General features: G+C 37.1%; 3 protein-coding genes across 5 annotated transcripts; 2 read left to right on the forward strand and 1 right to left on the reverse strand.

Annotated features, from left to right (window-relative positions):
* The first annotated feature begins 5644 nt into the window (after nt 1-5644).
* On the forward strand, nt 5645-37300 carry nadsyn1 (NAD synthetase 1). 2 transcript variants are annotated; one of them, XM_030162145.1, is made up of 21 exons: nt 5645-5880; nt 8288-8348; nt 9614-9730; nt 10922-10975; nt 13605-13694; nt 14911-14962; nt 15047-15135; nt 16356-16473; nt 16741-16872; nt 17629-17700; nt 20686-20810; nt 21592-21640; nt 21721-21823; nt 22449-22617; nt 23911-24046; nt 25231-25337; nt 29175-29306; nt 31602-31671; nt 31828-31956; nt 35269-35445; nt 35616-37300. In XM_030162145.1, exons 1-21 carry the CDS (start codon nt 5796-5798, stop codon nt 35649-35651), a joined length of 2103 nt encoding a protein of 700 aa, XP_030018005.1. In that variant the 5' UTR covers nt 5645-5795; the 3' UTR covers nt 35652-37300. The 2 variants fall into 2 exon arrangements, with proteins under 2 accessions (XP_030018005.1, XP_030018014.1); XM_030162154.1 differs by lacking the exons at nt 5645-5880; nt 8288-8348 and having other exon boundaries at nt 9613-9730; nt 13571-13694.
* A 4397-nt stretch (nt 37301-41697) lies between these two features.
* On the forward strand, nt 41698-86563 carry tpcn2 (two pore segment channel 2). 2 transcript variants are annotated; one of them, XM_030162124.1, is made up of 25 exons: nt 41698-41979; nt 54370-54425; nt 57103-57179; nt 62979-63156; nt 63252-63368; nt 63786-63892; nt 67455-67527; nt 70750-70849; nt 71020-71085; nt 71173-71237; nt 72290-72381; nt 73178-73259; nt 74473-74553; nt 74624-74743; nt 77558-77617; nt 77703-77831; nt 78997-79046; nt 80497-80596; nt 80826-80897; nt 83146-83219; nt 83522-83627; nt 84595-84677; nt 84771-84852; nt 85454-85545; nt 85650-86563. In XM_030162124.1, the coding sequence occupies exons 1-25, from the start codon at nt 41826-41828 to the stop codon at nt 85726-85728; spliced, it is 2295 nt and encodes a 764-aa protein (XP_030017984.1). In that variant the 5' UTR covers nt 41698-41825; the 3' UTR covers nt 85729-86563. The 2 variants fall into 2 exon arrangements, with proteins under 2 accessions (XP_030017984.1, XP_030017992.1); XM_030162132.1 differs by having other exon boundaries at nt 54373-54425.
* Nucleotides 86564-99532: 12969 nt separating this feature from the next.
* Nucleotides 99533-197797, reverse strand: plekhg4 (pleckstrin homology domain containing, family G (with RhoGef domain) member 4). The gene is made up of 27 exons (XM_030126418.1): nt 197709-197797; nt 156865-157062; nt 154057-154904; nt 153156-153624; nt 150794-151100; nt 150230-150409; nt 148655-148778; nt 148486-148579; nt 146410-146496; nt 146221-146337; nt 144143-144241; nt 141744-141892; nt 141499-141637; nt 140205-140327; nt 139475-139666; nt 115641-116599; nt 114049-114298; nt 110125-110214; nt 109143-109367; nt 108574-108744; nt 108184-108364; nt 106721-106837; nt 104245-104386; nt 103259-103359; nt 102462-102661; nt 101437-101494; nt 99533-99900 (listed from the first exon to the last, which is right to left on the reverse strand). Exons 1-26 carry the CDS (start codon nt 197709-197711, stop codon nt 101456-101458), a joined length of 5604 nt encoding a protein of 1867 aa, XP_029982278.1. The 5' UTR covers nt 197712-197797; the 3' UTR covers nt 99533-99900; nt 101437-101455.
* Nucleotides 197798-271359: the final 73562 nt, after the last annotated feature.

Here is a 271359-nt window from a genome sequence, read left to right on the forward strand (position 1 = left end):
GTCTGGATCTTCTTCTTGGTCTGGATCTTCCTCTTGGTCTGGATCTTCCTCTGGGTCTGGATCTTCCTCTTGGTCTGGATCTTCTTCTTGGTCTGGATCTTCCTCTTGGTCTGGATCTTCCTCTGGGTCTGGATCTTCCTCTTGGTCTGGATCTCCCTCTTGGTCTGGATCTTCCTCTGGGTCTGGATCTTCCTCTTGGTCTGGATCTTCCTCTGGGTCTGGATCTTCCTCTGGGTCTGGATCTTCCTCTCGGTCTGGATCTTCCTCTGGGTCTGGATCTTCCTCTGGGTCTGGATCTTCCTGTGTGTCTGGATCTTCCTCTGGGTCTGGATCTTCATCTGGGTCTGGATCTTCCTCTTGGTCTGGATCTCCCTCTTGGTTTGGATCTTCCTCTGAGTCTGGATCTTCCTCTTGGTCTGGATCTTCCTCTGGGTCTGGATCTTCTTCTTGGTCTGGATCTTCCTCTGGGTCTGGATCTTCCTCTTGGTCTGGATCTTCCTCTGGGTCTGGATCTTCTTCTTGGTCTGGATCTTCCTCTTGGTCTGGATCTTCCTCTGGGTCTGGATCTTCTTCTTGGTTTGGATCTTCTTCTTGGTCTGGATCTTCCTCTTGGTCTGGATCTTCCTCTTGGTCTGGATCTTCCTGTGGGTCTGGATCTTCCTCTTGGTCTGGATCTTCTTCTTGGTCTGGATCTTCTTCTTGGTCTTCCAGCTGTACCAGACTAAGGAACTGAAAACCCTTTTACTGATCCACACCTCTGCTTCTTCTTCTTCTTCTTGGTTTTTATTGTAGTTGCCAAGGCAACAGTGTGCCCCGTGTACTGGTGAAATGCACCAAATCTAATCAATTTAGATTTATTATTATGGGCTGTATTTATCGGTGAAAATGTTAATTATTGGAATTATCTGAATCCTTTTTTTCAGTATCGGTGCCGATAGTTGTTGTGTATCCTTAGATAAAACAAATAATTTTCATAATTTACATTTCATTTTCATAATAACATTTAACATTGCTGTCCACCCTGTTACTTTTTGGGAACTGCCCCTTTAATAATCTGGTTGATGACATCACTGATGACATCATCATTTTGAGTGTTGTCATTGGAAAACGTTTATTATTAACATTTACATTTGAACATTTTCATCATGTTGTGTTTGTTCTTAGATGTGTTCTCATCATGTCCACCCCGTCACCACAGAATATGGTTTCATTTAAACCTGTTCATTAATGTTACATATATTTGTTGGACATTCCACAGTCCTGTTCAAAGACGACCTACTTTACCAACTCCAGGTCCAACATGTGGACATTAAATGCTAACGTTAGCCTTAACTGTCCACCCTGTCACTTATATTTACATGGATTTGTCGGTAACAGGGTGGACATATACGTTCATATTTTTTGGTCTGATTGTTTGAACAACGCACCAGTTCAGAAGAAAACCTCAACTTTTTTGGGGGACATTTTAAATCTGAACGGCACCTTATAGTGATATTGACCCATATATGGTTATTTATTTCACATGCTGTTTGTGTGTGTGTGTGTGTGTGTGTGTGTGTGTTGCATAAGGGAATCTGATCTAAATGCAGACACTTTCCATGTTTTTGTACCTTGTGTTGTTGAATAAGCTGATGGTTGCTGGTCCACATGTTGTCAGAGTGACTCTTCTCACATAAATCTGCACCTGAGTGAGTAAAAAAACACATGTATCATCCTGTTGACTCCGCCCACCTCTGACCACATGACTCCTTTTGGCCTTAGACTGAACACGTCCTCACTGTTAATGCTTGTGCCACGCTGCTGTACTGGTAGGTTTGTAAAGACACTGTAGCAGGATTAGTTTATTGCACGGGGGGGGGGGGGGGTGTCATATGGAGGCTGCGATAACTGGGATTCAGGATTAAAATAGTCCATGAAAACAACTAAGGCTGCGCTCACACTGCAGGTAAATGTGTCCATATGTGACCTAGATCTGATCTGTTACAGTCTGAACAGCACTAATATGACCCAGACCACTTCCATATGTGGTCCTAAATCTGATCCAGACCACTTTCGTACGCGGTCCTAAATCTGATCCAGACCACTTTCGTACATGGCCCTAAATCTGACCCGGACCAATTCCGTACGCGGTCCAAAATCTGACCCGGACCACTTTCGTACGCGGTCCAAAATCTGACCCGGACCACTTTCGTACGCGGTCCTAAATCTGAGCCGGACCACTTTCGTATGTGGTCCTAAATCTGACCCGGACCACTTTCATACACGGTCCTAAATCTGACCCAGACCACTTTCGTATGCGGTCCTAAATCTGACCCAGACCACTTTCATATGTGGTCCTAAATCTGATACAGATCTGATATTTTCCAATGTGACTTCAGTCTGAACATCCAAGTCGCATTTATCCGACCTTTACGTCATTAAAATGCAACAAACGCCACAGTTCTGCATCCCAGGAGTGTTACTTCCATAAACACAGTGTGTGTCTGTGTGGTCACGTATTCCATCAGGACCTCTTTAGTGCATGTGGGTCACTTCAGGGTCACATTCAGTTCAGACTCAAAACTGATAGAAGTCGCATTTAATGTGGAATATGAACCAACACACAAAAAAATCAGATTTCACCCAAAAAATCTGAATTGTGCATTAAGTCTTGCTGTGTGAACGGAGCCTAAGAAACATATTTTCTTTGTGATTGGGTTGAACTAAAGTGATATCAAGTCTAATCTGAGAACTAGTCATCATCTTAATTTTAATCCTTAACCCATAAAGACCCAGCGCTAGTTTTACATCAGAGTTAAAATGATTTTTTTCTCTCTTGTTAACATTTCTTAAGTGATTTATCACCATTTATTACAATATTACCCTCTGTATTTTGTATTTTCCACTGTAAATCATGTATTTTCCTACATTTAATTTAGAACTTCATGAAAACTCAGAGTAAATTCAAAGGTTATTACATCAAAACAGGTAAACAGAAGAAACAGTGTCTTTTTCAGTCCAGTCTGTCATTAACTGAACACAAACCCAGTGTGTCCATCCACTGTCATTGATCCAACTCCATGGGTTTTACTGGTGAATCGATGTTGTAGAAGATGACGGTGTTTCCACGGTAACTATGGAGCCTCTGAACATCCAAATATGGTCATATCTGATGACCATGAAAAGATGAAGAACTGTATTTTACATTAATTATTGACATGGATTGATTGGATTAGTGGATCAACAGGTATTAAACAGTTTAGATCAATAGATGGTTCTGGTTTTTGAGGGTTAACAGAATAAATACAAGGTCCTGGATGTTATGAAACGAATTATTTTCATTTTTCAAGTATTTTGCTCATTTTCTCCTCATTTTAGAAGTATTTCTTCACTTTTATGCCATATTTCAAGGGTTTTAGGTACATGTTTTCCTTATTTTTCAAGCATTTTGCTAATTTTATTCTCACTTTACAAGTTTTTGTGCATTTTATCCAGGAATAATGGAGGTAAAACTACATTTTGCACCAATTATTTGTTATTTCTATTCCATGTATTGGATTATTGGATCAACAGGTATTAAACAGTTTCATCAGTAGATGGTTTTGGGTCTTTATGGGTTAAAAACAAAACTAAAACTGAAAAATAGAAATCCAACTAAACATCTGTACTTGTAAAACAAAATAAACTGGAATCAAAAACCTAATAAAATGACTAAAATTATGAAAAGAACAATGAAAATGTCAAAGCTGGACTTAACCTGTGGTTTCTCTTGTTGTAATTATGGAGTATTTTAATCCTATTTCAGTCTTGTTTTGATTTTACTGCCAAGACGCACAAAAACTCTGAAAACAGCCTCTGTCACCTGCCAAGAACCACACAGACAACAGTCAGCACAGACAGGCTGTTTGTGCTCTGGAACAGACTTTCATATTTATGAAATCTCCCTCATGTCGGCGACTAAACCAGGTTCTTAGTCAAACTGAGTGATTCAAAGGTGTGAGGAACAGGTTGTAGTTGTTGGACAAAGTCAGTGTGAGCTCTGACCGTCGGCTCAGACCTTCATTCACTGGAGCCGACGGAAAAATGTTGATTTCACCCATTTACACGGTCGACACCAAGTGCATGTTTTGGAGAGAAATAAAGTCCATGAACTTCTTAACATTCAGGCTCTCAGTGGTTTTTAATGAGAAGTTTTCAGAAAAATACACTGAAAGATGAAATGAATGCTTTTTTAAAGTGTCACGGGTTCTTCCATTATTATTATTTTGTCTTCTTGAGAGAATGAAAGAAAGAGAGTATGAAAGAAAGAAAGAAAGAAAGAAAGAAAGAAAGAAGGAAAGAAAGAAAGAAAGAGAGTATGAAAGAGAAAGAGACTACGAAAGAGTATGAAAGAAAGAAAGAGAGTATGAAAGAGAGAAAGACTATGAAAGAAAGAATATGTCACATCAGCCTCCAGACGTTAGTCTGGTTTTGTCGGTCAGTTCCTGTTTTATTTTGTTAAATCCTCCTCATGTGTCATGTCTGGTGTCTTTGCTTCCTGTTCCCCAGTACTCCCACCTGTGTGATTACCTTTCCCCGCCCTGATTTGCTACACCTGTGTCTCGTTTTCTCCTCTCCCTCTTGTGTATTTAAGCCCTGTGTTTCCCTCTGTGTGATACTTACCAGTGTTTATTGGATCCTGTTTGTCTGTTTTTGACCTGGATTGCCTTTTTGACTCCTGCCTTTTGCCCAACCCTTGTCTGTGCCTCTGCCTCCAACTGATTCCACGTGTGTTCGACCTTTCGCCTGTATTTCTGGTACGCGAGCCTGCCTGTTCCTAATGTCCTGTTGCCTTTCCGTTTGCTTCCCTGTGTATGACCTGGTTTGGATACTGACTGTCCTCTGTTTTCCCCTAGTCGGGTTACCGACGCATGTTACTGGTCCGGGCTGTGAAGTCCAATCTCCGGTCCTGTTTCTGGATCCTGTGAAGGGTCCGGGACTCGGTGCCTTCAAGGATCTGCTTATTTATATTGTCAGTGATTTGTCAGTTATTATTGTGTTTAATAAACACTGAACTTTTACGTCTGTCTCCGGGTCTTGCAATTGGGTTCAGTTTCCATACTCTGACCTTTAGGAAGAAAGGAGGAAAGAAAGACAAAGAGTTGGACGGACGGACGGAGGGGGGAAGAAAGAAAGAGCTCAATAAAATAAAGAATGAAAGAGTGAATCCTTAGAATGTGGTGTTAAAATAAAATTGTGTTTAAAAATCAAATTAAAAAATGACGAATCACTTTATAATCCTCATGGGTTAATAATGTCTATTATTTTGTCATCCATCCATCCTTTCATCCATTATTTTTTCTTCCATTATTTTGTCTTCTATCCATCCTTTCATTATTTTTCCATCCATCCTTTCTTCCATTATTATTTTGTCTTCCATCCATCCATCCTTTCTTCATTATTTTTCCTTCCATTATTATTTTTTGTCTTCCATCCATCCTTTCATTGTTTTTCCTTCCATTCCTTTCTTCCATTATTATTGTTTTGTCTTCCATCCTCTTCCATGTGTTGTGTTGTTGCTGCAGTTCCTCCTCTAGTCCTACAGGTGGCGGTACTGACTTTCACAGCAGGTTGACTGACCTCCAGTAAACCTAATGAAGAGCAGCTGTGTTCTGTGTGTTGTGTGTGTTCTGTGTGTGTTCCTGTTCTCTGTGTGAATGACAGTCACAGAAGTCTGACTTTTACCTTTAAACTCTGTCCTTTTAACTCTAACACTCGGATCTATTTGTGTTTTTCTACGTTTTCACAGTTTTTTTTATCCGTAAAACTACACAAACATGGGCCGGAAGGTGACTCTTGCCACTTGTTCTTTGAATCAGTGGGCTTTAGACTTTGATGGAAATCTGACCCGAATTCTGAAAAGTAAGTTTGACTTTTATTTTCAGACTCTTTTAAATGTTTTAATGTTGTCACCTGTGGGTCTGTAGCTCTAGCTAACGTCTCAGGTACGATGGTTTTTAAGGTATGTCATTAATTCTACTCTATCAAACCTGTTAAATTCACCTTCGTTTGACTCCTGGAATTAAATATTAAGTGTGGAATAAAAATAAAATTAATCAGAACCTCTTGAAAGACCAAAAAAATACATATTATTAGTTACTTTATTAGCCTGCTAGCTAGTGTTAGCTTAAGTCTTGCATGACTTATGTAATGTATCACATGTTCAGTAAAACCGGCTTAAAACATATTTATTTCTAGTCTATATTCCCCCTTTTGTCAAACTGCTGCTTTTTAAATTCAGTGTCAGAGCTAAAATAGACCTGGTTATATACCAGTGTTAAACTACTTATCAGTGCACTTCAATGCTATTTTAATTTCAGTCTTTTAACATATTTATTTATTTTTAGGTTTTTTTTTTGTTTGTTTGTTTGTTTAGTTTATTTCGAATATGCAACAAGACAAATTAATCTTACTTAGTCCCTAGAAATAAAACAGGTAGTAAGAAGTCATGGGGAAAAAAAATAAAGCTTATACATATACACTACAAACAAAAGTTGTGGGTGTTTCTTTTTTTGTCTTTTTTTTTTTTTAGTCATTTTTGCCATTTGTAAATAAAACTATGTCTGGTCATTAAAAAAAAAAAAAAAAAAATTGTTTCAATTCACACACACAAAAAAGTAAACAGCGCTGTGCAAGAATCCCAACTGAAAAAATAGCCCAAAAATTAAAAATATCCCTTTTGCTTGTAGTGTGCATGACTTCATTTGCACATTTGAAAAGAAGTGGGAGGAAGTATAACTTTTTTAATCCACCCCTTCTCCACACATTAGTCTATTTTTAGTGTATTTTCATTAATAACACAAACTGTGATCAACAAGACACTGAGTGACAGAAAAGATTATTTTTACTTTTCTCCCAACAGTTTAAGATATGTTTCTTCCAACAGTTTCAGATAAGATAAGATAAGATATACTTTATTGATCCCCCAAGGGGCAAATTCAAGTGTGTACAGCAGCAGAAGGCAGTATGCATCAATACAATAGAAAAATAAAGAGATAAAAGAAAAATATAAAAAATTTGTTAAAATGGCTAAAGTCACAAAAATTGTAGTAATAATGAAGATAATGATAAAGTAGCATTTTATAGTAGTATTGTAAGTTAACCCATAGAAAATAAGAATAAAAAACAGAAACAACAATACCAAACCTGGCTTAAAACAACCATACTCTGTGAACGTGCATCACTTCGATGTATTTTTATTAATTCAACATCTGTCATTTAAATCACATCCTCAGTTCCTTGTCAAAGCCATTCTACAAAATGTATATATATATATATATATATATATATATATATATATATATATATATATATATATATATATATATATATATATAACATTTTAAAATTCCAATTTTCCATTTTATGCTAGCAGTTGTAGTTGTTGCTAAATCTTTCATTTATCTTTTTGTCATTTGAAAGCATAGAGCTGATATGAACCCAGGAATTCCACAGGTTATCTTCTTCAAACATCTTATATTGACATATTGTCAGTATTCTGCAAAGTCACACAGTTCAACTTAAAGCTGAACACAATAAATCAGGGATGTCAAACTCATTTTAGTTCAGGTTCCACTTCCAGCCCAAAGTGGTCTCAACTGGGTCAGACCAGTAAAATAAAGCCATAATAACCAATGAATAATGACAACTACAACATTTTCTCTGTTTTAGTGTAAAACAATAACAAAACAATTATAATAAATGATGAAAATATTTACATTTACTATCTATCTATCTATCTATCTATCTATCTATCTATGAAAAACACACTAAACAACTCAAACTTCATATGGAAAATGGTCAGACAGTGTCCATAAGGTTCCATCTTTAATGCACATTTGTATGTGTGATGTTTACATGTTAATATTTGAATGTTTCTGCAAATAAAAAGTACATTGTGCCTATTATTTCTTTTTTTTTTTTTTTTTTTTTTTCAAAATACAACTTGGTTACATTATTTCAGTGGGTGCATAAGTATAAATACCACGATAAAAGTGATAACCGTGATCATTTTGGTCACAATAACCGTGATACGAAATTTTCGTATCGTTACATCCCTACCCACAATAAATGGTCATTTGTATTTAAGGATAACGTGATATGTGACATAAACACTGCTGAGGGGAATTTGAGACATAAAGGTTTAGTTTCATTCAGAATAATGTTTGTTGGTGATACTTTTCACCTTTGTATTAAAACCTGCATGAAAATATTTCCACCGCTGATCAGTGCATCAATAATAATCCAGTCCGTCTGTGTGTCTTTGCAGGCATTGAGGTCGCTAAGTCACGTGGAGCCAAATACAGACTGGGTCCAGAGCTGGAGATCTGGTACTAAGACCATTTATCAGTCATATACAGGCAAAGGATGATGGTATACAAATGTCAAACAAAGAAACCAACCAGAGGCAGCTGTCTCTGAGCAAGTGGTGTCCTGTGTTAAGATGCTGCAAGGGGTATTGTTTTTGGTTTGGTTTCTTTGTTTACACTTTAGCAGCAAAACTACTGGTTGAATTCATACCTAATTGGGTTTATAGATTGCCAGTGACCCAGAGTAGATGTCATTACATTTTGGGAAAAGCAGGTCAAAGTTAAAATTTTTAAATCTTTTTCTCCCTCCATTTACTTAAAATGGTCAAAATGTCACATGTCTATAAAAACATCAATTTTGTTTCAATTTACTTCAGACTTGGCTCATATATAGAAGCAATTGATACGACATCAGCGCAGACATGGACATAACTAGGGGTGTTAGAAAATATCGATTCTGCAATATATCACGATATTTCACTTCACAATACTGTATCAATGTTAAAAAGTACTGTATCGATATTTTTAGGTATTTATTCAAATCCAGATATGGTGGAGGTTCATTTTTGTTTTTGTTTTTCTTTTTGTTTCTATTTTATTTATTATTATTTAACACTCTTTTATTAAATAATGTTAGTTCCTTTGTTGGGATTGCACAAAAATAATGTTCTGATGTTAGTTCTGAACTAATAGAATATGAACATTTGAGCAGGATCTTAATCTGTAATGTCTGTAAAACAGAATTTAAGTTTGAACACAGGAACATTTTGTGATATAGCATTAGATCCTGTTCTGATCAAATAAAAATGTGTTTATTTGTGCATATTTCTGGTGTAATTCAATTCTTCCAGGAAATAATCATTTTTTAAAAAAGAAACAAAAAAAAATTCCTTTTTAACAGTATCATGATATATCATGATATATCGTATCGTGATCCTAGTATTGTGATTTGTATCGTATCGCCAGGTTCTTGCCAATACACAGCCCTAATGATGACATCATCTAGATCGATGCCAAAATAAGACACAATACATGCGAGGGGCGGGGCTTGTTGTGCCTGGAACCACTTGTTTAGAGTTTAATATCATTTTTAACTAAAAAGCCCAGATGGGATCAAACAAACATGAATCCAGAGGTTGTAGAATAAGTTATGCGGGTGCTGATAATAATGACTGATACTTGTTCTTTGTCTAAAATTGTCCTGAAACCTTCTGCTCTTATGGTGCTGTTTCCATTGTATTTGATCAGTTTGTGTTTTTCTCTGATTTCCCACATATTTGTTGAAGCGGGTACGGCTGTGCTGATCACTTCTATGAGTCGGACACGTTACTCCACAGCTTTGAGGTCCTGAGGAAACTTCTGGAGTCTCCCATCACCCAGGACATCATCTGTGACGTGGGAATGTGGGTATCAGCTTCAGCGAACATCAAAGCACATCATCTGTTCTGGAGATAACGGCGCATTTTAACCCTTAAAGACCCAAACGTCCACCTTTAACCCATAAAGACCCAAACATCCACCTTTAACCTAAACCATCTACTGATCTAAACTGTTTAATACCTGTTGATCCACTAATCCTATCAATACATGTCAATAATTGGTGTAAAATACAGTTCTTCATCTTTTCATGGTCATCAGATATGACCCATTTGGAGGTTCAGAGGCTCCGTAGTTACCGTGGAAACACCATCATCTTCTACAACATTGATTCACCAGTAAAACCCATGGACTTGGGTCAATGACAATGGATGGACACACTTGATATAATGTGGGAAAAAAAGTAACTAAAATTAAGTAAAGAATAATAAAATAAGCAACAACATGAAGGGAAACAGCCAAAGTAATCAATAAAATGAACAAAAATGAAGGAAGAAAGAATAAAATAGGCAAGAAAATGAACAAAACCATTTTTTTTTTTTTTAAATTAGCAAAAACAAATGGTAAAATAAAGAAAATTAACAAAGACAAACAGTTTTCAATAAAATGAGCAAAAACCAGTTAAAAAAAAATACATAAATGAACCAAGGAGAAAATAAGCACAGAAATGAACAAAAATGAAGGAAAGATAATTAAACAGCCAACAAAATGAATAATAATATAAAACCCAGGGAGTTGGATCAATGGCAGTGGCTGGACACACTGGGTTTATGTTCAGTTAATGACAGATTGGACTGAAAAAGACACTGTTTATTCAGTTTGATCTGTTTCTGATAAAATAACCATCAACTTTAATCTGAGCTTTAATGAACATCTACATGATCAGTGAATTAAATATAGGAAAATACATGAAATATACTGAAAAAAATACAAAATACAGAGGATAAAATTATAATAAATGGTGATAAATCACTTAAGAAAAGTTCAGTAGAGAGAAATATTCATTTGAGAACTGATATAAAAGTATCTCTGAGTCTTTAAGGGTTAAAGTTTATCTCATATACAAAAACATCACTGCTTTTATTTTTATATTTTTGTTCTATTCAGTTTAAGAAGTTCTGACTGTGATCTCCTTCAGGAAATAGACACAAACACTTTAAACCTAAAAAGTACAAAAACCGTTTCACTCTAAGTTGTGTTTGTTTTGTCCTTTTTAGGCCCATCATGCACCATAATGTCCGCTACATTTGTCGAGTCCTGTTCCTTAACAGGTACGTAAACATATAAATATGGTGTGCTATGGTTTTGAAATCATTACAGATGTATTTGGACCAGTGGTTCTGAACTGGTCTGGGTTCTGGACCCACTATCACCCCTCAGTGACCAGACCAGACCCACATTAACAACAGTTAAACTTGTCAAATGTATTTCATAAACAGATGTTGTGTTTAGAACCTGAGATAAAACAGAATATGACAGAATGAAAACAGAGACCAGTTTAATGATGAATCAAACTGACCAGCAGGGGGCGATGATAAGTATGGAAATGTTTTACATTATAAAAGGGAAGTGGTGTGTGTGTGTGTGTGTGTGTGTGTGTGTGTGTGTGAGATCACACTAACTCCGTACACAGCTGACTGCTGCAGTTTGTCATACTTATGTATTTTTTGTCAATGAACAGACTAGTGAAAACAGTAAGTAAATACGACCAATATTTTAGGACACATTATATTTGTAATTTTGGCAGAGAGAGAGAGAGAGAGAGAGAGAGAGAGAGAGAGAGAGAGAGAGAGAGAGAGAGAGAGAGAGAGAGGAGAGAGAGAGAGAGAGAGAGAGAGAGAGAGAGAGAGAGAGAGAGAGAGAGAGAGAGAGAGAGAGAGAGAGAGAGAGAGAGAGAGAGAGAGAGAGAGAGAGAGAGATAGATAGATAGATAGATAGATAGATAGATAGATAGATAGATAGATAGATAGATAGATAGATAGATAGATAGATAGATAGATAGATAGATAGATAGATAGATAGATAGATAGATAGGCTTTATTACAGACTCATGGTCTACATTAAAAAGCAAACAGATAAATACAAACACAAAAAAAACCTACAAAAGCACTGGGAGAGTGCAGACCCCGGCCAAGGCAGATCAGCACCCCTGATCACCACCAAAATTTAATAATTTGTTCCTTGTACCAGTATCAACATTTCCGGAAAATTTCATCCAAATCTGTCCATAACTGTTTGAGTTATCTTGCATACAGACAGACAGACAAACCAACGCCGGCAAAAACATAACCTCCTTGGTCGGAGGTAATAATGCAATAAGACATAACCACCTAAGGAGGAATTTTTCAGTGAGACATAAGAACTTATTTTTAGAGAATAGATCTGGAACATCTGATTTCAAGAAAATCTTACCAAGATAATTTTGACTTGTTCCATTGGCAGATTTTTTTTTTTTGGTGTAGAAAAGCACTCAGAGCAACGCCCCCCCCCGATCACCACCAAAATTGAATCATTTGTTCCTTGTGCCAGTATTAACATTTCCTGAAAATTTCATCCAAATCCGTCCATAACTTTGAGTTATCTTGCTAACAGACAGACAAACAAACCCTGATGTAAACATAACCTCCTTGGTGGAGGTAAAAAAAAACACTATACTTTCCAGAGTCAGTCATACCAGTGTTTCCACAACAGACATGTGTAACGTACAGCACTATATGCAAGATTAGTCAGCAATAAAATTACAGTATTTTCTGAATGGAAATTCACCTAGAACCATGGGGTAATGTTATGCTTAGGCGCTGACTACTGGACAAATGTGGTACAATATAAGTGAATACACAAATATCCATGATGGGGGACTGGGATGCTGCCCCTCAGGGTCTGGGGATTTTATAAACACCCCCTTTTTCACACCCCACCCTCAGTACGGATGAAGTCCAGGAGGTGGAAGAGTCAGCTGGACCCAACATAAAAACTACCACATTTAGAACCTGTGTTCCCCCACAGGTCAACGCACTAGTTCCATTTAACACTAAAATAAACACTATCAGACATATTGTAGTATATCGTACAGATGTGTTTAGACCAGGAACATTATTATTGTTATTAGTTATTGAAGGAGAGTGGGTGGAGTGTAGAAGTTATGGTTCTTCTCCCTCCTTTCCCAATATGTATTTTCTGTCTTATGTTTAAGTGTTCTGTTTATTTTCTTCTGTTTTCACATTCATATTTGAATCACATACATCAATCAGTCAAATTAGGTCCATTTGAACCCAAACTAAAATCTGAGCTCTAATAAATTCAAAGTTCATTCAGTCCGTTATAGTAGAATTAAACCCACTGAGGTTTTAGTCCAATGGAGGAAAAACCAGATCTGATGGAGTTGCTGTCAGACCTGAGTTTAAACATGATATGAATAGAAACTGTTGGTTCTTCTTTTATTCTGTTTAATGTCTGGTGTTAATTATCGTTTCAGTACATTAGCACCCCCTACTGTTGGGGAGTGGGAACAGATGGGGCTCAGATCCATAAATTTAAACAGGATTGGTTTATTAACATTAACATTTACTAACACTCTTGCAGTGTTGACATTTTGTTTCTGTTTTTATATTTTGACTTGTTTTATTTATTTTTAGTTGATTTTAATGTTTTTAATGCTTTTATTAATTTGTATTGTGCTTTTAGTCTTCTGTACAGCACTGTGGTCCACTGTGGTTGTTTTAAAGTGCTTTATAAATAAAGTTGGATTGGATTGAATTAACACCCACTGAAAACAGGTTTATGACCCACTTTAGGGTCTGGACCCACCAGTTGAGAACCACTGTATTAGAGAACTGTGTTTACTGATTGGCTTTATTCACCTGCAGGTAAACAGAACACACTGTTGTTTCCATCCTGTAGGAGAATCCTGCTGATCAGGCCTAAGATGGTGATGGCCAACTGTGGCCTCCACAGAGAGATGCGCTGGTTCTCACCCTGGAACCAGTTAAGGTTGGTCCTTCCTCAGACGTCTGCAACAGAAAAACATTCGCTTTATATTTCACTTTAGATTCAGTATTTAATGTTCTATAGTGCATTCTGCTTTTATCTAATATTCAAGGGTCATTTCATTGTCATTTATTCAATATAAAAACATGAAAGGATGAAATATGTATTCAGGTCCCAACAATAAGATAAGAAATAAAACTAGCAAAAACATATTAAAACATACACTTAAAAAACACATTCACCATTTAAAAGACATTCCCTAGCAGCAGAATAGAAAGCAGTACATATGCATGTTTACTTAAAGTACAGATCACTAATTTATTAGTGAGAGAGGAGACATTAAAGGTGGGGTAGGAGATCCAAGAAAAACAGTTCGAGCAGCTACATTTTGAAAATACACAATTCAAAAGTCCAAACCCCTTTCTTCAGACCCCCCCCCCCAAAGCCACACCTCCTTTGTATCGATTGTGCTACAGAGGGGGGAGGGATAAATGTCAGTTGAGTTTGACAGACATGTCACTGTTCATTCATTTCGATGGGTTGGTTAAAATGATTGGATGGTGTTTTTTCAGTCCTGTCGTTCCACAGGTGACTACATTTTTTTGTGTGTGTTAGAGCATTTAATTAATTAGTTGTAATCGGGGTGTGAAGGGGATTTTTAAGTAATATAGTAAAAAAAAAAAAAAGCTCCAGGAAAACATCTCCTCCCCCACCTTTAACACACAGAACTAGATTTAAACAGAGTTTTTGTATTTCCACTGCAATGTTCCAGTATGTTGTAAATAGGTTTATAGACTATGTAGTTCTGTACTTCTCTATAGGTTCTTCTTCTTCTCCTCGTTTTCCTTCTCCTTCTTCTCCTTCCTCTCCTCCTTCTTCTCCTCCTCCTCCTTCTTTTCCTCCTTCTCCTTCGTCTCCTTCTTCTCCTTCTCCTTCTTTTCCTTCTTCTTCTCCTTCCTCTTCTTCTTCTCCGTCTTCTTGTTCTTATTATTGTTATTATTATGATTATTATTATTGGTATAATTGTTTTTTGCACTATCTTTATGTATACACACTTTTTCTTTCACTTTATTCTGTTGCTGCCTTGACTGTTTAATTTCCCCGTTGTGGGATCAGTGAAGTCTAATCTAATCTAAGGAACACTGACGGAATACTAAGTATATATAGTTCTAGTGGATGTTTAAATGCTTGTATGAACAGTCGTTCCTGTTTCTTCTAGGCAGGTGGAGGAGTATTTTCTTCCCCGAATGATCCAGGAGGTAACAGGACAGGTAAGAGCTGATCCCGTTTTAGGTTAAAAAACCAGCTGCACAGCCACTGTATATATTTAATATGTATATTGTGTTTATTTGAAGGATACAGTGCCATTTGGTGACTGTGTACTTTCCACCAAGGACACGTGTATAGGCTCTGAGATATGTCAAGAACTGTGGAGCCCCAGGAGGTAAAGAGGACAGTACAAGTACAAGGGTTAAGTATATAAGAAGAAGGGTTAAGTACAAGTACAAGGGTTAAGTACATAAGTAGAAGGGTTAAGTACAAGTACAAGGGTTAAGTACATAAGTAGAAGGGTTAAGTACATAAGTAGAAGGGTTAAGGACAAGTACAAGGGTTAAGTATATAAGAAGAAGGGTTAAGTACAAGTACAAGGGTTAAGTATATAAGTAGACGGGTTAGGTACAAGTACAAGGGTTAAGTATATAAGAAGAAGGGTTAAGTACAAGTACAAGGGTTAAGTATATAAGTAGACGGGTTAGGTACAAGTACAAGGGTTAAGTATATAAGAAGAAGGGTTAAGTACAAGTACAAGGGTTAAGTACATAAGTAGAAGGGTTAAGTACAAGTACAAGGGTTAAGTATATAAGTAGAAGGGTTAAGTACAAGTACAAGGGTTAAGTATATAAGTAGACGAGTTAGGTACAAGTACAAGGGTTAAGTATATAAGTAGAAGGGTTAAGTATGAGTACAAGGGTAAAATACAAGTACAAGGGTTAAGTATACATATAAGGGTTAACGGTTTAATGGGTTAATGGTTTAATGGGTTAACTGTTTAATGGGTTGACTGTTTAAAGGGTAAACAGTTTAATGGGTTAACTTAGGGTTCAGCAACCGTGGTCCTAGAGAGCCACTATCCTGCATGTTTTAGTTGTGTCCCTCCCCCAACACACCTGACGCTCATTATCAGGCTTCTGCAGAGCTTGATGGTAGACTTATCATTTGAATCAGGTGTGTTGGAAGAGGGCTATATCTAAAACATGCAGGATAGTAGATCTCAAGGACCAGGATTGGACACCCCTGTTTAAGATCTATCCCTCTTCCAATACACCTGATTCAAACAATCAGCCTATCATCCAGCTCTGCAGAAGCCTGATAATGACCGTCAGGTGTGCCGGAAGAGGGAAACATCTAAAACATGCAGGATTGTGGCTCTCTAGGACCAGGGTTGCTGACCCCTGGGTTAACTGTTTAATGGGTAAACTGTTTAAAGGGTTAATGGTTTAAAGGGTAAACGGTTTAATGGGTTAAAGGTTTACTGGGTTAACGGTTTAACGGGGTAACTGTTTCATGGGTTAAGTGTTTAATGGGTTAATTGTCTAATATGTATAATTGACCTGGTTCCTGTCCTGTTTTTGACCCGGTTCCTGTCCTGGTTCCTCCTTCAAGTCCTCATATTCAGATGAGTCTGGATGGGGTGGAGATCTTCACCAACTCCTCAGCGAGTCATCATGAGCTGCGTAAAGCCGACCAAAGGGTTAACCTGATCAAATCTGCCACGGCTAAGGTACAATGATATTCACTATCATCTGTTAATGCTCACTTTTCCTATTATTTCAGCATCACACACACATTTAATAAAAACATTTGGAGCAGTCATTATTTATGTATATTATTATTTTACTGGTTCTGATCCACTGTAGATCATATTGGTCTGATTGTCCTGAACTAAAATGATTTTTACATCATTAATTGTTAATTTTGTCAGTGTAATTTTTGCATTTCACAAATTAATCTCTAATCTCTAATCAGTTCCATCTGTGGTGTTTTGCAGTGCGGGGGTATCTACCTGTACTCCAACCAGAGGGGCTGTGATGGAGACAGGGTCTACTACGACGGCTGTGCCATGGTGGCCATCAACGGGGACGTGGTGGTTCAGGGAGCACAGTTCTCCCTTAACGACGTGGTACGTATGTCAGGGTTACCGCAGAGTCTTAAAAAGTATTGAATTTACAAATCTGCATTTAAAACATTAAAAAAGCCTTTAAAATATGGGTGATGATAAAACTGACTTATAGCTTAAGATTAAAAAAAGATGAGTTTGATAGAAAATGGGACAAATGGATTGGATTTAAAAACAGACATCAGTGGTGAAGTGGTCATGTGATGCCCTTATTTTCCTTTTACTGTATTATTTATGGATATCTTTTGTTGAATACTGTAACCCTCAACTGACCATGCTGCACTGTTTGTTGTATTTTATGTTCATGGACATGTGAAAACAAAATTAAAAAAGAGCCTTTCAAAGGTGTTAAATATGATATGCTAAGTCTTCAGTTGTGTTTCCATAAACTTGTTCACTGTGTTGTGTTTAAATGTGTTTTGTTAAATGTCCAAACTGCAAAGACAATACCATTAGTTGACTCAGTTCCACTCGTTCCAACCTGATAATTTACATTGAAATTAGGTACTGATTATCACTGACTTTACAGAAAACATCACAGAACTTTCAGCCCAACACACATGCAGCCGTTAGTCACACACTCATCGCTTGAGAAAGCTGACTTTGTACAGTGGTGAAATAGGCATTAAGTTCTAAGTAGTCTGAAAAAGTCGTAAATTGAACCTGTAGGATCCTGTAGGAACTCTGGTATGTGGATTGAGTGTGTGCAGATGTGAGGTTAATGTCTGTTCAACTCAAACCCACCCATGTGTGTTATAGGAGGTCATCACAGCCACTCTGGACCTGGAGGACGTACGCAGCTACAGAGGAGAGAGATGCCACCCACACATGGTGAGACCCACCCCCACCACCTCCCACCTGAATAAAAAAACCAAACAAAAAAACCAAGGAAAACTGTATTTAAAAAAAAAAAAAAAAAAAAAGAACCGAAATGGAACACACTGACAAACAAATACTTGAATTTGGTGCCAGCGGTTTTAGTTTTGGCTCTTTTTTTCTAAATCAGTCCATCTGCTTTTTGACACCTGTTTAACGCCATACATCAGTTCCACAGACAAAACTCAGAAAACTCAAAAAAAAAAGTAAAGGAAAATCACCACAACACTGGAAACAACAGGAAAAACAAAAAACACAAGGAAAACAGTGTTAAAAAAAAAAAAAGACAATGTCTGCTGTCACAGAACTGTGGCAAAAAATATGGGTGTGTCTATTGCCACAGACCAATCAAATGTTATCATTTGTCCCAGAGCCAATCACAGATCCTGTTCCATAAACTCATTCTCCTTTTGTTTCCACAGTACTGTGGTCATCTATGAAGTATACTTCAGTTCATTCTGTTCATTTTTCTACCACAGTACTGTGGCAACTGATGGAAGAAATGACTAGTGATAGTTTATAGTATAGAATAGGAATTATTGTTGTAAATACTCTATATGTTGTTGTTTTATGCTGTTCTTTGCTCTGGAGGCTGGAGAAGGTGGGTGGAGCTACATGTTAGATGCAGCAGTGTGCGTGTGACCTCTCAGTTCTGTGTAATTTCAGTGTATTAAGTGCAGTGGTCCAAATTCTTCCCTGTTTGAAAATCTTTAGGAAAAAAAAAGAAATGATACTTCGACCAAGAATTGATCCCAGGTTTTTCGCATTGCAGTCCGATACGTTACCAAGTGAGCTAAATGTCCAGTGTATCTTAAGGTGACCTATTTGCTATATGATTGTCTTGGTACTTTTTCAGGATGTAACAGATACCAGTGTAGACATGATAGAACCAGGGCGCTGATTGGGTCTTTGGTCATAGACAAACCCATATTTGGTGCCACTGTACTGTGTCAATAGCAACTTTGAAAAAAAAAAAGTCCAAACCATCTATTTTTATAGTGAGTCGATCTCACTCACTGCTCTATGTTTTACCCCCCATTCCACAGGGGGTGGGGGTGAACTGAGCTCACATGTCTATGGAAAGAACAAGGTCTTTTCTATCAGCACGACGGGAAATGTAACTATTGAGGAAACGGTTGAATTTATATGAATATTTAAATAAATCATATATTCAAGGGTTAATAGTTTAATGATGAAGAGGTGCTGCAGTTTATTACAAATATTGGTTGATCATATAAATAAAAATGTGGTTTTTCCAAAGCTTTGTGAACCAAACAATTTATTGTACAGGACAGGAGTTTCACAGCTTTGGTTGTCATTGTCACACACATACTGTCTAAACCAAATCTATATGATGTATGGAAGGCCTTTCTGTTTTACATCTGGGTGTAAATAATGGTTTTAATTATCCTGAGTGAAAATAGCAGGTCTGTCGTTTGGATGTCACATATTACAGCTAATGAGGCCTGAACTGAGCGCGCTCACTGTCTTCGTCTAATGAGGTCTCATGATGCTGCCCCTCTGTTCATCAGATCTGCTCGTCTACATCTAAATCTGTGTCCTGACACTAAATATAAACAGCTCCATTCCAGTCTGGAAAGTTGAGTCCAGATGGTGAAGAGGAAACTATTTATAAGAACAGGCCAAACAGATGCATTAACCCTAACCCACTAACCCATAATGTCATCGAAAATAAAAGAATTTGCCAGTAACGTATGAAAATAGTTCCAATGTCCCTGGATGTCAGTGTCCTGTTCTATCTGAAAGGCACATTTTTCGTATTTCAACAACAAAAATGAAATAAACGAATCAACAAAATGGACAAAATAATCCACAAAATGGACAAGATAATACACAAAATTAACAAAATAATCAATAAAATGGATAAAATAATCAACAAAATGAGCAGAATAGTCAACAAAAGGGACAAAATAACCAACAAAATGGACAAGATAATCAACAAAATGAACAAAATATCAAAAGATGGACAGAATAATTAACAAACTAAACAAAATACTCCACAAAATTAGCAAAATAATCCACAAAATGAACAGAATAGTCAACAAAATGGACAAAATAACCAACAAAATGGACAAGATAATCAACAAAATGAGCAAAAAAATCTACAAAATGAACAAAATATCAAAAAATGGACAGAATAATTAACAAACTAAACAAAATACTCCACAAAATTAGCAAAATAATCCACAAAATGAATAAAATAATCAACAAAATGAACAGAATAGTCAATAAAATGAACAAAATACTCAACAAAATGGACAAAATAACCAGCAAAATCATCAACAAAATGGTCAAAAATGAACAAAATAATGAACAAAATCAATAATTAATCAACAAAATGAATAAAATAAACAACATGGATAAAATAATTAACAAAGTAACCAACAAAATGGACAAAATGAACAAAATAATCAACAAAATGAATAAATAATCAACAATATGGATAAAATAATCCTAAATAAAGGTAAATTTTGTCATTCATTCATTTTCTGAACCTTCTTTATCCTCACTAGGTTCGGGGGGGAGTGGGGGGAGGGGGGCGTCACTGGAGCCTATCCCAGATACTTATGGGTGAGGTCATGGTTCACCCTGGACAGATGAACTGGCTGACGTATAGAGACAACCAGTCACTGTCAGATTCACACCTTTGGACAATTTAGATTAACCCATTAACCAATCAGTGCATGTGTTTGGATGGTGGGAGGAGCCAGAGTACGCAGAGAGAACCAACACAGACACAGGGAGAACATGTACAAGATGGAGATTAGAGTAAATATTATCCACAAGTTTAAATAAATGTGGTGTTTCACTGTGGTGTTGACACTTTCAGCTTCATAAAGAACCATCCATTATTTGAGCAGTTTTCATACTTTAGGTTTCATCGACTCATATGATGATGTACCTTCTTCTTTTATTTAGGAAAATGAACCCAAACCCTGTCATCGGGTCAAAGTCGACTTCTCTTTATCCACTGGAGACGATATCTACCTCCCAACTCACCAGCCAATAACATGGAACTATCACACACCAGAAGAGGAGATCAGGTACAGATTAACACCAGGACACTTTTATTTAATATGTGAACCTTTACCTGGAATCGGAGCCCTGATTAAAGGTAAGCACTTCCAATAACCTAATAATTAGGTATGGAATGGAGTTTTATACACAGATAATAGACCAAGGATGGAGCAAATCAGATGTTTTAATGTAATGATGAAAAGTCACAAAAAAGCAATGAATGAATCAAGTGATATTATTATTATTATTATTATTATTATTAATAATAATAATAATAATAATAATATGCCAAATTCTTGCTGTTTTTTTCTTTAAGTCACATTTCTTTAAATATTTGCTCATTTCCCAAAAACCCACATGCATATAATTACACAGAAACCTCAACCATTCTGCATCAAAACCCAACTCTTCACTTTAAACTATGAAAATGAACATTACAACCAAACTACACAAAAGCATCTTACGCATACATACACACACACACACACACACACACACACACACACACAATCAATAAAAACACAACCATTAAACCTGTTAATGCAATAAATACAGTAACCACAATTAGTTCAAAGCAGTTTATTAACAAATAAGTGCAAATAACATCCTGAAAAGACCAGATATTGAATAAATAACATTAAAATACACACATTACTGCATGTAGGTTTTAAGAATAGTGTTTTTTTTTAAATTAACAAACTTAACTAAATGTTCTGGATGATCTGAAACTAAACCTAAATTATTAAATGTTCCAGATACATGAGTTTCATCAGTTGAACCATTATTTAACGCTGTGTTGTGGTTCAGTCTAGGCCCCGCCTCCTGGCTCTGGGATTACCTGAGAAGGAGTGGTCAGGTGAGTAGCCCCTCCCCACTGCTGAACCTGAACATGTGTCTGTGTGTGAAATCATCTATGACTGTTTGTTTGTGTCTCAGGGGGGGTTCCTGTTACCTCTGAGCGGGGGGGTGGACAGCTCGTCCACAGCCTGTATCGTCCACTCCATGTGTGTCCAGATCTGCCAGGCAGTACAGGACAACAGTGAGTATGACCGAGGACATAGATAGATAGATAGATAGATAGATAGATAGATAGATAGATAGATAGATAGATAGATAGATAGATAGATAGATAGATAGATAGATAGATAGATACTAGTGGGTTCTAGATGTGGTAGTTTTTATGTTGTGTATTTGTTCATGTTGTACCACATTTGTCCAGCAGTCGCTGTTAAAGTGTTCTGGGCATAGCAACATGATTGTAAGACTATTGTATTAAAAATTACTAATATCTCCCAAAATATTGGTCCGATCAACTTACTGTTTTCACTAGTCTGTTTGTTGACCAAAAATACATAAGTATGACAAACTGCAGCAGTCAGCTGTGTACGGAGTTAGTGTGATGACCCAGACACACACACAGAGGCCACTTGGCTTTTATAATATATATATTATTCTGTTACTCTCCTGTTTTATGGAGGAAAATATCATACAGTGCTCATCTCTGTGCTGATAGGTCTGGTAAATATGAGTCTAAAATATCTTTCCTTTGAGATTTGATATAATCGGAGGGTTTTTCTCTCATAAATATCATGTGTTTTATGAATGAAAACATGAATCCATCTTGGTGTCTGTCAGTTCTACATGTTGTCCGTTTTCTGTCTCAGACTCTCAGGTGTTGGAGGATGTCCGCCGGGTGACGGGGGACGCCTCTTATTACCCTCAGGACCCACGGGAGCTGTGTGGACGCCTGTTCACCACCTGCTACATGTCCAGTGAAAACTCCTCTGTGGACACGTGTACCAGAGCCAAAGAGCTGGCCCATCAGATCGGCAGGTCAGTAGGATGAACCCCTGGCACTGTTTAGGGTTTTAGACGACTGCAGTAAGACACAAGAAACATTCAGAGTTAAACAGCGGTGAGTTTGTTTCCATAGTGGTGTTTCCATGTTGTACTAGTAAAAGCTGAATATTAGATTAGAAAGTATTTCTATTAAAACAGTTGCAGAGACATTTTTCTGCACAGTAGAACTGAACGTGAGAGTATATTAGAGATTTTAGAGTATATTAGAGAGAGTATTATGCTTAAGTGGAGAAACTACAGTATGTTTTATCATTAGTCTCTTTTCCATTGGACATCTGCACAAAACTTTACCGATATTTACTACATGTAAAAAAAACAGAAGTGTGTAATGTTAGTTTTTCCATTAAATCACAAATGCGATGATTTGTTTATTTATTATCGCAAGATGACATAAGAAGTCATTCCATAAACATGGCAACAAACATAAATATGGTGTTGATTTACAGATATATGCATTATTATTATATATTACCCCTCTATCTCGTACTAAATTAAAAAATGATTCTGTTTCCTGGTGTGTCCACACATACTGCAACATGTTTCTTTTAAAACTCTTCTTCTCTTGTTGTAACGTCCGTCAACATCTGTTTTTTTATTCACATTACTCTAGTTGCATAAAAAGTTCTTCCATTGCAGTTTTTGTGCTACACCCAAAAAAATGCCTCTTGCCAGTGCAGAAACTTTTAATCAAAAAACAAGTTTTGGTCAAATTGTCGTTTTTCCGTTTGGTAAATTTTTATGTGCAAGTTACATTCACGCAATTTGAGGGTCAATGGAAAAGTGACTAGTGACAAGTTTTCTGAGCTCATTTGTTAATTCCTAAGCTTTAAAAAGTGTCTTTGTTGCTGCATCCAGTTAACAGTTTTTTCCTGTGAACAGCATCTTAGTATGCAAATGTGTGTCTGACTCTGTTGGTCAATACAAACGCAACTAAAAACACCTTAATGTCTAAATGATGCGCTCAGTTTCTGTACATCAGGTTTTTAATGTTGACTTAGAGCAGTGAGAATGAAACCATACTTAGTGTTTAATAATAGTTATAGTAAACATCATTAAAAATATGTCTGTGTGTCATATGTAGGTCTCAAATTCTGATGGTATCAGTGTTAAACCCCGGGATCTGTCAGAATTTACTGTCCAAGTTACACTGTTTAGTAAAAATGTTCTATTAATAAGGAATTTGATTTATAATATTGTATTAACATTATTGATGTACGCAGTATTCTGCAGAGAGTTTATGTAATAGTTTATTTGTTTTGTTTTCAGCACACACATGAACATCAACATAGACATGGCAGTGAAAGGCATTCTGGGTATTTTCTCCGTGGTCACAGGGAAGTGGCCTCAGTTTCGTGTCAACGGTGGAAGTCCCAGAGAAAACCTGGCTCTGCAGAACGTTCAGGTCAGACTCCAGTTCACTGAGCCTGTCACATGACCACGCAAGTCCCATAACTGGGACTAATTGGATAATTCTAACAATCAGATCTGACGCCTTTACATGCACTGAAGAAATGTGATCATTTAGACGTTTCAGTCAGTGTATTATTTTGACTTTATATTTGTATCTTTTTACCTTCATATTGGATGATAGAGTCTAACTTCCTGTCTTCTGCTCACATTGGACTACATAGCCTCCGTTTTCTACTATTTTTTTATTGGTTTTGTTAGTGTATTAGTATGTGTTATTGTATGAGTGTGTTGTTGTTGTGTTAGTGTATTAGTATGTGTTATTGTATGAGTGTGTTATTGTTGTGTTAGTGTATCAGTATGTGTTATTGTATGAGTGTGTTGTTGTGTTAGTGTATTAGTATGTGTTATTGTATGTGTTATTGTTGTTAGTGTATTAGTATGCGTTATTGTGAGTGTGTCGTTGTTGTGTTAGTGTATTAGTATGTGTTATTGTATGAGTGTGTCGTTGTTGTGTTAGTGTATTAGTATGTGTTATTGTATGAGTGTGTCGTTGTTGTGTTAGTGTATTAGTATGTGTTATTGTATGAGTGTGTTATTGTTGTGTTGGTGTGTTAGTATGTGTTATTGTATGAGTGTGTTGTTGTGTGTATTAGTATGTGTTATTGCAGTGTGTCGTGTTAGTGTGTTAGTATGTTATTGTATGAGTGTGTTATTGTTGTGTTAGTGTGTTAGTATGTGTTACTGTATGAGTGTGTTATTGTTGTGTTATTGTATGAGTGTGTTATTGTTGTGTTAGTGTATTAGTATGTGTTATTGTATGAGTGTCGTTGTGTTATTGTTTTAGTATGTGTTATTGTATGTGTGTTGTTGTGTGTGTTAGTATGTGTTATTGTGTGAGTGTGTTGTTGTGTGTATTAGTATGTGTTATTGTAGTGTGTCGTTGTTGTTAGTGTATTAGTATGTGTTATTGTATGAGTGTGTCGTTGTTGTGTTAGTGTATTAGTATGTGTTATTGTATGAGTGTGGTGGTGTTGTGTTAGTGTATTAGTATGTGTTATTGTATGAGTGTGTCGTTGTTGTGTTAGTGTATTAGTATGTGTTATTGTATGAGTGTGGTGTTGTTGTGTTAGTGTATTAGTATGTGTTATTGTATGAGTGTGTTGTGTGTGTTCCCAGGCTCGGGTCCGGATGGTTCTGGCCTACCTGTTTGCCCAGTTGAGTCTGTGGGCTCGTGGAAAACCTGGTGGTCTGTTGGTTCTGGGCTCGGCCAATGTAGATGAGAGGTATGTATATGAAATACTCAAACACAAAGACTGTAACAGACATGAGTGTTTAAAGTGGTTCTTCACGAAGACAGGGCTGTCAAAGTCATTATATTCAACCAACATGGTCTGAAGTGGATCAGACCAGTTCAATAATAATAATAATATAATATATAAATAATGAAAACTACAAACTATTCTTTATGTTTAAGACTGAAAAAAGTCAAATTATATAATGAAAATGTTTATATTTACATTAAAATATTCTTTAAAAAATGTGAATTACATGAACAATCAGAAATGTATTAAGAAAAATAAGTGAAACTGGACCAATATTCAGCCTTAGTTTATGATTTATACATGTTCATTATAACGTACAGATCACAGTGGATCTACAAATACACAAAACATTTAATAACAGACAGAATATTAGTACAAATACACTGATTTATATAAAGACAGTTCAGGTGATTCATATTTTTTGTTGAAGGATAGTAAATGTAAATACAGTGGGGCAAAAAAGTATTTAGTCAGCCACTGATTTTGCAAGTTCTCCTACTTAGAAAGATGAGAGAGGTCTGTAATTTTCATCAGAGGTACACTTCAACCAGGAGAGACAAAATGAGAAAAAAAATCCAAGAAATCACATTGTAGGATTTTTAAAGAATTTATTTGTAAATTATGGTGAAAAATAAGTATTTGGTCACCCACAAACAAGCCAGATTTCTGTCTCTCACAGACCTGAAACTTCTTCTTTAAGAAGCTCTTCTGTCCTCCACTCGTTACCTGTATTAATGGCACCTGTTTGAACTGGTTCTCTGTATAAAAGACACCTGTCCACAGCCTCAAACAGTCAGACTCCAAACTCAACCATGGCCAAGACCAAAGAGCTGTCCAAGGACACCAGGAAGAAAACTGTAGACCTGCACCAGGCTGGGAAGAGTGCATCTACAACAGGCAAGCAGGTTGGTGTGAAGATATCAACTGTGGGAGCAACTGTAAGAAAATGGAAGACATACAAGACCATTGATAATCTCCCTCGATCTGGAGCCCCACGCTAGATCTCATCCCGTGGGGTCAAAATGATCATGAGGACGGTGAGCAAAAATCCCAGAACTACACGGAGGGACCTGATGAATGACCTGCAGAGAGCAGGGACCAAAGTAACAAAGGCTACCATCAGTAACACACTACGCCCAGAGGGACTCAAATCCTGCAGCGCCAGGCGTGTCCCCCTGCTTAAGCCAGTACATGTCCAGGCCCGTCTGAAGTTTGACACAGAGCATAGGGATGATCCACAAGAGGATCTGGAGAATATCATGTGGTCAGATGAAACCAAAACAGAACTTTCTGGTTAAAAACTCAACTCGTCGTGTTTGGAGGAAGAAGAATGCTGAGTTGCATCCCAAGAACACCATACCTACTGTGAAGCATGGGGGTGGAAACCTCATGCTTTGGGGCTGTTTTTCTGCAAAGGGGACAGGACGACTGATCTGTGTTCAGGGAAGAATGAACGGGGCCATGTATGGTGAGATTTTAAGCCAAAACCTCCTTCCATCAGTGAGAGCGCTGAAGATGGAACGTGGCTGGGTCTTCCAGCGTGACAATGATCCCAAACACACCGCTCGGGCAACGGAGTGGCTCCATAAAAAGCATTTCAAGGTCCTGGTGTGGCCTAGCCGGTCTCCAGACCTCAACCCCATAGAAAATTTGTGGCAGGAGTTAAAAGTCCGTGTTGCCCAGCGACAGCCCCAAAACATCACTGCTCTAGAGGAGATCTGCAGGAGGAATGGGCCCAAATACCAGCTACAGTGTGTGCAAACCTGCTGAAGACTTACAGGAAACGTCTGACCTCTGTCATTGCCAACAAAGGTTATGTTTCAAAGTATTGAGTTGAACTTTTGTTATTGACCAAATACTTATTTTCCACCATAATTTACAAATAAATTCTTTAAAAATCCTACAATGTGATTTCCTGGATTTTTTTTCTCATTTTGTCTCATCGTTGAAAATTACAGAAAATTACAGACCTGTCATCTTTCTAAGCAGGAGAACTTGCAAAATCAGTGGCTGACTAAAGACTTTTTTGCCCCACTGTATTTTCATGTAATTTTACTTATTTACACTAAAATGTGGTGTTCTGTTTTTATTTTCCTGGTTCTGATCCACTTTAGACCATATTGACATAGACATATACTTCCCTTCCTTCCTGCCCACTTCCTTCCCTGGAGGTCCTCTATAGTTCACACTGTCTCAGGAGGGCACGGAATATTATCAGGGATGCAACGCACCCTGGTTTTCCACTTTATGAACTTTTACCCTCTGGCAGATGCTTCCGGACACTAAAGGCCAGCACAAACCGTCTGAAAAACAGTTTTTATCCCAGGGCCATAACTGCACTGAATACTGCTGGACATTAATTAATTGTGTGGAATGCTGAATGTCGTCCAGAGTATATGATGTTTTATGTCTCTTTTATTCTTGTAGTAAAACTCTTTATGCTGCTTTTTAGATATTTATGGCATCAGGGTTTCCTTTTTATGTTTTAGTTTTTATACTCTTTTATATACATTATTTATACTTTTTTTAATTTTTTTTATGGCACCTAGGACGATTGCACTTTTTAATTTCGTTGTACCTGTACAATGACAATAAAGATATTCAATTCATTCAATTCAATTCAATATTGGTCTGAATGTTGAACCTGACCTAAAATGATTGATTGTTAATATCTTCAGTGTAATTTTTGCATTTCACACATTTATCCCATGGACCAGATTAGACCCTTTGGCGGCCGGTTTTGGTCCACAGGCCGTATGTTTGACACCTGTGCACTAAGAGGACACGAGCTCATATTCATCTAAACCACTGCACAAACTTATCATAAACTGGTTGAATGTGTATGTGTAGAATATGTACATGCACTGCAAAAATCTAAATCTGACCAAGTGTATTTTTCTCATTTGTTGTCCAAATATCTCATCACACTTAAAATAAGACAATCACCTAAAGAGGAATTTTTCAGTGAGATATAAGAACTTATTTATAGTCAATAGATTTGGAAAATTTCCAGAAATCTTATCAAGATCATTTTCACTTGTTCCATTGGCAGATTTTTTTTTTTGCTTAATTCAAGATTTTTTTTTTTTTGCTTATTTCAAGATTTTTTTGCTTAATTCACAATATTTTTTTTTTGCTTAATGTAAGATTTTTTTTTTTTGCCTTATTCAAGATTTTTTTTTGCCTTATTCAAGATTTTTTTTTCCCCTTTAAGATTTTTTTTTGCCTAATTCAAGATTTTTTTTCTTAATTTAAGATTTTTTTTTTTTTTTGCCTAATTCAAGATTTTTTTTTTCTCAATTCAAGATTTTTTTTTTTGCTTAATTCAAGATTTTTTTTTTTTTTTGCTTATTTCAAGATTTTTTTTTTGCTTAATTCACAATATTTTTTTTTGCTTAATGTAAGATTTATTTATTTTTTTACTTATTCAAGATTTTTTTTTTGCCTTATTCAAGATTTTTTTTTCTTAATTTAAGATTTTTTTTTTTTTTGCCTAATTCAAGATTTTATTTTTTTGCTTAATTCAAGTTTTTTTTTCCTTTTTTTTTTTTTGCTTAATTCAAGATTTTTTTTTTTCTCAATTCAAGATTTTTGTTTTGCTTAATTCAAGATTGTTTCTTTTTTTTTTTTTGCTTAATTCAATATTTTTTTTTGTTTAAATCAAGCCAAAAAAAATCTGCCAATGGAACAAGTGAACATTAACTTGGTCAGAATTGTTAAAATCAGATTTTCCAGATCTATTGTCTATAAATCAGTTTTTATATCTCACTGAAAAGTTTTTTTTATTTTTTCTCCCAGTCTGACTGGATACTTCACCAAATACGACTGTTCCAGCGCCGACATCAACCCAATAGGAGGCATCAGCAAAACGGACCTGAAGAGTTTTCTACTGTACTGTGTGGAACAGTTCCAACTCACTGCACTGAAAGGGTAAACATCTAATCTGATCTCATCTAATGTAATCTAATTTAATTTAATCTAAAATAATCTAATCTAATGTAATATAATCCAATGTAATGTAATCTGATCTAATCTAATCTAATGTAGTCTAATATAATCTAGTCTAATTCAATCTAATGTAATATGATCTAATCTGTCTTTCACTACTTATTTATATTCTTTATTTTCTTGCCTATTTTGTTCATTTTTCATTCACTTCGCTGCTTATTTTTTGCTGATATTTGTTTGTCCCTTTTTCCCTTTTTTTGTTCTCTTTTTTTTACCTACTTTTTTTTACCATTAATAACCACACTTTTTTTGTTCTATCTTAAATTATTTTTGTAGCAATCCTACAATTTTTTCCATTATTTTGTCAATTTCTATTATTATTATTGTGTTTTTTTTTTTTTTTTTTTTTGCTTAATTATGTCTACTTTTGTTCATTTCCTTGCCTATTTTGTTACATTTTTTGTTTTACATTTTGTCATTATTTTGTTCCTTTTTTCTTTGCACCACTTATTTATGTTTATTCTTCCTTTTCTTGCCTATTTTGTTGAATTTTGCTGCTTATTTTGTTGCTGGTGTTTGTTTGTCCATTTTGGTTCTTATTTTGTTCATTTTTTCTACCAACCTTTTTACCATTACCTACCTTTTTTTTTTTAAACATTTTTTTAAATTTTGTTTTTATCAAGTCTGTCTAACTCTCTATTTCATTATTTTGTTCTTTTTTTCATTGCACTACTTATTTATGTGTATTCTTCATTTTCTTTCCTATTTTGTTAAATTTTTATTTTTTTACATTTCCGTCAGTCTGTCTGTCTATCTGTTTATTTCTTTGTCTGTCAGTCAGACCGTGTCCTCTAGAAATACCTTCAAGAATTTAAGGCTCCAAGTAATAAATAAAGGGTCCTATATACACATGTAAATACATTTTTGATAAACCAGCACAACTGATGTGACATATTTGTAATAAATAATAATCCTTTAACCCTTAAAGGTTTACATCTATTTTTGTAGTGACTTTCTTTAGTGTTCTATTACTACTGATGACTTTATCCTCTCCATTTTTCAGTGAAAAACAAGTATTTTCCTGTATTTAATTCACTGATCATGTAGATGTTCGTAAAAGCTCAGAGTAAAGTTTAATGTTATTATATCAGAAATAGAGAAAACATAATAAACAGTTACTTTTTCAACTAAATATATCATTAACTGAACAGAAAAACATTGTCATTTGTCAAACTCTGTGAGTTTTACAGGTAAATTAATACAGAACAGAACATTTTAACATTGACAACAGAGCCTGTGAACATCAAAATGAGTCAGCTCTGATGATTTAAAAAAAACTGAAAAACTGTATTTTACCTGAATTACTTTAATGTAGTGACAGGATTAATGGTGTAAAAGTAATTTTAAATGGGTGCTTCTCTGAAACTGGGTTTATTTTAGTATCTGTCACTTTTCCATCTTTTTAAACCCAATAATAAAAGGTAAATGTAGACATATTTCCCCCCAAGATGGACCTAATGATGACCTCAGATAAATGCACAAAAATTATCCTCTTGCTTTGATCCATCCCATAATTAATGAATTTTTAATCAAATATTGGGTCTAAAAGTAAGACCCAAATATGGATATTAAATCTCCCTAGGTGTCAGTGCATTAGATGTGAAAACGTGTGTAAATGGTCTTCTACAGACTCTAAATAAAGACAGTGTGTTAAATGTGTCGATCCTAGTGGTTTTTCTAATCCACACATGTGGGTTTTTCATCAATCTTAGTCTCATTCTGGGTTTGGTGTGGAACTCATTGTGTCCACTGGTGTTACATGCAGAACCTGAACATTTAAACACATATGAATCACCAGTGATTTTTTTTTTTTTTTTTTTACAGTTGCCATTTTTGTCCAACACTCTGCCTTGAATAATTACTTCAATTCCCAAAATGCACCTGTGAGAGAATAAAGGGATATTAAAAAAAATAGCAGTGTGTAGTTTTCGTGTCCTTTTGACCGTGTTACATACAGATTTTTGTATGAAAAATAACGTAAAATAATATAAAAATGTGTTTTATCTCAAAAATAGTTTCTCTTTTATCTCAGTATTTATTTTAAAATGGACCCAAAGTGCTTCCAAACCTGTGTTATAACATTAGTCTACATCTGATTTCAATTTGTAGCCCCTCTGTCCTGTTTTTAGGACCAGTTTCAGAGAAGAACCCATATTTACATGTTATTTGTGTTAAACTCTAATGCTGTATCTGCTGTGGTTTGATTTTCCTTTGTAGCGTCCTGTCGGCTCCGCCCACCGCTGAACTGGAACCGCTGACAGACGGACAGGTGTCTCAGACTGATGAGGTAAGAAGACGCTGACAGTGGAAGTCAGTCTGTGTATATGAACAGACTGTAGATTCTGTCCCATCATTGCTGGGATCAGGACGTTTGCAGAGGACGTCGTCTCTGCTCTTGTGTCCGTCAGTGTTCGTCTGATCATCTCCGCTCCTCCCCCCTCAGGCCGACATGGGCATGACCTACTCGGAGCTGTCGGTGATTGGACGACTGAGGAAGATGTCCAAATGCGGTCCTTTCAGTATGTTCTGTAAACTCATCCACATGTGGAGGGACGCACTCTCACCTGCAGAGGTCAGTACAGTCCAGGAAAGAGTTAATGAAAGGGGACAGACATGAGGGTCCACCAGGACACTAAAGCACGGAGACATTATGAAGAAGATGACTGAGATACATGGAATATTCTGGAAAATGTAGCAAACCTAAAAGATGAAGACAGATTAAAAAACGAGCCAAACTGGAAGGAATAGTGTTTACCCCTGTAATTACTAAACACCACCTCCTTCTGAACTGGAAACCCACAACTACCTGGTTAATCCATTGTTTCCTGGAAGGGGTTTTGTCCTTTTTAAAAGCAGCAAAAATTAGAACAGAATAGACTTTATTTGCCATTTGCACAGAAACATCGCAGTATAGGTACATTGGAATTCTTGTGAGTTTCCCTGAGTCATGGAATCTAAAGAAAAAAAGTCATGAACAAAAACAGAAACAAAACATAAACAGCCAAAACATATAAAAACAGTAATTGGAAATAAAAACATAAATACACACTTGTAAAATAGAGTACTCACCAGGAAAAAAAATGTAAAAAAAATTATATATATATATATATATATATATATATATATATATATTTTAGATAGATAGATATAGATAAATTAAAAAAAGTGCGTTTCTTCATCTAGTGTAGACATCAATAAAAAATAGTAAATAGAAAAAAGAGCCAAAAAACCCCAACAATACTATGGTTTAAGATAAGTTTTATTGTCGTGTGTTCAGTGAATAAACAGGTTTCATCAGGTTCAGTGAAAGTCGTACTTTGCGTCCACACTGAACGAACAGGAGAATTTAAGATGAATAAAAATAGAAATAATAATTTAACGAGGAAGTTAAAACAAACAAAGCCAAGTGGTATTTAAGACTGGCATACTGCTTCTTCTTCAGCCAACTTTTTCACTTGTCATCAGATATGACCCATTTGGACGTTCAGAGGCTCCATAGTTACCATGGAAACACTGTCACCTTCTATAACATTGATTCACCAGTAAAACCCATGGAGTTGGATCAATACACACTGACTTTTATGGTCAGTTAATGATATATTCTACTGAAAAACTCACTTTTTCATATAAAAACCTTTGAATTTATGAACATCTACAAGATCAGTAGACCTGATTTTCACTGAAAAATGCAAAATGCAGAAGATAATATTAAACTAAATGGTGATAAATCAGTAGTTGAAGGTTAAATGTGGAGAAAACTGAATTTGAAAGTCACCACAGAAATAGTTCTGGGTTTTTAAGGGTTAAATTAGCAGTGACACTTAACTAAATGAATGTGTTTACATGTCTGTTTGTTCACAGTGTCTTTAAGGAGTGAGTTGGTGTCTTCTTCCTTGTATGGTTTCAAAGCTGTCATGTGACTTTACCTGTTCTTCTGTGATTATTGGTGTGACTCACCTGCTCGACTTGACTAACTCTGATCTTGTGACACATTATGATGTAAGAAACAGCCCAGAGGGAACGCAGACACAGTAAAGGGTTCATAAATGCATCAGCGTCTTTTAACAACTTTCAACATATGACAGCTTTATCACAGTCAGAATACTGTAGTTAACCCAGAGGAAATTATGGGATGTTACAGTCGATCCATTCAAGTAGAATAAAAAGTAGCAGGAAAGAAATTATCAATACAACAAAAAAGGAAAAAATCTATCTATCTATCTATCTATCTATCTATCTATCTATCTATCTATCTATCTATCTATCTATCTATCTATCTATCTATCTATCTATCTATCTATCTATCTATCTATCTATCTATCTATCTATCTATCTATCTATCTATCTATCTATCTATCTATCTAATACTTTTTCTCATTGGCTTTTAATCAATGAGTGAGATGGGGTTTTTGTTTTTTTTTATATTTCTTATGCTGCTTTTAGCATGTTTTAATTTGTCGTTTTTATGATGGTTGTATTTTGTTCGTAGCCTGCTTTGCACCCTGTGTTATCACTTTTTACTTATTTCCTCATTTTATGATTCGTGTACGGCACTTTGGCCAACTGTAAAGTTCTTAAAGTGCTTTATAAATAAAGTTGGTATGGTGTGTGTATATACATACATACATACATACATACGTATATATATATATATATATATATATATATATATATATATATATATATATATATATATATATATATATATATATATATATGTGTGTATATATATATACACACACACACAGGGTGGGGAAGCAAAATTTACAATATTTTGAGGCAGGGATTGAAAGACAGTATATGACCAACTAGTTTATTGAAAGTCATGAGAATTTATTTGCCACAAGAAAATGTACATAATAGAAAATGTTTTCATTTTATGTGTCCTCCTCCTTTCTCAATAACTGCCTTCACACGCTTCCTGAAACTTGCGCAAGTGTTCCTCAAATATTCGGGTGACAACTTCTCCCATTCTTCTTTAATAGTATCTTCCAGACTTTCTCGTAATAGTTTTGCTCATAGTCATTCTCTTCTTTACATTATAAACAGTCTTTATGGACACTCCAACTATTTTTGAAATCTCCTTTGGTGTGACGAGTGCATTCAGCAAATCACACACTCTTTGACGTTTGCTTTCCTGATTACTCATATGGGCAAAAGTTTCTGAAAAGGTATGGATAATAGTGTTAGGTATGATTATGACATCAGTATATGTTTGGTTTCAAAACAATTGACGTAGTGCCTGCTGAGAAAAAAAAACTAAATGTTCATTGTAAATTTTGCTTCCCCACCCTGTGTGTGTATATATGTGTGTGTGTGTGTGTATATGTGTGTGTGTATGTATGTATGTATATATGTATGTATGTAAATATATATACACACACACACACACACACGTATCATTAGCCTCTTAGCATAATTTCATTGTCATTTTTTGGGGGGGCAAATTGTGATATCTGCATAAAATGAATCAGCAGTATTAGGAGAGTAAAGTTAAGCAGAATATCACAGTTTGGACAAAAACATGACTTAGGTAATTATACTATGAGGCTAATGATGTACAGTAACATATGGCTCTGAATATATATAGAAAAACACCATTAGACAATTACAACAGCAATATTTATTACACAATATATTATAAATATGAGAATTAAAGAAATATGCACAAGTATTAAAAAAAATGTAGTTGTGGAATTATAAATATGTGGTTATAAAGTGGAATAAAACAGTGTTTAAACAGTGTTTGTCCAGGGACAGGACTGATTTCCTGTTTGTTTCAGTGGTTCCTTTGGGTGGACTGTGTCTTACACACATGTTCAATGTGTGTTTTACTGTAAACTCTGTGTAAATGTGAGTTGTGGATGTGACCCTTGACCTCCAGGTGGCCCAAAAGGTGAAACACTTCTTCAGGATGTACTCTGTGAACCGCCATAAGATGACCACGGTGACCCCGGCCTACCACGCCGAGAGCTACAGCCCCGACGACAACCGCTTTGACCTCCGACCTTTCCTCTACAACACACGCTGGACCTGGCAGTTCAGGTGCATCGACGACCAGGTAGGAAGGAAACACAGATGGACCGTTGAATGCACGGTCATGTGTCAACAGTTCAACTGAAAACCAAAGCAGAAGGATGTCGTATGAGCAGTGGATTTAGTGGATTTAGAAGTACCTATCTATCTATTTATATGAACTCAGTCCACATCCTTTCATTTGTTTTCCTACAGGTGACAAAGACGACAACCAACAACCTGAAGGAGTAAAACAATGATCCAGTGAACACTCAACAGATCCAATAAATCCAACAGACCCAACAGATCTAACGGATCCAACAGCCCCAACAGATCCAATAGATCCAACAGACCCAATAGATCCAACAGATCCACTAGATCCAACAGATCCAATAGATCCAACAGACCCAATAGATCCGACTGATCCAACAGACCCAATAGATCCAACAGGTCCAATAAATCCAACAGACTCAACAGATCTAACAGGTCCAATAGATCCAACAGATCTAACAGGTCCAGTAGATCCAACAGGTCCAATAGATCCAACAGACCCAGTAGATCCAACTGATCCAATAGATCCAACAATATCCAATAGATCCAACAGACCCAATAGATCCAACTGATCCAATAGATCCAACTGATCCAATAGATCCAACAATATCCAATAGATCCAACTGATCCAATAGATCCAACAGATCCAAAAGGTCCAGTGGATCCAACAGGTTCCTACTTGTGTCTCATACTTGTCTTTTTTTCAGATTAGAACATACTGTGGTAATAATTACATGTTCTTTCACTTGGTTTGTGTACTTTTCTTTTCATTCACTGAACCCATTTTTGTTCTTTTGTAAATGATGATACTGAACTCATGGGTTTAATTCAGATCCTACAGACCAGTTGAACCATAGGATGAATAAACATATGCATCAGTTTAAATCATTTAAACACTGGGATGGAGAATGCATCAGACTTTTATGGAAAACTACTGTAATATGAAAATATAAGCAGAGTTCTACAGTCAGAACCCCCAGTGAATTAAACATTAAAGGTAAAATGTAAAATAAAGATTAAAAGTAAAATGACATGAACTGTGTCTGTTTTACTGTTGGACTCATTTTTACTGCTGCATTCATGCATATGTTCCATTTTACTGCTGACCATGTGGCGTTCACTGTAACTAATTCATGTACTTTTGTCTAGTTTAGTCATATTCTATACGATTAGCATACTGTTAGCCTCCTAGCATGATAGCATTTATCACAGTAGAATTAACAGTCAATTTTTTGACCAAATAGTGACCTCTGTATAAATGAATCAGCAGTGTTATGAGAGTAAAGTTATGCAGATATCACAATTTGGACAAAAATATGACTGAGCTAATTATACTATGAGGCTAACGATGTGTTGTTTCTGTCAAAAGGAGCTTTTTATTCCTAAATTTCAGCTTTTCAGTCTGTTTTCAGCTTTATCACAAGTGAAGTTTCCAGTGAATGTACGTTTTTATTTGATTATTTCCATTAAAATGAGTCATTTTTTGACTCAACCCAGAGCTGGAAATTTATTATTAAATTATTTACTCGTACCACGAAGCACAAATGAGGTGCTTTTCATAAGGTAACAAGTAATATCATAAACTAATATTATATTTTCAATGAGCTAATTTTTCCTCCTACATCTGAGCTGATTATTGATCTGGTGTGGAGGTCAGTAAAAATGATCAATTCAAAGGAAAAGCTCAGATATAATCAAACAACTATTATTTATTGATAATGAGGTTTGGTTTCAATGGTTTATTTTTTGCGCTGAACAATATGAATGTAATGTTTGTCTACAGTGTATTTTAGATTTACTGCAGGAGCTGATCTGGAAATAAGATCAAATAAAAATACACAATGTTTCCAGAAGTCGTGTTTTATGTACGAACACGAAGAAAATGATCCAAACTATGAAGAATCAGACACAACAGTCCACCAGGGTTCATCATGTGTTAGTGTTACTGAAAAACTACAGGTTGGATTCATTTCATAGTTTATCTTTGAACAGTGTCTACAAAGTCTGTTCAGTTTGGACAACTTTTCATTTTAAAATTTTTGACAATTTTTTGTCAATATTCTAACTGTTCCTTTCCTTCTACTGGTCCATATGTTGATGGTTTAGAACATGTAAATGTTTACAGATATCAATGCAGTTCCGATTGATCACTAATAGAAGTGAGATATGGACTAATTTATTCATTTTGTTGATTGTTGTGTACATTTCGTGGATTTTTTTGTTCATTTTGTTGATTATTTTGTTCATTTTGTTGATTATTTTGTTCATTTTTTAAAATTGTTTTGTTCATTTTGTTGATTAATTTGCTCATTTTTATAAATATTCTAACTTCTTTTCCTTCTACTGGTTCATATGTTGATGGTTTAGAACATGTAAATGGATCCAGATATCAATATACTTCCTATTGATCACTGATAGAAGTCATATATGGACTTATTTTATTCATTTTGTGGATTATTTTGTTGATTATTTTGTTAATTTTTGTTCTCTTTTTCAATATTTTGTTCATTTTGTGGATTAATTTTTCATTTCAACAATCTTCTCCAAACCTACTGGTCAGATTCATTTCAATTTTTTTTTTTTTTTTTTTTTTTTTGTATCTTCCTTGGGACAATATCTACAACGTCTGTTCACAGTTTTGAGAAATTCAGATTTCTTAATTTTTTAAATTTACAAATTTGTCTTATGATTATTTTATATATTTTGTAGATTTTTTCTGTTCATTTTGTGGATTTTTTTTTGTTGATTTTCATCCATTTTGTTGATTAATTTGTTTATTTTTGTAAATATTCTAACTGTTCCTTTCCTTCTACTGGTCCATATGTTAATGGTTTAGAACATGTAAATGGTTCCAGATATCAGTCTAGTTCCTATTGATCACTGATAGAAGTCATACACTATATTACTAAAAGTATTTGCTCACCTGCCTTGACTCGCATATGAATTTCAGTGACATCCCATTCCTAGTCTGTGGGGTTCAATATGACGTGGGTCCACCCTTTGCAGCTATAACAGCTTCAACTCTTCTGGGAAGGCTGTCCACAAGGTTTAGGAGTGTGTTCATGGGAATTTTGGACCATTCTTCCAGAAGCACATTTGTGAGGTCACACACTGATGTTGGACAGAAGGCCTGGCTCTCAGTCTCCGCTCTAGTTCATCCCAAAGGTGTTCTATGGGGTTGAGGTCAGGACTGTGTGCAGGCCAGTCCAGTTCATCCACACCAGACTCTGTCATCCATGTCTTTATGGACCTTGCTTTGTGCACTGGTGCACAGTCATGTTGGAAGAGGAAGGGGCCAGCTCCAAACTGTTCCCACAAAGTTGGGAGCATGGAATTGTCCAAAATGTCTTGGTATGCTGAAGCATTCCCAGTTCCTTTCACTGGAACTAAGGGGCCAAGCCCAGCTCCTGAAAAACAACCCCACACCATAATCCCCCCTCCACCAAACTTTACACTTGGCACAATGCGGTCCGACAAGTATCGTTCTCCTGGCGACCGCCAAACCCAGACCTGTCCATCAGATTGCCAGATGGAGAAGCGCGATTGGTCACTCCAGAGAAGGCGCCTCCACTGCTCTACAGTCCAGTGGCGGCGTGCTTTACACCACTGCATCCACCGCTTTGCATTGCACTTGGTGATGTATGGCTTGGATGCAGCTGCTCGGCCATGGAAACCCATTCCATGAAGCTCTGTGCACTGTTCTGGAGCTAATCTGAAGGCCACATGAAGTTTGGAGGTCTGTAGCGACTGACTCTGCAGAAAGTTGGTGACCTCTTCGCACTATGCACCTCAGCATCCGCTGACCCCGCTCCATCAGTTTACGTGGCCTACCACTTCGTGGCTGAGTTGCTGTCGTTCCCAAACACTTCCACTTTCTTATAAAACAGCTGACAGCTGACTGTGGAATATGTAGGAGCCAGGAAATTTCACCACTGGATTTGCTGCGCAGGTGGCATCCTATCACAGTTCCACGCTGGAATTCACTGAGCTCCTGAGAGCGACCCATTCTGTCACAAATGTTTGTAAAAGCAGTCTGCATGCCTAGGTGTGTGATTTTATACACCTGTGGTCATGGAAGTGATTGGAACACCTGATTCTGATTATTTGGATGGGTGAGCCAATACTTTTGGCAATATAGTGTATATGGACTGTGATTGGATGAGTTCAGTTCTCCTCCAGTGAAAGTCCCACCCACTTCTATTGTTAGATTGATGTGCATCCAGACCACAGGACTGGAACATAGAACAGAACCTGACAACCTCACACATTCAACTGGTTCTGATCCACATAGAACAGACGCTGACGTACAGGGACACTGGAGACATCCTCTACCCTTCATACCCCTGGTGCTGCGTTCATACCCCCCCCCCGTTGTGTTTCCACTTCTGCTGTACATATTTGGTTCTTCACCTCTGCAGGCTGGTCCCTCCGTGTGCAGGAGGTGGAGTTTGTTTTTAGTGTTCATACCCCTGGTGCTGTCCAAGGTTCTAATAGTTTTGGATTTTTCATTATAGTTTAGGTTTATTTAGTTTTGACTTTTTTTCTCCAATTCAATTAGTTTTAATTCGTTTGTAGAGCAGGTTTGCTAGTTTTTATTAGTTTTCGTTTTTTCTAAATGCTTAGTTTTAGTTTAGTTACAGTATTAATTTTAGTTTTGTCGTATCTTTTCTCTTCTTCTCAGTAGTATTCAAATAAATCCCAGACAGGACTCTGCTGCTTTCTCCCAGCTTTAGTCTCCATGTTTCCAGGTAGAGTGGGGACCAGAAGATGACTGTAAACCACAAGTGACAGACCATGAAGTACCATATGGTGCTGCTAGCTAAAATTGCTAGAGCAAAATAAATTGCTTTCATATCAATTCGACATTGACAAAAATGAAAACGAAGGAATTTTATCCATAATTTTTTATAAGTTTTAGTTAGTTTTATAAGGACACAATACAGTTTATGTTTTCTTTTAATGACAGTTTTTATTTCAGTTAATGAAAATGTTTTTTCAATTCTAATTTTTGTCATTTCGTTCGTTTTCGTTAACAATAACCCTGCTTTGGAGGGAGGGGGGTTGTTCATGTTAAAATTTTTACTAAGTGCTGTGAGACATGTCAGATGTTTTCATTAACGATAACCTTGCTAGCAGGTTGAGTTACTGTTATAATAACCGATATCAATACAAACTGTTCCAACTGACATTTAGAGGAAAGAGGAAAGTTAATGAAACTATAAAAGTAAAGTTAACTTAATAAAGTCGGCCATGTTTAAGATAGATCACAATTGGATTTCAGACACTGAAATTTTTCTCTTTTTTTCATTTTTTTCTTTTAATTATAGTTTTTATTTATTTCAGCTAACGAAAATGTTTTTTCAATTCTAGTTTTTGTCATTTCGTTAGTTTTCGTTAACGATAACCTTGGTTCTGTCTCCACCCCTGCAGACTGTTCACACTTTATACTCCTCCTGTTGTGTTTACGCCTCTGCTGTTCATATTTGGTTCCTCACCTCTGCTGTTCATATTTGGTTCCTTACCTCTGCAGGCTGGTGCCTCCATGTGCAGGAGTTGTTCATATTTGGTTCCTCACCTCTGCTGTTCATATTTGGTTCCTCACCTCTGCTGTTCATATTTGGTTCCTCACCTCTGCAGGCTGGTGCCTCCATGTGCAGGAGGTGGAGTTGTTCATATTTGGTTCCTCACCTCTGCTGTTCATATTTGGTTCCTCACCTCTGTAGGCTGGTGCTTCCATGTGCAGGAGGTGGAGTTGTTCATATTTGGTTCCTCACCTCTGCTGTTCATATTTGGTTCTCCACCTCCACTGTTCCACTGTTCATATTTGGTTCCTCACCTCTGCTGTTCATATTTGGTTCTCTACCTCTGCTGTTCATATTTGGTTCCTCACCTCTGCTGTTCATATTTGGTTCCTCACCTCTGTAGGCTGGTGCTTCCATGTGCAGGAGGTGGAGTTGTTCATATTTGGTTCCTCACCTCTGCTGTTCATATTTGGTTCTCCACCTCCACTGTTCCACTGTTCATATTTGGTTCCTCACCTCTGCTGTTCATATTTGGTTCTCTACCTCTGCTGTTCATATTTGGTTCCTCACCTCTGCTGTTCATATTTGGTTCATCACCTCTGTAGGCTGGTGCCTCCTTGTGCAGGAGGTGGAGTTCATATTTGGTTCCTCACCTCTGCAGGCCGCCCCGCCCCCCCTCGTGCAGGGGGTGGGGTTTGTTTGGGTGTTCAGTGACTCTTCAGGACAGGAGGGGCCAGTGGAGCCACTTCCTAAAAACAGATTTCCTCCTGGACTTCATGTTGTTTCTAAAGTCCACACTTCTTGGACCGAACCTGTTCCAGCTCCAGAACCGAACCCAGTCCGCTGATCCCGGATGGAGTCGGAGCGTCTGCTTTCCGCCGGGTCCGTGAACGGCTCCTCCGGGGACTACGGCTCCTGGTCGGACGCGGACCGCGGAGGATCCGCGGGCGGCCGGCGGATGTCGTACTCTGTGGCCGGGGAGTCGTGTAGTGTCGACGGGGAGGCAGGTGAGTGGAAGTGGGTCGGATCAGACCCCCCAGAGTCCAAAAGCCCACGAGCACGAGGACCTGCAGTCAGTGGGAACAGCTGATAGTGTTGTTTACGACAGGAACATAGACACGTAAATGCATCATAATACAGTGGCGGAACAAATATAAGAAGGTTTAAAATAATAAGAGACAAACTTCAAATCACATAAAGTGTACAGTTTTATTATCATACACTGATGAAATAAACAGAACTGAACTAATGTGACCAAAGCACAGTTGGATTTAATAAAGTTAGACTCAGTTATGACATTAAATTCCATTACATTCCAAACCATTTAAAGTGAGATACACCAGGAAACAGTACAGGTACAGGATTATCATGTATAATAACTACAATTATTATACTATAATATCCATTTATTATCATCCAAAATATTCAATAACACTTGTAGTAAACATTACTTTAATTGAAACACAAATACCAGCAGATTTATAGAAACTTTATTATATGTGTAGTTCATTTATAAATTGAGTCACATACAAATTTTACTTAATATTTATTTATTTGTTTGTTTATTTATTTATTTATTCTCCTGAGACCCAGTAATGCATTGTTGTCCTCTGTGGGGGACACAAGTTGGACAGTTTTACGTAGAATATTCTGTCCATTACAAAGGGCATCCCATTAAAAAATAAATAAATAAAAGTTATTTTAAAAATGTATCTGAAGAAACTGTTGCATTATGCAGTTTCCAATCAAGACAACTGTTTAATGTTAAAAAAAAAAAAAAAAAAAGCTAGAAAAGTGAAAGTTCCTCGGTCCCAGGAGGATATAAAACACATCCAGAAAAGAATCAAGACCTTCCTCAGAAAAACATACACATCAGTTTACTTATACCTGTAATTTGCACATTATTTTCAAATACAAACTATTTTAGATTTTATATTTTTTAATACATGTCTGTATCTTTTGTGTTACTTAGATGTAAGTGCACTGTACACAGAATGACAGAGTCCATGGTAGGAACACAGAAGAGTCAACGTACAATATGTGTAAAAGTCTGAGGCACAAATGTAATAATGCCATAGTATTCTCTCTCTGCATCTGTAAATAAACTGGACAAAATACAACATCTAAACAACATTAAAAACTAAAGTAAACTTCTATGGATCATGTGGACAATGAACATGATGAAGTCTGTGTAAGAAACATGAAGCCTGGGTTCATCTACTAACGAACAATTTAAGACCTTCTCATTTAATTCTAATTAATTTAATTTAATTTACATTTAAGTCATTTAATAATAAAAAATAATATTTGAGCATTGAGACCTGATGGATCAAATATGATACACAGTTGAAACTCATACATGGAAATTGATATTTGAAAACTTTTTTTTTTTTTTTGTTCAGAAGGACCAATAAAGGCTCCAGGTTCAGAGAACTGGACTTTTCTGTCAATGCTTTAATGGGTCAGGCTTTACAGGGTTAAACCATGAAAATAAACATTACAACTAGACTGCACAAAAGCATCACACACACACACACACACACACACACACACACACACACACACACACACACACACACGGGTCACAGTGAGAATCAATAAAAACAGTCATTAAACCTGTTAATGCAATAAATCCAGCAACTGTAATTCAAGTCAATTTATTCACAAATTAATCCAAGTGCAATCATGTAATATGTACAAATGTGTCACATGGAACTTCCTGAAAAGACCAGAAATTAAATAAATATCATCAAAATACACAGATTAGTACAAATAGGTTTGAAGAATAGTGTTTTTTTAATTAACAAACTTAATTAAATGTTCTGGACGATCTGAAACTAAAACATGCTCCTCATGTTTGCTTGACACGTGACTAAAAGGTTAAGTCAATAATCATATGGTCATTTGGAGTTGATTTGGGTTTTTTTACTGTTTTTTTATTACTCTTTTTTTTTTATCGTCAATTCATTGGATCCACAGGACGTACAGAAAACTCAGATACTGTTTCCCACCAAAAAAAAAAAAAAGAGTAAATAGCAGCCACCCGCTGGTGTATGAGTGTGTGTGTGAATGGGTGAATGTGAGGAACTGTGAAGCGCTTTGGGCACCATGAGGGTGTAGAAAATGTGCTATATAAGTTCAGTCCATTTACCATTTAATAGAGTAATCGGCTAAAATGTGCTTAGAGGTCTTATTTCTGTCTTGGTGCATAAGAAATTAATATAAGTGAATCCCCAAAGGAACTTTGTGTTGGTAAACGCAAGTTATGCAAATTTACAGGGTTTCGGTTCTGTTCAACATGTTGATGGTCATATGAACTATGTTTTCAGCTCAAAAATGTCCAATTTCATCACATTTAATGCTATATTTTCATGTCACAAATGGCCAAGTTATATTTTAACTGAATTTACCTGAAAAACAAATATTCTATTCTTTTAGATTCCCCAATTTTTCTTACAAGATTCTGTCCTACATATCACATGTTTTATTTTTACAGGTTCAATATGGAGTATGGTGCTGATCCATCCTGCTTATGTTACGCCAATATATACATTAAGAATGTCACACATCACTTTTTAAATCAACAGTTTTCTAATAATAAGCATTTTTATAAAGAAATAACAATTCTATATTGTTATTTCCTCTTTAGTATGATGATAAACTATACAATAAATAATTCTGATACTAGTTTTTGCTCAGGGATCATTTGTGGAAACGGTGACATGGCTGCTGAGCATCAGTATGATGGGATCTGTAACAACCATGTCACATCCGTCCACTGACACATTTTGTGTTTTTGTGTCAGCTGTTATTGTTTTAGATCCCCAGTACTAACATTTATGAATAAGAGGAGAATTAGCAATAGTAAGTATATAAGTTTATTACTAATAAAGTACTGGTACTGACCAGATCATCATGGGTAATGTCACGTCCGTCCACCAGCAAAAGTTTTCACATACACGTGCTATTCAAAATCCAGTATTTCTGAAGATATAGCTTCTACTGTCAAATAATATCAGTAGTCTGTGCACAAATGGATTAGCATTATTTCAACACAGTTCTATGCATTTCTTACAACTTTTTTTTTTTTTTTTTTGACAAAAATGGCCACTCATTTGACCCCCTAAGTAAATTTTAGCCGTAATTATAAATAAGTGCATAAATGCATAAAGCCTAGACTGTAGTAGATCAGTGTCAGTGTTTTCATCTGTCTGTTTGTGTGTTTTATAGTCCGACATAAACAGTGACCAGAGCAGACGGACTTTTCCACTGGTTTAATGATAATATTCCATCATTTACTGAGATCCACGAGTCAGAAAAATGCTTTGACTTCAGTGTGTTTGAGTGGAATTCCTGCTCATTATGTTCTTTAAAAGTAATGGAGTTAACACTGCAGTCGTGTGTCCTGTGACTCCTGGACTGAACAAATACATCCCATAATTTAAGTCTCTGCAGTTTGAACGTTATATTGAATTAGATATCTGTTAAATCTGCTCAGTCTGATACTAACACACATAAGGACCAGTCTGAACTGGTATTATTGAAGCCAAACACCTCAAATATCGGACGATTCTAACGTTATTATATACGTGTTAGTTTTATGTCCAACGCGTCTTTAACTGAAGACAAACACAATCAACTAGAGCTGGGACATGTGGACATGGTCGGTTATTTGGACACTGACATAATGTTCATGGTTCTGGTTCTGCAGGAAAACGTATAGGATTAAAATTAAATAACTGACAAACATTTAAAGGCTCATATTTGTCTAAACCCACTTTTCTTAGTCTGTGGTTCATTTCTTTGTGTATTTGGACCCTAATAGTTCAGACAGTTTGAATTTGAACCCTCCAGCTGCTGCAAAACTATCTTTTTTGTTTTTTTGTAACTTAAATTTTTATGGAGTTTTATGTAGAATTGCAACAGTAACCAAAACAAAAAGACAAACAAAAGAGACCCCCCCCCCCCCAAAAAAAAACAACAACAACAACAAAAAAAAAGGACAGACAAACGAGAGCACAAATAAGTACAAAAGAAAACAATGACCCCAGATAGCAACAGTCAGTCTATTCATTTTGTGTAAATATAGTCCACTCACACCAAGGTTATTATCGTTAACGAAAACTAACGAAATGACGAAAACTAGAATTGACAAAAACATTTTTGTTAATTGAAATAAATAAAAACTATAATTAAAAGACAAAACGATAACTAACTGAAACTTTAGTAAGTTTTTCTTAATTTTTTATCAATTACAAGAAATTTCAGGCGACCCCATTTGAATTCCAGGTGACCCCACATGGGGTCCCGACCCCAAGGTTGAAAACCATTGTGTTAATAAATCTGTTTTTTCCCTTCATGTGCATTTCAGTTCTGTCCATTCACATCCTAGACAGTAGGCTGTGGTCAGTGACAGGAGGAGCAGCGCCAGTGAAGTGTCACATTCAGAGGGGCCGGTATAGGATGCAGATGCAGTATGGATGATTGACAGGAGGCTCAGCCAGGCTCGGCCAATTATTTCATTCGGACCGAATAAAATGATTGGTCAGAATTTTATCGGAAATATATGAGTGCTAACCACTGCATCACCATGCCTCACAGCAAGAAGGTCCTGGGTTCGATTCCAACACTAGTCAATGGAGGTGGGACCTTTCTGTGTGGAGTTTGCATGTTCTCCCCGTGTCTGTGTGGGTTCTCTCTGGGTACTCCGCAGGGGCGTAGAATTGTGTATGGATGTTAGGGACACGTCCCTACCGATATCCATCCACTACTGTGTAGTCCCTATCAGTCCAGCCGCTGTCCGTAGTGTTTAGTCAGTGACTATGGCACACAAAGGGTTAACAGTGGGTCTCTGCTGGAAGTTCCGCCTCTAACGTAAATATCGCTCTCCAGTTGGCTCTTTGTGATTGGCTGTCCTCGCTGTCACTCCATCTACTTGTAAAAGAGACCTGCTAGTTGGACCACTAATGTAAGTTTTCAACATGTTTGGCATTTGTTCTGCCTGGGTCACGTCAGCTAGACAGATTTGAATATCAGAGGTGTGAGTTACATGTACATTTGGACATGTGTGTGTGTGTGTGTGTGTGTGTGTGTGTGTGTGTGTGTGCGTGCACGCACTCGTGCGTGTGTGCTCAGTAATTAGGATGTAAAGGATGTCAAAGAAAAGAAAAGTGGACAGAAGACACTTCTGTAGGAGTCACAGTGTAAGTTAGTTCAAGGGTATAGAACTGCAGAGGCTCAACACAGATACTGAATAAAACACACTGTTTAATGCCAAACAGAAACACTTTTTTAAAAGTTAGTTTACTTATTATTTTCATGTATTTCTATGGAAGAGCAACTGTTTAAAAAACACAAATAAAGAAAATTTGTGGGGAAAATACAGTAAAACTCCAGATTCTAAATGTGATTCTAGATGTGATTTTATTCATATATTTGGGGAATAAATTACATGATTGAAAGTAAAAGCCTTTTTTGCTCAGGCAGTAACTGTACCATCAAACTGTAGGATCAGTGTATTCAGAATCTGTTTATATGTCATGTATCAACATATTTATGTCAGGTGACAAACAGTAGAGAGGAGGGAGGAGGTAGAGGAGGAGAGGCTGTAAATTCACAGGTGAGGTTAAATAATGATGGATATGTTAGTTATGAGAATAACTCCTAAATTCTTGTACTGTCTTTAAATATTCAGATATGTATTATAAACATGTCAAGTACTGAATTTTTTTCTGACTGTGATTGTTTGCTTGTTCGATCAGCTTTACATGATGTGATATTATGATTGCAAATGCAAAAAAAAACATCAACTTTCAGGAGGACTGACTGCGAGCACTTCTGTGTCCCCACCAATGTCAAAATCAAACCTACTCCCTGGGTACTCTGGCCCCTCCCACCATCCAAACACATGCACTGATAGGTTAACTGGTTAATCTAAACTGCACATAGGTGTGAATGTGACAGTGACTGTTTGTCTCTATATGTTCAGCCCTGCGATGAGGGTGGACCCTCGTCCAGGGTGAACCCCACCTTCACCCATAAGTAGCTGGGATAGATTCCAAGTGACCCCCGTGACCCTAGTGAGGATAAAGCGGGTTCAGAAAATGAATGAATGAATGAATGAATATATGAGAATTAAACATTTTTGAGTTTCAATACCTGGTGGATTTCTTTTATATTTTAGTTTGACACACTCTTATTAGGAGCATTTGAAGATGACAAAAGAAACATGTAAAAATGACACATGGTATGGTGGAGCTTTCAAACCACATTAGCAGAACAGAAAAACCTGAGTGTTTCATTTTTGCTGCAAACGAGTGTGAAGACCAGTTGACACTCAGTGGTTTGTGTGTTTGAAGTGTGGCCCAGTCAGTGACACCCACCTCCCCCACCCCCTCCCCCACCCCCACCCCCACCCCAACGACACATCCTGCTCTGACACACGCACTCTGTGCGTGCGTGCGTGTGTGTGTGTGACCATTTGACTCATCATGTCTCTGTCTTTGTAACTGATGCGTGGAAAAGCTCCACTCACTGAACACGATGGTGGAAAGAACACAACAGTGTCTGCTGATCTGGTTGAGTTTAGGAGTTTATTTATTTTTCATTGTAAAACAAGTTACAGTGAAACAGAGGGTTGTTCCTCCTTCATTCTGGGCACAAAGTTTAAAAATGGACTCATTCAAATGATGAAAAACACAAAACAACAACAACAACAGCAGCAACAGCAGGAAATACTTTAAAACACAGAGCAGGCAGTAGAAAGTGCATATGTGTAAATAAATAAATAAAAAGTACTGTTCAGTGAGCGCAGGTTATAATAGTTTTGGATTTTTCATTATAGTTTAGTTTTATTTAGCTTCGACTTTATTTCCTCTAATCAGTTAGTTTTAATTAGTTTTTCGAGCAGGTTTGCTGGTTTATATTAGTTTTTTGTTATTTTCTAAATGCTTAGTTTTAGTTTAGTTTTAGTTTCTTTATATCTTTTATCTTCTTCACTGTCGAATTCAAGTAACTCCCAGACAATCCCGTGTTTTTTTCCACAGAGCCTCTTTGTCCTCCTCAGTCCAGTTGTCCAGTTGTCCAGTTTTCAGACCCTGCTGTGATGCAGTATCTGTTCAAATGTGTTCAGTATCAGTTTACAGAAGGTCACCTGCAGTTTGTCCTCCAGGTTTTTTCTTTTCAGCCTCAGGAAGTGAAGCCGCTGCTGAGGTTTTTGGATGATGGCAGTGGTGTTCAAAGTCCATGTGGACGCCCAGAACCTGAAGGTGTCGACTCTTTCCAAACAGATCCCATTAATCAGAAAATGGTTGTTGTCTGGTTGTTACTGGGATCAGTGTTTACTGGTTTTTCATCCTCTGTATTATTTGATTCAGAACTCATTAACATGTGAACCTTTACCTGGGATCAGGGGTTAAAAGGTTAAATTCACAATCAGGTTATTGGGAGCAAAAATAAAACTCCCTTCACTGATTTTTTTTTAATCAGTAGAGTATTGAACCATGTGATTATACCAGTGTGTTTCAACTTTGGGGTCAGGACCCCACGTGGGGTCGCCTGGAATTCAAATGGGGTCACCTGAAATTACTAGTAATTGATTAAAAAAAAAAAAAAAAAGTTACTAATAAAAAAGTCTATGGTGAGTTGAGAGAAACAATCCCAATACATAAAAGACATGACATGTGGTTGTGAAACTGCAGCGCTGTGGTTCTGTTTATCTGTCAAACGTTCATTGTGGTCAGTTTCAGATGCTGCAGCTTTTTCATAATTCATAGTTTGAGTTATTGTTTGTTCAGTATTAATTGTCAGCCTTGTAAATCCACGCTGGCCAAGGAAAATCCAATTCTCCTTTTGTGCAGTAATCTACACCTGGCTTTTCTGCCTCTGTCCACAATAATATACGTTATATAGAGTAAATTAATAATAATAAAATTAAAATTAAATAATAAAATTAATCTGTATTTGAAACATAGTATAGCAAACTATTACATGATCAAAAATAAATGAATTTTAGCAAAAAAAAAATGTCTGGGGTCACCAGAAATTTGTGATGTTAAAATGGGGTCACGGGCCAAAAAAGGTTGGAACCCACTGCTTTATGGGCTAATACAGTAAGATATTCACTCACTGTCGTTGTTGTATTGTGATGATCGGATCCAATAAGTACATTTCAAATGCATTATTCTGCTTATTATATTCATTATTCAATCTCAGAATATATCGAGGTAAAGGCCCCTTTTGCAATACACAGTAGAAACACAAGAACTGGACTTTAAAAGGAATTACACAGAGAAATAAATTTTAGTAAAAAAATGTCTCCGTTTTGAAAGTCTGGGGTCACCACAAATGTGTGATATTAACATGGGGTCACGAGCCAAAAAAGGCTGGAACCACTGGATTATATGATGGAGTCATCGCTAACATTATCTTTCTGATCTAACTACGTCATAAACAGCAGATCATCACCGTTGTAAAATAATGAAATAATTCCTTCAGATTTTTCAGGAAACACAAAAAACTTAACCAGACATTGAGTATTTGATGATTTCAGCGAAAAAATTATTATTATTATTTTTTTTAATCAAAAAATGACGTAGGCCAGGGCTCTCAAACTCATTGTCTTTCAGCTTCCACATTCAGCCTCATTTGATCTGCAGTGACCAGTGAAATAATAACAGAATAACCGATAAATAATGACAACTGCAAATTTTTTGTCTTTGTTTTAGTGCATAAAACCCAATTAAATTATGAAAATACTTACTTTTATAAACTATCCAAACAAAAAAAAAGTAAATAACCTGAAAAAGCTGAAATTTCTTGAGAAAAATAAGTGTAATTTTAACAATATTCTGCCTCAGTTTATCATTTCATATGTGCATTATGGATCAGATCTACAAAGACACTAAACACTGAGGAACAGGCAGAAAATAGTTCAAATTGTGCTGAATTTTCTTTCAACATTTCAGGTTGTTCATATTTGTTCAGATTATTCACATTTTATTGTTACAGGATAGTTTGTAGATGCAAATATTTTCATAATTTAATGTTATTTTTTGCACTAAAAAAAGACAAAAATTTGAAGTTGTCATTATTTATTGGCACAGTGTAATATAATTTTTTTCACATCAAACCGAGAAGAAAATACGGAGTCATTCTTTTTTGTCGGTTATTCTGCTGTTATTATTTGAGTGTAGATCATATTGGTCTGTATGTGGAACCTGAACTAAAATGAGTTCCACAGCCTTGACTGGAATTTTTGCACTTTGCAAATTCATCCCACGGGTCGGATTGGAACTTTTGGAGGGACGCATTTGGGCCCCAGGCCACATGTTTGACACCCCTGACTTTGGCCATTAATTTAAGAAGGTGACAACATTTAACCCTTTCATGCATAGGTCACTCCAGTGGACAGTTCTTCTCCAGATGTTCTCTTGTATATTTATGGGTTTTGATGTTTTAGTTCCACATCAGCCAACACAGTGGACGCCTACTGTAACTTTGCTGTTCTTGATAAACCTGATCTGCAGTAACATGTTTAAGTGTAAATCAATTGTTATTTGTTAGACAAGAAGGTTTTTTTTGTATATTATCTCCATGAAGTGAGTAATTACTAGCATTAGAATATGTTAAAATGTGAGAAGACATCAGATTAGCAGCATTAAAAATGTTTTTATTTCATTGTTTTCATATCACTTTCTGATATTGGGTTTTAAACACGTTTCTTTACTTCCAAAATTAAATGCATGGATATTTTTGTAACTCCATAGAAAAAAACTCAATCGCATTGATTTTTTTCATGCCTAAGGAGGAATAAAAACACAGAGGAAAAAAATCTTGACTAAGGTTCTCACAATTCATGCATGGAAGGGTTAACATTGGTGAACTCTATAAATAGAAAACTGAATATAATATAATAATATAAAATATCTGTACCGGACATACACAGTTATAGGAGAACATATGGTCGGAACATATGGCTAATGCTAATCCCAATATTTAAAATAACATTTTGATTAATAGCTGATGTTGATACTGATGCGAGTTTCTGTTTGTTTGTATGGTTTTTATAGTTATTTATCCCCCATAAACAAAGAAAGTATGATTATTAGTTGTATAGATTTAAAAATAACTACTGTTTTAAAGTCTCAAACAGAATTTTTTTTTTTAATCTTTAATAGAACACAGGAGATAATTATTTAACCCTTTCATGCATGAATTATGAGAACCTTAAGATTTTTTGTCTGAGTGTTTTTATTAATCTTTAGGCATGAAAAAAAAAAAAACAATTTGATTTGTTTTTTTTTTTTGTTTTTTTTGTTTTTTTTATGAACCTATTTTTCATGGAGTTGCAAAAATGTCCACTCAGCTGGACACCATGCATTTCATTTTAGAAGCAAAGAAACATGTATTTACTGATATACAGTGTGAAAAAAATGAAATAAAAACACTTTTAATGCTGCTAATCTGACGTTTTCTCACATTTTAACATACCTGCATGGAGATAATATGCAAAAAAAAAAAAACTTTTTGTTTAAAAAAAAAAAAAAACAGAAAACAAAACTGTTAATTACACTTTAAAAAACAATTGCCAATTTTTTTTTTTTACACTCAAACATGTTACTGCAGATCAGGTTTATCTGAAACTGCAAAGTGACAGTAATGGTATGAATGTCAGTGTATGGAGTGATGCATAAGTGTCCACTGTGTGGGCTGATATGGAACTAAAACAACAAAACCCATGAATATACAAGAGAACACCTCTGAACAGCTGTCCACTGTGTGACCACTATGCATGAAAGGGTTAAATTATTGACGAAAAGGCGTCTTATACTGATCCAAATATGGACTGATAACAGTAAATATCATCTGATACTGATGTCCTGCTGATACAGTGTTTATTCTTAACTATAACCGTTTAAATAAATGAAATGACTGCAATAAAATAATATTACATGATGTATTGCGTGGTGGCTGAGGTGGAATATAATCACACTGATGTAAAAGTACATGATGATAGAACATATATTTATTTGGTGTAAAATCAGAATCTAAAATGCAGTTATTCTATGTAGAGGTGCATCTCAATAAATTAAAATATCAAAACGATTTTTTTTTTTTTTTTTTTTTTTTTTTCAGTAATTCAACACATCTTTATAAATAGATTCATCACACATAGACTGATACATTCCAAATGTTTATTTCTTTTCATTTTGACAATATAATATAATTTACAGCTAATGCAAACCCAAACATTAGTATCTCAGAACATTCAAATATTACTTAAAACTAATAATAAAAGGATGGGGTTTCTTTAGCACGTGTTCTTTTTTCCCTTGTCTTTGTTTTGTTGGGTCATAATCTGTTCTGATTAAGTGACAGTTTTGTTTTTCTGGGTAGTGTTTGTTCTGATCAGAGTCAGTAAATACAGTCGTCTGTATTCAGATTCTTCTCTGAGTTTGGCTTCAAGAAATGAACTCATAAAATGTGTTCCCAGTCCAACCAGTTTGACATTGAAACAGCTCAGAGACTGTTCTGTTTGTCTGAAAACACACCGAGTAAAACACACACATGGTAGTGTGTGTGTGTGTGTGCGCGTGTGCATGCATGCGTGTGTGTGTGTGTGTGTGTGTGTGTGTGTGTGAGTTATGCATGTGGTGCAACTGGACAGGTAAAGGTAAGGGTAGAGCTCAAAGTAAAGGGAAGGGTAAAGGTAAGGGTAAGGCTAAAGGGAAAGGTACGAGGGCTGTTCAATAAGTTCATGGCCTCACCCAGAAATACTGGTTGTTATAATACAGGACGTTACATTCTTTCGTGATGGGATAGTGATGCTTGAACATCGATGGACCAAGTGCATTGCTGTAAATGGAGATTATGTTGAAAAATAAAATATAAATTATCAGTCTGTGTTGTTCTGTTCTGGGTGAGGCCATGAACTTATTGAACGGCCCTCGTAATGCTAAAGACAAAGCTAAGGGTAATAGGAAGGCTAAAGCCAAAGGTAAGGCTAAAGGTAAAGCTAAAAGTATAGCTAAAGGTAAATCTAAAGGTAAAGGTAAAGCTAATGCTAAAGGTAAAGATAAGGGTAAAGCTAAGGCTAAAGGTAAAGCTAAAGATGAAGCTAAGGGTAAAGCTAAAGGTGAAGCTAAGGGTAAAGCTAAAGTAAAAGGTAAGGGTAAGGCTAAAGGTTAAGCTAAAGGTAAAGGTACATCTAAAGGTAAAGGTAAAGCTAAAGGTAAAACTAATGCTAAAGGTTAAGCTAAAGGTGAGGCTAAGGGTAAAGCTAAAGTAAAAGGTAAGGGTAAGGCTAAAGGTTAAGTTAAAGTTGAGGCTAAAGTCAAGGGCTCCTCCATCTGTTCCATATAAACTCCTCTAACTGTGTCTTTTGTCTCCGTCCACAGTTGATGAGGACGTCTACATCCAACAGGCCGTCGTATTCATAGAAGACGCCATCCAGGTCCCACACCCTTCACCTTATATTAATGATCTTATTAACCTGAAACCACAAATAAAGCAGGTGGACTAAAGTCTGTGGACCAGGGGTCAGGGGTCTGGGATCCAAAACAATAATGACTAATGTCAGAATATAGTTTTATATTATGGGATTAATATCATTGCATTGGTTAGTTTGGGTTCAACTGTTATATTTGTTTATAAAATGTCTCAGAGATGGATTGGACTGAATTTATATCAACATTGATTTTATTTTGTTTTATATTTTTTTCCTCTATGACTCTTTAAATGTTCTTCCCCTAAATGTCTCTAATATTTTTCCTACTCTGACTGTAAATAATAATTTCCATCTACTGTCATCACATCTGACTGAGGAAGAAAAACCTACCATTGAACTACAGTGAAATACTGATGTTTATCAACTATATGGACATAAATATGTGGACACATCATGTCTCCAGCTGTCAGATGTCCTGTTCATGAGGATCAGACACAGAAACATCAATATTAATAATCAATAGAATATTTATCCCATAATATGGGAGTGTTCATATTCTTAAAAGTAAACTCAAAACTTATCTTTTTAGTCTAGCTTTTAATTAAACCCTTACTGTAAACTTTACTTTGTTGCTTGTATTTTTATTTGCAACCGCGGGACAGTGGGGGGGTTTGTTGTGAAGCACTTTGTGCTACATGTACCATGTATGAAAAGTGCTATAGAAAAAAAGTTTGATTGATAATATAAAACTATATTCTGACATTAGTCTTTATTGTTTTGTATCTCAGACCCCTGTTAGAAAAAAAAAAAACACCTGGATTCAACGGGTCCACAGACTGTAGTTCATATAGTGAATAAACAATTATATTTACATTGATTTGTTCATTTTTATTCATTTTGTTGATTATTTTGGGGTTTTTTTTTTAATTCATTTTGATTATTTTGACTATTTTGTTGATTATTTTGGTCTTTTTTAAATTCATTTCGTTGATTATTTTGTCTATTTTGTTGATTATTTTGGTCTTTTTTTAATTCATTTCGTTGATTATTTTGTCTATTTTTGTTAATTATTTTGGTCTTTTTTATTCATTTCGTTGATTATTTTGTCTATTTTTGTTGATTATTTTGGTCTTTTTTAAAATTAATTTTACTGATTATTTTGTCTATTTTGTTGATTATTTTGGTCTTTTTTAAAATTAATTTTACTGATTATTTTGTCTATTTTGTTGATTATTTTGGTCTTTTTTATTCATTTTGTTGATTATTTTGTCTATTTTTGTTGATTATTTTGGTCTTTTTTAAAATTAATTTTACTGATTATTTTGTCTATTTTTGTTGATTATTTTGGTCTTTTTTAAAATTAATTTTACTGATTATTTTGTCTATTTTGTTGATTATTTTGGTCTTTTTTATTCATTTTGTTGACTATTTTGTCTATTCTGTTGATTATTTTGTTCTTTTTTACTAATTTTTTTTATTATTTTGTCTATTTTGTTGATTATTTTGTCTATTTTGTTGATTATTTTGGTCTTTTTTAAATTAATTTTGCTGATTATTTTGTCTATTTTGTTGATTACTTTGGTCTGTTTTATTCATTTTGTTGATTATTTTGTCTATTTTGTTGATTATTTTGGTCTTTTTTATTCATTTTGTTGATTATTTTGTCTATTTTTGTTAATTATTTTTGGTCTTTTTCATTCTTTTTTAAATTATTTTGTATATTTTGTTGATTATTTTGGTCTTTTTATTCATTTTGTTGATTACTTTGTCTATTCTGTGGATTATTTGTTCTGTTTTTTACTCATTTTTTGGATTATTTTCTCTATTTTGTTGATTATCTTGTCTATTCTGTTGATTATATTGGTATTTTTTATTCAGTTTTTGGATTATTTTCTCTATTTTGTTGATTATTTTGGTCCTTTTTACTCATTTTGTTGATTATTTTGTCTATTTTGTTGATTATATTGGTATTTTTTACTCATTTTTTTAAATTATTATTTTGTTTATTGGGTTGATTATTTTGTTCTTTTTTACTCATTTTTTGGATTATTTTGTCTATTTTGTTGATTATTTTGTCTATTTTGTTTATTTTGGTATTTTTTACTCATTTTGTTGATTATTTTGTCTATTTTGTTGATTATTACCTCCGCCAAGGAGGTTATGTTTTTGCCAGGGTTTGTTTGTTTGTCTGTTTGTTTGTTTGTTTGTCTGTCCGTTAGTGTGCAACATAACTCAAAAAGTTATGGACAGATTTTGATGAAATTTTCAGGGTTTGTTGGAAATGGGATAAGGAAGAAATGATTAAAATTTGGTGGTGATCGGGGGTGGGGGGGCCCATGGGGGGGGCCACTGATCAGCCTTGGCGGAGGTCTGCGCTCTCCGAGTGCTTCTAGTTTTGGTCTTTTTTTACTCACGGACTTGGAACACTCAGGATCCCTGACCTAGTCATCTCAGATCCATCCTCTAGGACTAAAAATTCAGTCCAAACCATCTCTGAGTCATTTTGGAAACAAAGATAATAACTGAACCCAAACTAACCAATGTAATGATATTTATCCCATAATATAAAACTATATTCTGACTTCTGTCCTTATTGTTTTGGATCCCAGACCCCTGTTTGAAGGTGTTCTGTCCGTTGTCTCTGGTGTTCTGTTTGTTTAGAACTGTTTGTGTTTTGTTGCAGTATCGCTCCATTAACCATCGGGTGGACTCCCGGTCGCTCCGTCTGTATCGATGGTACTACTCCAGGATATGTCAGTGGTAGGAACATGTCTACACACAGATTTATGAGGGTTTCAACAGTAAAAACTATTAAAAAAAAAAAAACAAGAAATCGGGAGACTTTACTACACATCACAAAAATTCATTAAAAGTAAAATAACTGCATGAAAAACAGCCAAAGTTAGAAAATATAAAAAACTAAAATAGTACAAATAATAAAGCTTAGTACAGCTGAGCTTAAAGATGTAAAACAAAAACAGGAAGGTTTCTACTTAAATGTGGAGTTGGGGTCTGTCTAATATCTGGAGCTGTTGCAAACTGGGTCAAAACTAAAGGTCACCAATGTCCAGATTTCAATAATCTTCTCTGAAACTACTACTTTTTTTTTGGGACAATGTCTGCAAAGTTTGTTTACAGTTTTGAGACATTTAGATTTTTGAATTTTTGACAAACTTTTGAAATATACAAATTTGCTTTTACTTATGATTAATTAAATATGATTAATTCATTCATTTTGTCATTTTTGGTGATTTTATTGATTATTTTGTCCATTTTAAACATTATTTTGTCCATTTTGTTGATTATTTTATTCATTTTTATTCATTTTTTTTTATTATTTTGTTTATTTTACTGATTATTTTGTCCATTTTGATAATTATTTTGGTCATTTTATTGGTTATTTTGCCCATTTGGATAATTATTTTCTTCATTTTAATTATTTTGTTCATTTTTGTTCATTTTGTTGATTATTTTGTTCATTTTATTGATTATTTTTCCATTTTGATAATTATTTTCTTCATTTTGTTGATTATTTTATTCATTTTTGTTCATTTTGTCGATTATTTTGTTCATTTTACTGATTATTTTGTCCATTTTGATAATTATTTTGGTCATTTTATTGGTTATTTTGCCCATTTGGATAATTATTTTCTTCATTTTAATTATTTTGTTCATTTTTGTTCATTTTGTTGATTATTTTGTTCATTTTATTGATTATTTTTCCATTTTGATAATTATTTTCTTCATTTTGTTGATTATTTCGTTCATTTTTGTTCATTTTGTCAATTGTTTTGTTCATTTTATTGATTATTTTGTCCATTTTGATAATTAATTTGTTCATTTTATTGATTATTTTGTCCATTTTGATAATTAATTTGTTCATTTTATTGGTTATTTTGCCCATTTTGATAATTATTTTGTTCATTTTATTGATTATTTTGTCCATTTTGTTAGCTTACCAGCCGACAGGCCGTAAGGTATTGTCGTCATGTGGTGTCCGGCGTCATCATCGTCATCTGTTGTCTGTCGTCCGTTACAAAACTTTCAATCGTCTTCTTCTCTGAAACTACAATTCTGATTGACTTCAAACTTGGTATACAGCTTTTTTATGATGATGTCAACAAAAGTTAGTGAAATTATTTGGATCTGGATCTGATTCTGGATTTGGTGTGACTTTTTTCCCATTATAAGAGATAGGAAGTGGATTGATCCAATAAATCAGTAAGTATCAATGATATCAAGTTGGAATTTGAATTTTTGACAGATCTGATTGGAATATGACCAAAACATGGTAGCCATATGCTGATTCGCTTGGCACCATTAAACTGGTTTTCAATTTGTTGTTTTAAGGTATCTAAATTCTTACATGTCTGTGTGTTACAGACGCTCATGTTTGATTGTTTACAAATAACATCATTCAGGTAAAGAAATCCGGTCACGTTATTGTCAACAACCAATTACCGACTGTACTTACTTCGGGCATGCGCGATGTGATCCTTCACACGTTATTTGTTTAGAAATAACCTCGTTCACGTGATCAGAAGAGGATGTTAATTTGGCCGGTAAGCTACAGGGCCATTGGTCCTATTTTTGATTATTTTGTTCATTTTTGTTCCTTTTGTTGATTATTTTGTTCATTTTATTGATCCTTTTGTCAATTTTGATCATTATTTTGTGCATTTTGTTGATTATTTTGTTCATTTTTGTCCATTTTGTTGATTATTTTGTTCATTTTATTGATCATTTTGTCAATTTTGATAATTATTTTGTGCATTTTGTTGATTATTTTGTTCATTTTTGTTCATTTTGTTGATTATTTTGTTCATTTTGTTGATCATTTTGTCAATTTTGATCATTATTTTGTGCATTTTGTTGATTATTTTGTTCATTTTTGTTAATTTTGTTGCTTATTTTGTTCATTTTGTTGATCATTTTGTCAATTTTGATCATTATTTTGTGCATGTTGTTGATTATTTTGTTCATTTTTGTTGATTTGTTGATTATTTTGTTCATTTTGTTGATCATTTTGTCAATTTTGATCATTATTTTGTGCATGTTGTTGATTATTTTGTTCATTTTGTTGATCATTTTGTCAATTTTGATCATTATTTTGTGCATTTTGTTGATTATTTTGTTCATTTTTGTTCATTTTGTTGATTATTTTGTTCATTTTAATGATCATTTTGTCAATTTTGATCATTATTTTGTGCATGTTGTTGATTATTTTGTTCATTTTTGTTCCTTTTGTTGATTATTTTGTTCATTTTATTGATCCTTTTGTCAATTTTGATCATTATTTTGTGCATTTTGTTGATTATTTTGTTCATTTTTGTCCATTTTGTTGATTATTTTGTTCATTTTATTGATCATTTTGTCAATTTTGATAATTATTTTGTGCATTTTGTTGATTATTTTGTTCATTTTTGTTCATTTTGTTGATTATTTTGTTCATTTTGTTGATCATTTTGTCAATTTTGATCATTATTTTGTGCATTTTGTTGATTATTTTGTTCATTTTTGTTCATTTTGTTGCTTATTTTGTTCATTTTGTTGATCATTTTGTCAATTTTGATCATTATTTTGTGCATGTTGTTGATTATTTTGTTCATTTTTGTTGATTTGTTGATTATTTTGTTCATTTTGTTGATCATTTTGTCAATTTTGATCATTATTTTGTGCATGTTGTTGATTATTTTGTTCATTTTGTTGATCATTTTGTCAATTTTGATCATTATTTTGTGCATTTTGTTGATTATTTTGTTCATTTTTGTTCATTTTGTTGATTATTTTGTTCATTTTAATGATCATTTTGTCAATTTTGATCATTATTTTGTGCATGTTGTTGATTATTTTGTTCATTTTTGTTCATTTTGTTGATTATTTTGTTCATTTTGTTGATCATTTTGTCAATTTTGATCATTATTTTGAGCATTTTGTTGATTATTTTGTTCATTTTTGTTCATTTTGTTGATTATTTTGTTCATTTTGTTGATCATTTTGTCAATTTTGATCATTATTTTGTACATTTTGTTGATTATTTTGTTCATTTTTGTTCATTTTGTTGATTATTTTGTTCATTTTATTGATCATTTTGTCAATTTTGATCATTATTTTGTACATTTTGTTGATTATTTTGTTCATTTTTGTTCATTTTGTTGATTATTTTGTTCATTTTTGTTCATTTTGTTGATTATTTTGTTCATTTTGTTGATCATTTTGTCAATTTTGATCATTATTTTGTACATTTTGTTGATTATTTTGTTCATTTTTGTTCATTTTGTTGATTATTTTGTTCATTTTAATGATAATTTTGTCAATTTTGATCATTATTTTGTGCATTTTGTTGATTATTTTTTTCATTTTTGTTCATTTGTTGATTATTTTGTCCATTTTAATCATTATTTTGTCCAGTTTGTGGATTATTTTGTTCATTTTTGTAAATGTTCTGCCTGTTCCTTTCCTTCTACTCGTCCATATGTTGATGGTTTAGAACATGTAAATGGTTCCAGATATCAGTCTAGTTCCTATTGATCACTGATGGAAGTCATATATGGACTGTGATTGGATGAGTTGAGTTCTCCTCCAGTGAAAGTCCCGCCTACTTCTATAATTAGGTTAATGTTAATGTGTGTAAGGTTAATGTGCATCCAGACCACAGGACTGGAACATAGAACAGAACCTGACAACCTCACACATTCATCTGGTTCTGATCCACATAGAACAGATGCTGACATACAGGGACACTGGAACTGTTTATTTAAATTTTTAGGAAACAGATGAAGGGTTAAAAGAACAAACATACTTTAATTAATTCATTCACATCTTCCTTTATTTTGTCTTTGATCCTTTTACTGGTATTTGCTGCAGTTCTTTACAGGTTTATTCAAGTTTATTATTATTATTATTATTATTTACAATTTTTATTCAGGACACTGATTTCTAACTTTAGAAATAGTTGTAATATGTGGAATTTTTGACTGGACATGAGTGACGCCCCCTAGAGGCAGATGTGTTTATTACAGCTGATGAAATGAAAAGTGTCAGAATGGAATGAATAATTCTGACAGTGAGGATGTGGTCAGCAGGTTTGAAAAGAGCAGCAGAACAACCACAAATGAAGAACTGCTGTTAAACATGTGTCACGGTGACAGGCAGTTAGAACGGCTTACATTTAATACAGATGGAAGAACAACACACACATACAGATTATATATATATATATGTACTATGGACTTACAGGGGTTGGACAAAATAATGGAAACACCTTCACCTCAAGATGATAATGCCCCAATCCATACAGCTAGAATTGTTAAAGAATGGCATGAGGAACATTCTAATGAAGTTGAGCATCTCGTATGGCCGGCACAGTCCCCAGACCTCAACATTATTGAGCATTTATGGTCAGTTTTAGAGATTCAAGTAAGACGTCGATTTCCACCGCCATCGTCTCTAAAAGAGTTGGAGGGTATTCTAACTGAAGAATGGCTTAAAATTCCTTTGGAAACAATTCACAAGTTGTATGAATCAATACCTCGGAGAATTGAGGCTGTAATTGCCGCAAAAGGCGGACCTACACCATATTAAATTATATTTTGTTGATTTTTTAAGGTGTTTCCATTATTTTGTCCAACCCCTGTACATATCTGATCCATATGTGAGGTTTTTCTTAGTTCATTGTAGCTATAGTTTATAAACTGTCACATTCCACAAGTTTCTGTCTTTTTTTCATCCTTCATTATCTTAATAAACTGTTAAATGTACTTTTGCTGGGGTTTTATTTCTCAGTAACATAAATGTCAAAAACAGAAAATACAGTATATTAATCTGTAGGATCAACACAAGAAAAACAAATTTAAAAAAAATGCTTTGTCAAAGTTAGAATTTCTTATTTTAACTGTACTCATCCATATGTTTGCATCCTTTTCTTCATTAATTGTCAAATATACATGTTTTTACTCTGATAACAATAGTTTTAAAATATGTGAGATTAAATGTGAGACTGGGAAAATGTGAATTATGTTTAATAGGTCATGCAGTAATCTCCTGTTCCGTAATAATTAAATATTTATTCAATATCTATCAAAATATAAATACATTATTGACATATAGACTTTAGTTCAAACATATACATACTGTAAAATGTGTCTCTATTTAAAAAAAAGAGAAAATTATTCTTCTTAGCTCTATTCTTATCTTTTGTAAAATTTTATATTCTATTTTCTATCTTATTTTTCAGTTTTTGTAATTTTATATTTGGCATTTTCTTATTTTATTTTCTGTAGTTCTAGTGTTTTATTAATATTGATGCACTGACTGGAGTAGAACAATGACAATAAAGGATTCTATTCTATTCTATTCTATTCTATTCTATTCTATTCTATTCTATTCTATTCTATTCTATTCTATTCTATGTGTAACTCTCAGTGACAAACCCAATAATGATCTTCAGGTTGTTGTAGTTGTTGATGCAGGAAGGAAGGAAGGAAGGAAGGAAGGAAGGAAGGAAGTACAGTCGGTAATTGGTTGTTGTTGTCATGGTAACCGTTGTCTGTTGTCCAGGGGTCTGGGTCTGACCATCGCTGTGGTTCTACTGCTGGCCTTCGTAGAGCGTCCGTCCTCTCTGTCCATGTCCTCGGACCCCCGGCGCCACTCTCCGTCCTGGGAACCCCCCTGTGGGTTAACGGAGAGCATCGAGGCCGTCTGCCTCCTGGTGTTCACCCTGGACCTGGCTGTCAAGGTCAAAACACACACACACACACACACACACACATGGCATGTCGTGGATTTGAACCACATGAAGTTCTAATCAAAGCCCCGCCCTTCTATCCTCAGAGCTATCTGATTGGCTGGGAGGAGTTCAGGAAGACTAAATGGCTGATTGGCTACACCGCGGTCATCTCAGTGTCCGTCATCGACTGGATGTTGTCTGCCAGTATGGTCTGTGATGAGGTGAGGCTGAAGGACGTGACGCTGCTTTAACGATGTACTGAACAGAAAAAAAGAACAAACCACTGGTAACAGAACCCCAGGTCCATGGTGGTCTTAGTTCTACTGCCCTGGTCCAGGAACAGGTCTGAGAACAGTCAGGTCAGGAATGAAGAAAAGTTCAGTCACTTTTACAGATAAAACTGAAATCTAAATATTCTACAGTCAAATGGATCTGTGAGTTAGACTGAGTTTCAGTAATTTTATGAATTTAAGGTATGGTATAAGATAATTTAAGATAGGGTAATTTAAGGTAAGATAAGGTAAAGTAAGCTTAGGTAAGATAAGGTATAAGATAATTTAAGATAAGATAAAGTAAGCTTAGGTAAGGTAAGGTGTTAGAGAACTGATGATGATTGTGTTTTTTCCCTTACTGATCAGAAACTCAGAGTTCGCCGTCTTATTCGGCCGTTCTTCCTGCTCCAAAACTCTTCACTGATGAAGAAGACGCTGAAATGCATTAAGAGAACTTTACCAGAGATCGCCAGGTACCGCTCTGCTTCACAGAGGCATGATGGGAAATGAGGTTTAAGTTTATGTGTACAGGCTCATTCATGGTCATTTAATGCAACATAATGACAGAAAAAAAACATCGTCTCAGTCTGACCTTAAAAAACAAACATGCATTTATTTAATAAGAAAAGTCTTTCATTTTTAACCAGTGAATCCAAAGATCACATGATTTTATTTCAGTCCAAAAAAGAGTTGGAAATACTATTAAAAGGAAAGAAAAACAAAGAAATTAACTTCCTAACATTAACCCTTTGACTGTAGTTATCCTACTACAAAATATTATTACTGTTTAATACTATTTAATTCAGTGTTTTTCAACCTTGGGGTCGCCTGGAATTCAAATGGGGTCGCCTGAAATTTCTAGTAATTGATAAAAAAAAAAACAATAAATTACTAATACAAAATGTTTTTTTCATGATTCAATATATTTTTCATTATAATTAAAACACATTTTTCCGACTAAAAAATCAAGTTCAAATAAAATGCAGGATAAAATATCTGAGAGGACATATCTTGATTGACCTGATCACATGACCGCATGCGTTACTACACAGCCGCAGTCAAAAAAACCCCCAAGCCTAACAGAGAATGGAAAGATTTCTTCACCTGCCTGACCCCACTAAGACATCTTGAAGAGAAAGATGTCTCCGTTTTGAATGTCTGGAGTCGCTAGAAATTTGCGATGTTAAAATGGGGTCACGAGCCAAAAAAGGTTGGAAACTGATTTAATTAATAACGTAGTTTATCACCATCAGACTGAGAATGTGTGAGTGAATGAATAATGGATCCACTGTACACACTTTAAATGTGTTAATAGAAAAGAGCTTTACAGATCTAATCCATTATTATTATTATTATTATTATTATTATTATTATTATTATTACTATTGATGTCTCTGGTAAATCTTCTTCATCTGCATCACAGGTGTCAAACATGTGGCCCGGGGGCCAAATCCAGCCCTCCAAAGGGTCAAGTCCAGCCCTTGGGATCAAAAGAGCAAAAATTACACAAAAATATTAACAGTCCTTTTAGTTCAGGTTCCACATTCAGACCAGTTCAGTCTCCAGTGGGCAGGACCAGTAAAATACTATCATAATAAATACTCACAACTCCAAATTTTTCTCTATGTAAATGTAAATATTTTCATGTATTTACACGAAAACAAAGTATAATTTCACAATGAATGTGAATAACCTGAAATGTTTTAAGAACAGTAAGTACAATTTTAACAAATATTCTGCCTGATATTAAATGTTTTGTGTATTTGTAGTGATCTGTAAGTTATAATGTACATGTGTAAAGGATAAAATGAGGCAGAATATTGTTAAAATTACACTTATTTTTTCCAGTTTGTTCATGTTATTCACATCTTTTGAAAGGATAGTTTGTAGATGTGAACCTTTTCATTATTTAATTTGACTTTTTTTTGCTCTAAAACATAGAGGAAAGTTTGGAGTTGGTATTCTTTATATATTATTATGTTATTATTGTACTGGTTCGGCCCACTGCAGATCAAATTTAGCTGAATGTGGCCCCTGGACTAAAATGAGTTTGACATCCCTGATCTACATGATCAGCTGGATGTTTTTTTCCACTCCTCATATTAAATACAGATCAGTTTTCCTTCTGTCTGTTTTTTTTTTCACTTCTCATATTAAATACAGATCAGTTTTCCTTCTGTCTCTGAATTCCTGTTTCTGTAATTGTAGTTGTGAAATACTCTGATTACACTATAACTTGTATTGTACATAAACAGGGAAACGAAACATGGATGTTCTGTTTGTCAATATATTTAAAAGTGAAAGGACAAACCATGTTACAGTGGTTTTATTAATGTTCCAAAACTCTCACTAGTACTTAGAACCAAACCACTGACAGACCAACCCTATGTACATGTCCACAGACTGGATTTAGTCACTGAATAAAGGATAAAACTAACATTTACACACATCTGTTTTATGGAATCATCAAGGTTTTGCCTTCAAACTAAAACTCAAATATTTATATTGACAGTAGGGATGTAACCATTTGAAAATTTCATATCATGGTTATTGTGACCAAAATTATCACGGTTATTGTTATCGCGATATTGTTGAAATTGTACTCAAAATGTTCCAAAAGTACCCACCTACAGGTTGGTTTGAATAGATTAAACCAGTGTTTTTCAGCCTTGGGTTTGGGACCCCACGTGGGGTCACCTGGAAATTAAATTGGGTCGCCTGAAATTTCTAATAATTGATAAAAATAAAAATAAAAAGTTACTAATAAAAAATATATGATGACTTGAGAGAGACAATCACATACATAAAAGACATGACAAACACTGAAGCTGAAACTGAAGCACCGTGGTTCTGTTTGTCTGTCAAATGTTCATTGTGGTCAGTTTCAGATGCTGCAGCTCTTTCATAATTCATAGTTTGAGTTCTTGTTTGTTCAGTATTAATTGTCAGCCTTGTAAATCCAAGCTGGACTGACTGTACATATCCTGACCAAGGAAAATCCAATTCTCTCTTTGTGCAGTAATCTACACCTGGCTTTTCTGTCTCCGTCCGTAATAATATACATTATATAGACTAAATGTAGTCTAAAATTAACATTTATTTACAACGTAGTATAGCAAACTATTACATGATCAAAAACAAATTAATTTTAGCCAAAAAAAAAACCCAAACTCCATCTTGAATGTCTGGTGTTGACAGAAATTTGTGATGTTAAAATGGGGTCCGGAGTAAAAAAAAAAGGTTGGGAACCACTGGATTAAACTATAGTAAAATTAAACTAAGAGACAGTTTAAACAGGCTACAAATAGTTAAAACCAGTAAAAAAGATAGCAAAACTGTACTAAAAGATGTTAAAATGGCAACTTAGCAACGGTAAGAACATCCCATAATAATTTTCTAGCTTCATAAGCCTCAGAACCAAACTCACCCATGTAGAACTAACACTGGCATTTTCCGTTCAGCTCTGTTCTGTTCATTTACAGCTGAGTCCAGTGGAAAAAACAACCACTGTAGTTTTATCACTTCTGTTCTTTGACTCTGACAGTTGTTTCTTTATGGTTCTCATCCCATGTCGTCCCTTACTAACACTTTTTCTGACTGGCAGAGTGCCTCACTACTACTACTACACCTGGCTTTTCTGCCTCTGTCCATAATAATATACATTATATAGACTAAATGTCCTCTAAAATTAACCTGTATTTGAAACATAGTATAAAAAACTGTTACAGGATCAAAAACAAATTAATTTTTGCAAAAAAAAAAAATTATCCGTTTTGAATGTCTGGGGTCGACAGAAATGTGTGACGTTAAAATGGGGTCAGGAGTAAAAAAAGGGTTGAAACCACTGAACTATTAAATAATGAACCAGGACAGATGTTCCAGTCTTACCTACCTCCTTTTGTCCTGTCTTTCCCATCATGCCTCTGTTTTTCTCATCATGCCTCTGTGTTTTTCCCATCATGCCCTGTGTTTTTCCCATCATGCCCTGTGTTTTTCCCATCATGCCTCTGTGTTTTTCCCCTCCTCTCTCTCCAGTGTCATCCTGCTGTTGGCGCTCCACCTCTGTCTCTTCACTATGATCGGTATGCTGCTGTTCGTCAAAACTGAGGTGAGGCCACGCCCATTTAAATACACACTGAAGTGTACGGAAGCACACACACACACACACACACACACTGACCTGGAGCTGTGGAGTCAACTATTACTGAGGAAAAGAAGAAAAAGAAGAAGAATAAAAAGAATAATACAGAATTTAAAAGAATAAAAAAGTAGAATAAAGAATAAAAAACAACAGTAAAGAATAATAAAGAATAATAGTCACCAAACAGATATAATAAGAATGTTAAAAAAAAAGCCCTCTGATGGACTCACCACCCACCAAGGGAACCGTAGGGGCCGGGTGCAGTGTGGATTGAGTGGCAGTCGACAGCAGGGGGCTCGACAACCCGATCCCCAGACACGGAGTCCGGCTCTTGGGACATGGAATGTCACTTCACTGGGGGGGGGGGGGGGGGGGGGGGCTTGTGAGGGAGGTTGAGAGATACTGTCTAGATATAGTCGGGCTCACCTCCACACACAGTGACACCTGGAGGGGGTTGATGGGGAAGAACGGCCTCCCCGATCTGAACATGAGTGGTGTTTTGTTATTGGACTTCTGTGCTAGTCACAGTTTGTCCATAACGAACACCATGTTCGAACACAGGGATGTCCATAAGTGCACATGGCACCAGGACACCCTAGGTCGGAGGTCGATGATCAACTTCATTGTCATGTCATCAGGCCTCCGACCGCGTGTTTTGGTCACTTGGGTGAAGAGAGGGGCAGAGCTGTCAACCGATCACCACCTGGTGGTGAGTTGGATCTGCTGGCAAAGGAGGAAGCCAGACAGAGTCTGCAGGCCCAAACGTGTTGTGAGGGTCTGCTGGGAACGTCTGGCAGAGCCCGATGTCAGCGTGGCATTCAACTCAAACCTCCAGGAGAGCTTCTCCCAGATCCCGGGGGAGGCTGGGGACATTGAGTCCAAGTGGACCATGTTCTCCACCTCCATTGTCGAAGCGGCTGCTTGGAGCTGTGGTTGTAAGGTCTCCGGTGCCTGTCATGGCGTCAATCCCTGAACCCGGTGGTGGACCCCAGAAGTAAGGGATGCCGTCAAGCTGAAGAAGGAGTCTTATCGGGCCTTGTTGGCTTGTGGGACTCTCGAGGCAGCTGATGGGTACCAGCAGGCCAGGCGTGCTGTAGCCCGAGCGGTTGTGGAGGCAAAAACTTGGGTCTGGGTGGAGTTCAGGGAGGCCATGGAGGAGGACTATCGGTCGGCCTCGAGGAAATTCTGGCAAACCGTCCGGTACCTCAGGAGGGGAAAGCAGTGCGCCACCAACACTGTTTACAGTTGAATTGGGGAGCTGCTGACCTCAACTGGGGATGTTGTCAGATGGTAGAAGGAATACTTCGAGGATCTCCTCAATCCCGCTGCCGCGTCTTCCATGGAGGAAGCAGAGGCTGAGGTCTCAGAGGTGGACTCATCCATCACCCAAGCTGAAGTCACCGAGGTGGTTGGCAAGCTCCTCTGTGGCAGGGCACCGGGGGTGGATGAGATTTGCCCTGAGTACCTTAAGTCTCTGGATGTACAGGGACTGTCTTAGTTGACATGTCTCTGTAACATCGTGTGGCAGTCGGGGACAGTGCCTCTGGATTGGCAGACCAGGGTGGTGGTCCCACTTTTTAAGAAGGGGGACCGGAGGATCTGCTCCAACCACAGGGGGATCACACTCCTTAGCCTCCTGGGGAAAGTCTATTCCAGGGTACTGGAGAGGAGGATCCGACCGATAGTTGAACCTTGGATCCAGGAGGAACAATGCAGTTTTCGTCCTGGTCGTGGAACGCTGGACCAGCTCTACACTCTCCACTGGGTGCTCGGGGGTTCGTGGGAGTTCACCCAACCAATCCACGTGTGTTTTGTGGATTTGGAGAAGGCGTTTGACCATGTCCCTCGTGGTATCCTGTGGAGGGTGCTTCGAGAGTATGGGGTCCAGAGCCCTCTCCTAAGGGCAGTCCAGTCCTTGTATGACCAAAACAGGAGCCTGGTTTGCTTTGCCGGCAGTAAGTCAGACCTATTCCAGGTGCATGTTGGACTCCGGCAGGGCTGCCCTTTGTCACCGGTTCTGTTCATAATTTTTATGGACAGAATTTCTAGGCGCAACCAGGGGCTGGAGGGGGTCTGGTTTGGGGACCACAGAATTTCATCTCTGCTTTTTGCAGATGACGTTGTCCTGTTGGCCTCATCGAACCTGGATCTTCAGCGTGCCCTGGGGTGGTTTGCAGCTGAGTGTGAAGCGAGCGGGATGAGGATCAGCACCTCCAAATCCGAGGCCATGGTTCTTGACCGGAAAAAGGTGGTTTGCCCTCTCCGGGTCAGGGGGGAGTCTTTGCCCCAAGTGGAGGAGTTCAAGTATCTCAGGGTCTTGTTCAGGAGTGAGGGAAGGATGGAGCATGAGATTGACAGACGGATCGGTGCAGCGTCTGCAGTGATGCAGTCGCTGTATCGGTCTGTTGTGGCGAAGAAGGAGCTGAGCCGAAAAGGGAAGCTCTCAATTTACTGGTCAATCTACGTTCCTACCCTCACCTATGGTCATGAGCTTTGGGTCAGGACTGAAAGGACAAGATCCCGGATACAAGCGGTAGAAATGAGTTTCCTCCGCAGAGTGGCTGGGCACACCCTTAGGGATAGGGTGAGGAGCTCAGTCACCAGGGAGGAGTTCGGAGTAGAGCCGCTGCTCCTCCACATCCAGAGGGGCCAGCTGAGGTGGCTCGGGCATCTGTTTCGGATGCTTCCTGGACGTCTCCCTGGGGAGGTGTTCTAGGCATGTCCCGCCGGGAGGAGGTCTCGGGGAAGACCTAGGACATGTTGGAGAGACTATGTCTCTCGGCTGGCCTGGGAATGCCTCGGGGTCCCCCCGGAAAAGCTGGAGGAGTCTGGGGAGAGGAAAGTCTGGACATCCCTGCTTAGACTGTTACCCCCGCAACCCGGCCCCGGATAAGACGAAGACAATGGAAGGATGGATGGTTAAAAAAATATTATAGACAGGTTAGAATCACTGTTACGAAAAAAAAAGATCTTAGATAAGGTAAAGGTTCACAAATAAACCCTTTAACCCCTGAGCCCTGATTCCAGGTAAAGGTTCACATATTAAACCCAAACATCTGGTTGTTGTCCTCATCTGGAAGTTGAGCGTCCATGACACTTTCCACCATCCAACCCCATCTGTATAGTTTACATCTGTGTGTTTCTTCTACAGTTCAGTGTTTCTCAGTCCATCGTTCTGTTTCTGTTTAGGATCCAAAGAAAAATGGGGAGTGGGATACATATTTCAGAGACCTGCCCACTTCTCTGACGTCTCTGCTGGTGTTACTGACCACCGCCAACAACCCCGACGGTAAACACCCCCCACCCACAGCTGATTTATTCACACTTACTGGAATACTACTGTGTTCTTCACATGGTCTGGGGTTTTTTCTTTGTGTTCACAGTGATGATCCCTGTTTTTTTCTTTTCTTTGTGTTCACAGTGATGATCCCTGTTTTTTTCTTTTCTTTGTGTTCACAGTGATGATCCCTGCCTACTCCCTAAACAGAGCCTACTCCCTCTTCTTCATCACCTTCAGTGTCATTGGTAAATCCTGGGTTCAGTTACAGGAGTAAAAACAGAACAAACTGGACTGAAATAAACTGGACTGGACCTGGTTTTGTGTCTTTACAGGAACCTACTGTCTGATGAATCTACTGACCGCCATCATCTACAACCAGTTCAGGGGGTATTTACTGGTGAGTCACATAAATGATGACATCATCAACTATCGGAGGTTTTTTAGTCATTCACCGGACAATAGAACAAGAGTTATTATGAAGGAGACGTCTTCGTTAGCAATTTCTTCAAACATTTTCTCTGATGAAACTACAGGTCAGATTTATTTCTAATTTTTTATGTATCTTCCTTGGGACAATATCTACAAAATGTGTTCACAGTTTTTGAGAAATTTAGATTTTTGAATTTTTGACAATTTTTTGAAACATTCAAATTTGCTTTTGCTTATGATTATTTCATAATTTTTTTTGATTATTTGTTTATTTTGTTGATTATTTTGTTCATTTTGTTGATTATTTTGTCGTTTCAACAATCTTCTTCAAACCTACTGGTCAGATTAATTTCAAATTTTTTTTGTATCTTCCTTGGGACAATGTGTACAACGTCTGTTCACAGTTTTGTTGATTATTTTGTTTATTTTTGTTCATTTTGTTGATTATTTTGTTCATTTTGTTGATTATTTTGTTCATTTTTGTTCATTTTGTTAATTATTTTGTTCATTTTGTTGATTATTTGCTTATTTTTGTGCATTTTGTTCATTATTTTGTGAATTTTTTGTTTCATTTTGTTGATTATTTTGTTCATTGTGTTGATTGTTTTGTTCATTTTGTGGATTAATTTGTTAATTTTGTAAATATTCTAACTGTTCCTTTCCTTCTACTGGTCCATCTGTTGATGGTTTAGAACATGTAAATGGTTTCAGATATCAGTCTAGTTCCTATTGATCACTGATAGAAGTCATATATGGACTGTGATTGGATGAGTTGAGTTCTCCTCCAGTGAAAGTCCCGCCCACTTCTATAGTTAGATTGATGTGCATCCAGACCACAGGACTGGAACATAGAACAGAACCTGACAACCTCACACATTCAACTGGTTCTGATCCACATAGAACAGACGCTGACACTGGTTCTGTTTTTGTTCTCCTATAAACTCAAAGCAGTTACATCACCACATACTTCAGCTCTAAAACTGGGCGTGTCAGTCGAATATTTCCTCTGCTGTTTTCCAGATGTCGGTCCAAACTTCTATCATCAGGAGACGTTTAGGGATCCGAGCTGCGTTCCAAGTCCTCAGCTGTCGAGGATCACGACAGGCCGCGGAGTAAGAAACAAACACAAAAACAGGCATTAGACTAAACCCTTAAAGACCCAGTGATACTTTAGTGTCAGTCCCCAAATGAAGTTTTCTCTGTATTTAACCTTCTTTAAGTGATTTATCATCATTTATTGTAATATTACCTTCTTTATTTTGTGGGGTTTTCTTGTGTAAATCATGTTTTTTTTTTTTCCATATTTAAGTCTCAGATCATGTAGATGTTCATTAAAGCTCAGATTAAAGTTAATGGTTATTCTATCAGAAACAGATCAAACTGAATAAACAGTGTCTTTTTCAGTCCAGTCTGTCATTAACTGAACATAAACCCAGTGTGTCCATCCACTGTCACTGATCCAACTCCTTATTGTTCATTTTATTGGCTATTTAATTATTTTCCTTCATTTTTGTTCATTTCCGTTCTTAGTTTCTCCTTGTTAATTATTATTTTGGAAATATTCTTATTTGTTTTGGTTCATTTGATGTATTTTTGTTTGTTTTTTATCCTTTACTTGCCTATTTTGTTCTTTTTTTTTTCACCATTTTTGTTCATTTTATTGATTACTTTGGCCGTTTTCCTACATGTTGTTGCTTTTCCTATCAATCCATGTCAATAATTGGTGTAAAATACAGTTCTTCATCTTTTTCATGGTCATCAGATATGACCCATTTGGACGTTCAGAGGCTCTGTAGTTACCGTGGAAACACCGTCATCTTCTACAACATTGATTCACCAGTAAAACCCATGGAGTTGGACTTTTACTTGGTTTTTGATTTTTTTTAACCTTTGTCTCTTTTTTTTCAGGGAAAGTGTTTGTGTTGCTGCAGTGTTGAAGGTGATGTCCAAAGTGACGATGAAGAGTTACTACAGAGAGGCCGTCTGTAAGGTCAGAGCTGAAATAACAACCGATGGATGGATATGTAAAAAAAAAAAAAAAAAAAAAAAAAAAAAATTCAAATTGAACAAAATAAGCAACAAAAACAACAAAATAATAAACAAAATTCATAGAAATTTACAAAATAATTGAAATAAAATGTCAGCTTGTTAGATAAGCAACCGAATGAATACAAATTACAAAATATAAGCAACAAAATTAGGGAAAAAAAATAAACAGAATGAGGAAAAAAATAGACAAACGTAGACATCAAAATGAGTAAAGACAAAAAAAAGCAGCAAAATTTATTTTAAAAAATGAACAAAATCAGACAAAATAAAAAAGAATGAACAATATAGGTAAAAAATAAAGATACAAAAATAAGTAGTGGATGGATGGATGGATGGATATGTAAAAAGCCAAATTCAAATTGAACAAAATAAGCAACAAAAACAACAAAATAATAAACAAAATGAATAGAAATTTACAAAATAATGGAAATAAAATATCAGCTTGTTAAATAAGCAACCAAATAAATACAAATTACAAAATATAAGCAACAAAATTAAGGAAAAAAGTAACAGAATGAGGAAAAAAATAGACGAACGTAGACATCAAAATAAGTAAAGACCAAAAAAAGCAGCAAAATTTATTTTAAAAAATGAACAAAATCAGACAAAATGAAAAAGACGGACGGACAGCCAGATAGACAGATAGATGGATATGTAAAAAAAAAAAAAAAAAAAAAAAATCTAATTGAACAAAATAAGCAACGAAATGAACAAAAACAAGAAAATAATCAACAAAAGTAATAGAAATTTACAAAATAATGGAAATGAAATGTGAATAAATGCCAAAAAAACTTGATAGGTAAGCAACCAAATGAATACAAATTACAAATATAAGCAACAAAATTAGGAGAAAAAAAAACGTAACAGAACCAGGAAAAAATAGACAAACATAAACATCAAAATGAGTAAAGACAACAAAAAAAAAACAGCAAAATTTATTTAAAAAATGAACGAAATCTGACAAAATGAAAAAGAATGAACATATTAGGCAAGAAAAATGAAGAAAAATAAACATAAATAAGTAATGGATGGATGGATGGATTGATGGATGGATGGACGGATAGATTTATTTTTTCTTATTTTCTGTGAATATTTCCTGTGAGTCTTTGTCCACCGTCAGGTCTGATGTAAATGTTTCCTCTTTTTTTTGACAGGAAGCTCGACAGCATCAGACTTTGGATCGAGAACAGTTCAGGAAGATATTTGACGAACTGGATAAAGATCGTATTAAAGAGGTGCAGCCGCTCGGCCTTGGCTGGTATTGTACGTGGGTTTGAGTCACTGACTGTGTGTTTGATTTCCCAGCATCCTCCACTGCCTCAGTACAGCTCTGCGGTGCTGCAGAGGCTCCAGCTGCTCTTCAGTCACTACTACCTGACGCTTCTGGGAAACGCAGTCGCACTGGCCAACGTCATCTGCATATGTGTACGTTTAACCCTCTGAACCAGGGGTGTCCAACATACGGACCGTGGACCAAAACCAGACCGCCAAAGAGTCCAAACAGACAGGCCTGAAGGACAAATGTACAAAGTGTAAAAACTACACTGAAGATATTATTGGCTTAGAGTCTGGTTTTGACCAACTCGATACGTAAAGCGTCATGAGATAACTTTTGTTATGATTTGGCGCTATATAAATAAAATTTGATTGATTGACTGATTAACAATCAATAGAGTTAAACTCATTTTAGTTCAGGTTTAACATTCAAACCAATATGATCTAAATAGGGATGTAGCGATTACTGGTATAACAATAAATTGCCAACATTTAGTATTACCATTTAAATTCTAATTCTCATGATAACCGTGTTTGATTACCGCATTTTTCTGGAGAAAATGCCTATGTAAAGATCTGCTTTTATGTCAAATACTTGAGTATAGTTTTAATTTATTACAATTTTAATTTTATATACCTAATATTTGGAACCAATATTCACTTTTAAAGTCTTTGAAAAGGTTCGTTAAGTATCTTTGTGTTATTTATGCAATAGATTATATACATTTTCAAATCAGATTTTATGTATTTTTTTGTGTTTTTTTGTCCTTTTGTGTTGATATAGTAGGTTAAAGTGAAAAAATAATAGACAGATGAGATAGATGAAGTTGTGCTGAAAAAAAAAGATACCAAACATGAGTATAATAAACATTTCTGTATATAGTTTATAAAGGCAAAATCAAAAGTACTGAAAAACAGACAAAATAGGCTCAGACCTCTAAGGGTTAATACTGGAATGTTTCTGCCAACAAAAAGTACATTGTGCCTATTATTTTTTGTTTTGTTTTGTTTAAATACAACTTGGTTAAATTATTTCAGTGTGTGTATAAGTACTTTTTGAACATTTTGAGCACAATTTCAACAATACTGCGATAATAATGGTAACCATGATAATTTTGGTCACAATAACCGTGATATGAAATTGTCATATCGTTACATCCCTAGATCTAAAGTAAAATAATAATAGAATAACCTGTAAATAATGACTATAAATTGTCATCTTGGTTTAATGTGAAAGAAATAACATTAAATTCTGAAAATATTTACATTTACAAACTATCCTTTAACAATAAAATGTGAATAACCTGAAATGTCTAAAGAAAATTAAGTGTAATTTGTACCAATATTCTGCCTGTTATTAAATGTTTGATGTCTTTTTAGATCTGATCTGTAATAAACATGTATAAATGACAAACTGAGGCAGAATATTGTTCAAATTGCACTTATTTTTCTTCAGAAATTTAAATTTTTTCAGGTTATCCACTTTTTTTTTGGTTTGGATAGTTTGTAAATGTAAATATTTTCATAATTTAATTTCCTTTTTTTCACTAAAACAAAGAGAAAGAGTTGGAATTGTCATTATTTATATGGTATTATGTTACTACTCTGTAGTGAACATGGAAACACCGTCATCATTTGACAGAAAAAGTCACTTTTTTCAGTTTTCTCTGTTTCTGATTAAATAACCATCAACTTTAATCTGAGCTTGAATGAACGTCTACATGATCAGTGAATTAAATATAGAAAATACATGATGTTCACTGGAAAAATGCAAAATATGGAGGATTATTTTATAATAAATGATGATGAATCTCTTAGTAAATGTCAAATATACAGAAAAAACACAAACATAGCTCTGGGTCTTTAAGGGTTAAAAACTGTTGACTCGTAGTGTAAAGCAGGAGGGTTTTTTTTTTTTGTTAAACTTGTTTTTTTTTTTATTTTGCTCCTGACATGATTATTATTTATAGGTAATTATGTTATCATTTTACTGGTCTGGCCCAGTTGGGCTCAAATGTGGAACCTTACTTTACCCTCCGGTATCCAGGTGCGCCTTTTAGGCACACTTTGCACTTTGTTTTAAAAAACTTCACATTATTTTTCACAATTTAAATAAGGTTAGAATTCAAAAGTTGTTCATTTTTGCATGATCTTTAAAATTCTGGCCACCAACTAAAATGTGCACATTGTAAATAAAAGAAAATTACAAGACTAGCATCTGTCTCCCAAATGTGCCTAAAATGCACTATTTCTTCCATTTGATCTGTATGATTAGGGCTGACCTTGATTTACAAAAATAAAATAAAATCAGAGCAGAAAAATAAATCAATATATAATATTTAATAGTTTGATTTATAGGTGTGCATTTTACGCACACTTGGTGACAGATGCTAGTATTTTTGAAGATTTGACCTAGCGCCAAAAATAATAATGCAAATTACCCGATGTTGGAGTTAATCACTGACATGCCAGGATGAAAAAATCAAATAATATGTGATCCACTTTTATGTAGTATAATGAAAAAAAATGCTTTGTGTGTTTTTTGCATCCAAAAAAATGGTTTGTTTACATTACAAACATGGCATTTAAAGGGTTAAAAAATGTGACAATTATTGAGTATTTGGTATTTTTATTTACAGCTCAAGTTGATGAAATAGAAAAAAGTGTAAAAGAATTAAAAACAAACTGTATGAACATTTTTTTGACCTTATTCCACAAGTGTGCAAAAAAGGCACACTTGGTGCTTAGTAAGGGCCTTGGTGGACGGGATACCAGAGCTTTAAAATGATTGTTCATATCTTGAGTGGGTTTTTTTTTTTTTCATTTCATGGACCGGTTTTGGACCCTTTGGCGGCCCAGTTTGGGTCCGTGGGCCGTATGTTGGACACCCCTGTTCTACACTGTTCCCACACCCACATAAAACCATAAAGCATGAATTAAACCTTATGTCTGTGTGTATTTCAGACTGTCCTGGTGCTGAATTCTGAGAAGTCGACTGCAGAGAGAGACAGCTACATCATGGAGGTGAGGACGGTCCTTCTGCTGGACGTGGACGTCAGCGCCACAGACAGAACTGACTGAGTGGACTGTGTGTGTGTGTCACTGGCAGATCATCAACCTGGGCTTCATCCTCTACTACCTGTTCGAAATGTGTGTGAAGATCTTTGCCTTTGGTTGGAGAGGATACGTGTCCTACAGGAACAACGTGTTCGACGGCTTCCTGACCGTCCTCCTGCTGGTAAAACCACTGCAACCACTAAACCACTGCACCAGGAAACCAGTGTAACCCTTAGATCAGGGGTGTCAAACTCATTTTGGTTCAGGGGCCATATTTAACCCAATTTGATCTCCAGTGGGCCGGACCATTCAGATAACAGCATAATAACCTATAAATAATGACAACTCCAAATTTTTTTGTGCAAAAAAATAACATTAGATGATTAAACTATTTCTATCCAAAACAAAAAAGATGTGAATAACTGGGAAAAAAAAGAAATTTCTGAAGAAAAACAAGTGCAATATTATCAATATTATGCCTCAACTTATGATTTCTACATGTGCATTATAGATCAGAACTACCAAGGCACAAAACAGGCAGAATATTGTTAGAATTGCACTTATTTTTCTTTACACATTCCAGGTTGTTCATATTTGTTCAGGTTATCAACATTTTATTGTTAAAGGATATCAGAATTTAATGTTCTTAATCAAATCAAAGAGAAAAAAATTGGTGTTGCAATTATTTATGGCATAATGTCATATTATTTTTCTCACATTAAACCAAGAAGAAAATTTGGAGTCATTATTTCTAGGTTATCATGCTATTATTTTTGAGTTTGATGCCCTTGACTGTTAATATCTTTGGGGTAATTTTTGCATTTTGCACTTTGTAAATTCGTCTCATGGGCCAGATTGGACCCTTTGGCGGGCCGGTTTTGGCCCCCGGGCCGCATGTTTGACACCTGTGACTTAGATGGACCCGTGTCTGGACCCTCTGGACATAAATGGGTCAAAATGACCCCAGTTAGAATCTATGAGTTTATATGACACTTTTGTTAGGAATAATCATTTGGATTATATTATACATTATAGTCATTTTTTAAACATTTTTAACGATTCTGAAATGTTTTGGTAAATATATGGAAAATTTGAAAGCAAAGTACTTATATATCTATACTTATATATTTGTATATATTTATGTGTGTATATGTGTGTATCCTCCTGAGACCGACATTTTACATTTTTTCAGATACATTTGCTATTTTTTTTTTTTTTTATATATATAACGTCCTTTTCAGTGGACTTTTTTTTTTTTTTTAAATAAAGCTGTGAAACTCTTGTCCACTTCAGAGGACAAAACCTGTATTTGACCTGAACTCTTTGGCTGTTCTTCACTGCTGTAGGTTCTTCAGATCTCCATATTTGCCACCTACAGATTTCCATCCTCTCATGGGTAGGTTTGGACTGGGGTTTGAACTCAAACACTTCCATTATCGACTGTTTACAGCCAAGAAAGAACCTTTACCCACAGTCTCACAATGAGAATCAAGACCAGATGACACCTTCACTTAACTTATGTTATATTAACTTAACTTATCCTATCTTATCTTATCTTAGTCTAACTTTAGTTTTATCTTAACATAATCAGTCTGATGTCTTAAATATTAGAATAGATCCCCTTAACTTAACTTAAATTAATCAGTCAGATACCTTAAATATTAGAATAGATCCCCTTAACTTAATCAGTCAGATACCTTAAATATTGGAATAGATCCCCTTAACTTAATCAGTTAGATACCTTAAATATTGGAATAGATCCCCTTAACTTAACTTAATCAGTCAGATACGTTAAATATTGGAATAGATCCCCTTAACTTAACTTAATCAGTCAGATACGTTAAATATTAGAATAGATCCCCTTAACTTAACTTAACTTAACTTAACTTAACTTAACTTAACGTAAATTAATCAGTCAGATACGTTAAATATTAGAATAGATCCCCTTAACTTAATCAGTCAGATACCTTAAATATTGGAATAGATCCCCTTAACTTAACTTAATCAGTCAGATACGTTAAATATTAGAATAGATCCCCTTAACTTAACTTAACTTAACTTAACTTAACTTAACTTAACTTAAATTAATCCGTCAGATACCTTAAATATTAGAATAGATCCCCTTAACTTAATCAGTCAGATACGTTAAATATTAGAATAGATCCCCTTAACTTAACTTAACTTAACTTAACTTAACTTAACTTAACTTAACGTAAATTAATCAGTCAGATACGTTAAATATTAGAATAGATCCCCTTAACTTAATCAGTCAGATACCTTAAATATTGGAATAGATCCCCTTAACTTAACTTAATCAGTCAGATACGTTAAATATTAGAATAGATCCCCTTAACTTAACTTAACTTAACTTAACTTAACTTAACTTAACTTAACTTAACGTAAATTAATCCGTCAGATACCTTAAATATTAGAATAGATCCCCTTAACTTAATCAGTCAGATACCTTAAATATTGGAATAGATCCCCTTACTTATTTTATCTTAGTCTAACCTTAGTTTTATCTTAACTTAATCAGTCAGAAACCTTAAATATTAGAGTAGATCCCCTTAACTTAACTTAATCAGTCAGATACCTTAAATATTAGAATAGGTCCCCTTATCTTATTTTAGTCTAACCTTAGTTTTATCTTAACTTAATCAGTCTGATGTCTTAAATATTAGAATAGATCCCCTTACTGATTTTATCTTAGTCTAACCTTAGTTTTATCTTTACTTAATCAGTCAGAAACCTTAAATATTAAAACAGATCCCTGTACAGTTTTACAGTCATTTCACTGAGGCGGACATTGATGTTGTCTGTATGTATTTCTGTTTCCATGACGACAGGGACCCGTCCTCTTATAATGTCACGTCGTTGTGGGAGATGGTTCGATTCATCAACATGCTCATCGTCTTCCGTTTCCTTCGAATCATCCCAGATATTAAGGTGATAAGAACTCCAAACTCACCTCCTTCTTATCATTAAGTACACGGTACAGATGATACATGAACTGTTTCTGTTCCGAATGCGTCCTCCTCATTCTTACGTGTCCAGGTCTGTGTGAGGGTTTCCAACTGTCACCAACACGTTCATGTGTCTTTCTTCTGTTTTTTCTTTCTTTCTTTCTTTTTCTCTTTCTTTCTTTCTTTCTTTCTTTCTGTCTGTGGTTGTGCAGCTCATGGCGTTGGTTGCCAGTACCCTCGTGGACCTGGTGAAAAACCTACGAGCTTTTGCAGGAATACTGGTGGTGAGTGAAGGACGCCAAACACACGTTCTTTCCTTCTGACGGACGGATTCATATTTATTTAAAAATGAGACACATAGTCCGAACAAATACATAGTTTTTCTTCATCACTTAAGCAGCGATAATAGATATTAGTGCTGGGCAGCGATTAAATTTTTTAATCGCGATTAATTTTGTGGATTTCTGTGATTAATCGCAGTTAATCGCAAAGTTATATGGGGGGGGGGGGTGTTGCCGGCATCAACAGCGTGTATTATCTTTCACTGATATTTCAGACTGGAAGTACTCCAGTGATAAAAATAATCCCACACTGCAGTGCTTCCAAACAACCCCACCATCTGAAGACATTTAAAATGAAAATGTCCATGGAACAGACTGGTACTTTTCTCCATGTTTATGTCCACACCAGTTTATTTCTGCTTGTGAGTGATTGACAGGAGTCTTAAGGCCACTAATAAATATTAATACTAATAAGCCCAATAATATGTGATGTTCAGTTGTTCAAAGCAAGCAAAGGGGGCCCTCTAGTGGTCAGAATAAGTTGCACGAATGTATGTTTTGGCCTTTTGGTGTTACCGTAGCCAGTTCAGACATAAGAAGGAACTAACAGACACGTTTCTTTCACTGTTTGTATGGCCCCAAAAACATTTGCCTGTGAGTATTTTATGTTCAGTTGTTGTAAGACTGAATAGCATAAAATATCTGTGATGTGAACTTTTGTTGCTGGATAAAAAGATGTAAATCTTAAATTAATCTGTAAATGCTAATCATTAGCGTGTCTATAGATTTTTCCCATTCAAGTTAGCATCGAGCTAGTGGTCTTTTTCCCATTCATTTAAATGTATAAAGAATTAGCAATCCATCTCCAACTGCTAGCATAAACGAATTAGCTTAAACATGTTAATAACACATTTTAATAAACACATCCAAAATAACGTCATAAACATGTTTCTAACGGCACGTTTGCATGTGAAATTATTTAGCAAACAACAGAATGATTGATACATACAGGTGCTGCTTCTGCAGGAGTTAAACAAAGTTTGATTCAGTATTACTTGGAAAGTTTGCTCAGAGCACCGGCGCTTGGTGCGTGTGGAGCACCAAAATAAAAGCATGAGTTTCAAAATAAGGGTCCGTATGTATAAATGAACTAAGACTTGCTTGAAAGGCAGAACGGCATTAACGAGAGTTTTAAAAAATTGTCGGTGTTATTTAATGAATGCGTTAATGCGGTAATAATGTGTTAACTTGCCCAGCCCTAATATATATTAATAATAATAGTTTCTGTTTTACACACCTTTTTATTACCGATGTATGCATTCACTAAACACCTAAACAACCTGTAATCATATGGTTTTCAAACTAGAGTAGTTTGGATTTTGTTTAGACTTTGTTTATGGAGTGTCTATCAAAGCAAATGTGTACCATCAGATATACGTGTGCATCATGTGATCTTCGGCGCGACGTATGATTGGGTGAAAGTTAGATCGAGTGGCTTGGTACTCCATTGGTTTTGCCTGGTCAAGATGTTATATCAAATTTTTTTAGATTGAATTTTTTTAGATTGAATTTGAAACATTGTATTTGAGAATATTGAATGAAAAAACTTTTTTTCTGAATAATTTAATTCAGAATACAAAACTCTGTGTAAAAATTCAACAATTCAAAAGAAAAAATTCAACTATAAAAAAAAATTCAGATTATGAAAAACAACTATTAAAAAAAAATTCTACGATAAAAAATTCAAATAACAAAATACAACTATTCAAAAAAATTCAACTATAAAAAATTCAAATCACAATGTACAACCATTCAAAAAAAAAAAAAAGATTGCAAAATACAACAATTCAGTATCTGATGACACACATTTGCTTCCATAAGTGTCCATTTTCCACCTTATTAGTATCAAAAAAGACTAAAGTTAACCCTTTAAAACCTGAGATATTATTCCAGTGAAATGGACTGCAGTGAATTAAAAAAAAAAAAAAAAAAACAGGTGGAAGAACAGAAAAAGAAAAAGAGAGGAACTGAAGTTTGACAGGTTTGGGCTAAATAAGGCACTAGAATGTACATCAATAAGAGAGTTAGGATGTTGAACATCAGCTGTGAACTGGAACACACTGAACAACAACAAGGATTTGAATTTGGGCCCAGTAGGTTTAGTTTTGGCCTTTTTTTTTTCTAGTCAATGATTCTGACAGGTGTGTGTGTGTGTGTGAACACTGGTGCATTCTGGGTGTTTTGTGTGCAGGTGGTGTACTATGTGTTTGCTGTGTTGGGGATCTGGCTGTTTGAAGGAGCCATTAAACCCCCTCCAGACATGAGGTATGGACTCTGTTTACCCACAATGCAACAGGAGAAGGAACCATGCAGTTTAAATCAGCTCTGGATGTTCAGTCAGACTGTGTGTGTGTGTGTGTGTGTGTGTGCGTGTGTGTGTGTGTGTGTGTGTGTGTGTGTGTGTGTGTGTGTGTGCGTGTGTGTGCGTGTGCAGGCGTGCGGGCGTGTGTGTGTGTGTGTGTGTGTGTGTGTGTGTGTGTGGTGTCCATGATTAAATACTGTATATTCAGACTCCGCCCTCTGACTGTATGTGTGTGTGTGTGTGTGTGTGTGTGTGTGTGTGTCAGTATTCTGTCTAATTCCACCATGGAGAACATCACCAGTAACTACAGTATGGAGTGTGGAACCTACGAACAGCTGGATTACTGGCCCAACAACTTCAATGACTTCGCTGTGAGTTCAAAGAGTTAGACTGGAGTTAGACTGGAGTTAGACTGGTGTTAGACCTGAGTTAGCCTGGAGTTAGGCTGGAGTTAGACTAGAGTTAGGCTGGAGTTAGCCTGGAGTTAGCCTGGAGTTAAACTGGAGTTAGACTGGAGTTAGACTGGTGTTAGACCTGAGTTAGCCTGGAGTTAGGCTGGAGTTAGACTAGAGTTAGGCTGGAGTTAGCCTGGAGTTAGCCTGGAGTTAGGCTGGAGTTAGACTAGAGTTAGACCTGAGTTAGCCTGGAGTTAGACTGGAGTTAGACTAGAGTAAGGCTGGAGTTAGCCTGGAGTTAAACTGGAGTTAGCCTGGAGTTAGACTGGAGTTAGACTGGTGTTAGACCTGAGTTAGCCTGGAGTTAGGCTGGAGTTAGACTAGAGTTAGACCTGAGTTAGCCTGGAGTTAGACTGGAGTTAGACTAGAGTAAGCCTGGAGTTAGCCTGGAGTTAAACTGGAGTTAGCCTGGAGTTAGACTGGTGTTAGACCTGAGTTAGCCTGGAGTTAGGCTGGAGTTAGCCTGGAGTTAGCCTGGAGTTAGCCTGGAGTTAGACTAGAGTTAGACCTGAGTTAGCCTGGAGTTAGGCTGGAGTTAGCCTGGAGTTAGACTAGAGTTAGACCTGAATTAGCCTGGAGTTAGACTAGAGTTAGGCTGGAGTTAGGCTGGAGTTAGGCTGTGAAAATGAAGGAAACAAACTGGTTCTGTTTTCTGTCTGTCCTGAACTTCAGTATTGGATTAGATGACGTCAACAAAGAACAAACGGAACTTAACGGAACTGAACGTAACAGAACTGAACTGAACTGAACTGAACTGAACTGAACTTAGTCTCACCTTACTTTTCTCTCTTCTTTGGCAGTAGTACCTGCTCTGTCCTCAGTTTTCCAGTGACCTCCTTCACCTTTTCGTCCTTTCAGTTCTTCCTTCTCTTCCTCTCCTCAGGCCTCCATCATTCTGCTGTATGACATCATGGTGGTCAACAACTGGCAGGTCTTCTTGGAGGCATTCAGCAAATACACAACACCGTAAGAACACACACTGTGTGGAGGAGGAGGAGGGGGGGGGGGGTGATGATGATGATGATGATGATGATGCTGGTGGTCTTCATCTGTCCTCAGGTGGTCCAAGGTCTACTTTGTGTGCTGGTGGCTCACCTCCTCAGTCATGTGGGTCAACCTGTTTGTGGCGCTCATCCTGGAGGTCAGTTCACACACAGGCTGGTCCTGTTTGGTCTGGTTTAGAGTGGATTCTGTTCTTCTTGTCCTGATTCTGATCCACTTTAGCTCATACTGGTCTGAATGTAGAACCTGGACTGGACTGGACTGGACTGGACCGGACTGAACTGAACTGGACTGAGCTGGACTGAACTGAACTGAACTGAGCTGGACTGGACTAGACTGAACTGAACTGAACTGGACTGGACTGAACTGAATGGGACTGGACTGGACTGGACTGGACTGAACTGGACTGGACTGAACTGGACTGAACGGGACTGGACTGGACTGGACTGAACGGGACTGAACTGAACTGAACTGAACGGGACTGGACTGGACTGGACTGAGCTGGACTGAACTGGACCGGACTGAACTGAACTGAACTGGATTGAACTGGACTGAACTGAACTGGACTGAACTGGACTGGACTGGACTGAACTGGACTGGACTGAACTGAACTGAACTGGACTGAACTGGACTGGACTGGACTGAACTGAACTGAACTGAACTGGACTGAACTGAACTGGACTGGACTAAACTGAACTGGACAGAGCTGGACTGAACTGGACTGTGTTTGTTTTCAACAGAACTTCATCTATAAGTGGGATCGCAGTCACAGCTGTTCTGTCACAGACGTGGAGCGGATCCGATACGAAACCTCTGTTCAACTCATGTTTAAGTACGTGACTATTATGGGATGTATGACTATTATGGGATGTATGACTATTATGGGATGTATGACACTCAGAGACCTGAACTGATGGATGTTGTTTTTCTGTTCAGAGAGCAGATCCAGGAGCCCACGGAGGAGGAGCTACTGTGTCAACTCCACCAACACCCCCACCTCCACCTGCACTGGTGACCCCACCCCCACCCCCCCACCCCACCTGTGAACCATGTGTTTTCCTCATGTTGCGTTCCTTCCTGTCCTCAGTAGGTGACCCTGTCTGGTCTTCAGTAGGTGTGCGGCCCCTGCTCCATTAGACCACTACCATCCCCACCCCACCCCCACCTGTGACACCCCCACCCCCACCTCCTCTTCCTCAGTAGGTGTGCGCCCCTGCTCCATTAAACCACTACCGTCCCCACCCCACCTCCATCTCCACTGGTGACACCCCCACACCCACATCTGCTCCATTAAACCCCCCCACCCCCACCTCCTCTGCTCCATCCAACCACTACCGTCCCCACTTCAGCTCCTGTAAACTGTGGGTTTTTCATCTGAGTGTGTTTGTTTTTTTTTCTGTGACTCGGGGGTTCGTCTGTTGGATCTGCTGCTGCTGCTGTTATAGAAGTCCAACCACTGGAGTTAGTTTACACCGATTCAGCTGTTTTCACCAAAACTGCAAATCTGAAAACTGTGGGAAAACTCCAACACGTCACCTGTTATGACAAAGCATTCTGGGTAATGTGGCCCTCTGTTCTCCACTGCAGACGACTAAAGACACCACAGAAGATGAGTGTCCAACATGCGGTCCGTGGACCGAAACCGGCCGACAAAGGGTCCAGTCCGACCCAAGGGATGCATTTATAAAATATAAAATAGAAGACATGAACAATAAAGGAAGTTAAACTCAGGTTAGTTCAGGTTCCACATACACACCAATATGATCTAAAGGTTGTTTGTTTGTTTTGTTTATTTTGAATTAGCATTAAAACCAAACAACAAAAGGATTATATAAAAGAAAGAGCATCACAACCAGTAAAATAAGAACACAATAACCTGTAATTTATGACAACTCCAAATTTTTCCTTTTTCTTTTTGGTGCAAAAAAAGTAAAATTAAATGAAAATGTTTAGATTTACAAACTATCTGTTCACAAAAACATGAATAATCTGAATAAATATGAACAAAACCAAATGTGTTTAGAGAAGTCAGTGTAACTGGACCAATATTCTGCCTGTTAGTAAAGGTTTGGTGTATGTATACGTCCAGTGTTTGTTTTTAAATACATGTCAGTTTTTTTCATGGTTGCTCATTTTATTTGTATTTTTTTTAAAGGATGTAAATGTTTTCATAATGTAATTTGACTTTTTTCACAGTAAAACATAGAGAAAAGTTTGGAGTTGACAGTATTTCTATATTATTATTATTATTATTATTATTATTATTATTATTATTATTATTATTATTATTATTATTATTATTATTCTGTCCAAATCATAACAGACTCTCATGTGCTTTTACAACATGAATGATGACGAACATCTTTCAGTGCAAAATATAGAGATAAAATATATAACCCAAAAAATATATTTAAGGGAGTTTTCCATTTTATTGCCAAGTTTAAAATAGTGGTTACAAAATTAACCCATGAAGACCCAGAACTTCTTTTTTACTTAATTTTAGTTCCTTTTTTTTTTTTTTTCTCTTTTTTCACATTATATCCAGTGTGTCCATCCACTGTCATTGATCCAACTCCATGGGTTTTATACTATTGTTCATTTTATTGGCTATTTAATTATTTTGCCTTCTTTTTTGTTCTCCTTTCTTATTTTCTCCATGTTAATTATTATTTTCGAAGTTGTCTTATTTGTTTTGGTTCATTTTATGTATTTTTTTTATTTGATTTTGTTCATTTTTCTTTATTTTGTTGAAGATTTTGTTTGTTTTTGTTCATTTTATTGAAGATTTTGTTCGTTTTTGTTCATTTGCTTGCCTATTTTCTTCTTTTTTCCTTCATTTTTGTTCTTTTTTTTTATTACTTTGGCAGTTTTCCTTCATGTTGTTGCTTATTTTATTCTTTTTTAACTTCATTTTAGTTCCTTTTTTTTTCCACGTTATATCCAGTGTGTCCATCCACTGTCATTGATCCAACTCCATGGGTTTTACTGGTGAATCAAAGTTGTAGAAGATGACGGTGTTTCCACGGTAACTACGGAGCCTCTGAACATCCAAATATGGTCATATCTGATGATCATGAAAAGATGAAGAACTGTATTTTACACCAATTATTTCCATGGATTGATAGGATTAGTGGATCAACAGGTATGAAACAGTTTAGATCAGTAGATGGTTCTGGTTTTTGAGGGTTAACAGAATAAATACAGGGTTCTGGATGGTATGAAATAATGAATTCTTTTCATTTTAGAAGTATTTGTTCACTTTTATGCCATATTTCAAGGGTTTTTGGTCCATCTTTTTCTCATTTTTCAAGTATTTTGCTCCTTTTTTCCTCATTTTAGAAGTATTTGTTCACTTTTATGCTGTGTTTCAAGGGTTTTAGGTTCATCTTTTTCTTGTTTTTCAAATATTTTGCTCCTTTTAATCTCCTTTTACAAGTTTTTGTACATTCTATCTAGGAATAACTGAGGTCAAACTGCATTTGACACCAATTATTTCTTATTTCCGTGTAGTGATAGGATTAGTGGATCAGCAGGTTTAAAACAGTTTAGATCAGTAGAAGGTGGATGTTTGGGTCTTTATGGGTTAAATCAAACGTAAGTGAAACAGTTACAGTAGTTTGTTTTTGTTTTTTTTTTAATATTTTTCTTGTATTTTAAACAGGATAATCACTAATGTTTGACCAGTTCAGTCATAAACATCTCAACACTGTCTGGTTAACAGGTCCTTGTTGGATCCATTAAACTAAATACAGGTGAATAATGTTGAATGTCAGTATTTATTTAAACTGTGGGTGTTTTTGTTCTGACGTAGTGGTTCCAAACCCACATGTCTACAGCTGTTACTGGGATTTTAGTCTGAATTTGGGTTTTTTTTGTGCTGGGAATGTAGAATATGTGTCCAATCGGGTGTTTGTGCAGAGGGAGAGGTTCTGATTGTTGTTTCATCTGAAGTGGAATGACAAAGATTCAGCAGGAATCAGGAAATAAACCTGTTATGGAGAACATACCGAGAGCTTCCAGTAAAGGCTGTGTTTATGGCCTTCTGCCAAAAATGACTGTGGCTGTGCAGAGAAGAGGTTTCCTGTTCATGAAAGGGATGTTTTTTTGTTAGAAATATAAAAAACTGTCCTTTTTTACACACAAAAAAAGAAAAAAGTTGTTTCTTATTGGCCTTTAGTCAAACATGTCACATGTTGGGAGAGTTTGGGGACGTTTTCAGACCAACAGAACATCAAAAATCATCTTAAAAACAAAGGGAGAAACTAAAGTTAGATGTGTTTGTGAACAGATGGAGAATGTGAGTTCAGTCAGATGTGAGAGTCCTGGTAAATGTTTCCTGTACATGATGGTAGTGGTGAAACTCACCAGTTTCTGACATAAATCTGATGTTTTTTAATACAATCAGAAAAGGACAGACTCTCTCCTTTGATTTTTTTTTTGAGACAAAATACAAACAAATGTTACTGAACAGTTTAAATGTATGTTTGTGTCAAAACAAAGTCTGTTTAGTAAATGTTTTGAATGTGTTATTGGGTTTGAACGTATGAATCTGACACTGTACTTTTGATTATACAGAGAAGAGGTTTCCTGTTCATGAAAGGGATGTTTTTTTGGTAGAAATATGAAAAACTGTCCTTTTTCACACACAAAAAAAGAAAAAAAGTTGTTTCTTATTGGCCTTTAGTCAAACATGTCACATGTTGGGAGAGTTTGGGGACGTTTTCAGACCAACAGAACATCAAAAATCATCTTAAAAACAAAGGGAGAAACTAAAGTTAGATGTGTTTGTGAACAGGTGGAGAATGTGAGTTCAGTCAGATGTGAGAGTCCTGGTAAATGTTTCCTGTACATCAGGGCTGTCAAACTCATTTTAGTTCAGGGGCCACATTCATCCCCATATGATCTCCAGTGGGCCAGACCAGTAAAATAATACCAGTGAAAAAAGTCAAATTACATTATCCTAATGTTTATATCTACGTTGTTTCCTTAAAAACTGGAATAACATGAAAAACTTGAAATGTCTTAAGAAAAACAAGTACAGTTTTAACAATATTCTGCCTCAGTTTATCAGTTTATCATTTACACATGTGCATTACAACTTACATTACAATTACAAATACACAAAACATTTAGTAGCAGGTGTAATATTGATGAAATTGCATTGACTTTTCTGAAGACATTTCACATTGCTCATATTTCTTCAGGTTATTCGCATTTTTTTGTAAAAGGATAGTTTGTTAATGTAAACATTTTCATGTAATTTTTTTTTTTTTACACTAAAACAAAGATAAAATCTGCAGTTGTCATTATTTATAGCTTATTATGACAGTATTTTTCTGGTCTGACCCAGTTGACATCTAATTGGTTTATATGTGTACGTATGGAACCTGAAATAACAGGATTTTTACACTATTGATGAATATCTTCAGTGTAATTTTTGCATTTCACAAATTCATCCTGCAGGCCAGACTGGACCCTTTGGTGGGCCGGATTTGGCCCCCAGGCCGCATGTTTGACACCTGTGCTGTACATGATGGTAGTGGTGAAACCCACCAGTTTCTGACATTAATCTGATGTTTTTTAATACGATCAGAAAAGGACAGACTCGCTCCTTTGATCTGTTTTTGAGACAAAATACAACCAAATGTTACTGAACAGATTAAATGTATGTTTGTGTCAAAAAAAAGTCTGTTTAGTAAATGTTTTGAATGTGTTATTGGGTTTGAACGTATGAATCTGACACTGTACTTTTGATTATACGGAGAAGAGGTTTCCTGTTCATGAAAGGGATGTTTTTTGTGGTAGAAATATGAAAAACTGTCCTTTTTCACACACAAAAAAATGAAAAAAGTTGTTTCTTATTGGCCTCTAGTCAAACATATCACACTAGGAGAGTTTGGGGACGTTTTCAGACAAACAGAACATCAAAAATCATCTTAAAAACAAAGGGAGAAACTAAAGTTCAATGTGTTTATGAACAGATGGAGAATGTTTGCAACACTGTTATTGAGTTCAATCAAATGCCGTGGTAAATGTTTTCTGTACATGATGGTAGTGGTAAAACACACCCGTTTGTGACATAAATCTGATGTTTTTGATTTTTTTTAATACAATCAGAAAAGGACAGACTCTCTCCTTTGACCTGTTTTTGAGACAAAATACAACCAAATGTTACTGAACAGTTTAAACGTATGTTTGTGTCAAAAAAAGTCTGTTTTGTAAATGTTCTGCATGTATTATTGTGTTGGAACATATGAATCTGACACTGTACTTTTGTAAATTATGTATAAAAATGATTCTAAAACAGATTTCAATAAATATTTTTCAAAATAACAGCTGTTTGCTTATTTAATTTGAGTTATTTATTTATTTATTGAAGGTCACATGTAAACACTCATAAACATTCCTGTCTTAGTCTTTTATTGATGAACACATGGAAATATTGTCAATTATATGTCTTTGGTTGGAACAATGTGCATTAGTGAACATCTGTGTTAAACAAGTTTAGATAAAACTATGACAGACGTGTGGTCCTTAAGCAGAAAACGGAAAACACAATTAAAACTGACAAACAGAACAATGATAGAACAACACAATCCAACTGTAACATATTAAAAATACCAGACAATCATGTAAATAATGTTTAACTGTACATTTATATAAATATTAGATTTCTTATTTTTATATTTGTATTATTTTTTTCTCTTTTTATTTTTTACTTGCTTGTTGTTTGTCGCTGCAGTAACCATGGTGACATAAATAAAGTCTTATCTCATTGGAAGGTTTAATCCACTGTTTGGGTTGAGTTTCAAAGGTGGGACATGTGGGACATTCTACAGTGGTCAGTTCCATCAGGGAAACTGTTTCAGTGGTACAGTGGTTCTTCTGTGTGGGAGCTCACAGCGCCCTCTAGAGGAAAGCCTAGGTCTGACTCCACTGGGTTCACCTCAGACCTGGGAGGAGGACCGGGTCCACCAAGCACCTGCAAAAGAAAACACACATTTAAAGAACTGAAAATAGCAGCAGGTTATACTTCAGCTTATAACCTGTTACTTTGAATTGTCGCTAAAATGTTGTCGTCATGAAATGAAAGTGATTTTTTTTAATAAAGTGGTTCCATTATTTTGATTTTATTTACACCTGTTTGTCCGACCTGTGATTCACAACTCAATATGTGAGTGAACTGTCTAGTAACAGTAAGTGTTCAACAGCCTAATCAATCAATGAATCAATCAATGAATCAATCAATGAATCAATCAATGAATCAATCAATGAATCTATCTATCTATCTATCTATCTATCTATCTATCTATCTATCTATCTATCTATCTATCTATCTATCTATCTATCTATCTATCTATCTATCTATCTATCTATCTATCTATCTATCACTACTTATTTATATTTATTCTTTATTTTCTTGCCTTTTTTGCTGCTTATTTTTTGCTGATGTTTATGTTTGTCCATTTTTTTTCTGTATTTTGTTCATTTTTACCTACTTTTTCACATTAATATTACATTTTAAATTATTTTTGTATCAATCCAACATTTTTCCCATTATTTTGTCAATTTCTATTAATTTTGTTTATTCATTTTTGTATTATTATAATTTTTTTAGGGTGGGTGGGTAATTTTTTGCTTATTTATGTCTATTTTTGTTCATTTTCTTGCCTATTTTGTTCTTTTTTTTTTTTTTTTAAACATTTTTATACTTTTTCATTATTTTGTTCTTTTTTTCATTACACCACTTATTTATGTTTATTTTTCCTTTTCTTGCCTATTTTGTTAAATTTTGGTGCTTATTATGTTGCTGGTGTTTATGTTTGTCCAGTTTGGTTCTTGTTTTGTTCATTTTTTCTACCTACCTTTTTACCATTACATCTATCTATCTGTCTTTCTTTCTTTCTTTCTTTCTTTCTTTCTTTCTTTCTTTCTTTCTTTCTATAGTGGCACATCATACCCAAAGTTATCTCTTAACCCGTTCCATTCCGAGCCGGTCTAAACCAGACTAAACCCTGGTGTCAGTGGAAGGGCACAGACCTTCACCTGCTGCATTAGTGACTCATCCTTGAAACAATAGATGATCTCTGCTCAGGTGTTACTGTGAAGGTGGAATTAGTGACATCATCAGCTACAGGATGATGTCACAGTGTATGTACGGGGGGGGGGTCAGATTTGAAGCAAAATACTTTTCACATGATATAAAACTTTATGAATAAAGTTATTTTTTCCAGTGGATTAAATGTGATTATTTTAACTTTTATAGATCTGCATCTGTTACTGTTGCACCTTCCAAATGAATTTTTCTCTACATTTAAGTGATTTTTCACCATTTATTACAATATTATCCTCTGCATTTTTCAGTGAAAATCAGGTATTTTCCTGTGTTTAATTTTCTGATCTTGTATATGTTTATGTTTATAAAAACTCAGAGTTAATTCAAAGGTTATTCGATCCAAACAGACAAAACTGAGGGAAAAGTGACTTTTTCAGTCAAATATGTCATGAACAGGCTGTAAAAACATGTTCAGGACCACCGTTCTGTCAGATTATATGGTGGAGCTTTCATGGTCAAATAAGACAAACTCCATTTGACCTGAATTCTTTGCATATGTTGATTTACTTCCTGGTTCTGAAGGTATTTAAAGTTTTAGATCCATAGATATTTATGTTTTTTTAGGTCTGTGATGGTTTGAACTGACAGCACAAACAGTTAAACAGTTTGTCCTCTCTAATGTCGTTACCGTCTTCCTCCCCCTCTTCTTCCTGGTTTGCCTGAAGACAACTGTTTCCATGACAACCAAACAAACAGCTCCACCTGTGTCGAGGGAGTCGTCCTGATCGTCTGTGGATCCAAACGTTAAAGCAGAACTGAGGTGAGACGGTTCATCTGTGGACCGGATCTGATCACCCTACTCCTGTCCTCATCTGTCCTACTGTCCTCCTCTTCATCATCATCGTCATCATCTGTTTTGTTTTTCTCTCTCAGGTTCAGTCTTTCCGTCCCCATGAAGGACACGGATGATGGTGAGACATGAACGACACATTTATGTGACGATAAAACGCAAATGAACAGTGAGTTATAAATAATAAAAGCAGCATTAATGTGACGATAAGAAACAAGAATATTCAGTGAAAACGGAAAAATAATCTCATAAGTTTCAAATAATATAAACAACAGATAAACAACAGATAAACAAGTCTAAACCAAACCCAGACCAGTGTAACAGTTTGGTCCATTTCCTGTCAGTCACTGAGTTGGGTGTTAAACCTCTTCTACAGATCACCACCATCCTCCTCCTCCTCCTCTTCCTCCTCCTGTTCTTCATCCTCCTCGTTCCTGTCTGCGCTCTGGTCGAATCAGAACCAACAGAGTGACCTTCAGAGTGGACGACCCCCCAGCAGGGCAGACGTGGACTGGACCAGAGCAGAACTTCAGGGACACAGAGCTGATGGAGCGGCGCTGCAGACTGATGGAGCTAACCTCAGGTCAGAGGTCAGAGGTCACATGGTCCAGACACAGACACAGACACAGACTAACTGTATGAACCCAGTGTTGGAGTCAGTGTTGGATCAGAGTCCATCATCCTGGCTCCTGTTCAGCCCCATCGTCATGGCGACAGATGTCAGGGATTCAGTGGTGGCTGATAATAACTTCTGCCTACGTCTAATATCAGATATCAATATCAGATATAAGTGCATTATTTATGGTCCTTTTATTTGTACATCTGAACTATTTCATTATTATAAACTGTTGTTATTATTATTATAAAATACTACTACTACTACTAATAATAATAAAAACTGTTATTGTTATAAACTCTTCTTCTTCGTTGTCTTATTATTATTACTATTATTATTATAAACTGTTATTATTATTATTATTATTATTATTATTATTATTATTATTATTATAAACTCTTCTTCTTCTTCTTCTTCTTCTAAACTGTTGTACTCAGAGTGTCCACCAGATGACAGCAGAGTTTCATGTTCCTCTGCAGATCTGATGGATGCCACTGCACGCGCTCAGGAGGTGGACAAAGTTCCTGCTGTGTGTCCACGAGGCCTGGACCAGACCTGGACCCAGACCTGGACCCAGAGCAGACCCAGCAGACCCCTGCAGGTCAGTGAACCCTGGGTTGAACCTCAGAGTTGATCATCTGTTCATCCTTTGGTCCCGCCCTGACTCCTGTTGCTGTGGTTACAGAGGGGGGCGGGGTCTCCTGGGCGTGGCGGGGTGTCGGAGATGACGGCGGTGCTGGGGGGTCTGCTGGACCTGGTGGAGCAGCACTGGACTGGTCCCAGATCCCTACACAGAAACCAGGCTTTCCTGGGTAAGTGACCAAATATAGTCACTGCTGACCCTAACCCTAACCCCAACTCCAAACCCAAAGCCTATCCCCAACCATAACCCTAACCCTTCTGTGAGGAGTTTTAAATTGTTTTTAGCCTTTATTCAGTTTTTTCCGACGACCTCTGATGGACAAAAAGTAAGGCTATACTATGTGTGAAATTACCAAATTTGGACTGGTTCTAGAATATGGTTTTAGATGGTTTTATTTAACTGCGGAGGTATTTAGAAGGGTTCTATGAGGTGTTTTAGGTTGTTTTTAGCCTTTTGTCGCGTTTTTTCCGACAACCTCTGATGTATAAAAAGTATGTGTGAAATTACCAAATTTGGACTGGTTCTAGAATATGGTTTTAAATGGTTTTATTAAACTGCTGAGGTTTTAACAAGGGTTTTACGAGGTGTTTTAGGTTGTTTTCAGCCGTTATTCTGTTTTTTTCTGATGTCCTCTGATGGTCAAAAAGTAAGACAATAGTATGCGTGAAAATATTGAATTTGGACTGGTTCTAGAATATAGTTTTAAGTAGTTTTATTTAACTGTTAAGGTATTAAGAAGGGTTCTATGAGGTGTTTTAGGTTGTTTTTAGTGTTTTTCACTTTTTTTCTGACACTCTCTGATGGTCAAAAACTAAGGCTATAGTATGTGTAAAAATGCGAAATTTGGACTGGTTCTAGAATATGGTTTTAAAGGCTTTTAGTTCATTTCTCATATGTTAGTAAATCCTTTTAGATGCGTTTTTTTTTTTTTTTTTCTTAACGTTCTTTGGTAGCTGACAGTGGTGTCCAGTTGTTTGTATCATGTGTTCTGATCATTGTCATTTCACACCTGTTCTAGAGTCTGTTCCTAAATGGTCGGAACACTCATTTATATCTCATCAAAAATCTAAAATGAGACCAAGAAACAGTGTTGACGTCCAAACCACACCTTTATTTTCCTCTTCAGAAGCAGTGGAACATGTTCAGAACATTTTGGATCAAAGCCTTCTAAACTTGGACTCATTATTTGAGCAGACACCTTTAACACTGCCCAGGTTCTCTTACCTTTCTTATTTATCAGTAGTATGTGATTTGGAAGTGGGTCATTTGTTGTCATATTTTTAGGACTAATGATTAATCTCAGGGATATTTGGTAAAAAGTGCATGTTAAAGCATATAAAACCTCTGTTCCTTTAAGGTCACAGCTGCTCAGACTGTTCTGGAAGTCTACAAAGAAAACCTAACATGAACTTTCACAACATCATCCTATAGACGTAAAAACCCAATGATATAAAAGACTTATAACCAATATTCAAACAGTGAAATGTCTGTACACTTGGACTTCTGTAGGTGCATGACGGCTATTTCTTAAAGGTACAAAAGTTCTTGCTTTTTCTTAACCCTTTAAATCCCAAACCATTAAACCATTGACAGATAATTCCAGTTCTTTGAAACTGGAACCTTTATTGGTCCTTCTGAACAACCCACTTTTTTTTTTTTTTTCAAATATCAATTTCCTTGTATGAATTTCAATTTTGTATCATATTTGATCCATCAGGTCTCAGTGCTCAAATATTATTATTTTTGAACAAACAAAAACATAATAGAACACAAACATGTCTAACACAGTTAATTCCTCTTCTAAATGGTCCCAGTTCTTCCTCCTTCCTCATTAATGACAGTCTTGTAGTGTCACTGGAAAAGCCTCTGGTGAATGAACTCCTCCCCCTGGTGGATTATCTGTGTATTGCATGTATCTAATTGTATACATCAGGTTTTACAAGAACAGAAATATCACACTGATCATGTAGAGGGCTTCAGAACTCATGGATCAAATATGACACGTTTGGTGTTAAAGGGTTAAATTATACTTTTCATTTGTTCCAACGAGTTTACCCCAACCTTAACCCTAACCCTGATCATCAGTGGTCCTGATCCTGGGCCATCCTTCTTTAGTCCACTTCTGGTCAGTTCTACCCACTACAGACCAGGACCATCTAGACCTGGAGTTGCACATGTTCTGACCTGGTCCAGACTAGAACAGTGATGAACGGGTCAAAGTCTGTCAGTTCTTCAGGTGGATCATTTTTCTGGTTCCATCTCATCAGCCTCATGGACTAAAGGTTCACCTGCTGCCTCAGACCTCCCACCCAGTAATAGATTACTCCCTTCTGTAATAGATTACTCCCTTCTGTCAGTGTTCAGCGGGTCATGGCTGATGGGTTCATATGTGTGTTCATACCGTACACACTCTGAACACACACCACAGACAGGAGGAGGTCACATGACTAAACGCTCCTGTTACAGGTGGAGCCTACGACCTACTGTCTGAACTGCTGCAGCCGTCAAGGGGCGGAGCCTCCCAGGATGAGGGCGGAGTCAGTGTGAAGGCAGGCGGTGAGGTGACGGTGCTCAGGAGGAAACTGGAGAGACGAGAACATCAGCTGGTGAGAGTTAGAGACGAAAGCAGCTGTGGGACTGGAAGGGTTACAAGGGTCAAAGGTCACAGTTTAATACAATCTGAGCCTTTATTATCTCCACCAAGGAGGTTATGTTTTTGCCGGCGTTGGTTTGTCTGTCTGTCTGTCTGTGTGCAAGTTAACTCCAAAAGTTATGGATGGATTTGGATGAAAGTTTCAGGAAATGTTGATACTGGCACAAGGAACAAATGATTAAATTTTGGTGGCGATGAAGGGGGGGGGGGGGGGGGGGGGCAGTGATCTGCCTTAGTGGAGGTCTGGGCTCTCCGAGTGCTTTTTTAGTTTAATCTGTAATAAAAATTAAATTACATGAAAATGTTGACTTTTACAAACTGTCTTTTCACACAAAATCTGAATAATCTGAACAAATATGAATCTGAACTGTCTTTGTATGAATCAGTGTAATTTTAATAATATTCAGTCGGTTATTAAATGTTGTGTATGTGTAGATCCACTGTGTCTGAATGAACATGAATAAATGATAAACTGAGGATGAATACTGGTACAATTACACTGATTTATTTGAATAAATTTCATGTTATTCATATTTTTTTTTAAGGATATTAACATTTTCATCATGTAATTGGACTTTTTTCAACCTGTGTTCAACCTGTTTTCCTGTGGGTCTGTGTAACTTTGTCAAAAACCACATGGAAACTAGAAAAGCACTGGGAGAGCACAGACCCCCACCAGGGCAGATCACCCCCGCCACCACCAAAATGTAATCATTTGTTCCTTGTGTCAGTATCAACATTTACTGAAAATTTCACCCAAATCCATCCATAACTTTCTGAGTTATCTTGCTAAAAGACACACGGAAAAACAAACAGACAAACAAACAAAGAAACAGACAAACAAAAACACACAAACAGAAAAACAGACAGATGAACAGACAGACAAACAGAAAAACAAACAAACCCTAATGAAAACAGAATCTCCTTGGCAGAGGTAATGAATAACTCTTTTACTGAAGAACTTCGTCTGTTTTCTCCATGACAATGAAAGCCTTCACTCGCCAGTTGATTATTGCATCAAACAAAAATGACAAATATTAGTGTTTTCTTCCGTCTTGTGTTTTGACCCTGGGTCATAATTGGTCTGTTTATGTTTATATATTTTTTCTGATCTTGTGTTTTCTCCCTCCAGTCCTGTAGGGCTGCTGTGTTTGTTTTTTACCCATAACAGAGCTAAAAAAAAACACTGTTTAACATTAATATAACATTCAAACTCAGATGGATGATTGTTCCCATAAATGAAAATGTGTGTTTCCAACAGGAGAGGATGAAGAAGAGGCTGGTGACGACGCTGCAGGAAAACTACGAACTGAAACGGAGGAGGAGCTTCAGTGGATCTGCAGAAGTGGGCGGTCCCAACAGCAGACGGACAGACGGACACATGGAACTGTACATGGATCTAAAACCTCTTATTTAGTCTGGACCTTTAACCTGCGGAGACCCAGAGATGTATATTTGTCCTCTGAAGGGGACGAGAGTTCCACAGCTTTACTTCAAAAATAAATAAATAAAATAAAAATACTGTCTGCTACAAAGGACATTCCATAAAAACAAAAAAAAAAAACTGAAAAATTATCTGAAAAAACTTGTATCATGTTATGTGGTGGCTGTGGTTCAGTTGGTAGAGCAGGTCGTCCAATGACCAAAAGGTCAGCGGTTTGAATCCTGGCTCCAACTGTCCACATGTCGAAGTGTCCTTGGGCAAGAACCCTACATTGTTCCCAGTAGGGCCTGGCAGTGCTTTACATGGCAGCAGCCGCCCACTGGTGTGTGAATGGGCTTTGGGCACCGTTAAGGTGTAGAAAATGCGCTATGTAAGTTCAGTCCATTTACCAGTTATTTCCAGTCGAGGCAATACTGATGTTTTTATGTTAAATCTACCTGAACCAGACGGTTGCAGCTGCAGACATGAGGTGTCCACATACTTTTGTCCACATATTTGTACCTCAGATTCTAAAACAGATTCACCTTTAACAGAAAAAAAATCACTTTCACCATTCCTTCAGTTTTAAACAAACTCATGTTTATTTTCAAGTAAGAAAAGTCGCAGCTGGTCATGTTTCCGATATTTACATACATGTACAGTTTATCCGACTGACTCTGGATCAGATAAAACTAGAGCGATGCTCCAGCGGCACGACGACCACAGACGCTTCAGAACAGAGAAAAAACACAAACAAACCAACCGTTAGAAACTATCAGGTATTATTTACAAACCAAAGTCTACCGTAGCTGGAGCTCAGAGAAGAACCAGATAAATAAAAGAATATTTTAAACAACAACAAAAAAAAACTAAAGGTGTTTAAGGTCTTTAAGTTGAACAGTGCTGATTTTCACACAGACTTCAGTGTGTGATTCCATCTGGAAACCTGCAGATGGAGACGACAAGAAACAGTTCAGACAAAAAACAACTGGAATCAGACAAAAAAAAAAACTGGAATCAGAGAAAAATGACTGGAAGATGAAAAATAACTCAACATTTCAGACAAATGATGGAGTAGAACGAGGCTGTAAAGGAAGTCCAGAACCCTAACCCTTTAAAGGGTTATAGGGTTATTGGGTTAAAGGGATTTAACCCTGTCACTCTCACCCTCAGTATGTGGTGTTGGCCACAGCCTGAACATACGTGTGTAAAGCTTCTAATATGTACAGATAACACAACAATTAACACCAATTAAAAATGTGTGTATATCTATGTAAGTCATGATGTCACATTGCTGGGTAAGTTCCTGGGAGTTTGGTGGGAAAGGGGCTAAGAATTCTGGGGTATCTGAAAACTCCAACCCCCCCGCCCCTCCAGGAACTGTAATCAGTCCAAGTTTGGGTCGAGGGAAAGTGTTTGTTTTAATGTTGAAGTTGTGCTGAAAAAGGCCGACAGATGAATGTGTGACAGATTCTTCTGGTGTTAAAACCACCTCTGAAAGGGGTTTTGTTTGTCTGAAGTTTTTTGTATCAGTCTTTTTTTAACGTTGTTTATAATGTTTTATCTTTTACATTATTTTATTCTGTTTTATTGCAGATTGTTATTGTTTTCATTTTGCTGCATCTTCTCCATTTCATTGCCTTTAGTCAATAGTTGAAAACTCTTCTGCTTTAATTGGATCACATTTCTCTGACAGTTGATTGAATAAAAACCCTTTGTTTTATGACCCGTCTGTTTCCTTTAAAGGTGTGGGAGACTTTTGTCACCAGTTTTTCATCCCATCCGTCCATCCTCAGTCATATCCTCAGTATCATTCGTCCGTTCGTCTGTCTGTCATTACTCACCTGAATCTCTTCCCTAATGTTGAACAGTTTCTTAGTTCCATCCACCAGAAACAAACCATGTGTTTACAAACAGAGCCGGGAGGGAACTGGACGTCTGAGGAATTTTGTCGCGACGTGCATTGTGGGAAATGGAGGCTTGCGCTGACGCCTGGCAACAGCAGCACAACCATATGATATGATGTGGATGAAACGAACATGATGTGGAAACGGCTGAAACATGGAAACAGCTGGAGGGAAGCGGAGCTCCGCCTGGCAGCAGCAGCTGCAACAAACATGATGTGGAAACAGCTGGAACTCCGCTTCCTTTAAGCCATTTACGTGTTTCAGCTTCATGTTTGTTTCATCCACATAATATCATATGATCGCGCTTCCGAGGCGTCGGCACAAGCCTCCATTTGCCACCAAAATTCCTCAGATATCCGAGTTCCCTCTGTTTGTAAACAGATGGTTTGTTTCTGGTGGATGGCACTAAGAAACTGTTCAACATGAGGGAAGAGGTTCAGGTGAGTAATGACAGACAGACGAACAGATTCATGATACTGAGGATATGACTGAGGATGGACATGGTGATGGAAGTCTCCTGCACCTTTAAGTTTGTGAAAGTCAGTTTTACAACAGAAACAGTAACAGTGACTTACAGTCCACCAGGTCAGCTGATCACACGATGGTGGCCGGACTGATGACTGGAGTGGAGTTCTGTGGATGAAGAAGATGAAGAACAGAGGACAGTTTAAGACAGAGGACACAGAGGGACATCTACATCTACATTTACTGCAGAACACAGACAAACCACAGTTCATTTTCACTGTCCTGACCAGTAGGAAGACTGTTTCCTCTGGAATAACAACCAAACCAGACTGTTCTGTCACCAGGGTTGAGTGTCTTAAAGCTAATGGTTCTGTTTTTAACCCTTTAACCCCCAACATGTCTGTGCTGAGCGTTCTGAGTATGGGATTTATTTAAATATTCATATAAATTCAACCGTTTGTTCAGTAGTTAAATTTCCAGTTGTGCTGATAGAACAGACCTTGTTCTTTCCATAGACATCTGAGCATGCTCAGTTCACCCCCCACCCCCTGTGGAATGGGGGGGGTGTAAAACACAGAGCAGTGAGTGAGACTGAATCATTGTGAAAATAGATGGTTTGGACTTTTTTTTTTACACCGTTTTCCTTGAGGTTTTTTTTTTTGTTTTTCCCATTGTTTCCAGTGTTGTGGTGATTTTCCTTTTTTTCCACTGTTTTTACTGAGTTTTGACCATGAAACTGATGTATGGATTTAAACAGGTGTCAAAAAGCAGATGATTTAGATTGATTTAGAAAAAAAGAGACAAAACTAAAACTACTGAGAACAAAATACAATACATGTAGCTTATTTATTTATTTTTTTAACTTTATTTTAGCCATTTTTTGCATATTTTTTCATGTTATTATTTTGTAAATATTTTGTTTTTGTTCATTTAGTTGCTTATTTTGTTTATTTTTCTACATTTTGTTTTTTTTATTTCATTATTTTTTCTTCAGTTTTGTTCCCTTTGTGTCTGATTTTGTTCATGTTACTTAATTTGTTGGTTTATTATTAATTTTTGTTCATTTTATTGATCACTTTAGCTGTTTCTGGAATCAGGGCTCAGGGGTTAAAGGGTTCATAAATATTAGACTCACAGCTGAAATGTACTGGTTGCTGAGGTGCTGCTTGTTGCTGGGCAGGGCGTTGGAGGAGGACGAGGATGATGATGATGAAGGCTGGCTGGGGGGGCTGGGCTCCTCGGGCAGTGCCTCCTGGAGGTGGGAGGAGACGCAGCCGCTGTCAGAGCCGGTGGAGCCGGAGAGGCAGCGAGACGACGAGCCAGAGCTCTCAGTGGCTGGAAAAAAACAAAACAAAAACAAACATATGATGGATTTAAAACCAACTGAAAAGTACAACAGCAGCATAAATAAGGCTACGGTCAAACTGAAGGTAAATGTGACCTGGATCTGATCTGTTACAGACAGTCTGAACAGCACTAATCTGGCCCAGACCACTTCCATATGTGGTCCTAAATCTGACCCGGACCACTTTCAAATGTGGTCCTAAATCTGACCCAGACCACTTTCAAATGTGGTCCTAAATCTGATCCGTATCTGACATTTTCCAATGTGACTTCAGTCTGAACAGCCAGGTCATTTATTTGACCTTTACGTCATTGAAATGCAACAAACGTCACAGTTCTGCGTCCCACAAGTGTTACTTCCATAAACACAGTGTGTGTCTGCGTGGTCTCGTATTCCATCAGGACCTCTTTTGTGCATGTGGGTCACTTCAGGGTCACATTAAGTTCAGACTCAAAACTGATAGAAGTCACATTTAATGTGGAATATGAACGAGTGCATAAAAAAAATCGGATTTCACCCAAAAACCCAACTTGTGCTTTAAGACCTGCTGTGAACGTAGTCATAGTGACACGTGTTAGTGTTCGTACTCATGGAGGGCTGGCTGCTGGTCTCATGCTCCTGCTCGTCTTCCTCGATACATGAGGCGATGAAGGATCCTTCAGCCGGAGGAGGAGATGGGAGGCTCTGACTAGAGGAGGAGGAGGAGGAGGAGGAGGAGGAGGAGTGTCAGATCACAGGTTAAACTCAGTCCGTTTACATGTACATGTTCACAGATCGACTCCAGGTCCAGTCAGACTCTGTCAGAGATGTCAGTCATGTTAGTTCAGGTTCCACATTCAGGTCATGGTCATAGGCGTGGTCATAGGCGTGGTTATAGGTGTGATGGTAGGTGTGGTCATAGGCGTGGTCTTAGGCATGGTCGTAGGTGTGGTCATAGGCGTGGTCTTAGGTGTGGTCATAGGCGTGGTCGTAGGTGTGGTCATAGGCGTGGTCATAGGCGTGGTTATAGGTGTGATGGTAGGTGTGGTCATAGGCGTGGTCTTAGGCATGGTCGTAGGCGTGGTCTTAGGTGTGGTCATAGGCGTGGTCGTAGGTGTGGTCATAGGCGTGGTCATAGGCGTGGTTATAGGTGTGATGGTAGGTGTGGTCATAGGCGTGGTCTTAGGCATGGTCGTAGGCGTGGTCTTAGGTGTGGTCATAGGCGTGGTCGTAGGTGTGGTCATAGGCGTGGTCATAGGCGTGGTTATAGGTGTGATGGTAGGTGTGGTCATAGGCGTGGTCTTAGGCATGGTCGTAGGTGTGGTCATAGGCGTGGTCTTAGGTGTGGTCATAGGCGTGGTCGTAGGTGTGGTCATAGGCGTGGTCATAGGTGTGGTCATAGGTGTGGTCATAGGCGTGGTCTTAGGTGTGGTCATAGGCGTGGTCATAGGTGTGGTCATAGGCGTGGTCGTAGGTGTGGTCATAGGCGTGGTTTTAGGTGTGGTCATAGGCGTGGTCGTAGGTGTGGTCATAGGTGTGGTCATAGGCGTGGTCAAAGGCATGGTGGTAGGCGTGGTCGTAGGCGTGGTCATACCTGTACATGTGCAGGTTGAGTGGACCCAACAGGCTGCTGGACAAAGGCCCTGACGCTGCAGGGTCAGAGGTCACCGCTGACCGCTTGAAAGGATTAGAGTGATCAAACACGGACACAGCGATGGACGCTCTGGTCCTGGCACCTGGAAAACAAACAAACAAACAAACAAACAAACAAACAAACAAACAAACAAACAAAACAGGCGTCAGCTGAATGCATTTATATTTCCTTTAATACTTGTATTGATACATTTAACCATAAAGACTCAGATCAAACTTTCATCAGTTCACAAATTAATGTTTCTATATATTTAACTTCTAAGTGATTTATCACTATTTATTATAATATAATCCTCTGTGTTTTTTTAGATTAGATTAGATTCAACTTTATTGTCATTACTCAGTATACAGGGTAACGAAATGCAGTTAGCATCCAATCAGAAGTGCAAAACAGCAGAAGTGCAGTATAATACAGTTAAATATCATATGTACAGGTAAGTAATATGTACAGATGAGTGCAGTTATGTACAACTAGTGCAAATAAGGTGGTTAAATTAAATATTGAATGTGCAGTTGAATATACAGTTGAATAAATAGGATGTTCATTACAGAATATACACATATACATACATACATATATACACCTATGCATGCACACAAAGCTTCAGTGTGGATGTAAGCATATACATATATACACACACATGTAATATTGGTTGTGTGATATAGATTTAACAGTAAGGAGTATTGATGAATGTGTACAGCTATGGAACCAGATGTGTAGTTATCAGTGCATTTGTGCGCCAAGAGTCAACACAGGTAGGAGGAGGTGTGGAGTCATCTGCTGGCAGAGTTCAGTAGGGTGACGGCTGTGGGGAAGAAGCTGTTCCTGTATCTACTTGTTCTGGTCAGCAGACTCCTGAATCGCTTCCTGGAGGGGAGGAGCTGAAAGAGTCTGTTGGCTGGGTGAAAAGAGTCTCTGAGGATGCTACGCGCCCGGCGCACACATCTCTTCTTGTAGACTCTCTCAATGTCCGGAAGTGGGGCACCAATGATGCATCGGGCAGTTTTCACCACCCTCTGGAGTGCTTTGCGGTCCGCAGCAGAGCAGTTTCCATACCACACTGTTATGCAGTTAGGATGCTTTCTGCTTTCTGATTTTCAGTGCATATCCTGTATTTTCTATATTTAATTCACTGATCATGTAGATGTTCATTAAAGCTCAGATTACAGTTGATGGTTCTTCTATCAGAAACAGATCAAACTGAATAAACAGTGTCTTTTTCAGTCCAATCTGTCGTTAACTGAACATAAACCCAGTGTGTCCATCCACTGTCACTGATCCATCTTTCTTATTCTTATTCTTTCTTATTCTTTTTTTATTCTTTTTTATTCATTTTGTTCAGGTTGTTGCTTTTTTCTCTCCATGTTATTTATTATTTTGTACAGTTCCTTAATGTCATTTAATGTTTTACGTTTTTTTTTTTTCTTTCTTTAGTTTAGTTCAGTTTGTGGCTTATGTTGTTCACTTATTTTGTTGATTTATTATCCATTTTTTCTCATATTATTCATTACTTTGGCTGTTTTTACTCATTTTGTGGCTTATTTTATTCTTTTTTCTCTTTATTTTAGTACATTTTTTGCTTAATTTAACATATTATTTATAATTTTGTAGGTTTTTAGTCATTTTTGTACATTTTATCCACTGTCATTGAACCAACTCCATGGGTTTTACTGGTGAATCAAAGTTGTAGAAGATGATGGTTTTTCCACGGTAACTACGCAGCCTCTGAACATCCAAATATGGTCATATCTGACAACCATGAAAAGATGAAGAACTGTATTTTTAACCAATTATTGACATGGATTGATTGGATTAGTGGATCAATAGGTATTAAACAGTTTAGATCAGCAGATGGTTTAGGTTTTTGAGGGTTAACAGAATAAATACAGGGTTCTGGATGGTAAGAAATGATGAATTCTCATCATTTATCAAGTATTTTGCTCATTTTCTCCTCATTTTAAAGTATGTGTTCTTTTTATGCCGTATTTCAAGGGTTTTAGGTTCATCTTTTTCTTATTTTTCAAGTATTTTATTTTTTGTACATTTTATCCACGAATAATTGAGGTAAAACTGTATTTTACACCAATTATTGACATGTATTGATAGGATTAGTGGATCAGCAGGTATTAAACAGTTTAGATCAGTAGATGGTTTTGGATCTTTACAGGTTAAAAACTGTAAACTTGTAAATACTCATATTTTTATAGAATCAAAAACATGTACAAATCAGTGAAGTTTAAACTTATCAGAAAATGACACATTTCTTGTTCATAATGACAAACTTCATTTTCTCCTTTCATTAAAAGACAGACGACAAAGGGAGGTGCATTGTGGGTATTGTTGTTTATCTTGTAAACATGAGTTCTGCAGGTCCGTGTGTGTATTTGTGTGTATTTTGTGTGTCTGTGTGTGTTACCTCTGCTCTTCATGATGTAGTGCACCGCCCTGTCGCTGATGGCGGCGTCACTGGGTTGAATGTCCAGAAACGGTTTGTTCCCGACGCCCATCGACACCATCTCCTTCAGACGCATTTCTGCAACGACACCAGACACGTCAGACGTCCACCAGGCATTTATTCAGTCCGTTTATTTGGGAACACTTTGGATTAGTCGTGTCCACGTACTTTAAGATTTATTCATTTAGAGCAGGGGTGTCAAACAGACGGCCTGTGGACCAGAACTGGACGCAAAGGGTCCAATCCGGCCCACAGCACAAAAAATTATACTGAAGATACGAACAATTAAAGATGAACTGGTCTGAGCTCAGGTTCCACATTCAGACCAATTGGATCTACAGTGAAATAATAACAGAATAACCTACAAATAATGACAACTAATCTTCTTCTTGGTTAAATGTGAAACAACTATTACATTATGTCTATAAATAATGACAACTAATCTTTTTCTTTGTTTTTCTGCAAAAAAACCCATTAAATTATGAAAATATTTACATTTATAAACTATCCTTTAACAATAAAATATGAATAATCTGAACAAATATGAACAACCAGAAATGTCTAAGAAAAAAAAAGAATTAAAATCGTACCAATATTCTGCCTGTTATTAAATGTTTTGTGTCTTTGTAGATCTGATCTGTAATAAACATGTATAAATGGCAAAATATTGTTAAAATTACACTTATTTTTTGTGGTTATTCACATTTTTTGTTTGGATAGTTTGTAAATGTAAATATTTTCATAATTTAATGTTAACTGCACTAAAACAAAGAGAAAGGGTTGGAATTGTTATTATTCATATGATATTATGTTACTACTCAGTAGTTACCATGGAAAAGTCTCCCTCGAAAAAGAGATTTTATCTCAAGGGACTTCCTGGTTAAATAAGGGTTAAATAAATAAATAAAAACACCGTCATCTTCTACAACATTGATTGACCAGTAAAACCCATAGAGTTGGATCAATGACAGTGGATGGACACACTGGGTTTATGTTCAGTTAATGACAGACTGGACTGAAAAAGACACTGTTTATTCAGTTTTCTCTGTTTTTGATTTAATAACCATCAACTGTAATCTGAGCTTTAATGAACGTCTGCATGTTCAGTGAATTAAATATAGAAAAATACATGAAGTTCACTGGAAAAATGCAAAATGTGGAGGATTATTTTATAATAAGTGGTGAAAACTCTCTTGTCAAATATAGAGAAAAAAATCACTTTGGGAACTGACACAAAAGTAACATTGGGTCTTTATGGGTTAAAAATAGTTCTTTTTTTCTTTTTTCCAAACTTGTTCTTATTTAGATTTTTCTCTCCTGATATGATGCTGGTTTGAGTCGTAGTCTGAGTTTTCTTTAATAATCCTGTCACACACATTCAGTCATAAACAGCTGATCCGTCTGTTTTTCCGTCTGTTTCTTACCTTTGTTCCTGGTCGCCTGCGTCCACAGGATGCGGGCAATGTCGCTCGTCCAGGCGACTTTGACGTCCTGAGTCGACGCCTGAAGGATGAACGTCTGGTTCTTGGACGTTCTCCGCCTGAACCAGATCTCAAAGCGCAGACCTTTGTCCCCTGCCGACTCGGTCAGACCCACGTCAGCCGTCTGGACAGAACCGGACCACATTAGGACCCGCCTCTACGTCAGTGTGTGTGTGTATGTGCATATGTCTGTGTATGTGTGTTTGTGTGTGTGTATATGTGTGTGTGGATGTGTATATGTCTGTATATGTGTGTGTATGTGTATATATGTCTGTATGTGTGTGTGTGTGTGTGTGTGTGTGTGTGTGTGTGTGTGTTCTGGGCTGGCGTTACCTTGAAGGAGTGTTTGTAGATGAACACGTCCAGCCCTCCCTCCACCCGTTTGGGTTTACTGAACAGAACCAGCTCCTCGAACAGGAAGATGTGACGCTGACATTTCCTCCTCCCAGACCAGACAGTGAACTCGTCCTGACGGATCAGCTGACCCTGCTCCTTCAGGTTCACCTGCACAGAGTCGGACAAATGACCACTGAACCTGTATGCCCCTAACAAACAACTAATATTACTAATTAATAATAAGATCACTTCTAATATAGTACGAATGTCACCGATTAATCATAAGACAAGACTATATTGATCCAACAGAGGATAAATTACACAGTTTAAAGCAGCAAATAGAAAAATAAAACAACAAATATAAAGAGAAAAAAGCTACCATTTATAGAAATATTTATAGAAATTTTGATTTGATTTTAAATACTACATATTTACAATAAATTTGCACATAACGTGGTGTGATATGGGGGGGTGGGGTTTAAGTCTGTAAATAATAATTCGACTAAACCTAATTTTAATCATTATTCTCTTCATTAAGATTGAATGACTTCCTGTCATCAACTTACATCACAGTCTCGGATGGCATCCATTGCGAGCAGGTCGTTGCCATGGCGAAGCTGAAATTTGACCATATTAGTGGCTGCGTGTAATGCGGTAAGCTCCGCCTCTTGGGACACGCCCACCTCCTTGATGAGGTCGGTGAGTAACAGAGCGTATTTACTCATCCTCTGAATGGGCTTCAGCAGATACGAGGACAAGTCCATCTTATCACCAAGTTCCACCTGTTTCCTCTGGAGGATGAAGAGGAGGAAGAGGGAGAGGAGGAGGGAAAGGAGGGAGAGGAGGAGGAGGGAGAGGAAGAGGAGGAGGGGGACGGAGAGGGGGAGGGGGGAAAAGAGGGAGAGGAGGAGTAGGAGGGAGAGGGAGGAAAGAGAGGGGGAGAGGAGAAGGAAGAAGAGAGAGAAGAAAAGGAGGAGGAGGGAGAAGAAGAGAAGAAAGAAGAGGGGGGAAAGGAGGAGGAAGGGAAGGAGGGAGAGAAAGAGAAAGAGGAGGAAGAGGGAGAGGGGGAGGAGGGTATGGAGGGAAGAGAGGGAGAGGAGGTAAAGGCAGGGGGAGAGGAGGAGGAGGAAGAAGAGAGAGAGGAGGAGGAGGGAGAAGAGGAAGAGGAGGAGGGAGAGGAGGACGGAAAGGAGGAAGAAGAGGGAGAGGAAGAGGAGGAAGAGGAGGAAGAGAGAGAGGAAGAGGAGGGGAAGAGGAAGGGGAGAGGAGGAAGAGGAGGAGGGGGAGAAGGGAGGGGAAGAGGAAGTGGAGGAGGAGAGAGAGGGAGAAAGGAGGAAGAGGAGGGGTAGGAGGGAGAGGAGGGAGAAGAGGGAGAGGAGGAGTGGGAGGCAGAAGGTGTGATCAGAAACACCATCAGATCAGGAGGAGTCCTCAGCCTGAGGTCAGTGTCAGTTGAATGTATTTACTAAAACATGTGTGGAATGTGGAGCCCAGGGCCTCAGAGGTCAAAGGTCACAGTCTGTCAGGACCAGGGTCACATGAACTCACCCTGAAGAAGGAGTTTCCACGGTTGGCCAGCAGAGCGTCCGATTTGGGTTTGTTCTTACTGTAGAGGGCGTAAAGACCAAACTGTTCCCTCTGTTGAACACAACAACAACAAAAACAAAAACAACATTTAACCCTTTGAATAAACAGACACTGAACTGAACTGAAGGATGAAAACTAGAACTGATGAGGGTTTAGACTTTAATCATCTGTAGGTTCAGGACTTCACTACACCTGGTTTTGTCTAAAATGAAATAAATTCAGCAAAACAAAGAGTCAGTCTTTGTTTTTTGGATGTTCTCTGTCGTCTTCTGCCAAGTCTGAGGTAAAACCATGAAAAAAGACAAAATAAAAACAACAGTTGGACTCCATCTGATCCAGGAGAACAGGGTCAGGTTAGTTCAGGGTCTACATTCAGACCAGTATGATCTGAACTGGATCAGCACCAGAAAAATAACAACTACTACATTATCAAAGTGTTGACATCCACAAAGTTTCCATAAAAATATCAATAACATGTTCAACCTGACATGTCTTCATATAAATCAGTGTAATTTTTCCAATATTCTGCCTCAGTTTATCATTTATACATGTTCGTTCTATCGTACAGATACAGTGGATCTACAAATACACACAACATTTAATAACAGACATAATACTGGTACAAGTACACTGATTTATATGAAGACAGTTCATGTTCATATTTGTTCAGGTTATTCAAGTTTTTTGTAAAAATAAACATTTTTATGGATTATTCTATTGTATTTGTCATTATTTATAGTTTATTCTGTTCTTATTTTACTGGTTCTGATCCACTTTAGATCATATTTGTCTGAATGTGGAACCTGAACTAAATCAGTTTAACATCACTGACCGTTAATATCTTAAACTTTTTTTTTTTTCTTTGTTTTCAGATAATGCGTAGTTTTCAGATGTTACCTTTACAGTTTCCACTGTGACTCCAGTCTTCCTCACGCTTCTGAAGAAGACTGGAGTCACAGTCCAAACTGTCAAGCAGGTAACATCTGAAAACTACACCTTATCTGAACAAAAGCAAAAAAGAAAAGTTAAATAACATTAACAGAAGACAAACTGGACGTCATTAGCCTTGTTAATATCTTCATCCCAGGGGTCGGATTGGACCCTCTGAGGGGCCGGTTTACGCCCATGGGTCATATGTTTGACACATGATTATCCAGTCCTTTTAATGATGGTTCTTCTTGGTAGTTCTTCTCAGTTCAACTGGACCGCTTTAGGCCCGTGGGCCGTATGTTTGACACCTGTGCATTAGAATTACCTCAGATTATCCATTCATTTATTCATTTTCTGAACCTGCTTTATCCTCACTAGGGTCACGGGGGTCACTTGGAGCCCATCCCAGCTACTTACGGGCGAAGGCGGGGTACATCATCATCATCATCATCATCATCATCACAGGGCTGAACATACAGAGACAATCACTCTCACATTCACACCTATGGGCGATTTAGATTAACCAGTTAACCTATCAGTGCATGTGTTTGGATGGTGGGAGGAGCCAGAGTACCCAGAAAGAACCCACGCAGACATGGGGAGAACATGCAAACTCCACACAGAAAGGTCCCACCGCCATCGACTGGTGTTGGAATCGAACCCAGGACCTTCTGTCTGTGAGGCACGAGCACTAACCATGGTACCACCGTGTTGCCCTCAGATTATCCAGTCCTTTTAACCAAGTCCTTATCCAGTCTTTATCCAGTCCTTTCCTGTTTTTTTGACTGTTTCTTACAAAACCATGATGTTAAACCTACGAAGAAAGGATCCAAATGTACTGGTATCTGATGAACCCATTCTAATGTCTTTAAATGATCAGTGTTGATAAAAAAAGGAGGTGGATGTGTGAGGAAATGAATGAATGGATGTTGATGTGAGTGACGCATATTTTGTTTTTATTATATATTTTTATAGATATTATTACTATTTATGAGTCCGTACCCTGACAGTGCACCTAAATTTCATTGTACGTTCTGTATAATGACTATAAAGTATCTTATCTTATCCTGTTATAACAGTAGAAACACCAGTGAAGTTCTGGAACATCTAACATGTCTATTTGAAACTCTTCACAGGTCGCTGCTGCTTCTCAACAGAATCATCTGATACTGAAGGAAAAGATCCAGTTTCATCATAACATTGACAAACACAGTCTGGTCTAGTCTGTTTTTTTTTCTGTGACAAAGAAATCCTTTGTTTCATCTGAGGAAAAACTGAATAAATCTGCTCAAATGTCTGGAGATGCTTTTTATTCTTAAACACCCTTTTCTGATTCCTCTGAAGTGGAGGAGTATCAGGTCAACTGTCAACGTCTGATGACTGCAGTCGTCTCCTCACAGTCTGGAAGGTTTAATTTATGGAGAAGTACTATAATTAGCTGTCTAAGTCAGACAATATATGGACCAAAGTCTGTGGACCTGTTGAACCCAGGTGTTTCTTTTCTAACAGGAGTCTGGGATCCAAAACAACAATGACTAATGTCAGAATATAGTTTTATATTATGGGATAAATATCCTATTGATTATTAATATCGATGTTTCTGTGTCCGATCCTCATGAACAGGACATCTGACAGCTGGAGACATGATGTGTCCACATATTTATGTCCATATAGTTTAGAAACATCAATATTTCACTATAATTTAATGGCAGATTTTTCTTCCTCAGTCAGATGTGATGAAAGTAGATGGAAAATATAATTTACAGTCAGAGCAGGAAAAATATTAAAGACATTTAGAGGAAGAACATTTAAAATCAGAATCAGGGAGAAAAAAAATATAAAATCAGTGTTGGGTTTTTTTTGTTCATTTTTATTAATTGTATTTATTATACTATTTGTTTTTGTTCATTTTCTAACTTATTTTGTTTATTTTCAGTTTTTTTCTTTGATTGTTTTTCAGCTTGTGGTTTATTTTCTTCATGTCTTATTATTCTGTTGATTCATAATTATTTCTGTTCATTTTATTGATCAGTTTGGCTGTTTTTGTTCATTTTGTGCCTTATTTTATTTTTTCTCCATTTTAGTGAAGTTTTTGCAATTTTTAAAAATGTTATTTAATATTTTATACATTTATTATATGTTTTTGATAATTTTATAGATGGTTAGTTGTGGTAGAAAATTATTATTTACAGTCAGAGCAGGAAAAATATTTTAGAAATTTAGAGGAAGAACATTTAAAATCATAGTCATGGATAATAAAAAAAACAAAATCAGTGTTTTTTTTGTTCATTTTTATTCATTTTATTTATTATATTATTTGTTTTTATTCATTTTCTAACTTATTTTGTTTATTAAAAAAAGGCTTTTTTCAGTTTGTTTTATTATTCTGTTGATTTATAATTCTTTTGTTAATTATAATATTATTATTATATAATATTATATAAGAAATCTTTTTTCTTCAGTTTTGTTCAGTTTGTGCCTTATTTTATTTTTTCTTCATTTTAGTAAAGTTTTTGCAATTTTTTTTTTTAATGTTATTTATTATTTTATGCATTTATTATATGTTTTTGATAATTTTATAGATGGTTAGTTGTGGCAGAAAATGATTATTTACAGTCAGAGCAGGAAAAATATTTAAGAACATTTAAAATCATAGTCGTGGATAAAAAAATAAATTAAATCAATGCTGAGAAAAAACATCTCTAAGTCATTTTGTAAACAAAGATAATAATTTAACCGAAACTAACCAATGCAATGACATTTATCCCATAATATAAAACTATATTCTGACATTAGTCATTATTGTTTTGGGATCCCAGACTCCTGTTAGAACAGAAACACCTGGATTCCACATACTTTAGTCCACTTGTGTCTGACATATCTAACTCTGCTCTGATGCTAACAGTATAGTATGTGTGAAATAAAAACCCAGGTTTGGATTTGTTTGGGTCTTACGTGTCGGAGGAAACAGTGTGGGACTCTCAGCGGGTGTTTCCAACAGGCCTCCAGCTCCTTCAGGAAAAACTGGCTGTGGAAGTCCAGGAGTTTCTCCAGGTTGCCGAAGACCACGGAGCGTTTCCCCCTCAGGTCCTGGGGGACGTCGGCCCGGTCCATCTCTGGGAAGTAGTGCCGGATGATGTAGCTCAGAGAACGGACGTACTCCCGCTCCGTCGTCACCATCTCCTCCACGATGTGGCGGAGTTTACTGCAGAGACAGAACAGACGGTGGAACATGGAACCAAGGACCCTCTACAGGTGGATCAGGTCTGCATACCAGTAAAGGTCTGGGTTCCACTGAAGGATCTCAGATACAGGAGGTCTGCAGACGACAACTGAAGCCCATCCTCCAAAATGAAACGTATTAATCACTTCATTTAACTGACCTTTATACTCTGTAGACGTGAACAGTGTGATAAATTAAACTATATATAATTAAACTGTATACTGTCAACAAAAGTAAATACTTGTTCAGAACATCAGCTATTTTAACCCTTTAACCCCTGGCCTGTCTGTGGTGGGTGTTCTGAACATATAATTTGTTTTAAATATTCATAAAAATTCAACCATTTGCTCAAAAGGAAAAATTTCCAAACGTACTTACAGAATAGACCTGGTTCTTTCCAGACAAACTTTGTAGACATTATACCAATGAAAATACATCAAAAATTCAAATGAATCCAACTGGTAGTTTCAGAGAAGACTGTTGAAAAGTAGACATTGGTGACCCTGAGTTTGACCCTTCAAGGTCAAAGGTCATAACCTAAATTAACACTTAACCTTAAATTCAGACTGTTAAACTCCACCCTAAAACCACATAATTACAGTTAGACACAACTATATTTTTGCACACTTATGTATATTTCTTAAATTATCATATTTATAATATATTTTCGAATTTTACATCTTACTGGAGTGTTTTAATATGAGCGATATATGTTTGTATATTTATAGAAGTAAATTTATTTACAGAGCACTTTTCACAGAAAGGGAGTCACAAAGTGCTTACACTGTAAAATAATATTAAAATACAGTTTAAAATACAATTAAAATACAGTTAAAATATTAATTTTTTTTCTTTTTCTGTTGTATTGATAATTTCTTTCCTGCTACTTTTTATTCTACTTGTACGGAGCGACTGTAACAATAATTTCCCCCTGGGGTTAATAAAGTATTCTGATTCTGATAAAGTCCATATATGACTTCTATCAGTGATCAACAGGAACTATATTGATATCTGGAACCATTTACCATCAAAGTATGGACCATTAGAAGGAAAGGAACATATAGATTTCAAGTATTTGTCAAAAATGTATTATTGGTCAAAATTTTTTTCAAAACTGTGAATGAACTTCATAGACATTGTCCCAACAAAGAAACAAAATGTGAAATGAATGCGACCTGTAGTTTCAGAGAAGATGTTTGAAGAAAATGACTCTGAAAAGACGACTCTGGACAGAACGCCTTCACAGTAGCTCATGACCCGCTCAGATAAAAACCTCCGCTCTAATTAAACACCTCATTAGATGTAGAACCGGTCCGACACCCACCTTCCTCTGGGGCGAGGGTCTGCGGTACTGCTGGGGGTTCTGGGTGTTCCGGGTGTCCCGGGGCTCCTGGGTCCGTGTCCTGCCCAGCCTTGCGCTCCTGACCTGGGGCAGAGCGTGCGGTCGGCCGCCTCGGTGCTGCTGACCTCCAGTCCGCGGATGAAGACGCCGGTGTTCCCTCGCCGTACGGGTTCACTGAGCGTCCGAGGGCAGGGTCCGAACCGAGACACCTCGGGGGTGGACGGGCAGTCGAAGCTCTGCGTCTTCCGGAGCTGCTGCCGCCGGCCGGAGGAGGTGGTGTTGAAGGAGCAGGTGGAGGGGGTGGTGAAGGAGGTGGAGTCTAGGCAGTGGAGGCTGGAGGTTGAGGAGCAGATGTCCACCCGGTCCGAAGACTCGTCCGAGGAGGTGCTGCGAAACAGGCGCTGGAGGAGCGGCGTGTGCTGAGGGGTGTGAGGGGGGGCAGCGCTGGAGGACGGGGTGGAGGTCAGGGGTGTGGAGGCATTACGAGGAGGAGAGGGGGTACTGGGGGCGCAAAGGGAGGCGGCGTCCTCCTCAGGGGGGTCGGAGGAGGGCGAGGGTGAGGGCGGGGCTTCTCTGATCCCCCACAGCCCCGACAGCGTCTTCCTGGAAAAGGAGGTGGAGCTTTTGCCTTGCTCAGAGTCGGAGCGCCGTCTGTGGGCGGAGTCTCGCATCCTCAGCGCCGTCTCCATTTTCCTATCAAACATCTTCTTGGTCTCCTGACACTTGGACCAGGCAAAGCTCCACTGACGGAGGCCGCGCTCGCCACGCAGCTCCCCCGCCAGCGCCTTCATCTCCTGGAAGCGGGCGTCGGGGATGGGCGGGTGCTGGCTGTGGTAGTCGTCCAGGCAGCCAATCACGGCCTGGCATTTTTCGGGCAGCGTGCACTCCTCCATACTGATCCCGGCTAAGTGACGCATACCTTCCAACGCCCATCCATAGGCCTGAGGAAGAAAAGAAGGAGTGTTTGAGTCCATTAATCACACATCAGTGAATTAACGTGGAAAGATCGATGTCAGTATAAGGAGACGATCAGACGACAAAAATGTAAAACTGCAGATGTTCGTCTTATCTTTGTGTTGAATGTGTTCAGTCGACTGTAGGCTGTTGTAAATGTACGTTGGTCAGACTCACACATTTAAATACATTTTATGCAATAATCAGATCAAAAAATATGAAACCGATATGTCCACCCTGTTACCGACAAATCCATGTAAATATAAGTGACAGGGTGGACAGTTTAGGCTAACGTTAGCATTTAATGTCCACATGTTGGACCTGGAGATGGTAAAGTAGGTCGTCTCTGAACAGGACTGTGGAATGTCCAACAAATATATGTAGAATTTATGAACAGGTTTAAATGAAACCATATTCTGTGGTGACGGGGTGGACATGATGACAACACATCAAAGAACAAACACAAACTGATGAAAATGTTCAAATGTGAATGTAAATAATGAACGTTCTCCAATGAAGACAATCAAAATGATGATGTCATCAACCAAATTATTTAAAGGGGCGGTTCCCCCAAAGTAACAGGGTGGACAGCAATTTCGATTTATAATGTTAAATGTTATTATGAAAATTAAATATAAATGATGAAAATGACTTGTTTTATAGAAAAACTTGAAAACACCTAAGAAGTATTTTAATTTTTTTTAAAAAAATTTAAACACTTATTATACTCATTAAAAGTAGAAGGACATGACCAAATCAGGTACATTCACTGAAAGAAAACTGTATAAAATAATAAAATCACATTTCAACAGGTTTAAACTTCTTCTGATATTTGTGTAAGAGTTTACTCATTTATAATAAAACCCAACGTATCCATGGTAACACTTGCACCTTATAGTCATATAGACCTAAAGACTGCAGTGAAAAAAACATCGTCAATTCATCAGAGCTTCTTAAAAACACCTTTAAACAAACATCATCATCATATTCTTAGTCACTAAATGCACTGTTTACACTAAATAAAACCCTTTAATTTACTCTTATGTAAAACTCTCCCAGAAGTGATATTTTTATTTGTTGTGTTTTTTATTTTTTCCTGGTGGATTTTCTCCTGTTTCCACCTGTGATGATTCAGTCACATCAATAAAACCAAACCATCTCTATATTAGTTTTTTTTTGTTTTGTTATATTTATCTGCTCATTTCGGTGCCAGTGAGGCCTTTCACTTCCTCTGTGTCATCTCGTTGTGTTTCAGATTTACTGCAGTATCTCATCAGTATTGGCTTTTGCTGTAAATCTCCAACGGCGTCTGAATAAAAGCGCTCTTAACTGACGGCGTCACTTTGCGTTGAAATGCGGTGGAGACAAGAGGGGTCGGATGAAAAGATGTTTCTTCAGCGTCTATAGTTTTAGACAACGTAATGGAGGATTGGTTTGAGCTCACAGGAGATAATTACAGTGGAAAAAAATGGATAATAGTGGAAAAAAAATGAATAATAGTGGGAAAAAAAGGATAATGGTGCATGAAAAGGGAATTCTACAGAAGATACGACAGATGACAATATGGAAATACTCTGCGTAAAGAACATAAAACATCAACATTCATCCATATGTGTCACATCCACATCTGCAGCAGAACGTCAGCTCGACAAAACACGAATATAAGTGTGTAACTGTGGTAACACAATCAAAGATCACCGTTAGAAATATGAGAAAAAAAAAACAAAACAGAAACAACCAAAGCAATAACATTTCCAACAAAACCAGAGGATGGAAAAGTCATTCAACGGTGCACATTAGTTTCTTCTACGTCACATATTTTCTCATTTCACCGCTAAACCTTTCTCTAAGTGTCGTTTTGTTGACGTGCGACTTAGTTTTTGTTCGGCCGGTTTGTTGGCGGACATGAAACGACATCCTGAGGAGCGTCTGTGTGTGGTTCGGCGTGTCTCCGCCGCCGTCGACTGAACTGAAAACCTGGGAAACAAGAGGAGGCCTGGACCAGAATGACATCACCCACATGGGTCAGAGGGGGGAGGCTTTGAAGTGTGTGTTAGTGTCACAAAGGAGGCGACCGCCAACCTCCTTTTGTCCAGTTGTGAAGGAGTTGGAATGTCTGTGTGTGTGTGTGTTTCTATAGTGTGTAGTATTTTCTATATCTGGGCGACAAACATTAAAACCTATAGATGTGTTTTTTTGTTAACTTAGTTTTTATTAGATTTTCTTTTTTATCAGTATTAAAATACAGTTCAGTGAGTTTCTTTTCCTTTTCCTCAGCTGTGTGTGTATTCCTACAAATCTCCAACATAGGATGGAAATGAAAGAAAACAAAAACAATCACAGCAAACACATAATGTGCACTGATTCAGGTAAAGGTTCACATATGAACCCTTTAACTCCTGAGTCCTGATTCCAGGTAAAGGTTCTGCTGTGAATCTGCGTCTGTTTCAGGTTCATTAAAGCTGCTGTGAGTTTGTGCTTGTGTTCCTTTTCTTCAGTGGTTTAGTTGTACTGTGTGTTTTAGGGTCAAAACAGGTGGAAGAACAGAAAAAGACAAAGTGAGGAACTTAAGTTTGATAGGTTTGGACTAAATAAGGCACTAGAATGAACATCAATAAGAGATTCAGGATGTTGAACATCAACTGTGAACTGGAACACACTGAACAACAACAAGGATTTGAATTTGGACCCAGCAGTTTATGTTATGGGTCTTTTTTTCTAAATCAGTCCAGCTGCTTTTTGACACCTGTTGAACTCCATAAAGCAGTTCCACGGCAAAAAAAAAAAAAAGTGATCAATAAAATGAACAAAAATGAATAATAAACCAACAAAATAATAAATAACACGAACAAAATAAGACACAAACTGAAAAAAAATTGAAGAAAAAAGGAATGAAATAAAAAAAACTAAATGTAGAAATAAAATGTATAAATAACCCTGAATACAATTGCTAAATTCACTTCCGTAACTGCATCTTGGCATATTGTTTTTTATTTTGACTACGTAAAGGGTAACTTCCAGTTTGAACACAGCAGACTTTTATTTTGAAGAGTAACTTCCTATCTTGACATCAAAAAGAGAAAAAAACGGTTAAAAAAAAAAAGGAAAAAAAAAGTTGGACACAGTCAGTTTATTGCTTTGCATTAGCTACCCCTCTGAAGAGGCACAAAGTACGTTTGTGTTAAATTTAGAAATGTTACTGAATATTTTGTGTCTCTCACTGGTTTATTAATTTGTTATTTACGCTAACGAGCTAAGCTAATGTTTACTGTTAGGTTTCACTCAAGCTAATCCTCATAGTTATTTTGCTAATGTAATGATGAAATAATAATGAAATGTAAGTGTTTTGTAATTACACATTTTTCCTGCGTGTTCTTTAGCTCTTATGGTTAATTTTAGGATTTAGTGCCATTAAATCGGAAAATCACCAGTGAAGTCTCATCCTTCATTCGGGGTGTATGCTACAAAATGAATTAAACTAATAAAAATATTTACAAAATAATAAACACGAAAAAATAAGCAAAAAATTGACTAAAATGAATTAACCCCCCTGCCCCCAAATTGAAGTTTGAGTCGCAGTTGAGGTTTGACTGTTGTGGAGAAATTTTATCTGAGAACTCTGATGTGTCATAAGTTTGGACCATGAATCCACTGTAGCAGCGTTTTGAAGAGTATTTAACCCCTGAGCCCTGACTCCAGGTAAAGGTTCACATATTAACGTCATACAGCAGTTCCACGGTCAAAAAAAAAACAATAAAATGAGCAACAAAATGAACCAAAGCGCCAAAGTGATCCATAAAATGAACAAAAATGAATAATAAACCAACAAAATAATAAGTAACATGAACAAAATAAGACACAAACTGAACAAAATGGAAGAAAAATAAAATAAAATTAAAAAAAATGTAGGAAAATAAACAAAAAAAACAACTAAATGAACAAAAACAGATATAATGCTTACAAAACAATAAATAACATGGAAAAATATGCCAAGCAATGACGTGAAGTATCAATGAAGTAAAAAAAGAAAAAAATAGAATAAAGAACAAAATCAACAAAAACAACCAAAGTGATCAATGAAATGAACAAAAATGAATAATAAACCGGCAAAATAATAAGTAACGGGAACAAAATAAGACACAAACTAAACAAAAATTGAAGAAAAAAAAATCATGAAATAAAAAACTAAATGTAGAAAAATTAACAAAAAAGCAATAAAATGAATAAAACTAATAAAATATTTATAAACATGGAGGATTCTGTTGGGTTTCTGTAAATGGAGATAACTTTTGTTATGATTTGGCGCTATATAAATAAAATTTGATTGACTGATAAACATGAAAAATATGCAAAAAATGGACTAAAATAAAGTAAAAAAAAAAAAGTCAAAAAAAGCAAGGCCCATTCCACAGGTGGTGAGGGTGAACTGAGCATGCTCAGATGTCTATGAAAAGAACAAGGTTTATTCTATCAGCACGGTTTGAAATTTAACTATTGAGTAAATGGTTGAATTTATATGAATATTTCAAGTAAATCATACGTTCAGAACGCTCAGCACAGACACGTCAGGGGTTAAAGGGTTAACGAGTGTCCTCATATAGATAGAATGGAACGTCTGTGTGTATAAATAAAAGAAAGGAGGCCTCCTGCTTTTATCCACCGAGCTGATGGACTGAATGAGCCTTTACCCTCCTGACTGACAACTTACACATTACCTCACCACTAAAACAGCAGGACACACACACACACACACACACAAACACACACGTGAGGTCATGGATGTGTCGGGCCACACCGGGTCATTCCCCACTTTTTGGGGCCTGGAGAAAATCCGATTCTTTGAGGGAGACAGAGGAATGTTAAAGAGCAGTCGGTCTGATTTATACTGTGAACAGAGGGGCGGAGCCACAGGGGGGCGGGGAAAAAATTATGGTCATTAAAAGAAAAGTACGGGTAATATTCATGTGGAAAACGGCGACACAACCTTAAGCATCCGAAATGAACGGGTCTGGACGAGTACACCGACTATACAGAGTTCAGGAGAATGACAGGAACAGGAAAATGAAAAAGCAGACGGACAGATGAGTTTAGAGAGAAAACCAGAACCTGCATCTCAGACCAGAGGACGACAACATTACAACAGGACCAGTGTCCCTGTATGTTCCAGTCCTGTGGTCTGGATGCACATCAACCTAACAACAGAAGTGGGCGGGACTTTCACTAGAGGAGAACTCAACTCATTCAGTCACAGTCCATATATGACTTCTATCAGTGATCAACAGGAACTAGACTGATATCTGAGTAAAATGAACCAAAAAAAAAAAAAAAATCCACAAAATGAACATAAATGAACAAAATAATCAACAAAACGAACCAAAAAAAATCCACAAAATGAACAAAATAATCCAAAAAATGAACCAAAATATCCACAAAATGAACAAAAATGAACAAAAATAATCAACAAAATGAACCAAAATATCCACAAAATGAACAAAAATGAACAAAATAATCAACAAAATGAACCCAAAAATCCACAAAATCTACAAAAATGAACAAAATAACTAACAAAATGAACCAAAAAAATCCACAAAATGAACAAAATAATCCACAAAATGAACAAAAAAAATCCACAAAACGAACAAAATAATCCACAAAATGAACAAAACAATCAACAAAATAATCAACAAAATGAACCAAAATATCCACAAAATGAACAAAATAATCAACAATATGAACAAAAAATCCACAAAATGAACAAAAATGAACAAAATAATCCACAAAATGAACAAAAAAAAATCCACAAAATTAACAAAATAATTAACAAAATGAAAAAAATGATGATCAAAATCAACAAAATGAATAAGTAAGTTCATATATGACTTTTATCAGTGATATAGTAAAACTATGATGTAATTACCAGGACTTTTATTCACTAATCCCAGTGTTAGATGTTATATATGTATATGTCTGTTTTAATAAAATCTGATCTGAATCAAACTCATGTCTAATGTTTTATACAATAGAACCGACTGACAGCAGAGGGTCGATCAAAGTCAAATGTGTGTGCGTTAAATTATCCTTATATTGTTTGTCTGTTGTTCTGCGGAGCCTGATGTGTCACAGAATGAATAAAAGCCTTTATCATTGTCCTGTCAGATTGGGTTTGTGGCGTCTTTGAAATGACAGGAGGTCAGCTATCGAACAAAGAAACATATGGACGATCACACACTCCTACAGTAGGCCAGTGGGTCAGCTGTGTGTGTGTGTGTGTGTGTGTGTGTGTGTGTGTGAACAGAGCGGCTGCGGTGATCAGGACACATCAGAACGCTAATCAGTTTAGAAAGCACTCAGCCGACAGACGCAGAGGAAAAGTGAATCAGCCCAGGCCTCGTCTACTGTTGTTATTCTAATACGACTTCGATCTGGAAACTCGATTAAAACCACGCGTTTATGTTTAAATGTGTGGGTTAAGTTATGAATTCAGCTGGAGTCACTGAGTCCGTTTACATCCACACCAGTACTCTCATCAGTATCTGATGTCTGGAGTAATCAGATTATTCCAGTGATCATGTAAACAGGATAATCTGATCGACTTTATCCGATAACGACAATTATCTGATTATGAGAAATCCGATTAACACACCTAGATTTGTCCCCAATACTCTGATGTCTTCACACATGTAAACAGGTTAAACTGATTTATGTAGTTTTTTTTTTTTTTACATCTGTGCATGCGTAAAAAAAAAAAAAAAATCTGTATAAGTTACGCAGCGACACCGTGAGTCGAAGGAAAAAGGTAAACAAACAATGGAATGAAATGAAGGATAGCAGCAACATGTGACCTATTCTGTTGTCTTATTAGCTCCTCCCACATTAGGGCAGCTAACGCATACACCTTAGGTGTTGCAGAAAAATTTCATTATCAAAAAATGCAAAACAATCAACAAAAATATCAGAATATTCCATAAATGTAAGAAATTCAACAAAAATAGTCAAATAAATGAATGAGAATGAACAAAGTAATCCAAAAAATTATCAAAAAATAGCAAAAATAATCAACAAAATTGATAGAAATGAACAAATATGAACCAAAATCAATGAAATGAGTGAAAAGTTCAAGTTAAAAAAGGTTAATCTGATTCCTTTTTTTTTTTTTTAACAGCTGCACATGTAAAGATAAATCTATATAAACTGAAGTTACGCAGCGACACCGTGAGTCTAAGGAAAAAGGTAAACAATGAACTGAAATGAAGGATAGCACCAACATGTGACCTATTTTGTCATCTTATTAACTCCTCCCACGTTAAGACGGCTAACGCTGACGCCGTAAGGGTTGCCATGGTAACAAGACAAGACCTAATGTTTGGAAATGACAGGAAGTGTACGTCTGACATCATAACGTACATAAATAATGGACTGAAACATGTAAACCAGGGTTTTTAATTATTGCATTTCTGAAGTGCATGAAAACGCGTCGCATCTGATTACGACATTACTCCCAGTTGTTGGATTTTGATGCTCATTTAAACAGGCTCAGTAGAAGTCAAACAGGAGAAGACTGTCAATCATCTACCATGAGGAGGAGGAGGAGGAGCTCGAAGGGTTAATTCACTAATATTTCAACCAATCAGTTCGGCTTTATTTCTCTGCTACAGATCCATGAGCAGAAGCATGACACACAATTACAGACATACACGGACAAAAGTATGTGGACACGTTGAATTCAGGTGTTTCCTTGGCTTTCTGAAAATCACGTTCTTAAAATGTGTCGTTATTATAGAGTATATGGTACTCATGAAAGTGCAAGATTTATTGTAAAGCTCCATTCTTTGCTCTTTCATATTTCATTATCCTCATATCGTAACTGTCCAACTAATCCACAATATGGACCAAAGTATGTGGACCTGTTGAATCCAGGTGTTTCTTTTCTAACAGGGGTCTGGGATCCAAAACAATAATGACTAATGTCAGAATATAGTTTTATATTATGGGACAAATATCAGTGCATTGGTTAGTTTGGGTTAAATTATTATCTTTGTGTCCAAGATGCCTCACAGATGGTTTGGATTTCATTTCTCTCAACATTGATTTTGTTTTTGTTTTTTTTACCATGACTATGATTCAAATGTTTTGGCTCAAAATTTTTTAAATATTTTTCAAGTTCTTTCATGATCACCCACAAACTATCCAGAAATTACCCAAAACCCACCCAAATTTTTCTTCTCCATGACTCTGATTTTAAATGTTCTTCCTCTAAATGTCTCTAATATTTTTCCTGCTCTGACTCAATAATAATTTCCATCTACTGTCATCACATCTGACTGAGGAAGAAAAATCTACCATTAAACTATAGTGAAATATCAATGTTTCTAAACTATATGGACATAAATATGTGGACACATCATGTCTCCAGCTGTCAGATGTCCTGTTCATGAGGATCGGACACAGAAACATCAATAATAATTATCAATAAATGAGAGAAATGAAGTCAAACCCAGTAAAAGGCTGTTGAAGGTGAACTGAACTGTACATAAAACTACTACACACATTCACTGGAGCAGACTTTGGGCTTCCAGACATTCAGGGTGTCTTTAAATCTGCAGAGTGAAGATGAAGACAGGGTTCAGGAAGGTAAAGACAGTTCAGTCCTTTTCACCAACACATACTTTACAAAGCCATCATTAACCTGATGAATGTAAACACAGAGAGTATACGGCAGCAGTGAGCGAGGCAGTAGGACGGACCGGTTGGCTTTAATTAAAATAACATGTGGTAGTTATTGTGTTCCAAAGACAGGAGGAGAGAACAGAAACAGAGGGCGGGGGGGCTCTCTGAGGAGGGTTGACCAGGCAGACAGGCTCTGGGTTTTGGGGACAGTGGCCCTGCGGGACTCCTGGAGCCAGTCAACCGAGGAGGAGGAGGAGGAGGAGGAGGAGGAAGCCTCCAAAAACACATGAAAGGAGGAGGAGGGGGGTGGTGGGGTTGGGGGTCTGGGGTGGGGGGGCTCCCCTCAGCTCCTTCAGTGGAGTGTTTAAGAAGAAGAAGAAGAAAAGTCTGGTCATTGTAGTTCTGAGCAAACAAAAAAAGAGGAAATTGTGCTTTTGTTGGGGACTATTTTCAGCGGCGGATTAATCTCTGTTTGGTGCTTTAGTGAACAGGATAGCACCTGGTTCTCCAAACGGACTTGGAGTCACTTTCCTGCAGGTCAGGGCGGAGTTAGCTTTTGTTTAGATTACATCACGTGTTTGAATCAACTGTTTGTGTTTAGTGCTTCTGGTGAACACATCTGACCTACAACTACGACAAAGACCGGTCCTGGTATCACTGCTCTGCGCTGTATCACACCTGCAGCAGCCCCGAGCTAAGACGCCTTATATAAGCGTGAGTCTGACCCGTAACTGGAACTGTCTGTGGTGTGAAAACCTCTGATTTTGACAAAGAAAACCTCTATGTCCTGTTTGTAGTCGTGTAGTGGTTATGAAATCCAAACAGATGAGACAGTGTTTCCCGGGGAGGGGGGGGGTGTGGGGGGGTGTTGTATCATCACCTGGTTTACACACACTTTAAACTAAGACGGGGTTTTCCTCTGGTTTATGGAGGGAAGGATCCTGTTCTGATTGGTTTTTGATTTGACACTTTTATTCTGCATCACTTTGGTTTGATTTTTTTTTTTTTTTACAGCCTGTAGACGAGCCCATTGGGAAAAATACACCATTAACTATGATGACTTATTTATTTATTTACTGTATTTATTATATTTATTTTACTATGTGAGATTGGTTGTTTGGGTCATATGTGAAATATGTACACTTCTGTCGTGAATCAAATTGCCCTTTGGGGACATTAAAGATTTTTCAATTCAATTATTGTCATATTCAGAAAATAAACAGACTTGGAACTAATTTCTTATCCGTGGACCATATATATGACATCACTGGACTGTGACATCATCAACCTGCAGCCGCTGAAGACATGGACATCTGATTCCTCTGAGACTCATGTGGACATGTTGCAGCTTTGACTCGGTCTTTCTGATCCAAACACCTGTGACAGATGTCTGTTTTGTCTCTTTTCTTCCTTTCTTCTTGCATTTAAGACTGAAATCAAACTTATTGATTCTCTTATGGAAATTCAATTGATGTTTCTATGGAGACAATTTCAACTCTGTTGACTTTGTTTTCTCAATGGCAGTGTTAACCCTTTAACCCCTGACGTGTCTGTGCTGAGCGTTCTGAATGTAGGATTTATTTAAATATTGACAAATTCAACCGTTTGTTCAATAGTTAAATTTCCAGTGGCGTTGATAGAATAGACCATGTGCTTTCCATAGACATCTGAGACCGACTCACTATAAAAATAGATGGTTTGGGCTTTTTTTTTTGTTGTTGTTTTTTTACACTGTTTTCCTTGTGTTTTTTTGTTTTTCCTGTTGTTTCCAGTGTTGTGGTGATTTTCCTTTGTTTTTTTTTACTGTTTTTACTGAGTTTTGACCGTGGAACTGATGTATGGAGTTAAACAGGTGTCGAAAAGCAGGTGGACGGATTTAGAAAAAAAGACCCAAAACTAAAACTACTGGGACCAAAATACAATACATGTTGCTTACTGTATTTATTTATTTATTTAACTTCATTTTAGTTCACTTTTTGCATATTATTTAATATTTTGTAAATATCTTATTCATTTTTCTTAATTTAGTTTCTTATTTTGTTTATTTTCCTACATTTTATTTTCTATTCTTGCATTTTTTTATTCATTTTTTTGTTCAGTTTGTGTCTTATTTTGTTCATGTTATTTATTATTTTGTTGGTTTATTATTCATTTTTGTTTATTTTATTGATCACTTTGGCTGTTTTTGTTCATTTTGTTGTTTATTTTATTCTTTTTTTTTGACCGTGGAACTGCTGTACGGAGTTAATATGTGAACCTTTACCTGGAGTCAGGGCTCAAGGGTTAAATATTCTTCCAAACGCTGCTACAGTGGATTCATGGTCCAAACTTATGACACATCAGACACTCGGATAAAATTTCTCCACAACAGTCAAACCTCAACTACAACTCAAACTTCGACTTCTACTTCTTTTTTCCAGAACAATAGAGAAATTTCAGTGTATTTCTTCTTTGTCTAAAGTCTGTTATGACAGAAAAAACCCTCATGATGCCTTTTGTTTCCATGACTGTAAAAAACATTTGGAAGAACAGACTTTATCCAAAGATGTGTTTGTACAAGTGGCCTGATGTGTGGTTGTTTTATACTGAAATAAAAGATTCAACTGAGAATAAATAAATAAATATGACTCAGACCCTTCATTCAAAAGCATCAGCATTTATCAGCTGAATAATATTAGAATTATATAAAGTACTAGTTGCATCTCTAGATTTTATACTTTTTTTGCATTAATGTGTTAAAATTAAATCTAAATTCATATAAATATTTTTCTTTTAGTATTTGTTGTTTTCTAAGTGTATATTTTTTAAGTGTATGAAGTGTATGGTTTTCTAAAAATATAGTAAATAAAGTCTTATTTTATCTTCTGTTTTTTCTGACTTCCCTCCACTTTATTTTTATATTTGCGGCTGTTAATGATGTTATTTCCCCCTGATGGGATCAATAAAATCTTATCTGAAGTACTTTAATGCATCAGGTGTTGATTTGGGCTGTTTTTAAGAGACATTTCAGACATTTCCTGAAGAAAAACACACAATAGTGGCTTTTCCATTGGACGTCTGCACAAAACTTTACCCATATTTACTAAATGTCAAGTGCATAATGTCGGTTTTTCCATTAAATCACAAATGTGATGATTTGTTTATTTATGATCGCGAGATGACAGTAGAAGTCATTCCATAAACATGAAGACGAACGTAAATATGGTGTTGATTTACAGATATATTCATTATGATTATATATTACCCCTCTACCTCTTACTAAATTAAAAAATGATTCCGTTTCCTGGTGTGTCCACACATACCACACCATGTTTCTTTTAAAACTCTTCTTCTTCTCTTGTTGTAACATTGTCAACATCTGTTTTTTTTAATTCACATGACTCTAGTTGCAAAAACAAGTCTTTCCATTGCAGTTTTGCGTGACATATCATTTGCACTATGCCCGAAAAACCACCTCCTGCCATCGCAAAAACGTTTATTAATAATAATAATAATAATAATAATAATAATAATAATAATAATAATAATAATAATACAGTAGATACCAAAGTGGAAGAAAAACTCCAAGGCACCCTCTTTAAACATTAAAATGCCTTTATTACCATGGCATGGTCATTTATAGACCTACAAAACACTTCTAACTTCTACGCGTTTCAGCTTCAAGCCTTCATCAGGAAGTCAAAGTGTTTTTTTAGGTCTACATATGACCATGCCATGGTAATAAAGGCATTTTAATGTTTAAAGAGAGTGCCTTGGAGTTTTTCTTCCACTTGGGTATCTACTTTATGAATCCCTTTTTCCAAAGAGCACCTCGAACAAACTCTTTGTTGGTCCTAGAAGCATTCCTTCATATGAATTTTTTTTAATAATAATAATACATTTTATTTATAGGTGCCATTCTTGGCATTCAAGGACACTGTACACTAAACAGGAGAGTATATTTTTAAAGGTTTTTTTTTAGTTTTTAATCAAAAAATGAGAGTTTTGGTGAAATTACCATTTTTCCATTGGGTACATTTTTATGCGCAAGATATATTTGTGCAATTTGAGTGTCAGTGGAAAAGCAACTATTGTTACCTCCGCCAAGGAACGGCGGAGGTAATGTTTTCATCAGGGTTTGTTTGTCTGTTAGCAAGATAACTCAAAAAGTTATGGATGGATTTGGATGAAATTTTCAGGAAATGTTCATACTGGCACAAGGAAGAAATGATTAAATTTTGGTGGTGCTCAAGGGGGAGGGGACTGATCTGCTTTGGTGGAGGTCTGCGCTCTCTGAGTGCTTTTCTAGTTCTAACTAATTTGAACAGATTCATATCCATAAATCCACCTCCATTCGTCACCTCCTGTTTTTCATGTCAGTTTGATGCAGATCTGCTTTTTACAGCAGAGTTCTGCAGAACCGCAGTCGTTACCACAGTAAAGGAACCCAAACACAGCGGAACAGTTTCCCCTTGTTTTGGTTTGGTGCAGACACTTTAAAGGCTGTAAACATACTGGTCTAAACTCAGCGGTGTTGATGTTTCCGTCTCACACATGGAGCTGTGGTGAAGGTTCGATCCGACAACACGTCCACTCACTGCAGCTAAACCTGTGTCCGGGTCACGTGACCTCCACTCCCACTGATTAGGACGATCATACGAACGAGTCTAAGGTGGAATAAAAAGCAGGCACTGCTGAGTCACCCCCGAGCAAACTGACCTCATCTCAATATTTAACTTGTAGCTCCATCAGCTCAGTGAGAAACACAGGGTGTGTTTGTGAACCAACAGAACTCAGAGGGTTCACGGAGATAAGACGAAGACACAGCAGCAAAACATCACATGGAAATGTTTGGAGTTCATACAAACACAGACAGATCCAACATGTTTCAGCTGTTAAAGCGCGGTTCAAGTGGAAATAATGAAAGTAAAAGGACGTTTAAGGAGAAGTTAAGGAATTAGAAACAATAATGAAATACCTGAGGACATTCGATTGAAAATAAAGCATCAATGAAGCCATAGTAAAAGACGCTAAATTACTGAAACAGAGAAAACTATGACCTGGTGAAGGAACAAATCTAATAAAAGCATCTACACTGGTCCAGTAATTAAGAGGAAATCTGTGTAATTTGGTGCAACGTACATATAGATGGAACGAAAAGTTAAAACAAAGTGTGAAATCTTTGACATTCCTTAGATTTAAAGCCTGAAACATGGAAAACAAGCTTCAAGGGGTTAAATAGATGAAGTCATGTAGTTAAACTAAGGCTTTTCACTGATTTAAGGGAATGAAACTTTTGAGTATTTATGAAAGAAAACAGAAAATATAACTTTAACTGGTGCACAACTTACAAAATCTTTGTATTTTGGGGAAAAAATGTTGAAGTGTATTCAACATATTCAAGGTGAAAGTTAGAAAAGTGAAAACAGGCTTTAAAGGGTTAACGACATGAAGTCAACGCAAAGTATTTCAGCTGCACAAAACAGAGGTGTTATCTGAGAGGGTAAATAAGGAATATTAGGATACTGATGGGTAATCACAGCAGTGGAGGAGGGGAAAGCATAAAAAAGTTGAGCTGTTTGCAAGATAACGAACACAGATAGATTTACATGAACAAACAAACTAAAACCATTTAAACCGCTCAATGAAGTCAAAGGAAATCTACATTTATGAGTGAAAAATGGGAAAATCTTCAGGCAAATTGAACAAAAAGAGCAAGTAAAAGCTGTTTGTTTTAGTTAGAAAGAGTAAAAGCATCAATAAAGTACAAAAAAGACACATTCTGAGTAAAAACCAACTGTTTGCACTGATTTAGTGGAAATGAAGCTTCTGAAAAATTAAGAAAAAAACAAAAAGCAAAAAACAAAGTGTGAAATATTTGACTTTCCTTGGATTTAAAGCCTGAAAAGCGGAAAACGAGCTTCAAGTGGTTAAATAGATGAAGTCATGTAGTTACACCAAGGGTTTTCACTGATAAAAGGGAATGAAACTTTTGAGTATTTAAGAAAAACCTCCCAGAAAATGTAACTTCAACTGGTGCACAACTTACAAAATCTTTGTATTTTGGGGAAAAAATGTTGAAGTGTATTCAACATATTCAAGGTGAAAGTTAGAAAAGTGAAAACAGGCTTTAAAGGGTTAACGACATGAAGTCAACGCAAAGTATTTCAGCTGCACAAAACAGAGGTGTTATCTGAGAGGGTAAATAAGGAATATTAGGATACTGATGGGTAATCACAGCAGTGGAGGAGGGGAAAGCATAAAAAAGTTGAGCTGTTTGCAAGATAACGACCACAAAAGGATCTACATGATGAACAAACAAACTAAAACCATTTAAACGGCTCAACTAGTCAAAGGAAATCTACATTTATGAGTGATAAATGGGAAAATCTTCAGGCAAATTGAACAAAAAGTACAAGTAAAAGCTGTTGTTTTAGTTAGAAAGAGTAAAAGCATTAATAAAGTACAAAAAAAAGACACATTTTGAGTAAAAACCAACTGTTTGCACTGATTTAGTGGAAATGAAGCTTCTGAAAAATTAAGAAAAAAACAAAAAGCAAAAAACAAAGTGTGAAATATTTGACTTTCCTTGGATTTAAAGCCTGAAAAGCGGAAAACGAGCTTCAAGGGGTTAAACAGATGAAGTCATGTAGTTACACCAAGGGTTTTCACTGATAAACGGGAATGAAACTTTTGAGTATTTAAAAAAAAAAAAAAAAAAGAAAATACAACTTTAACTGGTGCACAACTTACAAAATCTTTGTATTTTGGGGAAAAATGTTGAAGTGTATTCAACATTTTCAAGGAGAAAGTTAGAAAAGTGAAAACAGGCTTTAAAGGGTTAACGACATGAAGTCAACGCAAAGTATTTCAGCTGCACAAAACAGAGGTGTTATCTGAGAGGGTAAATAAGGAATATTAGGATACTGATGGGTAATCACAGCAGTGGAGGAGGGGAAAGATCTACATGATGAAGAAACAAACTAAAACTCTTTAAACCGCTCAACTAGTCAAAGGAAATCTACATTTATGAGTGAAAAATGGGAAAATCTTCACGCAGATTGAAAGAAAAGTGCAAGGAAAAGCTGTTGTTTTAGTTAGAAAGAGTAAAAGTATCAATAAAGCACAAAAAAAAGACACATTTTGAGTAAAAACCAACTGTTTGCACTGATTTAGTGGAAATGAAGCTTCTGAATAATTAAGAAAAAAACCCAAAATAACATTTAAACTGGTCGGCAACTTCTACAAAATCTGTGTGAAGACTGAAGTGTTTGGAGACTTTTCAGGATTCAAAGGGTTAAACTACACCCAGTCAAAGCACACACAGACCCAGATAAGAAACAAGATCAAATCTGTGTGAGTGAACAGACGTTTGATCAAGCTGACGTTTAGAAGACGGAAATAAAAGTTAAAGGAAACTAAAGCTGGGAAAGAAAAAGAAAAGAAAACAAGAAAGACAAAGAAAGACGATGACGCTGAAAAACCGATGAAAACACCTCAAAGTTCACCCAAACACCGACAGGAATGTGTGTGTGGAGCGTGTGTCGTACCTCGCTGTGTTCCGATGCAGCGCTGAAGCTCAACTGAAGCGAGCAGAGCCTCATCCTGACCACACACACACACACACACACACACACACACACACACACGCACACACACGCACACACACACCGACCACCCCCCCGGCTCCTTTTTCATTCACAGTCTGAATGGGCAGATGGGCGGTCCCAGGAGAGGGGGGTGGGGAGGTGCTGAGGTCGCCACGGCAACAAAGACTTTAAGAAAGGAGTGAAAGGAGGAAGGAGGGAAAACTTGGCGCTGGAGTGATACCTGGACTACACACACACACACACACACACACGCACACACACACACCCTTGAGTGTGTAAACAGCACTGTGGTTTCACAGGCAGGTTTCATGTTTGAGCGCCGTCCGTGGTCACGTCCATGTGGAGATACGAGGTTTCCAGCGGACGGCCCAGTGTCATGCTGTGACTCTGTCTCCGTGCAGCGACAGGCAGACGAGTGTGTGTGTGTGTGTGTTTTTGTTTTGTGTGTCGGTTCAATAACAGACGGTCAGTGATAGAAGACGTATTCAGACCTGTAGTCTCTAGTCTCTTTTCTATCGGACATCTGCGCAAAACTTTACCGATATTTACTAAATGTCAGAAAAACAGAAGTGCGTAATGTTGGTTTTTTCCATTAAATCACAAATGCGATGATTTGTTTATTTATTATCGCGAGATGACACGAGAAGACATTCCATAAACATGGTGACAAACATAAATATGGTGTTGGTTTACAGATATATTCATTATTATTATATATTACCCCTCTATCTCCTACTAAATTAAAAAATGATTCAGTTTCCTGGTGTGTCCACACATACCCACACGTTTCTTCTTCTCTTGTTGTAATGTCTGTCAACATCCGTTTTTTTTATTCACTTGAATCTAGTTGCGAAAAAAGGTCTTTCCATTGCAGTTTTGCGTGATATACCATTTGCGCTATGCCTGAAAAACCACCTCTTGCCATCGCAAAAACTTTTAATTGAAAAATTAGACTTTTTCCATTAGGTAAATTTTTATGAGCAAGTTATATTTGCGCAATTTGAGGGTCAATGGAAAAGCGACTACTTTTCCATCGCACATCTGTGCTAAACTTTCCCCATATTTCCTAAATGTCTTCCAAACAGAAGTGTGTAATGCTCGTTTTTCCATTCAATCCCAAATGTGCTGATTAGTTTCTTTCTTCTGGTACATGTCAGTAGAAGTCATTCGATAAACATGAACAGAAATCTGTGTTGTTCTGAATCTAGAATGCTGGTTCCCCCTCTATCTCCAACTAAATTCTAAAATGATGTCGTTTCCTGGTGTGTCCACACATACACACACGTTTGGGTTCAACTCTTCTTCTTCTCTTGTTCTAACATCCATCAACATCTGTTTGTTTTGGTCATGTGACTCTAGTTGGACTAAAAGGTCTTTCCGTTACAGTTTTGTACGATATACCAATTTCGTTACAAAAAACCACCTCTGGCAAAACTTTTCATCGAAAAACAAGTTTGAGTGAAATTGTCGTTTTTCCACTGAGGCAAATTATATTTGTGCAATTTGAGGGTCAATGGAAAAGGGACTATTGACTGTAACATAAAGAAAAGTAGTGATGATAAACTGTGAAAGCACTCAAAGGAGCGTTCTGCGTTTCTGCCCACAGACGTCCTTCATAAACACCTACAGAACATAATCTCCACAGAAGGGTTCTAATGTTTTTGGGTTTTTTTTGTTTTTTTTTTTACATTTTTTGCATTTCATCAGCTTGACCCATAAACAAAAATACCAGCTACTCAATAACTGTCATATTTACATAAACACATAAAATGTATTAGTTTCTTTTTTTCATCCTGGCATACGTTAATGTTTCACAACATCATTCATTAACCCATCGTGTTCCCACCCAGAGGTCCTTCCTAACCACCAAATGTGCTTAACAGACACAGCTGGAGCAGAACGTCAAAAAAAAAATAAAAAAAAAATCATAGTGTATTTTTAACTCTTATACATTTTTGTTTTTCATCAACGCGAGCATTAACAAAAATGCCAAATACTCAATAATTGTCATATTTTAACCCTTTAAATGCCATGTCTGTAATGTAAACAAACCCTATCTTGATGCAAAAAGAACACAAAAAACTTTTTTCTGCTATATTCTACACATAAATTATATTAGGTAGCTTTTATTTTTTTCTCCTGTCATATGTCAATGATTAACACCAACATTGGTTCATATACATTATTATTATTATTATTTTTTGTGCAGGATCAAATGTTCTAAAATACTAGCACCTGTCACCGGCTGTGCCTGAAATGCACACCTATTAATCAAGCTAATAAATATTATATATTGATTTATTTTTTGATGCTAATTTGATTTTATTTTTTATTTTCCTGGTTCTGAACCAGTTCAGATCCTGTTGGTCTAAATGTAGAACCTGAACCTAATGTGTTTGACATCCCTGATTTACATACTTATTATCTATAACCCATAAACACCACTGTGGATCTGTGACGGTTTCTCTAAAACATCAGTGAAGTGGATGAATCTTTTCTCTTGTCAATAAAGTCAGAGGTGACTGTCATTGTTTTAAGGCCATTTGACGAAATTACCATAATTACACATTAACGACAGCTGTGTGATGAGCTGCAGTGACATTTAAAATGCATAAACACAGACGAGCATTCTGCGTTCACCGTCACCGTCCACAGACAGCTGGTGAGTTTAGACTGGATCAGACCTTTACATCTACTCTGATTGAACACAGAAGAACTCAACTCTAAGGTTCTCCTGCTCAGACCTTCACATCTACTCTGATTTAACAGAAGAACTCAACTCTAAGGTTCTCCTGCTCAGACCTTTACATCGACTGATTTAACAGAAGAACTCAACTCTAAGGTTCTCCTGCTCAGACCTTCACATCTACTCTGATTTAACAGAAGAACTCAACTCTAAGGTTCTCCTGCTCAGACCTTCACATCTACTCTGATTTAACACAGAAGAACTCAACTCTAAGGTTCTCCTGCTCAGACCTTCACATCTACTCTGATTTAACAGAAGAACTCAACTCTAAGGTTCTCCTGCTCAGACCTTTACATCGACTGATTTAACAGAAGAACTCAACTCTAAGGTTCTCCTGCTCAGACCTTTACATCGACTGATTTAACAGAAGAACTCAACTCTAAGGTTCTCCTGCTCAGACCTTTACATCTACTCTGATTTAAAACAGAAAAACTCAACTCTAAGGTTCTCCTGCTCAGACCTTCACATCGACTGATTTAAAACAGAAGAACTCAACTCTAAGGTTCTCCTGCTCAGACCTTTACATCGACTGATTTAACAGAAGAACTCAACTCTAAGGTTCTCCTGCTCAGACCTTTACATCGACTGATTTAACAGAAGAACTCAACTCTAAGGTTCTCCTGCTCAGACCTTTACATCGACTGATTTAAAACAGAAGAACTCAACTCTAAGGTTCTCCTGCTCAGACGTTTCCTCAGTTTGACCCAGTTCTGACATAAAACTGGGACTGTTTCTAACTAAATCCTTCTGGACTTTTCTCATCACTCAACGCTGTGTCTGCTTATGTTGTTGTTTTGTAAAAGTTCTGTTTACCCCAAACACACCGCAACACCAAGCCAGCATTTTAAATATTCTACAGACACACATGACTTCTATTTCTTGCAGTGTTTGAATGTAGACAAGTACGGAAGAGGATTAGGACTACTGGGACGAAAAAAAAAAAATTAAAGTCCAATATATACATTTTTTATTATGATTATTATCAAAAAAAGTCAGAATTCTGAGTTTAAAGTCAGAATTCTGAGAAAAAAATCAGAATTCTGAGATTAAAGTCAGAATTCTGAGAAAAAAAGAGAGAATTCTGAGAAAAAAGTGAATTCTGAGATTAAAGTCAGAATTCTGAGAAAAAAGTCAGAGGTCTGAGTTTAAAGTGAGGATTCTGACTTTTTTCTCAGAATAATAATAAAAAAAACATTGGACCTTATTTTTTTTTTTTCCAGTGGCCCTAATCCTCTTCTGTAAAACAAAACGACGAAAACTGCAATGAAATTAACCTGATGTGTGACTCGGTTCTGAACTCTGAAACTTTACAGCAGCGATGTCTCATTTCAGTTCAGGTTCCAACCCAGGAGTGTTCTTCCTGTTTGTCATCTAATGTGGGATCTAATTGGCGTTTTGATAAAACAGAACTTATTGAAATGGTACCGAAAAACATGCGCTATGAGAAAGTTTGTGAACATTACTGAAAACACACAGAGCACAGACTGAACTGTTCTTCTACACAACATTTAAGGGGGGGTTTATTTCCCTATATGTGTCACTGACTGGTCCATGACTGATGATGGTTTGGGTTTATTTATTTATTTATTTATTTTCTCTTTGCATGTGAGTGTAGGCTACGCTGACTCCAGACCCCCGTACACCCCCGTAACCCCCCCACCTACAGTACAGGGTCGTGTGGTCACAGACAATCAGCCCTGACACCCCCTTCATGACACACAGACCTGAGTATAAAAGAATATTGACAGTTGACCCCCCCTCATCTCCCTCCTGGCCTCAATACAAGCTGTCAGATTCACCCGGAGACGATGACACGAAGTGGGGGGGTGGGGGTGGGGGGTTAATCCAGAACGCAGAGTGACAGAAGAAAAGGGAAAAGGCAGCCCCTGTTTCAGATTGGGTTTGAGTGCAGATGGACAGTTTAATGTTAAATGTTGTCAGATTTAAACAGTTTATCGCCCTCTGGTGGTGAGTTCGAGTCCTGAATAATAATTGGAAAAATGTCACATTAATGTATTTGATCTTTTTTTTAAAAATAATAATCTTATTATTATGGGTTATTTATTGGTAACTTTTTAAGGGGGGGGTATTGTTTTTTTTAAATTTTATTTTATTTTAGTATTTTTCTCAGTATTTTATAGTATTTATTAAATGCTGCTGACAATCAGGACCTGAGTACAGTGTTTCGTTTCTGTGTATTTTATGTGCTGAAATGATAAATAAAAATTAGAATCATTGAATCTTTTAGATATTAAATTCTGAACTCCAACGGTAAAATGTTAAACTCTTAATGTGAATGCCAGACGCCGAGGCCATGGCTGAAATCTGTCAGAACGGTTTCATGGACGTGCTTCGCTTCCTTCATGATATTATTTTTATTATTATTATTATTTGTAAATTATTGACTGGAGTGTGCACATGTTAGGCCCTGGAAAAGAACAAAACTCCTTAGACTCTAAAAGATCCTTCCAGTAGTTCCAATAGTTTGCGTCTGACATAGTTTTGGCTCAAAAAGGTTTGATGATTTAGACAAAAACTGTTAAATTACTCAAATTCCCAGTTTCTTTCAGCCATTATCCCCCACCCTTAGATAATTCAGACAGTGTGATGACACCTTGTACAGACAGACGGTATCATTTACTGTATAAACTGTAAAGGTCCTGAGGCAAAGGCTGAATTATGATATTGTGCTGGTTAAAGAACACTTCACTGACATGTCTTTTTGTGGAGCACTGGTCATACTAGGGAACATGTATGTGGACAAAAGTATGCGGACACGTTGAATTCAGGTGTTTCTTTTCTAACCAGGGTCTGGGATCCAAAACAATAATGACTAATGTCAGAATATAGTTTTATATTATGGGATAAATATCATTACATTGGTTAGTTTGGGTTAACTTATTATCTTTGTTTCCAAAATGACTCAGATGATTTGGACTGAATTTATATCAACATTAATTTAGTTTTTTTGTGTTTTTTTTTTTTTTATCCACGACTCTGATATTAAATGTTCTTCTTCTAAATTTGTATAATATTTTTCCTGCTCTGACTGTAAATAATAATTTTGTACTCCATCTAACCATCTACTTTCATCACATCTGACTGAGGAAGAAAAATCTACCATTAAACTTTAACCCTGTAAAGCCTGAACCATTAAATCATTGACAGAAAATTCCAGTTCTTTGAAACTGGAGTCTTTATTGGTCCTTCTGAACAACCAAAAAAAAATGTTTTTTCAAATATCAATTTTCATGTATGAGTTTCAATTTTGTTTCATATTTGATCCATCAGGTCTCAATGCTCAAATATCATTATTTTTGAACAAACAAAAACATAATATAACACAAATATGTCTAACACATTTTTAATTCCTTTTCTAAATGGTCCCAGTTCTTCCTCCTTCCTCATTAATGACAGTCTTGTAGTGTCACTGGAAAGGCCTCTGGTGAATGAACTCCTCCCCCTGGTGGATTATCTGTGTATTGCATGTACCTAATTGTACACGTCAGGTTTATGAAGAAAAAAAATATCACACTGATCATGTAGAGGGCTTCAAAACTCATGGATGTGATACAATTGGTGTTATAGGGTTAAAGAAATATTAATGTTCCTAAACTATATGGACATAAATATGTGGACACATCATGTCTACAGCTGTCAGATGTCCTAGAAACATTAATATTAATAATCAATAGGATATTTATCCCATAATATAAAACTATATTCTGACATTTGTCATTATTGTTTTGGATCCCAGACCCCTGTTAGAAAAGAAACACCTGGATTCAACAGGTCCACAGACATACTGTACATCTTCAGATAAAACCAACTCATTACTGAAGTGGACACGTGGATGGTACCTGGTCTAAGAAGCGGTAGAGTCGAACGGCCCGGTCGATGTTCTGGCCTGTGGCGTTGACCCGCTGGGAGAAGTCCTGAACCTGAGCCCAGAACGAATGAACTTTGACCTCGTAGACCTGGAGGTCCGATGAGGAGATGTTGTCCCAACGATCCAGACGACTCAGCAATGTTTCACCGCGTTGACACCAGTCCTGCACACACAAACGTTATCATGTATAATATACTGTTGATTGTCAATTTGTAATTAATTAATAAAGACAGACTATCATGATTAGGAGATATTACCACATTTATTAATGATTGTGTTTGCCGTAAAAATTTGAAGTGCATATAACTATTATAATTTGTATTAAAAAAGGTTGATTATGTTAATCTGATTGTGTGTGCAGTGACTAAAAAAGTGTGTGTGAATGGTTTGTACGGATGTTTTGTGTTATTGTAAAAATGTAAAAATTTTTTTTAAAAGTTTGTCCAAAAACACATTTATGTATGAAACTTCCCAAACATGAACAATCAATTTTTTTTAGATATGCTTAAACTAAGAAGCTTATTATTGTTATTCATTATTTCAGGAGAAGGGGTGGCGTTTATAAGTCCTACTTCCTCTCACTTCTTTTTGAACATGTATTTTATGACTCATATTTAAAGGCTTTGTTTGTTTCTTTTTTTTTTACATTCATATTCCAAATAAACAGTTCAGTCCATCATTTTGCTAAACCTTGGTCGTACATAGGCAGTGCTGTAGAACTCCTTGAAGTCCTGCTGTTTTTTGTTCATCAGGTCCAGGGAGTCCTCCGGCTCATCCAGACTCTTCAGACGAACCTCTCCGACCTGTTCCATCCATGTCTTCACCTGAAGGACACACACTATGAATGCACATGCACATATACGAGCACACGCATATATAAAAGCACATGTACATATACAAGAATATGCACATATACGAGCACATGCACATATACGAGCACATATGCGGTGTTTCTGATTAAGGTCCATTTATGGTCACTTCACGTATGTAAATAGGTTCATCTGTTTCAGGGTCAATGTCACTGCCTTTATCAGGGTTCGTACACATGTTTCAAGGTCAAATTCAAACACTTTTAAGGGTTATTTTCACTTTATCAAAGCTCCAGTTTTGCACTGTTTGCCTTAAATCCACACAAACCTGTAACCATAATTCAGTGCATTAACCCACGTATGTTTTGAACTACTGAATCTGACTCAGGGCTGATCTTTACAGACACTTAGAATTAAAGTACGGCCTTTTGATGGGACTGGGACGGAATACTATTTATATTTACAGTGTTTCCTGTGGAGTTGATCTGTTGGTGTGGCAGTGTAATGGGGGGTGGGCACGCACACAAGTCAGCCGGGGGGGTGGGGGAGTGCATGCATGCATTTTAGTCGGTGTGTGTGTGTGGACTTGGCCGCAAGCGCGCAGTTCGACTGGGCGAACTGCGATTCGGTCGGTAACGTTGGTTTCCGTCCTATTTATAATACTATGAGGGTACTATGGGCTCCCCCTGCAGAAGTGGAAGTGAAACTTTATGCTCATTTATCTTTTCCCTACCTCCTGAAGCTGCACAAACTTTCATTTGAGGGGGCAGGACATTAGTCCTGGCCTATTATATAATATACATATGTATAAGTCTAATGTGACGGTGATGATTTTTTTTTCTATGAAATGTTTGGTGTGGTGGCAAGGATTTTGCCGTGGTGCAGCGCCACGGCAAAACCTGTACCAGCAGAAACGCTGTATTTATATTCATTATTTATGCTTTGTACAGAATATATTTTTTATCCTGTGTTATTTTAGACTGTATTGTTATAATTGGATTTTTAGCATTATATTATATTGTCCTATCTGTGTTTCATTTTTAAATTGTTTGTCAACTGTTTATGTAATGTCCTGTTTTTATATTCTGACAGAAATACAGACATAATGGACGTGACTTCAATGTAGCACATGTCTGGGCCTTTAGCCTTCCCTCAGACAGACTGTACTGAGCATGCTCAGACTGACCTGGCCGAAGCCCTCCTCCAGGCCGCTGAACTCGATGATGAACTGGAGCTCCTGGGTTCTGGAGTTGGACAGAGTGACCAGGCGGTGCAGCAGCTCGTCCACCTGATCGTACAGACCGGACACGGCCTCCACTGCCGCCCTGCCGCGATGAAGACAGAGTGTATCATGGGAGGACGAAGACAACGTCCTGCTGATAGACTGAGTGTGTGTGTGTTTGTGTGTGTGTGTGTTTGTGTGTGTGTTACCTGTAATCTTCAGTCACACTGATGCTGCTCTCCTCTCTGCGGAGGCGTGACAGTGAGGCCCCGCCCTCCTGCTGTAATTGGACCAATCGGCTATCCTCAAGAATACTACGCATCACTGTCTTGTATTTGGACAGCAACCGCTCAGCATCCTGGGTAAGAGAGAGAAAGAGTTAAATTAAACGTGAACGATTTATTGGAGAAGGTTGGAGGCAGATCAGTAGTTTTAGTTTGGGCTCTTTTTTTTATAAATCGGTCCAGCTGCTTTTTGACACTGTAAAAAAATAAATAAAATAAGCAACAAAATTAACAAAAAAAAAGCCAAAGTGATCAATAAAATGAACAAAAATGAATAATAAATCAACAAAATAATAAGTAACATGAACAAAGTAAGACACAAACTGAACAAAATAAAAAAAAAAAAAAAAAAGAATTAAAAAAACAAAATGTAGGAAAATAAACAAAATAAGCAAATAAAATAATACCATGAAAAAGCATGCAAAAAAAAAATTGGCCAAAATGAAGTAAAAAAAAACAAACTAGTATTTGAATTTGTTTCCAGTCGTTTTAGTTTGGGCTCTTTTTTCTAAATCAGTCCAGCTGCTTTTTTGACACCTATTTAACTCCATATTTCAGTTCCACGGTCTTATTTTTCAAGTATTTTGCTCATTTTATTCTAATTTTCCAAGTTTTTGTACATTTTATCCGTGAATAATTGAGGTAAAACTGTATTTTACACCAATTATTGACATTTATTGACAGGATTAGTGGATCAACAGGTATTAAACAGTTTAGATCAGTAGATGGTTTAGGTTTTTAAGGGTTAACAGAATAAATACAGGGTTCTGGATGTTATGAAATGATGAATTCTCATTTTTTAAGCATTTTGCTAATTTTCTCCTCATTGTAGAAGTATCTGTTCATATTTATGCCATATTTCAAGGGTCTTTGGTTCATCTTTTTCTTATTTTTCAAGTATTTTGCTCATTTTATTCTCATTTTATGAGTTTTTGTACATTTCATCCAAGAATAATTGAGGTAAAACTACATTTTACACCAATTATTGACATTTATTGACAGGATTAGTGGATCAACAGGTATTAAACAGTTTAGATCAGTAGATGGTTTAGGTTTTTAAGGGTTAACAGAATAAATACAGGGTTCTGGATGTTATGAAATGATGAATTCTCATTTTTTAAGCATTTTGCTAATTTTCTCCTCATTGTAGAAGTATCTGTTCATATTTATGCCATATTTCAAGGGTCTTTGGTTCATCTTTTTCTTATTTTTCAAGTATTTTGCTCATTTTATTCTCATTTTATGAGTTTTTGTACATTTCATCCAAGAATAATTGAGGTAAAACTACATTTTACACCAATTATTTACATGTATTGACAGGATTAGTGGCTCAACAGGTATTAAACAGTTTAGATGAGTACATGGTTTTGGTTAAAGGTGGATGTTTGGGTCTTTCTGGGTTAAAAGAACAAAATGCCTCCATTTAAACTTAGTAATTAGTATATAAATATGTAATTAATGGTTAATAACACTATAATCTGAGTTACGTAAAGGCTGGTGTACAAACAGCCATTAGTTGCTTTTACACAAAACCTAACATTCTATTAATAATTGGAATAATAAGCCTGTTTCATAAAAAAAAAATGTAATAAAATAAAACTCTTATGTAACCCCCTAACATAATAATAATAATAATATAATCAAATTGTTGTCATTGACTGAAATAAACCTGTTCTTTATGTGGATGTTTGGCTCATGTGGTGGTAACATTAGATAATATGACGATTTTCCAGGAAGACAAACAAACAAAACTGTGTGTCTGTGTGATGTTTTCTGTTGGAAAATGATTTAACGCTTGAAACAATGAGTGATTCAAACAAGGTTGTGGAAAAAAAGAACTTGGAATCCATCAAACGTATTTAGTTTATTGAATTTTGTCAAGTTGGAAAATATAAAACCTGCTGTTGTCTTTGCAGCAGATGAGACTGTTCGCAGCATTTGGATCCACCGTGTACGTGCTGCAGATGTTTTAATCTGATTCAGTGTTTTGAAGAACGACACAAACACTGATTTTATTGGATTATTTTATTTAGTGTCTATTTAAAGTTACAGAACTAGAGAGTAAAATATGGTGAAATACAGCGACAGCATGTCTATGTAGGAGTCATAACAGGTGTATGTGTGTGTGTGTGTGTGTTTATATATGTGTGTATAAGTGTGTGTGCATGTATGTGTGTGTATATATATGTATGTGTGTATGTATATATGTGCATATGTGTATGTATGTGTGTGTGTGTGTGTGTATGTATGTGTGTGTGTATATATGTGTATAGGTGTGTCTGTATGTGTATGTATGTGTGTATAAATGTGTGTGTGTGTGTTACCTCAGTAGCAGAAGGCAGAGGTGTGGACTCCAGGATGTTGATGGTTTTCTGCAGCAGGTTAATGACGTCCTCACACTGATTGGTCAGATGTTCCACCCTCTGAACAACACAAATAAACAACCATGTCTCTTTAAAGGTGATTCCATTTCATTTTGTTTTGTAGTTTCAAATGTGCAGTTATTCTGTATTATTTTCTGTATTATTTGTACAGACCCAGTATTTGCTTTCCTTTGTTTCATAGTAATTTGATATTTCAAGCAGCCTTCTGCGAAATTAATTTCCTTGTCAGATCTGAAGAAAATCGGATCTTTTTTTTTTATCGGATGTTGTATAACAGGAGTCAGACTGATTTTAGTTCAGGCTCCGTATTCATCCAAATATGATCTGAAGCGGATCAGACCAGTGAAATACAAAGCATAATAACCTCTAAATAACTACTAATTTTCTGTGAAACAGTAAAATGACACTATGAAAAACATGACTAACCTGAAAGTTCTTTCAGAAAAATAAGGACAATTTCAACAATATCATGTCTCAGCTTATTATTAACACAACGTACAGATCCCAGTGGATCTACAAATACACAAAACATTTAATAATCGGCAGAATACTGATCCAATTACACTGGTTGGTTTTTCGTTATAAATTTCAGGTTCTTTTTATTTGTTCAGGTTATTCACATGTCATTCTGAAAAAATTTTATATTTTCATAATTTAATGTAACTTTTTTCACATTAATCCAAGGTGAACATTTGTTGTCATTACTTTTAAGTTATTATGTTATTGCTTTACTTGCCCCTGAACTAATACTAGTTCAACACCCTTGATGTTTAATGTGTTCAGTGTCATGTTTTGCACAAATTAATCTTGAGGACCAGATTGGACCCATCAGGGGTGGGGGGGGGGTGACAGTTCTGACCTGCGTGTCCTATGTTTAACATGCCTGTTGAATGGCAGTAGTTCAAACCCTTTTCTGTCTCACTAAGACGGGTGTCAAACACACGGCCTATGGGCCAAAACTGGCCCACTGAAGGGTCCAGTACGGCCCTAATGTGCAAAAATTACACTTAAGATATTAACAGTCAATGATGTGACTGAGAAGATGTTTTGACCATAAAATTAAATACTATATTTTTCATTTCCATGTCTGTTATTATATGTTTTGTGCATCTGTAGATCCACTGTGATCTGTACATTATAATGAACATGTATAGATGATAAACTGAGGCAGAATATTGGTACAATTAACCTTATTTTTCTTTCAGGTTGTTCATGTTATTCACATTTTTTGTGAAATGGATGGTTCCATTTTAGTTTATTTGCACTAAAACAAATATACAAATGTGGAGTTGTTATCATTTATAGCAGTGTTTTTCAACCGCGGGGTCACTTGGAATTCAAATGGGGTCACCTGAAATTTCTAGTAACTGATAAAAATAAAAAAATAAAAAAACAAAAAAACTTACAAATCAAAAATCTGTGTTGAGTTGACAGAGCCAATCCCAATCCATAGCAGACAAACTGAGTGTGAAACTGCAGCACTGTGGTTCTGTTTATCTGTCAAATGTTCATTGTGGTCGGTTTCAGATGCTGCAGCTCTTTCATAATTCATAGTTTGAGTTCTTGTTTGTTCAGTATTAATTGTCAGCCTTGTAAATCCACGCTGGACTGACTGTACATATCCTGACCAAGGAAAATCAAATGCTCCCTTTGTGCAGTAATCTACACCTGGCTTTTCTGCCTCCGTCCACAATAATATACATTATATAGACTAAATGTCATCTAAAATTAACCTGTATTTGAAACATAGTATAGAAAACTATTACAGGATCAAAAACAAATTAATTTGAGCAAAAAAAATGTCTGTGTTTTGAATGTCTGGGGTCGACCGAAATTTGTGATGTTAAAACGGGGTCAGGAGAAAAAAAAGGTTGGACACAGATTATTGTATTATTATTTTACTGGTTCTGATGCACTTTAGTTTATATTAGACTGAATGTGGAACCTGAGCTAAACTGTGTTCGACATCCCTGGCCTGACCTCAGACCTGTTCAGTTCATAAAAGTGTGTGAACTGACCGATCGGTAACAGAGCCAGCTGCTCTGACTGAAGCTGAACGATCCCCCGTACTCAGGTGGAAGATGCCGGAGCTCCACATGCTTCTGCACCGACTTCAGGGAACTCAGAACCTCCACCTGCACGAAACACAGAGGATGAACGGACGGTCCAAACAGCTGTGGGGGGAGTGAGCAGGTGTTGGGTTTTACCTGAACAGCTGAGGGTTTGTCCAGACGCACAGATGAATCCTTGTTCATTAGGAGGAACACAGTGTGGATGGAACCAGGGATGTTCTCCTAAACACACACCACATCATTCCATCATCTTTACCATCAATATTAAGTTACTGGGATATTTGTCCTGTAACCTTCCAGATTTATGCATTTCAGACTTAAAAATGTTAAATAAAAATCTGAACCTTAGTAAAGTAGAAGGTGGATGTAAACATGGAGGACACGCCTTTGGGGACAGACTGGATTAAAGGTAGAGTCTGTTTTGAATGTTACTGCCAGGTTCATGGGGGGTTAGTGTGTCAGTAAAACAGGTCAAGTCAGAACTAAAACACACACATGAACAAACCAGTCTGACTTTTACCGACACGTTTCACACAAACAATCTGACTCCATATCTGTGGGTCATTTGATAGCGCTGACTTTTATTACCATATTCATTTCAGTTCACGTTTTGGGACTGCAGTTTGTCACCATCAAAAGGAGGTCAACGCTGCTGTAACTTCAACTAAAACTAGACTGAGATGATTCTTCATGCGTCAGTTACATTTGAAACTGCATTTGTATTCAATCAGACCCATCGGTGTTAATCCTGCTTTTGACGTGAATTTAAGAAGGAGGAAGGAAGGATTAAAAAACCTGTAACGACTGTAACGAAAGGCAACATGAACAATATGTGGACATTTAGATGCCCTTTTACTACGGCAGGAAATGGAAAAATCTAAAATACCTTTACGAACAACTAGAACATGACCTTTTAGTCACAGTTACGCAAGTTTGGAAAACTGGGCCTCTTCTGTCGCCATCCTCTATTACTGCGAGGTCACGAAAGGATAATAATAATGATAATAATAATAATAATAATAAGAAGAAGAATAACTAGAAAAGCACTTGGAGAGCGCAGACCTCCGGCAAGGCAAATCAGTTTTTCCCACATTTGCTCATATTCCCTCCGCTCTTTCACCACAGCATGAACATGCTCACAGCACGTTGCATTCCAAGCATCTGGTGTTGTGACTTCATGTATCAGCCATAAACAATAGTCAATCAAAGGGTTCCACCTGTCAATCATCACACTATACTTCTGATCAAAATTATTAAATGTTAATATAATCAAAATAAATCATAAATAACAACACTTTTTTTCCATCAAGTGTATTTAATGTTTTAATGCCTCTGGACATCAAATTTAATGCTTTTTAATGGCCTTAATTTTCACAAAATCTATTTAATGACTTTTAATGCTTTTTAATAACCTGCAGAAACCATGTTGTTTATTTATCATTGTGAGTTTTCACAAGAAGTCATTCCATAAACATGTTGTTGAACATAAATATCTGTTGTTATGGATCTAGAATGCTTGTTACCCCTCTGTCCCGTACCAAATTCTAAAATGAAAGTCCATATACAGAGTGGGGAAGCAAAATTTACAATGAACATTTAGTTGTTTTTTCTCAGCAGGCACTACGTCAATGGTTTTGAAACTAAACATATATTGATGTCATAATCATACCTAACACTATTATCCATACCTTTTCAGAAACATTTGCCCATATGAGTAATCAGGAAAGCAAACGTCAAAGAGTGTGTGATTTGCTGAATGCACTCGTCACACCAAAGGAGATTTCAAAAATAGTTGGAGTGTCCATAAAGACTGTTTATAATGGAAAGAAGAGAATGACTATGAGCAAAACTATTACGAGAAAGTCTGGAAGATACTATTAAAGAAGAATGGGAGAAGTTGTCACCCGAATATTTGAAGAACACTTGCGCAAGTTTCAGGAAGCGCGTGAAGGCAGTTATGGAGAAAGGAGGAGGACACATAGAATAAAAACATTTTCTATTATGTCAATTTTCTTGTGGCAAATAAATTCTCATGACTTTCAATACACTAATTGGTCATACACTGTCTTTCAATCCCTGCCTCAAAATATTGTAAATTTTGCTTCCCCAACCTGTATGACTTCTATCAGTGATCAATAGGAACTATACAAATATATGGAACCATTTCCATGTTATAAACCGATACATTATGTTTCTTTACTGTGAACTGACCTGCAGCGACCTGAAGGCGGCGAACAGGGCGGGGGCAGGGGGGGCTCGGCGGGCGTCCACCAGAACGGTCAAACCCAGCGCAGCCACGTCCTTCCTGCTCCACAGAGGAAGTGATATCAGAACCGGTACGACCACATGAGTGGGAGGTGTGTTTGGTGGAGGTTTGTACCTGAGGGTGGAGGTGTAGTAGAGCAGCAGGCGGAGGAGCTCGGCGCTGTCACAGTCTGGGTTGGACCACACGGCGTTTCTGGTGCAGACCGTCAGCAGCGCTCGGCCACTTCTGTCCCTGGTTCCTACGACGACACAAAGGTCCATATGTTAGTTCATTAGCAGAACTTTACCAGGAACATTAACTTCATCTGACCTTGGCATGTTTCCACTGAAGTTACCCAGGTAAAAAAGTTTCCCTTAACCCCAAATGATCCCTGAAAAAAGTTCCTGGTACTAGGATCGGACTTTTCAGATTGCCCAGAATTCTTGGGGGCGGGACTGTGTACAGAGGAATGCTGATTGGTGGAGCACTCTTGCAGCGCTCCACCCTTACGTTCAGCCAGTGTGTGGCTGCAAACTTGTTCATTTGAGTTTTGATCATTTGGAAGATGGAGCAAAAGAAGAGAAACTACTAGAGGTGGATGGACGATGATGTCCATTTGCTGAATACACTCTTGTGAGTGTTTAACCTCCTCAGACCCAGCTATGGGTTTCACAGCTTTATAAAAAAAACAAAAAACTGTCCACTCCAAAGGACAAATTTCTTTAAAAAAATCAGTGTAATTTCACCAATATTCTGTCTCAGTTTATCATTTACACATGTACATTATAACATACAGATCACAGTGGATCTACAAATACATGAAACATTTAATAACAGACTGAATATTGGAACAATTACTCTTCTTTTAAGACATTTCATGTTATTCATATTTGTTCGGGTTATTCACATTTTTGGTAAAAGAAGAGTTCGGAGAGTTCGAGAACTCTTCTTCTTCTCTTGTTGTAACATCCATCAACATCCATTTTTTTTAAAAATTCACGTTACTCTAGTTGTGCAAAAAAGTCTCTCCATTGCAGTTTTGCGTGATATACCAATTTCACTACGCCTGAAAAACCACCAAGAAAAACGACAGTTTTGGCGAAATTGTCATTTTTCCACTGGTCAAATTTTAACGAAGTGCCTCTGTCCTCAGTCCTGTGGGACTACCTTTGTCCTGTGTCTATTTCCTCAGGTCCAGTCAGTGTCCTGGTTCTGTCCTGTGTGGACTGGTAACCTGTCCCCCTACTGACACAGGACTGTGGACAGAACCATCACTCATGGGTCTATCCAGGTCCAAGACAAGGACAGGGGACCAGGTACCAGAGGCTGAATTTTGCCTATTCACACTTTGAGTTTCATCATGCAGACAAACAACATAAAACATGGTGACTGTTTTGTCTCATATGAGGAATTTGCCGGGTTTTTGATGAATATAAATCAGCCACTGGGACAATGTTCAGAGTGCAGAATTTGGATCATTTGATTGGCTCTGTGGAAATAGACAAATCTATATTTCGTGCCACAGTACTGTCGCAGTAGCCATTGCCAGATTTTTATGCTTAAGTTATATTCACACAATTTGAGGGTCAATGGAAAAGTGACTAGTGACGAACCTATTTACATATGTAAAGTGCATGTGAATGGAGCTAAATAAATTCCTGGTAATAAAAGTTCCTGTGAATGTTGGTGGGAAAGGGTGTTTGTTCTCACCAGGCAGACACAGAACTCCAGACCTCAGCAGTATTTTATAGAAGCCCAGTTGAACAGAGTAGGTGCGCGGTGTTCGGACTGACTGGACTGGCTGTGAAGAGGACACTGGTGGTTCTGGTTCTGGTTCTGTTGGACTGGGACAAGTGGACAGACTGACCTGTGACTGGGCAGCACTGGGACCTGAAGACAGAAAACACACAGTCTCATCCACAACACTCTGGAAAATATACATGTAAATGTACTTTTAAAAGGCAAACAGTGAAGGGGAGTCTTGAAGCAGATTCAGTTCATACTCAGAGAAAAGTAACGTTCGAAAAAAAAAAAACAAGACTACGGAGGTTTGGAAGGAGGAGGCGGGGGTACTCCACATCCAATCAGGTGTTTTAGAGTTAGAACAGGAAATGGAAAGTCAGTAGATTATTACGAGTGAAGAGGTCGAAGAGGGTGAAAAAGGAGGAGAAAAAGGAGGAGCAGAATTGGTTAAAAGGAGGTGGAGGAGTAGGAGGAGGTGATGCATGAGGAGCAGGAGGGGGAAGGGGAGTGAGGAGAAACGGGTGTGTGTACCTTCAGTGTGAAGCTCTGCAGATGTTCCCCCACCAACCTCCTCACAGCTCTGATCCTCCTCCTCCACATCCTCTGGGCCACTCCTCCTCCCCCTCCTCCTCCTTCTCTTCTTCTGCTCCTTCACTCCATGGTTTTTAAGGCCATTTTCTGACTCCTCATATGGATCCAAGTGGACGCCGTTCTCCTCAGAGTGTGTGTGCTGTGTTTGTGTGTCCTCAGAGTGTGTGTGTTGTGTTTGCGTGTCCTCAGAGTGTGTGTGCTGTGGTTGTGTGTCCTCAGAGTGTGTGTGTTGTGTTTGTGTGTCCTCGGAGTGTGTGTGTTGTGGTTGTGTGTCCTCAGAGTGTGTGTGTTGCGTGTCTGTGTCCTCAGAGTGCATGTGTTGTGTTTGTGTGTCCTCAGAGTGTGTGTGTTGTGTGTCCTCAGAGTGTGTGTGTTGTGGTTCTATGTCCTCAGAGTGTGTGTGTTGTGTTTGTGTGTCCTCAGAGTGTGTGTGTTGTGCTTGTGTGTCCTCAGAGTGTGTGTGTTGTGTGTCCTCAGAGTGTGTGTGTTGTGGTTGTATGTCCTCAGAGTGTGTGTGTTGTGTGTCTGTGTCCTCAGAGTGTGGGTGTTGTGTTTGTGCATTCTCAGAGTGTGTGTGTTGTGTGTCTGTGTCCTCAGAGTGTGTGTATTGTGTTTGTGCATCCTCAGAGTGTGTGTGTTGTGTGTCTGTCTCCTCAGAGTGTGTGTGTTGTGTTTGTGTGTCCTCACAGAATGTATCTTTTGCTTCTGACTCTGTTAAGTGTGTGTGTTGTGTTCTCACCTCCTCATTGTGTGTTTGTTGTGTTTCTACCTCATTATGGGGTGTGTGTTGTGTTTCTGACTCTGCTGAGTTTGCATGTTGTGTGTCTGTCTCCTCATAGCGTGTATGTTGTATATCTGTCTCCTCAGTGTGTGTATGTTGCGTGTCTGTCTCCTCATAGCGTGTATGTTGTGTATCTGTCTCCTCAGTGTGTGTATGTTGCGTGTCTGTCTCCTCATAGCGTGTATATTGTGTATCTGTCTCCTCAGTGTGTGTATGTTGCGTGTCTGTCTCCTCATAGCGTGTATGTTGTGTATCTGTCTCCTCAGTGTGTGTATGTTGCGTGTCTGTCTCCTCATAGCGTGTATGTTGTGTATCTGTCTCCTCAGTGTGTGTATGTTGCGTGTCTGTCTCCTCATAGCATGTATGTTGTGTATCTGTCTCCTCAGTGTGTGTATGTTGCTTGTCTGTCTCCTCATGGTGTGGATGTTGCATTTCTGACTCTGGTGAGTTTGTTTGTTGCAGGTTTGCCTCAGTGAGTATGTGTTGTGTATGTTGTGTGTCCGTCTCCTCATGGTGTGTGTGTTGTGTGTCCATGTCCTCAGTGTGTGAAGGTTGTGTGTCCGTCTCCTCATGGTGTGTATGTTGTGCGTCCGTCTCCTCATGGTGTGTATGTTGTGTGTCCGTCTCCTCAGTGTGTGTATGCTGTGTGTCCGTCTCCTCAGGTTGTGTATGTTGTGTGTCCGTCTCCTCAGGTTGTGTATGTTGTGTGTCCGTCTCCATAGTGTGTGTATGTTGTGTGTCTGTCTCCTCAGTGTGTGCATGTTGTGTGTCTGTCTCCTCAGTGTGTGCATGTTGTGTGTCTGTCTCCTCAGTGTGTGCATGTTGTGTGTCTGTCTCCTCAGTGTGTGTATGTTGCGTTTCTGCCATGTCATAGTACATGTGTTGTGTATTTTCTTCCACATTGTGTGTATATGTCATGTCTGCCTCTTCGTGGTGTGTACAGTGTGTTTGTGCCTCAGTGTGTGTGTGTTGTGTGTCTGTCTCCTCAGTGTGTGTGTGTTGTGTGTCTGCCTCCTCAGTGTGTGTGTGTTGTGTGTCTGCCTCTTCATGGTGTGTGTGTGTGTCTGTCTCCTCAGTGTGTGTGTGTTGTGTGTCTGCCTCCTCGGTGTGTGTGTGTTGACTTTGTGCCTCAGTGTGTGTATGTTGTGTGTCTGTCTCCTCGGTGTGTGTGTGTTGTGTGTCTGCCTCCTCAGTGTGTGTGTGTTGACTTTGTGCCTCAGTGTGTGTGTGTTGTGTGTCTGTCTCCTCAGTGTGTGTGTGTTGTGTGTCTGCCTCCTCAGTGTGTGTGTGTTGTGTGTCTGCCTCAGTGTGTGTGTGTTGTGTGTCTACCTCCTCAGTGTGTGTGTGTTGTGTGTCTGTCTCCTTAGTGTGTGTATGTTGTGTGTCTCTGTCCTCACAGTGTGTGTTTGTATCTGAGAGCTGATCAGTGTTTGATGCTCCTCCTCCCCTTTCTTCTTCTTCTCTTATTTCCGTCACATGTGGCTCCTCTCTGTTTTCTTGACTCTGTTGTACAACTATGACCTGAACCTCCTCTTCCACCTCCACCTCTTCATCATCCTCATCCAACTCCTCTCCATCTTCCTCCTCCTCTTCCTCAGAGTATAAAACTTCATCTTTCGTGCTTCCTGTCTTTCCAACATCTACATTCATCTTTCCTTGTATGTTGTCTAAGTCTTCCACCTCCACCTTCTCGTCTACACCTTCATCCATTAATTCTACTATCTCCTCCTCCTCTTTCCCTCCCTGCTCTGTGCACATTTCAGTTTCTAGATTCTTACTCCTCCCTGACTCCGTACCTTCTGTCTGCTCCCATTCACATCTGGACGTATCTCCATCTCCAGGTGGAGACACAGAGAAGGAGGAGGAGGGTGAGGAGACGGGAGCGATGGGGGTGAGTATGACAGCTCCGTCAGGGCCCAGGTCCAGGTCCAGGTTCTCCTCCAGGAGCCTGGAGCAGAAACTGGTGTGGGAACTAATGTCAGAGGATGGTCTAAAGGCAGCAGCAGAGAGCGTGTGAGCGGTCAGAGGTGTGTGTGTGTTAGCGGTCAGAGGTGTGTGTGTGTTAGCGGTCTGAGGTGTGTGTATGTTAGCGGTCTGAGGTGTGTGTGTGTTAGCAGTCTGCAGTGTGTGTGTGTTCGTTATCTGAGGTGTGTGTATGTTCGTTATCAGAGTTGTGTGTGTGTTCGTTATCAGAGGTGTGTGTGCGGTGGTGTGTGTGTTAGCAGTCTGAGGTGTGTGTGTGTTAGCAGTCTGAGGTGTGTGTGTGTTCGTTATCTGAGGTGTGTGTGCGGTGGTGTGTGTGTTAGCGGTCTGCGGTGTGTGTGTGTTCGCTATCTGAGGTGTGTGTGCGGTGGTGTGTGTGTTAGCGGTCTGCGGTGTGTGTGTGTTAGTGGCCTGCAGTGTGTGTGTGTTAGCGGTCTGCGGTGTGTGTGTGTTCGCTATCTGAGGTGTGTGTGCGGTGGTGTGTGTGTTAGTGGTCTGTGGTGTGTGTGTGTTAGCGGTCTGCAGTGTGTGTGTGTTAGTGGCCTGCAGTGTGTGTGCGTTAGCGGTCTGAGGTGTATGCGTGTTCGTTATCTGAGGTGTGTGTGCGCTGGTTCTGGCTCGGTGCTGCTGGCTGATGGACTGGGTTAAGGAGCCTTTCTGGGGGGAGAACCGGGGCAGTGGCAGCTCCGTCAGCTCCACATACTCCCCCTCTGAGTCTGACTCCTCGCTGCTCGTTTGATTGGCTTTCACAGATGATGGGAGGAGCTTATTGTCCTGCGTTACAGAGCGGTCGTGTGACGTATTGATTAACATATTCCCGTCCTTTCCGGGGGTCTCTTTGTGGTCTTTCAGCGCCATCCTGGGCCGGGTCATGAACTGCGGGTAGACCAGGTCCTCCCAAGGGACCCTGAAGACGTCCCCGTGGGAGGACAGGAGGCAGCGCTCCATCCGGGACGCTCCCCGCCGCTCCCTGTCCCTGTTGACAGAGTCCAGCCAGGACATACTGAAGAGCGAGCGCAGGGCTATGTCCGACACCTCCTGCTCCTCCACATGGCGGCCGCCGGCGGACAGGCTGCACACCAGTAGGTGAGGGGAGGAGCCGACGCCGCCCCTGCAGGAGGCGCTGTGACCTCGAGGCTTGGGAGGAGGAGGAGGAGGAGATATGAGCAGGTAGAAGTCTCCTGGACGGAGGAGGCGCTGGTCCAGGTGACAGAGCTGGACCACTATTCTGTCATGGATGCACAGCGGCCAGCCTTCATGACGAAACAGCAGTCCACAGTACGGAGACTGGAGGGAAAACAGGAGGAGAGCAAATAAATACAAGACATACAAGCAAAATTTAACAGATTTAAAAAATATATACTGAAGAAAAACAGTCATACTGAGTGAGTCTAAAGCACAAAGAAATGGTGCAAAGGTAAAATGGTGCAAATGAAACTAAAAAAGCTTGTTGACTGAACAACACGTAGCTGCTATCCATAAAATAAAACACACAACTTTGTTTTTCGTAGTGCTGCCGCCTTTAGTCGACAAACCTATCAAAGTACAAAGCTGTATGACCTATAGAGTTAATATGAACTTTTCAATATTTATTTATGTCAGGTTATACTTTTTGTTCTATTACATAATGTTATTTCCCTCATATTGTACAGGCTTATTAAATGCTTTACGAGAATATGCTGACCTTCACAAATTCTCGACCCTCATAAAGCGGATTAGAGCTACCATGCTGAGGTTCAAAATGTCAAAAAACACTGGTCAGTGTTAAATCAACTCTACTTTTTCTCTGACAGTCTACACATACATATACAACTCAACTATTTAATAGTTTATTAATAAGTAATAAATTAATAATAGTAATAATAGTAATAATAATAGTAATAAATTAACATGTGTGTTTCCATATAATCTTATACTGGGTTATTCTTTAGGAATACCTCCATTTTATACACAATCATTCCACATAAACCTCCGATTTTTACAGTAAAACAGGGTCAAATGTAGTATCAACATATGATATTGGGATTCCAAGGGTTAAATGAGTAAAATATGGCACACAACCTTTAAAACAATATTAGAAATGTAGTACCACTGGATAAAAGAACATTTACTTTACTTATTAAAAGTGTTAAATTTTCTGATTTTTGTTTAGTTGAACTACCACTGTCAAAAGAGAAGCTCTGTTTGATGTTTTGTATGCTGTTTTTGTGTTTGTTTTGAATTAAAATGGTACAGATATGTAAAGGAGGGTAAATTGTAACTGAAGTGAATGCTGTGCTTTATGATTGTAAACCTCAATAAAAAACATTCTGGCAAAAAATAAAGAAGTGTTAAATGCAATATTTGTTCAAAGTGCACACATCCCTGCACCACTGTGTGAGTCACAGACGTCCTGCTGACGTGCCTTTGACTCCACAGCCTGTGATTGATTAAGGTGTGTGGGTGAGGCCCCGCCCACTCAGGTGACTGACAATGCAGCAGAGTCACTTGAACCAAACATGACACATCAGAGAACCACGCAGGTGTTTCACAGACAAGAACAGACATGAGCAGACGAAGACAGAGGATGAGACAGAGTGAGTGGGTGGGTGTGGGGGGGTCCGGAATCAAAAAAAGAATCAGTGAGAGTCACAGCCAGTCCTTTATCATCAAACGTGGTATCAAATAAAACCACTGAAGACAGAGGTCAAAATAACAACTACACACAGAAAATAAAGGAAAGGTTCTGTTCCTGAATGTTTAATAACAGAGGTGAACATGTACGATGACTTAACCATACATTTGAAGAACTAAGAGAAAATTAGCTCATATTAAAGGGCTAATATTTGTTTAAACCCACTTTTCTTAGTCTGTGGTTCATTTCTTTGTGTATTTGGACCCTAATAGTTCATAGTTTGAATCTGAACCCTCCAGCTGCCGCTAAACTATCTTTATATTCAATTGGACAAAAATCCAGTGGATTTCTCCAACCTGTTTGAATTCTTGTTTAATTACTTTCGTCTATAACTAGTTCCATCTCCACATTTGCACATATAAGGTCCAGACTTCAGACGATCATTTCTCCAGTATTTCTCCATAATTGTTTGTCAGCAGCAGCGGTTGTAGTCCAGCCTGAAAATATGTCCAAACTTGGAGCTCATTACCCAAAATGTTCAGTTGTTGGTTGAACGGGACAGAGCAGCACAACTGACAACCTGGAGGGGCATCAGACTCATCAGCGTCAGACTGACGGACACTCAGTACTCACACAGGCATCTTGCTGGAGGTTCTGTAAGAATTGCTTTGCCGGCAGCAGGAAGTGGATCAGGTAGCGGAGCCCGTCTCCTCGGTAACAGCGCTCCACCACGTTGAGGACCTGACAGAGGACAGTGGGGGACGTGGCCTGGAAGGGCGGGTAGAGGGCTGACAGCGCCGTCTGGATGCACCGGTCCAAGGATTCAGAGTCCTGTCACAGACAAAGGTCAGTACGGTACGATATGATACGATACAGTACGATATGATATACTTTATTGATCCCAAACTGGGTAACTGTAGTGTAGTGCAGCAGCAGCAGCATGGCAGACAGTAAAAACAGAATATAAGAATAACTAGAAAAGCACTTGGAGAGCACAGACAGCCAGATCAGTCTGTGGGTCACATGACACGGCATTGTCGGTGCCTGAAACGGTATTTTTGGAGAACGGGTCCCAGAGCGTAAACATGTCCCAGCTCCGCCCTGGTGTTGGCGTATGGATAGGCACAACACCACTGTATGGAAACCATGACGCCATAGGATCATGTGACCAGAAGAAGAAAACCCCAGACGGAACCTCCTGCACATGCTCAGTGCATTCTTCTGTGGTTTGAGTGTATCCTGCCATAGGCTCTGTCTGTGTTTGTGTACAGCGCCACATATAGGTGTGGCACACGTATTACACCAGTTTAACCCAGTTTGACCGTTTCCACCTGGACGCAGATATTTATGGAAACCATACGTATATGGACAACAAACTTTTAGAATCTGCAAAAGAAAAATACCAGGAGTATTGTCATGGGTAACTGGTCCCCGGTCCTTGTCCTAGACCTGGATAGGCCCATGTGTGATGGTTCTGTCCACAGTACTGTGTCAGCAAGTGGACTGGGTACCAGTCTACACAGGCCAGAACCAGGACACTGATTGGACCTGAGGGACAGAGACACATGACAAAGGTAGTCCAACAGGACTGAGGACAGACACACTTCGTAAAAATTTGCCTAATGGAAAAATGACAATTTCACCAAAACTCTAGACACTTTGAGGAAAAAAAAAAAATGTGGAAAAAGTCTCTCTGAGAACTCCTGGAGGTCTAGGACAGACTTTCAGCTGCAAAACTCATTTCTCATGGCAACAGGAAGAAGCAACAATGATTAATATCCATGTTATTTTGACAATCAATCTGAGTACACACCTAAAGACAAGCAGAAACATTTTCAGAGCTGAAACAGCGCAGATGAAACTGAATCCTATCATCATGTTTCAGTCAGAGCAGCACAAACACAGAACATTACACAGCACACTCAACTAATTATTCATGACCACAGGTTTATTGACAAATTGCCTGAAACCAGTGAAGACTGACATTTTTCTGAGTAACGTAATGTTCTTTTTAAAAATCAACTTACTGATGAACTCAATGAACAATTGTCAGTTTTGTTTTATGACAAAATAAGATCAAATGAGCTCAGCTTTCTGTAATTCTTTGTTTTATGTTATGGGGAAAAAAAACTGTGAAAAACAACAACCACTGGATGTGACGAGTTTACAGTTGTTGTAGTTTCTACTTAAAGTGTGTCCAGCTGGTGTTTATGAAAACAACACGCCTCTGCAAAGCATTCCAATCAAAGAAGAGTCACCGAACAGCATCCAGAGGAAAACCTGTTCACTGTTTAACCTAACAAATATAGAAAATAAGAGAAAAAGCCATAACCATGGGAATTTATAGGATGGAAAGAATAACCTTCACTGTAAATTTGAAGATGGATTTTTTTTCTTCAACACTGGGAGGGATGGGTGAGATGACTGCATGAATATGAACCCTAAATCCTCTGAAGGAAATATGTTTTTGTGTTTTTATTTATTTTTATTTATACACTGATTCTTTACTCTAAAATCCTGTATGCCAAGACAATAATGAGCTGCTGTAAATGTTTTTGTTCTTTTGGTTTTTTTTACACCCACTCTCTGGATGTGTATAGTTTGTGTATCTGTCTGATTTTTCAATGTTTGTAAAAATCTAAATTCTTTCAATAAAAAGAGAATTTAAAAAAAAAGAAAATGAGAGAAAAAGTAATAATAATCATGAGAATAAGAGAAGTGAATAAATAAACAGCAGAGTAAAGTCATTATATCATATGACCATATTTATCATGTGACCATAGAAAAATGTGTAAAGGGTTAAAGTGCGTCCAGCTGCTGCTTTTGAAAACACCACATCATTCCAGTCCTAGAAGAGTCACTGAGCAGCGGTTCACAGCCGTCGTCTTCTGTGTTTTTCTACACGTGTGTTTTCAAACATCATCCAGTTGCTGATCGTCGTCTGTTCATTTTCTCACAGCGGATCAACACTCCTCTTATCAGCACGTGTTTCTCCTTTGGCTTCAGTCAAAAACAAGTTCAGTGTTTCAGGCTAACCACCAAGGGCGCGCCCGGCCGGCCCTGGAGGTGTGGCCGGGAGGCCCCGTCTGCCGCAGTGAGAATGGGAACAGGGCTGAAACTGAACCCGCTGGTGTGGAGAGCGTGGAGAAGGTCCGGTATAAATACATCGGCCCTCACGCACTGTCTGGCTCCGGGCTACTCTGAGCGCGTGCGATGACATACATTTAAATGCTGATCTCAGTGGATCGGACTCTTAATGTATTTCTGTTTTATTTCTGTTGGCACACGACAACGTGAGTGCAAGTTTCATCGTCTTCCTCTGCAGTTTAAAACGGTTCAGTATCTGACCCACATTCACTCTGAGTCAAAATGTCTCCTGGAAAAATCTAGTTTCAACCAAATCCATTTGTGACTTGGGATGGGGTCAGATAGGGGTCAGATAAGGGTTTGACAGGGGTCAGTAGGGGTCAGTAGGGGTCAGATCGGCACATCAGTCTCATTTCTGCTCTACATTAAAGTTGCAGACGGATACAGATGCAGCGTTCTGTCTGTCCTCTGCCTACATTCCGTACATAATTCTGTCCGTTTTCAGGGAGTTTGTGGATGCGAACCCAGACGGAGAATACGGAGCAGTACCACCACAAACCCTGGAGGCAGTGTTGAGATTTAAACAGAATAATTTCCATAAATAGCGGAACTTTTTAAAGAGCGACTGAGTGAGTGAAAAACTACTGACATATTTATGACAACTACCCTTCTGAACATTGACATCAGTAAAACCTCCTCTGTCGACACCATGTTTGATATTATTATTATTACTGACTTTCTTCTTCTTCTTCTTCTCAAAAAACTTTACTCTTCTTCTTGGTATTTGTCCAGTATGGTAATTCAAAGCAGCGCCCTCTGGTGGATTGATTGAGAGATGCTCATTCCAACACATTAGAGACATGGAAGTATGAAGGCAGTGGTCATCCCGAAGACACAGAATAAGCTGAAGGTGACAGGACGTTTTCAGTCGCTGTCCCCAAAAACTGTGGAATGAATGACGTGTGTACATCAGGCTGTTTTTAAATCCTCTCTTAAAACATATTATTTCACTTTGGCTTTAACTCAGTGTGAGAAGTTGATTCTTTATTGTCATTCAGCATTGGAAGATGAACAAAATGACAATCCACAGGATCGATAGTGAAATGAACATTTAAAGAAACACACACATTTAAATAGAAAAAAGAAACGGAAAACAGAGCAAAGTGCAGAAAATGATAATAATAATAATAATAAATAAACAGAAGAGGAGAAATTACTTAAACGTAAACAGATTATTGGACGTTACTACAATAATGACACTTTGTTTATATTGTGTAAGTTGATTGCATAGCTTAGTAATAAAAAAATAAAAATCTTTTATGTTTTATTTGTTTTTAAGTCTGTGTACTGCACTTTGGCCAATTATGTTGATTTTAAACTCCTTTATTAAATTGAGTTGAGTTTTTAGCATTTCATCTGTCGACTGTCTGTTCTTTTTTCTAAATTTGTAAATCTCTCTCAGACAAATCCATACAGGGTTTAGTAACAACTTCTTTCTGTAACATTTTCAAGTATTGCATTAGGAAATGTTTATGGAACCTTTAAAATCATGAAAAAAATCCACTATTTCACAAAATGTTTGTACATGCAGGTCGATTTTGACTTTTTTCTCAAATCAGTTGCACTTAATGAGATGGGAAAAAAAAAATCTGATAAAGCACGCATTTATATTATTTATCTAATTAGTTTCTTCTCAGATATGGACAGTGACAGTTTATGTGGACTGATGAGGACATCATTTGTATCCTCATCCAGGACAAAACAATAATCTAACATGGTAAACACTGACAGAAACCTGCTGAAAACTATTATGCAGCCTCAGTTCTTTTTTTCTTTTTTTGCTCCAAACCAGTTGAACGCCTTAATTTGCATTTTCTTTTTTTTTAGACACTTTAAAACTTTGCTTCAAATAACTGATAATCATTCTGACTGTGACTGAGTTTTAATTTTGGCAGTGTCAGTTACTGGACTTTTTGTCTTACTGTCATTTCTAATTCTTCACTTCTAACCGACGTACATGTTCTTTTAGTGCTGTTTAATTCCAGCTGCAGGCACTGTCTGTACTTTGGCACCACTGAAAACATGGATTCTTAATCAATTTTTAAAGGTTACTACCACCTACCACGCTGATGAACGTGGAAAAGCGGAATAATGAAAGACGACATTTTCACATTTAGTTAATATAACAAACAGTGTCATGTACTTATCACTATTTATGCGGCAACAGTTAAATGCCTGCTTAGTTTGTGTAGATATATTATTGCAGGTAAATTTAGACTGGGTGTGAAAATAGCTCTAGGCTCTGCTTAAACTCTACTGTAAACTAAACCCAGCTGACTACAGGACTGACTGCAGACATGATGCTACATGCACTGAACATCGCACCGATGTGAAGCTGTTGGCACATTTTTAGGTTTTACTTTTAATATAAAAATGTAGCTGCAAAAACACACAAATCAAAGATGAAACTGAAATTAACTTTCTCACACAGCTGACTCAGTAGTAAAAGGAAAGCCATATAATAAAATGAGAAAACAGTGTGAGCAGTGGTGTAGTCCAGGGTATACGGCGGCAGACGGAGAATACCTATTTATTTTTCAGTCATTGTGTATACCCACTTCTAAATCCCCCTAATTCAGTCGTATCTGCGAGCCCATTTTTTCCCCTAAGATGGTGAAGCCATGACCCGCCCTACTCTGCCTCTAATTGGCTAGTACTCGCTGCCTTCACTGATCAGATTGGAAAACTTTAGGCATGAGAACTGATGAATGAATCAGAGGCAGAGTAGGGCGGGTCATGCAGTTATTGGAAATGCGAACAAGAAAAGCAGAATAAACATCTTTCAAATGAGTAACACATATTGAGAGAACCTACTTTGATGGAGCTAGCGGCATTGTACCCGTGGTGCCATTGTACAATAGCATGATAAGTAGAACTTGTCTGCGACCACTATCCATTCGTGAACTACCATTTAATCATGCGTTGTGCAGGTAATAATTTGAACCAGCATGTGAGGCATGAAGGGAAGAGCATGTATTTGTTTGGCCTGTTAAGCATGATTCAATTCATACAGCAGTAGTGAACTGCAGCCCTCACATTGTAGCATCGTCTGCTAGCAGTAGAAATTTCATGAACGGCAGCATAACCGCTTCTGAAAATGGAGTATGGTGGCAGGGATGAAGAATTCAAAGTAGAGAGAGGCTAAAATCGCCCAGCATACCTCACAATATTGAATGCGGACATAAAATTGTGCCTAGTAGATAGTCAGGTAATGTTTCTGTTCATTTGGTGAGTTTGGCGGTGATCGGGCCTGTGAAGGCTGAGGAAAATCCATACAAATGCCCTCCTGTGCTGCAACATCGATCGATCAGACACAGAACGTGCATTATATAGTAGGATACATAATTCTGAGGTAAGTTTTAAGGTGGTTTCAGAATGAGTCACTGTTTTAAACTACTGGACATATGAATGCACATTTAGAGAGGAGATGGTGTCACCAATAGTTAAACTGTGTGAGTAGGCTAACGATATGAAAGGCTAACGTTATGAAAGGCTAATGCTGTGAGAGGCTAACAATATGAAAGGCTAACGATATGAAAAACTAATGTTATGAAAGGCTAACATTATGAAAGGCTATCGCTGTGAAAGGCTAACGTTATGAAAGGCTAATGCTATCCTGTGCTTTTCTCCTGTTGAATCCATTTCCATTCATGCAGCTACTTGTGTGTCCATTAAAACCTACAAACTGCTCCTGATCAAGTCATGATAATTTTACAATAGTGAGTAAATACTACTGACGGATTTTTGGGTAAAATAAACAGAGTTGTCTGACATGTCACTGTTTCTAAAACAGCGTTTTTCTGGTCTACTTAAAAAAAAAAAAAAAAAAAAAAAAAAAAAAAGGCAAAAATTGAGAGTATACCCACTTCTCCAGGGACCACTACACCACTGGGTGTGACTATGTGTGTGTTTCATGAACAGAGCCCCCCCCCCCCCCCCCACCCCCCGCCACAGTACCAGCCAGAACCAGCGCTTCCTTCAGTGTCTGTTGAGGTGAATATTCTGGATGTGACTCAACCAGCCAGGATTCACACACAACAACTGGCAGCCAAATGTGGAGCTGTGGCCAATATTAGCAGCAGGCTATCAGATGACAGCAGGCTGGGGGGGTGGGGTGGGGGGGCATGAAAGGCATGATGACCGATGGGCATCACAGATCATGAGTTCAAACTGTTGATTCAGGCAAAAACAAAAAAACTGCTGTATGTGAATGAACAAAGATTTATTTTAGAGGAAACACACAAACACCCACATCACCACGGTGTCAGAACCGAATAAAACTATACAGATCATTTAAACCACAACCTTTTAAGACCAACATTACAAACAGGCCTAGATTTCTTTGTTTTTTAGTTTCTTTTGCAATAGAAGTGTCAGAAAATGTATTTTTTGTCATAGTACAATATAGGGTGGTCCAAAGATTTTCTTTAAGATTCTCTGGATTAGAACCCTGCATTTGGTTCCATATCTGGCCAAATTACTTCAGTTCAAATTTTATGCAAATTAATAAATATTTAGAGGTTGCACAAGACATGTGAAGATTGCTCTATACCCTATAACATAACTAGCCAAATGAATAAGGCATATTAGAATAATTTGTGATTTTATTCTCAAAATCAAACTGCAACTCGCATAAAAATGTTACTTAGAAAGTCCAGCAACCACTGTTGCTTTATTGAAATTACAAAAAATGTTCCTGTGTTCTTTGAAAACTTGGAGCAAGTACTGTTTCTGATCTTCATTTTTTGTTCGGCTACAGTTGAAGTCTTGAATAAGCTCCACCCCTCTTTCAGCAACATCATTGACAACTTTTCTGGAATGCACAATTTGAGCAGCCTTCTGAAAGTCTGCATCATCAGCCCAGTCTTCTGGAGGAATTCTGAAGAATGTTTGTGGCAGATCCAAAGTTTCAAAGAAACACATGGTGCTGGTGGTGACAAAATCACTGATCTGCTTCCCTTCATAATCTGCTTCATTAGGGGCATCACAACACTTTAGTGGAACCTCTGAACCTTCATTTTCCATAATGCTGTGAACCATCAGCTGCTTCTGCTCTTGTGTCACACTGGAGTCGAAGAATGCCAGGACAACCAGTTCTTCACGCAAGTACCACAGATGTGGGCTGAAAGCTGTTAAGGCTGCTTTCTTGACAACTGAATTTTCAAACTGTGACAGCTTTTTAAGGAATGCCAAATCATTTGCAGGGGCTTTTGCTGGTGATGGGGCTTCAAACCATGCTCTGATGTAGAGGCTTTGTGCAACCTCCAAAACATCTCCTTTTTCTTCCACATTTTTTCCTAAATCATCTCTTGAATGCCAAAACCTAATGCAAGGTTCTAATTGAGGTTATCTGAAACTTTAATTTTTACCATGATTGTTAGACCATCCTAGTATAATATGACGAAAAATGATGAAAATGTGGTTATGGTATAAGAGATTTTATCAAATTAATTGATTATGTAATAATGGTGCTGGTGTCAGAGAGAAAAGTGACCCCCATGGAAAAGTGAACTGCAGGTCAGTTTTCTATTGCAGAAACCTGCACCCCCCCTTATGGAAAAGTGACCCGCCCCCAATAAATCACCAGATTTGTTCATTTATTTACTTAAGGTATATATAAACACAATGCATGTTATGGAAAGCACAAAAATGTATTAACAACCATGCATTTGTACAAATGTACATGATATTACAAATGTATCTGTGAATCTGTGATTAATACTGTTATTGACCAAAAAAACAAACAAAAACTGGTATTGATTCAAATCTCAGAACCTTTACTGCAATCTGTTTACACCCATTCAGAGTTACCGAGTTTCTTTAACAAATATTACTAAATTAATATATATATTAGAAAATAAATACATTAAACCTATATTTTTCTAAATTTAGGGTAGATTTAATGTCTATGACGTCCAACAACTCTAAAACGAACACAGATTATTTACTTCAATGTCTATATGAATGAATTAATGTAATAGTTTCTAGTGAAAATTTCCAATTATAGCCTGCACATAAATGTATTAGAATCTTTTTATTAACATAGAGTACAAATTCATATTAGGGCTCAAAATTCTATGGGGTGGCTCAGTTTTCCAGACTAGAAAATTAACCCGCGGGTCAGAAGTCTATATAGAAAAGTGACCCGGGGTCAGATTTCCATGGGGTCAGAATTCTATATGACACCAGTAATTGTCTACATAAATTCCACTAAATGCAAACTTGTGGAAAAACGATAAACCTATATGAACCATGTTATCTCTGTTAGGTTTAATTCAAGTCCTGCTTTTACCAACGGCGCAAACAGAAAGTACTGAGGATGAAACAGCAGCGTTTCTATTGTCAATGAATATAATAAAAGAATCAGCTCAGTGACTGTCAGTGTTAGTGAGGGTCAACTGTAGAACATGCAAATTAATCTGTAGTAAATAAATGTGTGGATTAGAGTATTAAGACTGGGCCTGGAGGCACTTCAAAGCAGGCTGACGGAGTTTCCCATGGGAGAATGAGAAAGGCCACCCACTCTGAGGCCGTGTCGAATAATGCCTTCATTATCCTCCCAGCACCAGATTAAAAAAAAAAAAAAAACACTTATTCAACTTTATTTCTGTTTCGCTTTTACAGTTTGTATTTGGCTCAAGCGCTTGTGCAAGAACACGAGCAGATAAAGCCTTATTTCCGAGATCAGTGACAATACAAACACCCAGAATTAAAGAGGTCAGAGGTCAAAGGTGGTGGAGGTAGATTAGATTTCCCTTCGTTGGCCGGGCCTTCGCAGAGTCACAGCCTCAGAGTAAATCATGTGAATAGCCACATTTGCATGGTTACAGTGTGAATAGGAACAGAACTGAATAGACATCATTAAAATTCAACACTGTAGAAGCGACAACAAAACAGCAGATGTGGAGTCGGACTGTAAATATGTTATTGAGCCACACAGTCAACATGAATACAAAGCATTATTTAGCGTAAATGACAGAGGTATTATAAAGCAGGACAAAGAGACCAGATAGACCTGACTGACGTGGCTCAATAATAGAGGATAGAAACAGTGTTTAATCAAACTGATCCAGGTGCAGCACTCAGACAGTTAGACTAGATCAAGCAGGGTTTCTTTCCCCTATATACATTCTACAGTGGCGTCACTGCTGAAATAAAAAAAAAAAAAAAATCACTGACTTTGAAGTAATGTGATGTGCAAAATTGCAAAATGATGTGCAAAAAGTTGTTAGCCACTCTTTTTTTTTTTCTAATTGTATCTTTATGTGAAATGAACAGGTAAATTCACCAACAGATCGACACTGGTAAAAAAGAGACAAATGTCATTCCAGTTTTTGTTTTGAGTCCAGAAGATGCACTTCACCAGCCCATAAGACAAACGAGTCCCAAAAATGAAAAGCCTTGAATCGTGGAACAAAGTTTGTTTGTCCTTGTAGTGACCATTCTCCTTCAATATCTTAAATTTCACAGCAATTGCACTCAGGTAACAATGGATATACACTTTCCTCCAAAGGATGATCTGGTTTGTCCAAAATAAACAGTCAGATGGGGCTCATATACTCACTTAAAGAACACTCCGATACAACTGAATTAAAGATTGAGCAACATATACAGAACTGTGTACAGAAATCAAGGGGGTCATAGAAACAATCATCAATAACCAGTCAGTAATTAAATAAGTGTGTTATAAAGAAAAATATTGCCAGTGAGATCAAATAAAGTCTGCTCTTGTGGGGGCTATGCATAAAACCCAAGTATTCCAAATTCGGTAAAATGTGTCCTTCTGAATTCTTAAAGCTCTACCTACCGATGTGGCATTTCTCACAGCACTTAGTAAAAGTTTGAACATGAACAACCCGCCTCCCTCCAAAGCCCGCCCCCTTCCCTCTGCCTGAGCACTGAGGCTCCTCCTCCTCTCTCCTCCTCTCTCCTGATGCGCGATGGAAAGGAAGGAGGAAGCAGAGGTGGAGGTCCGGTCCGTTTTGGCGTGTCCGCGGACCCCTCCCTCAGTAATCAGATGCATCATCCACCTGCCGCAGGCCCGCGGCTCCTGTTCCATCAGTAGACCTGGTCTGTGCAGTACTGGGTCAGTGTCTTCACTACAGTGCCCAGGGGATGGGCGTGCGCACTGTGAACGCCCAGCCTCCGCGAATTTTCGGTGGACATTTGAAGTTTCATAGTCCATACAATTATCATCCTACATCATCTTACATGTGTGACACCATGTACATGTACTTGTATGAGTCCCACCGTCATAAAAGCTGAGCTTTATGCAGACCTGTTCAGTCCAGTACAGCTGACTTCCGGACTTTTATCTCCATCCTTCATTCATCAGACTCCCGTTTCTTCCCCTCAGTTGTCGTTTCTGTTCATAAATCCGTTTTTTCCCTTCCACATGTGCATGTCAGTTCTATCCAAACACATCCTAGACAGTAGACTGTGGTCAGTGACAGGAGGAGCAGCGCGAGTGAAGCGTCAGATTCAGAGGAACACATAGCGGATGTGAGGCGGCGATAATGGATCGGATGCTGGACGGCCGTAATGGATGATCGACAGGAGGCTCAGTCAGGTTCGGCCAATTATTTCATTTGGACCGACTAAAATGATTGGTCAGACTTTTATTAGAAATATATGAGAATTAAACATTTTTGAGTTTCAATACCTGGTGGATTTCTTTTACATTTTAGTTTGACACACACTTATTAGGAGCATTTTAAGATGACAAAAGAAAAGTGTAAAAATGCCACATCATACGGTATAGCTTTAATAGATAGGTCAGTTTTTCCATCCTGTATATGTAGTTATCTGCTCTTTAACCAACTTGGCTGTTGCTTTAGGCGTCACAACCAACCTCCTCCCTCCACCCCCCGCCTACGCTACTGAACCAAACGATCTGGAATCCATATAAAATGGAACGGAAACACTGTAGAACCAGGCGCAAACTGTAGCGGCATTTTCAAACCCACAGAAAACGGTATCGGTGCTGGTTCCCACACCTAATCTGGAACCGGCCAACATGTTCACACTGACAGACGGATTCAAGAACCGAAAATTAGGTTCCCAACGGGCATCAAGTAAAGCTTGTTTTTTCTAAGCGAACCGTGGTGACATGAGTGGACGTCAGCAGGTCAATCTGGATCAGAAGCAGAAAAATTAACAAACCAAGAAAATGTGAGTGTGGAAAATGGACCAGAAACCCAGTTGTAATGTTCTGTGTTGAATTAAATAAAAACCATCTTTGGACAGTTCTATGGAGGGGTGTAAGAAAATATCGGTTCCGCAATATATCGTGATATTTCATTTCATGATACTGTATCGATATGAAAAATTACTGTACCTATATTATTTGGTATTTATTTAAATGGGTATTTTGCTCTGTTGTTTGTATTAAAAAGGTAGTATTGTGATATTGCACGTCATGCATGTAGTTTTATTTTTTTTTCTATGGATAACCCTGTTTTGTTAAATAATGGTTATTTCAGTCATCCTAAAAGCACTAAAAGCACTTTTAACTGTCTGAGAGAGGCAGATGTTAGTTCCTTTGTTGGGATCGCACAAAAATAATGTTCTGATGTCGGATGATTCAGTGACTGAACACTATACATTTATTTCAAAACTAATAGAATATGAACATTTGAGCAGGATCTGAAACTGTAATGTCTGTGAACATCATTTTATGTATTTATTCATTATTATTATTTATAAAAAAAAATTGTTTTTACAGAGGAAGGTTTTGTGATATCGTATTAAATCCTGTTCTGATCAAATAAAAATGTGTTTAGTTTTTGTGCATATTTCTGGTATTATTAATTTTTTCCAGGAAATAATATCTTAGAAGAAGAAACTAAACAAACAAAAAATATTGCCTTTTTAACAGTATCGTGATATATCGTGATATATCGTATCGTGGTCCTAATGTGATTTGTATTGTATCGCTAGATTCTTGCCAATACACAGCCTTAGTTCTGTGTCATCTTTATTTTAAGATAAGATAAGATATACTTTATTATCCCCGGGGGGAAATTCATTGTAGGCAATACTGCACGGGAGCTGCAATGCCATACAGAGAACATAGTTCAAACACAAAGACATCTGAGTGCAGACACCTGTAGATATATAAATACAACTACTGCACAACCCTAAATCCATACCAAAATATGTAACATCATCACAAGAATTAAAGCCAAAGTGATTAAAATATTACAGATAAAGGATGAGACACCACAATCAACAAACAGAGATAAAATGTGACATATAAATAAATAGTAACCAGCCATTTTCACAGTTACAAAGTAAGTGGTTGAGATTTATTAAGAAGAGAGATGGAGAAGGGGAGGAATGATCATTTAAAGTGAATGTGCGATTTCCGCTCGTGCATTCACTTGCAGACACAAGGTTTTTCTCCTACAACCTATCCCATCATGCATCAGTCCCACTACATCTATGGTAAGTGCCGAGGGACAAAACAGCAGAACGACATTTGCCTTTTGTTCTTTTTCAAATGTTCAAATGGAAGATGTGGCCGATGCCATTAAATTGGCTTAAATAAATCTTTACCAGTGACACCATTATTATTTCCAAGTATCTTTTTGTTATAATTAAAGCTGAAAATCCAAACAAAATGGTCCTTAAATGAGGGAACTAGTTCAACATTACTTGAATATGGTGATTGGTAAATTGCAATTTGTCAATTTCTTTTCACAAAACTCACCAGAAGTCACAATTTAAAGGGTTATTTTGTTAAATTTTCTTCCAGGGGAGCATCCCACCCACCCACCCCCCTAGTGTTGCTAGGTTACCAAGACTGCACTGCTGATACAAACATTTCTAGGGGAACCACTGATTAAGACTTAAACTTTACACTGTGTCCATGCCAGACATTAGACCAAATCCACTTACATTAAGTACTTCCAAGTCTAAATCCACTTTTAGGAGGTTGAGTCACTTCATTACTGTTTAAACTGATCCTTGTCCCAATCTGTTGAGTCTACAGATGGAAAAGGATGGATTTTACTGATACAAAACCTCCTGCATCTCAAATTAGCTTCTATATTACAATGAACAGCACTCAAGGACATTATTAATTAAACTGTTCATTTTAATAAAGTTGTTATATTTAAGGTGGGCTGACTTTTTCTGACAGGTAGAGAACATTCCACCTTAAAGTTGAAGTTGGTTGCCTTCGAGCAGCACGGGAACAAGAATATGATGTTTTATCAAAGTGATAAGTTTGTTTATTTGCACTTACAGGGGGTAAATCAGTCATTCAAAGAGTGAAGTGATCACTACAGAAACATCTGGAGACACTTTCTAATGCCCAGACACACTCACAGCTGGACACTCGTACTCAGATTTCCCAGGTTGTGTGTTCTTCATCGGTCTGAACAGGGTCACAGATGATTTGGAATCATGTATTTACTGTTAAACACACCAGTAACGCTACCTTCAGCTACCTGCACTAACAAAGACGAGCTGTGAAAGAAAACAAGGTTCAAAAAGGCAAATAACAAAAACCAAACTACCAGAAATGTAGTTAAAAATGATCACTCAACTAATCATATTATCAATTAACTACTGCAGATCCAGTCGACTTATTTTGGCTTTTTCCTTCCCCCACAGTTTTGTGGTCAAGTTGATCCACACATTTCCCACAGTGGGCTTAAACTTAGCCTGTAAAAACACACAGATAAGAAAATGAAAGCAAAAATACACAGATAAGAAGGCACTAAGAAGGGTCTTTGGATGGGCTGTGATTTCATACCATGTAACAATCGCTTTTTTCATGTTCAATTGAGAATCCACAATCGGAAAATGAAAAAATTACTCAATATTTCATTATTCATGTACAAATTAAAAATAATAACAATAAAAAAAGCAGTTTTTCATTCTAATCTGCAAATCTGCGTAATTCTAATCCACAGACTGCATTAGCATTACAGGTAAGGGTGAAGACGACCCCCACATGAACTGGATGCGGAAACTGGGAGGACCGGGGGGGTGACAAAGAAAATGTCTATGTAAAGATATGCTTTTAGTTCAAATATTTGAGTATAGTTTTAATTTATTACAAATTTGATTTTACATACCTAATATTTGGAACCAATATCCACTTTTAAAGTCTTTGAAAAGGTTAATTAAGCATCTGTGTATTATTTATGCCATAAATTGTATACATTTTTCAAATCAGATTTTATATTTTTTGTCCTTTTGTGCTGATATAGTAGGTTAAGGTGAAAAAATGATAGATGAGATAGATGAAGTTGTGCTGAAAAAAAGATACCAAACATGGGTAAAGTAACATTTCTGTATATAGTATGTAAAGCCAAAATCAAAAGTACTCAAAAACAGCCAAAACAGGCTCAGATCCCTAAGGGTTAAAAATGATAATATAAATTGTGTCTCTTATCACATGTTTAAGGGCCCCCATATAAAAGCTGAGGACTGCTTCTGGGGTGTCCTATTACAAAATGTATCTTCAATCAATCAATCAGATTTTATTTATATAGTGCCAAATCATAACAAAAGTTATCTCATGACTAGAGGTGTAGGAAAATATCCATTCTGCAATATATCGCAATATTTAATTTCACAATACTGTATCGATATTGAAAAGTACCGTGTCGATATTTTTACATATTCATTCAAATGCAGATGTTGCAGAGGTTCATTTTTGTTTTTCTTTTTTGTTTATATTTTATTTATTATTGTTTAACAATGTTTTATTAAATAATGGTTATTTGAAGCACCCTAAAAGGACTTTTTTACAGTATGAGAGGCAGATGTTACTTCCTTTGTTGGGATTGCACAAAAATAATGTTATGATGTTAGTTATGAACGAATAGAATATGAACATGTGAGCAGGATCTTTAACTGTAATGTCTGTAAAACATAATTTAAGTTTGAACACAGGTAAATTTTGTGATATAGCATTAGAAATAAAAATGTGTTAAGTGTTTGTGCATATTTCTGGTGGAATTAAATTCTTCCAGGAAAAAATCTTCTAAAAAAAAAAAAAAAAAAAAAAAAAAAAAGGCCTTTTCACAATATATCGTGATATATCATATCATGATCCTAGTATTGTGATTTGTATCGCATCGCCAGACTCTTGCCAATACACAGCCCTACTCATGACACTTTACATATAGAGCCGGTCGAAACCAGACTCTCGAGCCAATTTACAGAAACCAACAGAATCCTCCAGGAGCAAACACTTGTAAATGAACTGTTGATTTTAACTGTTTGTAGTAATTTTGTAATAAACTGATTGATTGATTGATTGATTGATTGATTGATTGATTGATTAGCACAGCTTTGATCAAGACCTGCACCATTTTTTGCTGCTTTTAAAAAAATTTACCATACAAATCAAGGGTGCACGGCTCGCTGCCTAATACACTGCTGTCCTTTTGAAAAAAAACCCCAAAAACTTCAAACAACTTCAACAAGCTAATAATCCTGTAGTTGTAAACCCTACAAATACATACATTTGAATGTAAAACCTTATGATTTTCCTAATATACTCATGTGGATCTCATGTTCCTGCAGTCAAATGCATTGTAACAGTTTAGTTCAGGGTGAGTTCTAGCGTCTGGTGAAACCATCAGCGTCTGTGTTTGATGTGAAGGCCTCAGTGGAAGGTAAAAAGGCGGATGAGCCAGATGGAGCCTGTTAGCTACAACTAATCCAATCTCTCAGGTTGGGCTCGTTCTAATGAATAGTCAGTGGCAGCGTCTCTGTCCCTAGAGGACCATGATTCATCCAGTAAGGCGGCTGGGCTGACGGGTGATGGTAAAACCAGTTCCTGTTGGGTGTGGAGGATGAGGCTACGGTAAATAACAGGGCCGGGCCTGGTCGACTCTGTATGGGACCGAACCTTCAAACAGGCAGCCTGACCGCACATCAGCGTCACATACTGTCAATATTCACAGCAGCAGAGTTTGGTTCGTATGTGATTACTGACCCACAAATACAAATAACCTGGTCTGGAAACTCGGTGTTGGAACAAACCTCATGGACCACAGCCAGGCCACGTGCTTAACCAACCACGCCATAAGAGGGCCGAGGTTCTCACAAAGCACAGGTCATGAACTTGTTAGCAACCAATCATGGTGACATGACCGAGGGAGGGAGGAGCCAGAGTGGAAGGCCCACATGGGATGTGACCTTTGACCTTCAACAAGTGACAGGACAGACCAGCTGTTCTTCCAAGAGAAAACTAGACACGCTGAAATAACTGGTTCACATTAATTGGTCTGGGCAACGCGCTGGGTGGGTAGAGTACAACAGAATAGAATAGAATAGAATAGAATAGAACCAAACAGAACAGAACAGACTAGACTAGACTAGACTAGAATAGATCTTTATCGTCACTGTCACAGGAACAATGAAAATCAGTTCAGCAGCTCAATTCAATTTAGCGGCAAAACACTTAGTGCAAAAGGGACTGTATAAGAAAAATAAAAATACAAATATCACAGTGTGAAGAGAAGTGAACTGTGCAAGGGCTTCAGAATAAAATATTAATACACATGCGTTACTGAAGTAATGCTAGAACTCTTGACGTGAACAAAATATACAGAAAGAATACACAAAAGCTAACTCTATACTACAGATGAGAGATATGTAGCAGATACAGTATTTTACTGCCCTACCAGTACACAAGTACGTCCGAAAAACCACCTCTTGCCAGCGCAAAAACTTTTAATCAAAAAACAAGAATTTGGATGAAATGGTCGTTTTTCCATTAGGTAAATTTTTACGCACAAGTTATGACACAGCCAACACGGAAACAAACTCAGGACCGTCCAATGGTCCCATATAGAGGTGGATTAAATGAGGAAAAAAAACCATAATATCTACTTTTCAGTTTGTAATAATTGCCACAGATTTGTCGATTCATTTGCTTTTGTATTAAATCTGTTACATTGTAAACAGACTTTATGGACAGTCTGTACTTGAACAGCCACACTAGATGATCCAGTCCAGACCAAGGACACATTCTGGTGTTTAAACCCAGTGATGTCAGAGGAGTGAGTCCATGAATGTCACAAAGTCACATCATCATCACAAAAAAGAAGTGTTGCCTGCCCCCCCCCCCCCCCCCCCCAAAAAAAGAAAGCAATGTAACATCATCAAACGTGACTTCAGAGCAAAAGAAACATGAAGCCAGAAAGAAAAACAAAATACCAGAAAAAAAAGAGCTCCTGTTGGTGAAGACGTTATCTGTGTATTTTTGAGCCTGGAGGAATTCTGTGACTTAAAGAATGAGTCGAGTTCAGAAAGTCCAGGAAATCCTTCAAACACTAAGACAAGTTCCTAAGTGTTGACTTCCACAGCGCTAATGTTATCAGATGATCTCTGATGAAATATGGATCCAATTTGCAGAGGAATTCTGACTTAAGGATTACGATCAGGATTAGGAATACAAACGACCTCTGTTTTCTTAATTATTACAAATTGACTGCGTTCCCATGTCATGCTAGTCCCGTGTGAACAAGGCTCTTGTCTCCGTAAATTCCACTGGTGTTATTTTACATCTGCCTGTAATGGTGTAATCCATACTTTTATTAGTTTTAGGTGTATTTCCTCTAATGAAGTATTTGCTTTGTTCTCATTTGAAGTTGTTGTCTGAGAGACTATTTTTATCTGCAGATCTCTGTCGCTGCTTGAATAAAAGAGAAACAATCAAACAGTGTGATGTTTCCCCCACAGGGATCCAGAGTTTCATCTGTCTTCTCTAATGGTACACGATGAACGATAAGTAGGAATGAAAACCAAACAGAAACAGTACGAGCGCCTCTTCAGCGTACACATGAACGTTGGAAGCTCCTGAGGGCCAAACATGAGGTGTGAGATGAGCCGACATACCAGGCACTGATGTTTGAGCAGATAACAGTTAGAACAGACCAGGAGGAATGAGGCTGCAGATACCGACACCGTCAGAACACATCCAGAACTGCTGCGCTCAGTTGTCATTTCCAGATCACATGTAGGTAATTCAGCATGAACAAACAGCACGCACTCCCACTACGACAGGAAATCCAACACTGTGGGCCCCGAGGCTGGGATTCTGTTAAAGCAGTGGGTAGAGGTGGGCCATATATACATCGCCTATAATAATATCATAAATGTTGATTTGACAATGTGCAGTTTTACATTATGGAGTATTCAAAATGTCTCGAAAAGAAAACAAACGAACAGTTCATAGACGGTAAAGGAGAGGTGCATGAAAGTCCTCACTGGCTGAATGCGCGCCTCAGAAGCCAATCAGTGGACAGCATTCCGTCTGGTGGTGACTGAGCGGAACCCAAAACACAACATGGTCTCACATGGAGGAAATCTGCAGGAGTCTCCATCCCAGCAGATGATTTCATAACAAACGTGGGTCCACATCACTAGTCTGGAAATGGTTCAGTTTGGACCAGACTGATGTCAGTCAAAAATGACGTTATATACAAGCTGGGGCGCTGTAAAAGGGGGGGGGGGGGGGGGGGTAAACGTGACAAATTCATGTGGAGGGGGTCCAGTGGATACAGGTTAGAAGGTGTGAAAATTTGGTTTAAGATCCGCTGAATAAGAGAGGAACAGAAGCTGGGAGTCAGACATTGAAAGAATGTTAGGTTTCACTTTCGTTTCACCCCAGCGTTAGTTACATTAGTTATGGGTTGCACCCCCACGTATATAACTACTGCCCCTACCCCACGTACAAACCTGCCCCCCCATGTTTTGCAGAAGATATATGAAGCACTTTAAAAACAAACAAGAGCTGTTTTTTTATCGTCTTAACTGGTCCGGCTTCAGGACCCACTATCACCCCTCAGTCCATACATACACAACATATTATTTATCTGTAGCAGTTTGGCACAATTACACATACAGTGCACATTTATATACATTTACTAAGTAATAGCAGTTTTTATTTTTATGCTCTTTGCATGCCGTTCTTAAAAGCCACTTTGTTTTGATTGTTCAATTTTCTAATTAAATTATTCTCCTGACACCCAGCAAAGAATTTTTGTCCTCTGTAGGGGACAAGAGTTTCACAGCTTTGAGAAAAAAAAAGAAAAATGCATTTGGCAAAAACTATTGCATCGTGCTGCTTCCAATACAGGCAGTTAGTTTATGTAAAAAAAACAAAACTTGTACTTTTCTGGGTCTCAGGAGGTTATTCTGTTTTTATATGTCTTAAATTCTCTTAGCATTCAATGTGGACGGCAAAGGAAGACTTTCATCGTACAGGGAAACCTGTTTCTGTACTGTACAACTGACAATAAAACACTTTGACACTTGAATTAATGACAACACACAAAGTGATTACAGTTAAACTTGTTAAATGTATTTAATAAACAGATGTTGTGTTTTGAACCTGAGATAATCCAATATATCACAGTATGAAAACACACAAGACCAGTTTAATGATAAACCAAACTGACCAGCAGGTGGAGACCATACATATGAAATATTAACAGTAAATTACGTCCATTTGAACCAAAACTAAACAGTGAACTCAGTTAAATCCAAAGTTCATTCAGTCACTTACTGTAGAATTAAACCCACTGAGGTTTTAGTCCAATGGAGGAAAAACTAGATCTAATGGAGTCGGTGTCCAACCTGAGTTTAAACATCATATAAATACAAAATGTTGGTTCTTCTTTTATTGTTAAATGTCTGGTGTTAATTATCATTACAGTGCATTAGGGCCCCCTACTGCTGGGGAGTGTGAATGGACGGGGCTCAGATCCATAAAAATAAAGCACAGGATTGGTTTAATAACATTAATATTACCCACGACGCACTGGAAACAGGTTTATGACCTACTTTTGGGTCACGACCCACTAGTTGAGAACCAGCTACATTTACATGTAGTTGGTATCTGACACTGATTTTTTTGTGTGTTTGTGCCTATCGTTTACATGACAATGATGGCCACGCCCACTGAAAACAATAGTGTGTAAAAACTCCAGCCAAAGTGGAGATTTCACCAAATCTGTTTTTGTGTTTGCGTGCAAACACAGGGAAGCAGAGATGTCAGACAGACGTCACAGTTTTCAATAGAAATACATCATGGGTCACATGTGCAACTGACAGAAGTAACAGGTAGCGATATATTTACTTACGTTTTGTTTGTGTTGTACTTCCTAGATATGTAGTGTTGCACTTGGTTTTGTATTCATTTTGTATTATCGTTGGATGTATTTTGTTTGGTTTGTCTGACTTTATATCTAGTTGTGCATCACTAACCATTACGGCTATTATTATTTAGAAGGGGGCAAGAAATATAAGATTTTCTTCATCCTGCTCCTTTTCAAGCATGGGTGTGTAAATGTTTGTTCACCTGATGATTACTGAATGTCTGCTGATGAAATGCACAACCATGAACCAAATAAAGGAAATGAAATGAAAACATTTTGTTGTCATTCTTTTCAGGATTCTGATTGGTTCACAGTACTGGATGGTCTCACCACACTGCCATCTACAGACTTGCATGTTCTTGACAGTGCAGATATACGAGGCTGTGTAAACCAAGATTTTTCTGAAAACAGTCATGTGTGCACAAGTTTTTTTGGTTTGTTTTTAAATTGAGAGGGAGAAATATTCGGTTTCCAAAATACCCGGATGCATGTAAATGTCCTCACTGTGTTAAAGTACCCCCCCCCCCCCCAATGGAGTTCAGTCCTCTACACTAAACGTCCTTTCTCACCCACTTTCGGCCCCTTCCCTTTGTTTCTGCCTCCTCTCATGTGTTTTCACAGGAGTTCACACCTTCATGTGAGTGGGCAGCAGCTGAAGCCGATGGGGGAGGTTCCTCCAGTCCCACACAAACATAAAGGGGAAGACAAAGACGTCCAAACCCAACGGACCGGAGCCAAAGCGCTCAGACTGATAACGCAGCACAGATGACCTTGACGTGCAGCGACATTTTAAAACAGCAGATTAGATTGGAGGGTTTGTCAGGACGCTGCGCTCATACAGAGCTGTCTTTGAATTATTCCTAGTGCAGCTCAAGAGGCGGAGCCCAGCTGTGCAGACCAGGAACACACACACACACACACACACACACAGAAAGACTGGCTTCAAGGCCCCTCCACTGTGGAAGGACACAGGTAATGCCACGGCCCCAGTGGGACTTAACTCCACTGACTCCGAGGCTCCACCAGGACGCAGACACATTTTACATCAACATGGGAATTGTACAAGTCAAATCAAAAAGTTCACTGTAAGTGAGATTTGTATCATGGAAAAGTTGTCCAAAAAGAAAAAAATGTACAAGATTTAAACTAAATGGGCTGAGTATGTAAAACCAGTATGATCCGAATTCTTTTAAGGATTTGAATTCGGTCCCAGCAGTTTTAGTTTTGGCTCTTTTTTTCTAAATCAGTCCAGCTGCTTTTTGACACTGTTTAACTCCATACAACAGTTCCACGGTCAAAATTCAGTAAAAACACAGTAAAAAAAAAGTCTGTAAATTTATGTCCCTCCATAATTTAACCCCAATAACAGAAATACATCTTTTTATACATTTAACAGCTTTTTGTACCATAAACATACAAACACCTCTGAAATCATACCTGTTTTCACATAATTAAAAGAACTTTTGAACAGAGTCTGGGAGTGACCTTTGTTTGGCTCAGAACATTAACCCTTTCATGCATGACGTCCCCATTTGTGGACACATAGTTTAACTCACTTTCCAGAGGGTTCTAAAGGTAATATAGCCCAAACCACATGAGGGCAGTGTCTATAGACCCCCAGCAATACAATGAAAAAAAAGATGATCTTAGTTGTAGAACTTGGACTGATCTAGGATCTGCTAAAGTTAACCTCCTCAGTTCCACCTATGGGTTTACTGTCCATGTTTGGGGACAAGAGTTTCACAGCTTTATAGAAAAACATACAACAAAAAACTGTTCATCGCAAAGGACATCCCATAAAAATGTATAAAAATACATCTGGAAAAACTGTTGCATCATGATGTTTCCAATATAGGCAATTATTTAATTAAAAAAAAAACCTAAACTTGTCCTTTCCTGGGTCTGAGGAGGTTAAATATCTTCTTTTTAATCTATTGTTATATTTTAGTCTGTCATGGTTTTTTTATTCTTCTCTACAACACTGTTTTTTAATTAAGGCTAATGATGTTCATGTTGTCTCCTGTTAATGCCATTATACTTTTCTTTTTTCTTTTGTTCAGACAAGGTATAGTTTTTTACAGTCGAAACAGTCAAGCAGGTAACATCTAAAAAACTATACCTTGTCTGAACAAAAGAAAAAAGAAAAGTATAATTACTGTTATTTAATTGGAAAGCTGTTTTATGTCTTTAATCTATTCTTGTATTTTTTATTTTGGTTTTTATTTATTCTTTTGTACAGCACTTTGGTCCACTGTGGTTATTTTAAAGTGTTTTACAAAAGAAGTAGAGAGAGAGAGCTTAACTGTAAATCTTCCCCTGTAAATTGCTTTGGAAAAAAGCATCTGCCAAATGCATAAATGTAAATGTTCTTAGTAAAACCATATTTTTAGAAAATTCAAAATGCATTTCAACTTTAGCCTAACCTTAAGAAATAAAATCAATCAAAAAAAAAAAAAAAATCTAGGTACTTTTTTTTTCATACAGGGTGGGGAAGCAAAATTTACAATATTTTGAGGCAGGGATTGAAAGACAGTGTATGACCAATTAGTTTATTGAAAGTCATGAGAATTTATTTGCCACAAGAAAATTGACATAATAGAAAATGTTTTTATTCTATGTGTCCTCCTTCTTTCTCAATAACTGCCTTCACACGCTTCCTGAAACTTGCGCAAGTGTTCCTCAAATATTCGGGTGACAACTTCTCCCATTCTTCTTTAATAGTAGACACGTCTCGTACACGTCTGAACCTCCCACAGCAGTAAATAAGCCAGAGTAACATCAACACAACATCAACTCAGATGCCACCACAGGAAGTGGCGCTCAGGTTATTTGGTGTTATTTACAGTGGATCAAATCAACAGGAGGAGTCATCTGATAGGTCCACTTTAGTTTCCATGTCTATGTTTACCTCTTTGGATTCAAACACATGACATTTCAACACAGTTTGACTTTTGGTATTTGTCTGTCAGATATTTATAGGGTGAAATTTAACATCTACCAAATAATTAGATCAGTTATTTCTCAGTTAATCGTACAGTTATAGTAACTGTGTAAACGGCTCCAACAGCTTACAAACCATGACACAGGACTGACATGTGACTTATGTAGTTTCATAGAGTATGTGTAAGCTTCAGTTGATTATTTTACCTTTAACTGTGTCTTTTAGTCATTGGCTGATTATGGATTTTTTTTGTTTTTTTGTTTCAGAACTACATTTGATAAGTGCAATATAAACCAAGTATGTATTAGTATGATTATTATCATTATTATTATGAATGAATGAATTTTGGTTTGTACATCAATCACTGCACTTCGTACAATAATCGTAATAAACATAAAAACCAAAAAAGAAATAAGCTAGAATTGAAAGCTTTTTTTTTGCCTATCCTTTTCACCTGATACACCGTTTATATCAAATTAAATGTGTACAGCATTAAGCATCGAGCATTCACACCACAAAAAAAAAAACAAAAAACAAACATTGTTATTATTATTATTATTATTATTATTGCTGCTAATTCAGTTTGGGGTCATTTTAGGATACACTAGCTATAGTTCTGTCTGTCTGATTAGAGGTTTTTACATGGATGCTAAATAAAAAGGTCAGATAAGATGTGTGTTGATGTTCTCCAGAGATATTTATTTATTTTCCCCTAAATATTTTAGTTTGTGGTTTGGGGGATTCTGGTTTCTGCTCCCTTCATCCATGTTTTTATCTCCTTCCATGGAAATTTGTCCCATCTCCTACTGAACATAGTTATATAAAAAAAAAAAAAAGAGAGAAAAGATTAGATTACATCAGGGGTGGTAAACATACGGCCCGTGGGATGAATTTGTGAAATGTAAAATTTACACTGAAGATATTAACAATGAAGGATGTTAAACTCATTTTAGTTCAAGTTCCACATTCAGACCAATATGATCTTATGTGGACGAGTCAGACTAGTAAAATACTATCCTAATAACCTATAGGCCTAAATAATGACAATTCCCATTTTTCACTTTGTTTTAGTGTAAAAAAAGTAAAATTACATGAAAATGTTTGCACTTCTCACACACAAAAAATATGAATACCCCAAACAAATATGAAGTGACTGTCCTAATATAAATCAGTGTAATTGGACCAAATTTCTGTCTGTTATTAAATGTTTTGTGTATCTGTAGATCAACTGTGATTTGTACGTTATAACGAACCTGTGGAAATGATAAATTGAGGAAAAATATTGGTCAAATTGCACAATTGAGTAATGTCGGTTTTTCCATTAAATTACAAATGCGATGATTTGTTTATTTATTATCGTGAGGTAACAGAAGAAGTCATTCCATAAACATGGCGATGAACATAAATATAGTGTTGATTTACATATATATTCATTATTATTATATATTACCCCTCTATCTCATCTTTAATTCTAAAATGATTGGGTTTCCTGGTGTGACCACACATACCATGACATGTTTGTTTTAAAACTCTTCTTCGCTTGATGTAACGTCCGTCAGCATCCAGGTTTTTTTTTTTTTTTATTCATGTGACTCTAGTTGCAGAAAAAGGTCTTTCCATTACAGTTTTACGTGAATTTGCATTTACCATTTGCACTACGCCTGAAAAACCACCTCTTGCCAGTGCAAAAACGTTTAACCGAAAAACGAGAGTTTAGGCGCAATTGTTGTTTTTCCATTAGGTAAATTTTTATGTTCAAGTTATATTCGTGCAATTATTCTTGAAATATTACGACTTTATTCTCGTAGTGACAGGTGTTTTAATTTTTCGGATGTGACGCTGATACGCTGTCACATGAATCAGAGGGAAGAACCAAGTTGAATTTCTCTGTGATAAAACACAGTGGATGTTTTTTTTTTCCAGTTTGTTCAGTCCCAATTCATTTACACACTTATCCACACAACATGTCCACACACACGAACACTGGATTGTGCATTTTTCCATAATTCCACTTGATAATGTGAGTCATGTGACCCTCCCTGCCTTGTAAATGGAGTCTTTTGGTTTTTCCTTGTGACTGAAGTTGACTAAAACCAAACCAAGAAAAACAAATCAAAAGGACACGTTCTATTCAAGTATGTGAATCATTTAAATATATTTGCAGTTTTGTGTGATATACCATTTGCGCTACACCTGAAAAACCACCTCTTTCCCCTGCAAAAACTTTGAACAGAAAAGCAAGAGTTTTGGCTAAATTGTCGTTTTTCCATTCGGCAAATTTTTACGCGCATGTTATATTTGCGCAATTTGAGGGTCAATGGAAAAGACACTTATGTCTGCACTAGATACTGATAAAAATCCAGATCCATTAAAAATATTGGCCGAAAAATCAATTCCCATAAATAAAAACAATCTGAATAATCCATGCCGGTGTGTGTGCTGATGTTGGGGTATGTTCAATCTGCGTTAGGACGGTTTCATCTCATGTTAAAGTAGGTCAGACAATTTAATGGTCCCGAGGGAATCTTCTTTTAACGGGTGTTAAATTCAGGAGGTGAGGTGTGTCGCTTTTCCAGGAGGGCTGTTTTCCCAGACGGAGTGAGGGGGTTTGAGGCGTCAGGTTTCAGTCGGGTCGGACCAAAAGGATGACAGAGCGTTAAAGACGAGCTGGGAGAAGCCGACAGGAGCCCTCCGAATCTGCCCGAACACTCGCCTCTTTGTGCTGTCCACTACTTTGTTGTCCGTCGCCCCGGGTTTTGTCCTGTACCGACCGCACGGATCTCAACGCCACGCACAATGGGGACTTCCTCTCAGTGACAAGTCTGGAAAAACAGCCTTTAGAGGGAAACGTAAGCTGCAGTATCCAGGTACAAAGGCCGAGTTTCTTTAACTGACATCTGACCGGGACGCAGCGTGAAAAACAGCTTCCATCAGGACACGGAGTGATGCCGAGTGGGTCAGTGGGATAAATGTGATCCAGACGATGGGTTTTCAGACACCGGAGGCAGCCCCGCTCATGTAAACACTTTTATCCATCCAGTCATAAAGTCTAGACCTGAAACATCATCTGAAACATCCAGTCCTTCGTCACTTATCGGCTCCCAAAAGGCCCTTCTGCATCCAGTTTTAGAAGCACCTTTATTTAGAATTCCTGATGAATCAAATACTGCAAAAACCTTCAACTTAACCCTTTAACCCCTGAGCCTTGATTCCAGGTAAAGGTTCACATATGAACCCTTTAACCCCTGAGCCCTGATTCCAGGTAAAGGTTCACATATGAACCCTTTAACCCCTGAGCCCTGATTCAGGTAAAGGCTCTGCTGTGAATCTGTGTCTATTTCAGGTTCATTAAAGCTGCTGTGAGTATGTGCTTGTGTTCCTTTTCTTCAGTGGTTTAGTTTTACTGTGTGTTTTAGGGTCAAAACAGGTGGAAGAACAGAAAAAGACACGGAGAGGAACTTAAGTTTGACAGGTTTGGACTAAATAAGGCACTAGAATGTACATCAATAAGAGATTTAGGATGTTGAACATCAACTGTGAACTGAAACACACTGAACAACAACAAGGATTTGAATTTGGGCCCAGTAGGTTTAGTTTTGGCTCTTTTTTTTTTTTTTTTTTTTTTTTTATAAATCAGTCCAGCTGCTTTTGGACACCAGTTTAACTTGCCGTTTTATTGTACACCAGACTACTAATCCCTATTTTTCTGAAGCAAAAACGTAACTGATGTTCAAAAACTACTGCAGATTTTCATGAAACTTGGTGGGAGGGTGAAGCATTGGCCACAGATGAACCCCTATATTTTGGATTGTGGAAGTTCTTCATCAGTTTTGTTCATAACAGAACACCCCAGACTTTGTCAGCCTTTTTAATTAACCTGGAATCAACAGACATAAAGGAGGAAGGGCATCATTTGAGTTCTGTTCATGGTTTGACAGTAATGTGGAATGAGAGGAGTGTGGATTATTGGCCTTGGAGGTGTGTGCTCTCACACTGACCTTCTAGTTGCATTTTTGACATTTTCATTTAGACCAGATCTGTTCAGAGAAGGTTAAGTCTGAGGGACACACATTTTTGGTCTTCTGGAAGAGTTTACCCGATACTCCACTAAAGAATTGGAAGTAACAGCTTTTACCTCCCTAACAGCTAAACTCCACTTCCTTCTTAATTGGAAATCCACAACAGCCCCTTATAGGACACGATGGATTAACAAGGTTATGTCCTTTTTAAAAGTAGAGAAAATTAGATATTCAAAACAGGGAAACTTGAACAAATTCTACAATAAATGGCAACCGTGGTTTTTTTTTTTTTTTTTTTTTTTTTGAGACAATGTAATTCCCTTTCCTTTTTTTTTTTTAATGTTTTTATTTATTTATTTATTTATTTTTCTAATGTTTATGTGACCAGTTTAATCATTTTATACAGATTATGTCTTAGTATTCTTTTCATTGTATTGTTTGTCAGGTTTCATTGTTGTTTGTTCTTAAAAACGTGCAAATCATTTATAACATTTTTAAGATAGAAAGAATTACTTTTGCTTTAAGACTACAACAAGGTTTGTTTTTGAAGAGATGGGACAGATGGATTAGGTATGTCACACCAGTTTGACCATCGTTTATCTAAGACCATGTCTTATGTCCATTTCACCAATTTTTTTTTTCCTTTTAAAAACTTTGGTATCAATGTTTTATAAATATATATATATATATATATATAAATATATATATATTTTTTTTTAAATATCACAAACGTGCACCTCAGCATTCCTGTTATAAGGAGTTAGTTCTTAATTTTGTATTGTAAAAATTACATCTTTGGTATTGCTGAAGGAGGACCAATCATCCTTATTTGTATTGTCAGTGGAGTTATGGAAGTATCAAGGTAACATTAAATTGTAATTTTCAGATGAATGGATGAGTGGTGAAATGCTATGTGAATAAATATGTGAACCACAAAAACACCAATAAAAAGAAAATTGGGAAAAAAAAAAAAAAAAAAAAAAAAAGAACAGTACATATATATATATGCAAATTTAAACCTAATGGTGTATACAAACATGGTTAATGTTGACATCAGTGTGCCCTGGTATACGTATGTACCTTTGTTTCTCTTGTATACACTTCAATAAAAATATGAAAAAAAAAAAAGTCTGGGGGACACACAAACAGGTTTTTTAAAAAAGGTAATAGACTTATTTTCACCAAGAGGAATTCTAAGTTTTGAATTCTGTGACTTAATTTCTGTTAAATTGTGAGGAAACTGATATGCAGCTTAACCAGCACCACCTTTAAAAATGTCCTCAGACTGACTTTGCCCATTCTTTGTCACTACAAAGCACATACATGTCGTTAATGCTGCAGCCTGACTGAACCTCCATCCATCAGTACGTCTACATTATCTGTGCTCTGAACATTCCACCGGTCCCGTGCACTGACTCCAAACGCCCTCCCACCTCTGCCGCTTCTGTCGTTTTTACCCAGCAGCCCCTCGACAAGCCCAAACATCCCAGGTTTACAGTCAGCGTGGAAGAGCCTGAACATGTCCTTGCTTCCATCAACATCTCCTTTCTGTCCTCAGCGCCCCTCTTATCTTTCTCAGTGCATTTAAAACTCAGCTGAGTGACTTTAAATACAATTACACACTCAGATAAAAGTCTTTTTATTCTCTCAGTCCTCCTGGTCATTTATGAGACAAAGCCCAGTCTGTTTCCTCCATCAGGTCTTGCGACACTTTGCTCAGAACTGATACAGCAAGTGATTTTAGATGGTATTTTGTTTGTAGCAACATTTTTTTTTTTTTTTTTTTTAGTTTAGTTTATTTCGAATATGCAACAAGACAAAGTAATCCTACTTAGTCCTTAGAAATAAAACAGGTAGTAAGAAGTCAAGGAAGAAAACAAAAACAAACAAAAAAACAAAGCATATACATGACTTCATTTGCACAGTCGAAAAGGAGTGGGAGGATGGCCTCCTATCAGCAGAACATATGAAAAATCAACTCCATTAGATCTTTTGTAAGTAATTAACGTCACTAATCATCCTCACATACACACCAGAAAAGTAAATAAGTACATACATACATACATACATACATAAGTCCTTGAAGGCAACACAAATGAATACACAATAAAGTAAACAAGAAGATAAAGTAAACAACAACCGCAATCAAACCAAACATAACAATCAACAAACACACAAAAACAAGGAATAAACAAAATAAGACCAGACAGAATATTAATGTAACAGGGACCCTCTATGTATATACTGGGACCAGACCGTCTGTTTATAGAGCAGTTAAAAACTGTGGATATTTGGGCATTGGAAGACCTGTTCCCAGTTTGGAACACAGACTATATGGAATCAGTGAATTTACCTGAACACTGGTGTTAGGAATGCAAAAGGGACCTGTTTACAGTATATTTAAAATAATCTGTCATGATCGGCTTCAGTGTGGGCATGCTAGGACTGATAAAAGAGAAGGGATGGCATCCAGTGAGTCAACTGTTAAGGTACAGATCCAAGAGTTTGAACTTTTCAGATGTCAAAACATCCCACAAAGGTTTACAATGATACGAGACAGGAGCAGATCTAACGCCACAGTAGAACAAAGGATTGAAAACAGCTGAAGAAAGTACAGAAGATCACCTCTTCATGTACCTGTATTTCGATACTTTTTCTGTGATTAATGACCTTTGATGGGTGCATCTGTAATTGGGCGAAGTCAAGGGAAGGTTCACATCTGGTCAAAAAAATTGAATAACAATTATCTACACCAAACTTATATTTTTGGGTAAGTAATTACTTATATTTTCAGGAAAATGTATTTTGAAATGAGAAAAAAATTGTGGAAAAAAAAAAAATCTGAGGAGTGTGAGTGTTTGTAAAATGAGACAGTTTTCTGCCGTCATTCTGGGTTCATTTTATAAACTCTCATTAATAATAGGGATGTCCTGATACGATCTACAGATGGGTATCGGCTGTCGATCTGGCATTTTTTAGAAGATGGGATTTAGTTACGAGATTGGGCCGATCTGGACCCGGTTCGGGGGGGTGAGGGTCGACACATGTCCTGCTCCCTCAAATTAAAGTTTCCATCAGAAGAAAAGCAAGCAGTTAAACAGACAACAGAAATGTCGGAGGGAATGTGGAGAATTTGATGTAGATCACACATGTTTTTTGGAAATGTGATATAATAACTGTGTTTTGGGAAATGGTGTGTAGAGTACTAAAACAAGTAATGGGGGATGAGATTCCAATGTGCTGTGATGTTCTGTATTTTTGTAACTTATCTGATGGAAATGTAGTAGGAAACGACATATACTTGGTCAAGATACTTTTAGTGGCTGCAAAAAAATTATTACTAGGAACTGGGGAAAGACAGAACCACCAACAAAGGACCAGTGGATCGCAATTATTGATGGAATATATACAATGGAAAGGGTGACTCACAAACTGTGACTACAGGAAACTCACATGGACAAAAAGTGGAATAAATGGACTGTTTACAGATCGAAGAATGATGGAAAGACTGGATAAAAATGTGTTGAAATATGTATAATGTACCCAAGCAATGTTGGTTTGCTCATTTTTCGTTTCTTGTTGTTCTGTCAAATATGTGTAAAAAATTTCAATAAAAACTTAAGTGACAAAAGAAAAAAAATAAAATAAAAAATTAAAGTTTCGAAAGGTAGGGAAAAGGAAAATTAGCTGCACAACAGCAGAAGGTTTAGAAGAATTAGTAAAATGTCTATAAATTTCACTTTCACCTTAAGTTGATGCTTGAATCGGGTTTTTTTCAACCTGCGGGGCTTTTGTGGAGTTATTTGACCCACCTCAACCCGACCTGCAAGTAACCCGCCGATCCACACATCACTAATGTATGGCACAGAACACACACCCATATAATACCTGGACGGACCTGTCCATAGACACGGTACAGCAGCGGTAATCATACGGCCCGTGGGCCAAAAGCGGCCTGTCAAAGGTTCTAATTTGTCCCATAGTCTGAATTTGGAAAGTGCAAAAAATATACTGAAGTTAAGAGTCAAAGGTGTCACAGTTGTTTTAGTTCAGGTTCCACATTCAGACCAACTGGGATCTACAGTAAAATAACAGTATAATAACCTATAAATAATGACTGCAAATTTAAATAAAAATTTTATTGTAAAAAGTCCGCATCAGATCGGTATCGGCAAAACTAATGCTAAAAAAAATCGGATCGGATGGGAAGCAAAAAAATCCAGATCGGAACCTCACTACTACTTTTACATGATATTCTAAAATTATAAGACTACAGGTTATATGTTCAGTCACGGCTGGCACAGATAACATTTCTGTTTTTGAAAAACACAACTACACAGACCAAGAAAAACCCCCAAAGTCTTACGATGTCGCAGAAAAAAGGTAAAAAGGTCTAAAAACACAAAAGGTATTTTTCTAACATCAGTATGCCCATTCTTTGAGTTACCTGATACATTTAATAACATTTCCTTGTTCTAAAACTGGAAAACATAATCCATAATAAGCCCAAAATATATTCAGTTCTACACCCACAGAGGTGTCAGGGCTCCATTCTCAGTGTTTTTTTTTTTTCTTTCAGACTAAAATCAACTAAAACACTGAGGTTTACGACAGATCTGCAAGAATCAATAATCAGGAACACAGGGTTGAAGGTCACTGATGGGGTTGATGATAAAGTACCCACATAGAGACAGCGGTCAGATAAAGTACCCACATAGAGACAGCGGTCAAACGTCAGGGGCATGAAGGTCCAACGTCAGAAACATGAGGGCATAACATCACAGTGAATGAGTCACAGCTCATCTGAGGTGGAAATCACAACCACAGGAACAAACAGGCTCAGTGTGAACAAACAGAACCGAACACTCCAACATCACAGGTCTGCTTTAAGGACCAGAGTTGGTACTGAAATGATGAATCTGTTCTGCTTTACAGCCCAGGATTTAGCACAGGGGTGTCAAACATACGGCCTGTGGGCCAAAACTGGAACTGTCAAGGGGTCCGATCTGGCCCATGGGATAAATTTATGAAATGCAAAAATTACACTGAAAATATTGACAATCAGTGATGTTAAAACCATTTTAGTTCAGGTTCCACATTCAGATCAATATGATCTACAGGGTGGGGAAGCAAAATTTACAATATTTTGAGGCAGGGATTGAAAGACGGTGTATGACCAATTAGTTTATTGAAAGTCATGAGAATTTATTTGCCACAAGAAAATTGACATAATAGAAAATGTTTTTATTCTATGTGTCCTCCTTCTTTCTCAATAACTGCCTTCACACGCTTCCTGAAACTTGCGCAAGTGTTCCTCAAATATTCGGGTGACAACTTCTCCCATTCTTCTTTAACAGTATCTTCCAGACTTTCTCGTAATAGTTTTGCTCATAGTCATTCTCTTCTTTACATTATAAACAGTCTTTATGGACACTCCAACTATTTTTGAAATCTCCTTTGGTGTGACGAGTGCATTCAGCAAATCACACACTCTTTGACGTTTGCTTTCCTGATTACTCATATGGGCAAAAGTTTCTGAAAAGGTATGGATGATAGTGTTAGGTATAATTATGACATCAATATATGTTTGGTTTCAAAACAATTGACGTAGTGCCTGCTGAGAAAAAACAACTAAATGTTCATTGTAAATTTTGCTTCCCCACCTTGTAAAGTGGATCAAAGCGCCAAAATATTATCATAATAACCTGTAAATAACAAATCCAATTTTTCACTTTAAGTGTAAAAAAAAAAAAAAAAAAAAAAAGCAAAGTTACACGAAAATGTTCACATTTAAAAACCACTTTCACAAAAAATGTGAATAACCTGAACAAATAAGAACAAATGAAATGCCATAAGAAAAATAAGTGTAACTTATGTTTTGTGTATTTGTAGATCCACTATGACCTGTAAGTTATAATATACATGTAAATGATAAACAGAGAGAATGTTATTAAAATTGCACTTATTTTTCTTAAGAAACTTCAGGTTGTTCGTAGTTGATTGTGTTATTCAGATTTTTGTGAAGGATGGTTTGTAGATGTAAACATTTTCATTATATAATTTTAACCCTTTTCACACTAAAACATAAGAAAAAGCTTGGAGTTGACATTATTAACATATAGACTACATATATTCATTTCTGTTAATGATTTTAAAAGTATCATGGAGAATGCAGTGAAGGAGGAATGTGACTGTTTTTCTTGAGTCCATTATGGTTGAATAGTTGTTATTGTGTTTTATTGTTAATTGTGTATCATGTATGTGTTTTATGCTTGGTCTTTGTATGGCTGATACCTTGGCCAGGTCTCCCATGCAAAAGAGATCCCTAATCTCAATGGGACTTCCTGGTTAAATAAAGGTAAAATAAATAAAAATAAATATGTTATGATGTTATTATTTTACTGGTCCCACCCACTTGAGATCAGATTGACACCCTGTCTTAGTGGAACTGAGTTGTAATTCATCTGATCTGATGAAGTTTCTGCTCTTTTCATGGACTTTGAAAAGCCTCCATCTTAAATTTTCTGTTTGTGTAGAGATTTAAATATGTATATTATGATGAACAATGTTTCACTCATGCTTTGGCAACACTTTCTCCCTCTTAACCCTTGAAGGACTAAACACTCAACTAAAATGTTTAATATCTGATGAAACATTTGCACACATACAATATCTGACCTTTCCCCCACCCTGGTAAAAGCAAATACCCAATAAAATCAAACAAACAGTATGGTTACCTATATGCCTCGTATTCAACTGGAACCAGAGTATAATTTTTTCTCGATAGTTTAAATAAAGAAAATAAAAGAATGTAGCTACAAAGTGTCACACAGATGAAACTACACAAAATATTTCAATGAGTCACCTCATTATTGATCATTTTGTCGAACATGTCTGAACTCAGAATGTCACCAGGGACGGTCAGAAGTTATGCAAGTCAGGAAAACACACCCACAGACGGTACAATCACAATGTTCTCATGGTAACAACAACAGGTTCATCACAGCTCAGGTGTGTGTGTGTGTGTGTGTGTTTCATTGTCCATATGAGGATGTGACTCACTGACAGAAACAACAGCCTCAGGTCCTTTTATTCTGTTGGTCGACTTTTAACCACTGTCTCTATTGTGAGCAGCGGTGTTGCATTGTGGGAAGTCTGTGGCCTGGCTGCAGCTGTCACAGTATGTAATAAAACGAAAAGTGAATAATTCATTTTCAGGATTCCAGACTGGACTCCTTCAATAAACAACCTGAAGGATCTGGTCTCCTCTTTCATACATTTACATACTGTTAATACTGTGAATTTGCATCTATTCATATTTAGTCCATTGTTATTTTTTATTCTATTTAGCTCTATTCTTATGTTAGTTTGTAAAAAATTCTATTTTATTTTCTGTCTGATTTTTAGTTTTTGTAATTTTATATTAGTTTTATTCTTATTTCTGTTGCTCTGGTGTTTGGTTAATGTTGCTGCACAGACTGGAGAAGCACAATGACAATAAAGGCTATTCTATTCTATTCTATTCTATTCTATTCTATTCTATTCTATTCTATTCTATTCTATTCTATTCTATTCTATTCTATTCTATAAGACAACCCAGGTCACTTGTGTTGAAAAAGCTTTTAAAAGACAGTTGGTTTCTGATTTGTTTAGTCAATAGAAGGCTTTGTTTTCATCTTTTGTATAATTAATCATATCCAGCTCTTGTAACCATCTGATGTACACCTGACACAGTAGAGAAGAGTCAGAACAAATACAGCTGAAAGAACTAACTCCTTTAATGTACAGCGGTCAACTATTAGTGCATTTGTAAAAGCTGATATAATGACAAAAGTTCAAAACAGGAAAAAGACAGACATCCCCAAAATCACATCTAAGTCAAAGACATAAATCCTTGAATAAATCAAAGTATACCCGAACATCAGTACAAACAGGCAAAAACATCAAACTAAATGTAAAAATCTAAATTTTTCCTCTATTATTACTTTCTTGCAAAGTCAAAAATTGTAGTTAGTGATGTCCAGATCTAGACTTTTTTGCTTTCAATCAATCTGTTTTTTTTTGGATTAGTTTTGCCGATACTGATCTGGTACAGATCCGACACCAACTTTTTACAATAAAATTTTGATTTAAACTTGGAGTCATTATTTATAGGTTATTATACTATTATTGTACTGTAGATCCCAGTTGGTCTGAATGTGGAGCCTGAACTAAAACAACTATGTCACTTTGACTTTTAATAACTTTAGCATAATTTTTCCACTTTCCAAATTCATACTGTGGACAAATTAGAACCTTTGGTGGGCCGGTTTTGGCCCACAGACCGTATGTTTGCCACTGCTGTAGCCAGTCTATGGACAGGTCCATCCAGGGCTTATATGGGTGTGAGTTCTGCGACGTGCGGTAGTGATGCACACATCAGCGGGTTACTCATGGGTCAGGTCAAAAGCATGTCAGTTTATTTGCGGGCTGGGTTGGGTCAAATAATTCCACAAAAGCCCTGCGGGTTGAAAAACACAGACTTGTGCATCAGTACCGGACCTTAAAGTGAAAGTGAAACCTATAGACATTTTACTAATTCCTCTAACGCTGCGTTTCCACTACGTGGAACCGGCTTGACTCGACTCGGCCTTTTTGTGTTTCCATTACAAAAAAGGACCTGGAATCTGGTACCCGGTACTAGTTTTTTGGCATCACCTCCGCCGAGGTTCCAAGACTGTGGAACTGTCACTAAAACGTGACGTGTAAACACTGCAGAACTCTGATTGGTCAGAGAGTTGTCGCTGTGACCCACCGTTTTACAAAAAACAGACGTGGAAGTTTACAGTAAATATAGCGGTAGGTTAATCCACATGATGACAGCCCAAAAAACTACACCATGGTCAGTCGAGGAGGTTAGGTGGCCGACATAAAAATTCAGCATGAGTTTGACGAGACAACACGCAACAAGCAATTTGATCAGCAACTCTCTGAGCAGACGACACGGAAGTAACGCGCCGCATCGCTATGATGTCCTGGTACTGTAAAGTCGGTAGTATCCTGTAATGGAAACGGTCTCCAAGAATAGGACCTGGTACCTGAGCTGAGTCGAGCTGGTTCCATGTAGCGGAAAGTTGGCATAAGCCTCCCGCTGTTGTGCAGCTAATTTTCCTTTTCCCTACCTTCAGAAACTTTGATTTGAGGGAGCAGGACATGTCGCCCCCCCCCCCCCCCCCCCCGAACCGGGTCCGGATCAGCCTGATCTTGTGACTAAATCCAATTTTCTAAAAAATGCCAGATCGGCCGCTGATACCAATCTGTAGATCAGATCGGGACATCCCTAATTGTAGTTGTAGAAAAAAACAGTAATTGTAGTTGAGAAACCTGACTACGATCTCAGTCAGCTGATCAGTACTGATAATTTGTCAAACATCACTTTGGACCTGATTCATTATTTTGTGCCTAATGTAGAAAACAGAATGTTTTACAATAAAATAATACAAAGACGAACAGTGTGGATTTGAAAGAACGACTCTACCATCTGTTAAACATAAATCACTCAATTAAACCGTTTGTGTGTAGATGTTACTGTCAACACCCAGATGTCTCAGCCGAAATGTACACAGATCTATTTATAACGATGAAATGTGGATGTGTGCAGATGTGTTTCCATCATCAGTGTGTTCTGATCCCATGGGACTCAAGTATCAGTAAAATCTGATGAGAATCTAAACTCTAACCTCTTTAATTTATGTTCAAAGACTGGAAGGAACTTCACTTCTACGCTAAAACCTGTTTGTGACTCCATCTCACATCTCCACAAAGCCACATGGTCTTCAGAAATTTATATTTGATTATGTTTTACATTCTAATACTTTAGGTTCCATCACCTGGAGAACATGAAGAAACACTACACGCTTTAGAAAAACTAAGCCTCGCTATAGACATAGAGTGCAGACGCATGAAACTCTGAAGCTCAGCTCAGTGATGGCGTCCAGATTATAGGGAATAACCGACTAAATAAACACCTAACACCGCTGTTGGAAACAACTGACATGACAGAAAGCAGAAAAAAACACACAAACTGACGCCAAAGAAGTACAGAAAGAGCTAAATAATACGAGTACAACAGAAGCTAAGTGCTAGCTGAATATTTGATGTCCACATGGATGCTTTCAGAGACACAGGATGATGTAAAACAGTCACAATAGAACTGTGTCCAGATGTGTTGTTGACCACAGAAAGTAAAAACAGGGCACAAATAAGACTAAAACACTGCTCTGCTTCTTCACAAAGGACTGTTTCTGACAGATGGAGCGCTGATGTCACAGTCTGTGCCAATGGGATGTCTTTCAAAGATGATTTTTAATAACTATCACTGTCAGTTAAAGGTAGGGTAGATATTTTCCTGGAGCATTTTTTACTATATTACTTAAAATCCCCTTCACACCCCGATTACAACCAATTAATTCAATGCTCTAACACAAAAATAACATTTTTTTAGTCACCTGTGGAACGGACAGGACTGAAAAAACACCATCCAACCATTTTAACCGGCCCATCGAAATGATTGAACGGTGATATGTCTGTCAAACTCAACAGCCATTTGTCCCTCCCCCCTCTGTGCGTACCCCTCTTTTCACATGAATTGTGCGTTCTCAGAGGCTTGGAGCAACTGTACAGGAAACGAAGACAGAGCCAGAGCTTGGCTATATTAGTTATATTAGGATGGAAAGTTCAACTCCAAACTGTTCAGTCACAAACATAAATCACTAGGGAATGTAACGTTAGTCAGATGGGTATGAACTGGGGCTGTTCTGCCGACAAACACAACAGTGAAATGCATTACAATGTTCAAATTGTTGCTGTGCAGCGCTCGTGAACCCTTGGGAACAAGCATTCCGCGTGCCAGTACTCTGGAGGCGTGGCTTTGGGGGGATGTCTGAAGAAGGGGGTTTGGACATTTGAACTGTGTATTTTCAAACTGTAGCTTGCTCAAACAGTTTTTTCCAGGATCTCCTACTCCACCTTTAAATGACCAGGTGAAGTGAAAGTTTAGTTAGAGTCAGAATGTTATTGGCAAAAGGCGGAAATAATATCAGCCGATTGATTGGCTGTTGGCTATTCCCTCCTCTGAACTACCATCATATAGACTTCATAAATTCAACACAGGTCAACCCCTAATGCAATATTTATTCAATATTTATCAAAATGTACTATTTTTATATAGACTTGACTTCACAGATATACACACTGTTAATACAGAATGTGAGCTCCACGGCCTCTTACTTTTAAACATTGCTTTACTCTGTTGCTTTATTTCTATTTCTCTTTACAACTGTGGGACAGTGGGGGGGTTTGGTGTACAGCAGTTTGTGCTACATGTAACATATAAAAAATGCTATTGAAATGAAGTTTGATTGATTGAATATAATAAATATTGTATCTATTCATATCTTATGTCTAATTTGAGCTAGATTCTTATTTTACTTCTGTAAATTTCATATTCTATTTTCTTCTCTTCTTTTCAGTTTTTGTAATTTTATCTTTGCTCTATTCTTATTTTCTGTAGTACTAGTGTTTTTGTTCATATTGTTGCACTGACTGGAGTAGCACAATGACAATGAAGTCTATTCTATTCTATTCTATTCTATTTAGTGGGAATGAAAACATTTGATTTCCATTCAAAAGCACTGAGTCAACTCAGACACAATGACATAATAAGCTTCCACATGATTACCTACAGATATTTGATGTGATTTAGAACAAACCCTTTGTATAAACAGGCTACAGATGATTGAGGTTTTACTTCTGTCATTAAAAGGTGTCTATCGTCCATGTCCCACCAACATATAATTGAATGCATTTTGAAGAATTACATTAGAAAAAGTTGAAGGAAACGTTTAAATGTTTAAATTCAATTTAGTTGAATTCAAATGTGCAATAACTTGTTTTTACCTTCCAGTACTTTTACTATTATTACTTTTTTCTGATACAGTACTCTGTTTTACAAGTGTGTATTTGTGTTTGTCTGTGCAATAACTGTTTTTATATGTTTTAGCTGTGTTTATGTTTTTGTTTATGTCTTTTTTCTTTGGATTCCATGACTCAGGGAAATGCACAAGAATTCCAATGCACCTATACTGTGATGTATCTGTGCAAATGGCAAGTCTATTCTATTCTATTCTATTCTATTCTATTCTATTCTATTCTATTCTATTCTATTCTATTCTATATGTGAGCATCTCTCACTTATGTCACATCTAAGTTTTGCTAAACTGTTACATTTGTTTGAGAATCCTTTTGTCTTTTACAAACAAGTGAATGTACATTAAATGAAGTCGTCCTTCTGTGAATTGGTTTGTAATCCGTCAGCTGTTTCCACCTCTAGTGACGAAGAGCTTCGTTCCTGGTTCTTCTAAGTCATAGCAACAGATGAGAACACACTGACGGTAAATAAAGACAGAATGCTTTAGTTCCACCGTCTGATGACACTGTAGTTGAAATAAGTCCCTCCACACTTGTCTGACAGATGTAGTATTTGCATTTTTATTTATTTTTTCCCCCAGTTCCCTTTTTGTGACATTTCAGAAGTTTGCTTTGAATTTGCTTGACATGTGCATGGAAATACATCTACTGCTATAACAGAAATAGGACTGGTTCGTTTCAGATTAATTGAGTTAAATCAGTCCTTCCATGAGACTGGACTGAACAGATCTCTGCAGAATCCCTGTTTCTTTTCACTTTGCAAACTGTCTGTTTTGTGGCTTTGAGCAAAACTGGAAAAACAACATGTTAAAGACAGGGCAACATGAGACACGTTCAGAGTTTGAGCTGTGCCAGTGACTGTCCTCCTGCTAAGTTTAACAGATCTGCACGAACACACACCGAAGGGGACGCTTTGGTTTGGGGGGGGGGGGGTTTGTCCGTCAGCAGCAGGTCCAAACCCAAACTCCAACCTGTCAGCCTTTACTCAGGACACACACAACACACTGACAGTAATGACAATAACAGACCAGGCGACACACACACACACACACACACACACCTTATTAAACATGCTTGAGGAGCACACCTTAGTGGAAACCCTACACCCCTGCTGTCCCCTCCCCCACCACAACAAACCTGACACACACTCACACACACACTACAGTACATGTGCTATATGCTACAGAGCTGGAGCTTCCCCTCTTCAGTGTGTGTGTGTGTGTGTGTGTGTGTGTGTGTGTGTGTGTGTGTGTGTGTGTTCGGTGTTCTTACCATGCTGTTTGCAGTGTGTCAGATGTTGTGTATTCCAATGTGAGACCATTTTCCCTCTGTGCGTCTGTCTCCGTGTCCCTGTGATGTGCCAGTGTCTCTTGTCCCGTCAGGTCTAACTCTCCTCTAACACTCAGTTGAACCTCTCACATGCTAAGCCCCGCCCACCAGCTGCCACTCATTTTTCTCTGACCCCTCCCCCCGTCTCTCCCAGCCTCACCCTCTGTCTCTCTCTGGTGGCAGCACCTTGTACGTCTGACTACAGGTAAACCCTCAGGGGACGACACTGAATCTGTCCAAATCGACAAATAAAATACTACATAGACTGTGCACAGTGAAGAAAAGATCAGACATTCCAACAGATAACCTCTAAAGACACAAACCAACTGTTTTGAACCCTCTCCAATGCTTAACCCTTTCATGCACGAATTATGAGAACCTTGATCAAAATTTATTTTCATGAGTGTTTTTATTCGTCTTTAGGGATGAAAAAAAAAAATGCGATTGAAAATTTTGTTAAGAATCTATTTTTCATGGAGTTCAAAAAATGTCCACTCAGTTTGACACCATGGATTTAATTTTTGTAGCAAAGAAGCATGTATTTACTGATAGATCATGTGAAAACTATGAAATAACAACACTTTTAATGCAGCTAATCTGATGTGTTCTCACATTTTAACGTACTCTAATACTAGTCATTACTCACTTCATGGAGATAATATGCAAAAAAAAAAAAAACCTTTATGTAAAAAAAAAACCCAAAAAAACCCCAAAACTGTTTAATAATAATGACAAGCAACTGATTTACACTCAAACACGTTACTGCAGATCAGGTTTATCAAGAACAGCAAAGTTACTGTAATAGTGTGAATTGCAGTGTATGGGATGGTGCATAAGTGTCCACTGTGGTGGCTGATATGCAACTAAAACAACAAAACCCATGAATATATAAGACAACAGCTGTAGAATAACTGTCCACTGTAGTGACCACTATGCATGAAAGGGTTAATATATCTATAAAAACTGACCAAAAAAAATACCTTTTATACTTGAATATCCAAATACTAAATGTACATGTGCACTGCTTGGCTCCTTTTTTTTCTGTTCATTATAATTAGAAATACTACTTTGTGTGTATACAGATATATGTATTTATGCATAATTTTCTTTACCTTATTTCCTAGAAGTGTGACTGGCTCTGTGTACAAACTTGTTAATATTATTATTATTATCCATTTTTTACTTACTTATTTACTTTATTTATATTACTCTTTTTTTCCTCTCTTTTTCTTCCTTTCAGTGAGCATCGATACAATTTTTTCTTTGCAAAAAAAAAAAAGGTAACAGTGTACTTTATACTATTGATGTCCTGTATTCTTATGAGACTGTTCTGAATAAAAATTTGAAAAAAAAAAAAAAAAAAAAACTGACAAAAAAAAAATAATGTCCCTCCACTGATTATGCAAAGGATAACTTTTACAGCTCTATAGTTAATAAGATTCATTTGATGACAAGTTTGTTGTCCTGATTTGATCAAAAAGACACGATATTTGTAAAATAAGTCTGAAATATTTAGCATAAACCAAACATAACTGAACGAAGCAGGAAATCATTATCATTACTGCCTGTGGCTATCAGACTGTTCAACTAAACACATAATTATAATAATTACACATGATATTTTTGTGCACTTATGTATATTTCTTTAATTATCATATTGATAATATATTGTCTAGTACATATTACACAAATTGCTGTTCTAATTTTACGTCTTAATAGAGTGTTTTAATATGTATATTTAGTGTGTGTGTGTATATATATGATATGATCTCACTCTCTGATGTCTATGGAAAGATTCTATTCTATCAGCAATTTTTCCTATTGAGCAAATGGTTGAATTTTTATGAATATTTAAAATAAATCATACATTCAGGACGCTCACCACTAGAGCTGAGCAATATATCATCTGAGCATCTTCATCGCAATGTACATGTGCGCAATAGTCACATCACAGGTCCTGCAATGTAGAAGGCAACATGTTCTCATCTAATTTCAAGGATACCTGACACACACACTGCACACAGCCATCCACCAATCACAGTCGTTCTTAATCAGTTTGGAGTGAGTCACTGGTAACAACACTGAAAAATGAGCAACGAACCAGAGAAAATCACCGAAAATAAAGACTTGGTGCCAAAAAGAAAAGCAACGTCAATTATCTGGAATCATTTCAGCTACCGAAGGATGAAACTGAAACACGTGTTCTGTGTCAATACAACCAGAGGAAACACAACTAATTAGTTGGACCATTTACGTCGGCATCACACAGATATTATATCCTCCTGAGTAGTTTTTCATATCGTAATATATACCGCAGGGTTAAAAAAAATCGTAATGTTAGTTTTTTTCAATATCATGCAGCCCTACTCACCACAGACATGCAAGGGGGTTACGTATATTTATTTAATAAGTACATAACGATGACCAAAAAACAAAACCTCCTATCTGCAAATTTTTAGATTTTGAGTTTTCACATTAAATGGTGAGAACAAGGATGTATTGTTGACACAGAATATAGAAAGAGAGTCTGAGAACAGTTGAATATGCTTGGATATCTTTCACAAAGACCATACTATAATAAAACTAAACATTTTTTTTGTTTCCTGAAAAAAGTGATTTTTTTTCAGATAGGAGGTTTTGTATTCTGGCCATCGATAAGATGAAATTACATTTTCTGTGACTGAACATTTTGGCGTCTGTTGTTAATTGCGAGGATTTACCCAAACCTGTTAAGAGTCAGATTTTCTTTAATTCACCTTTTAATAACTTGCTGCACACGTCTTTGGATATTAATACAGATGAAACCCTCCTTCTTTGTTCTGCCTAAAAACCTAAAGTTTCCAAGGAGAAAAAACATTAAATAAGCAGAACACCAGACTGATTTGGGCAGATATTCAAAGGTCTGGAAGAAAGTGACTTAGAGGAGTCAGAGGAAACTCTTCTGGCTTCTGCAGACACCGTAACAAGGCTGTTTCTGCTGCTTCTATTCAGAGTCTCCATCAGTCATAGCTCATAAACATTAAACAGAAGGGGAAGTGCCTTATTATCTGTGGAATACACTCACTAACCTTCATGGCCTAGTTTTGTCCAACAGTTTTACAAATAGTCTGGTTTGATTGAACACCAAACTGTTGTCGAATGTTGGTCATGGTTCTTCTGATGACGGTGCATTTCTCTTCATAGTCCTGAATCTAAAGCAGAGATGAGGTCCAAACGCTCTGGGCCAAAGTTTTGACTAACGGACCCACTGAACTGCTTCCTTGATGAGCCTTCTGCTAAAGCCATTAGAGTTTTAACAGAACCCACATGTGACCGTGGACCAGTGAGTTACCGACTGGGAACAAAGGGATCCGACTCACTCCCGTCTCCTCCCTCAGCGTCCGGGCCCGGGCAGAACCGGGTCGTGGGTCACGGCCGGACTCAAACAGCTGCTTCTTCGCTACAATACCGGGTTCCACAAGCGGCCGTCGTCAGAGCTGAAGCGACCTCTGGGCTCGGGGTCGGGGCCACAGATAATGGGATGGCAGGGGGCCAGTGACACACCACCGAGGACCGGGTTAACAGCCAGTTGGCTCAGAGCCTGGAAATGTGTCTGGTGTTGTTTTTTGTCACCTGATGACGGATTTGTTATCTCTGCTCAGCTCACTTTCCCTGCATGCAGTGAAGGAGGCCGTTCCCTCACACAGTCAAAGAACAAGTGTGTTTATTTGTTTAAGAAAGCATTTGTTTCGGAGCAATAAAGTGTCAAATCCTGCACCATATGGACCGTTTGGCTGCAGGACTAATTATACAAGAATATGAAGTGTGCAAAGTGTTTATTTTATTAGTCACAGTTCTAATTAATTGAATTATTATTAAGAAATTAAATAAATAAAAGTATCAGGTCTTTTATTTGAGAAACTGAACAATGCATTGTCTGAAATTAAAATAAAAAAAAAAAAATGACAGGCTAAAATATCCTGTGGTCAGTTTTCAATATTTTAGAGTAAACATGGTACTTACATTGAATCCACCTGTCATTGTCCATGTACAAAAAGACAATCAGAAGAGTCCTGCTGTCAAAAATATATGGATTTCCTACCCCACCCACCCACCCACCCACACACACACACACAATTAAAGAATGGTACTTGTTAGTAAGGATGCCCCAATATGATCTACAGATCAGTATCAGCTGCCGATCTGGCATTTTTTAGAAGATCGGATTGGACCAGATTTAGTCACGAGATCGGGCCTATCCGGGGGGTGACAATGTCCTGCCCCCTCAAATTAAAGTTTCCGAAGATAGGGAAAAGCTGCACAACAGCAGGAGGCTTAGAGGAACTAGTAAAGCTTCTATAAGTTTCACTTTCACTCTGCACTTATCCTCATTCTGAGGTCCAGTTGTGATGCGCGAGTCAGGTTTTTTTCTTTCAAATAATTTTGTGGAATTATTTGACCCGACCCAACCCGCAAATAAACTGACATTCTTTTGACCCCCCCCCCCCCCAATCCGACCCACAAGGAACCCGCTTCGCATCACTAACGCATGGCAACAAACACACCTGCATATAATACCTGGACGGAGCTGTCCACAGACACACTACAGCAGTGGAAAATACAAGGTTCTAATTTGTCCACAGTCTGAATTTGTAAAGTGCAAAATGATACTAAAGTTCTTAAGAGTCAAAGGTGTCATAGTTGTTTTAGTTCAGGTTCCACATTCAGACCAAGTGTGATCTGCAGTAAAATAATAACCTATAAATAATGACTTCAAATTTAAATCCAAATTTCATTGTAAAAAAGTCCGAATCGGATTGGTATTGGATCAGAATCGGCAAAACTAATCCCCCCCCCAAAAAAATCAAATTGGATGTTTAAAAAATCCAGATCAGGACATCACTACCTGTTAGTGATATTAACTTAGTTTCTTTGTGTTTTTCCATTAACAGCAACGGAGTCTAGTGGTTTCTCAAGTCGTTTAATGTTAGTTTAATGGTTTCCTAGTTCTGTTCTACAAATAAAAAGGTGACAAACAGCATGACGGCATGTTTGATGACAAAAATTACAGTAGTCTTCCAGTTATCTCCCCCACTAGAGACCAAGTTTTGCCAATATTATATAATTTATTAGCGGATATCAAACAATGAAAATGATTCCATTTAGTCATCATTCTTAACCTACATATGATGCTCTCAGATGAGAAGGAAGCCTATTGATTACTTCTCAGATACTAGATTTCTAGATTTATTTGTCAGATGTAGCTGTTTACCTGACCCAGTTAATCAGGACATTAATATTGTGCAGCCTTGTGGGTGTTTAAATATTAGCTTATTGTTGCTCTTTTGTTTGTTTTTTCATAAACCATTACAGGTTTCCACTGAACTCTTTTCTTTACATTTCCTTCATATGTTTTTTTTAGTATAAAGGAAATAAACTGAATACATCAGTATATTGTCTAAATGTAAATATCTTTCACTGCATATGGAAAGAAAAACAGTTAATATTCCATTTAATACAGACTTTGAGCTGCTTTTCGGTGCCTCCTGCGTTGAAGATAAAATGAAGTTTGACTGCGGTGCTGCGCTGCCGTTCTTCATTAGGGTTCTGTTAAAACCATTACTGCACTAATAGATTCCACATGTGACTTCTGCACGTTCACAACAAGTCTGTAACTATGAGCCGATTGTTTTGGGCATCATGCTGAAACTGTCACTTTAACTTAAACCACTGGGACGAGTCGGGCTCCACAGATGAGCCCGTGCAACGCTGATGAAACCCGCTGGGGACTCGGGTTCAGCCTGGTGTCTCGGCGCCGCTGGACGTCGGGCGCTCGTTACCAGGAGCCACAGAGGAAGCTGCGACAAATTTCAGCTTCTCACCGAGGAAAAAATGTTTTAAAAAGCCAAGGAAACCCATGAGACAAACTGGCAGAACCACAATGGTGTGGGCTTTGAATAGGTGACATGTCACATTAAATGGTTGCGAGCGGTGCCAGCGTTTGGGGGGCGACGCTGTCAAGGCTTTAATGGGATACGGAGGATCCTGCTGGTTCTCCGGGCTCTGCTTCCTGTGAGGCTTTTACAATAAAGATAAACCCTGGTCTTCTGATCCCAGACCGGCTTTAGAACCTCAAGTCTGAGTAATTAGGTGTCCCTGAAGTTTGCAGACAATTTCCTGTCAGAGGCTGTGACTGGTGTGTGGTCAATGTTTTATTCACCTGCATGAACGTTCTGCTTCGGACCTCGGTGTGTATTGGCAACAATCTGGCCAAATGACAATACTAGGATCACAATACGATATATCGCGATATATTGCAATACTGTTAACAAAGCGATATTTCTTTGTCTTGCTTCTTTTTAAAAAAATATATATATATTTCCTGAAAAAAATGTAATTACACCAGAAATACAAACAAATACTAAACAAATTTATATTTGACCAGAACAGGACCTAAAGTTAGATCACAAAACTTTCCTTTGTAAAAATGTATAGTGCAGGATTTGGATCAATAAAGTTTTAACATCCGGCATTACCAGTACGAAAAAAACACAATAAATAAATGAATGAATGAATGAATGAATGAACAAATAAATAAATAAATGGGTAGGTAGGTAGGTAGGTAGGTAGGTAGGTAGGTAGGTAGGTAGGTAGGTAGGTAGGTAGGTAGGTAGGTAGATAGATAGATAGATAGATAGATAGATAGATAGATAGATAGATAGATAGATAGATAGATAGATAGATAGATAGATAGATAGATAGATAGATAGATAGATAGATAGATAGATAGATAGATAGATAGATAGATAGATAGATAAAACTATGTGTTACAGACATTACAGTTTAAGCTCTTGCTCGTTAGTCTATTAGTTGCGGAAAAAATGCATAGTCCACAGTCCCTGAATCATCCAACATCAGAAGATTATTTTTGTGCGATCCCAACAAAAGAACTAACACCTGCTTCTTTCAGACAATAAAATGTGCTTTTAGGATGCTTGAAATAGCCATTATTTAACAAAACAGTGTTCTCAATTTACAAAAAAAACCCCAAAAACTACATGCTTGGCCTGCAATATCACAATACTGCTTTTTTAGTACAAACAACAGAGCAAAATACCCATGTGAATATATAAATTAAAGAGCTCTGTCTGCATTTGAACAAATAACTAAACATATTGATACAGTACTTTTTAATATCGATATAGTATCATGAAATGAAATATTGCGATATATCACAGAACCTATATTTTCTTACACCCCTATATATTGCATAGTTAAGTCAGTAAAACAAGAGATGAAACACTTCTGTTTACATCCATGATCATGTCTGGACACAACATTTACTCCAAAGTTAGTTTCCCCCCCAAAAAAAACACAAAAATAATGACAGTAATAATGGCTGCAGCTGTCTCATACTGAGGTAGAAAACACACATGAGTTCATATTTACTGTGTTAAATCTAAGACAAATGCTTGATATCTACATTATTCTAATACAGACCTGGACACTGAACGACCACATGCAGCCTGTTACCTGACCCTGACTGACCCCCATGAGGTCACTGGCAAATTAAAAATCAATGCAAATACATATTATTGTAATAGATGCAACATCACTGCTTTTATTTTTAAATTAACATTTTTTTGGCGTTTGCACTGATTGGTTTGCTGGACAGTTTCTGCCCATGAAGATGTCATCTAACGCCAAAAAAAGAAAGACTGATTCAGAATGCAGAGTTTTTAACAAGACTTCTAAGGCTACGTTTAGACGGTAAAGATCTGAACCGAAAAGGCAAAAGCGGCATTGCATTTAGACCAGGGGTGTAAGAAAATATCGGTTCCGCAATATATCGCGAAATTTCACTTCATGATACTGTATCGATACTAAAATGTACTGTATCATTATTTTTAAGTATTTATTCAAATGCAGATATGGCGGAGGTTAATTTTTGTTTTCTTTTTTGTTTATCATGCTCTTTTATGGGTATTTTGCTCTGCTGTTTGTATACTACAAAATTAGTATTGTGAAGTAGTATTGCAGGTCATACATGTAGTTTATTAAAATTGATAACGGTTATTTTAAGCATCCTAAAATCACTTTTTACTGTCTGAAAGAGGCAAATGTTTGTTTTTCTTATTGGGAATGTACAAAAATAATGTTCTGATGTTGGATGATTCAGGGACCGAACACTATGTATTCTTTTCGCAACTGAATACGAACATTTAAGCAGGATCTTAAACTGTAATGTCTGTAAAACATTATTTATTTGTGTTTTTTTTGTACTGGTAAACTCCCCTTTTAAAACTTTATTTCTCCAAATGCTGCACTTTAAATTTTTCCAGGAAATAATCTTTAAAAAAAAAACCAGGAAACCAATAAAAAAATATCACCTTGTTAACAGTATTTTGATATATTGCAATAATATCCTATCGTGATCCTTATATTGTGATTTCTATCGTATTGCCAGATTCTTGCCAATACACAACGATAGTTTAGACGTGCATTTTGGGGAAATGGACAAGCAAGTGTGTGAAGATATTTAACACTGGACCATAGTGCAACTTCGATAATATTCTGATGAACTGATGTAACTGTAATCTGTAAAATCTGTAGAAGTGACTGATGTCAGACCCGTGTGATGTTTGACTTCTCTTCACCTTCACTCTCAGAATGAAAACCAATAATGTCCAACTGTCCAGAAAGTAGCACATAGGGTTAAGTGTTATCGCACCGTTATTGTGACACGGTTGTGTACACACATCAGTCATACCCGAAACACCAGTTTGACAAAAGCTACACGACCAGTATAAACACACACACACACACACACACACACACACTGCTGTGTCACCATCAGTGATTCATTACCGCAGTGTCCACAGTGGGATAATACTGTATGAATGGGTGTAAAGTAACTCCTTCCACGGCTGCTGATTCACTAGATGGAAGGAAGTTCGCTGCTTTCACTGGATTAGGTCACATGATGTCAGCTCCTTCAACGTCTGATTAAACATAAGCCAATGTTGATTCATACACCGCGATCAAACACAGCTTTACAAACACCACACTGCCCAGCGACACTCCTCATGTGGCATTCAACACATTCCAGGATGGTGATATGTCCAATTTTACAAGTTCATATGAATAAGATGTTGTCAATACTGCCGAGAGATAAAAATAGGACTGTCTTCCATCTGTGGTTCACACTGGGGAAATAATATGACCGACACTGCCTCTATGACAGACTGTTGACAGCATCTGTTTAGAAACAGGTTCAAACCACACGTTAAATCAGTATACGACTTCCACAAAGAAACCAAGACTAAGGCCCAATCCCTGTTCATCCCTTGGCCCGTCCCCCTTCGCCCTTGCACTTGGCACTACCCTTTGAAATGGAGCTGTAAAGGGTAGTGGTGTAAACATTATCCTAGGGGTGTGAAATATGACAATATTAGATCGTGAAGGATTAGAATGTATCGATGATCTGACAAAGCACAGAGATTGTGGAATCGGGGGGTGGGGGTTCTGTGCCGTACATACGACTGTACAAGGTGAAAATGAAACTTAAGACTGAAGTCTCCTGCTGTTGTGCAGCTCATTTTCCTTTTCCCCACCTACAGAAACTTTAATTTGAGAGGGCAGGACATTTGTTTAAGGAGGCACTTCCCCCTTTATTTATTTTTTTTACTTTTCATGTTTATTGAAAGCTACCTCAAAAACCAAGTGTAGTTTAGTTTTTATGTTGCAAGAGTGCACTTAAATCAGAGCATTGTTTACATTTTAGTATGTTTATGTTCTTGGCACATGTTGGCAAAATTGCACAAACTATTTAAATCACAAATTTTCTGGAAGGTTCTTTGGGCTAAATTTTCTGTCTTATTTTTTTCTTTTAGGGCTGTGTTTAACATAGGGAAATTGTTTGATTGCGTTGTTCAGAAACTTGCAAATTAGTCTCAATGACCAATGTAAAGAATTGTGATAAAATCGAGATCGTGATTTACTTTGTTAAAAATCGTGATATGATATTTTTGCTAAATCGCCCACCCCTACGTTCCCCTATGAAATGGTCCAACCCTTCCAGACCTGTTCCGTCATCATCAGACATCGACGTCACTATAAACAGATGTTCTAACTTTGTGACAGAATTCTCCATGTTGTCAGCAGCTGGAACCGTCTCTGTTCCATGGGCTTTGGACATCTGTTTACAACTATCAACCACAAACCGCAGAAATGCGATCTATAACACATTGAAACAGCATTAAATGGTCGATCAAATGATTAAGCTGTTTACAAAGAAAATCCGTACATTTGTGTGTTTCTTTGGTCACTGCCGCTCTTTTTTTGCTGTGTTTACCTCCATCTGACCGATGATTGGAACTGAATTATGGGACATTTCTCCTACCCCTTCGTTTGAAGTGTGGTCCTGAAAAATCTCTGTTTGGAGGGTCAAACAGCCCCTCCCCCCTTAGCTCCTCCCCTCCGACGCATCAAGAATTGGGACAGCCCTACCTCTCCAGTTAACGCGCAAAATGGAGGGGTAGGGATAAGGGGGAGGAGCCAAGGGGTGAAATGGGATTGGGCCAATGACTATGTTACATGCACAAAACATTCCATTTCCTGCCATTACTTGGAAAAAGACAATAGCCCTCCTCAGCTGGCAAAACAAAAATGAATATTCCACTAACATCATTAGCCTCAGAGCATAACTGTTTAACTCATCCACAAATGGACAAAAGTCTGTGGACACGTTGAATTCATGTGTTTCTTTTCTAACAGGGGTCTGGGATACAAAACAATAATGACAACTGTCCTGCAGCAAGGAAAAATATTCTTTTGCAGTGGGTCAGTGGCAAGACTCCTTCTGTCTCTGGTTGGCGTAAAATTATTTTTGAACTGATCCCCCCCAGAATAAAACAGTGTAGATTAGTTCTACAGAGTATGGTGTCCATTTTTGGACTATACTGGACTGGACCTCTCGTCTGCTCTATTAAAAGGACTGTTGTGCACTGAAATGATATTCATAAATGACACTCCTGTACACTGTAAGTCTGACCGACCACCTTCTGTATTAAAATATGTTTATGTGGGGGTTTTTTTCTCATGTAAGAGCTGTCGTGTATGTTTTGTGTCTAGTCTTTTGAAGACACTGTTCTGTTGAATGAAAAACAAAAAATTGCAATAAAAAGAATGAAAAAAAAAAAGTCTGTCAGAATAAAAACCAATAAAGGAACACAAAATACTCTGCTGCTGATCTGTTCTAGTTGTTTTAGATCTCTAAAATATCTACTAGGTGTTTAATACACAAACATTAAAACATGTAAACACCATGTCATGAAGAAAAAAGACATATAATACATATACATAATACATATAATCACAGACTGAAGCCTTTAGCTGTAGATAATACAGAATTAGGGTGGAGTTTTCCTTTAATACAAAAACATATGAAGCGTGACCCTGACCTTCCCCAAAGCTCGACTGAGAAATGACTCCCTACACAATAGTAGACAGCTCCATTAACACATAATGAGGTTTTTCCTTTGGACAGAAGAAATGAATGTGTCCACTGTGACAAATGGACACACCCACACAAAAGAGGATTCGTTTAAATCCTGCTTAAACACTTTGGTTTTCCATGTTTTCCTTCATGTCGATGCGAATCCTGTTTGCTTTCAAACCTGACCCAGTTTCAAACCAAACACAGACGGACAACCATTAAACTGCAGATTTAGAACAAGATGGCTTCCCAACATCCATCATCCCCAAACATCCATCTTGTTTTGTTTATAGAGTTCATGTTATTTTTCCCTCAAGGCCAAATTAGACCATTAGACATGTTTTATGGACGACTTTTATTGGATAAATATCACAAATCAGTCAGTGTCACTGATACTATGACCAGCTGTGGATCCAGATGACATGACCTGCTACTGGATTAGATTTGTCTATTTCTGTGGGGGACAAATCTCAGGTTTATGTCTTTAAGACATGTTGGCCGTTTCTCAATACGCATTCTCGTGAAACGTCATCAGTCAAGGCCTAAGTTCTGTTCCATTTAAAAGTTCGCATAAACCAAGATCGGGTGGTTGATTGGATGGGTTGAACTAAGGCTCTGTGGTTTGGAGGTTGGAGTGGAGTTGGAGTTTGGGCGTTTAATGACCAGACGAGTTTCTGCTCAAACTGAGCGTTTATTCTAAAACATGCTGCAGCTACACAACACAAACAGGGAACTGGACCTCCACATCTGGAAAGGGTAAAGGTTTTTTTTCTTTTGTCAACACAATCTAAAGGTAGTTCCTGTTTTAACAGACTTCAAATTAAAAGCACTTCCTGAAATTACTTAACTTAAAGTGTTTTCTCTAAATAATCAGCTTGTGACTCTCTTTTACTATTAACAATCCACAGAAATATCTGAAAATAAATAAATAATGCATCTTTTTAATGTAAACTTAAACCAACATGAATTGCCTGGTTTTCTCTAAACTCAAATAAATTAGTCACAACAGAGGTATTTCAGCCAAACCACATCAGGTAAGGCTTGGAGCCTCTGAAATCAACAATGATCGTTATCGGGTATCTATGGATATGCATGGACCAAGCATCGGTATCAGCATTGGGACTGAAAAAGTCGTCCCTAAGCAGAGCCAAGGAGGAAACTTCACAAGTACCAACCGTTCAATAACAGATAGATTGGAGTTATTAGGATCTGGTATATTAAAATTTCCTGATGTTGCATATTTAAAAACAATGAAAATTATGTTTCGTGCTAAGAGCAAAAGTCTCCCTGTTTGTATTCAAAAAAATTTTGAAGTTAAGAGAAGGGAATTATAATTTAAGAGGGATGTTTGTGTTTGAAACATGTAAAGAAAGAACAAATGTTAAATATCACTGTGTTTCTATTATTGGTGTCAAAATATGGAATCAATTGAAGGATGAATTGAAATTGTGCTGCTTGTTGCCGAGTTTTAGAAAAGCTTTAATTTGTCAAATTCTCAAGGGCTATAAATGTACAATAACCTCTGCGTGACTCAAGAAACTGAATGTAGTCTAAACTGTGCAAATGTTTTATTTGCTGCAACTTCAGGTAATTCAAAAGACGGGAGTAGGAGAAGCAGAAATAGGCCTCTGACTTCAGCTTCTTCCTTTTTCGGTTGCGAATTGTGTTAATTGTATGTTCTTTACATGTATGTATTTTGTACATAACTGAAATAAAAATATTCATTCATTCATTCATTCATTCATATTATGAAATCACTTCTCTGGGTTCGTTCTTACCAAGACAGTTCTCACAGAGTTCACAAAACCGAACTCAGCAAACTTGATCTTTTCGAGCTTTATAAAGGCTGATTTCAACGACTTTGTGCAAACTCCTCCTAATCCTAATGAACCTTCAGTGTTGTTGTTCAGTGTCTGTGCTACTATATACATTATATCAGATCCAACAGACCGCAGAGTGAACTTTCACTGACTGAACTCTCAGGGTCACAGAAGTCACTTCTGCATCATATGGGCTGACAGCACTACTGAACCGCTGTCCATCATCACGTCCAAACACAGACATTTCACATAGCTAACATCTGCTCACATATTTGGTATGCACTGCTCAGAGAAGGGGCTACAGGTCTGACCTCTGAGCCCCCCCCCTTCCATTTAACCATGTTTCGAGGTCATGTTGCCTTTTTGGGTGTGATTCCAGACCCTGTTCCTCTGTGTTTGTTACCAACCTCCTGCCGCTTTAATGAGTCTCTATCTTGTCATGTTTATGTTTCCTCTAACACTGTCTATTAAGTGGATGAAGACAGAGTAGAAGACCAGTGATGCCACCACAAAAGGGCATAAATAGACCAGGATTTGTCACATAAAAGTAAACAGAACTAGTTAAAAATAGAGGGTAAAACATAACTTCACTGTTAAGTCCTCAGTGTTGAAATGTACTGTAGAGTCCAGACTAGAAACAACACAGTTCTGTTACTCTGCAAACACCTGAAGAACTACACAGTTCATTCTGCCTCAAAAAAGAGCAGAACATTATAAAGAACAATTCACACTCTGGACACACAAAACAGAACAAAAAAGACAAGGACGAACCGATGTAAGAACAGTTTTTACCAACTGCAGTCACCACATAAACAGAAACACATCTGATGTGTAATATGTTTTAAATGGATCAGTGCAATAACAGAATGTAATAATAATAATAATAATAATAATAATAATAATAATAATAATAATAATAATAATAATAATGTAATAATGAATGTGTGTATGAGTGAATGAATGATTTATGAATGAATTATTTCTTTTTAAAATGGGACAGTTCATATTAATGGAAATTTACATGTAAATATGAGAGATTATAGCCATGCGGTTAATTTTCACCTCCCATTGGCAGGTAAAAGACGAAAAAAAAAAAAAAAAAAAAAAAAAAACAGCTTACAGATAACATAATACCATAACTTCAGATATACAAAAAGAAAAACAAGCAACAGCACACAGTACACACAAACAGACAAAAACAAGACCAAGGCAGCCACCAGGCAATAACTGATTAAAATTTGCTCATGAATTACATTACAAGTATCCTATTGTTGCTGTTACTCATGATTATACTGCAAATATGCTACACACTCAATATTAAATATACACTATATTGTGCTACCAATTCCTACTGAAACTGAGACTGTGCTTGAAGCTGTTGTCCTGTGAGTCGCCTATCACTCCAGCTGTTGACTGTCAGAAACTTGTCTTCTGATTCTGTTGTGTCTTTGGCTCTGCCAGACCTCTTTCTGCCAGCAGTTCCCAGTCCAGTTTCTGAGTGCCTTTGCATGCTGAAGGAAACTGGACTTACTGACACCTTGACTTTCTTGGACAATTCTCTGTAGGAGAGACCTACATTTTAAAGTGTTATGATGGTCTGCCTCTCTTCTATTAATTGCCTTTTCCTCGTTTCCATTTTTATAATAACACACTACTTTCTGCAGTACAATACTGTTCAAATAATGCTCACAACAGTATGGTACCAAAGTGTGTTCCAACACGACTTTTCTGCAGACACAGGGGACTGGAAGGAATTCACAAACATTGGAACACCTGTAGGAATTGATAGCACCAACTTTCGAGGCTTGATCAACCTCCATTGCTGCAGAACTGCTTTAAGTAGTTAACCCATTTCTTGTTCGCCTTTTTGTATAATTCTGAAATGTACATTATTTTTATCTTTTTTTTTTTTTTTTTTTTTTTTTTTAAACCTCTGGCAGTTCACCGCTTACCTTTGTACCATTTCAAGCTGTTAATTGGACTTGAACTGCTTGAATTTCAATACAAAACTGGAAAAATTGGGGTGTTCTAAAACTTTTGACCAGTAGTGTATGAGCGATGGGTTTATGCTTGTTTTTTTTTGTTTGTTTTTTTAATCTATTTATTACCCCACCCCCCCAAAGGGGAAGCAAGGGGTATTGTTTTTGGTTCGGCTTGTTTCTTTGTTAACACTTTAGCAGCAAACCTATTGGCTGAATTCATACCAAATTGGGTTTATAGATTACCAGTGATGCAGAAAAGATGTGATTACATTTTGGGAAAAGTAGGTCAAAGTTCAAATTTTTTATGAATTGTTAAAATCTTTTATTTTTCTCCATTTACTCAGAATGGCCAACATTTGTCTATGCTGACATCAGCACACGCATAGACATGATGACATCAGCTGGATTGATGCCAAAATAAGCTACAATATGTGCGAGGGGCAGGGTTTGTTGTACCTGGAACCACTTGTTTCAGCTGCTTTTACTCATATTTTTTTTATTTTTTTTTAATCTTTTTATTAGGACACATTTTCAGTACACACATCCTCTCAGCACAGGTACAAACAAATGTCCACTTTTCAAGTTTTTTACTCGTATTTTTATAGTAGTTTTTATATATGATGTACAGATTGGATGGCACTTTTAATTGCATTGTACTTGTTACAATGACAACAAACATATTCTATTCTATTCTATTCTAAAAGCTGCAGTATTTTCATGAAAATCACATTAGGGAATACAGACACATACTAAGTCATTTGACCAATCAGCTCCATCGGTGTAAGACCACCTGACCACCTCTGTACATATATTTCAAGTTAATGTCTTCTATATCTGAGGCTGTAGGCTGGTGCAGACCTTCCAGACCTCCACTGCTCTGCTGTTGGACCTACACCCTGGACAGTGGTCTTCAGGCTTTCACAGCCGGGTGATACATTCATCAGTGTGGCTCCGGATGGTCCTAAAGCCCATGTGACCTATGACCTTCACTGTTGGCTCAGTGGGGATCAATGGGCTACACTTGACTGCAAAAATCTGTTCTTGGGCCGGCCGTCTGGTATAGTACCATTAGGTCAAAGGTCACTAATGTCAGGGAGAGTTTCATCAAAGTGAAAGCACAGAATTGACAGGTTCTATTCACTCTAGAGGCTCGGTGGTTAAAGCTGGTATTCACACATGCAATGGCTGCTGCTTTAATGTTACCATGACAAGTAAAGATACCTTAAAGACAACATATTTTGACTCCATGAAAATATGTACCAAGTAAAGTACGAGGTAATATACGCTATTTTGTTATTACTAGTGTATATGGCAGTTGCTGTTTTGTCTTGATCATCTTTATTTATTAATGTATTTGCTCAGATATTAGTTCCTTGTACACAAAAAATGTTTAATTTTTTCTTCTGCCCAAAACAAATGAATGAATGAATGAATGAATGCTTACTTACCTCGTATAAACAAAATGGCTGAATAACACACAAGACAAATAATCTAATAATTATAACTAGACTGTGTGTTTATATTAAAAGGTCCAGTGTGTTGGATTTGGTAGAATTTAATTTTAGAAATAGAATCTAATACTAATACATATACTTTCAATCATTGATAATCAAGGGAAAATAACAAACATCTGTGTTTGTTACGTTACGATTAAGGACGTGAACAATTAATCGAATATCAATTAATTGTCAATTAGAATTTGCTTGATTAAATTACAGTAGTTGTCAGCATCTCCCCGCTCATTGAGATCCATCCCCCGCATGAACCTCTTCCACTGAAATCTCGCGCCATTGTGTCAAGTAGTGATGCAATGTAAGAAATGCCCATTTCTGAGGAACTGGAGGAAATATGGAGAACCTCCATTCCAGGAATGGATGACGGAGGTTGGAAAACCGGTGCCGGTGTTTAAGTCACAGCAGGGAAGCAACGATCTCAACTTGGGGATGGAGGAATTTTTCACATTGTTCAAAGACAAAAACCTGCACTAATGGGAATAAACTGGATTTATCGCCTAGATCTAACTGCACGTTGAGTAACAGAAGATTAAAAAAGATGAAGGCCATGTAACTTTGTGTGTGTTCTCCCAAGAGTTTAATAAAAAACAGTATCTTTGTTGACATCTTGTGCACAGATTGGTTCAGGACCTGTGTGGATAAGCACAATGACTCAAACCAGAGGAATGCTGTTAGCCTAGCTCAATCAAAACAAAACCTACAGACATCAACTGTCCTTTCATAAGTGCATTTTGGACAAATGTTCTTTTGTTGTACGACTCAGAGTCTGATCTGTGAGGCTGAGGCTTCTGTTTACGATTATTTTGGGGATTTCTGGAACCTCCTGTCCTGTTTCCTAAAGGAAAAACAGTAACGTCTGCACTGTTCCCTTCATACAAACATGTCGACTATCTTCCCTCCTGCCCATAACGCCATCTGAATAAAACAATATCTTGGTTTTTGGACGATTGTGATTTGAACAGTATGGACCTGAAGAGAAAAGAGTCCATTACAGGGCACAGAATAATCTCCTAAGGCTTCAATGGAGGAAATTAAAGAGACAAAAGGGACTGGAGCTAATATCCTGTTCAACATCACACAGCTGAATGTGACCCGTTCAGGTAGAAACCCACGCCACTGATCATGCACTGGACGTGGATTCATTTCCTCTGCAGCACACGGAAATCAACTCTGTACTCACAGGACGACGAACTAAAGGAATATCCAGGCAGGAACAGTGACATCAAATAACAAACAGCATTAGGATTAGAATTAGCAGGCATCTGAAACTGAATATTTGTGCTGATCCAGTATCTGGAATTACTTTCTCATCTTCTACTGAGGACACATTGGTTTGGTTTACCCTCATTTCAGATTTACTAATTCACTTCAGATGCAAATAAAAAGTACAAAACAAAGAAAATAAACCTGATCATTACCGGTCCTATTTTTTCTGGCTGTGGTTATTCCAGTTCAATATGACAGGTTGAGACATTGATCGAAGATGACGTAAACATCCTATTTAACACCAAAAAAAAGGCAAAAAACAGGCATCTTAACCCATAAAGACCCAAACTTCCATTGGAGACCAAAACCATCTACTGATCTAAACTGTTTAATACCTATTGATCCACTAATCCTATCAATACATGCCAATAATTGGTGTAAAATACAGTTCATCTTTTCATGGTCATCAGATATGACCCAATTGGACATTCAGAGGCTCCATAGTTACCATGGAAACACTGTCATCTTCTACAACATTGAACCCGTTTACATCCACACCAATACTCCGATCATTATCCGATTTCTGGAGTTATCAGATTATCATTGATCATGTAAAGTATAGAGGGGTGGGTGATATATATCGTCTACGATAATACTGTAAATGTTGATTTAACAATGTGCAATTTTACATTAAATATTCATACATTCGAAAAAAGAAAACAAACGGACAGTGCATAGATGGTAAACAGCATTTCTGCTGCCGTGGCGCTACAAAAATATACAAAAAACATACAAAAAAATCATCACCGTCACATTAGACTTATTATACATATATATATATATATATATATATATATATATATATATATATATATATATATAATAGTCCAGGACAAATGTCTGCCCCCTAAAATGAAAGTCTGTGAAGCGTCAAGAGGTAGAGAAAAGGATAAAGTTTCACTTTCACTTCTGCGTACGGGCCCCCACCGCCCCTTGTATTATAAGTAGGATGGGAACCAGCCACCCCGAACCCCAACTCCCCCCAACCTCCAGCCGAATCGCACACGCAGTTTTCTCTTTTTTGATGTAATAACCTTCTTCTTTACCATTTCTATGAACACCTCAATTAAATATAGGAAATTAAATACCGGAAAATACATGGTTCTCAGTGAAAAATGAAAAAACTTCATTTGTGAACTGACATAAAGGTAGTTCTGGGTCTTTCTGGGTCAAGGTCACCTGAGGCTTCAGAGGGGTTACACTAGTCATTCCCACTCTAATTTTACAAATGTACTTCCTGACATCTGTGCACATGATTCTCACATTTCTTTTTGCTTATTTTTTTGCTAGCGGAGCAATCCAGCAACAAAACAAACCTGCATGTGGGACTGTGAACGATCTTAAATTGTTACATGATCTGCTTTTTCCTTAGGGTTTTCCCAAGGTTTTCTGTTGCTTAGATGCTGTCTGGGTTCCAGCCTTTTCTCTAAGGTTGTAAGAGATTTATTTACACAGGAGGAGCTAGAAAACTGCATCTTACCCAATAAATAAATTAAATAAATCTAACCTTTCACATGCTTTAGGGCCAATACCATTAGCATGATTAAAACTTAAAGCAGATAAAAAAGGCTGGGAATCAACAAGTGTTTTTGTTTAGATGGTGCAGAAAATGAGTAATATTAACATTCAATGAATAACTGTGTAAATACAGTATTTCACACACAGTGATGCCTTATTGGTCATTTCTAGTTTCGATATTACCAGGCTTGCGTGTGTGTGTGTGTGTTAAAGTGACAGTGATCCCTCTGATTCTGCCGGCTCTTTAACCTGCAGGAGCTTGTTGAACATCGCCCTGTTTCTTCGGAAAAAATATCATCCTGAACACAATAAACAAGTACAGATCGTCTTTAACTGTAGAAACCAGCGAAAACAGAAGAATACCTGTCAGACAGCCAGAGACTAAATCTGTACCGATGATGAGCGCAGGAAGAGGAAGTGAACATTAGCAGGTTGCTTTGTATTTTCTCACTGAACTCATTCACTCGTTCTCCTCTGCCTTTATTCTGCTGTTTTACAGAATTAATAGTGCTACATTAGATACTAACCCTAGTCCTACAGTTAGAAAATAACTTAACATCAGCATCAACTCCCAGTGTAGGAAAGACTCCAACACAAACTTCATGTAAGCACTTGAACATCAGCAACTGTCACATACTGAAAGTTACGTGGATGAAATCAAGACTACAGATGAACCCATGTGGTTTTGACTGTCACATCCCTCTAATTAGTCCAGGTCACTGAGTAATGACAGTTAATAAAGAAGATGTAAGTTATGATTTACTTTCCACCGACTTGCATTTTGTTTCCATAAGGGGAGTAGAGTTCCAGAGACGAGTAGGTATGAAAAAGGATAGATTCACCAGAAGAAAATTTATGTAGTAAAGACAGCGTCAAAGCACCTTAACCTTCTAAGACCCCACAATGGGTTTTCTGTCCATGTTTGTTGATAAGAGTTTTAAAGCTTTATATTAAAAAAAAAAAAAAAAAAAAATAGGACCAAGGCTCCTGTAGTCCAACGGCATATTTAAAGACACTAATTGACATTCATTTGACCTGTCAAGGCCACTCAAGGTCAACAGTCATGTTACCAAATGAAAGCCCATATGTGACTTCCCATCTATTACCAATAGTAATTATATTAATATTTTCAACTATTTTCAAGTTAAAACACTTTGAAATGTTTTAAGTGTCCCATTATAAACCAAAGGGGATTTTTTACATTTCAAAAATTCATAAAATATTTTAAAAACCAATATTTCCCAATTCTTTGAACAAACTTGGTAGACCTTACCTTGAAGGTGTTCCACAACAAATATCAACTCATTCTAACTGACTGTTTCCAGATTCTTCAAAAATTGCTTACGGTTGATGGACAGATGATGGATAGACGCCAACTGATACCATTTTAAGTCCACTATACCTTTCGGGCTGTTGGACTAAAAAAATAAATAAATAAATAAATAAAATGTCCATCACAAAGGGCATTCCATAAAAATTTTAAAATAAGCATCTGAAAAAACTGTTGCATTATGATGTTTCCAATACAGGCAATTATTTAATAATATTAAAAAAAGCCCAAAAAAAAGCCCAAACTTGTACTTTCCTGGGTCTCAGGACATTAATAATGTTGCAGGGTTTAACATTTTAGTCCACTTTTGTTTTCAGTATCTGTGTGTTCATTATTTTTCAGGTTGTCTATTTGAAATAAAAATGTGAGAAAACTGACTCCATGATACATTTCAGTTTGTTGTTTGTTTTGTTTTTCCATCAGTTTGAAACATAAAACTATTAAATTTACTGCTTTTTATTACATTTGCATGAAAATGAAACACTGAACCTTGGCTGTAGTTGTCATTTTAGATCAGAAACTAAAAAAGATGGTTAATGAATCAGAATTGAGTTAATATTGATGATTAGGTGATTAATTTAATATTTATGGGTTGTTCTTTTTTTAAGGTTAAGATTGTGGCTCTTTTTTCGTCCTGTACGTTAAATTCGTTTTGACCAGAGGACATTGTTTTTATCCTTGATTAGCCATGGGCGTATGGAGCTTGCGTCCGTCCGCTGTGTAATGAGGCAGGGACCAGGCGGGAATCACACCGGCGACCTTCACTTCACCTCCTGCGTCCACTAATGAGGGAAAGTCCAGATCTTTCACTCTGTCATGACTTGTATTGAAATGTGCTGAAGCTAAAAGTGTGTGTGTTCAGAGGGTCAGAGAGTTTAAGCATGTGAGCATGTCAGACCTTTGAGCTCCAGGGGACCCCCACCCCCACATTAACCCACCCACCCACACCCACCCATCCACCCAATGTTTGTCTTTAAGTGGATAACTCAATTAAGAACACCTGTTACAGCGCTGCTGGTCTGCATCAGTGATCAGAGTAAACAACTTATTATTATTCCTTTTCTTTTGTTATTTAAGCCTTTAACCCCGAACACAAAGTAAAAATGCTACAGGATGATCTGAAATAAATTGCAACAAACAACTCAATCAATTAGGGCTGCACGATTAACTGTTAAAAGATTGTGATCTCGATTCACACATGTACGCGATCTCATTTCTAAACACAGACGATTCTTAACCCTTAGGGGTCTGAGCCTATTTTGGCCGTTTTTGAGTACTTTTGATTTTGCCTTTATACACTATATAAAGAAATCTTTATTATACCCATGTTTGGTATCTATTTTTTCAGCACAACTTCAGTTATCTAACCTGTCTATTATTTTTTCACTTTAACCTACTATATCAACACAAAAGGACAAAAAACACACAAAAATATAAAATCCGATTTGAAAAATGTATATAATCTATTGCATAAATAACACAAAGATGCTTAACGAACCTTTTCAAAGACTTTAAAAGTGAATATTGGCTCCAAACATTAGGCACATAAAATTAAAATTGTAATAAACTAAAACTATACGCAAATATCTGACATAAAACCATATCTTTACATAAGCTTTTTCTACCCCCCAATCCCACCCCCGTCCTCCTGGTTTCCGCATCTGGTTCAGGTGGGGGTCATCCTCTCCTTTACCTGTAATGCTAATGCAGTCTGTGGATTAGAATCTGCAGATTCAGCCAGTTTTTTCCGTTTTGAAAAAAGACAAAAAATGACAAAGATATGGTCAGAAATATAACCCCCCCCCCCACCTCATTTTCATACTTTTACTCATGTTTGTTTGCTCCGGTTTCAAAATCTCATATCTCTTGCTCTATCAACATCAAATAAAAAGTGGGAGAGTGTTTCAAGTCCACATTTTCAAATGCAATTGTCCCCAGTGGTCTACGTGACCGACTTCCTACACTACAACGTATTGAAAATGTCATGTGATTCAGTCCCGGGGCTGTGACCGTGGACCCCTAAGGGTTAATGAAGAACCATAATATACCCAACCTTTACCTAATACTACCTTTAACCCACACATTTACTGAATTCCATTAAACGGACTTTCGTTTTGTCATTTTGTTTGTATAAGGGGAGCCAAGGCCCTGATATGAGTCGGTATAAACATGGATACATGACTCATCCAGATATTTACACACAATAAACATTTAATGACACAAAGTGTACTATAAAAGTGGTATTTATACAGTGACTTATTGTACTATAATATAAAAAATTTGAACCGCAGTGTCCTGTACAAATGGAAACTGTGATGCAAAGTGCAAAGGGATTGTGTCAGAGTGTCTATGTTAACAGATTTATATCCCTATAATGTAAGTAATCCGTGTTTACACACACACACACACACACACACACAGACACACACACGCAGCATTTTCACCGAGGCGTGTAAAAAATGTGAGTGGGGTAAGGAGCCAGAGGGTGCATAGCTGCTGCAGGTGGGAGCATGCCTGTGTGTGTGTGTGTGTGTGTGTGTGTGTAGTGATTAGCTTGGTGGTAAATTGATGGATCAAAGAGCGCAACCCCTCAGAGTGGGGGGCAGTCATCAAGCCTGCAGTCATCTTGTCGAGGCTTTTTCTGTCTTCTACTTTGACATCATTTACGTCGGAACTGCACTGATTGTACGGCTGCACAATTCTGGCAAAAGTGTCAATCGCGATTTTTTTTTGCTTAGAATCGAGATCACGATTCTCTGGCATGATTTTTTTTCACAAAATATTTACTGCACCACTGTGAGGGAAAATGGGTTCTTTCACCTCTGATTCATGTCTTTCATATCACTCCACAAGTAGTCCGGTCACTTATGGTTCCGGTTGCTAAGCGACGTCAGCTGATCTGTCAAAGTTTGCAACGTGAAGAAACTTCCCAGCTGGCACAATGGAATTTTTTTAATATAAAATTTTTGGAGAGGGAGAGACTTTTGATTCTTGGTTAATGTCCAGGAACTGAAAATAAGACGATGCAACGTCCCCTTTATGCCTTTAACCTGAACTACAGTCGCAGAAAAAATGGCCGACCCCTTGTTTTCTTCAATTTCTTGTTCATTTTAATGCCTGGTCCAACTAAAGGTCCATTTGTTTGGACAAATATAATGATACCAACAAAAATAGCTCATAGTAGTTTAATTTCAGAGCTGATAGCTATCCATTTAACATGTTTTCTTGATAAAAACCAAAATCACTTCATTTCTTACATCAGTATCTATGTCATTGTACTGATAAAAAATAGTGCTTTTAGACATTCCATGTTTTCTTTTCTGTCTGTTTTAGTCACATGATACACACAGGAGTTGGTACTTGATTGCATAACCATTGTTTTTGATGACTTTTGATGGTCGTATAATTTTTTCCACAACTACAGATCCAAGGTCAGAAGTAGCAGTAACATGTAGAGGTAGATCTAACTGATCAATCTGACACAGCCGAAGTACAACTATAAATGCATCATCATCATGGTTCTGAACTCTCATTGGTTAATACTAAGGGTTCAAATATTAAACATAAGAACCAGATCATAATCACATAGCTTTGTTTCTTAAAAAAGGCTCAGTAATCCCCTAAAACAGCTGGACGCAGGGGGAAACTGTGACTGTGATGGGGACTATTTTCAGAAGCGTATTAATCCACATTTGGCGCTCTGGGGTGTATTTGTGGCAGTGGTATGTGTGTCAGACTGAGCCCAAACAAATGCAAATGACACTGCTGTCTGATCTGATGGTCAGTTATCATACCTACTCTAAAACATAAAAAAAACTTTCAATTTCTTAAACATCCAATTATTACATGAAGTCAAATCCATTCCAACTTTATTTGTAAAGTACTTTAACCCTTTGGGGTCTGAGCCTATTTTGGCCATTTTTGAGTACTTTTGATTTTGCCTTTATACACTATATAAAGAAATGTTTCCTATACCCATGTTTGGTATCTATTTTTTCAGCATAACTTCAGTTATCTAACCTGTCTATTATTTTTTCACTTTAACCTACTATATCAACACAAAAGGACAAAAAACACACAAAATATATAAAATCCGACTTGAAAAATGTATATTATTTATTCCATAAATAACACAAAGATGCTTAACGAACCTTTTCAAAGACTTTAAAAGTGAATATTGGTTCCAAATATTAGGTATATAAAATTAAAATTGTACTAAATCAAAACTATACTCATATATTTGACATAAAAGCAGATCTTTACATAGGTGTTTTCTACAGTTTTCTCACCCCTCCCCCACCCCCCGGTCCTCCTGGTTTCTTCATCTGGTTCAGGTGGGGGTCATCCTCACCCTTACCTGTAATGCTAATGCAGTCTGTGGATTAGAATCCGCAGATTCTGTCAGTTTTTTTCCGTTTTGAAAAAGGACAAAAAATGACAAAGATGTGGTCAGAAATATAACACTTGCTTTATATCGCTATAATAACGCTATATTGTTTGTTTGCTCCGGTTTCAAACCGTCAGATTTCTGGTTGTATTTGTTCTATCAACATCAAGTAAAAAGTGGGAGTGTCTCAATTCCACACTTTCGAATGTAATTGTCTCCAGTGGTCTACGTGACCGACTTCCGATTCTACGACATGTTGAACATGTCATGTGATTCACTCAGGGGGCCATGACCGTGGACCCCTAAGGGTTAAAACAACCGCAGTGGACCAAAGTGCTGTACAGAAGAATAAATAAAACCCAAATAGAAGAATAAAATACAGAATGGATTAAAAGACATAGAACAGTACAACAAAGAAAACAGTGCTGCACAGAAGAATAAATGAAACCCAAATAAAAGAATAAAATACAAGAATATATAAAAAAAAACATAAAAAGCCATACAATCGATGATCAAACACATGATCAAATAATACGTCTAAAGGGAATAATTAGAGACACATTTATTTTAGTGATAATAGTTTTGGGTGATTTGGATGAAAACAAGTATGAATTCAACAGAGAAATCAAAGACCTAAAAGTGTTTAAAGTACAAACCCACCGTCAGCCGTTGTGGAGGATGTGGATTTGGGGCTTTAAGGGCTGTAACAGTTCACATACAGGCTCTGGATCAGACTGTCCCCCTACAGGCCTCAAACACGACTATCTGTCCTTTAATACTGTACAGAAAAGGGCCAAAGCTCCAATAACACATTAAACTGAGCAGGTTTTAAAACAATATCAACTTCCAGACAAACATTCCTTTTGAGTTTGTATACAAACAGAAAATGTCTACGCTGATGCCAAATATTTATTTCAGATTTTAAGTGCAGCTTGTAGGAAAGCTATAACAAGGAAGTGGCTAAAACTAGGAAAAACCTACAGTGGAGGAGTGGATTGACATCAATTATGACATTTTTAAGATGGAAAGAATTACCTTTGCAATAAGACGACAACAAGGTTTGTATTTGAAAAGATGGGAAAGATGGATTAGGTACGTCCCACCAGTTCGACCATCGTTCATCTAAAACCAAGTCTTAAGTCCATTTCACGTATTTTTTTTCCTTTTAAACCCTTTTGTATCAATGTTTTCTATTTTATTAATTTTTATTATTTATTTATTATTATTTTACTATTATTTATTATTTTATTAATGAATTTTTTAAAATTTTATTTAAAATATCACAAATTGCACCCCAGCATTCCTTTTCTAGGGAGTTTAGTCCTGAATTTTGTATTGTGAAAATTACATCTTTGATATTGCAGACAGAGGACTGATCATCCTTATTTTTTTTGTTAGTGGAGTCACGGAAATATCAATAGTCTCTTTTCCATTAGATATCTGCGCAAAACTTTACCCATATTTACTAAATGTCGTAAAAACAGAAGTGTGTAATGTCGGTTTTTCCATTAAATCACAAATGTGATGATTTGTTTATTTATTATCGCAAGATGACACGAGAAGTCATTCTATAAACATGTCGACGAATGTAAGTATGGTGTTGATTTACAGATATAATCATTATTATTACATATTACCCCTCTATCTCGTACTAAATTTAAAAAATTATTGGGTTTCCTGGTCTGTCCACACATACTGTGACATGTTTCTTCTTCTTCTTCGCTTGTTCTAACGTACGTCAACATCCGGTTTTTAAATTCACCTGACTCTTGTTGCGAAAAAAGGTCTTTCCATTGCAGTTTTGCGTGATATACCATTTGCGCTACGCCCAAAAAACCACCTCTTGCCAGTGCAAAAACGTTCAATCGAAAAATGAGACTTTTGGTGAAATTGTCATTTTTCCATTAGGTAATTATATATTTGCGCAATTTAAGGGTCAATGGAAAAGCAACTAGTGTGAGATTAAATTGTAATTTTCAGATGAATGGATGAGAATGGTGAAATGCTATGTGAATAAATATGCAAACCATGAAAATACCAATAAAAAGAGAATTGAAAAAACAAAACAAACAAAAAAAAAACATCAGCTTAACCATGACTCAACCTGTGCATCTACGTCTAACAAGATGGACGTCCAAACTCTTACTTCCTCCAACTGTCCCTTTAAGTTCAACTTTTCCTCACGTCTTTGTACTTTTTCTATTGCGTCTTGCTTTTTTTTTCGGTTTGTTGTTTTTCAGCTCGTTAAAGCCGTGAAACAGTAAACAGCCTGGTTTCTGCGGGAGCCAGCCCAGAAACCCTTCATACTGCAACAGGAGTGTGAAATCAGCTGTAAAATATACTGGGCTGCATTCCTGTGAACTGATCCACGTCTGAAACGGTCCTTCATGTGCTCTTACTTCCTCACACAATTTAGTAAATGTACCTGTCTGGAAGCACCTTGGGGAGGGGGATAAAAAAAAAAATTCCCGACATTCAGGGAATTCCAAGACCGGTGACAATTATGTTCAGTGAAGCTTTTGAGGACACTGAACTGCACATATTCACTATTGGCTTCATATTCACTGCAGTCTGAGCTTCACTACTCCCTCACCATGTCAGTAAGAGGAATTTAATACAAAAGTAAGGCTGGCCAAATGTTTTTGTCATGGATCATGCACTGGAAATCCACCAGGAGTCAGTTAAATATTGCCTCAAAATGACAGAAACCTGCTGCTGAGCCTGCAAATGAGTGCATGAAGAACCACCGACACTTTCGGAACAGACAGAAATAATACATGAAGAACTTTTACTTTGAGACATTCTTCTGAAAAATGTGAAAAAAAACTAGAAAAACTGGACTATTCCTGAATCAGAGTCTACAGTAACTGCTGGGTGCATTCCTTTTCTACTCCCAGTGGCAGTTCTGATTATTTGTTATGTAATTTGGATCTGGAGAACGGTCTCATCTCTAACAGAACGGCCTGTTTACCCTTTTTTTCCCCCCCTCTTTTTCATTTTCATACTCTTGCCGGTCTGTTGCTGTGTTATTGTCTCTGTGTTGATAAAATGAAAAAAAGAGAGTATAAGAAAAAAAAAAAACCTCAATGAAGTCAAGAAGAAGATGAATATTTAACACTAATAAAAAAAAACAAATGTGTTTGATGTAGTTTTTAACAGTTTTAGTTTTCTGCAGGAGCATACATAAAAACACAAGCACGAGCCTAAATAATAAACCCATCAGCGACATAAACGTGCATGTAGACAGAGTTAAGGAGGCTGCACAATGAACAGACAAAGCTCTTACTCTGATGGGACTCCAGCTGAGCTCCTCCAGACAAATAAAGTAAAGTAATCCAAACTGAAACACCGACGGCACCGGAGAATTAAAAGGCTCCAAATATGTGCAGACTGTGTGAAGACTGGAGCGTCAGCAGGGCAGCAAGTTTACTGAGACAAAAAACCCCTCATGTGTTCACAGAGAAGCTCCCTGACAAAATATCAGCCTGCAAGCTCCGACGGCTCCGCCCCCAGCTCGCTCGCCCGCTCTCTCTCTCCCTGTCTGTCTATCTGTCTCGCCCACTGAAACATGCGAGTCCATCAGATTCTCATAGAGGCCAACAGCTGGACACACACACACACACACACACACACACACACACACACACACACACACACACACACACACACATAGAGCGTAGGTGCTGGCAGGAGTTAACAGGACATTCTTCGGACAGTAAATCAAACCTTTTAATAGTCCCGGACCAGAATAGTCAAGGCCACCTGCACCACAGTAGGAGCTGGATAAGAAGGTTTAAGAATAGAGCGTCCACCATTAATCCCTTCAGTTTGAACAAAAACTATTTCATCGTTAATTAATCAGGTGGTTGATAAACTATAAACTACAAGGTCAACTCTACTGATCTGTATGTAAGGAGTCATCCCCAAAAACCAAAGAATTCTTTTTTATCTTTATTTGGAATGAACAAGTAAATTCACCAGCAGATCGACACTGGTAAAAAAAAAAAAAAAAAAAAAAAAAAAAAAAAAAAGAGAGACAAATGTCATTCCAGTTTTTGTTTTGAATCCAGAAGATGCACTTCACTAGGGGTGTGTATTGGCAAGAATTGGGCGATACGATACAAATCACAATACTAGGATCACGATACGATATATCACGATATATCATGATACTGTTAAAAAGGCGATTTTTTTTTTTGGTTTCGTTTTTGTTTTTAAGATTATTTCCTGGAAGAACTGAACTACACCAGAAATATGTACAAATACTAAACACATTTTTATTTGATCAGAACAGGATCTAACGCTATATCACAACATTCCTCTAATTCTCCTAGTTTCCAAAGGAATTACCATCCGTCTCTAAGACAGTAAAAAGTGCTTTTAGGATGCTTCAAGTTACCGTCATTTAATAAAACTGTGTTAGATAATAATAAATAAGATATAAACAAAGAAAAACAAAAATGACCCTCTGCCATATCTGCATTTGAATAAATACCTAAAAATATCGATACAGTACTTTTTAATATCGATACAGTATTGTGAAATGAAATATCGCGATATATTGCAGAACTGATATTTTGTTACAGCCCTACACTTCACCAGCCCATAAGACATGCGAGAAAAATCGCTTCGAATCGTGGAACAAAGTTCGTTCATCCTTGCAATGACCATTCTCCTTCAGTATCTTAAATTTCGCAGCAGTTGCACTCAGGTATCCACAGTGGATACACATTTTCCTGCAAAGGATGACCTGGTTTGCCCAGAATAAATGTAGCTAGATGGGGCTCATATACTCCCTTAAAAAACCACTCTGATACAACTGAATTAAAGATTGAACAACATATACAGAACTGTGTACAGAAATCAAGGGGGGGTTACCTGCCAGCGCTGTCATTGAAAACCAAAGAATTCTATAAATATTACTCAGACTGAAGCAGTCTGAGCAATCTCTAATCAATATGATCCAGAACTTAAGCTGTGCAGACTTTCTGGAAGGCTTAGGTTCTCTGTGGGGGGTTGGTCATGGGTTTAAGGGTCCGCACTCAAGGAATTAGCTGTGGTTTGAAGAGCTCTAGTTAAAGGGCTCATATTTGTCTAAACCCACTTTTCTTAGTCTGCGGTTCAATTATTTGTGTATTTGGACCCTAATAATTCATACAGTTTGAATTTGAACCCTTCAGCTGCTGCAAAACTATCTTTATATTCAGTGGATTTCTACAACCCGTTTTAATTCCTGCTTAATTTGTTACGTTTTATAACTAGTAACGTGACGACATTTGCACATAGCATGAACAAACTTATACGTCTTAAGATAATAATTGCAATTTTAACAATATTCTGCCTCAGTTTATTTACACATGTATGTCACGACTCACAGTGGATCTACAAACACACAAAACATTTAGTAACAGGCAGAATATTGGTACAATTACACTGACTTCTCTTAAGGCATTTCATGTTCATATTTGTTCAGGTTATTCACCTTCTTTTGTGAAAGTATAGTTTGTAAATGTAAACTTTTTCCATTTAATTGTACGTTTTTTGCACTAAAACAAGAAAAAAATTTCAGTTGTTATTATTTATAGGTTATTATGTTATCATTTTACTGGTTCTGATCCACTTTAAATTACATTGGTCTGTATGTAGAATCTGAACTAAAATGATTTTAACATCCTTTATTGGTCATATCTTCAAATTAAATATTTGCATTTAACAAATTCATCCCATGGGCCGGATTGGACCCTTTGGCAGGCCAGTTTTAGCCCACGGGCCATATGTTTGACACCTGTACATTACAGACCAGCTGTTGGGGGTGAAAAAGTGAAATATAAAGTGTTAAAAAAAGTTTTTTTTATGAAGATATTCTTAATCACTACAACTAAATACCATTATACTATTATATAATGAACTGTACTATTATAAGTAAATAGTTTCGATGCTACAGAGACGTCCTGGTCTACAAAGTAAAGAACGTGCTTAGTTTATTTTTATGTTAGTTTATTTATGCTTGTTTGGTGAAATTACTTAATATTTCTTTATATTTCTTTCCCAGAAAATTGAACGATATCATTGTCACTAAAATCCTGACTCACAATCACATCTTATTCAACTGAACTATTTGCAGAAAACCAATGGAACATCATTCTCAGGTGGTTGTGGAGACCAAAGCAGAGCTCAAAGGGGTATAAGACTTCAAGGCATAAAAACAGTAACAGGCACATGAACCCTAATATTCCACTAAAAAACAGACTAATAACTGAAAAACGCACCATGTAACCAAATCAATCAGAACAGACTGATCTGATCTGACAGAATTTGAGAATATTATCACGTTACAACCACAACCACTGACCTGATTCACTCACACTGCAATAAATCAGAGTTTTAGTTCATCTAAGAGTAACAACACAAGCAACGCAAACATGTAGACAGAAAAACAGGCTGATATTTATGTCACCGGTCGATTGGCCATGACCTACTGTCACTGTCATCGCCTTCATCAGCAAGTTTTTCATCGGATTCATTAGATTAATTTCAAATTTTATATGCATCTTCCTTGGGACAATGTCTACAAAGTCTGTTCACAGTTTTGAGATGTTTTGATTTTTTAATTTTGGACAAATTTTTTAACCATTCTAACTGTTCCTTTCCTTCTACTGGTCCATATGTTGATGGTTTAGAACATGTAAATGGTTCCAGATATCAGTCTAGTTCCTATTGATCACTGATAGAAGTCATATATGGACTAGGGATGTAACGATTACCGGTATAACGCTAAACTGCAGTAAAATTCCAGACGGTTAGTATAACCATTTAAATACTAATTACCATGATAACCGTGTTTGATTACTGCACTTTGAAAACTCACGGTACTGCTCATTTCCTGGAGAAGCAGCAGCATTCCAGGTGCGCATGCCAGTTTGCAATGTCTATCTACCTATGAATAAGAAACTAAAACAACTTAAAATTGGTATGGAAAACGGTCAAACAATGGCCATAAGGTGCCATCTTTAATGCGCATTTGTATGTTTGATGTTTACATGTTAATATTTGAATGTTTCTGCCAACAGAAAGTACGTTGTGCCTATTATTACCTCCGCCAAGGAGGTTATGTTTTTGCCAGGGTTTGTTTGTTTGTTTGTTTGTCTGTCCATTAGTGTGCAACATAACTCAAAAAGTTATGGACAGATTTGGATGAAATTTTCAGGGTTTGTTGGAAATGGGATAAGGAAGGGGGGGGGGGGGGGCCCACGGGGGGGGGGGGGGGGGGGGGGGGGGGGCGGGCACTGATCAGCCTTGGCGGAGGTCTGCGCTCTCCGAGTGCTTCTAGTTTTATTAGTTTTTTGTTTTTTTTTTTCCAAAATACAACTTGATTAAATTATGTCAGTGTGTGTATTAGTACTTTTTGAACATTTTGAGCACAATTTCAACAATACCACGATAATAATGATAACTGTGATAATTTTGGATCACAGTAACCATGATATGAAATTTTCATATAGTTACATCCCGAATATGGACTGTGATTGGATGAATTGAGTTCTCTTCCAGTGAAAGTCCCGCCCACTTCTGTTGTTAGATTGATGGACATCCAGACCACAGGACTGGAGCATAGAACAGAACCGGACAACTTCACACATTAAACTGGTTCTGATCCACATAGAACAGACGCTGACGTACAGGGACACTGGTCTGATTTTTTTGTTTGAGATCTTCCTGGATTTACGAACTGTTGAACACCTCAGTGCCAAACAGCTGTTTCAAGATATTTGAAAACACCAAAGAAGCCAGAAATGTGTTTCTTCTGTTGTATTTCCAGCAGATCTGACATTTCAGAGCGAATGGAACCACTTTGCACAAAAAAAAAAAGTTCACTGTAAACATCTTTTCAGATCAGTTTATTTTCAGTCCATGTGAACAATTAATGTAGAACCTGTCATCACAAAGATTTAATTGTGGTTCAAGGAATATTGTCCATGTACCAGAGCGCCAACCTACTGTTACTGTACTGTCAATAGCCTCTACAGGACAGCTGGCAGAGGCCATGACTACCAGCAAAGAGTCTGCACTTTATAAAGTTGGACAAAATACCATACCTGCCCTCAGGGATGCTTAGAGAAGCAAAAATTAACATCTGGTCAAAATCTAACTGAGAAAAACTCTGAAAATATATGCAAGTGGGCTCAGTTTTTGGGTGGGAGTGAAATGTGATTATTGTCAAATCAGTGCTGGGCTATTTTAGAAACTTAATGGTTTGGTTTCAGAAGCTTTTAAAGGCCCAGGGGTCAGAAATTCACTCACCGCGTCTCAGGACCAGAGAAACTTTACATTCCAGGAAAAGAAAGGAAAACACCCAAACTGCAGAGAGGTGTTTTTGTTTCATCAGACGGCAGCTATAAAGGATATAGACTCATAAATCCTGTCTGCTGTGTGGTGTGGACTGGAAAGATTTGAGACGCTCAAGACAAATCAACATGCCTGAAATTATTGCTTCAGATGCGTCGACCTCGCTGCCAAAAGTTCTGCTGAGTCCAGCGGTTGGTACAACTTTAAGGATCAATCGTCTGTTACGACAGGAGACATTTACAACAATGCACCTGCTCAGCACACAGGTGAGAACTCAGCCACAGGTACGACGCCAATGCTTAAGGGCAGGTTTTTCTCTGTAGTTGCTTGATGTGGTTTTCTTCTTGATATGATTTATTTAGATACATGTGAACTCAGTGAACATGACACACAGCACAAATACAACTGATCGGGTATTTTAACCTAAAACACAAGCCAAGTGGTAAAAATAGTCTCCACTGTCCCTGTGCGTCAGCGTCTGTTCTATGTGGATCAGAACCAGTTGAATGTGTGAGGTTGTCAGGTTCTGTTCTATGTTCCAGTCCTGTGGTCTGGATGCAAATCAATCTAGCAACAGAAGTGGGCGGGACTTTCACTGGAGGAGAACTCAACTGATCCAATCACAGTCAATATATAACTTCTATCAGTGATCAATAGGAATTAGACTGATATCTGGAACCATTTACATGTATTTACATCCATTTACATAAATCATCAACATATGGACCAGTAGAAGGAAAGGAACATGTATATCATGAAACTGGAAGGGCTCAGAGTGTCTGCGCGTGTGTGTTTCAGCAGGATTCTGACAAATGTAGATGTTTTTAACTGGACAATTTGGTCCCTATAGTTGAGGAATAGTCCCGTCTCCACATTAAATATCTCAGCAAGTTGATAGGACCAATATTTTCAGAGATATTAGTCATTTTGGAAACGGAAGCACAGTAGCACACTGCATGATGGGAAATTAAGTTAAAAACAGGAACACCACATTTACAAGCTACAGTCCCGACATATCGGTATCGGAGTCAGTTCTGGTGAGGGCAAGAGGGGGCGATGTCCCCTTAAACAAATGTCCTGCCCCCTCAAAACAAAGTTTGCAAAGTTTCAGGAGGTAGGGAAAAGGTAAATAAGCCTCACAACCAGAGATGGGAGTAAGTCCCATACATGCAAGTCTCAAGTAAGTCACAAGTCTTGACCCTCAAGTCTCAAGTAAGTCCAAGTCATCTCTATAAGAGGATCAAGTCAGTCAAGTCCAAGCAGAGCTTTAGTCAAGCAAGTCAAGTCGAGTCGCGAGTCAAGTCATTCGTTTTTTCAAATGTCTGTATTTCACCAAACCTGTTTTTCAGAGTCAATATCTTTTTTTTGTAAGCTGACAAGTTAATGAATCAGCTCAACATGAATGAATTTAAAACAGCTTTTTATTACTTACACCACATGAAATAATCACATTACTGTCTGTGGAAAGAAACACTGTAACAGAATGCGCTTAATTCAACAAAACACCATGGTGTCAGATCAGCTACTGTAACGTACCTGTGCACACATGGGGAGAGAGAAACTACTCAGAGTGGTCATCATGGGAAACAATGGCTATGCAAGACTGTTCTTTAGTTTTGCCTGCTTTTCCAGCACTACACCATCCAGTTTTGAAGTAAGAGTTCTTTGGCTTACAGGGTTGTACCTTGGTAGATTGGAATTTCAAATCCTACAAGAAATTAGGATCTGAAGATTGGAAATTGTATGCTTACCTATGCTGAAATTGACTGGAATTTTGGCTGTGAAATGATTCAGTCTATTTTCCATACATTTCGATATAATCTGACATTCTCCTAATAGAATTCGAGATTGTCCTGACAGAATTCTTATATTTTTTGCCATAGGACAGACTGAAATTCCAATCTTCAGATCCCACTTCCAAATAGAATTACAATCTGTCCTAGTAGGATTGCAAATTCTCCTAGGACAGATTGGAATTCCAATCTTCAGATCCTAATGTCTTGTAGGATTTCAGTTTGTCCTAGGACAAGCTAAAATTTCAATCTGTCCTAGTAGGATTTGTAATCCTACTAGGACAGATAGGAATTTTAGTTTGTCCTAGGACAAGCTACAATTCCTATCTGTCCTAGTAGGATTAGGAATCCTACTGGATTTCAATCTCTACTGTGACATATATATATATATATATATATATATATATATATATATATATATATATATATATATATATATATATATATATATTTATTTATATGTCGAGGCCCAAAACGGAATATATATATATATATATATATATATATATATATATATATATATATATATATATATATATATATATATATATATATACATATATATATATATATATATACATATATATATGTCGAGGCCCAAAACGGAATCTGGCCCGATTCAGAATCGGGCCGGCCCAGAATGGAATTCTATTCTAGGCCGGCCTAGAATGGAATCCTGCTGCTATAATGTTATTTTTATACCATGTTTAATGCAAATGATCCATAATTCCATAATTTGTCATAATTTTACATTTTCAGTCTTACATACCTTGAGTAGCTATTGTCAATTTCAGTCGATTTCACTGTACCATATATTGGTGGGAAGTACCACTAGGTTCTATTTGTAAATAAAGTGTATTATAGTTTACAATTAAAATGTTTCATTTTTTTTTCACATATTTGCAAATTCCATGTATTGATTTTTGTAATAATTTAGATCATTTGCATTAAACATGGTATAAAAATAACATTATAGCAGCAGGAGTCCATTCTAGGCTGGCCTAGAATAGAATTCCATTCTGGGCCGGCCCGATTCTGAATCAGGCCAGATTCCGTTTTGGGCCTCGACATATATATATATATACATATATATACACACACATATATATATATAATAGATTATTAGATCATAGATTATTACTTCATAGATATACATACTGTTAATACTGTAAATTTGCATTTGTTCATATTTTGTCCAGTTTTATTTTCATTCTACTAAACTCTATTCTTATGTTACTTTGTTAAATTGTAATTTTTTTAAATTATATTTTCTTGTCTTATTAGTTTTTACAATCTTATATTCATTCTATTATTATTTTCTGTAGTACTGGTGTTTTGTTATTAATATTGCTGCACTGACTGGAATAGCATAATGACAATAAAGCCTATTCTACTCTATTCTATTAGCATAAAAAGTGTGTATTATACTTTCTGCTGTAAGCTAATTATTTTCCATCAGTTGTATTTAACAGTGACATAAATGATCATATGTATTCACCCCTAAAACACTGGGACAAAAGGACACAGCTCAGTGTGTGTTGCTGTCTGGGTTACTGTTGTATCTGCTAATGCTAAGTGGCAGGTGGTCCTCCCTGCATCATTGACCTTTGAACTTGGGGGGTTTTTAGTGGTCGCGAGGGGACCCTGGCTCGTCCGTGGGGAAAAGGCACGAGGGTGAATTGAATCAGAATGAATGAATAGAAAGCAGTGGCGCTGGGGGAGCTCAGTAATGACACAGATGGGCTCCATTACACCTAGAGGGAGCTCAACGAAGGTTCAGACACTGACACTCAGACCAGAGACAGTAGATACATCAGACCACGCTGACCTCTGATTGGTCAGATTTAAATATTATGGAGAATATGATAAAAAAAAAAAAGCCATCAAACTTTAGAGCAGCTCACAATAACACCCCCCCTTCACACCATGTGCAACCACAAATATAAGTATGTAAATATTTAATTCTAAACTTATATAAATATTCATACAAATACCAGATTTATTTTTTTTCCCCTCTTCATATTTCATTTTTCACTTTGTTTTTCTGTCATTTCTCTTCACTTGTTTGTTTGTTGCTGCTGTTAACTTGGATTTCCTCATGATGGGATAAATAAAGTAATATCTTACATCTCATCTTGAAATTAAATATCTATTATGCATGTCTGAAATACAAACCATTCACTATGTTATAAACTATGTAAATACTCATCTGAACACTTAAGTCAAAGTAATACATATCTAAATAAACGTGAAATTCAACATCAAACTAAATGAAAAAGGGTCAAAACACAGTATTTGAAATCTCTCTGACAGGACATTTTAGTGACAATTTGACAGATTAGTGTTGCTATATACTGACCCACATTTTAACTTTTAAATTCACTTTTGCTTTAGTTGGACCATAAGGGATTATCCAAAACGAGGAGCTACTTTATATTGAAATAAATGTTGGAATGGCAATCAATTAAAGTTTAATCTCTCTGATGGGACATTTATGTGTTTTGACCCAAAACTACATTTGGCGTGAATTTTTATCTTTTGAGGCTAACATTATCCATCAGCCAACGTTGGCACCAACTTCTGCTGATACTGTTGGTCAGTAAAATGTCCTTTTGACACAGATTATTTTGTCAATGTACTAATTATTGTAAAATGCATATCTCTCAAACCATTGAAAAAAACCAAAACAAAACCAAAAAACATTTTTTGTGCTGTTTTTTTTTTTGCATCAAAAACTATGGTTTGTTTACATTACAACACATGGCATTTAGAGGGTTAAAAATATGAGTTAAGGCGGCCTTACACTGTGCGAGTTTAGAGACGATTTCTCACTCGTGCAACTCTTTCTGGGATCGGGCCAGATGTGCCTCTAATCGTGTGTCGTGCTTCGTGCAGTGTACATGGGGTAAAGAGAAGCGATTAGCACCTCACGACCAGCAATCGTGTGTTCGCAAGGAAAACGGAGCTGTTTGAAATCCTGCTCGCTCCTCGTGAGTGTATCGTACTGTAAAAGCAGTGCCACGAGCCCATGGGCCTCAAATTCTCACACTGTGCATGCGCGAACACAGACGCGTACAAGTAGTGTACAAGCTAACAGTAGCTGGCTATTGTCCTAGTGCAGTTTAGCTGTTGCAGCTTACCTCTAGTTCTCTTTGCTGTAGGATGACAGCCCATACTGTCCACGTCTGGACAACCAATTCCTGCACCAAACACATCGTTGTCTTTTCTTCTTTTTTGATTCCCCGCAGATAATGGCACATATTACCAAAGCAGCTCGTTGGTTTTTGTTTAGCACTACCATTTCGTGACTCACGCCAATACATAATCGTCTATGCACTTTTACGGATTCCTTGGTATTTTAACGTTGTATTTCCTGATACAACACTCAAACGTGTCATGCGTCCTGTGGTGTATGGTCCTACAGTGTGAGCAGTCAGGTCGCATATGAGCGTCGGTCCGTGCAGTGTGAGAACATGAATTGTGAGCCTGACTGTACGACTGATTCGCACAGTTTGAGATGGAGCTGCATGCAACGATCGAAATAATCGCACAGTGTATGGCCGCCTTTACAGAGCATTTGGTGTTTTTGTTTATGGCTCAAGTTCATGCAATACAAAAAATGTAAAAAAGCTACAAACAAACTGCATGAAAAAAATGTTGACATTACGGCACCGTACAGATGATGCACTGTCATTAGTCCTAATTAGTCATTAGGCCTCTATGGGCGGGATAAAGGAGGGTTAATTAGACCTAATGCACATATACAAGTGTCTGTCCTTGATGAGTAAAATAAGACTAATACTGATGCACGTTTGTGTCATTCAAGCATTAAAATAGTGTCTTAGTTTGTCTGCTCTAGACTCATCTATTGTATTTCTTTTAATCCATTTTTATGATTGTAGATTTTTTAATACACAGGTTTGTGAATCCTATAAATATACTATTATTTACATATCTGACAATCTGACTTGAATCCATAAGAACTGTAACTGTGATTAAAATATAACAAGCAGTCATCACTCTGATCACTTAGTTCCAATAGTTTATTCTTATTTTTTATTTATTTTATATTATATATTTTATACTTATCATTTATACGTATATATTTAACAACATCTGACGGACAGCTGTATTGACCAGTGGCTGTTTAGAATCTGTTCGACACACTGGAGGAAATAAACCACAGATTGAGTCGCAGAAGCAAAATGACAAATGTTACGTCTGCAGGATTTACTGGGTTTACTTTTATGTGGTGGGAGGAGCAGTGTGACATCACCCACCCTTAAATACAGTCTATCATGTGATCTATAGAAAGCTGGAGTCTGTACCACTAATTATTTGACACGAACCTGATCCATACTGATTTGAGTTTTCAACTTTTTCTGCACTCATCTACTTCTGACTGTGGTTTGTCACTTCTTACCTTAATCAGATGTTTGTTGTCCATTTTGGTTTCATTCGTTCCTTTCTCCAATACTGACCTGCAAACAACCACAGACCAACATTGTAACTCCGCCTAGGCAAGGCAAATTTATTAGTATAGCGCAATTCATACACAGGGCAATTCACAGTGCTTTACAAAAATGGAAAAGAGACAGGTTAAAAACACACAATTACAATTAAAACATAATCAATAAAACATAAATAATAATCAATTAAAATAAAGTAAAGAAGAGTGCAGATAGAACCCTTTCAGTTGTTCTAAACACAGTTGAACAGAGCCGTTTTCACCTGGACTTAAACATTGTCAGAGTAGAGGCCTGTCTCACATCATCAGGGACACTGTTCCAGAGTTTAGCTGCATGGAACTAAAACGCAGCTTCACCGTGTTTAGGCTTCCCTGGCACCAGCAGAAGACCAGTCCCTGAGGTTCTCAGGGTTCGCGGTGGTTCAAATGGGACCGACATATGAAAACTCGATGGCCTGAACCTTACTTTTCCAGACCACGAGCTCCAACACCCAGTGAATGACTGACGTGGCCGGACGACGTTCATTCACTCGATGCTGCGGCCTTTTCCAGCTTTTTACGTCGGGACAAGAAGCCCCGGTGCTTTCAGGAAAAAGCCTGTCACCGGCTCAGTACTTAATGTCACCCGTTGCTTTGTGTCGCACTGTGGTCGGAATGTGAGCATTCAGCCAAACATAGCATGAATGTAAAGAAGCTGTAAACAACAACTATTTTCCGTGGTTTCCTCAGTGACCTGATGGAGACCCAAGTGTCGGAGCTGTAACTCCTCCAACACGCCCTGCAGCTGTGAAAGCTCTGGCACAACACATGATTAATGGGTTTTGGCAGAGCAGCCGCTTTGTCTTTGGCTTTAATACATTAGGAGACGCACAGTTAACAAGTCTGGAAAAATCCTCACTACAAGTGTCTTACGGCCTTAAGTATTTTTTATTAGCACTACTCATGTAAGTTATTCTAACAGGATGGTTTCAGGCACAGCGCCATCCAACAGTCAGCACCCGCCCGGGCAGGCGGTAATCGGATAGGCGCTAACTTCTAGTAAAAGCTGATCTATAAGAGGCAAACAGAATGCAGAGGTTTGTTTCTGTCGGCATCTACAAGCAAGATAAGCCACAACATATTTAGGTTAACGCTCTTACAGTATGTGCGGTTGTTTGAAGGGATGTACAACCCCCTGACTGGCTCTGCTTACTGCAAATTATTTATACTTTATCTGAGCATAAGCCAAAGCACACAATGAATTTAACATGTCAGATGCCAAACAGAAACAGGATTTATAAAAGCCAAAGGACACGAACTACAACTTTGTGCCTGACCGTAAACCATCATGTCATCGTTATATTATATTACACACACTTGCAAATTGTTGTCATAATTAGTGCGTGAATTCTTGAACTATGGCCAAAAATCCACTTTGTGAGGTCACAGTGACAGAATGCCCATCACTGAGCCCAAGTGAATGCTTATGACATATTAATGAAAGCGCTTCTTCGTTTTTTGGTGTCACTGGCCAAATGTTATATAATTCCCTTTCGGCATATTGTAGTTCAGATGATCTGATATGAACTCAAAAGTGACCCCTTCTCTGGACTCTATAGAAAATCTCCCAGTGGGTACAGAATAGTACTCAGGCACTGAAAACTACTAATACTGCACCTTTTAGCGAATGGTTGGGGGAAATGATTAAAATAGCCAGCTTTGAACCACTGATTTTTAAAATCAATAACAGAAAGGAGAAATGTAAAAAAAATACGGGTTCCCATTTTAGATGCAGTGTGGAATAGATAACGGAGCGGACCCGACTGCAGTCTTGGGTATTCCTTTAATAATTTAAGGGATTAGTATTCTGATACCACAATGTATTATGGCACATTTTATTGTTGTGGCCTTGGTCCTATGTTACCTGGAAATAGTTATAATGTAACAACATATCCTGTATAACAAAACTGACAGTACTCTATTGTTTTTGTAATCCTTCTTGTTTGTTTGTTTGTTCTTTGTTTTTGTTTTTTTGAATGTGAGTTTATGGGGGTTTTTTGCTGTTTTTTCTTGTTTTTTCTGTTTTTGTTTTTTCCATTGATTTTCATATTTTTATTGATATATTTTCGTATAATTATATCACTGTAAAATGTTCAATGGGTGAAAAGAAAGAAAAAACAATAAAAAGTGAGTTATAAAAAAAAAAACAGTGACCGGGGTGTAAGAAAATATCGGTTCCGCAATATATCGCAATATTTCACTTCATGATACTGTTTCGATATTAAAAAGTACTGTATCGATATTTTCAAGTATTTATTCAAATGCAGACATGGCGGAGATTCATTTCTGTTTTTCTTTTTTGTTTATCATGCTCTTTTATTTATATATTAACATATTTCGTTCTGTTGTTTGTATACTCCAAAAGTAGTATTGTGATATTGCAGGTTATACATGTACTTTTTTGAAACTGGTAATGGTTATTTCAAGCATCCTAAAAGCACTTTTTACTGTCTGAAAGACAGTAAAAATGTTCATTTTTTTTTATTGGGAATGTACAAAAATAATGTTCTGATGTTGGATGTTTCAGGGACTGAGCGCTATGCATTCTTTTTGCAATAGAATATGAACATTTAAGTAGGATCTTAAACTGTAATGTCTGCAAAACATTATTTATTTATTTATTTGTGTGATTTTTGTTCTGGTAAAGCCGCATGTAAAAACTTCATTTATCCAAATGCTGCACTATAAGTTTTTCCAGGAAATAATCTTTTAAAAAAAGAAACAAAACAAAAAATATCGCCTTGTTAACAGTATCATGATGTACTGTGATATATCATATTGTGATCCTAGTATCGCAATTTGTATTGTATCACCAAATTCCTGCCAATACACACCCCTACCGGTGACGCTCAGAGGTGTTTTCAGACAGGTCAGGGGGTTAAAACATGACTCTAATCTGAATGCTGTTGTGTTTCCTTCAGATGTAACTCCACGGCTCATTGGCGTCATTTTCCACCGCAGTGTAAAACAGCATCAGGTCATTTTTATCCATATTTAGTCTTTAGTTTTGGACTGAGAGGAGAGAGCTGCAGAGGGAAGATGTGTATTGTCACATTCTGGTATTTTTCTCCTGATTTCACCTCCTGAAGCTTCAAGTTGTTTCTAAGAAACTGTGTTAACATGAATGGGAAGAGCAGTTGGAAAAATGTACTTTGGCAACTATGACTGTGGTGTAAACAGGAGCAGCTTCCAGAACACTGGTGCTTATTAGAGAAAGGAGGAAAAATAAGTCATGTAGTGACAAAGTTAAACCAAACAGCCCACCACCAACAAGGAGGTGCATCCCCTAGTGCAACCACAGAGACTGGACAGACACACACCAGGAGGTTTGCAACAACAAACCACTACACACATGTAGTTGACTTTAAGCACCACTTTCACTTTACAGTATAGGTCTGGAAATCATTTGTCCCATCTCAGACTCAAATAGAACAGCAAATCTGTAATACACATTAAGATACAATCGAAATATTAAGCTGTCTTCATTTTGATCTCTATTTCTCATCCAAAACAGGGTATCTGCACACTTTCAGAATCAAAACAAGGTCAATTTAATACTCTTCTTGGGGTAGAATGACTGCTCAGAGCCCACACGAAACTGTCCCCCTTGGTTTTCTTTTTTTGTGGGGGTTCATATTTCCCCTGCTGTTCTGTTGTGGTAAACTGGACTTTTAAAAACCAGCGTGAGTCTCGTTATGAAGACCGGCCTTGAAGGGGCCCTCTGTGGAGCCTGCCTTAAATCCAAACCTTTGAGGAATCTGCCAGGATTCCCTGGAGGGTTCCCTAAGCCGCGACACTTTAACCCGACTCCAGCTTCAATGGCGTCGAAGCGGCCTCCTTTCATATAACTGCTGAATATGTAGAGATAGAAAAGGGTGCAAGGGTAAACCGGGTCAGATGACTGCAAAATAAATTACAACCCAATCCCAGTTCCATTTGACTTTTTAAGGCTCCAAAACGTGTTGTTGTCCTTGTGTTTTTACGCTGCCCAATCTGACACAATGCACGAACGCTAAAACTTTAAATGTTACTATAAAGCACTTGAACTGCTGTTAATGTCATCTGTATTTTCAAAGCGTGACTTATGACAGAGCTATGGACTGTCAGTAACAGATGTTTCAATTACCCAGAGTTGAGCTTCAGGCCATGCTTTGGTTTGAGCTAATCTGAGCCACGAATGAAGCTGTGAGTTCAGACAAGATATTCAAATTACTGTTATTTTGCTTGAATCATTCGCTGATAATTTTGTTCAGACTTGGCTCCCATAGGTTCAAATCCAATATTAACACTTAATTCTACAGACTCCATCTTAATAGTCGCTTATGGTTTTTGAAAGTACCTATAAAGGCTGTTTTTTTGTATTGTAAGTAAATCCTGTAATTCCGTAATTTTTGCCTTTTGTGAACAGCTGATGTTGTTACGTAAAAAGACTGAACCTCATGTGTGAATAACAAATAAGACTGTGTATAAAAGCGCTTGGATGTGGTTTGACAACAGTGTGCAGTGATGACAGGACGTCCAGCATGTAGTCACATGCAGGGACTCCCATAACCCCCCTGGGTGAAAGGAAAGTGGTGATTATCCAGCAAAGCCCGCCTTGGTGGGCCAGTTTGTTTCTGGTTCTGTGTAATTACTGGTGCTATGTGAGATGAGCGGGGGGGACTGAGGAATCAACAGGATGACAAGGCTTCTATAAAACTGCACATCTCCGCTCCAATCTGCTCGGCTCTGATGGAAAATTACTGTTGTGTGTTCACAGTGACAAGCAGATCTCTGTGTGTGACAGCACAGCTCATCGCAGAAGAATGTGAGCAGGTTTCCACCTCACAGAACAATTTGGAGGGAGCCAATGAGGAGCGGAGCCAGGCCCGGCGCTAAGCCTCACAGAATGGCTTCATTCTTGGCCGACTGGTCCGGGGCCTGCGGTTCTGTTTCCAAAGAAAGACCAGGACCTCCCAGTCAGGCAGCCATGACGGCCTGTGGCAGGAGGATTGATTATTGATGAATGATCACTAAGACTGTAAGGATCAGATACAGAGGAGCTGCTGAGACCCGCTGAATTTCCCTCTCGTACCCCCATGAAGTTTTCACTTCAGCTAAAAGATCTGAAAGAACAACCTTCAGATAAAATGTATATTCCAGTGAGAGAGGGTCACGAAACTAAATTTTGAAATCGATAACAAAAACAGTTCCAGTGTCCCTGTACGTCAGCATCTCTTCTATGTGGATCAGAACCAGTTGAATGTGTGAGGTTGTCAGGTTCTGTTCTATGTTCCAGTCCTGTGGTCTGGATGCACATCAATCTAACAATAGAAGTGGGTGGGACTTTCACTGGAGGAGAACTGAACTCATCCAATCACAGTCCATATATGACTTCTATCAGTGATCAATAGGAACTAGACTGATATCTGGAACCATTTACATGTTCTAAACCATCAACATATGGACCAGTAGAAGGAAAGGAACATTTAGCATATTTCAGGAAATTTGCCAAAAATTCAAAAATCTAAATTTCTCAAAACTGTGAACAAACTTTGTAAACATTGTCCGAAGGAAGATACAAACAAATGTGAAATTAATCTGACCAGTAGTTTCATCAGAGAAAATGTTTGAAGAAACTGCTACTAAAGACAACGACGACGCTGGACAGCACCTTCACAACAGCTCATGGTCTATGGTGAGCTAAAAACTGTGTTATAATTACTTAATTTGTTAACTGTGATTTGATGACTTTGACTGATTGATTGATGTATTTATTTCAAATATGAATGTCAAAACAGAAGAAAATAAATAAACAAAACACTTAAACATAAGACATATAATACATATTCGAAAAGGAGTGAGAAGAAGTACAACTTATAAACTCCCACCCCTTCTCATTATATAATTAATAACAATAATAACCTTCCTAGTCTAATCATATCTATACTATATACCATAATATGACTGATACTTACTATTAAATAATTTGGTTTCTGGCTTTATAGTACTATGAACAAATATACTATGGTTTACATAAACACATAACACAATAACACATATATGTAAATACATATTCATACACAGATCTATATACGCACACATATACATATACACATACATATATATATATTCACACACACACACACACACACACACACACACACACACACACACACACACCTATACATGCATATACATACACATACCACCTTCTTGTACATCTTTATAACACCCAGTGATACCCAACACCTCCCTCAACCCGTACCTCTGAAAAATTGTGTCTTTGTACCTCTTTTTAAATTATTTCATGCTTGGACATTGCTTTAACTCTATATTAAATCTGTTCCACAGTCTCACCCCACTGACTGAAACACAAAAACCCTTCCTAGTTGTGCGTATTAAGTGAATTTTAAAGTTCATTTTCCCCCTTAAATTATAACCCCCTCATGAACACTGAATAATTTCTGTATATTTGTTGGTAAAAGATTATTTTTAGCTTTGTGCATTATTTGAGTTGTTTGATAGTCCACAATGTCTGTGAACTTCAGTAATTTGGACTGTAAGAATAATCAGTTTGAGTGTTTCTGGTAGCTAACGTTATGAATGAGCCGTATTGCTCTTTTTTGAATAATAGTGAGAGGCTGTAACGAGGTCTTGACTTTCACTTAAAGGAGAATGTTAACACCTCCAAGTAAATCAGCTAAGATTCTTTGCAATAAAAACTAGGATTAATCCATCATCATGATTAATCTGATTAAAAATTTTTAACACAATTAACCCATCTGAAGCGCAGAATGACTGTGAACGTCTCCTCCAACACATTTGGGTCAGTTTGTCCCAGTAGAGTTAATGTTAACGCACATGAACAGATGGTCAGTTGATCCGGTAGTGACAGGCAGCAGAACCAACCCATAAAGATGGAAGAGCACAAACAGCACGTTGGCCCTCTGGATGGAAATATGAGGAGAAAAAACCAAGACGGAACAGTTGGGGACAGTTGTTCAGTTGAAGCTGTTGAAGGCGTTTAATAAACCTGTTAAGTGCAGATATATTCCCTTTTTTCTTAAGTCTGTTTGCTCATGGAAGATGAAATGCAATTAATATAGATTAAAAATAATATTTAATTGTGAATGTGCAATTAATATAGACTAAAAATAATATTTAATTTTGATTAATCAAAATTAATCCACAGCAACCCTGTGATAAATCTGATTAAAATTTGAATAATTTGACAGCACTGAAAAAAACTTATCAAATTCTTCCAAGAGAACTCCCTCCACATCTGTGAATGAGTGGATGTCTGATCTATTTTCCACATAACCTGCCAATCATCATCTGAGACTTTTGTATTGGCCCCCCTCATGTGCCCCCACCCTACTGGATCTTTACAGACTGGAACTACATCTGTAACCTGACGTCCATCAGTCCTGGTTCATCTACAGCAGTGGTTCCCAACCTTTTTTGGCTCGTGACCCCATTTTAAGATCACAATTTTTTGGTAAAATTAATTTGTTTTAGATCATGTAAAAGTTTGCTATGCTATGTTGCAAATAAATGTTCATTTTAGAGGACATTTACTCTATATAATGTATATTATTATGGACGGAGGCAGAAGAGCCAGGTGTAGATTACTCCACAAAGTGAGAATTTTATTTTCCTTGGTCAGGATATGTACAGTCAGTCAGAGCTTGTCATGCCTTTCATGTATTGTGATTGTCTCTCTCAACTCACCATATATTTTTTTATCAGTATTTTTTTTTTTTTATACCAATTACTAGAAATTTCAGGTGACCCTATTTGAATTCCAGGTGACCCCACTTGGAGTCCCGACCCCAAGGTAAAAAAAACACTGATCTACAGTCTATCCGTCCATGGGAGTGGATCTGTCCTTCACTGTGGTTCTTCCTCAGGTTTCTCTTTTCTCACTGGGTTTTTGGAGTTTTTCTTTGCCGAGAAGGAGGGTCTAAGGACGAGGGATGACAAGGACATTAACCCATTTCCTTCATCTGCAGTTTATTTCACTGTTGTTTGTTTTCATATTCAACTAATCCTGTAAAGCCCTGTGAGACAATCTTGTTGTGATATAGGGCTGTACAAATAAAATTGAATTGAACTCTGCTTCCCACTTTTCTTTTATGCATTTAGTTGAATGTTTATTTAGCATCAATTTCTTATATAGAGCTGACATGACTTTTGACACTGTACTAATGCCCCATGGGTGATATGAAATCCTTAGAACATGGTCCAAATGACTGCATTTCATGATCCAAAGAGGTGCATTACAGTCAAGTGACTCAATCTACCCGCATATTTAGTCCTTATTTTCTCAAAACAAACACTTGAGGACTTAGCAGACGACATGTGTGAGAGTGTAGAAAGGGAGAGGAGAGCATGGGAGCTGAATCAGCGACTCCGAGGGGTGTATTCCCCTCATTATACACCCGTTTCCTCAATCCTCTGTTTATGGCTGGTCTGCTGTCTGACAAAACTAACAATTAGCCTCTGATTTACACCCACCAGGCCAGGTAAGGCTGCGAGCTACAAAAGCAATTACATCAATTTAGCTGCTGTGTAGAAATAAAGGAAGACAAGCGCAGCGACCTGGCCGACCTGCGGAGGGTAAACATCACCCATCATTCTTACCGTGCTTTCTGAGGGGGCAGCCTTTGTTCTTCTGGTCTCAGATACGGATTCAAGTCCAGGCTCGCAGCTCGGTGACACGCCAAGTTAAAATCACAGTCCTGCAAGATGGAAAGCAGACATAATGGCAGAGTGCCGCTTCAGTTCTGTCATTTTTAGGCCTCTGTTTATCTTTGAAACACTGCCTCACACAGAATTCATTCAATAAATCTGACATGTTGGTCTGGTGATACTGGATGAGCTGCATTTAGCAGGAGAAGAGAGCAGTAATTATTGAGTCAATACACAATATCAGCAGAAATCCTGAATGAGGTACTACAGTAAAACAGAAGAGCCTGGGGGGGTGAATTCCTTTTAGTGTCAGATATCTGGCAAATTAAACTATCCAAACATCCTTCCAAAAACATCCTAATAATCAGAGAAGAGAACAAGCAGAGTAGCAGGAAGAAAAGTTGTGAAATAGAAAAATAAAACACATTTTTACAAAATTAAATGCAGCAAAATCCTCCTTTCTGATGTGTGTGTCACAGACAGGTCTGTTAGAGGCCGATTGTGTACATGTGTGTATCTGTCTGACAAAACAGTCCAGTGAGAAGAGTAGAAGCAGGTTTTCTAACTGGAGTCACTTGGTTTTACATTGTTTCGTTGTATGATGCTGTTATTGGCTGGACGTACAGACTCACTGCCTGAAGGTCGACGCCCAGAAACATCCTAAACACAGCAAAACATGAGGAGAAAAAAACCTCCACACAGACAGAGAACAGGACCTCTGCAGACAAATTCATCGACCTCACACTGGTAGTCAATGTAATGACTGAGAAAGGGTAGTATTCCAACAGTCTATGGACTAGTGTTTAAACAAAATGTTATGTACTTTGCCTTTAAACACAACATTCTGCAGCATATTAGATAGAATTGTTGACAAAAAATAGTATGATATTAGTTTAGACAGTGTATTCAGGCCCATTAAGTCTGTCTTAACCTGTAGGTGTTTGTGTGATGTATTTAGCTTCTGCTATGGAAATTAAGTCAATAATTAAAGGAAAAAAACAGTATCTCTCCAAAAAATGTAAAAACAGTTCCAATGCCCCTGTATGTCAGCGTCATGTTCTATCAAGAATCGACACCAAGTTGAATTTGCGAGGTTGTCATGTTCTGCCGCTATCTTTAATAATGTTTAACCCATAAAGACCCAGTGCTACTTTTGTGTCAGTTCCCATATTAATTTTTCTCTCAATTTAGCCTTTCTTAAGTGATTTCTCACCATTTATAATATATCACCCTTTCTGTTTTGCATTTTTTTCAGTGAAAATCAGGTATTTTCCATTATTTTTCTACTGATCATGTATTTTAATCATCATGCTGAGATTACATTTGAGGGTTATGACACCAAAAACAGAGAAAACTTGTGAAAAAGTGACTTTTTCAGTAAAACCAGTCCTATAATGAACATAAACCAAGTGTCTAAAACCCACTGTCATTGATCCAACTCCATGGGTTTTGACAGTGAATCAATGTTGTAGAAGATGACGGTGTTTCCACAGTAACTACAGAGCCTCTGAACATCCAAATAGGTCATATCTGATGACCATGAAAAGATGAGGAACTGTATTTTACACCAATTATTGACATGGATTGATAGGATTAGTGGATCAACAGGTATTAAACAGTTTAGATCAGTAGATGCTGTTGGTCAATGGTGGATGTTTGGGTCTTTATGGGTTAATAATTGAAAAATTTGTCAAAAATTCAAAAAAACAAAATTTGTCAAAACTACAAACTTTGTAGACATTGTCCCAAGGAAGATACATACAATTTGAAATTAATCTGACCAGTACTTTCATAGTAGCAGACTGTTGAACTCTAGACACTGGTGACCTTGAGTTTGACCCTGCAAGGTCTCTCAAGGTCAAAGGTTATGGACCCAAACGAAAATCCATATATGACTTCCTATCAGTGCTCAGTAGGAACTATATTGATATCTGTAACCATTTACATGTTATAAACCATCAGAATATGGACCATTAGAAGGAAAGACACATTTGCAACATTTCAAAAATTCATAAAAAGTGCAAAAAGTTTAATTTCCCAAAACTGTGACCAAACTTCGTAGACATAGTCCCAAGGAAGATACACATAAAATTTGAAATGAATCCCACCAGTAGTTTGAAGATGTTTGAAGAAATTGCTAATGAAGACAGCTACAAATTAACTGAAGACAAAGCGTTTCCATTATTTCATTACAGCCCTGCAGAAGCCCTGTTCAACCATCTGCTGCTCAGACTTCTGCTCCTTGGATCAATTACACTTACAAATTAACAGTAATAAAGTAAACCCATGTCTCCTGTTGTTGGATCAAAAGTCCATCCACAGCTCGGCCTGCTGGGAAAACAGCAGAACAGTCTGAGGAGGAAAACTGGGAAAGCGCCAGAGCTTCAACATATTTCAGTCATTTTTCATACAAAGGGAGGTTGGTGCTGCAGCGTCTGACCCAGCAGAACGACGGCCTCAGAGTGAGAGCGTCCAGACTGCTGAGGTGTCGGTATGTGCTTTCGCTGAGACTCGGAGCTTATCGGACTGTTGGAAAAGCCCGGCGGAGGGCGAGGCTGTGATTCAGAGGATAAACTCTGAGGAACAACAACAGCTGAGGGGTAAGAAGAGCTGCAGTTCTGAGAACAGTTGTTGTAAAACAGATGTGTCACGCTCCCAGTCTGCGGGACAGGTGGGGTTTGCATTACTTCCAAACCTCCACCTCAGGGGCTAAAGCTGCAAAGGATTCTGGGTGGAAATACAGTGGGCTGGGAGTCACCGTTGTTGAGCAATGTTTGGACTGAACTATTAAGGAATTACTCCAGATATAAGTGCTCTGTGGGCTGTTATCATACCGTTCTTTTCCAGATTAATCAGACATGTTGCCAGAAGTGTCCTCACTGGACACTGTCCATGATAAAGGCTACTGAAAGTGCATGTGTGAGGACACTGGACAAACTCCACACTGTTCTGTTGGATCTGAGGAAAAAACTAAGCCAAACATCTGGAGCAATGTTTGAGTTGTTAAATGAAAGTCATGAGAAAACACACAGGTCAGCTGTATTAGTCTGAAGATAGTCTGGACTCCAAAAGGAAGCAGTTGTCATACATGTATCCATGAAGCACGAGAACGTTTCTTCTAGGATTCCTCTTACAATCACTTCCAATAATGTGCAATAACCCTGCAAAATGTGAATTATGTGCAATAATTATCATGCAATAATCATCTGTTCTTACAAAAACAATGCAATATTTTATTCAATATTTATTCAGATACAAATGCACTATTTTTACAGACTTTCAGAGATACTGTAAATATTCACAGTTGTACTGTTGTGATACTGCTAATATGGTAAATACTGTCTCAATTCATATGTTACATCTATTTTAATTTTATTCTACTTTAATTCAATTCTTATTTTGGTTTGTTGAATTTATATTGTTTACTTACGACCTCCACCAAGGACAGCGAAGGTTGTTTTCATCGAGGTAGGTTTGTTTGTCTGTTTGTTTGTTTGTCTGTTAGCAAGATAACTCAAAAAGTTATGGACGGATTTGATGAAATTTTCAGGAAATGTTGATACTGGCACAAGGAACAAATGATAACATTTTGGTGGAGATTGGGGGGGGGCCTGCACACTCCCGAGTACTTTTCTAGTTTTACTTTTTAGCTTTCTTTTGCAATTTTATTTTTGGATGTATTGGCTTTTATTCATATTGTTGCACTCCTAATTTCACTAAACACACAAAGACGATAAAGGCTATTCTATTCTATTCTATTCTATTCTATTCTATTCTATTCTATTAGGGCAGCAACTAACGATCATTTTAATAACTGATTAATCTGTAGATTACTTTAGTAACTAATCAATTCATCAGATAAACACAAAAGACTCAATTCCCAAAGATCGGTACAGCAGTTTTCCTTCTGCCACTGAGGAAATAAAGTCCTGCCAGTTTCATACAAAGAAGAATTAAGTCAGTGCTGGTGGATGCAGACATTTAACATACAGTGATCCCACTGTTAAACAGATGTTTCATGGAAGCAACACTACAAAACACCACAATAAAGATCTGTTCTGTTGTTATGAGACACATAAAAATGTTTTTACTCCCTTATGGTTCTATTGTAGGACAAATAACATTATAGTTCCTGCCACAGTCTATGTAATTACTGAGGAAACACTGCAGCTGTTACACACATATACACTGTTGAATATGTAGGCTGTTCCTTCTTCCTATTAAATACTGCAATAGTTTAGGTCCAAAATAAAGCTTTAGTTTTCTTTAATTGTATAAAATAAAAAATAAAAAAAACCCTCACATTTTACAAGGTGGGAGAAACGTTGTAATCCAGACTGTAGATGGAGGTTGGTAAATGTATGGTTTATAATATGTTTATTATGTTGGTTAAAACTTTCTTTAGAATTTGTTGACAAAAAGACAAATCCAGAATGACACTAGAGGTACAACTCAACAGCTTCTACAATGAAAAGTAAACAGCCTTAAACTAAACAGTGCCACCTGTTGAAAATTAGCACAAGTGCACCTTAACTGTAACACTACCAGTCTTCAGAGAGGCTTAGACAAATTTTTCTCTCAATATTAAATACTTTTTAAATTTATAATGTCAAGAAGAAATAAGACACCAACGTTTCCCTAACGTACGAACAAAGAAATCATCATCCACTGATATATGTTCCATTTGTATAATCACAAAGTTAAAATGCTGACACTGAACAGTAATATTACTTATAGACAGATCACTTCATGGTCATTACTGGACACGCATGAAAAATAAACAGTCCACTAGAAACAAATATTGTTGCATGACTCTAGAACACAATATAAAAAATAAATACAGTTGTCAAATAGTGCAATACTCACAACTAGGGATGCAAATTATTGATTAATCCATTAATTATTAGTTGGTTGACCTTATCGATTAATTAACAATTAATTGATAAGCAGCAATTTTCCTGAGAACCTGAATTTCTCTTTCAATAGGGTCTACAAGAATAAAAGCTAAATATTGTTTATATATTTCATGAAAAAAGCATGTCATATTCCTTAATGATTGATTTATTGAACCACTGGATACAGAACAGACAACGACATTTATGGAGCAGAACTAAAGAAATTCAACAGAGAAATTCAATAAAATAAATGGAAGAGGGGCAGTTTAGAAGAAATGGGCCTTTCTGACTTTGCATCATTGATATGATGGAGCCAGATTTCAGTACGGAGAATAAAAAACATGCTCTGCTATTATCTGTATATAATACTTCAGTTGTAATATGTCTGTTCAATAAAAGTTTATGATCATATTTGTAGTGCTTTAATTCCAGTCAGTCTTTTTTTGTGATACTGAACAAAGGTCCAAACTGCTGTCCCCATGTCCCAGTTCCCACCTGTCCCCATGTCACAACAGATTTGTGTTCATCAACACTGATCATTTCCACATTTTGATCCAATATTGATCCCAGTTGTAGTTGAACATCAGAGCTAAAGCCCTACTATGTTTCATTAGGATCCACTTACGATCAGAACAGCATGTTTTGGACATTTGAGTAAACTGCATAAAATTATGTTCATTTTGAGTCCCCATGTCACGCAGCAGGACTTCAAGTATTTTTTACCCCAAAATCGTATTTCTGTAAATTGTACCATGTGTCATGTGACAGTACTTAGTCAAGACCTATTCATACATGTATAAAACATGCAGATCAGTTATTTAGTTTAAACACAGAGACTATTGAACAGGACATGTGTCCCCGTATCCCTGCTGGTTCTGACCCATATATCCTCATTTGTTCTACATATTTCCCATCTGTAGTATAGAGTTAGCTTTGGTATATATCGGTAGTTTTTATAGTACATTAGTAGTAGAGCTGCACGATTAATCGATTTTAAATCGAAATCGGATTTTTGAATTAGGATGATTTTTAAAAAAGGGAAATCGTAAAATCGATTTCATCCCTCTCGTGTCTGTGTGCCGCGCGCTTGCGGGCTCCCGTAGGCTCCTCCTTCTATCAGTGACAGCGGTCTGTCACAGAAGTCCGTGTAATGACCGGACTTTAAATGTGTTAATGAGCCCGCAGTACTTATAGCAATGTAAGCCGTGGCTTCACGCACGGATCCCGCAACTGAAATAGAACTGCATGTGGATCACTCATCTTCCGTTGTCCTGGATCCGTACCGTACTGTCTTCTTCCGATCCAGGTCCGGGTCTCGGGGTCATCAGCCTCAACAGAGGAGCCCAGACAGCCCTGTGCCCACACACATCCACCAGCTCCACAGACAGAATCCCTCCAGCGTGTCCTGGGTCGGTCTGTTCCACACAGATCCCCCAATTTAAATAGAACCGCATGTGGATCACTCATATTAACGTGGTCCACGCACACACGCACGACTGAAGCCTGTCACTGACTTATATTGGTATCACTTCTGTGGGCCCAGATACCCAGAAATTTTTTTTAATAATAATAATAATAATAATAATAATAATAATAATAATAATAATTAATAAATAAATAAATATTTGTTTTTAATAATTAATTTAGTCCTCTTACTTGCTAAATTTTTCATTCACAAATGTAAGTTCTGTAACACAAAACCAAATATTATTTATTTTTTGAAAGATGTTGAACTTTATTTAAAAGCTGTTAGATAAATCTGGAAACAAAAAGGCAGGTATAAAAAAGGTATAAAAAACATAAGTATTTGCTCTGATTTGGACATTGTATTATAGTGTAATCCCCCTGGCAAACTTATGTTATTTTCTTGTTGTATACATTGTTTGTATACTCTACGTCATTCAATAAAGATTTAATTAAGAAAAAATAAACTTCTTTCGGTTCATCACGTGATACCATCACAGATTTGAGGTCAGAGCAGTGCCTAGCATTGTTGGCTGCTCACGAAAACGACATGCTGACTTCTGTTGTCTTTTGTAGTTTTACCCAAAAATCAAAATCAAAATCGAAAATCGAATTTTTAGAGGAAAAAAATCAGGATTTTTTTTTTTGCCAAAATCATGCAGCCCTAATTAGTAGTATATGTATACATAATATTTTATCTTGTAGCTTCATACTCTGCTTACATTTTCAGTATTTTGCCTGACATTTTTTCTACAGTTGCACTATTGTTTTTGCTGCTAAACAGAACAGAGCCGAGAATAAACAGATTTTCATTGTTCCTGTGACAGTGACAATTTCACTTTTCATCTATTTGGATCTCCTTTAGCTTAGGCCATCACTATTCTTCCTGGAGTCCACATCCATCACAATTCTTTTTATACTGCAATACACAAATTACCAAAAACACCCACACACAAAACACACACAACTAAAAAACATTCATCACAATTACAAAACAAAAACAACATACATGTTATACAGGAACCAGTTCAATTAACAGTACCTCCCAAAAAGTAGTTTTCGCGTACTTTGTAAAATGGTCAGATATATTTCACAGTTACATATCAGTGTAATGTCAATCAACTAAACATTAGCAGACACCGAGCAATAAAGATAATAAAGATCTATTCTATTCTATTCTATTCTATTCTATTCTATTCTATTCTATTCTAAGTTTCAAATATAAAAAAGTGCTGTGTGCATACTACAAAATCTTTTAAAAGTCTAAAATTGGTTTAAAGTCTATAAAATAGTTTTAGCAGTGGATTATTTTATAGATTTTTAAACAGATTTTAGACTTTTACAACAGATTTTTTATTGTATGAACACAGCACTTTCTAATTCACTCCATACAATTTAATGATGTGAATCAATATCACATCATAATACAGTTACCAACACATGTATAGTTACTGCAAGTCAGACATAAAACATGCCAACACGGTCCAACCCTGAACTAATTACTTCTTGACAGTAAAGCACAGTGTCAGTGGCCTCCGGCTGTTATTACAGGCTGCTGCTCATTCATTACCACCTCTGTACACACTCCTCTCTAACCGTTCCTACAGTATGTTTATGATCCACAGGCATGCTGCTGCAAAGCCCACGGTATTACACAACACATGGAGCTGCAGGGAAACGGTGCGTTGACATAAACTACATCAGAGACAGTTTTACTGGACAAGTTAGAAGTTACACCTGCAGGATATATAATATATAGTCTGTCAGTCAGAGGATGGTATGAAGAGGAAAGACATGTACAGGAACACCACCAGAGGGATGGATTTATGCATGTTAACACAACATAAATGTATGTTCTGCATGATAGGACAAAATATATAATGTGAGGATAGAAAATGTGAATTATTTCAAATTATGCATATATTTTTAACATGCTTTACAGCAGGATTTTTGAGAAATATTGTTACATACAAGTGAAGGGAGCTGATTATCAGAGTTACAATCATGCAAAATAATTGTGGTTAGGTGAAGTAACTGCAATAAGGCAGGTCTCTGGGTGTATGAGAGCTACTCTTACACAACGTGATCTCATGACTTGTGTAAATATACACACCACGTTTAATTGCCGTGTTATCTGTACGCATTATAAGCTTTCTGCATGTATGGTCACGCCATGTCAAATATCACGCACTGAGGGTTAGGGGTTCAGTTAGGGTTATGGGGTTAAGGTTATGTGAACCGAAGATCTTGGCGTAAATTGACACGCGATCAAATGCCATTCAATAACATGCAAAAGGTCAAAAATGTGTACATATAGCACACCAAATGCCATAAGAACCAGCGTAACATCCAACGTGATTTCATGAGATCAGGGTCTCTTCCATAACCAGGCCTTTCTCTACGTATTGTTAAAGCTGGAGACAAGTCTACCACCCTCCAATAACCAACTAACCATTAGGCCAGACCTGTGATGAACTATCAAGTACAGATGGGTCTGTCCATGAAACTGGGTTTGTTTTGGTGTCTATTTTAGCACTTTTCCATCTTTTTAGACCCAATAATAAAAAGTAAATGTAAACATATTTCCCCCCAGGATGGACCTAATGATGACCTCAGATAAATGCCAAAAAATTATATTGTTGCTCTGAGCCATCCCATAATTAATGAATTTTTAATCAAGTATTGGGTCCAAAAATAGGACCAAATATGGACATGAAATCTACATCGGTGTCAGTGCATTAGATCTGAAAAAATGTCTGTAAATGGTCTTATAAAGTGCTATAAATAAAGACACTGTGTTAAATGTGATGATCCTAGTGGTTTTTCAAGAATCTCAGTCTCATTGGAGGTTTAGTGTGTAACCCATCGTGTCCATTCATGTTACATGTGGAACCTGCCCAGTTAAACACAAATAAATCATGAGTGATTTTGCAACAGCGGTCATTTTTGTGAAACACTCTGCCTTGAATATTTACATCGATTCCCAGAATGTACCTGTGAGAGAATAAAAATATATTTGAAAAAATATTAGTGCCTAATTGATCCCACAGTTAAACAGATACTTTGTGGAAGCAACAGTACAAAACACCACAATAAAGATCTGTTCTGTTGTTATGAGACACGTAAAAATATTTTTACTCCCTTATGGTTCTACTGTAGGACAAATTCCCAGAATGTGCCTGTGAGAGAGTAAAAATATATTTGAAAAAATAGTAATGCCTAATTTTCGGGTCCTTTCCCCCTTGGTTCCGTCAGGGTAATCATTGGTGCAGAATCCCCGGTGCACTGCTGGAATACTGACTAGTCCTAATTTTAGGCCTATCCAGTTGGCCCTTTTATATAAATTACACATTCACACACTAGGCATAAGATGATCTACCGACTTTTAAATTCATCATTACCTATTCTGAAAAGTGGTTTGTCAATAGATACATTTTTTCAAGAAAAAGCATATTCTCTTTTCCAGTACCTTTTCATGTATATGTATAGCTAAATTTCATGTTTTCTTGCCATCTGTTTTATTTCTAAGGACTAAAGTGGGATTAGTTTATTTTTTTGTTGCATATTCAACATAAACTGAACTGATCTGAACATCTTAAATTAAAATATTCTCAGTTTTTCTATTCCTTTATGACACTGCATTAGATGTTTGGGGCCAATCAAGACAAATAATGAGGTCATTCATAATTTCTCACTATTTCTGAAATTTTATACATTAAACAAAAACATAAAGTATGCATAAATAATCCACTGATTAATCAATGAAAAATATTTGTTATTTTCAGTTCTAGATTTCATCATCTAGACATCAAATGAGCAATTTCAGGATATGCAATGGATGTCCTACTGTGCAGCTACAAGTAAGTAAAAGGAGTAAAAAAGAAATCTCAGTGTTTGTAGGAATCCAAAAAGATTAACGAGCTGCCCTCACTATTAAAATACACACCAGACAAAAAAAAAAAAAAAAGTGGATTTATCACTGATCTGACTCCCCAACCATATAAGGATAATCTAACAGAACATTATAAAAGGTCAGGTATGTTCACCTCCTCAGATACAGAGATCACGTTTCTTTATTACAACCAGAACACAGACACAGATGTTCACAAAACTCCATCAATCACCCACAACTTTAACACAGTGTTCCTGCCAAAAGATAACAGACCTCACACTAGTTTATCCAAAAGCTTCTTAAGGGAGAGAAGGAAATATTACAACCAGACACTGAATCTTTTGCATGTTCTTGTTAGAGACTACATTACTGATAAATCCATCTGATCTGCAGGATTTTTGTCTTTTACTAAAGCCAAGACCATACTCTCACCTCAATTATTATCCACATTTATTAATTCTACCTTTTGAACTAATGACATTTGCACTGCAGGTGTAATACAGTACAGTTTGTGCTGTATCTGTGGTCACTGCATTTACCCGACATATATGACAGAATGGAGATGACCATTTATTTATTAAGTAGGGACTGCGGATGAAAATTAGCACTGACACTAACACCGGTATGTTATTTATTTTTCTGTACAGCACTTTGGTCCACTGTGGTTTTTTTTAAAGTACTTTACAAATAAAGTTGGATTGGATCAGATATTTACATGTTTATACTGAAATGGAATGTATAAATGTGTTCATTAATGTAAACTGTCCCGCCTAAATAAAGATATATATATATATATATATATATATATATATATATATATATATATATATATATATATATATATAAACAAACGGCAAAAAGCTATCAGTGTCTCTAATAGAAAGTAGTCAAACTTATTAGCTAAAGGTTAAAGTTAACTACTCTTCTAACTTCTGGTCTAAAATTGAAAAATACATCATATCTAAAAGTAATGAAAAAATAACTATAACATCTCAAAATGTAATTACATATTTTGAACATGACACTTGGTAATTTAGAATTTGTTGTAAATTTGATCATTTTATTTGGAAAATTTCATATACCTGCTAAAATTTGTTTAGAGGTCTTATTTATGTCTTTGTGCATAAGAAATCAATCTAAGTGAATCCCCAAAGGAACTTTGTGTTGGTAAATGCAAGTTATACAAATTTACAGGATTTCAGTTCTGTTGCAACATGTTGATGGTCATATGAACTATGTTTTCAGGTCAAAAATGTCCAATTTCATCACATTTAATGCTGTATTTTCATGTCACAAATGGCCAAGTTATATTTTAACTGAATTTACCTGAAAAACAAATATTCTGTTCTTTTAGATTCCCCAGTTTTTCTTACCAGATTATATCCTACATATCACATGTTTTATTTTTACAGGTTGCAATATGGAGTATGGTGCTGATCCATCCTGCTTATGTTACACCAATACATACATTAAGAATGTCACACGTCACTTTTTAAATCAACAGTTTTCTAATAATAAGCATTTTTATAAAGAAATAAAAATTCTATATTGTTATTTACTCTTTAGTATGATGATAAACTATACAATAAATAATTATGATACTAGTTTTTGCACAGGGATCAGTTGTGGAAATGGTGACGTGGCTGCCGAGCTTCAGTAAGATGGGATCTGTAACAACCATGTCACATCCGTCCACGGCCACATTTTGTGTTTTTGTGTCAGCTGTTATTGTTTTAGATCCACAATACTAACATTTATGAATAAGTGGAGAATTAGCAATAGTAAGTATATAAGTTTATTACTAATAAAGTACTGGTACTGACCAGATCATCATGGGTAATGTCACGTCCGTCCACCAGCAAAAGTTTTCACATACACGTGCTATTCAAAATCCAATATTTCTGAAATTATAGCTTCCACTGTCAAATAATATCAGTAGTCTGTGCACAAATGGATTAGCATTATTTCAACACAGTTCTATGCATTTCTTACAACTTCTGTTTTTGACAAAAATGGCCACTCATTTGACCCCCTAAGTAAATTTCAGCCAACACACAAAAATAAATATACCAAAACACACCCAAATTTTAAAATCTTCCTGATGGAATTTGAAAAATATATTAAATCTTTAGAATTTATCTTTAACAGAAAAAGCACTAGCACCCTGGCAATTTAAAAAGAATTCTTTAAAATGGACTGAACTCTCTGATGTATTTACTTGTTTTTGTTAGATATGTTGTTTTTTTTATACTAATATTTGTTTATTTTGCTTTATGTTTTTAAATCTATGCATTTCTTTTATTAAATGTATTGTTCAAATGCTTTTTTTTTTCTCTTTTTTTTGACATCTAGATGTTTGTTCAAAATTTATATGTCTTGTATAACTAAATATTTTCAATAAAGATGAGAAAGAAAAAAAAAGTTAACTGGCTGACCAGGAAAGCTTTGGCAGCACCCTGAAAATGTACAGACACCGATAGAGTAACTGACAAAAAACAGTAACCTACAAACAGGCTCACAGTGACGACATTTGTACGTATGCTAATGAGTTAGCTAACACACGGAGCTAGCTTGACCAACTGTTACGCTAACTGCAATAAACACAACAAAGCGGACAATACGGAGACATTAAAACATGTACTAGCAACAGCGAATAAACTGAGTGACTACGCAGACTGTGTGTTTACACTTACCACTGTCTTGAAGACATTTCCAAGTTCATTTATCTAATCTTCGACAGTTTCCGCTTCTGTCTTGGCAACATGTGACCGGGAATCCGCTTTACGACGTCTGTAGATGATGCGACATCCAGGTATGACTTACGATATATTCTATTTTTGATTTATTAAATTAAAAAAAAAAAAAAAAAATTGTAACTTTTAAGTTTTATTTTTTAATTAATCAAAATAAAAATATATATGTTACACTTAAAATAAAAACATAATAATAATAGAATTGTGAACTTTTTTTTTTCTTTTAAGGCTTTTGCTTCTTGCTTGGTACACTTGGACTACTGTTAATTGAAAGTTACATCCATTTGTATAGAAAGTTTAGAAAGTTATATATATATATATATATATATATATATATATATATATATACACATATATATATATATATATATATATATATATTTTTTTTTTTTTTTTTTTTTTTTTTTTTTTTTTTTTAGTGCCAGACAAACATTGTGACAGGAGTAACAAAAAAATGCAAGACAAACATCTGGAATACTAATTCATAGACTTCAAGGTATACAAGTGCATGAACACCAGGATAGACAGAATCATTTACAGACATTAAGCGAAACAAAGATGGGTGCAAACAGCGGGCTATTTACTGGCATGTATGTATGATTATTTATGATTATTTTTGTGTGGGTTGTGCATTTTCAGGTGGAGACAGAAGATGGAATGAAAACAAAATCAACCTTTTAATAAGTAAAAGGGTCAAAAGATGTGAGTATACAAAAATGAGAAATCAGTAAAGGGTTTTAAATAATAGTATAAAAAGAAGATTAAGGGGAAAAAAAGAAAGGAAAGGAAAGACAAAGGAAAAAAGAAAAAACCCCAGCAAAATCAATAATACCAAATACAATAATAGCGACAGCTCCCCCCCCTTCCTCTCCTCTCCCCTCCCCTCCCCCTCTACCCCATTATCATTATTGTTACCATCACTCCAATTTTCTAGATTTCTATAATATACATAATTGACTTTTGTTTTGGAGGTGGGAAGGCCAAGGACTTGAATTCAGTAATACACAGATTTAACAAATACACCGAATAGACTTATTAAGCTTAGCTGAAATGAAAAAGAATGAGATTCATGTAATTCTATAAATAAAGTCTTGTGTTTTTAATATGTTTATCTATCATTGGTTTGTCTGACAGTCCCAAACTGTACTGCATTAAGTTCACAAGTTCAAATATCATTAGCATTCATATGTGTATTGAATATTTTTAGATTTTAAGGTAATTTCTCCCCCTTACACGGGCTATTACTCCAACAAACAATGAAACGAAATGAATAACAATTTTCATCTGCATGGTCTAAAAATAAGAATATACGAGGGAGAGTCAAAAGAAAAGCTGTCAGACAAATGTCAAAGACAAAGACTATGTCAAAGAGTCTCAGCAGCTGTACACAGAAGGAATCTACTGATGGAAACATAGATTACAAAGGGGTTTAGACTCTAATGGAGCTTATGTCAAAAAATAATATTATGATAAATACATTCTTTATTACATTTGTCTGAGAACTATTTGACTCCCCCTCATATTAGACAGAAATGAATTTGCTTTATTTGATCCATCTTTAAGAAATGCACCATCCATTAGTGGGAAAAAGGTAAAGTTTTTTAATTCAATAAAATGTTCAGTTCTAATGAAGATTCTTAAACTAAAACCACAAATGTCTATTTCAAGCTCAAAGTTTAAAAAAAAAAATGTAATCACTAGTAATCATTTCTCTTTGGACTAAAATACAATTTGGAAAGACCTTTTAAAAAAGCCTTTTTACATTAAATATTTTGTTCTTTAAATATTGTCGCTGTTGTGCGGAAACCTCTTATCTCCAAAACGGTTATTTTTCAGGAAACTGGAAAAACAATGTATATTCTAAATAAACAAACAGAGTTTAGAGATGTAGTCACAAGCTGAAAAGGGTTGAAACCCTTTTCATTGGTTAAATATTTATTAAACCATCAGGCCAACATGAAGACTAACCAATAGAATTGTTTTATGACAGAAAAAAACCCAAAAAACTGACTTACAAGTTTTCCGCCTTGACAGTGATGATATAATAGCTTACCTGGTCTTTGTATGTGTATTTATGTGTGTATTCATTTATTTAATTATTAGTAAAGAAGCACAGAGACCAGAGAACAGGTTCATTCAGAAAAAACACTGCTCACATTTATTGACTTTCAGCTTTCTGGACAGAAGCCAACAGTAACAAACATTTGGCACAAAGACAGCTTACTTTGATTTTTCCACACACTACCCTGAATCACATGAAACCCAAACCTCTAAAAAGAACACCTCTGACACTTGACGGGACATTCTTGTGTCTGTGATCAAATGAGGGATATTACATGAACATAGAAGAACAGCGTCTACGAGCTGGAACTGGACGAAGCTGCTGTGATGGCTGATGGTTTCGGTTTCTGTGCTGGAACCTCATTTCACAACGAGTTGAGTGTCAGTTCCAGGTCAAGTATCTGTTTACGATCAGAAGGCATTAATACACGCAGCAGTATGTTACTGATTTGTCTATTGACACAGCTGCACAAAGGAGCAACAAGAAGGGGAATTACAGCTGGTACGCAGCCTGCTGCAGCAGCTTAACCTTAAATCCAGGGGTGTCAAACATACGGCCCAGGGCCCAAAACCGGCCCTCCTAAGGAATTTGTGAATTTGTGAAATGAAAAAAATTACACTGAAGATATTGATAGTCAAGGGTGTCAAAATAATTGTAGTTCTGGGGACATATACCGTATGTCCCAAAAAAAACATTACAATCGAACTTTCTGCAATGATAACCTTAAAGGTGCTGGAGACTTTCATGACCAATTTTTCATCACATCTGTCAAACCTCAGTCATATCCTCAGTATCATGAATCTGTAAGTCTGTCTGTGGTTACTCACCTGAATCTCTTACATTACGGTGAACAGTTTCTTAGTGCCATCCACCACAAACAAACCATGTGTTTACAAACAGAGCCGGGAGGGACATCTTCGGAATTTTGTTGCGACATGCATTGTGGGAAAGGGAGGTTCGCGCAACCACCTGACAGAGGTAGCAGCAGTGCGACCATATGGTATTAACTGGATGAAACAAATACGACGCAGAAATGGCTGAAACGCGGAAATGGCTGGAGGAATATGCATAGAGGGAAGGGAGCTCCTGCCGTTTCCACATCATGTCTGTTCCAGCTGCTGCTGTCAGGTGGCTGCATGAGCCTTCACTTCCCACAATGCACGTAGTGACAAAATTCCGAAGATGCCTGAGTGACCTCCCAGCTCTGAATGTAAACACATGGTTTGTTTGTGGTGGATGGCACTAAGACACTGTTCACCGTAATGTAAGAGATTCAGGTGAGTAACCACAGACAGACTTACAGATTCATGATACTGAGGATATGACTGAGGTTTGACAGATTTCATGAAAAATTGGTCACGAAAGTCTCCCACACCTTTAAAAATAGTAAATCAATCAAAATGCAATTTCAGGGCATGAAACTATAACTTATTACCTCCATCTTACAGAAAACCCCATTGGATTTGCCTCAGTGTTCACAGAGAAATGTGGATCTGAGTAAAACATGCCAGAAGTCCTGTCCCTCCAAGTTTTGTAAGGAGATATGTTGTCCATTGTGTTCACGCCGAACAAATACGAAGGTGTTCATTGTGTTCTCGCACAAAAATATCTCTTTTGAAAAAGTGACTGCTTGTTTCTTTTCATTTTCAACTAACGAAATGAATAATGAATTACATCAAAATGGAAGAAGATTTCTGAATTTTGTAAATGTTGGTAAGGTGTGAAAATGAATGATTAAAGAAAGATATTAAATTATTATTAACACAATGAATGCTCTGGGCAGGAGTTAGTTGCTGACCAACCAAACTGAATTTACAGTTTGAGAATTGGATCGGTAAGAATCAGAGTGAAATGCTTCTCAACAGATGTTAGCTTCTTAGGAAACAAATGCAAAATGGTAACTGACAGATCAGTACATCTTTCAACCAAACCTCATACCACTGATATAATGTTATGCACAGAATTTGAATTCATTTGTTCGTTGCTCTGTCAGTTTTGAGCAGAATATTTTCATTCATATGGATGCAGAAGAGCATCCAAGAGCCAAACTGGGAAGAAATGAACCCATGACATGCTTTACACAGATCCATATTTCTCTGTGACCACTGAACCAAATTAAATGGGTTTTTCTGCAACATGTAGGAAAGAAGTTATAGTTTCATACCCTGAAATAGCATTTAGATTGTTGAATTATTTTGAAAGTTATCAATAAGGAAACTCTGACTGTAATTGTTTATGGGACATATGGTACAGACCAGTATAATCTGAAGTAAAATAATAGCATAATAACATAGAAATGATGAAAACTCCAAATGTTTCCTTTTTAGCATAAAAGAGTAAAATTACATGATGAAAAAGTTTACAATTCCAAACTATCTTTTCAAAAACATGTAAATAATCTAAACAGCCATGAACAGCCTCATTCTAAGTGCAAGTGCCTGTTATTTTAGTGTTTCATTTTAATGTTTAATTGTTTTATAGTTGTATACCTGCCTTTTGCACCTGCTTTTTATCTGTTTTTAATGTGTTGGGTTTCTGTTTTTATCTGCTGCATGTAAAGTGTCTTTGAGTTCCATGAAAAGTGCTATACAAATAAAATGTATAATTATTATTATTATTATTATTATTAATAATAATAATAATGTTTTGTGTATTTGTAGATCCACCGTGATCTGTACGTTACAATGTACATGTGGAAATGAAAAGCTGAGACATAATATTGGTAAAACTACACTTTTACCAGTACTACTTTTGTAGTTTTTATATATATCTGTTATTATACTATTATGTTACTGGTCCGACCCACTGGTAGTCAGACTTGGCTGTATGTGGCCCCTGAATAAAATGAGTCTGACACCTTTGATTTAATCGCACATTGAACTATTGAGAAGTCAGCGGGTCGACATGTTCTCCAAGTTAAACAACCGCCTCCCACTCTGACATGAGCCATGGGAATGTTTCCTGAATCAGCACTTCTACCAGAGGCAGGACCGAAGCTGCAGCACAAAGTCAGGGAATGGAATCAGATCAGAAACAGAGGGAACAAAACAAACAAGTGGAACAAGCGGACTGTTGCATCTGTTCTTCTGAACTGTGTATCGGAGGATTTCAAGTCTGATCCAGGTCAGGGGGTTAAAAATGAAAATTAAATAAACCCCCCTGCACTGTGCAACTGTGCACAAGTAGAGCCACAGCGATTTGTATTTATACAGAGTTTTATTTTAACCCTTAAAGACCCAAACATCCACCTTTAACCAAAACCAGCTACTATCTAAACTGTTTAATACCTGTTGATCCACTCATCCTATCAATACATGTCAATAATTGGTGTAAAATGCAGTTTCACCTCAATTATTCCTGGATAAAATGCACAAAAACTTGTAAAATGAGATTAAAAGGAGCAAAATACTTGAAAAATAAGAACAAGGTGAACCAAAAACCCTTGAAACATGCCATAAAAGTGAACAAATACTTCTAAAAAGAGGAGAAAAGGAGCAAAATATTTGAAAAATTAAGAGAATTCCTCATTTCATACCATCCAGAACCCTATATTTATTCTGTTAACCCTCTAAAAAACATCTACTGATCTAAACTGTCTAAACAACATTGATTCACCAGTAAAACCCATGGAGTTGGATCAATGACAGTTTGATATATTAAATAATAAATAAAATGGAAAAAAGTACAAAATATAAATTAAACAATATAAAAAAAAGTAAGCAACAAATTTACAAAAACAGTCAAGGAAAACAATAAAAAGAACAAAAAACGAACAAAACATGTAAATAAAAACAAAACAAAACAAAATAAGAATAAAATAAACAACAAAATGAACTAAACAGCCAAAGTGATCAATAAAAAAAACTTGTAAAATGAGATTAAAATGAATAATATACTTGAAAAATAAGAAAAAGATGAACCCAAAACCCTTGAAATATGACATTTCTATGTTATTTATTATTTTGTACTTTTTCATTTTATTTAGTATTTAATATATCAAACTGTCATTGATCCAACTCCATGGGTTTTACTGGTGAATCAATGTTGTAGAAGATGATGGTGTTTCCACGGTAACTACGGAGCCTCTGAACGCCCAAATGGGTCATATCTGATGACCATGAAAAGATGAAGAACTGTATTTTACACCAATTACTGACATGGATTGATAGGATTAGTGGATCAACAGGTATTAAACAGTTTAGATCAGTAGATGGCTTTGGTTTTCAGAGGGTTAACAGAATAAATACAGGGTTCTGGATGTTATGAAATGAGGAATTCTCTTTATTTTTCTAAGTATTTTGCTCATTTTCTCCTCATTTTAGAAATATTTATTCAGTTTTATGCCATATTTCAAGGGTTTTTGGTTCATCCTTTTCTTATTTTTCAAGTGTTTTTTCTCATTTTATTCAAATTTAACAAGTTTTTGTACATTTTATCCAAGAATAATTGAGGTAAAACTGTATTTTACACCAATTATTGATATGGATTGATAGGATTAATGGATCAACAGGTATTAAACAGTTTAGATCAGTAGATGGTTTTGGTTTTTATTAAGGGTTACCAGAATAAATACAGGGTTCTGGATGAAGAATTCTCCTCATTTTTCAAGTATTTTGCTCATTTTCTCCTCAGTTTAGAAGTATGCGTTCGATTTTATACCATATTTCAAGGTTTTTTGGTTCACCTTTTTCTTATTTTTCAAGTATGTCTCTCATTTTATTGTCACTTTACAAGTTTTTGTACATTTTATCCAAGAATAATTGAGGTAAAACTGCATTTTACCTCAATTATTGACATGTATTGATAGGATTCGTGGATCAACAGGTATTAAACAGTTTAGATCAGTAGATGGTTTAGGTTAAAGGTGGATGTTTGGGTCTTTAAGGGTTAACAAAAGGCAGTCGTTCATTCATAACATCAACTTTCTTGACAGTGGAATCTGATTTTTCACCACATCTAAAAATATAAAGTGAACAACAATTAAAAAAGAAAAAAAAAAAGAAAACAAAGCAGTAAATCCTACTTGTGCACTTCTTCTGGCAATGCGAACGTGGCCTATGAAAATGAATGAACAGAAATAAAGATGAACAGTGCATTCACTGACTTTGGTCGTACTCTGGTAAATGACGGACTCTCCACGTTACTTGTTTTTATGACGCATCTTTGCTGGTTTTTAAAGTAAACTGCTGCAGCAGCTGTTGAACTTCAATCAGACTAAAGAACCTGAAACTGATTTATGTGAAAGCAGCTTTGACATTAAGGCAAACAGATTCTTTGGCAAAAAAAACCTCTCACATAAACACTAAATAATCCATCACATCAAAAAAAAAATCATACTTTTAGCAGCGCAGCGTACACACATACAAACAGCTGGTGGAATAATAAACCTGTGGACGGTTCGATGATTGGGCTCCACCGACACACACACATATACTAGCACTGGACACACACCGGAAATGGAACTACACACACACACACACACACACAGCTGAGTAAGGCAGGTATAGACACACATACACTGTATAAATGTTCATTATGCTCTTTTTTTTTTTTACACACTTTGGTCATTCAAAATAAACTACTCTGTAGATTTTATATATTTATAGCTTTACAAAATACACTTTCAGGATTTACATAAGCAGCTTTGACAGAGAAAACAACACAAGTCAGATGTGATGTGTGCAGAAATGTTTGCAACCATCTGACAAAAGAAACAGAGGTTTAAGAAGCTTCTATGTGGGTTTAAAGCAGTGTTTTTCAACCTTGGGGTCGGGACCCCACTTGGGGTTGCCTGGAATTCAAATGGGGTTGCCTGAAATTTCTAGTAATTGCTATAAAAAAAATAAAAAATGTACTAATAAAAATATATGGTGAGTTAAGTGAGACAATCCCAATCCATAAAAGACATGACAAACTGTGAAGCTGAAACTGAAGCACTGTGGTTCTGTTTATCTGTCAAATGTTCACTGTGGTCAGTTTCAGATGCTGCAGCTCTTTCATAATTCATAGTTTGAGTTCTTGTTTGTTCAGTATTAATTGTCAGCCTTGTAAATCCAAGCTGGACTGACTGTACATATCCTGACCAAGGAAAATCCAATTCTCCCTTTGTGCAGTAATCTACACCTGGCTTTTCTGCCTCCGTCCAGAATAATATACATTATATAGACTAAACGTCAGCTAGAATTAATGTTTATTTGCAATATAGTATAGCAAACTATTACATGATCAAAAACAAATTAATTTTAGCAAAAAAAAAAAAAAAAGTCTCCGTTTTGAATGTCTGGGGTCGCCACAAATCTGTGATGTTAAAATGGGGTCACGAGCCAAAAAAGGTTGGGAACCACTGGTTTAAAGGGTTTAAAGATCTGAGTCCAACAGCAGGATGAAGCTGAGCAGGGGTCGAGGTTTCACCCAGAATCAGCCTAAGGGTCATTTATGCTCTACGTTAAAGACGCAGCGTTCTGTCCGTCCTCTGCCTACATTCTGAACGTAATTCTGTCCGTTTTCTGGGAGCTTGCGGATGCGAACCCATATGGAGAATACAGAGCAGTACCACCGGGAACCACAGGGGGCAGTGTTGAGATTTAAACAGAATAATTTCCAGAAATAGCAGAACTTTTCATGGAGCGACTGTGAGTTAGTGGAAAACTACCGACATATTTATGAAAACTACCCTCATGAATATCAACATTAGTAAAACCTCCTCTGTCGTCGCCATGTTTATTACCTCCGCCAAGGAACGACAGAGGTTACGTTTTCATCTGGGTTTGTCTGTTTGTTTGTTTGCCTGTTAGCAAGATAACTCAAAAAGTTATGGAAGGATTTGGATGAAATTTTCAGAAAATGTTGATACTGGCACAAGGAACAAATGATTAAATTTTGGTAGTGAGTAATGAAGTAATTACAAGGAGATGGTTAAGCTCGATTCTGCTTACTTTAGAGGATTGGAATTATTCTAGAGATATACAGGATGGAAAAATTGACCTTCCAATTAAGAATCCAAAAAGACAAATTTTACCAAATTTGGAACAATTGGATTTTATTCAAAGCCCCCACGAGAGCAGACTTTATTTGATCTCACTGGCAATTTTTTTTCTTTGTAACATTCTTATTTAATTTCTGACTGAGTATTGGGGATCATTTCTATGACAGCAGAGACAGATGCCCCCCCCCCCCTTCTCTGTTTTCTGTACCCAATTCTGTATACATTCTTCAATCTTTAATTAAGCTGTATCAGAGTTGTTTTTTTTAAGTGATTATATGAGCCCCATCTGGCTGGTGAAGTGCATCTCCTGGACTCAAAAAACAAGAAACAAAAACTGGAATGACTTTTTTTTTTTTGGTGAATTTTCATGATCATTCCAAATAAAGATAAAGGGGGGGGGGCTGATCTGACTGATTGTAGTTATTACTGACTTTCTTCTTCTACTTCTCCAAAAACTTTACTCTTCTTCGTCGTATTGTATTTGTCCAGTATGATAATTAAGAGCGGCGCCCTCTGGTGGACTGATTGATGCTTATTCCAAAGCATTGGATGGATGGAAGTATGAAGGAAGTGACACATAACAACGTTAGAAACAGACAAACCTATTTAAGTACGTAAAGCCCAAATGAGCCTTAAACCTGCCCTCCGCTTTATTTTATTTTATTTTGTTGTATAAGTGCAGTAGGATTATAGAAAGTACGGCTAAAATGTAAGAACAGGCTGTAATAAAGCATTTCCATAAATCACACCTTATGAAAACTGTATGAGCTGGTGATAGACAGCGGCTGGTGACGTTAAACCAGTAGGTCGTCTGTTACCCCATGTCCACCAATGCAGACCTGGGACTGGTTCTGGTTCTGGTGCTGGTTCAGACGGTACACTTTTAAGTACGTTTAACACATCCTGTAAGTTTAAATGGTTGAATGGTTAATGCATTTCTAGCTGATTTTTGAGGATATTAAAGACTGAACCAATATACAAGAATACATCTGTCAAAACAGAATCCACCCAAATGAGTAGAATATGTGAAAAGGTACCAGACATTTAATATAGTGAATTTTATTGTATCATTATCCTCATATCATAACTGTTTTAACTCATCCACTATATGGACTAAAGTCTGTGGACCCATTGAATCCAGGTGTTTCTTTTCTAACAGGGTCTGGAATACAAAACAATAATGACTAATGTCAGAATATAGTTTTATATTATGGGATAAATATCATTTCATTGGTTAGTTTGGGTTAAATTATTATCTTTGTTTCCAAAATGCCTCCGAGATGGTTTGGACTTCATTTCTGTCAACATTGATTTTTTTTTTTTTTTTAACCATTACTATGATTTCAATGTTCTACCTCAAAAATTTTTTAAATATTTTTCATGTTCTTTCATGATCACCCAAAAACCACCCAAATTTTTTTCTTTCTTTTTGGGTTAAATTCTTATCTTTGTTTCCAAAATGACCCAGAGATGGTTTGGACTGAATTTATATCAACATTAATTTTATTTTTTTTAATCCATGACTGTGATTTTAAATGTTTTTCCTCTAAATTTCTATAATAGTTTTCCTGCTCTGACTGTAAATAATAATTTTCTGTCACTGCCTCGGATGGCATCATAGTATCATATATGTGTGTGTGTTTATTCCAGTGTCAGTTCTAAATATCAGACATTATCATCTGCTTCCACATGATGTTCCTGGTTTTGCTTCTTTTATATTTGTCTAAACCCACTTTTCTTAGTCTGTGGTTCATTTCTTTGTGTATTTGGACCCTAATAGTTCATACAGTTTGAATTTGAACCCTCCAGCTGCTGCAAAACTATCTTTATATTTAGTGGATTTCTCCAACCTGTTTGAATTCCTTCTTAATTAGTTGCGTCTATAACTAGTTCCGTCTCCACATTTGCTCATATAAGGTCCAGACTTCAGACGAACATTTCTCCAGTATTTCTCCATAATTGTTTGTCAGCAGCAGTGGTTGTAGTCCAGACTGAAAATATGTCCAAACTTGGAGCCCATTACCTAAAATGTTCAGTTGTTGGTTGAACGGGACAGAGCAGCACAGCAACAACCTGGAGGGGGCGGGGCCTGAAGTGGCTCATGTGCATTTAAAGGGCCAGCGCTCCAAACCACCTTTCTGGTGTCATTACTCAGAAATAGGATTGAAGATGGACCTGTGGAGTTGAATGAATGAAGAATTCAGACCCAAGCAGAGCATTTACAGTTTATGGAGACCACAGGGAAATGTGGGAAAAGGAAGAATAACATTAAAAAAAAAAGACTAATATCACTGCTTTAAGGGTTAGTCAGACTGTTCACAGCACTAGCTCTATTGTTTTTAATGGTGGTGATAAAGTTAAAGTGTCCACCTCAGCCCCCTCTTGGGTCTAGACCAGCTCTGAAACCAGTTTTCCTGACTGAGCAGCTTCTTTAACTGTAACAACGAGAAGAACCTGCCCAGGAGACGCCTTGGTAGGACAGGGGTATAACAGACCTATCTGTTGACCTCTGACCCCTGCAGCCTGAACACATGCATGCACACCTTGCTTTAGGTTCAATCCCAGTTCACCCCTTGGCCCCTCCCCCTTGGCCCTTACACTTGGCACTACCCCTTTGAACACAGTTCTAAGGGGTAGTGGTTGAAAGATTCTCCTATGAAATGGCCCAACCCTTCCTGACCTGTTACATCATCATCAGTCATCGATGTCACTATAAACAGATGTTCTAACTGTGTTTCCTAAAGTATTCCGCATGTCGTGTTTGTTTAAATAGGTCAGTAGTTTGTTTTGTTTGCATACTGTGCCTATTGTCTGGTTTTTGATCTTTGGTTTGTATTTATGGTGTCTTATAAGCCCATGTAAGGGCTGGGCATGTCTGTATGCAAGACACAATAATACAAACATTCATTCATTCATGTCGTCAGCAGCTGG

The sequence above is a fragment of the Sphaeramia orbicularis genome, chromosome 3 (genome assembly GCF_902148855.1).
Source record: "Sphaeramia orbicularis chromosome 3, fSphaOr1.1, whole genome shotgun sequence".
In the NCBI taxonomy this organism is placed as follows: domain Eukaryota; kingdom Metazoa; phylum Chordata; class Actinopteri; order Kurtiformes; family Apogonidae; genus Sphaeramia; species Sphaeramia orbicularis.

Excerpts from the sequence above, each read along its gene's own strand:
- plekhg4 (XM_030126418.1), bottom strand. Across the intron at positions 144,242-146,220 it reads GCTGGCTCTGTTACCGATCG|AGGGTGGAACATCTGACCAA; the intron begins GTCAGTTCACAC and ends TGTGTTGTTCAG. Across the intron at positions 106,838-108,183 it reads GCAGGCGACCAGGAACAAAG|AAATGCGTCTGAAGGAGATG; the intron begins GTAAGAAACAGA and ends GTGTCGTTGCAG.
- nadsyn1 (XM_030162145.1), top strand. The coding sequence starts at position 5,796 with ATGGGCCGGAAGGTGACTCTTGCCACTTGTTCTTTGAATCAGTGGGCT. Across the intron at positions 16,474-16,740 it reads TCAAATCTGCCACGGCTAAG|TGCGGGGGTATCTACCTGTA; the intron begins GTACAATGATAT and ends GGTGTTTTGCAG. Across the intron at positions 20,811-21,591 it reads ACACCAGAAGAGGAGATCAG|TCTAGGCCCCGCCTCCTGGC; the intron begins GTACAGATTAAC and ends GTTGTGGTTCAG.
- tpcn2 (XM_030162124.1), top strand. The coding sequence starts at position 41,826 with ATGGAGTCGGAGCGTCTGCTTTCCGCCGGGTCCGTGAACGGCTCCTCC. Across the intron at positions 57,180-62,978 it reads TACTCCAGGATATGTCAGTG|GGGTCTGGGTCTGACCATCG; the intron begins GTAGGAACATGT and ends TCTGTTGTCCAG. Across the intron at positions 85,546-85,649 it reads TCTGTTCAACTCATGTTTAA|AGAGCAGATCCAGGAGCCCA; the intron begins GTACGTGACTAT and ends TTTTCTGTTCAG.